General features: G+C 42.4%; 8 protein-coding genes and 2 long non-coding RNA genes across 28 annotated transcripts; 5 read left to right on the forward strand and 5 right to left on the reverse strand.

The window, feature by feature from the left end:
* Positions 1-16845: 16845 nt before the first annotated feature.
* LOC135456274 (uncharacterized) lies at positions 16846-25077 on the reverse strand. Of its 2 annotated transcripts, none has more exons than XR_010442491.1 (3): positions 25018-25077; positions 23363-23539; positions 16846-19007 (listed from the first exon to the last, which is right to left on the reverse strand). It is a non-coding gene; the product is annotated as an uncharacterized LOC135456274 (long non-coding RNA). The 2 variants fall into 2 exon arrangements; XR_010442492.1 differs by lacking the exon at positions 25018-25077 and adding an exon at positions 24289-24453.
* LOC135456280 (uncharacterized) lies at positions 20226-23564 on the forward strand. Its single transcript, XR_010442494.1, has 5 exons — positions 20226-20325; positions 22410-22472; positions 22713-22806; positions 23016-23100; positions 23297-23564. It is a non-coding gene; the product is annotated as an uncharacterized LOC135456280 (long non-coding RNA).
* Positions 25078-26350: 1273 nt separating the features above from the next.
* BCAT1 (branched chain amino acid transaminase 1) lies at positions 26351-80492 on the reverse strand. Of its 4 annotated transcripts, none has more exons than XM_064734521.1 (12): positions 80334-80492; positions 64986-65036; positions 50806-51006; positions 49640-49696; positions 47474-47584; positions 46086-46205; positions 44053-44216; positions 43087-43229; positions 38190-38275; positions 36412-36552; positions 35596-35670; positions 26351-31639 (listed from the first exon to the last, which is right to left on the reverse strand). In XM_064734521.1, the coding sequence occupies exons 1-12, from the start codon at positions 80340-80342 to the stop codon at positions 31598-31600; spliced, it is 1200 nt and encodes a 399-aa protein (XP_064590591.1). In that variant the 5' UTR covers positions 80343-80492; the 3' UTR covers positions 26351-31597. The 4 variants fall into 4 exon arrangements, with proteins under 4 accessions (XP_064590591.1, XP_064590598.1, XP_064590607.1 ...); XM_064734528.1 differs by lacking the exon at positions 80334-80492 and adding an exon at positions 70439-70601; XM_064734537.1 differs by lacking the exon at positions 64986-65036.
* Positions 80493-92635: 12143 nt separating this feature from the next.
* Positions 92636-105155, reverse strand: GOLT1B (golgi transport 1B). Of its 2 annotated transcripts, XM_064734568.1 has the most exons (6): positions 105028-105147; positions 99659-99750; positions 97832-98010; positions 95015-95096; positions 94047-94080; positions 92636-93685 (listed from the first exon to the last, which is right to left on the reverse strand). In XM_064734568.1, exons 1-5 carry the CDS (start codon positions 105050-105052, stop codon positions 94072-94074), a joined length of 387 nt encoding a protein of 128 aa, XP_064590638.1. In that variant the 5' UTR covers positions 105053-105147; the 3' UTR covers positions 92636-93685; positions 94047-94071. The 2 variants fall into 2 exon arrangements, with proteins under 2 accessions (XP_064590638.1, XP_064590629.1); XM_064734559.1 differs by lacking the exon at positions 94047-94080 and having other exon boundaries at positions 105028-105155.
* Positions 105156-123791: 18636 nt separating this feature from the next.
* On the reverse strand, positions 123792-165396 carry PYROXD1 (pyridine nucleotide-disulphide oxidoreductase domain 1). Of its 4 annotated transcripts, none has more exons than XM_064734583.1 (12): positions 165228-165396; positions 135309-135379; positions 133846-133965; positions 132615-132743; positions 131733-131806; positions 130967-131127; positions 130221-130321; positions 129209-129338; positions 128297-128409; positions 127098-127220; positions 126294-126431; positions 123792-125895 (listed from the first exon to the last, which is right to left on the reverse strand). In XM_064734583.1, the coding sequence occupies exons 1-12, from the start codon at positions 165379-165381 to the stop codon at positions 125647-125649; spliced, it is 1563 nt and encodes a 520-aa protein (XP_064590653.1). In that variant the 5' UTR covers positions 165382-165396; the 3' UTR covers positions 123792-125646. The 4 variants fall into 4 exon arrangements, with proteins under 4 accessions (XP_064590653.1, XP_064590663.1, XP_064590669.1 ...); XM_064734593.1 differs by lacking the exon at positions 165228-165396 and adding an exon at positions 138324-138449 and having other exon boundaries at positions 123794-125895; positions 135309-135389; XM_064734599.1 differs by lacking the exon at positions 165228-165396 and adding an exon at positions 136792-136889 and having other exon boundaries at positions 123794-125895; positions 135309-135389.
* Positions 144432-145364, forward strand: LOC135442881 (E3 ubiquitin-protein ligase RNF113A-like). The gene has a single exon (XM_064703171.1). It carries the CDS (start codon positions 144432-144434, stop codon positions 145362-145364), a length of 933 nt encoding a protein of 310 aa, XP_064559241.1.
* Positions 152206-153547, forward strand: LOC135459023 (peptidyl-prolyl cis-trans isomerase-like 4). Its single transcript, XM_064734618.1, is given in 2 exon segments — positions 152206-153510; positions 153512-153547. Coding segments are annotated over 2 exon segments (1341 nt in total).
* LOC135456285 (DNA/RNA-binding protein KIN17-like) lies at positions 159770-160930 on the forward strand. Its single transcript, XM_064730064.1, has one exon. The coding sequence runs from the start codon at positions 159770-159772 to the stop codon at positions 160928-160930; it is 1161 nt and encodes a 386-aa protein (XP_064586134.1).
* A 9472-nt stretch (positions 165397-174868) lies between the features above and the next one.
* Positions 174869-216370, forward strand: LOC135459031 (solute carrier organic anion transporter family member 1A2-like). Of its 10 annotated transcripts, XM_064734679.1 has the most exons (19): positions 174870-174932; positions 185644-185780; positions 187739-187800; positions 190460-190505; positions 197681-197759; positions 202158-202256; positions 203342-203483; positions 204826-204958; positions 205865-205971; positions 206649-206795; positions 207099-207197; positions 207649-207882; positions 209685-209849; positions 210772-210967; positions 211765-211930; positions 212587-212771; positions 213343-213407; positions 214498-214615; positions 215479-216367. In XM_064734679.1, the coding sequence occupies exons 6-19, from the start codon at positions 202197-202199 to the stop codon at positions 215636-215638; spliced, it is 1977 nt and encodes a 658-aa protein (XP_064590749.1). In that variant the 5' UTR covers positions 174870-174932; positions 185644-185780; positions 187739-187800; positions 190460-190505; positions 197681-197759; positions 202158-202196; the 3' UTR covers positions 215639-216367. The 10 variants fall into 10 exon arrangements, with proteins under 10 accessions (XP_064590726.1, XP_064590701.1, XP_064590749.1 ...); XM_064734656.1 differs by lacking the exon at positions 197681-197759 and having other exon boundaries at positions 174869-174932; positions 190460-190496; positions 215479-216370; XM_064734631.1 differs by lacking the exon at positions 197681-197759 and having other exon boundaries at positions 174869-174932; positions 215479-216369.
* On the reverse strand, positions 183716-189534 carry IAPP (islet amyloid polypeptide). Of its 2 annotated transcripts, XM_064734721.1 has the most exons (5): positions 188964-189324; positions 188788-188873; positions 188466-188562; positions 188193-188327; positions 183716-184204 (listed from the first exon to the last, which is right to left on the reverse strand). In XM_064734721.1, the coding sequence occupies exons 2-5, from the start codon at positions 188810-188812 to the stop codon at positions 184015-184017; spliced, it is 447 nt and encodes a 148-aa protein (XP_064590791.1). In that variant the 5' UTR covers positions 188813-188873; positions 188964-189324; the 3' UTR covers positions 183716-184014. The 2 variants fall into 2 exon arrangements, with proteins under 2 accessions (XP_064590791.1, XP_064590798.1); XM_064734728.1 differs by lacking the exon at positions 188788-188873 and having other exon boundaries at positions 188964-189534.
* Positions 216371-229342: the final 12972 nt, after the last annotated feature.

Here is a 229342-nt window from a genome sequence, read left to right on the forward strand (position 1 = left end):
GACCCTGGCTGGATCCAGGTGTCCACCAAAGCCACTACTCAGCAGGACAGGGGAGGAAAAATACAACAAAAGGTTCATGGCTTGAGATAAAGACAGAGCAAGATCTCTCACCAATTACTGTCGCTGGAAAAACAGACTTGACTCAGGGAAATCAGCTTAATCTATTGCAAATCAAACCAGAGTAGGGTAATGGGAAATAAAATGAAATTTTATAAACATTTCTGCCCATCTCCCTCTTTCTCTAGGGCTTAACTCCACTCCCCATTTCTCTGTCTCCTGACAGTGGTGCAGGATCCTGGGAATGAGCAGCTGTAGTTTATGGCACATTCTTCCTCAGGGGGGGATTTCTCACCCCTTCCCCTGCTCTGGTATGGGGTCCCTCAAACAGGAGACAGTCATCATGAACATGTCCAGCCTGAGTTCTTCCAATAATTATATTGCAAAATAATAATGCAGTTCTCCAGGACCTTTCCATGGTGAGGAAGCTCCTTCAGGAACACAAATCTGGGTCACAAATCCACCAGCAAATCTGCCCCAGCATGGGGGGCTCCTCTCTCCACAGGTCCTGCCAGGAGCTGCTCCAGTGCAACTTTCCACAGGGTCACAGCCTCCTTTGGGCATGCCCTGCTCCATCCCTGGGCTGCAGGTGGATCTCTGCTCCATTGTTGGGACATCCCTGGGCTGCAGGGGGATCTCTGCTCCATTGCTGGGACACCCCTGGGCTGCAGGGGGATCTCTGCTCCATTGCTGGGACACCCCTGGGCTGCAGGTGGATCTCTGCTCCATTGCTGGGACACCCCTGGGCTGCAGGGGGATCTCTGCTCCATTGCTGGGACACCCCTGGGCTGCAGGTGGATCTCTGCTCCATTGCTGGGACACCCCTGGGCTGCAGGTGGGTCCCAGCTCTGTTTCCTGGAGCATCTCCTGCCTGTCCCTGCTGCCAGCCCCCAGTGATGCAGAGCTGCTCTCTCGCTCTGTCCCTGCTCTGTGTGAGTGCTGCCATGCAGTTTTTTCCCCTCTTTCTCACACAGGTTATCCCAGAGGTGCCACCACCATTCCTGAGGACCTTGGCCTCCCCAGCCTGGCATTTTCTGCACCAGACAAGGGAGCTTCAGCAGCTTCCCACAGAAGCCACTTGTGGAGCCCCCTGCTACCTGAGCCTTGCCAGGCAAACCCAATGAGTGAAAGGCAATAGCTGTCTTCTTACCAAGAACACTTTGGATTCAGTGCTGCTAAAGACTTTATAGCTTCCTGAGGTGGAAAAGCATAAAAATCCCTCTGAATCTCACCTGAATTCGGCCCATGTGATGTGTGAGTCCCTCAGACCAGTAACTGTGAAGGTAGATATTTTCTGGCCTCTCTGAATCTCGTGTTGCACGTGTTGCATTGCTCTGGCTGTATCCACAGGAAAGAGGAAGGGACCCCACTTGTCTAGAAGGGAAAATCCCAAAGAAATGTGAGCAAAAACCCTGCAGTGGGTCAGATATCTGTGGCCCTGCCCTGTCTCAAACAAAAGGAATAAAAGAAATTGCATGAAGAGAAGGTGAAGGATGTTGCGGCTTCTGATTTCCCTCCCTGCTCAGGAATGATGTGGCAATCAGGTTGGCTTTGCCCAGAAATACCAAGAAGTTATTAATAATATTTATTATTCCTCAGTGTTTTTCCACTGGTTGCCAGCTGCTCTTGAAAGGTGCATAAACCACTTATCATCAAACTAGGAGAAAAATTCTTATATCTAATCTGGACATAGAAAGACACTATGCAATTTTAATCAAAATCTACTGCAAACACTTCATTTGTTTTGATGTTTGAACTGTGATGATCAAAGTTCAAGCCGCGCTTATTGGGCACTTGTTGAATGTAAAAAGAGAAAGGACATGTGACATTACTGCTGTCCCTGATTGTCTCTGATGAACGAGTCTCTGGTGCAAAAGTCCCAAAGAAGAAGAAATTAAAATTCACTTTGGTTAAAAATTGGAATGTCCAAGCCTAGAAGCCATTTCCTATGGATACTTATTAAAATTCAACTCCATGGATGTTCATGAAAAGCCTCCAGAGTGGACAAACTCTGGCAGTGGGGATTACAGTTTCAAATGAATATTAGCCGTCCTTTTAGAAGCATTCATTAAACCCAATTTTACAGTATTAATCATAAAGGACCCTGAGAGATGTCTTTAAGCTCATTAATTAAATTAATCCATTAATCGATGATGGATAATATTTACTTGTAGAAAAACCATAATATTCCAACTATTATTATTATTGTAATGGCCATTCTTATTTTCTTTTTAAAATCTGTTGCACCTTTTAGAGGCACTTCAGTAACCATGTTGTTCCAGGATACAAAGGGCTACAGAGCATTGCCCACTCTGAAGAGCCCTCTGAATGGGGCCTTTGTTTTGTGTGCTGTTTTGGTAGGAAATGGTTGCTATTTAGGTCTCCAAGAGGGAATATAAAACTATGCTCACCTAATCAAACAGACCAGTAAATACAGCAGTTAATCTGACAACTTCAAATTCCTGAATTGCGTTTGGAGAAACAATTTAACACAAACAATCATTTAAAGCCTGCATTAATCATCCACCTTGGGTTACTAAGATGCATAATTTGTTTTCATTATTGCAAACTCGTGGTTCTAAGTGACATTTCTTGCAGTTGGATGTTTTATTAAAGCCAAAAGAGGAAAAAAGTGCTGTTAATCTTTTCCATCAACAGAGCTGTAAAATAAAAGCAGGGTTATCATAAGTATCAGAAGATAGACCTGTCAGAGCTCCATGTCTGAAAAATGTAACTGTCTTAAGTATTTTACATAAGAAAAACACAATTGCTTGTGAACTAAACCAGCTATTGTTCTCCACGGTGGCAAAATGTTCCTTTCTGAGCAAGCCTGCCTGGTGAATGTGAATCAGGAAGTGTGGCTTGTTTGGACTGAATTATTAACATATCTACAATAGCTTCAGAGTTACCTTGAACAGGTTCAGTGGGCACGCTAGAAACAAAAGGGGAGAAATGGAAAAACATGTGCAACAAAAAATTCCACCTGGCACTTCAGTGCAACACAGAATGGCTCTTTAGAGCAGCAGCAGAAAAAGGCTTCTCCATGTGGGTATAGTCAAATATAAAGGTATAAATGCTGTGGTTATGCCTTGTGCCTCCCAGAACAATGGCAGCCTTTAGCAATCTTTGCTGTTCTGTCCTTGCAATGTTGCAAGGTAGCTCCGCCAAAGCTGGCTGTGTTTGTAAAACATGACACAAACTCTTTCTGTCCTCTCAGGAAAAAAAAAAAAAAGAAAAGAAAAAAGAAAAAAGAAAAAAGAAAAAAAAAAACCTGGCTTTTAAAAGAACCATTGTCACTTCTAGCTGAATGTTTATTTTACTGTCTCCTGCACAGCAGAGGACATTCCACCTATAAAGAGCAATTATATAGCACTGAGACAATTTGAATACTCTAATCAATGCTAGTTAAAGTGCAGATAAATAAATTTTTATAGTGCCAGGGCTCCTACCCTCCACGGAAATTATTGTTAATTTATTGAATCAATAATCTTGGAACAATAAATTATAATGCCTTTTGTTTTACTAAGCCCATCTCTCAGCATGTTTAAAAAGCACAGCTTTATAAATATTGTAACAGGCTAGGGGGAGATTTCCAACCAAGGCTTTGTGTTTGTCCCATTATGGAGAAGATTAAATTGTAAAAGCAAAAGAAAAAAACCCTTCAAAATAAACAACAAAAACTTGAAGTCACAGAGACACTGAAAAAATAAATCCTTAAATACAGAAACTGCCTGGGTTGTAGCTCAGCCCTTTTGGGACTGTACTTTTTAACTCCTTCATTACTAGCCATGCTTTTATCAATTTCTTTTCATAAAGTAAAACCCCTGGATTTACAAGAACACACGTGGTTTAAAATACAAGAGCAGAGCATCACTTTGCAATAACTATTAGCACAGTCCTGGGTCTACATCAACCTAACAGTGATCACAGACCCACCCAACAACTGCAAGTATATATATATTATTTTAGAAGTAATATCTCCCCAAAATATACTAGTGGAATTATTTTAATCCTCAGAAAACACCATTCAGGCCAGCAGGTATCCTGTAGATAGCACTGACTTTTTCATAAGCTTTCTTACTCCATATTTTGGAGTATATATCATATATTCCTTCTATAGGGAAACACATCCTTGGCTCTAAGGTGCTAGTGGAACACAGTTAACCTTATTATTCCCTGTGGAAATGTTCCATGCATGTGCAGCTCAGTGGTTGCAGTTTGTATCAGTTCAGCAAGGAGCTCAGACCTCTTCTTGTGAGGAGCTGGCGGTTTCTATTTACCTTTTCCAGATAAAATGGGCTGGAGCAGGAACTGCTGGCTGTTCTGGTGGGAACAGTTTCAGGACAGGAGCAAAGATACACAGCAGGGTCTGTCTTTTGCTTTGAATAGCTGGTTGTTCTGGGCGAAGGTGAGGGTTTATCTGGTGGTAATGAGAAAATTCCCCGTGAATTTAAGGTGTCAGAATTCCAGCCCTGTTCTTTTTGACTCGTTACTGTCAAGATCTCAACACTGGGACACTTATTGATGAGAACCAGGCCTTGAGCAAGGTGTAAATTAGCTTAGTTGGGCAGGAATTAATGATTCTGCCCAGCGTAGAAAGAGCTGAGCATTTAGTCCAGAGACGGTTGATTCTGTATCGGTGCTGAAGGAAAAAATGACACGAGTTGTTATTCTGCTTCCAAACTCCTATTTTTGATCAAGGTTTATGGAGCTGGAGCCACAGTCCTCAGCTTATGTAAGTTTCACTTATTACACAATGAGCTAAACATAAGTAAAAGTAGGCTGAATCATATGGGGATGCAAACCTGGCCAAAACCCCCAGAAATCTCCGAGGTGGGTGTGAGGAAAATCAGCTGCTGTAATTATGATGGTGGTTGTGGGGGATAAGGGAGCAGCCAGATTTGGCTGAGCTTGAAGCAGTACTTTTTGATTTACAGACAGGGAGTGTATTTTGACTTGTCCTCAGCTTGTTAATTTTTAACTCTTGCTGTTTGCACGAGTGCCAGCACGCAGACGGGAAGCATCCCTTCAAATGCTGCCCACAACTCCAGGCAGCTTCCATCCAGGGATAATTTTAAAAAGACTCTCTAAGTCATTGGCAGGCTGTAGCCATTTTGTCTGGTGTGTCTAACCCAGCTCACCACTGCTCTTTTCCTGCAGTCTGCCACCAGCCTCTGGCACGCCGGGGCTGGAGCTCCAGGGAATCCTGTCCTTTAGTCCCTGTGCTCCTTGTGCCTGTGTCTGACATCCCACCAACACAAAGGGCATCCACACGCATCCCACCCACAAAAATCTGCTGGGGGAGGTTTTTACTCACACACCCACACGTCTTTTCTACAAAGTTGTATGCTTGGTCTAAAAATCCCTCATTGTGGAAACCCAGAACACTGGGAATATTTCTGTGTCTGCTCTGGGGTGCCCTGAACCCAGGGCAGCACTGACTCTGACCCTCATCCATGGAGAAAGCTTCCTGGACTTCAAGATAGACTGGAATCCACAAAAGTGTGAAATAGATTATAGAGAGCATTGTAGGTGTGTCACTGGGTGAGAAATTGAGGTTTTGGGATTTTTAGTGTGCTGTGGATGGAAGCAAGATGGAGGGCATAGGGTGTTGTCCTGGGTTTCTTCTTCACACTGCTTCTTCTTCCTTCTCCATGGGTTTGGGTGGCATTTTGTAATTGGGCAGGAAAATCTGCATTGTGGGCTCTTTGGAATCAGTTATTGGATTAAAAGGGGAAATAATCCAGGTGTCAGTTCTTAATTGGTAGTTTAAAAGACCTTGTACCAAGAGATTGTTGGCCATTTTGTGCCTTCGAATGAAAAGCTGCTGAACTCAGCAGTGAGACTGTTTTACTGATAAGAAATAATAAACACCTGAGTGTGAACATGGAACTACTGTCTCAGGTGCCTTCAATCCAGACCCAGAAAAACCAATACCTGGTGGTGCTGAACTTGGGTTATGTAGTCTGGGGTGCTTTGGATGACAGATTAAATTACATAATTAAAGCCATTTTCAGCAAGAGCAGTGTCCATTATTTGGGTCTTGAGACCACACCACTAAAATCTATGGGAGTTCTGTCATTGATTTAATCGAGTAGAGGAAGCCCACAGTAGAAAAGCAACATCCAAAATATAAATATCTCTAATTTTCAAATAGAACATGTAGGATAATGCACACTTGCAGTAATTTCTGTGGATGAGAACTCACAAGATAAATGGAGGTCCAAAGCTACTATTCTAAACTTTCCCTCTATTTCAGATTAAACCCCTCTACTGCCTTTGCAGCAACTGTACAGGATTTTCTTCTCTCTAACAGCATCCCTCAAGCAGATGCAATTAGGGATCTTTGGAGCCAACATATGCATATCTTAATTACAGAACCAATATGGATACTGTTTGTTCCAACATTAACCATTAAAAAAAAATATCGTGGACATCTAGCTTAACAGATACTTCTTGTCATGCTAGCTTTGATGAAAATGTACTCAGCTAAACTGGTCACTCTAAACATGACACTGAATTATGACCAGTGCAGGGGAGCAGCATCCAGCACCTATCCTAGCTCAGAGAAGACAAGAAAACAGATTTTTCATCACATTGCACACCAAACAATCCCTTAGAACAAAGTAAGCATCTAAATATTACAGGATCAGAGCTGTTCACATACTCACAGCAGTTGTAAAATTATAAATTTACATTATAAGCAGGAAAGAAAGGGTTATAGGTTGAGAAAGTGTTCTGAAAGGTTTGTTTTAATTCCTATTACTTTTCCTTTTAGTTAGTGTTAATAACATTTTCTTTATACCCTTTTAAGGTTTTAAACCTACCTTACCTTTCTCCTAATCCTATCTCACAACAAGAAGTGAACACACCAGTGATTAACCAGCACCAAACCCACCACACTCTTTAATACATTAACCAGGAAATCTCAAAATTAGTCAAATCTCTAATTAGCAAACCAAAACCACTGGAGTTGCTCACTAAGATGCAAGGGCAGTAAGAAGATCCTTGGCTGCATAATTTAATTAACTGTTTGACTTGTTGAGTTGCAAAAGACTGTTCAACAATTTAGTAAGGCTTGATATACTACCTGAGAAAGAAAACAAAAACAAAAACAGACAAACAAGAATAACAAAAACACAAGGAAAACAAAACAAACAAAAGAAACAAACAAGGAGAACGAGTTCCTGGGTGGTCAAGTACCTGGGTTGTCAAGATCCCACAGTTTTGTGATGAATTAAGAAACCAAAGTCAACATGGTGTATTGAATAATTACATGAACTTAAGAGATTGGATTGATATAAATGAGCAAAGCCAAGCGTAGCAGACACTGGATGTGTCATTCCTGCAGCATCTGCAGGTCTTTTCTTTGGGCTGCCCTCAGTGCCTTCTCTGGGAGCCTTTTTGCACCCTGTATTTCCTGTGGAGGGAAGGACATCTCCATGCCATGGGCCAGTGCCTGCAGACAATGGCCCAGGAAGCAGAAACGCTGAGTTTTCACAATCCAGGGTGAGACTAATCTCCTCATTCTCCACTTCTCCCCGTGAAATTAGGAAATATTAACACTTACTTTCCCCAACAGGTGGTGTTTGTAAGCATCACAATTCCACAGTGATCATATGCTTCACAAATGCTTTGTACTTTAAACAAACCATTTTTACAAATCCAGCAGGCTTCTGCACAAGAGTTATTTTTGCTAGGAGTGAGTGAACAATTATAAAAGCCCCAGTTATTTATCTCTTAGAATAAATTAAGATTTTACAACTGGTACTCTCAATCTCCTTTGTTGTTTCCTGGTTCAAGCTCTTTATCCTGTACATTCAAATTTCCCATTTTCCTTAATCTAAATGTTTTTATAAAATTTTCTTTTCTCAGATTTTTTAATGCTACTTGCTACAGAGGACCCATGTATTCCTAGGGACACTGAATAACCTGTTTATCTTTAGTGCTGAATAAACTATGTTTATCTTTAGCAGTAAAAAGATCAATATTTTTGAATATTCAAGTGGGAAGACTAGAGAGTTGCGCTAGAATAACGTTCACTAGGTAATACGACACAGGTACTGGTGTATTTTTCTTCTTTTAAAAGAATTTCTGATTATTTCTATGAAGTTTATTTTTTTTGTGGTTTTTTTCCTGACTGGATTAAGCAAAGTTTTGTCTTATGGAAATTGCATGAGATCACTTGGGTTATTGCTATCCACATTCTACCAGGGCACTGACTGGGTAAGGGATCCAGATTTGGGACATATCACCTCAAGATCAGTGGCTGGGCAAAATAAATGCCTGTGACAACTACAAAACATGATAAACCTAGTGAATGGACAAGGAGGGTAAATTGATGTAGTAAGTTCCAAGATAAATATTTATTATTAATGGTATTACAGAACAAAACTAGAAGTTAAAGAATGTGTAGCAGTTTGTAAAATCTGTGAAGTTCTAGATAACGACCAATATTATTTTCCCCATCTACTTTCTGCCACCCATGCCAGTCAGTGCAAGCTCAGCATTTTGTCTCTCTAGAAAAATCAAAAATCAAATTTTGTATCTCCATACAAACCAAAAACCAGTCCTGTGGCTGATGGCTGAGAGGCAATGCACAAATATCCAGTTAGCAGAGGGTGAGCTGCCAACATGCCACATGCTGGCCAGGAAAAGCACAGGAGCCCTGCAGGAGAAGGATTTCTCAGGTAACAGGGTACCAGTGCAGTATCCTAAAGTAATAAATTAACCTTCTGAGAGCATGGAGTCAGAGCCATCATTCCTGCCTTGGCTGGGGCATTCCCTGCAAATACAGCACACCAGGAACAGCACTGAGCAAAACAAAACCAAACCTTACAGACTTGAGGCCTGCTGCATGGCCTGCCCTTCCTTGCACAGGAGACAAAAACATAAATCCCTGCCGGATGCAATTGTTTTCCTTTGGCTCCTACAGCTGCTGGCATGACAAACTTCCTCACCAGACAGACAGACAGACAGCAGTGACCTGTGCTGGTCAAACTGGAGATCAGGGGTTGCTCCATTCCTGCTGGACAAGAGGGCCCATTTTTATTGACTGATCCATTGACTCAGCTGCCCAGAAATGGACTTTGATATTCTCAGGCTGTTTTTGGAAGTGGCTGTCACAAAGTGCCAGTAAACCTGCTTGATCTGAGCTGCCCCTTGCCTCTCCAGGCAGGCAGGTGATGTGGAGCCAGGTCAGGGGAAGCAGCACCAGTGCAGGCAGCAGTGCAGGAAAGCTGGTTGCAATGTTTCATCCTGAACACTGTTCTTTTAACTTTTTTTTTCCTTTAAAAATCAGAGCATTTTCCAAATAACTGTTCACTCTTTAAAGAGTCTTCAGTTTAAAGCAATTTTTTAGCTGTTGGATTTCCTCTTATTCCTTTCTTTTATTGAAGAATGTGGTGAGAGGCTGAGGGACACTTATTTCTCAGCTAAAACTTTGTTTGTTTGTTTTAAAAAAGTGATAAAAAATAAAAATAAGTACATGTGGAGAAAACAACCAAATTCCAACCAGCTGCAGAGCCACCAGCTTAGTTACAGTGGCTGATGTGCAAACACATAGAGTGCACTAAATTAATTAGATTGCCAGACGTGTCAGATACATCATGATGCAATTTGAACACCAAAAATACTTAATAAAGAGAAGTCTCTTTTTGGTATGATTGCAGGGAGCAGCCATAACAGCTGCACTTCAGGTAAGATGGAAATGCCAAAAAACCAGGAAAACTGAGGAGTTGCAGCAGCATCACCCTCAGCATCCCTGCATCACTCACTGGTGGGCCCAGGGTGACCTGGTTGTACACCAAGGCTGAATTGAGGTTCAGGCTTTGATGGATGTGCACTGAAATCACAAACAGCTGAAAGTCCAACCCCACAGTAATGCTCAGGGCACTCATTATGTCCCTACAGAGAGCAATTAGTGGGGCCTAACAGGGAAAAATAAAAGTGATGTCCTCTGTCTCAAAAAACTCTAATTTTATGGCAAGACAATAGGAGGTCACTAAGAATAAACTAGAACAAAGCCCCATGGCTGGAAAAAGGGGAATTGGGAAATAATTTCTATTCCCATCCTTGCTATGAGTCTGTGATTCTTGGTCATCTCAGTTTCCCTGACATATCTCTGTGTTTTACAAAGGGAACAAAAATCTTGAATCTTGCCGTTATTTGCTAAGTATTGCAAAGCAGTTTTGACCAGAGGGGAAATCTCAGTTGTCACAAAAGGAGCACAATAAAGCCCAGCTGTTTGCTCAAGGCTACCCTGATGTGACAGGCTCTGCTGGGTGCAGGTGGCTCTCATTCACACCTTTGGCCCCTGGCTTTGGCAAAATGCCACCTGGAGGGTTTCTGGAGCATCTCTGGAATTCTGGAATGCCAATTGCATTTGAGCAGTTGGTGCAGAAGCCTCAGGAACACCTGAGACACAGAGCAAGGCACCAGCAGCTCCAGACACCTGGCAAGCACAGCCCTGGCACAGCCATGCCCCAGCATTTCATCTCTGGCTGGAGACACAATCACACAGGGCTGGAAAAGGGTTTTTAAATGCTCTGTTCACACAGATTCCGTATCATGGGGAGAGAAGACCGTCTTTAGTGGATCTGTGTAGAGATCCTTTGGTTTTTACATGGAAGTATCAAAAATATTTTACACACAAGACCTTTGAAGGTTGATGTGGCCACAGGAAATGGGGAATTTAAATGGAGGATAACAGGAAAAGCAAAATGTGACATGTTGTGTTGCTTATTCAAAGCCAGTGAAGAAGGGGCTCAACAGCTCCATACAAAGAACTGTTTATACCAACCAATACCTAGTTTTAAATTTCCTGTCTCAGTCACTTTTGGGTATCTTTTTGTCCTGTGTCTTTGTCTCTCCCCACCGAGCTGAAAAGCATGATCATGTTAAAAATACTCCTTTTCCTTTGTAAGGAAACCCAGTGACTGCAGATCTCTGTGCAGCACCACCAGGAGCTGGAGCTGAAAGGTCGTGCCAAGGCTCCCATGAGTTGTGTGGGGCTGTGAAAAACAAGGCACTGCTAACTCTGGGGAATAACCCAACTGCACACACTCGCCCCGAGCCGAGGGTGCTGCCTTTGGGAACGTTTCACAGCTTGACACACAAGTGCTGAGCATCCAGAGACACCAACCTGGCTCTCACAGCCACACAACAGGCCCTGCTTCTCCCCCAGCCAGGCTCTCACTGCATCACTCCCTGCACCCACGCACTCTTGGCTTCTCCCTGGGTGCTGAGAGCAAACAAAGCAGCACTCGCTCCATTCCTGTCATGCCTGGAGTCACTTCTGACAGACCAGCAGCACACGGTGCTCCAGGAAAACCCATCTCTCCCCTTCATCTCCCCTTCTCCCAGCTCTACACCAAGGTGCTACGCTCACCCCCAAGAACCCCACAGAGAATTCATGTGCTTAGGCTAATAGCTTTCAACAAAAAATAGCAATAAATTTAAAAATCAGGTTTCTTGCCACACGATACAATAAAAATGCATGTTTTTCTTCTTAAACACATTTTGGCCTTTGTGAGCTTGTGTGAAAAGACCCCATTATTAGGCCTGAGTTATTTAAGCAATATTGGAAGTGCCCCTGCCCTTTTGTTAATTTGCTTGGCTTGGTGCACACATGGCATTTGTTTTATATCATGTGTGGAACTTGCTTCTTTAAAAAGTCTGCAGGTTTCAAATTCCTCCCCTTTTGATAGATGTACTGTATGTACTGTTAGGTTTAAAAAAAGTTACAGGTGGCTGCTATTTTTCCCAATTCAGTCCACAAAAGCCCCTTTATTAAAAGAAGTCCTTAATGAAAAAGAAAAGTAGAGCTACTGTATGTGAGGTTGCAAAGAACTCTGGTGGAAATATTTGGTGTTTACATTTTGCTGAACTATTTATACTGTGGACACACACTACACTAAAGGCTCTCTTTTCCCTGCATAATAGAAATCCTTGTGACTGAATTCTATATACTCAGTATGGTTTACATTTTTTATCCAGCCTCACCACATTTTATTCCACCGTGTGTCTGCAGGGCTCTGTGGGTCTGCAGCAGAGCTGTAGAATAGCAACACCTTCTGGAAGAATTGGAGAATCCTTCCTGATCCTTGCAGCTTGTTGCACTCACAAGCCAGTGTACGTTACTAATAAGGCAGAAGCTCAGAATAATAATTAAAATACTTCACTGGCTGTATGTGCATTTATTGCTTCATTTAGCAGTAATTGAAAACTCTGTGTAGGTTTTTTTTAAAATATCTCTTTCAGAGACTTTTCATTCAGAGTACTTCTAACAATTAATATTCAGCATTTTAATTGCACCAGATTTATGGGTCTGAGTCTCTGCTCTGTCCACCTTTTGTCTGGTGAGGTGAAAAAGCAGAAAAAGCAGCAGCCACCTCCTCTCCCCTCAGAGCATCCCCAAACCCAGCCCAGCAAAGGATGTGCAGTGGCCTGCATTTAACATCTTACAACCTCAGATAAGCACCACAGCCCTCCTGGTGTCTTTACAAACAAAACTCTGCCCCTGCAGAGCCTTGAGCTGCCTTTGGCATTGGGGTTCTTCAGTTTTTGCCACAAAAGACAGGCAGCCCTTTGGGAGTGTTCCTAGAAGACAGCTTTGCAAGCACAAGGAGGAAACAGAGGGTGGCTGGCAGCAGGAGGACTCCTTTAACTGCCTTCAACTCCAATCTATGGCAATATTTTCTTTTGCAAAGTACTGCAGAGAGGTGCCATTAGAGCAGCAGCAGCAGTAGTAACAGCAGTAATAATAATAACCATACCGGCTCTAATTAGATCTTTGAACAGAGGTGCAATCATTTTCACACCACTGCTGTAAAGATGAGTTCTGCTGGAGAAACAGGGAGGGAGAACTGGATTCCTTGAAAGGCTCTATCAAAGGACAAGAGGCAAGGAGAGGGGCAAAAGAGTTTCCACATTTAAACTTGGACAACATTTCAGGCACAAAATTTGGTACCTAACTAGTGAACAGCCTGATTCCAGAACACTGGGCTTTATTCGTAATAAGGATTATCAACTCCTGATATATTCAGGTAGCTCAGAGGATGTAGAATGGAGAGTCCAGATGAGCCTCAAACCTGGATGTCTTTCCTCAGACAAGGCAAGGCACAGTCTGGTTCTGCTCTGGTCTGGTCCTGAGGAGCAGCCCAGGGTCAGATCTCACAAGTTTTGCTGATTTTGTAAAGTTAACACAAGATTTCCATTTTGCTTTTAATTTTCAAATGGTATGTCTGAGCAAAATTTGCTGGGTTCCTTGCTTTGACACTGAGTTATCTCCCATGCCTCATTCACACCCTTGGTCAGGATTTTCATGTTTTGGGCTATTCCTTTTCTTTCTGCACACCCTTCCTGCAGTGCCAGCTCCTGCCCAGCTAATAAAGAAGCCAGTGTACTGCAAAGCTTGCACAGTGCAGCCATCATCCACAATCCACTCTGACTTAGCTCACTCCATTTTGCAAAACAGCTCTGAGGAGAAGCCTGCTGGGAAATGAAGAAACAGATTTTTCCATGATGGAAAAAAAAAAAAAGACCCTGCAAGGTATGTTTAGGTGTGTCAGGGGAGGGAAACTGTTTAAGAAAAGTAGTTTATCAAAGGTTTTCACGATATATGTGAATTTTGCAAAGCATTTGAGGGCTAAAGATGGGGTACACCCCCAGCTAATCATGGCAAACACACTCCACACCTTTCTATAAGTAGCTCCATGCCCGTACTAAGGCTCAGGGATCCATGATTGTGCATGAGGGCAGAATGCAGAGCAGCAAGGAGCCCATGAGGGGCTGCAGGCAGCTGCTCAGAGTGGCCAGGTGAGAATAGCTATCAGAGCAGCAGAGGGAAGGCCATATGGCACCAGCTGCGCTCTGCCTCCCAGCAGGACAGCCTCTCCTCTCATGAATATCATTTCCACAGCCTGCACAAGAGAGATCTGCTACTGCAGTAAGCTGCTCCTCTCCTTTTCCTCACCTGTACCCATCACCTTGGGGCTGCTCAGCTATAACACAAAAGAAAAAGACAGGGCAAGGAAAACTGTGAGCCCTACTCTGTGATGGTGCTCCAAAATGAGCCACCAAAAAGGAATACAAAATTCTCTAGGGAAGCCTCTTCCCTGCCCCTTCTGCTTCACATGGAAATGGGCTGTGTGTGCCTGCCACACCTGTAAATGCCCAGAGCCAGGGGGTGATGGCCAGCAGGACTGTCACAAACCTGCTCATGGTGACAAAACCCTTTTGTCACAAACCCTTCTGTCTGGTTCTGCCAGCCCAGCCTTGCCCAGCTGACACAGCCCCAGCACATCCCCCAAGCTGGGAATGGGTTCATCCCAGAGGTGCCTTAAACAGCTGGAACAGAGGCTAGACAGAGCTAAGGGGAATAAAAGGATATTTACCGAAGAGCCTTCAAAGGCCACACCCTGGCAGTACCAGAGCCACACTTGTGACTCTGCCTGGATGGTTCCAAGATGGAAGGAAAGGAGGACTTGGTCACAAGATCTCACATTTTTATAAGTTTTGTCCATTTGTATATTGCAGTTAATTGTCTAATTACAGCTCCAGCCCATGGAGTCCCACCCTGCTTGTTTTTCTCTCTCCAGCCCACGGTGTTCGTGCTCCTGGGCTGAGATTTGGATCATTTGTCCTTGGTGCCCAGCTGGAGCAGGAATTGTTTTGTCTCCCTGCTCTGTGCACAGAGCTCACCATCTCCTAATATAAAACCCAGACCCACACACCAAAGCAGCACAGAATCAGAAAAGGAAAAATAAATTAAAATAAAACAAAAGCTAAAACCCCGAGGTATCACCAGGACAAGAGGAGTTTGTGACAAACCAAGAGCCAGCCTGAGAATCCCGAGCGGAATTTTAACGTGTCTGGCCTGGGATCCTCAATCGCTGATAATGACAGGCATTACCTGACCCAGCCAGCTCGGGGATCGCAGAGCTGTTCTCAAGAATTTGCAAATCCTTCTCCAGTTCCTGGCTCCTTCCCTCTGACTATCTTGGCAGCCTGTTCTGGCAGCCAGACTATCTCACCTAAGACTTCTCCAGCTGGTGAAGCATCTTGGCGCTCCTGCCTCTCCATGCCCACACACTTTCATCAACTTCAGCAGTAACCCTTTTAAGTGTTATCTCTTAGCAGCCCTAATTACTTCAAATACATTTTCTGCTGCCGTCGTGGGACAGGTGGAAACTGAGCGCCATCTATTGCTGACTGAGAGAGAAGAGGCTGCTCTGCTGGGGATGGAGAAGCAGCACGGAGCTCCTGCGATCCAGCAGCAGCATCCACAAACAATTACACTCTCAGTTGATGCTTAAAGCCTTGCTGTTTTACAGAAAATACACCCATACATTCGGGATGTGTCCCTAGCTAATTTTTTCAACTTGGAAATATTGTGAGAACCACCTTTCCCGTAATATTTGTAATTATGTAATTAATTTTGCCCGGAAATATTATGGCATGAATCTCTCTCTGGTGTTTATATCTGACACAGGCTGGTCTCTACACACTTTGCAGTCCCAGCACTGGCTGTACCCCCTTTGCAACTGTGAGCAGATGATGTGGAAGAAGGGAGTAATCCCCAAGGCAAGCATCTTCCCCTTCCATTTTCCTTGGCTCCTTCCAGCCCAGAAGCACTCCAAAAAGCTGAGGAACAGAGCAGTGGGCAGCACTGCCACTGCTGGGAGGAGGATTTGGTTTGTAACAGGGCATCAATGTGAAGCCAAAGGTCATTTTCTTGTCAAAGGTCTTGGGACTTCCCTGCACAATATAAAATAATTTACAAACCATCCCCAACAGCACAAAAACTCTGGAAATACTATCAAGAGCCTAGGGTAGGTAGAATCCCATGACAGCAGCAAAAGCTGTATCTTTTCTGAGTCTCACTCACAACTTTCGAATGTATCTGAAGGGATGCTAATTGTTAGCACTGAGGATGATGCTGTTAATTTCTGCTTCTCACTTTAAGCAGCTGTTGCAATCTTTTCACAAAAATGCAAAGGTTTGTAGTGGGGACAAAGTTAGGAGAACTGATGGGAGGAGATCTGAAAACACTAAACAAAGTGCTGCTGTACACAAGCTGCAAAGACCAGGACCATGTTGTCTAAATCTGTGATGTTTCCAATAGATCTGGCTGCAAAGATTCCTGAGAACAGGAGAGGGTAAAGATGACAAAAAAGATGAGCAACACTTCAAAATGTCTGCCGCCATAAACTTGGGATATCTTCAAACTCCTAGGAAAAAAAAAATATCCCTGATACAGTGTAAAGAGCTGTGTTTGTTGCAAGCTCCATAATACCTGCTACCTTTTTTTCTAAAGCTCTACATGCCCTAGAAGGGAACAAATTATTTTTAAACATAATTTTTTAGCACATATGATGGAGATGAAAGGTGAAATACTTGTATCAAGCAGTTTAAAAACAGTGAAGCCAAGGAAGACAGATGTTGGGTTTATTTAGCAAAATATCCTTAGGATTTTCAAGGTTGTTTTGAAGGGTTCTAAAACCTTGCTTATGATTTTGGGTTAGGCTTTATTAGTGATTCAAAAGTCAACTTAAACTGTATAATCAGCACATAATAAGGCAGGTATAGTAAGTCAGGTAATGACTCCTTGCTTTTTGCAAATGAATGAAACTGGTTTTCCTCATAAATAACAGAAAGGGGAGCAAGAAATTAAAAAAAAAAATAAATCATTCAAATTCAGGTGTGTTCTCCTTGAGTCTCTTGGATTCCCTCAGTTTTATATCCTGTAGCCCAGATAATGATTCACTGCTGCCTGGAAGGTAGGAGACCACTTTTATCTCCCAAAATGTGTTAGGACAACATGGCCTGGCTCACGTTTGCCTGAGGCTGAGCCTCTCCAAGCTCTGACCCTGCTCCATCCCCAGCTCCTTACCTGTTCCCTGCAGCAGTGCCAGGAGCAGGGCAGGTGTGAGCACAGCTGCATCAGGGGCAGATCCCACCCACCCACAGCTGGAACTGCAGCAATACAAGGGACAAGGCAGGTGTGAGCATTCACCTGCACTTGGTGCATTTCTATAAACACCAAAAGCAGCTTCACTGGGGATCTGCAGGGAAAATTTGTCCCAGTCTTTATCCCAGTCTCTAAGTGGCTGCTACTTCTAGCCAAGGCAAGAGTGGTGGTCTTTAGACAGGACCCCAGTGGGATGAGGAGACCCTGGAGGGCAGGGATGTGTTCAGGACACCACACATTGGCTCTGGCAGACAGCCAGTACATCCTCACAAAGGCGCTTGGCCAATCCTCCTCCCTGGCAGACAAGCACAGAGGGCTCAGGAGCAGCAGCCCCACCCCACGTCTTTCCACCAGGAAAACATCACTGAACACAGCATCAGAAAGGCTGGACTTAGCTGAAATCCAACCAGCAAAGAATTAAAAATTATTTTGTTATGACTCTGAATGCTGCTGGGGAATAACCTGGGGAGTAGTGATGAAAAAACAGAGAATGTGGTACAAGAAAATAAATTTACAAGGTAGCACTTCGGAGGTTAAGTGGATGGTGCTTGTGCTCCACTCTTAGGTAGACTGTCCCAAATGCTCCCCTTTGTACATTATTTCAGTATAAGAGGAATTTTATATTGGTTTTTATTTGGTTTGGAAGGAACATAGTACTAAAACTTTTAAATAAGTACAAAATTAATTAATACTGTTGTGTTTCTTGGCAGGACAAATATAGAAGTTTTAATGTTGAAATACACAACCTCTGTTCTCTGTATTTGGTTTTGCCTTTTTTTTTTTTTTTTTTTTAAGAGGACAGGGTACTGTATGGCCATGGAAGGATAATATTTTTTTGTTTGGAGGGTTGACCTGTTTTTTTTCCTACGCCACATTTAAAGCCTGGAAGGTTACCAGAACAAGATCCAATTTCCCAACCTATTCCAAATTCTGGTATCAGATAAATAATTGGTTATGGGTTAAAGCAAAAATGGTTACAAATGACCTTCTGGAGAAGTACTGCAGTCTGCTCCAGAAAGGAACATGGTAGGAGCACTTAGGGATGAAGGAAGGATATTCTGGTTTGAAACAAATCACAGAACATTAGAAAAGCTCTGCAAAGCCTGCTCTAGCTCACACAAGCTCCCAGGGCTGTCAGGAAAGCACCAAAGGCCCGAGCTGCCTGGGATCAGTGAGTTTAAAGGCAATCTGTTCTTCCTGAGCTGGGAGAGCCCTGTGAGACTGGGACTCTGTTCCAAACTTCTGCTAACAGCCATGCCAGCTAGGAGCATGGTGAATTGTGATTTTTGTGATTTCCCCAGCATAGCTGTGCCAGCCAAAGCCCCAAATGACTCCGTTGTTCTTGCAAGGAAAAAAAGAAGAAAAAAAGCCAAAAAAGTGCATTTCCTTGTACAACTTTTCCTGTGTGGGGCTGTGGCCAGGTATGGCTTTACTGTACAAACAGCAAATGCAGCTCCAGTGGCAGATCTGCAGCGCTCTGTGGGCACTGATGGAATGGCCCTAAGCACTTGCACAATGTCACACTTGGGTTGTAAGCAGGGCTGAAGGCTGATTATGTATAGCAGGTCTAAAAATCCTCACAGAGGCTTTGCTGTTCTCTTTGTGGCTGTTGTGTTGTGAGCTTAAAATGTGCAAGGTTATCCTGTTTTTCTTTTGTACACAGAAATTAACTTCTTTCATCCTTTCTTCTGCAATTTCTAGGGGAGGAGACAACAGCACACAGCCCTCCATGGATGTCTTTCTTCAGGTAGAAGAGCCAAGCAGGCATCTCAAGTGAAAGGAATAATTTGCTTAGAGAGTTAGAATTGTGATAAAGAACCTGGAGTCATCCTGCCTGTGGAGATCAGAGGGCTCACAACATGATTGCTGGAGACAAGGCAGGTTTTAGGTGCAAGCTGAAGGAAGAAAAGTTGGGAGTTCAGTGTTCCATCAGGGAACAAATGCTCCTGCAGTTCAGGCACTTTAAAATCGCATTAACCTGGAAAAGCAAAAGCAAGAACAAGACAGACACGGATGTAATAGACACTGACTGCAGGGGCTCCAGGGCAGATGCCAGCTCTTGCTTCCACAGTGGAGGTCACAGAAGAACCTTTCTGATCCTTTTTCTCGCCTTTTTCTTTCAAGCCATTGCGTTGTGTGTTTAAGCAACAAAAATAATTCACTGGTGAGCAGGAAAGAAGAGGCCAAGCACGGGTCTCGCTCTGTGTCACTGTCACATTTTCTGAAAAATCCCTTCACCAGGATTTCTTCCCCTGGGAAGCTGAGAAGCCTCAGAGAGAAATGAAAACAATAATTATCTGATTGCTTCTCCTGTGTTTTCTGCTTTGGAATGTGGTCTGGAGATTGTTTACCAACAGGTTATTGTTTGATTAATTTCTTGTGAATTTTTTTAAATTAATGACCAATAACTGTTAGGCTGTGTTGGGACTCCGGAAGCAGTCACAAGTTTTTAATTGGTATCTTGTTAAGCCTTCTGTAAGGATCCTTTCTCTGTTCCTTAGTATAGTTTTAGTATAGTATTCTTTAATATAATATAAGTATCTAAAATAATAAATTAGCCTTCTAAGAACATGGAGTGAGATCCTCCATTCTCCTTTGTCCTGGGGACCCTGAAAATACCCCAACTCTGTCTCAGCCACTTCCCCACATCTTGCACACCCAGAGATTAATTATCTGGTCAGTTGGACACGTGTGGTGACACATAAAGGAGCAAGAAGGCAGCCATGGAATAACCTCCTTGAGCAGGCACAGTGAGCAGAGCCAGGCAAGAGCCACAATCCCCAATTCTTTCTTCACCAACACACTCAGGCTCCTGTGGTGTTTTCAGGGTCCCCAGGATAAAGGAGGAATTGATGAATTTGACTCCGTGTTCTTAGAAGGCTAATTTATTATTTTCTTACATTATATTATGTTAAAGAATGCTATATTGAAACTATACTAAGGAATAGAGAAAGGATACAGACAGATGGTTTAACAAGATAATAATGAAAATTTGTGACTCCCCAGAGCCTTGACACAGCTGGACATGATTGGTCTTTAAGTTAAAACAATTCACATGAAACCAATCAATGACCAGTTGGTAAACAATCTCCAGACCACATTCCAAAGCAGCAAAACAGGGAGAAGCAATCAGATAATTATTGTTTTCATTCTTTTCTGAGGCTTCTCATCTTCCCAGGAGAAGAAATCCTGGCAAAGAGGATATTTCAGAGAATATGACAGTGACAGGCACCAAAGGGCTCCTGCAGCTCCAGCTGCACATGCAGGCAGGCAGTTCTGGAGCTGGAAGGTTTTGGGTAAGTCCCTGAACTGCAGCTCAGCCCATCCTTTCTCTCTGAAGCAATAACTAAAGTGGTTTTTCCACAGATGTCTGCAGGGCTTCCCCATTGTGTGGGCTTGGGTCAAGATCACAAAGCTGAACACAGTAAATGCCTCAAGTCTCACCTGTGTGGATTCTTTTGTGCTGGTCAGTGACATAAAAGATCTTTGCATTTGCAAAACAGCTGGTGCTCAACTAGGAAAAGTGCACATGGAAAAATTACGGGCACTAGAAACCTGAATTTCTGGAACAGACTCCAAAGCCTTCCTTGCAGCTTGCCTTCCTCCCCTGAGGTTCAAGCTGTGTTTGGTCCCCAGGCACAAAGGAGAAGGGATTAAAATGGACATTATTCTGCAATAAACCATAGCTCTGTGCCCAGATACCTGCTGCTGGCATCATTAATTTGCTTCTGAACGCTCAGAATCCCAGAAGGTGTCACCTGGGGCTGGGAGCAGAACGTTTAGGCAATGCAAACTCTCCCAAGGTTAGGTGAAAATGAGCTGGGTGTTTATTTGTTTAAGCCAGAATCCATACTGTAGGCTGACAAGGAATTCTAGAAGGCTTGGCCATGCATGAGCTTGATTTTTCTCGCATTTAAATGTCACTGTCAGCTGTAGGCAGTGCTCCAGCTTGTGAAGTTTTACTGAAACTGGAAGCAACACTGAACTTGGCAGAGATGTGATCACAAGGTTTAATTGAAAAATAAGCCTGCTATTACAAATTAATGTGGAGAAGGCATCCATGATGGAATCTGAATTCAGGTCCATCTGGCTCTGCTCATGGATCACCCAGCCTGCCATGCATCCACCTCTGTCTGCAGGGAGCTGTTACCCCCTTTTACAGCTGGAAACAGCAGCTAGGAGGGTCACTGTGGGAACCCAGGGCACAGGGAATATTCCTCTGTCTGCTCTGGGGCACCCTGACCCCCAGGGCAGCACTGACTCTGACCCTCATCCATGGAGAAAGTTTCCCAGACTTCAAGATAGACTGGAATCCACAAAAGTGTGAAATAGATTATAGAGAGCAGTGTAGGTGTGTCACTTGGTGAGAAATTTAGGTTTTTGGGATTTTTAGTATGCTGTGGATGGAAGCAAGATGGAGGGCACAGGATGTCATCCTGGGTTTCTTCTTCATGCTGCTTCTTCCTCCTTCTCCATGGGTTTGGGTGGCATTTTGTAATTGGGCAGAAAAATCTGCATTGCAGCTCTGTGGGGTCAGTTACTGGGTTAAAAGGGAAAATAATCCAGGTGTCAGTTCTTAACTGGACAGTTTAGTCTGAAAAGCCCTTGTAAAAGGAGATTGTTGGCCATTTTGTGCCTTCTAATGAAAAGCTGCTGAACTCACAGCAGTGAGACTGTTTGACTGATAAGAAATAAAAAACACCTGAGTGTGAACATGAACTACTGTCTCAGGTGCCTTCAATCCAGACTTAGAGAAACCCACAGCTGGTACCCCCACAGGTCACCTGTCCTGCTCCAAGGCACAGGAAGGTGCTGATCTTCCCTTCCTTTCCAGATTGCTTGTCATTTTTCCCTAAAGAAAATCACTTCTCTGATAAACTTACATTATGGGTTGCAGAGAAGTGTGTATTATGCACACCAAGAGAAGCAGTGTGTTTTAAAAATAAATCATTACAAGCCATCCTGGTTTTTGCAATTTACTGTAATTGCAGTTTGATTTTCAGTTTTGTTGTGAAAGATCTCAAACTTATCATTTGATGACTGAATGAAGTAGTAACTGTTACAATATTCTTGGTTGATTACTGATTATCTGGGGGTCATAATGTTATTTTTTCCCTGAATTACTTTTATTTTTTAAAATGAAAACCATAACACTTTCTGGCTACCAGCTCTACACAAACACAAAATTATTTTTCCTGATGATATCTGTTTTCTCAGAGAAAAAAACAGGTTAAACAACTCTACAGCAGATTAATTTTGCCCTGAACTTCAAATCTAATTTGATGAGAGTTTCATTGAGTCAAACATTGGCTCTCCTTCATGCTGCTTAAATTGCAGTAACAGATAATAAAGCCTTGTTCATGCTACTTTCTCTTTCCAGGAAAAAGTTGCCATAAAGAGGCTGTGAGGCTTGGCAGGGACATGCACGTGTTCAGAAAATAAGGTTGGAGTTTTAATATGATCTTATCCTTTAGAACTGGGGGAACTTTCCCTTTTTTCAGGCTGAAACTTTCGCTTATTGACGCCTCTCTTAAAAACACCTGGGTTGTGTTATCTTAGTACTAAAAAGCTTGTCAATATTACAGGCATGCAAAAATGGGTAAATAACACAGATTTTGATGTTTTGTTGCTGTTGAAATATGAAGGAAATGTGGAATAAGGAGTCTTCCTTTGTGCCACTCAGATATACCATAAGGGAATGTCCCAAGTGACCCTGAGAGCCAAAGGGGAACCATCCGGCTCTAAGATTCACCCCAGGAGATGTAAGAAATTGCAAGGTAGGAACTCAACAGCAATTACCTCTCCAAACCAGACAGCCACCTGACCTAAAACTGTGCTGATTGCTGATGGCCCATATGCACAATACCAGTCTCAGTTACAAGGCTTTCATGCACATATTGTTAAATAAGCCTCTGCCCAGGCTGGCAGATTGCAATCTGGATTCCCTGAAGTAAAAAAATTAAATATATAAGTTGTGCCTCTTTAGGAAGTCACACTGCAGAAGGGAAAAAATGCAGCACTTGGGGTCTCACTGGATTCCTTCCATGACATCAAAAATACAGGCAGCCAAGGTAGGTAATAGTGTCTTCAACTTCTTTTTTAAAAAGAAGCCTCATTTCAGCAATGTGATGGGACCAAAAGGTTCCTCAGACAGAATTCTTCCAGTGTGCAATACAAGGAAAGCCCACATCCCCAAAACTGTGTTTCTTTTGTCCTGAGGAAAACACACACAGCACAGCTCTCTTTGCTTCCCACCCCAACACACAGAGCCTACAAACGCAGCAGTCTGAGAGGCCCTTGAGAAATCAGAAGGGTTTTTGATTAGAGACTCACCTGAGAGCAGCCACCAGCGCCTCCCAGCCAGGACAGAGACACCAATGGATGATGGAGACACCAAAGAGAGCCCAAGGAAATGTCATTTCTCTCAGCAGGGCAGGGTGTCCCTCCAAGCACCTCTCCACCAGCCAAATAATGGCTTTGCAAGGGGAACTGTGAGGTGATTGCAGCCACCTGACAGCAAAGTAAACAAAGTAAAATTCTGATCACAACAAACCGAGCACAAGTGGGATCTGTCCCCATTGCTGAGTGATTTATCCACTCCTTCCCCTGCATGGAAAAGGGATTAGAGAGGATTTCTAACCTTAAAACCTTTCTAACCTTAACCTTAGCCATAAAAATATTCTACCTGCAAAAGGAGGGAGCAGCAAAGGGTACCTGTGCTATGGGTTATGCTTACAGGCTGGTATTTGTGGGAGTGCACTTCTAAGACAGGAATACGAACACCTGACAAACTTCCCAGATTTTCTGTCCTTTGTATGATACAAGGATAGATTCTGCAGTGGAGGGTGGGGATGGTATGAAGGTTTTAAGCATTTAAAGCAATGTGATTCTTAGGAGGATCCAGAACAACAGGATAGTCAGAACCCCATCCCAAGAGGTAACAAATCCTAGGACAGCAGGCTGATCTGTGACATTTTTCTGCAAATGTTAAAGCACTAAGGTTTCCTGAACAGATGGGCATATTTTTCACTGTCTGCTCTAGTCAGTTTTCAGACATGCCCTCATGACACAAAACCTTCAAAAGGTCCTTTCTTATCCAACCTGGGACTTCACAGTAAAGCAAATATTACAGACTTCACTCACAAGGTTTGTATGAGCTAAAGGAAGGTTAAAAAAAAAAATTAACCCAGAATTCAGCAATGACTTAAGCAAGGTCTGGTGCATTAAAGTTTAAGAGCCATAATAAAAGTGTCTGGCACCTGGGATATAAATCCTGATGTGTCATAGGGGCTGATTTCTGACTGGCTGCAGGTCCTTCACACAAATGCTGCTGTGGGGACGAGACCAGCCCTGCTCTCCCTGTGCTGGGCACCTGGGCATGTCCTTTCTCCTTCCCGTGGCCTCACAGCAGTGAGACTGTTTTACTGATAAGAAATCATAAACACCTGAGTGTGAACAGGAACTGCCTTCTCAGGTGCCTTCAATGCAGCCCCAGAGAAACCCACAGCTGGTACCCCCACAGGACTGGTGTGACACAGTAGATGAATTCCAGCCCTGTCACAAGGAGTGTCAGAGCTGGCATAGCTGTTTTACAGGGGATGGGGTTTCTGGCAGTGGCAGCCTCCCCACAGGTATTCAATTTGCACACCTATAAAGGGCAGATATAAAATCAACTCCCTCACACATAACAACCCTGCAGAGCACACAGCTCCAGACCCTGCCACAGCCTCAGCTGCACACCCAGATCAGGGCTTTGCCTACATCTGCCTGCGGGCAGATCCTGAATGAACATTTGCTGTGTTCTGAGGATGGCAGGTCTGTTCTGGGCATTCTCACAGTGCTACTTAACAGATCCCACACAGCCAATCAGTATTTAATCAGCTTTGTCTTTGAAAGGCTGTGTCTTCTATGCTGTGAATGTCTAAACATGCCTTATTCACACAAGTTAACTCAGACACTGTTGTCATCTTATTGCAAAGCTCCCATACCTTCTCAGTGATTTCTCATGTGCAGCTCCTCACAGCACAACCAACAAATTCCAACTCTCTCCTCACCCACCTAATCCACTCTTTTGTAGCACTCACCTTCTTACTGGACACAGCTGTGGCCTGTTCCTAATCTTTGCTGATTATGCAGCTGCAACTCCTCAGGTGTGAGACCACCTTCTGCACCATCTTTATTTTCTTACATTCTATCCCTGCGCAAGAGAACTTAAAATATTATATTACTTATGTAGTATTGTGCAGGTTATTTGCTTTCTGCTTTGCCCTCTCACTGTATGATTTTAAAACTATGGGTTTGGTTTTTTCTGGTCACATCAACTTTACAAGTTTGTATCCTGGATCAAAGCCCTCAGAATTGTTACTCTGCAGCCCCTGCAACCCAGTGCTGGTGGTGATGCTGCAAGTGCTTTACTGGACAGAGCTACTGCCAGCTGCTGAGATGTTTCAAATGGGAGGAAAAACAAAAAGGATTTTAAAAAAGGTCCCTGAAGCCCACTCAGCACCTTGTATGATCAGTCCTCAACTTATTACTACACAGGAAAAAAGTCAGATTCTATTCTGACATATTAGGCTCATTCTCCCAGCACTAATTAATAACTCTCAGTTATTAATCATACTTACCTATCTACAGCTTCCTTAAAGTGTCTTGTGTCAGCTTTCTCTGGAATCACTGAGAACCAATCCAGGTGGAAAATGTACCCTGATGCTTAATTTCCCAAAGCATGGATCAGCACTATCTTTAATCGCAGTATTCCCTTCCCTGGAAAGGGGGACTACATAAAGTTTTTTTGAAAATATAGCCACCACATATGGCAAATGTCAAGATTTTAATGAAACTCATTTTCAGTACTTTCCATCTTCAAAAGGCTCCCCACTGGTTAAAATATTTGGGAGTAATGACTGTTCAAAAATGTCCTGTGAAGTAAGTGCTCCAAGTATAAAGCTGTTTTCTGGCATTCTCTCCCTTGACTTCATCACCCCCAAACCCTGAGAATGGGAGCTGCATTCAATCACTGCTACACAGTCCTGGCATATTAAAAACTCCTTCATGGTTAGCAGGTAGGCACTTTTCTTGCTTAATTTGTCCAGCATTTTACTGTAAGTGAGAGAACTGGCTCAGCCTGCAGGCTTGGCAGGGTAGGTGCATGTCTGCCACTGCAGCCTTGCTTTGCTGTTCTTGCATGCCACACTTCATCCACATTTTATTTTTTCTTTTAGTCCAACCTTCAAGAATTTATTTCATAGCAGCTCCCATCTCTGGGATAATTACACTTAGTTAGCTGCACTCAACACCAATGATTTCGTAACATGCCACAAACAGGTGCCAATTAAATTCCTTTATTGGAGACAGAAACACTGAATTTGAATACAGAACATTTGAATACAGATCTGATGAAGGAAAACTGCAAATAGTATAGACTGTTTCTACTGCCAGCAAAATACAGTTCTTACAGGATGTACAGACACACAAATATAGTGCTTCTCTCACGCCAGATGGTCACTACGTAACAATGCCATTAGGAGCTCTTAATTGTGCTTCTAAAAACCTTTAGAGAAGAATGAGGTAGAGTTTCCTTTAGTTTATCCAGTACTTTTTCACACATCTGTCCTTTACTGCTTTTATATGCTTCAGATTCTTGTAAAATACCCAGTTAACTTTCAGCATTTGAGAAAACAGAGACCCTTCAGAGGTGTTTATTTCTCCCACCCTAGGCTGCTAACTTCCCACTACAATTTCAGTAACCACTTCTGCACCCTCCTAAATGCCTCAAAGCTCAAGTAGGTTGGGACTTCTGGCTTTCCTACAGAAATTGTCTGTAAACAGCTTCAGATGAAACGGTAACTTGTCCTCATTATGGCAAAGAACTTTCTGTATTTTGTCACCCAGTGGCCAAAGGAGTCCAGGAGACAAAGAGAACAGATCCACCCTTTGTGAACATTCTGGACTAGGAAATAGTGTTAATGTTGTGTTTATCTCCTGCTTGCAGCTCCAGTCCACCACTGGGCTTAATACAAAAAGAGAATCCACCAGTGACCTGTTAGATGGTTTGGAGCATCAGCTGTTTGACCAAATATTCCACTGTTTTACAAGATATGAAAGTGCTGCAGCTTTCAGTGAAGATACAGGGGCCCAAGCTGAAAATGTAGGCACAGATGGAGGTGTTTGAGCAGGTGAAGAGCATTAATACCAACTTAAATCCCAACATCAGTCTCTGATCCTGCTAGAGTTGTGGTGGTCCCTCAGTGGACTCACCAAGAGTGGATGTGATGTGCTGCTGCCCTCCTGCCTCACTGGCCTGAGGGGTATTTTCATTTTCACTCTTGCTCCTCTTCCTGACACAGCAGATTTTCCACTCACTGCTCTGGTCTTTGCTGCCAGCACTCAGCACTCAGTTTAGCACAAGCAGGGTGCAGTTATGTCACCCAAAATGATCACAATTCTAGTGGTGACCAAGTCACTGTGACCAGGGGGTTTGGCATACACAAAGAAGGTGATTACATAAAGAATAAGTATGTTTAAGCAACTGCAATGTGATAGTGTAAGACAACAGTTCAGCAACACTGCATCAGAACTCTAAAATGAAAAACAAAATTTTTATAAAAGGTGCAAAGTTTAAAAGACTCCATGTTCATACCTTGATCACTCTGATCGTAGAAGGACAGCAAATCTGTTTCTGCAAGACAGAACCACCTGAGAAAGCTTCTGAGCTCCTCTACCTCCCCCTGAATTCAAGAGGGCTCCTCCTCTAATTAAGCAGCTCTGAGATCAGTCCAAGCTGTTTTTATGTCTACCTCTTGGAAGACAGACATTTCAAATAACTTGCACTCCAAATGACTTTCAAATATCACATTTTTCCGAATTACCATTCCTCACGCCTGAGGATAAATAATAAAACTAATACACAGGAAAGGATCTGTGGTATCTCTGTGTTGAATTGGGCAAACCCAACAAGAGGTTATGTACAAAGAGGAGGAGTGGCTGATAACTGATTTTGGCTTGAGACAGTTGAACAGGTGTAAACAATGGCTGGGCAGAGATCTCACTACCTTGCTTTTGTCTTACCACTCTTCCCTTCTATAGCCCAGAAAAATCCTGTTTGCTTTGCCCTGCTCTGGCCTGACCAGGTCATCTACCCCAGGAACCCTTATCAGCATCCTCACCTGGCTCTGTCCCTGCCATTCTCAAGGAATTTGCCCTCACTGCAGTTAACAATTTGGTTAAATAATGCCAGTTGCTGGAACCGTAATTCTTGGCACCAGAACAACTTGCACGAAATGCCAGTTTCATGAAAATCCTGTTATTTGAAGGACTTTTTTCTTAGTCATGAATCATGCTAACCAAACTTAAGATTAAGGACATGCTCAATACTGAAAATAATAATCAAAAGAATGCAGAGAAGAAAGAACATATGAAAATTAGATTTCAGTATTATCATTTTAAAGTACAGTGTTTGTAAAACATAAGCATGTGAAAGGCTGAATCTCATTTGATCAACCCAATTAAACATTAAATAATCGCAGCCAATTATGCAAATATCACACAACAATATTAATTTGTTGATCTTTTTTGAACAGTTTCAAATTTTCCTAATGTTAGACTATCTTATGTCTTAAATGATCAATTACCAGAACCATAACTAAGTGATGAAGAATGGATAATTGCCTAGTTATGATGTACCATACTCTTTCTATGTAAATCTGTTGCAATTAAACAAATAGGGCACATGGAGAAAAGATGTGCAGATGTTCTTTTACAATCTGTTACTCGCTCAGGGAATACCACAGCTCCCTCCTAAATTTCACAAGTGAAAACAAGGAGAATGCAATACCAAATACTGACTGTTATTTACACATGTTATTTCTTTCCTTTGGTTAATGGGATAAAATGCACTGCCACAATTCAGAGTAGGACAGCAGGCAACATCAGAACAATTTCCTGTACTATACTGATCTGTCAGCTCTCTTAGTTAGGTTTCAAAGTTTAAAATCTAAAACCTATTCCCCTGGATTCCACTTGGAAACAAGCATGGCCTTGAGCTGACACAGACAGAGCAAGGCAAGTATCCAAGATGTTAAAGACAACAATTAACACACACCCAACTCCACGTTTTCATTCTTCCCTGGGAGAAAAGACCACTCATTTCTGTGGGTCATTCCACTACCAAATCTCCTCATTTTGAGTCTCCATAAGCAGAAAAAACAGAAGTGTCTGTCTGGTCAGTGCAGGAAACGGTGCAAAACACAACAAATGAAACCACCTGGTTCATGTTAAATAACTGGCAACCAATTTAACAACTTAACCAATTTAACAACTTCCAGGTTTACATTTCAGTAAAGTAATTTTTCTAACTGGTCCTTATTCATTCTGCCTAGTGAACAGATTGCTGCTGGTATACTGAGGCCTTCACGGGGATTTCTGATATGTGGTATCATTTATCAGCTCTGTCAAAGCTGAGATGTTCAGGTATTGCACAACCACTTTGCCATGTACCCGAACTTAGATATTTTCACTCTTCTGTTTGCTGATAAATCAAAGATGAACTTAAGGGAAGGAATAGATTGTTCAGTACCAGTAAGCCACAAATGGCTGCTCATTACAGAATCTTCGGAGAGCTCCACTCCACACTCCGGTTAAAGGCACACTTTGATTTCAATACTGGTCTCATTGGATAAAACTCTCTACCCCATGTTGCACCTTGACCTATTCCCCATGTTTATGTTCCAGCCATCTAATTGAATAAAAGCAAAGACTACCAGTTAAATAAAAGGAAAGACTACCAGCAGCTTATAACACATAGTAAGATACTGAACAAAGACCAGCACAGGATACAAATTCAAACGTCACAACACTATGGCTACTATGAGTGAAACAACATTTTTGCTTGCAGTTGTAGACTAAAGAAAAAATTATCCGTCAATTTTTAACAACAGTTACATTGTCAGAGAGAACCTTCAACTGTTCTTCATTAAAAGATCATATTGGGCTGCAGTCAAAGACAGGAAAAATCATCTGAGAGAGCAGAAGAAAGTGATGGCTAAGGAGTGGTCTTCAGAATGTGACCAAAAATGAACAGGAAACCATAAGGCTGCTCTTTAACAGCTGCATAAGGCATGGATGGTCCACTAGAAATTATATTTTACTTTTTAAACTATGTTAACAAATGCCAGTAACTACAAAAGAGAGAGATACTGTTGGTCTTAAAAAAATTAAAGTGCTAAATGTTTCCCTTAATACTGGTGCATCTCTACTGCAAACTAGAACAAGAAATGTTTCACTTCTACTTCTTATAGGACTCCAATAAAGTGTCAATAAAGTTCCGCCAGTTTTATACTGAAGTAGCACTTTGGAACATTGCTAGAGAATATGGTTATCCTTTTTGGCAAGAGGTATCTTAAAGCTGTTCAACAAAGCTGTGTGCAGGAGGAGAGAGCTAATAAATATTGCAGGATGGTCGTTGGTGAACATTTGCAGAAGTTACTTCCCCAACTGTGGCCTACATGCTCTGTATTGCTTCCAAAGAATCAAGGCTGCATGTGAGAAAGCAGCAGTCTATGAATTATGTGCTTACCCAGAATGAAATCAGGGTTTGAATGAAGCCTCTTTCCTTCCAGACACGTTCTGCTGACAACACTGCTTGCTCCTTAATGGGAAGGCCCTTCTGCAGTACATGTGGCAATGGAGGCTGAATACAGCAAGTATGTGAAAGGGACAAGGAAAACATTTTTGTGATCTAAATTATGTGAGTGGGTGATGGAAGAAACTCCTCAATCCAAACGTTTGGCTTCTTTGAAGAATGGTTCAATTTTCACAGCCAAAGTCGTCTAATCTCATTTTTCTAGACACTCACCTGTAAGGCAACACTGTGTCTGCAGAGCCCAGCTCTGCTAGGCCAAAGGGGAACTTTTATCTCATTTTTAAAAGCCTGACACAGCCTTTTAGATCATGCCTAGGAGGATGTACTCAACTCTCAGAGAGAAATGCACTGCCCTAGCAGGCACTGCAAATCCCCACAGAGGGAAGGGCAAGATGCCAACAGGAACCATCCTGCAGAATTTTGGGCTAAAGAACAGAGTTATTGGACAGAGTAGGAGGGCATCTAACAGGCTAGGCAAACTCAGGAATCTCCCATAGCAGCAGAGTAAGAAAGGATGGAGTGTATGGCTAAATTTGCTTCCCAAACACAGAGCAAAAGGCAGAATAATGTCAACAGAACCCTGTGGGCAGCTAACAGGCAACATCCTCTGTGGGTGGAGGCAGTAAACAAACCAGGCTGAAGAGCAGTTGAAGAGCATTTTACAAGTTTCCAGACTGTATATAAGGAGGCACTAAGAAAACCATTGGGAAAGTTCTATTGCTAACATTTAGCACCTCTACCAAGAAGACAGGCTTCTACCAAGAGGATTACAGCAGAAATCAAAACGATTGTGTTCACGTTTGCCAGATTGTGGAAACAATCATCCTAGGGAGCAAATTGATACTGGGACTATGCTACACACTGGCAGCTACAGAATTTGTCACTGTTCAGATGTCACGTGTGTCTGGAGGCTCTGGACTCTGCCACCTTCATGGTACCACCATTGCCCAGTCGCTCTCTTCTCTTCCATACTGAAACAAAGCAAAAAATGAAGTTTAAGAATAAAAGTTAAAAGAATCAGTGTATGTTTATGATAACTTTTTAGGTCTATCCATAGTAATGTTCATTTTCACTGCTCTAGTTTACATTATTTTTTATGCCTTTACCTGCCTCTGATTTGGGCATGGACTAGAGACAGCTTGCTTTGCCCAGAGCTGATACTCAGCACACATGATACAGAACAGCCCTGCTTCACTTCCACCACTTTAATGCAGTTACTCCCTGAGGCCTGCTCACTAATTCACTCAGAAGTATGCCTCTGCTCAAGCTCCAATAAACAAACACATTTCATTTTATTTCTTTTTATTGTCAAGGTGGCTTTTTATTACAGCATTCTGATTGAATGTAAAATAAAACCATCACAAATACCACAGAGTGCAATTAGGGGGAATTGTAATCCAAAATAAAACAAGTTGTCTTTCTGTACACAAACAAATGGGATCACCAGGCAGAAATGAAGGCAACCTATGGCATGCAGCCACATCCACTTCCAGGGGAGCACTCAGCCCCAAGGCAGCACTTCTGACAGCTAGACTGGTTCCATGTTCTAAAGCTCTGTCAGAAGTCCTGTAAACAATGCTCCAGAGAGACCCCAAAACACACACAGGGCTCAAGCAGGTAAATAATTCAGAGGTGGAGGGAAAGCAGCAGATGGGAGTCCCTTCCCTTAGAGTGTTATATTCAGGGAGCCTAAAAACACCTTCAACCAAGAAATGAAAACTGATTTTAGAGGCTTTATGTAGGCCAAAAAGATCACTTAATTTCTCCAGAGTGGAAAAAAATAAGTTCCTCTAATACAGGTTCTGCATCAGCAGGAAAAGTGATAACAGGTCACTAAAGCAGGGAAAAGACAAAAGCTCCAAGTCAGGATGAGCCAGAAGAAACACACTTCTAGATCCACAAAGGAAAGGTGTTCAGTGAGTTTGTGTTTTAGCCTTACTCCAGCAGGCAAGGCTCTAACTGACCTTCAAAATTATTACATCTACTTCTTTTCATTATTAATTCTGCTGCTCCTTTTCTGCAGCTGCAGTTATCTATAAATTTTGTTATCTTTAGGCAGCAGTATCATCCAATGCTCCAATACAGAAATTGTGGCAGGGACCAGTCTGAGTTGCCATTTGATAGAGTTTGCACCTGCTCCCAGAATTAAGAGGGGAATGAAGCTGCAATACCACAATGAAAATAATTTCTTACTGCAAATAAAATCAGATTTAGCTTCCATTTTTAATTCTGTCAAGGGCTTTGTGATCTCAGTCTAGTCAATCCAGTCCCTCTTCCAGTGTGCACCACTCCTTTTACAAATTTTAATTTGTAAAAGTTAACACGTACATGGTCCTTTCCTGGTTGTTTTCCACTGCCCAGAGAAAGAAAGGGGCTTTGATTAAATGTCTCTTCTCTGCTGTCTTGCCTGCAGTGTTTAAAAGTATTTAATATCATGTAGCACAAGCAATATATCATATTCTCTATCCATCCCTTCCAAGTTGCAGCTTAATCCCTGTCATAAAGGGCACAGCAAAACCTTGTTTATTCTCAAAGCATGGGTGCAAACCCACAGAAACATGAGTATTTCAGTGAGTGTATTCCCACAGAAAAAACCTCATCCCTGAATCTTCTAACTTAAGCAGGTATGGGAGAGTGTACTGTTACTAATTCATTCATAAGCACACCATTAATTTATATAATGTATGTTCTTCAATTTGAAGTCTTTATCAGCCTTTAGTAACCATGATATCCATTCAGTGACAGGAAGGGAAATGTGCATTGCAGTGCCACCACTGTCTCTCTCAAGTGGCATGAGAAATTGAATCAGTTCTGCCCATGAGGTTCTGATTTGTCACTCCAGCTCTGGTTCCACTGAGCAGCTGCTCCCATCTACAGACATCCCAATCAACGGGGCAGACTTGCAGGAGAGCAGCATGAAACCACACTTGGAAACACAGCAATGAAGAGAATATGGAAATAATAAAAGCAGCATGCAGTCTACCCAAGGGAACTGGTATGAAAACACTGGATATGGAGCCTGCACCTTTGGTCACAGGTTCACATGCAGAACGTGGTGGTGCTGAGAATTTTCACTTTTTTACAAATTCCCATGGTTCAACATGAAATGGATACACTGCCCCAGTTCAGGCCACAGAACAGCACATAGACCAAAGCTGTGTTTGACTGTGATTTCTATTGCACTTTATGCTTCAAAACTGGAAGATTCTTTGGAATAACAGCCTCAGGTTGTCCAAATGATTCGACAATAATCCAGTGATAATGCAAAGAGATCTGTTATCTTTTCCTTCTGGTGGAGAATATAGAAGATCTTGGTCGAAGATTCTCCTCTAACATTTTAAGGTTATTATGTAGTCCCTTTTTTGTCAAAGCATTGTTTTCTGTGCAACATCATGGGATCCTTCTGGATATGAGCCCAGCTCTCCACAGATAGAAAGGTGCAGAAACACAACCAGCAACCACTGATTGACTCTTAATGGGGAAGCAACATCCAACCTCTTTAAAATAAATGATTTTAAAAATGGTTTTCAATGATTATGTGTTCTAACTCTCCTCATTTTTTTAAAAAAGAGAACCCAGAATTAAGTATACACATCAGTCCAGCATTTTCCAGGAGTAACAAATTTACTCCTGTCATGTAACTTATGAACACACACTGGGTGCACAGCTAAAATGTGAAAAAGTCCATATCAACAGGCAAGTGAAGTGAAAAGGTCCCAGAAAGATAATGTTTAGCAACAATCCACACTTTTTCAGCTTCCTCCTGAGCCTTGGCTGGTGGTGGAACACCAGGGTGGTAAGGCAAGAGGCAATGGGCAGGAACTGATGGCCAGGAAGTTCCACCTGAACATGAGGAAGAATTTCTTTATTGAGCAGTGACCAAGAACTGGACAGATTGTCCAGAGAGAGTGTGGAGTCTCTCTCACTGGGGATATTCCAAAACTGGACACAATCCTGGGCCATGTGCTCTGGGATGACCCTGGTGGGCCCTTCCAGCCTGACCCCTTCTGACCCTCTGTGATCAGAGAGGGCACGGAAGGACCCCAGGGAAAAGGCTGGATACCTCTGTCTTCCACTGCTCACTGTCTCAAGGGAGAAAAACACAGATCACAGGATTACTGGCAGGAACATAAAAATTTTAGTGGCAAATCTAAGAACACTTGGAGCCAAAAATGTAGAACGGAAACCATCAGAGTCAATCGGAAGAAATACTGGCAATACTGCCAAGCAACTCCTATCAGATCTTAAATAAAGGGGCTTTGTAACTTGCCAAGCTCTTCTCCTATCCCCAAATCCCCCACACCATAAACTACACTAAATAAGGAAAAAAAAACCAGGAAACTTTAATAAGAAGGGCTATCACCTGCTGCTCACTGACTTCACCTGAAATGGTTTCTGAAATGCCCAGACATGGAGATACAGCACAGATTCCAAACAGACTTTGATATTTAGCACATGACAGAGAATGGAATTGCTTCAAGAATGAGAAGTGATCGTGTGATTGGAAAGATAATGAGAAATGGAAATGGTGATGAGCTGGCTGTGCCCAGTGAGTGTTTAACTGCCTCACTGATTAACCTGTACTCATTTGTGATTGTGGTTCAGATGCTTCATAATCCTGTCTTCTTCCCCTAAAAAGCAGCCTCTAACAACAGTATTTGATTTCACTGATAACAGTAATATCTTGCAACTCTTACCCACCTTCCAAGATGAGTAGGGGAAAATCACACTATGCTTCCTCTCTATACTTCATCTCTACCATACTTTCTCCAGGAAAGAAAATTGGCAGAATTATCACATTACACAAAGGATCTACACTATTATATAATGCCATCTGTAGCTGCACTACCAAAAATATTATTTTCTATTCCTTTCAAATGTTAACCTTTTATTATTTTACCTGGTTACAGAAGAGGAAACACCTTACCTGGATATCAGTTAGCTTATTCAGGAAACGGGTTGTGACCTCAGGCCCATTCTCCATGGTTGGGATGTTCAAGTGCTGGCATGGAACAAAGGAGAGGAAGAAGGGGAGAGAAAGAGAGTAACATGTTATTACACATTATTCTTTATAGCTTTACATGTATATGAATACCTTATGATTGCCAGAAGTTTTAATAAATATTTATCATGCTGGCCAGCCCTCCTTATGAGTACGAAAGGGTGGTTAGTTTGGGGGTTTGTGTTGGGTTTTGGTTGGTTTTTTTAAACAGGAGGGTGTTGCTAAGCCAGTGAAAAGTCAAAGAGTTAAACTGTTATGCTCTTGTTCAAGAAAGGCCAACCTAAGCCTTCCAAAAGATCTGTCCAAAATGGAGGGAATATTGTGCAGGCAGGAGAGGTAACATTATATACAGCATTTCATTTCAAAGTGTATTGTGTAGAAATACAACACTTATATTTACAGTTCTTCTCACTCAGCACCTCCATGTCTCATATTATGTTAGCACCAGGTAATGTCAATACATTTATTCTACTTTATTAATTCAGGAAGTATCACCTAACAGATATTTATTGTACTTATCATGTTTAGTGGACAAAGCACAACCTTTTATGCAGCTGCACTGCCCCATGTGCTCTGAACAAACTTTGTGCTGACTAAACAGCACCAAATCAGCTTTACAGTCTGAATTCCACCTGTGCAGGAGAAATCTCCCACAGTTGCAAATAACTCTGAGAAAATTCAGCAGAAAGAAGGAAAGGGGTTACAAAAAAAAAAAAAAAAAAAAAAGAGACATTTCCTTACCTTGCCCTTATATAAAATTTTGGAGATGGGACATACAATGCAGGCTGTTCCAGCACCAAACATCTCCTTCACTCTGTTCTTTTCCAAGGCTGCTGTCAGGTCACTCATGGTGATGTATCGCTCAGACACTTTGAATTCTCCCTGCACAAAAAGCAGCAGCCATCAAAATTGGAAAAACTTAAAAAAAAAACATTACTGTTTTTGTTTTCTGAAACATTTCCAATAGGACTTTAGCCTAGTGACAATAAGTGAAATTTTGACTCTGATCTTGTGATGATTTTCAATCATGCCAGTGTCACACAAGATAGATTTTCATCAAAAGAATGCCCTACAAAGATGCCAGTGGTTTGCCAGGTGCAATGCTGATGATTAAGTGGCACATCCCTCTGGTTTGGTGCAGAGTATCACATTAGGGAATAACAAAGAACAATTGTTATGGGACACTGGATCTCTCTCCTCATGGTCTCTAGCATGTTAGAGTTTGTCCAAGAATTACTCAATTATATCAATTTGCATCCCACTCTCAGACAATTCCTAAGCAAGATACATTCTGTTGATTAATTTCACCTGCCAGGCCAATTTGTGTGATCTATTTTTTTAATCCCTAGTGAAACATTCCACTGCAGCCTGCACACAGCTGTCACATACCAAAATTAACTGTACTACAGGTATGAGTAAAGCCATTTGACTGCAGTCTTAATACTGGGAGTGTTTTACCTTCTACAAGGGTTGAAGAATGCATAGGAATCAACTGAAGGGATGTGTTTCAAGAAAAAAAATCAATGTCGGACTTTGCAATTTTTATTTCATGTACACGGTACTCCTGTTATCCCGCTCTGAGCATAACCCCAGCCCAATCCAGGAGACAGCATCCTGGGCCTGATGAGCTTCTGGCTGTGCAGCATCCTTAGCCAGGCTGCAATAAAACCTCTGAACACAGCAAGGCAGAGTTTGCTGCATTTCAAGACATGACCCAGTCCAAGTAAGCTCGTGGATTGCTGCACTACAGAACAGGAACAGGAGGCAGACAGATGACTGCAAGACTGTGGCTGGGCAGGCTGCATGCTTGTTAGCAGAAACACGGTTGGAAGCATGAGAACTAAATGCAGAAATAATGAGCTGATGGCTGAAGTGCTGCTAAGGTCATGCACAGTAATTCTTTGTTTCCTTGCTCTAAGCGCTGGTACCAGTGGATTTAATGAGAATTTTCATGTTAAATACTGCATGGAGCTGCTTTAACAAGCTTGGTATTGTTCTGTGTGACAGGTGTGGGTGTTCTGGAGAGGCTCCTGAGAATCCCTGAATGAGCACACCCTGAGTTCCCTTAGGTTAATGGACTGAGTGCATGCTCAGCCAGTTCTGTCAGCAGCACCAAGCTGTGTGGTGGGGCTGACAGGCTGAAGGGAAGAGGGGACATCCAGGGGGATGAAACCCCTGAAAGCAGGGTTTCTGCCAGGCTGGACACAGCTCTGAGCACTCTGATCCAGTGGAAGATGCCCCTGCTCACTGCAGGGAGGCTGGAATAGATGGTCTTTAAGGTCCTTTCCAGGCTGGATGGGCTCTGGGCAGCCTGGGACAGTGCAAGGTGTCCCTGCCATGGCAGGGGCTGGAATGAGATGATCTTTAAGGTCCCCTCCAACCCAGGCCTTTGTACGATCCTAGGAAGCCAGACTGGTCTATGATTGATGATTCAACCAAATCAGCTGAACTTCAACCAGAAATGACTTCTGCTGAAGTTATAACCTGACAATTGAAACCACTGCTGCCAAAGCACTCACCCAGCTGCGTGCCAGTTCCAAAATGCTCTGCCTTGTCACTCCTGGAAGGATGATGCCATCTAAAGGTGGCGTGGCCAGCTCATTTTCTGCCAAATAAAAAAGCACTGGTTGAAAAACAATCAAAGAAACAAACACAAGTTTACTGATATTACACCAAACACGTGGGTCCCTTACAGCTCAGGATATTCCACGATTCTGTGCCACCAAAAACAATCCCTGCCCTGTAAGATGCAACATTTCTCAGAGTTCTCCAAGAACACAAACAGATACTTAGTTCAGTAAGTTGTTGCTGAGTGTTTGGAACCTTTTATATTCACCTTTTATTATAACCTTTAGATATTAATGTATTAAATATGTTTCTTCCTCACCTTTTGGGCAGGGAAGAAACATTTAATACATTAACATATACATGCCTAATGCCTTGGAGGTGGTTTTATTCCTCAGTGCATTGTATATATAACTGTGTGACTTTTTAATGCAGCCACCTCTGGATTTATTCATTTGGATTCTCCTACCAGTGCTTCCAAGTTCCTTTTATGAGGATCCATACACACACCAGTAATAGGTGTAACCTGCCATGCCAGAATGTACAGAAATGCTGCCCTAGAACAGGCTGTATGCTCTGCTCTGGTTTCACTAGCCCAGTGTCACTCTACAACCTATCCCAGACTTCCGTTTCCATCAGCCCTCTCTTCTTCCTCATACAGTCAGGAATGACAGCATTCCCTTTTTGGAGTCTGCCTATCGTCACTGCTCTTTGTGATGCGTATCTGGTCCTCATTCTGGCTCAACTATCACAAGGGAAAGACTTTAAAAACTTCCATGAGCCACAGGACTCACCTGACTCTAAACACCGCAAACCTAAAATTCTGCATTTGTGACCCAGTCACAATCTAATACGCACCTTTCTTTAGCAGAAAACTTCAGATACTGTGGACTTTGCCACTAAAGATTGGATTACACTTCCCTGCCTGGTGATGTTGCCACAGATCTTGCCCAGGACCTGTTTAAGCTCAATAATATGTATTAATTGATTTGAGCTACTTTGAAAATGTGCCAGGCCAAGCCAGCTGCCAAACAGCACTGAGCAGACAGGACATGAAAGTCTCAGAATGTTCCCAACAGGCTGCTCTGGAGAATTCTGTAAGTGCGCATGTGATGCCTCCCAGCCTGGGGCCAGCCAGGGAACATCTGCTCCCCTGGGATCTGGCACGGATGGTAACACCATCCAACAAGGCATGCCAAAGCTCATCCTCCCTGGGAACTGATGCCAAAGCAGGCTCCACATGACATCAGTGTGTCCATCTCCCAAAAAACAGACTGTGAGCTCACACACTCCACCTGCCTTCTGAGTTATTTTGATAGGCTTGAGATGTATAGCTGCAAAAAGCAGGAGGAAGGCATCTGAGGGGAAATGTCAGGGTTTCTCTTCAGCTGCCTCCTGTTATTGTTCTGCTAGCAGCACTGCCTGCCCAGTGCCCTGGTACACCTGCTACAGGCTTGCTCTAACAACAGAATTCCATTAGAGAGTTTAAAGGGGTGTTTAAAATGAGCTCTTCCATGTTACACAACTGCAGCTTTGTCTAGGAACACAGAGCTGGTAAGACTGCACTCCTGGGATGCCTTCAGGACTAGCCAGGCTGTAACAAAGCTAAGAAATTCATCCAAATATGTATTTTACCAAAGTGATACATTCCAAGTGAACTTCAGGATCCAGGAGAACCCAGAAAGCCCCGTTTTCACTGATATTAACAGCAAATTTCTTCTACCAGCTTGTCCTGGGTCTTTGTCCTTACTTTCCTCAGGCTTTTCTTCAACTCTTCCCTCATGCAGTCATCACTTTGCATCTGTCTGTTAATTTGCCTTCCACAAGTACTTTTTCATCCTTTGCTTCATCTGCCACCTCATGCATTTGCTGCTCTCCCCTCCACTCTGCTGCTGGGGCTCTCTACTAGAGCAGAAGCTGCAATCCTGATTTTGTTAGCACTGTAATTGTACAAGACAATCCTGTGGCACAACTAATGTTCAACTACAGAATACTTAGCAAACTTGCCTTAAATTTTACCTGATTGTTTCAGAGAATCTTTTAAAATATTTACTTTTTAATTTATGCAATTCTGAAGTGGGGACCTTTAATCACCATTTCAATTGCAGCACACAAACATTAAATAATGCCCAAATACTATTCCCAGTGCCTTAACATTAAAGATAGAAGCAGAGCCCAAATGTTTGCAAATCATTTTGAAGGCAGGGAATTTTTCAAAACTGCACACAGACTTCATAGCTAGCAATCTCCAGGTTGGACATATGTTTAAATTTTAAGGCTTTTTAAGGCTTTTTTAAAGCCAAGCCTATGTTCTAGGCAGAAGAACAGACACTGTGAGAGGAAGTGAGTTTCAATGTCAAGAGTCTGCTGGGACAGTTACATGCTCTGAAGAGGCATGTGGAAGGGGGTGACTACATTTTTCACTTAGTAAATATAAACCATAAATAGGATTTGATGGATGAGGTATTTCTGCAATAGCAGGGATGCAGTTTTGGCTGTATTATAATCCTCAGAGCAGCAGTAGGAATACAAGGACAGTATGGAGCAAGTCATGCTGTTTCACCAAAAACTGAGCAGTTTTTTTCCACTCCTCCCCCCTTTACGTTACAAACAAAGTATTTTTCCAGGCTCCTCCTGCCATACAGGACAAGATGTCACCTTTAGGCAGACAGGCTGCAGGAAAGCCTACTCCTCATGGCTGTCCTCTAGATCAGGCTTTACTGGGAAAAGCCTGTGCTTATAAACCAAGGAGAGCAGCTCAGCTCCCAGCAGCACCTCAGAGCACACAAGGATGGGCATTTTCTTTTGATGATGATCTGCAGCTTCTGCCTCACTTTTTTTGATCCCTCTCAGCTGCAGCATTTGCAGAACAAAACCAAAGCACAGCCTGAGTGAGTGTCCTTTGTGAAGTGACAGAACACAGCGACAAGCAGCTCCAAATCCCCGTGCCAAACCACAGGCAGGTATGTGACGGCACTGGGTGATGCCCAGCCAAAGATCCCACACAAGAAGAGTGACTCAGCACCCTGGGAGACAGCAAAGTGCTGCATGGGGACAAAGCCCATGCCCTGTGAAAGGACGGGTGTGCCACACTGAGCCCTCCTGGGTGGCAGGAATGCCAGGTTGTTTGCTACAGCCACCTGACAATGGCAGCATTGAGCCCTGCCCTGCTGGCAGCACAGTGAGTGAGTGGCAGCTCTGTGGAACAGCACGGGGCTGCAGCTGCACCATTCCAGCATATTCCTGCTTCAAGTACAATGAGAACATTGAATTCTAATTATGTCCTTGCTTCAGTGTCCTTCCCGGGGCACAACGAGCCAAAATCTACTCTCACGTTTTTCCAGCTAAGCTCCAATTTGGCCATCTATCTACACTGACAAATCAACTGCTGCTGCAACACAAGAAAATGTCTAATATTTATCACTTCATTCATAAAGCTTCACAGACTCACTCGGCACTGAGGGACTGTTATCCCCCTTCTTACAAATGTGGTAAAGGTTTTGCAGAAGAACAAGCAACAGAACTGGAGATAGGAATATGTTGCCTTGTTCTTCTAAGTTCTTCTAATCCTTCTGATGTTTTCATTCTTGTAAAGAAGTTTCTCACGCACTTTTATGTAAATAATTATTGTTTTTACATTCCTCTCTGGAGGAGGAGAAATTTGATGGACTGTTGGTTTGTCCAGTGTCATTGGAGAGGTGGCACTTTCATCCCAATCCACTGTCACTTTTGAAAGTCTAAAAATGTTGGAGTCGGATAGTAAACTTCCCTTCTTTTACCCTGGAAGTTCCAGTGTGCATGTCGGTTTATTTCATGTCCTATAGCAAGAGGAGTCAGGTAGCTGGATCCCAACCACACTGCATTATCCAAGGCACACTGCTTTCCCCACAAAATGCTGCCTGTTCTCTGCAGAAAGCTGACAGTTCACAAAGGTACCCATGGCACTACAATGAAATCTGTCTGACCCCTGCATCTGCTACCATGCAGAAATTCAGTAACACTCCATTCCCTTGGAGAGAAGAAAATTACTTTCATTTTAAAAAAAAGGTCTTCTTTCTTCCTGGGAAAAAAAAGGGAAGAAAACTCTTTTATTCTTGCCTGTAGTCTTCCAAACCAGTTATGAGGTGATGCTATCACAAGCACTGAATACTTGCATGCCCAATGGGTGCTTTTGAGATGCCCATATAGTTGGCTGGTTTTAATAGTTAGTTCTAATAGTTTTAATAGTTTTAATCAGCATGTACCTTGCTCAGAGATGACTGTGGGTAGAAAGAGGTAAAAATAGCTTAAAGAATTATGATCCATCTTGAAAGCACCTTTTGAGCATTATTGATACCTGACACCCACTGACATGCTTCTCTCACTGCCGCCACTGGACAGAACTTCAAATTCTTCCAAGAGTTTTGGATTGGATGCTGCAATACTTCTGGAGATGGTTCAGGAATATCTGACTGGCCAGCAAGTGATTATGGGAGCCACTCACACTCAAAGCTACAGAGCCTGAAGGGCTGTACAGCCCTGAGCTGCCTTTTAGCACGTCTGCACTGCTTCTGAAACAACAGCTCCTGGAGCCCTAACATGCTGCTGGCACCCAGGCTGATGGGTGACCTTGTGCAGGGCTGCATTCTGTCCTTCTGAGCATGGGGACAGCCCAGCAGGCAGCACTCACAGCTGCTCCAGGATCCCCTCTCTCACAAATAACAGCCACCCAGTAACTTTCAGAATGTGCATTCCCTCTAAGTTAAACAATCTTCATTAAAAAGATTATCATCTGCATTTTAACAATAATTTTGTGTATTACAGTCCCATTCATGTGCTCTGTTAAAGTTTTCACACTTGATGTTACCATACCTCCCTTTTCATTTATCCAGTAGAGAAACAGGTTCATTGTTCCAACTTCAGTTATTTGGTGATCTTCTCCATAGAGCCACAAAACCTGCTGGCAGCCAAACTCCACGGCTTCTTGCTGGGCATAAATAGAAGAACCATAATTCCTTCAGGGGAAAAAAGAACCCAAAGAGTTATGAGTACCTGGTTAGGCATCTTCTCAATTTAAACAAGATTTTGTGCACATGTACCTCATGAGCAAGTGCTCTGCAACAGTTACTGCTTGGCCATGGGATATTTTCACTAGAAATATTCCACCAGGATTTTATTAGATTGTTTGTACCTACAAACCAAAATCTTTGAAGGGCTGAACAGCACCAACAACTCAAACATATCCTTCCAAATTGGATTAACATACCTTTTGTTCCATGTTCTGGACATTGTAATTATTGCAACTGAAAACCCTCAGAAAGCATTTATCTTTATTTAGCAGTTGGCATCCTGGAGAGGGAGCAACAATTCCCCTCCAGGTTTTGCGGCTTTTTGGTGTTTTTCTTGGGCTTTTTGGTTGGTGTTTTTTTTTAATTCATCTACCTCATGTCAGGTGGGTGATATACATTAGATGAAACTCCTGGAGCACAAAAAACACCAGAGGTGAGGGGGCTTTTTTCTAATAAAAGATATTAAGAGAACTAGCATCGTCAGGAATTGCAAGGGCAAGAGCCAAAGTATTACATGGACACCTTCCAGGTGCACTTCTTCTGCTTGAGATGCTGCAAAAATATCAACTGGCTGTAATATTCAAACAAAAATATGCAAGTGAGTGGCAAAAATAATATTAGCAAAGTACAACTTTGAACTCTTCGTTGTAGTATGCTGTTTATTTAACAACTGAATTTAATGTCTGTGTTTCTGCAGGATTAGATACCTCACTAAAGACCAAATCTGCTTTGGGAGCTGTGTAGAAAAGGCAGGATGATGTTTTCTTACCCTCCCACCTTGCAGTCTCCTGTTCCCCCTTTCCACGCTCTCACATACTTTGGATCTGCCCACAAGGATATTGGATTAAAAGTTCCACTTGCAAAGTAAGGGCCCACAGGGCTCAGAATGACATACAGCAGGGCTTTAGTTGGCTTCTTCACTCCAAGGGAAGGCTGAAAATAAAGAAATGCAAACAAATCCAAAGTTACTGGTGTCCTTCAAACATCAGGGGCTGCACCATCAGTTTTGAAACACTGCTCTCAGTGGGACTGCAGCATGAGAGTGCTTTTACCAGGACACTGCAAAGTGCTGCAATGAATAAAAAATATTTCTATAACCTTCCCCTTATCCAAGCAGCACACCAACCCTAATTTTATATATACTGTCACCATTCACTTGCAGCCATTCAATTTATCTATATATTATTCTAGCACTCTCAAATAGTTTAACGTTTTTGAGAACTTAAAGATTAGCTTAACAAAGTGCTATACAATTATATGAATATAATACAATATGACACAAAATAATAGAATGGAATACAATAGAATATAACACTATATATGAATATAATATGAATTGATCATACCAGAAGCTCACAAAGCCTTCTGGGGGAAGGAGTGGCAACAACAGCAGTAACAGCAGTGGAGAAACCACTGTCAGCTGCATTACTGAGAGGAACTGCCCAGTGCCAGCTGGCATTGCCAGAGCTGAGTACTGGCTCTCTGAATGCCTGACTGACAGCTAAAATTATTTGCCCACTAAAAACAGCTCACACAACAGCCCAGGAAATAACCAAAAATGTCAGAGTTGTTTCTGCCCCTCCTCTCTGAGAGATTGGTTCTCACACTACAATTCATCATCATGATCAATAAAGGTGCAGGTAAGAAGTTCTGGTGCTGGCCAAAGTTCTCCAGGTGCTGAAAGGGCTCCTTTGGTTTCTGTCTGCCCTGCTGCTTCAGAAAGACTTCTCACAGGGTTAACTGAGATCTTGGTATTTTTGCTGATGTGATCACTCAAAAGATTGTGGTGCCTGGGTTTCTGATTGATTGATAAAAAGCCTAGCAGGACATGCAACCTGGGTTAATGGAAAGGCCCCAAGGGCTGGCTGTCCTGAAACAAAGCTCAGAGCAAAAGAATTTCCAAAAAGAAAACTGGGGTAAACACCCCAATTTTAATATCAGTCAGTACCTTATAGTCACTGAGTGGAGATTCCTTAATCAGAAAATCTGCAACTAGTTTAGAAGTATTAAATTAATGGAGTCCTAGAACCTGCGTGAAATGTAAAATGCTCACTTATGGAAACTACTTACAGATAGGGATATTGTAGTAGTTTAGTTTATATAGTTTGGAACCTACATTCTTTAGCTTCCTTGTCCTATACTCTACCATTGTATATTTCTCTCTTGCTACTGCTGAAAAAAAGAACCCTGAAGGATTTAATAAAATAAACTCTGTTTCTTTATCAATGCTACAGAACTGACTCACACATGAAACTCAGAGAGGACAGATGAACAGCTATTTGCTAAAGAGCCCCTTAGAAGGTAAGTTTTCAAGAATAATTGACAGAGGGACTAGTCCTTGGCTCTGTTGAAAGTGTTTCTTCTGAGACATCTTAATTTACAGGGTAAGATCTTCCAAAAACTTCTCTGTTCAGAAATTACTTGAAATTACAAAATGTACACAGCAAGCTGTGATCCATCATCTTCTCTCTGAATTATCAGGGTTTTAATATTACCATGTCAGGTACAACTATCCTTTCAGCACAACCCCAATTAACAAGCACTGCTCCATTCCCACCGTGAGTAGTGGGAGGAAACTCCGTTTATTTTCTGTGTTCTGAGCCAGTGTGCCCACTGAGTGGCACTGTGGTCAACCTTAAATTCGTGCTGGGGACTCCCAAATAAAACCACAAAACCAATCTGCCTTCAAACTTCATCCTGTCACCTACTGACTGCTGAGTATTCCCCTGTGTGGATGGAGGGCTTTGCCTTGTACCTAAATAAACAAAAAAGAAAAAAAAAGGGAAAGAAAACATTGCACACCTCAGTTCCAATGAGGGTAGGACGGATGTAGAGGCTGGCATCGGTTGAGTAGGGCACCCACTCCTGCTCCAGCTCCACAAGCTTACGGATGCACTCCAACAGCTCCTTCTGGTCAAAAGTCTGGCAAAGAACAGAAAGGGAAAAAACCACACGGAGGAATAAAGCTGGAACACTCTGTGGTCCTCACAGATCCACGTGCTCCAGGGAACACCTCCTCAGGATATGCAACACTGACACACTGCAGAGGTTCACATCTTCTTTGGGTTCATTCCTTACAGAATTTAATATCCCATGGTTTTAGCTACTGTGCCTTTTTGTGCAGTATCCTGAGCGACCTCTTCTGCTCCACAGTGTCCTCCTGAGATGGCAAAAAGGAGCCACTGACCCTTCTTGCCTCCAAAGCATGTGGAGAACTCCCTGTGCAGCCAGCTCAGCCAGGCAGGCATACAGCACCACCTCTTCTACAGGACAGTGCTCTGCTTTACAGCTCCAAGGGCCAGCAAGTCTCCCAAAGCTCCCGACTTCTTACAGCAATTAAGCTAACAAGGCTGGGAGGAAGTTCACTGGCCAAGATACAGTTGCTAAAAGCAGTGTTAAGTTACTGGCATGACCAAAACCAAAGGCACTCAAGAGGCTGAACAACTTAACTGAAGTGTAAAGAAGAAAAGGGAGAACATCAGCACCAGAGCAAATCAGACAGCTGCCTGCATGCAAATACCTGCAGAACAGCACCCATCCCTTGTCACTGTCTTATCTTCTGGAAAAATCCCTTTACCCAGGATTTCTCTCCTGGGAAGCTGAAAAGCCTCAGAGAAAAAGGAAAACAATAATTATCTGATTGCTTCTCCTGTGTTTTGCTGCTTTGGAATGTGTTTGGAGATTGTTTCATTGGTTTCTGCTGTCAATTATTTTGACTTATTGGCCAATCTGTGCCAAGCTGTGTTGAGGCTCTGGAAGGAGTCACAAGTTTTCATTATTCTCTTTTTAACCTTCTGTAAGTATCCTTTCTGTATTCTTTAGTATAGTATAGTATTCTTTAATATAATATAGTATCATAAAATAATAAATTAGCCTTCTGCGAACATGGAGTCAGAGCCATCATTCCTTCCTGCCACGGGGCACCCTGCAAATACAGTAATACCTCAGAAACACTCTGAGGCAGCAGGGAGGCGACAATGAAAGCAAAACACCCACTGTTCTGATTTTAAAACAATCACTTAAAGGGTTTCCTTCAATAAGTAAGATCTGTTAACAAAGTCTGACTGCGGTATCAGACTAACGAGTGTTTGATAAACGCTACTAGTGAAAAGCTGTGGAGATGTGCAGTGTGACAGTGAGAGCCTGCCCTGAGGAGGCTGTGAAGGAGCAGGAGCTGCCCTGGTACGTACTGGCAGGGTTGTCCTCAGTGCTGACCGTGCCATCCTGTCCATGTTGAGGGTGGGCCGGAACAGGCGGATTTTGCCATCCACTCCTCGGTACGCCTTCATCCCTTCGAACAGCTACGAGCCAGGGAGGGGAGAAAGCACACAGTGACTCACACAGCTCACCCCTGGGGATCCAGGCCAGCTGGGGAAAGAAAAGCTTCACCCTCCTGCTCACAGCACCCCAACACCAAAATGCTAACTAGTGAGTTCTGGCAATACAGTCCAGGGAGACAGATTTATCTGAAGTACAGGCAAGTCATCTTTGTAATATCAACTTCAATAATATTAATATTTAAAAACTGAAAATCAATAATTCCTCATGATAACCTTTTTTTTTTTTTCATAATTTGGTTACAGCAATTAAAATTTGTAGCATGTGTTTGACTTAACGATTCCCTCACATCCTGACCAATACCTGAGTCAAAGCAGCATTTTTGCTTACATAAGGCATCTATAGAATTTTGTTTTATATATATGTTAATTATTTTTAGAGCTGTGGCCAAAACACATCTTTGTTAGGAAGTATAGAATAAGGTAATGGAGAGAATTCTTTTAAAGTTCTTGCTGTAGTTGTAGCAGGAGCTGGTCACTTATTTCCCCCTTATGCCCCTATGGTGTGGAATGGGATTTAGCCTGCATGAGAGATGCAGCCTTACTCTAAAGATAAAATACATGGAAATATTTTCTCTATATACTTTACAGGAAATTTAAACATAGTTATCCCATGACACTGCAGGATCCAGACAACTGGTGTTGACAATCAGAAACCCTTATCCTATCAATGCTCTCCCAGCATCTCCTAACCACATCAAAAAACACACTCATCAAACATCCAGTTATTTTCAGCTACAGATTGGTAATTTCTGGTTATACTTATAGACAGAAAACACATGTACTATATAAGCTCAGATTAATATATATGTATACACAGCTCTCATTTGGATTAAGTATTAAAGGCTCACTTATGCTTACAGACAAGAGGTCACATTCTCAGAATTTTATCTTCCAAAGCATTTCTTTGTACATTAAATTTCAGTGTAATTTCTATGAATTTAAGTGCATCACTGCTGTCAGTCTCCTCAGGCTTCTCCTTCTCTGACTGTTCCACAAAAAGTGGCTGGAACTGCATCCCTTGTGGTTGGAAGTCTAGACAGACAGCTTTTTTATTTGGAAAAAATAATCCTGTATTTGTGACCAAGTAATTTTAAGAGAGTATTTCAGGTTTCACTGTTATCAAATTCTATGCTTTTCCATAAGGATCACTGAAATGCAATCTTTAGAAAACTTGTGTGCAGTTCCATGGCAGAGCTAGGTCCTTCCACATGACAAATTTTAATTGGGTTGGAACTGGGTTGCAGAATCCCAGCAATTTTCCTCAGGCTGTGTGCCAATTATGTAGCAGAACCAAAATTAGAACCCAGAACTTTTTGCCTTCCAAACCTGTCTTAGTCCTATGGCAATGCCAGCCTTATCAAAAGCTTGGCACAATTTTGAAAAATAAATTGTTCCTAGGGTAGACATTGTAGCCACCAAAAAAAAAAAATTTAATAAAGAACAGCATTACATATATCAGATATCATTACATATATTACAGATATCTAGCTGATATTTTGATATGGTTTTTACTGGGCCAGTCACAAACTGATAGCACATGGCTGGAATGCTACTTTCTTATCCCAGAACACATTTTTTATCCCCCCACCCTTCTCCCAAACACATTCACAGAACTTTTAATGAGAGGGAAAAGGGAGGAATGTCACTACTAAGAGTTGATCAATGGTTTGACAGAAGTAAGAATCACACCATTACTGAAACACAAAGCCTTCTCAAGATGTTAAATATTTTTCTCCAAAAAGAAATACTTTTCATCTTCCAGAGCTCAGTAAAACCTTCCACTCATTAAAAAAGGGAGACAGAGATGTGTTCCAGAAATGTTCAGCTTTAATGAAAGCAACTGCTGTGGTTGCTTGATGGTTGGTTGCTACAGTGGTGTGAGAACAGCACTATCTGACACCTGTACATCACAGGAGCTGGATCTGGAGTTCAGCAGATCCAGATTAGTACACTGCATCATGGAGGGCAAGGAGAAAGGGGAGGGAATGCCAAACTCATCACTTTCATTATACCCACTGTGTATTCATTGAGCCACAGCAATGACACCAGATTCTCCTCTCTCTGTCCTCTTGGCTAGAGGAAACGTGATGCAATAAGGGTGAAAGAATAAAAAAATGGAAAAAAAAAAAAAAAAGAGCATATTCATATTAGCAATGATTTCAGACCAGGCCAGAGGCCAAGCATTAAAGCAATGTGCTACTAAGAGTGAAATACAGATTTGGGACTCCAGCGTGGTTTCTGACTTCCTGGGCAGATCAAGAGCTGCAGCCTCAGGCCCAGGGCCTGCTGTAATTTACACAGGACCTCTGGAGGCTTGGTGACTAGATGAGGAAAAAAATCAGTCAAAATAAAAATGAAGGCAGGAACTCAGGGAAAACAAGCAGGGAAAGCCTCCCTTGTACCAGTGGTTAAAATACAAAAAAAAAAAAAAAATTAAAAGGAAAAAAGGGAAAATAATAATAAAAGCAGCACAAGCAACTCCACACACTGTGGTGGAGACACTCCCACCTACCCAGAGTTGGGAGAAGCGGGCTTCCATTTCAGGTTCTGTGCCCTGCTGGGGCTCCCATAGGTGTGAGCACAGCCCAAGCTGCTCTGCAGGCACCAAAGGCAGCTATGGGGAGCAGTCAGCCAAGCACAGAAACTTTAACCACGCTGGTTTCCAGCCTAACATCCCACTGCCCACAGTTCCCTGCTATCTGTTCTCCTCAAACACTTGTGAGTGCATCAGATCCAGCTCTGAGCTCCAGGGACTGGTTCAGAGTTTCAAACTGCCTAGCCTGTCCTGCAATCCAAGCTATCAACCTTTAAACCAGCTGCAAGTGACAGAGTGCATGTTCAGCCCCCAGATTAAAGCTACTCTGAGATGCCCTGACACACATCAGAGACAGTAACTGGACCAACCCACTGTCAGAATGGTTTTCCAAATTAATTTATCACCACTCACCTTCCCTAGGCTAGGACTTTAGGTGTGCTGGCATCCCCAGGCCAAGCTGCTTCTGTGTTTCACATAACCCTGCTGTAAATACTGCAATTACTCTGGAAGAACACCAGTTAACAGAACAAGCTGTAACTCAATACTAATGAAATAAAGGCACTAATACTCCTTGTATTACAAAGCTGTGGCTTCCAGAGCTAATAAAACAAAAACCATTTGGTTTCCAAATCAGTGTACTACTCACTTCTACAGCATAGTGCAGGGCTGAGGCAGCTGGATGTATGGAGAGGTTCTCCAGAGGCCTGATACAGGGTTTCTCCCATCCTGAAGCCAAGGACCATTCAATTGTCAGCATATTGTCAGTGAACACAGTTCCAAACACCAGACCAGTGGGGTCTGGCTTCTCCTTGAACGTCGTGGCTGGGGTGATAATCAAGTCGGAAGCCTGAAGGAACACAGAGACAAAAACGAAGTGCATCAAAATAATGAAGTCAGACTCATTTAAAATTATTCTGCATCAGTGAACAAGGACAAGCTTTAATATTTTCTCTGTAGGAAATTAATATTATCTCTGTAGGGATATTTAATGACGTGATGGTTAAAGGCAGCTAACCTCTAAGTAGCTGGCAAAATATTCATAAAGGGCACAGAAATATATACACAGTGCTGTTGTACAAGTAGCAGCATATTTTGAAATTCTGTTTAAGAATTAAGTTAAAGAAGTAGTACAAGGTACAAACCCAGAAAATGAGCACACAGAATTTCTTGGACACTTAGGTTAACACCCAATTGCTGTACCTCAGAACATAAACTGATCATCAGAAATTAATCACCGTCACAACTAAGCACATGTCACACTGATTTTCCTTTAATACATAAAACCAATGTGAGAGATCAGAGCCAGCAGTCAGAAAGTCACTTATGCCACAATAATTTGCTCATTCAAACACTTATGAGCCTAGAAAGGTCCCATTAGCAAAGGCTAAATCCTTCCCTGCACCAGGGAGTGCAGACTCTCTTATAAGCCACAACCAGCTGCAGACATGTGCCACAGGGTTTTGCACTGGCTCTACCTGGGATGGAGTTAATTTTCTCTGTGATAGCTCCTGTGGTGTGAATCATCCTGAAGAACAGCAGGGAAACTAGGAATGCAGATCTCTGGCATGTCACTCCCCTTTTATTCACAGGTAGGGGCTGAACATCCAGAGAGGGCTGCAAAGCAGGCAGAGCCTTGAGTCTCCCTCTCCTTTCCCTTCCTGTACTTCCTTCTGGGCATTTAAACTGCTGCTCAGAAGCCAGGGAGAGTTCAAAGAATCATATTCAAAGCTCCATTTTCCTTCCTAATATAACCCAGAAAGCACTGGCCTTTATTGCAGACTCCCAGGTGAAATCCTGCTCCTCTGTGCTGGTTGCATATGGAATAGACTGGAACAGAGGTAGTCCAGAATACTGATCAAGTGATTTGCACAATTATTATTTAATCTAAAAAGGTGCTTCTGAAAGAGATCTCAGTGTCTTGGACTTCTCACCCCTTCCATGCATTTTGAAAAAGTGACAAAATCAGTCCCAAGCTTTTGAAGAAGTGTACCCCCATCTCCATACATAACCTAATTTTCAAGATGTCTTTAATGAACAAAGACCTGTTTCTTATTGATTAGCTGTTTTGGTTGAGGCTTTTTTGCTTAATGGTTTAGATGTGAAATTAACTTAGAGCAGGAGCGCATGAATAGCTAAAAGCTTGTTTCAACTATCTCCAATTATAAGGCTTGTCTAGATATTACAGTGCATTTGTCTGGTTAAATTAATACATAATCTGATGAAACAACAATTACTCTCCTTAACTCTTCCCTTTATTCTTCTGACAGTGAATGCTCCAATGGGAGAAGCACCACCTAATGATGTCCTGAAACTAATTTTACCTGGCAACCTCTTAGCCCTCTTATCAAGCTTTAGGAATAAAAGGTATCACAGAAGATGTGGATCAGAATAAAAACCACGGAGGAGTGTTTGCAATTATCCACAGTGCAGGACTCAGCTCAAGAAAACAATTACAGGGGAGCAGGGATGTCAGTGGGGCTTAAGTGAGTGTGCAGAACACAGCTGTATCTCTGGGTTTATCTCTGCAAAGAATCACAGCTGCTAAAGAACTCCCTCTTCCCGTGTGGTATCAACTGCTTTCCCGGGACTCCAGGCTCCTCAGGTCACTTTCATTAGGGTAATTATGGTACAATAAACTGGCCTGGGGACCTTAATTATCATTTGAAGCCTCTTTTCCTAGAACTCCCATCAGTGTGCTGATTTCTGCTTTCATGACTCCCCCTTTGCGGCCTCCTCAGTGGTGGTAGCTCAACTACTTGAAAGGCATCACTTCAAAACAGTTTGTTAAATTTGCTAGGGTTAACAATAGCTTTTATTTAAGGATGGGAAAGGATTTTAAGCTGGCTCTTCTCATAAATCCACAAGAAGTGTAGAGGGAGCAGCAAGCTGAACAGGTGGAGAAACTCACTCACTGCATTTCAGCTTGAGTCCCTCGAAGGCAGAAAGCCCAGAGAGGCAGAACTCTGACCCTTATCCAGAAAATAAGCAGACAGCTCCCAGACCACAGAGCTTCCTGGAACTGCACAGTCTGACCAGGAATCCCATTTGCTCTTTCAGAATTTGGGCAAGCCAGCTTTCTTTCAGACACTGTGCCAACACCTGAGCCAACAGAGTCAGGTACAGCACCTGACCCGTAACAATTCCTTCAAACAACAGCAGGAACAGCCTGGCTGAGACCTTAGAGACAGGCTGAACTGCACTGACCAGCAGGGCAACAATCACTCAACAGGCAAAAAGGCAATTTTCTCATTCTTATAATCCTGTGAAGCTCTCTGGAGATCCACTTTTTTGGCCACTACTTTCTTAATATCCTCCCCAAGGACTCTATTCCTTCACCCATTATGTCCTTTTCTCTGTTTTTTTACCAAGCAGTGCAAATTAACAGTGTGCAACAATCTTTCAGAATCTAAATGCTTTTTCAGTCAAGACAGTATCAAGTGCTGCAATGCATTTGGCCTTCTTTTTCCATGGAGGAGAACACACTGGGAGGAGGTTTTGGGGATCATCCTTGGAAAGTCTCTCCCACAGCGTGGTCTGCATGAAGTATTAGCTCAGCCTCTTCTGGGTCACTGTGTAGGACACCCTACACCACACCTCACCTGGCTCACAAACCCTTTGTTCAGGCAGCACCAGGAGGGAAATCAAACACTCAGAATATCCCACAGAAGGGGAGCAGAGCAAGGCCAGGTGACAAATGCCACAGTATTATCAAGTATCAATGCCTATTCTGTTAACATCCCTCTTTAAATGATTATCACAGTGCTACCCTGCTATCACCTTATCACCTGTGACCTTTACAAACAGCAATTTCCTCTCTTCCTTTGCCAACGTTCCCCAAGCCCTAAAAGCAGCGTGTTAAGGGTGCATTAGGGATTGGCATAAGCACCCATCCAGATCTCCACTGTTTGCACTGCTAACAAAAAGAGGAATTTTCAGCCAGGCTTGTGTTGTGTTTGCTTTGTTTATCCAACATGCTCTCAAAGCACCTCCTGATGCTGTTGCCCAATAAAACCATTAACCTGGAAGGAAAACTGGTAAATGCCAAAAAAAAAGGATAAGGGAGAGTAAAAAAAGAAGATGATGTGGCACATGGTCTGAGTGCAGCTATTTGGCACCTGTTTTCTAAAGTAAAATGACACAGTTCCAAGCCTGCAAAATCTCAATGTCACAGCAGAAAGGGATGTAGAAGATGTCCCTTCAACATCCCAGCCCAGGACTCCCTGGTAAGGAATGGGAAATATCAGATTGCCCTGCCTATGGTAGGCACAAGGGAGTGGTAGGGAACCAGCTGCATACTGCTGATTTTCAGGGCTTTTATGGCAACACTAAACCTACACAGGGCTGCTGGCCCCAAGAGACACCTTCTGAGACCCCCTCAGCTGAGAAGTGCCTGTTCATTCCAGTGCAGCTTCTTCCAGGGCAAAGCTTTACCTGACCCAAGTAAAGAAGATATATTGTGATCTCTTGAAACTAAAATTCACCATTTGATCAAAACAGATCTTCTCAATTAGGAGCTGGGCCAATTAAAGGTGATGAGCTCGTCTATGTCAGTGACACCACATCCTGGTGCCTGGCTGAGCTGACACTTCAAGGCTTGTTCCACCCCACCTCTGCAATGGCTTTAAGTGGATTTGGAGCTGACAGCAGCCCCTGGCCAGAGCTGCCGCTCTCCTTGTTGCATTTCCCACCTGCAATCCTAGACAGCCATGGCAAGGGCATATTTTGTCCTACACTTTCTAGCAAGTCTTGGCAATGCCTTCCCAAATGTTCCTTGGCTGCAGTTATTTGCACTGCACTGCAAATCCCAGACCATAAGCCGTAACAGCTCTAACTCACTTGACACACCCAAACTTTTCCGAGCACTGGGCTAGGCCAGGCATTTCTATCACTTAATTGAGTAAAACCAGACCTGGCAGCCGCAGCTGTAAAATAACTCACAGGTCACCTAAAAACAGCAGCAAGTTTCAGCAGAGATCCCCAAAACATTAACATGCACCCAAGTGAGACTGACTGCAATCTCCTCTGATGAAAACAGTAACCTCCCTGACCTCCAGTCTAGGTGATTAATTCAAGATCACAAGCAACTGCAATAATTTTTTTATCTTATGCTGAATTTGTAAGCATATCCTAGGAAAGATCAGGGCCTTCTCACGCAACAACAAACACAGAAGCACAGGCAAAATCAAGGAACTTGTTCTGCCCTTGCGCTTGGGAACAGCAGTGGAACAAATCCTGAGGAGACAGATTACAAAAAGCACAAGGAATTATTGTGATGGGGAGAGGTAACAAAGCATAGTTGAGGAGAGTTGCAGAGAATGAATAAAGTAATATTTATATAAGCCATCCTATAACCCCTTTACCATCAATACTATTTTAAATTTACAACAGAGCCTGAGGCTTGAGAATGGAATGTGTGCCAAGATATTATAATAAGATTTGAGGAGGAAAAAAAGCCCTCTTTTTATTACTACTACTATCACCAAAGGAAAAACAAAACAGAACAAAAACCAGTCTTCTGCAATCCCAGGGTAAATATCAAAAATAACAGAAATCTTTCAACATAAAGCTTCCTTGAAACTTCATCTGAGATATGTCAGCACATGTAATTGGACTGAGTGCTGGAACCATTGCATCAGGTTGGCTGTACATTGGGTAATAAACCACAGAACAAATGACAAAGCAAAACAGAGTCAAGGCCCTGACTCAGCTGTGAGACAGACATGGAAACAGCAGGAAATATGGCTGGAAGGACCATGTCCAGTCCATCCTCTGCAAGGCATCTCCCCAAAACTATTCACAACAGATAATTCTCAGATATATCTGTCTCACCAAAGAATGAAATTCTGCTACACCCTGCAAGAAATGGAGGGCAGCATAACCCACTGCTGGCTCCTTTAACCTTTCCCCTGCTCTGACAGAGGCTCCAGCTCTGCTGCAGCAATGTTTGATCTGCAGCAGTAGGTAGGGAAGGAAACCTGTTCTGACAAGAAAACAGACAAGTGCATGGAATTGACAGAAACTTCTTGCCCAAAGGAATGAAAAAGGCACCCAGGGCAGCAGCACAGCTGAAAATATATTCTAAAGCCCTCAAAACACAACAGAAGGGAAATGAAGATGTTGGAAAGCTACAGTCAGGCTAGATGATAAAGCATAAAATAAATTTCTTTTGCCCTAAAAACATACCATTAATTTCAATGGCACTAGCTAAATTTTAAGAGTTTTTCCATGTTGCTGAAATGCTGCCTGCATAACTTCCCACTGATTTGATCCAGAGACAATTTAAGTTAATCAAGACCCTTTCTTCCAGCTTTGTAGGAATCTAGATTGTAAGGCAGGAAAAACAACCTGAATCTTTACGACCTCATCCCTTTCTTCTGCTTGAGGAAAAATAAATGGATTTACAATTACTAGGTTTGGGGTTTTTTTTCTCTCCATTACTGATTAGTTTCTTCTCCACTCCCATATTTCACAAGATGTATTTTTAAGGTTAAGAAAGATGCTGGGATGGGGTTCCTACAGATCCTAAGGAAACCTTCCACCCGATATTAAGCAAATCTTAAGAAACAAATCTACTTTATTTTAAGGGGTCAGCCTCCTCTACTCCAGCTACCTGTATTTTCAGATCTACAAAAAACAGTCACTTTGTATCTCTCCTATCAAAAAATTCTCTAAAATATTTCAAATATGGTTCTCTCTAAGTAATTCAGACAACAAAGACGCTGATGAGTGTATTAAACATTGGAATAAAACCAGACCCACTGGCTGTATTTTGGTGCCATGAATCATTTTTTTGGTAACAGCTGCTCCCATCAGCTGAGTGGGGTGAGAAGGGAGTGTGAGCAGGCTTACATGCAGCCATTGCACTGGTGTGAAAAACATACTTGGGTGACAAACACACTGCTATAAGCTCTCTGCTGCCTTTGGGCAAGTCAGCTAAAAACTCTATTTGGCCACACAACTGCACTTCACATCTGCAGTGCAGACACACCTGGGATTCAGATTAGAAAGCAGCAATTCCATTTAGGGAAACACAGACTGCAATTCTGTAACAGCAGAAAGTCCTCTCATATGTTTGCACACAAATATCTCCATAAAAACAGAACTAGGACCATTCTTCACTAATGGCAGTCATCGCTAGTTACCTAATTCGTGTGGTTCAGCATTAACACAAACTGCTTTTCTCAAAAGTCTGACAGCTTGGTTAATGCAATTGCTGATGCTGTGCTGCTCCTTGCCTCACAACCACTGCATTTCTGCACAGCAGCATAAACGCAGTGCTCCATTTTTAGAAAGAGTTTGCCTGGGAGAAGGTTTGAGTCTAACACAAGCTGAGGGCTCACACTGGCCTGTGACACAAGACTGGAATAGAGAGGTCTGACATTTCACCAATAACACATCTTTGCACCAAGATTCAAGACACTTCTGTCTCCTGGTTTGGGAAATATCATTTGTACTTCACATGAAGCAATTGGAACAAAAAATGAGATTTTTTTGCATCTAACCTTCTCTGAAAGAAGTAGCCATGCCGAAGGAAGAAATGAACTGCAAACCTAAATTTCAGACAGACAAGTTGGAAGTGTTTTGCCTAAGTAGCCTGGCCAGTCACAAACATGTTGTGTGGAGCAGCCAAGAATAGAACCATAATCTCGTATGACCAAGTCCTGAGCAGCTGCAATTAAATCTTCTTACCCTGATTTTAATAAGCTTGCAGACATGCAGGGAAGTGGATTCATGGAATGCAGGCATCCAAAAGCTTTTGGAAATATAAAATGCTTTCATGGTACAGTCTCTATATAATACAGAGGTTATGGGAACCATTTCAAACATTCAGTTAACCACACCAGACTCTTGCTCAGATTCCATCTCCCTTTCACAGGGGCAGACAGAAGGTAAATTAAATATTGCCATGAAATTCGGTGTCACATTTGCCAATGAAAATGCCACAGTTTGCCATTTCATTTCACTCAGTATTTTCTTAGAAATAGGGACTAAACACAGGATTAACATAAACCTCTTCCAACTCTTTAAGCTGTTAATTCATGGAAAGTCAGGATATCCTTCCAAAAAGCAAGTAGGAAGGCAAAGAGAATCCTATGGAAAAAAACAACCAACTTAATTCTCTTCCTAAATTGCAGCTTTTACTCAAATGGCTCAGCAAAGAAAACATCTACTATTAAAACTGGGGACAAGAAATCACAATTACATGAAAACCTAAGAAATCCTGGAAACAGGTATGGGCACTATGGATTTTTTAAGTTTTGGAGTCAGTTTATAAATTTTCTTTGATCACTGACTGGTGCTAAGCCTTGCATTTTAAAACCAACTCTTTACCTTGGGAAAAACAAATCAAGAAGATGATACAAGCTAAATACAATCTCCAAAATTCCAGTGCAATTTCAGTGATTTTACACACACATCTTAAGCTCCTAGTGAAAAAAATGATAAAGCATCGCTTTCTTGTGCTATAAATCAACTCAGCCAAACTGCCCTTGGCTGGTTTTTTAGCAGTTTCCTTTTATCTTGGCTAAAAGCTCCTGTTACTCACCCGAAGACAATTAGCTTTATTTGCAAATCCTCCAGCTTCAGATAACCCATCAATTCCTCTCTTACAGCTCAGAAAATCTATCTGCTAAAAGCCTGCAACTGTTTGAAGAACATTACCCACTTGAAGAGAGACACAGAACCACTTGCCATGGAGCTGAAAGTGAAAAGAGCTGCCAGGGATCCCAAATTCTTTCCTAATAACTGGAATGAGAGCAGCAGATATGTGTCAGCCTGGTGCACCTATTAATAGTAATACTCAAGAGTTTGTGCCATGCCGACGTGGATGTAGAGTATCACAGAAACCATTCAGCACACTTTATTCTGGAACTGGATAAAGTTTTCCTATTGGTAGGTAAAGATGAGGGAATGGATTTGATTGTAAATCACCTGAAATAATTCTGCAGCATACACATGCCTGCTAGGATGCATAACCTGGTGGTATGAAAGTACAGTAATTTACCAGCATTATTACTCACCAATCTTTTTTTAATGCAACGCATCACAAAAAACAAATACTTTTGTTACCGCTGACAATAACCCAAAGCAAACAGATTCAGCTGAAACCAAAATAAAATCAGAATGACCTTTTCTAAGGCAGTGCCCAGCCCACACAAGCTAAATATTTTATGACAATAACAGAGCTGGTCTCTAGCTGGGCATCCCTGATCTAACAGTGGCTACAGCTCTGTACTTCCACAGAGGTGATGCAGAGATGAGCTACCAAATGGTATCTGAGGGGCTTCAGCTGCAGGGGATCAGACACAGGAGAACAGGAATTCTTTAGCAGAGCAGCCCAGCTCTGCATTCAGCAAAGCACAGAGGCCTCTCCAGGGCTGATGAGAGCCCCACCTCCAAAGCATTTGGATATCCTTACTGCATCCTGTTACACACACACATCTACTGGGCTGTCTCTCTTTTACTGCTTCAAGACAGTTTATGTAACACCAGATTTTCTAGACACACATTCCAAGGAGCTGCTGTTCCTCACAGCATCAGGATGTCACTACTATAACAAATCTTTCCCCATACAATTTAATATATAGCAAATGCTCTATCCCATCAAATAAAATTTAAAATAGAGTCTAATAGAGAATTTTAAATGGCAATGCAGGGCATTCTTCTAATACCCCCCTAACACTCACAACTCCTGAAGAATCAACAGCTGCAATGTGACAAAAAGCCTCACTGAGTTCACATGTGCTTTGGCAGGTAAATAATTTACTGATGTCAGTAGAAAATGACAAATTGAGGACAAGCTGTGGAGGAAATAATATATATTTGAAAATATATAAATCATGTAAATTGCTTTATATTTATTAGCCTTGTGGGTAATATGGTAACTATGCCTGTGTATTTCCTCATTCCAAAAATCCTTGAGTGGTCCTTGATCCATATGCTCTGAGCACGTCAGTAACTTTACCTACTGCTCCTATGAAGTGAAAATAGAGGAAAACTGCTCAGTACTTCCTAAACTCTTCCAGAAGTGGAAATTTAACCCTGTCACACTCCTGTGCAAATGTGATAAAGTCATTTAGTTTAGACTTTAAGATGATGTTTCAAAAATTGGACTACTCAGTATTTTATACACTTGGATCTTTGCATTTGATGGGAAACAAGAACGTTAGAGAAAAAAATAATTTTCATCATTCATTTAAAAAACCCCTAGGATCAGAGAACTGTTTGTTGTTTATCACTGCCAGCAAACTTTTACATACCATGTAGTTTCCTAAATTAAAGCTTAAAACCATATATTTTCTCAAAATGGATGGTTCTCTCTCCCAATTCCCAGAATGAGGAATCCTATGTCCCACTGTATTTACCACAAATCACAGGCTCACTTAGTATAAAAATGATTATGGCTCACAGTAATGTAAAACTGTCACTGGCAGTCTCTCAATTTGAACCACAAATGGAAATTTGAACCTGCACTGGAAAAAGAATTTCAGTTTCTTCTCGTGTAACATACACTGGAGCTTTAGATTCTGTGGGAAAATTGTCAGAGATTTTTTGGTTGGAGTTTCTGGGGGGGCTTTATATATGTAGAATAGAAATAATCTTTATGTTCAGATTTGTACAATACTTAGCACAGCACCACCTAATTCACAGCTTAAAAATGTTAGAGCAATGCAAGAAACAAATAAGGCATACATCCCTATGGAAAACTCAGCATATCCAGCACCTCACCTGGCTGGAGGTGAGACAGCCTGGGCTGGAAGCTGTACAGGTGTATCTGCACTGTGGCCACATTTCTCTTCACAGACAAAAGCAAGGCACAACTTCCCAAGGATATTCTGGGATTCACATTCTCTGCACCTCAGAGAAAGGAAAAACAATTCTTGTCTCATTTGTTGTGCCTGTGTTTGCTCACAAGTGGAATGCATTGAGGAAGATTGTTTACCTGAAGGGAATTGGTAACTGGATTCTGGTGTGTTTTGATTCACTGACCAATTGGATCCAGATGTGTGCATCAAGACTATCAGAACAGTCACAAGATGAGTGCAGTGGAGTGCTTGGCAGATTCAGTTTACATGTAATGTAATACAGTACAGAATAATACAGTATAAAAAAGTAATTAATTAGCCTTCTGATAAGATGGAATCCTCATCATCATTCCTCCTGGACATACCACTGATATAGCACAGGAGTTAAAGAGTTAAACATTTCTCCTTCTGCCACCACAAGCCTTGACATGAGCAACTCAATCCAGGCCCACTTGTAGGCTACAGCCACTCCATTCTGCTCCAATGTGGCAAACCAGCCAGTATTCCCTAGAAATTCCCTAGAAAGTCTGCACCACTTTGGCTCACTAAACAGGCTGTTAAAAAGTAAAACAGAAGTACTGAACTTTGCACCATTACAAATTTTTCCAGAGCTTCAGATCACTGAAAGTCAGAGAAGCATTACAGGAGTAGGTAAAACCTTTTTGAAGTGCTCCATGTATCAGTCTCAAAGGGAAAACAAAGACAAATTCCCAGACAAAAGGCTACGTTAAGTCATCTTTCAGGATATGAAAGAAATAAAAGGCATCACAGATGCCTTTAGTTTCTTAACATCAAGTGCTAGGAATTCCAAGTCAGAATTCACACATTAAAAGAAACCAAATCAGAGTTACATATGGAAACAGACTGCTACGTTCTCCAAACAACATTCATTCTGTCTTGTGACAGCACAATGAGCAGAATGAATGCATTAAAGGAACTACCAGATTTTTAGTCATAAAAATTAAGTGCCTTAGACATAATTGTGTGCTGTTTTGTGGTATTACTGGATGCAAGTATAAGAACAAAACCAGATATGTGCATTTCTTGACCCAGCTTCCCACAAAACCACTCAGTGGCACAAAGGATGACTGTACTCTGCATTATGAGTGTGATATCCCCTCACAGAGATCCAGTGCTGGCTAGAGACAAAAACTACAACTTAGGTGTGGCCACAAATCACCATCTGCTATTAAATGAACAAAATTAATAAATTTATATATTTATAAGTGCATACTACAGTCAAGGCTGTTGTATGCACTTATATAAATATTTATAAGTGCATACAACAGGGAGGGAAGAAAATTTCAGTCACATGGAAGGAGCTTGGTAGATAAATTCTGGAGATCTGACACTCTCAGCATAATCACTGTTTCCTTCAATTTTTCTTAGCTGTTCCACAATCACTGCTCCGAAGGCAACCCTAAATGCCATACATTAAATGTAACTACAGACCTGCCAGGATGAGACTTTTAACTGCAGAACTGAGTCAAATTAAGGCAGCTCAGGGGCAGTCAGGATGGAGGAAACGCCAATTCTGACCTGCTGCTTTTAAAGAAGCACGAGAACAGAGAAAAAGCAGCAGTTAGAGGGGCTCAGTGCCTGCCAGAAATTGTGGTAACATTCCCCACAGTGTACAGGGACTTTCTAACTCCACCTTTCAAAGCCAGGCAGAAACCGCAGCAAAAGTCGAAGCAGCTCACCCCACCTAAAAAGCTCAGCACAGCATTCTGAACAGAAATGTCTTCAGAGGGCTGATCTGGCATTCAAATGCTGGAAACAATATGTTTTATGTAAGCTTTAACCAAAACCATACCCTGCTTTCTGCACTCCCACAATCTTGGATTGCTTAGGTCACTGGCACAGAACTGCAGCTTTGCTCAGCCCCATGGGTCAGCTTGATGCCTTTGAAATATTATTAGCTATAGTTTCTGAAATTGTAACCCCATAACTGTCTGCCACAAAAATGTTTGAGAAGATCCCTAGAATGAATCCAGGCTATTTTATTTTCATTTTGTGTTGCTGGTTTTTTTTCTTAATTTATGAAGTTTTTCCTTCTTAATTTTACCAAGAAGTTTAAGAGGCTGAAAAATAATTATTGTAATGCATGATACTACAACCAGGACCTATCTTCTCACCTTAACTTTCATACCCACGCTTCCCACAGTACAGTATTTTCTAGAAACCTCCAGATTTCTAGAAAGTCTCAGCTCACCTTCAGAAACAGAGCCATAAGGCAGGAAACAAGTCCCACAAATTAGACTTCAGCCTGAGCCAGCTGCTTGCTCCTAGCATCACTCCCTTTATAACCATCTGTCCCACCTGTTAATGTGTTTTTCCCCTCACCCACCATCTCCACTACCATTTGCCATTCACACAAGAATCAGTGCAAAGGAAGCTGGACTAAATCCAGCTTTGTGCCACTTGGTATTTGGAGCTTTGGTAAGGCACCTGCTTGACTGCTGGTATAATTCAATCTGCCTTAAGCCTGCTTTAGTTCATGCCAAGTTCACCTGTGAACCAAACACAAGAGATTGTCCTTCCTCACACTGCCTCAATGAGTGAAAGTTTGGGTCAGTTTGGCTACACAAGGGTCTCCTCCTGTACAGCAATTCTTGTTTGCAAATAGCCCAGCACACTCTGCTGAATGAATCTACTGAGATCTATCTGTTTGTTGAAGGTGAATGCACAAAACAGCCCCAGCACTCCAGACTTGGGAATTCTTGTGGTTTCAAAACTGGCTGCATGCCTGACTTTGTCAGCATTTTTTAAAGCAGACCTTCAAGCTGAAAAGTCATTCTGAATTTTCCTTCCTTGGGCAGAAGTGCCAGAGAGACACAACACGAAGAAATGAGGAAGAGAACTGGGAAGGGCTGAGAATGAGGAAATACAAATTAAATGGCATGCTGCTACACAGTGAAATTCTGCAGTCATGGACTATCAAGAATTCCTTGCTGTTTTCAATGAGATTAACATCAGAATAAACCTTACCAAAGCTATTTTTAATAAATAAATAAATAAATTAAATTGTCTTATTATATCATATATATTTTATATTTTTATTTTATAATATAGTTTTATTTTAGACTATTCTACTCTATTAATATATAATATAAATGCTATCAAATTATATATAATATATATAATTATATATAATACATATAAAATTATATATTACATAATGCATAATAATATATACTTATATATAATATATAATATAAATATTATAACAACAAATAATACAGAAATATTATATTTGATAATATAAATATTATCAAATATTTATTGCAGCATTAATTTTGCATATCTGTTTAGAGCCTGACAACTGAAGGGGAAATAATTACTTAAGCATAGCTCTGAAGACTGCACAGCTGTGGCAGTGCCCAAAAAAGTCAGGAAGAACACAACACTTACAAAGCACATCATCAAAATTTCATCTCATGTACTGCTGACAATAGTCAGAAATAACAGGAACGGAACTGCTGAAAAATCATGAGTTTTTCTGAGTACTGCTTTTGCATTTCTGCAAAACATAGATAAGGCTTTTTCGAAGACTGTAAATCAGGGAATAAGAGAAAAGGAATTACAGATGCGTAACATAAAGAATAAAGGCAAACATAGAAAAGGCAGGAAAAAGGAAATTAGGACAGATGCAGAATTCAAAGGAGCACATGCTGACAGGCTCTGCACTTCCAACAGAAAACTGGAAGCTGACATCTGTACCCATACAGTTTTAAAATGAGCTCTTAGTTACTAGCATTGCATCCAGGAAGGAGGCAGAGGCAAAGAATGGCATCTTCACTGCGCTCATTCTAGGCATAAGACTAAAATAAAAAGAGAGGGATGCAATTTCACATCAGCTCCTGGCAGCTGCTCAGCATTCCTGACTGTCCCAGCCCTGTCTGTTATGGAGTGCTGATAATGTTCCCAAGCTGCAGAGCTTTGGAGCCCTTCTGTGATCCTCAGCTCTGCAGCTTTGGGATCCACAGCAAAACCCCTTTTTCTGAAGGCCATTGACACATACCTTGAAAGATTCAGTCATCTGCTTTCCTGCTTCTCCTGAGAGTCCTCCGCCCTAGGAAAAACAAACCCAGAGCAAATCAAATCCAGTGCACAGTGCAGGAAAGGTGATACACATTCACTTCATTCATTTCCGACTGTACTGAATCAGCAGGCTTTGCATCAGTAAATGTATTGGCAAGAACTCTGTGGTGAGTTCTTAGCACAACTTTCCATCTTCTGGGCTCACAGTTTTACTTCAGTGCCTTTATTTTGTGCAACTGCACTTCAAGGCTTCACATATGTAACGTATATATACACACATAATACCCTAGATTAGATCATTACTCTGCAGTGTAGAAGGTTATGGACAACATCATGAGTTTTTCATTCAGAGCTGAATAAATAAACTGGGTTTTTACTCAGGTTTCTCTACTAAAGTATCCAACTAACAAGTTTGCTTTTGCCTTTTATAAGAGAAGGTTGAGCAGGCAGAATGTAAGAGAAAAGAAAGAACTGGTTTTGTTAAATCCTTCATTAACCAAAGAGAGTAATAAGGAGAGTAATAATTTTGCATGATCTGCACTGTTGAACTTCAGGTTTCTGCAAAGGAACTGGGAGGGGACAGAAGACCAAAAAAAAGAAAAAAAGAGTGCTAGTTCCAGACATCCTTCTGTTCAACAGACAGGGGGAAGCCATCTACCTAAAAATAAGATTCCCTGTAAATCCCAGAGCATCATCTCTGTGGGCCCTCCTGCAGTACCTGCACCTTCCCTGCAGTTACAGACAAAGCCCCACCAGGGTTCCCTGTTACCCAGCAGCCTTCAAGAAGGAGCTGAAAAGGTGAAGTGGGTGCAGAGGCCTGGGAGGGGGAAGGAGGACCAGGAGCAAGAGGCTGGGGTGATGGGCCATGAAGGAGGATGGCTTTAGGGAGCACAGCTGGAAGGATGGAGAGGACTTGGTTGCTGCACCTCAGGTGGGAGCTCCCAGTCCAGATGGGAAGCCCCAGATCAAAGGTACAATCCCCTGCTGGAAAGAAGATGAAAAGAAAACCTTTCATGGTCAGCCTGTGAGATCCCAGCCCTCAGTCCCAGGGAGGGCTGGGGCAGGTGGATGGCAGTGTCAGCAGCACAGCAGCCACCAAAATGTGGGGCCAGGGCTGGCACCACATGGATCACAGGCTTACACAGAAGGCAAATAACATGATTCTTTTCCCTTTTTACAGATCTTGGGAATATGGTAAACAGACAAAAAATGAAAAGAAAACAGAAGCAGTATTTTCAGTGGACCTTCCACAGATCACAGCCTTGCTACCAGCAAAACATAAAAGGCAAAGTCCCAGCCACAGCAGATCTCACTTCCTCTCCCCTTCCCCCCAGGGAGCCCCCACATCCCTCCTGCTGCCTCTTCTCAGCTTTAACCCTTCTGTTCCTCTTTTTCTGTAACTCTCTACAGCAAGGCAGGCAATTGTGGCTACAGGACCCTCGCTATGCACTAAAAGACAATGTGCCAAGAGAGATCATAAATCTCTTTACAATATCCCAGAATGCTTTATCCTTCATTAAAAATATGTTTTATTTGCCTTAAAGCTGAGGGTTTTCTACTCCAGAAAGACAAGACTTTGGCAGAGTGGTACACCCGAGCAGGACTAAAGTGTCACCCAAAGCCAAGGACACTGTACAATAACAACTCCTTGCTTTACCTGGAATTTTTCAAACACTTCCAAACCCACTGGTAAAATCCTAGAAATCCTTTCTGACACCATCAGCAGACAGCACTGAAGCATTCCACAGATGAATGGAGGCAGCTGATTTTTCTCTGCACTGCAATGAATGAGGATGGAGAACCTGCTGGTTCCCAGCTAACAGGACAGGAATTGCCAGCTCTGGAAGAAAAATACCCTAATGCCATCATCCCAGCTCTGGAAGAAAAATATCTCAGAGAGCTCCAGCTCCACTGCTGGCTCTTGTTTAACATCCAGCGTGCCAAGCTGGATTTGCTAATAATAATTACTGGTGACAGCAAATACTGACAAGTACTCAACCACTATGCTTCAGTTTCTTCCTGTTGCTGCTCCATGGAGTTGCCCTAAAGCAAGAGCTGGCATCAGCACAGAGAGCTGGATACAGCTTAATATTCTGTTTCATGATCTTTCTTAAAGATACCAAGGCTGCATGTGAATTTGGGGTGCAGACCACCTACAGAACAGCCCCTGGGGCTTCATCACGTGTCTCTTCAGTTCAACATTACCACTGAACCCAGTGAAGTCACCAGCCCCATCTTGGGCACATGCCATGGGGCCAATCCTGCTCTCCATGAAGTCATTATTAATTTTTACAGATTGAACTCATATTTAAAGCAAGTAGCTAACTGCCTTTGTTAACCACACTGAAATTAAACTGAGTTAATCCCTCAGCACTAGAAAGAAATACCACAATTACTTTCTAATTAACAGAGTCATATTTAAATGGCTCCGTGGCCTACAAATCTGAAACATGTTGCTAAGTGCAACATGGAAAATTGCTCCCTGGTTTAGTGCTAATGTTGCCAAGAGAGATATTCCAAACACAAATGTGCCCTTTATGTTTAATAGCATGGTAGATTTAAACCTGCCCCCATTAAAACACTGATGTTATCCTAAAGACACACTTGAGCCACTGGGTCAACAACTTCTCAAAAGTCACGCAAAAGTGTCTCAAGTAGCTGTACAATCACACAAGCATGACATTATTTCCTAGTTGTGCTGTAGAGATATCAGTGTTTTCTCTGTGGTGTATGCAATAGGAAATAAAAGAGTATTTCAAAGGTTTACTTTGAAAATACTGAAAACACACATTGATTTTAACATTACTGAGGTGTAAAAATCTTACAATAGATTAAACTTGGTTAGAAAATGGGGTTTATATGTCATTTCATCACTGTGAAACACCACTGAAATAAAGACCTGCTGAGCAATAATTCTGTTATTACTTTAACTGAGGATCTCAGTGCTCTAATGACCATTACAAATCCTTTAGCACTGACAGAGTAATCCCAATGCACTCAGCTGGATAACAGTGCTCTTCACATCAGCACTTAGCTGCAGCCCAACTCTTCCACAAGGCACAGGAAAAGCCTCAGTGGCTATTTGTGCATGGAACACTGCACTTGTGGCACATCTTGGGCTAAACAGCTGTCACCTGCCCTTCTGCTAGAGCTGTCCCAAACCTGGACATGCAGCTCCTGCACTTGGCGCTCAGGCTGCCTTAGACATTCACATCTCCATCTCCTGGCACCATGGCGCTGCAGTCCCTGCTCTCCCTGATGCCTTTAGCACACCTCCTCTACTTTTGTGCAGTCAGATCACTCAGCCTGCTGCTACAACACCAGGCTCATCTCCTCCCTGCACTGCCCGAGTGTGCCCCAGCTGCTCCTGTGCCTTCACTGTGGTATTTTCAGGGTCCCCCATCGTAGGGAGCAAAGAGTCTGACTCCACGTTCTTAGAAGGCTAATTGAGTATCTTATGTTCCTATATTATATTAAAGAATACTATAGTAGAACTACACTAAGTTTTACTTCAGGCTACTAAGTGTCTAAGAAATATTTCATGCTCTAATTTGCACTGGAAGGATGATGCAATGAGAGCCCTTGCCAGGCTGCAGGAACACCGCAGATCAATAAATCCAATCCAGGACTCACACTGGCACAGGAAAGCCACATGAGGTGTGTGGTGACAGGAACCCTGCCACTCACAGCCACACAAAGCAGAGCTGCCCCCCTGCTCCAGGGTAAAACACAATCCAGTGTGCACAAATACCAAATATTCTGTATTGCCACAGCCAGGCAAGAACACTGCCATGACTTCAAAACACCTTTGATCTGTCCCTAGGAAACAGTAATACAATTTGGCAGCCACGTCATATAAAAAATGAATTTGCAGGAAAAAACCCACTAACAATGTTCACAGCTAAACAAAAAAAACAAACAAACAAACAAACAAAACCACACAAAGTCAGAGAAAATTTCCTAATTTTGTGATATCATATTAAAAAGTGATAGCATATTTTTACTATCAACTAGAGTTTATTTTATTTATTATTTTAGTTAGTTATTACTTTATTTTAATTTTTTATTTTTAATTTCCTTTTCTTTTTTATTTTATTTATTTATTAAATCTTGTGAAAGATTCCCACAGTTTAAGAAACTCATTTATGGAAGCCAAGAGCCATAAAAGCACTTCAATCCTGTCCCTATACTGCAGGTATGTGAACACGAACATATCCAACACGTCTGTACCACAGTGCTAATTGTGGCACACAATTTACAGTGCTAATTTCTGCATTTCCGATAGATTTTTCAGACTGTTCCTCCTCACACAGATCCTCCCTGATGCCTGGCATTGTCACCTCTCTGTGGCTGCCTGTCCAACCTTGGGCTGCCACTAATGTTAGTTAAACAGAGGCTGTGCAATGACAGCACACAACAAAGAAAAACACAAGGCAACTAGTGTAGCAGAAAACCAGGGCTTCCACACTATTTAATCATCATTTTGCCTCACAGTGAGGGCACTGGGGCTTAGAAAATACAAGAGGTTTTATGTACAAGAAAGCTGCATTGTATAAAATAAGGTTGAATTGAAATAGATTGTAATTAAATTAGTCTGAAAAACTGTGCAGGCACTTATCCCTGACTTGAACAGTTCATTGGCTTTAATTTAAACCAGTTTAATTGGTTTGAATAAAACTTAAATATGCTCCTCTTAAAACAAGCATCACTGTTTTTACTAGGCTTAAATAAAAGACAATTCAGATTACATGAGCACAACTTGCTGGTTAGAAAAGCCTTGGAACAGAGATCATCAAGAAGCAGAAATACTCAGCTAGTCCACCCCAGACTCATGTTTAATAACATTTACAGCTGAATCACATCTGTAAAAGCAGACGAACTTGGTTCCAGAAGAACAAATAAACGCAGAACAATGTTTGCGAAGTAAGGCCATTACAAGCAGCACCGGTTAAAAACCTCCTCTGGAACTAATGTCAATTTTTTGACTCAGTGCTTAAATGAGTACTTGAGTAAGCTCAGTAATGTCTGAACTGATGCAGAAGAAAGCTTGTCTCAGTTCACTTGAAATACAGCAAGGCTAGGGAAAGTGAAGGATATCCACTCCTGAAGTCCAAAAACAACATGGGCTTGACAAACTGAATTATCAAGAACTCTAAAGGAAAAAAGAGACCAGCAGAAGCAGAAAACAAATTAATTTGCTGAAAGTAACCCTAAGGAGAACCTGACCTGGGATCCATTCAGCTTCAGGCTGAATTTATTTTGTCACATTTCAGAAAAATTTACAGTTTGAGCTGTCAATTACAACCACACCCCATGGAGTCTGAAGTGTGATCCCTCCCAGGTGCAAAGCCCTGACAGCCTCCCAGCAGTCCCATCCACCACAGGACATAAAGCAGCTGTGATCTGTGTGCTGCCCCTTTATTCAATACTCACTCTGCTCTAATGCATTTCCTGCACATCCAGACAATTCTCTTTCCTATTTTCTTAGCAGAAGCAGGCAGGGACTCTAAAGCAACCCTCTTCACCAATGACCCCCAGGAGCTGTGTGCTTTAACTTTGATTTTAAAGGCACTGCTCACACTGCTCCTGATTGTTTTCCTCCCTGTGACCCTTCTGCTGCTCTGTCACTCCCCAGTGCCATTTCCTCTGTCTCCACAGTTTACTGCCCTCCTGATTTGGGAAAACAGCCTGGTACAATGAGGGGAAGAGGCAGATGACCTCATGGAGCTCTTCCATCTCCAACTCCTGTGAGCAGTGCTCTAAGTGACTCTTTTGTTGGTTTGTTTGTCCCGTCCAGCATTAATTAGGTTTTTAACAAATGCATTGTTTGCTAGAATGGCATGAAGAAAAACATGTTAAAGCAACCAGCTGGATCTAGCTGACCTAAAAATTCACCTGCCTGTTTTCTAAATAGACAGTGTCTCATGGCTGTATGATACACTGGTTGCTCAAACAAAATGAATTAAATTCTGAAAGACACCACAGTTTTCTTGTGTTTAGGCCCAATTCTTTGATATGAGATCTTTTGCATCAAAGTGACAACATGAAAGGCCAAAAATGCTACTGCATGCCTTCCCCTAACACTGTAGCAGGGCTTTGCTCTTTACCACAAGCTTGTGCTCATTATGTTTTCTCTAACATTTCCCTTTCCTCATGTATTCTAAAAGCCAGGTACTAAATCAGCATTTTAAGAATTTATAGTAAAATTAGGCAGGATGCATTTTTAACTGCACCGTTATTCCAGAAAAGATGAGCCTATGCACAATAAACACTAATTTGTTTATTTTCCTTGAAGATTCAGTGACACTGGCTACATTTTTTATTCTGAGACAGCTGCACAGAAAAGTGACAGATCTGATTTAAAGATGCATAAAACGTAGCTTGCAATTTATTTGTGAAATATTGCCTGAAACTCCACACAGATTCTGCAGCTGATGACCAAGGCAATTGGCTTTATGCAATTACCAAATGAAAATATAAATAACATGAAGACATAGAGAGCAAAAACAAATCAAATCATTGTCTGAGGAGTTACTGAGGGCTTAGAACTGGAAGCAAACAATTTAGTGTGGGAGACCAAAGCTTCTTCAGTGATTATTCTTGCAAATAAATCACTAGAAACTCCTGGGAGGGGGGAAAAACCCAACCAAACCACAGCAGAGACAGTGATGGATTCCCAAATAAGAACTGACATGGCCAAAGAAAAAAGCTAGCAGACAAAAAGCTGTTTCTAAGGACACAGCCCACAAGTGCAGCAGCAGCAGGAGGAGCACGAGGCCAGCCCTGAAGCACTGGCCTGTGTCAGGGGTCACTTGGAGCTATTCTCAGAGTGCTCAGACCGTGTCCCATTTAAGCCCATTCTGCACTGGAATAAAGGTTTACATAAGACACTGAGGAAAGATGAATGGCACACTGAACACAAAGGCTCTGTGGAGGAAGAGAACAGAAGAGCTTTTGGAGGAAGGAGCAGTTACGTTTCCACCATAAGTGCTGTGTAAGTGCCACTAGAGATGACAGAACTGTGACTGACACAGCTGGCTCAATGCAGTGCACATGTGTGGCTGCTGGTGTGCACAGGGCTGACAGCACATCCAGCCCTGGTGACTCTGCATGGCCTATTTAATCACAGCCCATCACCAAACGCCACTGCTGAAAAGCACAAGGAGCACGACTGTGCAGTGTGCTGGCTGTGGCTCCTTCCCTGCTTCCCAAGAGGCTGCTGTGCCCCTGCAGTGCCCAACAGATGAGGCTGATAAGGCATGGCAGCAGCTATCTAAGCTATGTGAATGGGCTCAGACCTGCAGGACACTGCCCCACTGCTCAGAGTGCTCCTATAAAGGGGTTTCTCTGCTGCTGTTTCTCTCCAACGTCTGAGCACAGCCCATTTCCCTGCTTGCAGGCACAACCATGCACACCCAGATGTGGGCTCTGCCTGGCCCGTGCTGCAGCAGGACCCCAACTCCAGTTTCAGGGCTCACACAGATTCTCTTGTTCAGAGATGCAGTGAAGTTATCCTGTATCTCTTTAATCAGGTCATTGCCCCAGTCTAGACCAATTTTGGGAGAAATCAGGCTTTTAACAAACACATTGTTTGCTAGAATGGCACGAAGGAAAACATGTAAAAGCAATCAGCTGACCTAAAGATTCATCTGCCTGCTTTCTAAATAGACAGCATCTCACGGCTATATGATACAGTGATTGCTCAAACAAAATAAATTAAATTCTGAAAGACACCACAGTTTTCTTGTGTTTAGGCCCAATTCTTTGATATGAGATCTTTTGCATCAAACAGGCAACAAGAAAGGCAATAGATGCTATTGCAGGCTTTCCCCTAACACTGTAGCAGGGCTTTGCTCTTTACCACAAGCTTGTGCTCATTATGTTCTCTCTAACATTTCCCCTTCCCTCATGTATTCTAAAAGTCAGGTTGTAAATCAGCATTTTAAGAATTTATAGTAAAATTAAGCAGGATGGATGTATTTTTAACTGCACTGTTAGGCCAGAAGGACAGCAAGAAATATTGCAAAGATTTCTTTCCAGAAATACTGCAAATACTGTGTTCTCCTGGATTCTGATGGTGGGCTTGGAACTGCTTGTTCCAGATAAAGAATGAAGACCTTCATTATTTATAAGCTTCAAAGGAATCTTCTCACTGTAAGCCTGGCTCTACAGTCCCAACAGCCAGGTGAAAGAAGGCAGAAATATTTATTTCTTCTACAAACTGGAAACTGAGGCACAGATGGTCCCACTGGCACACTTCACCCTGCTCAGCAGCTGCTTCAGGGAATCTACTGGGGTGCCAGAACAGGGTCTGCACAGCCCCCCAGGAACTGAAACAACAAATCTGTCACTGTCATATTTTCTGGAAAAATCTTTTTGCCCAGGATTCTTCTCCTGGGAAGCTGAGAAGCCTCAGAGAAGAAAGAAAACAATAATTATCTGATTTGCTTCTCCTGTCTTTTGCTCCTTTGGAATGTGGTTGGAGATTGTTTATCCAACAGGTGGTTGTTTCATTGGTTTCAGTGAATTGTTTTAACTTCATGGTCAAACAGGGTCAAGCTGTGTAAGGGATCTGGAAGGAGTCACAAGTTTTCATTATTATCTTTTTAACCTTGTGTCTGTATCCTTTCTGTACTCTTTAGTGTAGTTTAGTATAGCATTCTTTAATATAATATAGTATAATAAAATAATAAAGTAGCCTTCTGAGAACATGGAGTCAGATTGATCATTCCTCCCTTCTCTGGTGGTCCCAGAAAATACAAGATCTAATCCATCCCAGCTCTTCTCAAGAAAGACCAGGTGCAAATGACAGATTTACAACAGGTGTGGCTGTCCCCTGCTCACAGCTGTAACCTATTCCAGTTCTTGCAGAACAGCACACAGGTGGTGGCTGCAGAGCACCTGCCCACACCAGCCCCAGTGGGGTTCAGGCCTGCCATAAGTGGTTTGAAGCAATGGGAGAGCTCTCCAAAGCCTGCCTTGCACCCCTGTGATGTGTTTTGCTCTGTACTCAAACACTGCCCTGGTCTGTTTCAAGTGGACACAGTTCAACACAGCAGAAAGGAAACTGCAGCTTTCCTCTTGATGTAAAGGGCACTAGGAGCAGAGCTAAGCCAAAGGGAAGATCCTGGGGATCTGTCTGAGGACAGCACCTACAATAATGTTCTTGTTCCAATAACAGAGAGGGAGCATAACTGCATGATAGATGTTCAGCTCAGAATATTCTAAGAACTTAATTGTTTTACACTCTTTATGAGTTGCAGAGGCTGTCACAGAAGGTAAAAAGCATTATCCACCACACCAAGCAAGTGCAAATAATCCCATGGAAGCTTACTAACAAGCCAGGAAAAGCTGGGCACAACTATAGCATCACTGCAGTATCACACCCTGCTCTCTTCAATGTGGTACAACAACAAGATAACACCGAGAAACTGTTTTTCTTCAGATCATCTGCTAAAAGAAGTAAACATTCCGAGCTGGTGACAGAACCAGATATCCCACCCATTGAATACGTATTCAACTGCGAAACAACTCTATGACAGAGAAAAAGAACGGATTATAAAGCTCCAAAATTCTGGAGCTGTATTAACCTTATCCTGTGTGTCCTTTCTAAACAACATGAGCAAGTCCTTCATCTGAAATCCCCTATCATTTGCTGACAGTGCCCAGAGCAAACTGGAGCCTGCCCAGGGAATTTGAGAGCAAAATATCTCTCAGCACATGAAAAGTGGCCTTGGAAGAAAAGGGCGAGCACACATGAGGTATTTGTAGAGGTGTCAGCACTAAGCACACACAGAGCACACAAAATGCAGAGAGGAGCTTTGCCCAAACCATAGCATGGTTAAAGCTATAACAAACATAAACCAGGAGTGATGCAGTCTCTGTTAGAAAAATGACAGCTCTGAAATGGTAAGAAATGAAGATAATAAACTGGCCTATGACAAGTACTGTAGGCTTGTCCTCCTACAATTCCACACCTGTATCAATGATCAAATAGCCCTGCTCAGCTCCACAAATCTAAACTGACAAATGACTCACTTATAACATGAGCAAAGGGTCTGGGAGGCTTCAGTGCACGTGAACAATGTTTTTCACATTTCAGAAGGTATGAAGCTAATCTTGAGCCCCTTAAAAGCTTAGAATTGCATCTGAAAAAAATATTCATTTCATATGTATGCTCTAAGAAATATTTTGCCCAAATTAACATGATGAAAACATTGCTGGCTACAGCACACCACCTTAATAGAAAATTCAAAAGAAAACAATTGTAAATGCCAATTTTCAGCTTAGTGAACAATCAGAAAGGAATGCTGTTACTGAACTTCTATCTTCAGGTGTCAAGAAGAGAATCAAACTGTAAATGTCAAAAATGGTCTTTCAAAAACTGTCAAAAGATAAAGGATAATATTAAAAACACCAATGACATACTCAAGATGTATAAATGCCTCAAATACATGAGCATGTGAATAGAATTATGTTTTTTTTCTGCATGCATGTACACATACATCTGTGGCAAAACTGTGCCTGTGTAGCCATTACATGTAGTAACATCTTGTGCTAAGGCTATTTCTTCATTTTTTCTATATTTACCCTCTATTTTTCAGGCAATACTTTCCAGCAATTAGGAAGAGGTTTGTCAAATTTTAAGCAGGCATTGCCACAGGGCAGAATTCAGGACTGTGATATTGATAATTCAATAATAAATCTTCATGTTCTGTTCTCAAAAAAATAATTATGTTACTCTGAACTATAATTGTATAAAGACAGTTTATAACAAACAAACTATAAACTATGAAGCCTATTAAAAAAAATACTTAAACTTCTCTTCATCCAGGATCAAAAACTTAGCCTCTCCACCAGTTTCTTCAAACTTTAAAATCAGGGAAGTAAAACCTGTATCGTGCATCTGGTAAGAAATTTATGTAGCAATTGACCTGGCAGCTATGTTGGCAATAACTTCATAGTAAATGCTAACACTTGAAATTTCTTTTCCATACTTGTTTGATTAAGAATTTCCTTTATTTTAATGGAGGTTGAGAAACTCTACATCAAAAAAAAACTGTATTGTTACTGCTGATTTTAGGTGGACTACCTATAATTTTAAATTAATTGCATGATGATAAGCAATTGTATCACTTTGTAAGAGTAGAATACACAATTTCGTGTGGTAACCTTATAGATTGTATTTCAGATGCAGCAATTTCAAGTTCACATCCCTGAAAATCAAAAATATCTCCTTTTATTCAGTGCTTTATAGTTTTCCAGCTTACACTCTTCTGTTAAGCACATGGATTTCCTCAAAATAAAGAAAATAATACTGCTATACTGATGTGTTAAGAATATACCTTCTGCAAAGCAATCTGCCTACATGGTGCCTTTTAACACCACCTTTACACAGATTTCTCTGTGCTGTTAAAAGCCAAGCATTCAGGGCTCTGGGCAAATATCTGCAGGTCCACACCACTGGGTGTGTCAAAAAAACTACGACTGAATTTTAAAAAAAATTGGTTTTAAGCTTTTTTTCAGGACCACAGGAAAACCCAGGCTGGAAGGAACCTGGGGATGTCTTTAATTCAACCTCCTGCTCAAAGAAGGGCAGGCTCTGGGCTCAGAGCAGGTTCTTAAGCTCGACCCAGCTGGGTCTTGAGAGCTGCCAAGGCTGCAAACTGCAGATTGTCCCTCGGTAACTCACTTCCCAACTGTGCTTGTGGAGACAGCTTTTTCCTCATACCCATGTGAACTTTTCCTGTTTCAGCTAATGCCATCATCTCTTGCCCTCCTGCCACACAGCCCTGCTGAGCCTGGCCCCATCTCCATCATCTTCCTCTAGATTGTGGAAGGCTGCTTCAGCACCCCAGAGCCTGCTCCACACTGAACACACTCTGTTCTTTCAAACTGAGTGCTAAAGGTTTAAAAACCTACATTCTTAGTAAGAGTAATGCATATTCTAACATTTATACCAGAGGTGATGACTCTTAACACAACAGTCTAAATGAAATTCAACAGTGGACATGATGCCTCTGAATCCTAGTGGGAATTATTCCAATCAGAACCTCGTGGAATTAAACCCTGTTTGTATACCAAGAAAACACTTCTCTATGCTTGCTAGAAATGTTTTCATTAATGTGGTGTGTGATATGCTCTAACAGGCACACTGAATTAGCAGGAGCTGTATACCTGCTGAGAAGTTACATGCTGCCCTTCGTTAATTCTTCAGGTTTATTCTAAAATAGAACCCAAAACACTGCAGACCTCAAGGGAAGAAGTAAATGAGCAACTCTGTTGGACTGGTATTATGACATTAGTTTGCAAAAGATGCACAAAAAGCCCCAGATGGACCAAGATGCACAAAATACCCCAGATGGATAAAACTTATTGATAATTTTTAAAGACAGTTCCAACTATTCTCATGTTAAGTTTTGGGTCCTGTGATGTACACACCATAAGTGCAACACCGGATTTTGCTCTGCAACAGCATATGGCAATACTTCCTAAATTGCCCTTCTGCAACAGGTGCTCTGTTTTATGATGTAATTTTACCTGGACTTTTAATGTGTAAAGCCATAAAATACTGAGGTTGTTTCCAAGGTAAATGGGGCCACCCATTGACTTCATCCTGTTTTAGATTGGGAGGCATCAAGGTGCAAACATGGAAATGACCACAAAGATGGCATATTGGGGTCACATACTATTGGATTTATGCTCAACCACCACGTACAGCCAGGCTTTTAAGATGCAGTTTGGGCTCCACTGCAGCCATGGTTGCATGTGGGCAGCCACAATTGATTATCAAAAGCCACAATCAGTGCTGAGTGGCTGCAGCTCCCAGAGCTGCCTCTGTGAGACCAGCCTGCCCAGCAGCACAGGGACCGTGGTGTGTCACTGTGGGGATGTGAACGTGCCGGTCCCCACATCTGTGACCTGAGAAGGCTGATTGTGCAAATTGCACTGGGAGAATTTACAGCCTGGCTCCTTCATTCTGACACTGAAGGTCCTGCCCTCAAACCCACTGGTAATTTTCAGCATTATACATTCAGCTGTGATTATTCATTTAAGAAAATGGCATAACACAGGGAAGCAATGAAAATGTCTGTTTCAATACTTTACCATGTCTCCTAATTTGTTCTAAAATGCCTGAATAAATGCAGAGCACCTAAATGTTTACACAGTTAATTAACTGATTGACCTGCCCTCCTAACACTATCCGCCCAGGGACAAATTAATGACTAATGAAATCCACCTGAATTATTTTCATCTGTCTAATTAAACAAAGGCTACAGCCTGTGGACTATTTTAACAAGATATCAGTTGTGTTAAAGCTATCTCCTGACTCTGCAATCTTGTCTTTTACCTATGGCTTTGCAGCATACTTCAGTGCTCCATTTCCATGGGGAAAAACCAGCATATCCACTGGATCACAGACAAGCGCTAGGCCTGTCAGTAACAATCAGTGCATGAGGTGGACAAGGCAGAGACTGCAGAAACTGGAGGCACAATTCATTTCTTATACATCACTTTAAACAGCACAGAAAGGGAGGGCTGTGGTTGAGCTGGAAATAGTTCAAGAAAAAATGGATGCTTGTGACTAAACACAGGAGAGAAGGGAGAGATGAAGGGACAAGGAGGTGGAACGATGCTGTTGATGGCGTTATTTATTAATGCATCAGGTTTTATGTAAGTATGATGATAATCAAATCGTAACTTTCTGTTCCTTTGACACATGCTCCACAAACACACAGTGACAGCCAGAACCCTGGAGAGCTGACAGTCTGAGCAGATGAGGCAAGGAAAGGGTAAAGGGCTCAGACAGCCCTAACGTGCCCAAGGCTACATCACTTCCAAGTGGCAAGAGGGTCCTTTCACTGCTGTAGCTACTGCTACAGCAAAGGCAAGAAAAAGACAAGAAAAATACAAAGGAAGGTTGGGTTTGTGCAGGTGAGAACCCAATGAGATGTCAGTGCAGCAACTGAGGTTGATAGGTCCATGGTTTCCCTGTTACTTGTTCTTTATGTAAGGCCAGAGCATTCCTAGCAGATACTGGATATTATAAATATATAAAGGTAGAATATATTAATATTATAGGTAGTATATATTAATATTCTACCTTTATATATTTCACAGTATCACAATTTTGAATTCTGACACCCTGGAAAGCAGTGCCCTGCCCTCTTTCCTTGACACACAAGAAGTACATCAGAAGTGATATAAAACACGAGTCTGCCCCTTCCTTGAGACGCTCTGTTCTGTCTGAGCACTGTGGCTGGGGGAGCTCCTGGGCATTTTCTCTGAGTAGTTTCAGACCAGTTTCCTGCCATGGCTGGTGTGCCCCTCTCGGGGCTGGGACAGCATCCCAAGGCTGCCCCATGCCAGCCCTGCCGCCAGGAGTAGCAACTGCAGCGCTGCTGGTGCGAGGAACACTCGCCACCAGCAGCACAGAGGAGCTGGGGAGGGAGACACCTACCAGTCACCTGCTGTGCCCGCACCGCATCTGCTAACGTGGCCCAGGAAAGCAAACACCTCAGCCGTGGTTTCCTCAGCTGTTAGCTCCGGCACAGACTGCAGCTGTGCAGCTCCCAGCTCCAAACCCGAGCATTACTGGAGCTGCTGCACAGGGTGCAACGCGGCTGGGATGCTCCCTTGGTACTCCCAGCTGAAAGGCGCCGCGCTAACTCCGTGCCCTTTGCCTTGACCGGCAAGACTTGGTTTTAATCCCCAGATCAGGTCACTAAGCCCAGGAACATAAACATGGCATTTATAAAAGGACAGTGCCCACAGATGCTCATCGGCCACGTTAGTGTTTGCTACCGAAAAATCCTCTTCCATGATTCAAAGTTTTCTCTGAAATTACTCAGCACATGTTACCGGATTTTACCCACAGTCTATTTTAGTACGAGGGCAGACATAAGAGCTTTAACAAACTCACAGGCAAAAAAAAGCCTTGATGTCTGCCAGGACACCGTAACCTTCGCGGGCTTTTGGTTTGATGGTTTTTTGTCAGTTTTGCTTGGGTTTTTTTAAATCATTGCGAGTCCCACAAACACGAAATTCACCCCAGAGGAAATCGTACACCTTCCCTTCCCCATCCTCCCTCATTATTTCTCTTCCACACGTGGTGTCTGCAATGAAAGAGGTAAAACCACACACAATCTCCCTCTGAATCTCAAACAACAAACCCGCCAGGGACAGAAATCCCCTTCGCAAAGCACAAACAAATCGTGGCACTAAAATCTGCCAGCACAAACCGGCGAGCTGCCGAGGAGCAGCCCCGGAGCCGCTCCGCGCCGCCGGAAGGACAGACGGACGGATCTGGGCAAAAAACTCCGCTTACCTTGCTCATGCTGGCAGGAGGGGGAGATGGTCCTGCCGGGCTCCGGCCGGGATGGAGCGGGATCGCCGAGCCCCGGGGGCGGAGAGAGCGGCGCGAAGCGGGACCGGGACCGGCTGGGGCTGCTCCTACTGCCGAGGCTGCTGCTCGGATGGCTGAGGCGGCTCCCATGTGGCGCCGATGCTGCTGATGCTCGGGGCGACGCGCGCTGGGCGCGCCGGGTCGATGCTCAGCGAGCAGCGGGCGCCCGCCGGCGCGCTCTGGCACCGCGACACCGGCCCCCGCCCCGCCGCTCCCTCAGGCACCCACACCGCCCCTCGCACCCACACTGCTCCCCCCGGCACCCACACCGCCCCTCGCACCCACAGTGCTCCCCCCGGCACCCACACCGCCCCTCGGCATCCACACTGCTCCCCCGGCACCACACGCTCCCCGGCACCCACACCGCCTTTCGCATCCACACTGCCCCCGGCATCCCAGGCCCCCCTGGCACCCACGCCGAGCCCCCGCTGCAGCCGGGGCACCCCCGCCCTAAAATGGCCCCGCATGGTGCGCGACGGAGACATTCAGGGCTTGTGCTGTAATTCACACTGAGACACATTCTCCTCAGCCCGCACTAAGCAATTCATCGTGCTCTGAGTCATTTCCTCTGTCTCGCTGTGTCCGACTCGGCTGACACACCAACACCTGGCAGTCATCATCCCTCCCTGGTGCTGAGTGTCCCAGCACTGCCACCCAGCACAGGGGCACAGCGCCCATTGTACCTGGGATTTCTGGGGCCCACAGAGGTGTTTCCCTGCCCACCGTGCCCCAGGCCATGCTCAAGATCTGGGATGTACCTGCAGAGCTCTGAGCCACCTCGGAGTCCTGGTCCCTGGCAGGCAGCTGGCCAGCACCCGAACACAATAAATACAGCAGCCTGTCCACTGTGTTGCTTCTACCCGTTCCTGGGAAACTAATACAAAAAAAAAAGGAAAAAAAAAACCACGAATTTTTCAGAGAAAATGCTGCTGTAATGTTCACAAAGTGCTTACTTTCATCATAACTGATTTTACATTTTCTTCCTCTACTAATATTTTTTGTAAAGGTTTTCCCCCTCTGATCTCCTTCAGAGTTGCTGTAGGAAGCTGTTTCATCTCAGTGTGACTGTCACAAGTGCCAGGTTCTGCTTTGCACGATGTACATGAATTATTCTCTGTTGTACAGTGCCAGAGATTGGTTACATAAGCAGGTTTTTGTTCCTGCTGCTCTTCAGCCAGGTAAAAATGCTGTTTAGTGGATTTACAAGCATTTTCGATTCCAAAAGAACACAGCTGAGCAGCACTATCCAAAACAGAACTTCACATGAAGAGTGATATTTCAGCAGCTATTTAGGAGAGGAGAAAGATGGAGCAAAAAACCAGGAGGCAGAAAAAGCGGCAAAGAAGCTTTAGATAGGTTCAACTCATCATCAGTGCGACCCAGTGCTGATAAAAACAATTCAACACATTCACAAGGAGTTATCTTCAGGTTACAAGCACGCGTAGGAACAGCCAGGGTCAGGCCATTTAACTCAATGTCCTGGCACTGTAATAATGCCTGCAGAACAGTTTCAAGAAGAAAATAAGCACACAGAGGCACTTTGCTTCATAAACTCTTTCCACTCTACACTCTTATCCTCAAATGATTTGTGCCATATCAACTTCTTGAAAGATGAATTCTCTAGGCTTAACAGCTCCTCATGGCTTTTTGTTCTATTAATTTGTTCCTACATAAAATTTGATGGCTTTCAGATCTTGTGCTCCATCAGTTCTACAGTTTAGCTCTGTCCTGTGGGAAACCTCATAATTTTGCTTTATTGTGAATTTGCCACTTGAAAACTTCACATCATTCTCAATTTTTCTGATACTGAGAAACTGCAAACACAAATGAAGAGCACTTTACCCCCTGCATATAATTTGTGGTTTTACAGGCAATTGTCAAATCCTCTGTCAGCCATCTCCTTCCTCCAGCTGAGGAGTTCTAATCTTTTTTGTTTACTATAAAACAGTTCAATAATCTTGATCATCCTTGATTTGGGATGGAGACATGAGCTACACAACACTTGCAAAAAGTAGATCATCATATTTAATTTTAATTTGCCTTTTTCCCCTTCTTTATTTCTTTTCATTATAGTTCTGTTTCATGTTTGGGATGTTCATGAGCACTAAAGTGAACCAATCTATTTCTGAACTACCTAATTCTAAGACTTCTCTGCTGAAAGGCAACACTTCATTCACAACCCCCCATTTATATAAATTTAGCTTTTTTTTCTTTTTTGTTATGTGCATAACTTTATACTCACAGACATTATTACATGTTATTTTTACAACCGTATATTCAGTTTCATAAGGTCCTGCTGCAGACAGCCCTAGTTTGGCTGAATTGTTTTAACACCCTTACCCTGAAGGCTTTAATTCTTATCAGCAAGCTTTGTCTTTTCTGTTTGCCTTAATTTCCCCTTCTCTCAATTACAGCCTCTCTTCTGCTTATCTTTTACCCAATTAAAGACAATAACCATAAAAGCACCTTTCTTTTCTACGAGCCTTTGCTAAGGCACTTTGTCAAATGCTTTGGAGACCCAATTTGATTTTATCCCTTGGAGCTTTCCTTCTTCTGAAGCTCAGGATATCCTTTCAGAAAAGCCATGCTGAGACTGCCTCTCAATGGTGTATTTATCCATATATCTTTGTGCATTTCTTGTTACAGGTTGTGCATTTTCTCCCTTCAGTAGCCTGCATCCCTTCACAAAAAAAAAAAAAAAAAACACAACAAAAAAAAACAACCTCCACCCCCCCCCAAAAAAAAAACCACAAAAACCAACCAAAACAACAAAACCAAAAATAGAAGCTGTTTGAGTGCAATTTGACTGTTTCCAGAGCTCAGTTTACCAGTCTGAACAATCAGCCTTTTACCAAAGTTCTGTGCAACATGCTCACCATAGAGATGCATTTCAAATTATCCTTAAACTGCTGCCAACTACTGAGGTACAGAGCAGAATCCATGGCCTGGGCAAAACTGAGAAATAGGAGGAGAAAATGGGAAGGAAGAAATATTATCTGGACTACAGAGGATTCATGCAAAGCAAAACCACCACTTACTACATATCTAGGATATGTTAAAAAAAATTCTTTGTATTGATTTTTTGCTTTTATTCAGGGCCAAGCTGGCCCTGAGGTTGCAAGTAAAAGTCAGGAAAAGAAGACCAAAACTCAGAGAAACTGCAGAACTTACTTGAAAAGCTGCATCTTGCTGCAATATCCCCAAACCTGAAGTTGACACTGGTAAATGGGCCAAAAAGATGTATTTTTGAAGGAATAGTTTGCATTGCCTCAGTCTAGTTACAGTCCTTTATGTAACACTCCACAAGTTACAAGGCAAAGGACATAAGGACATTTACCTCTGGTGATTCACTCTGTTGTGTTGCTCCATCAGTAAGAAATTACATTTTCTACACTCTGAGTATTTAATTTTGATAAAACATTATTCATTTCAACACTAGTTTTTCCATTAACACCAAGAATTCCGTGAACGCCTGACAGCACTGTTAAACTTTAGAAGTTTTAATGAGTAATTTCTTCATACATATGAGAGAATAAGGTAATTTATATGCTCCAAGTCCAAAGTGTTTGCACAAGTTGTAGGGATCCACGAGGGGAAGAATCTAAGCCACACACATTTTCCAAACCAGACCTGAATAAATTCACTTTTAAGCCACTGAAATATAAGGAACCTCTGTTGAGGAAATGAAAAGGCAGTATGATATAAAGCCACATGGGAAGTGTTGAAAGAGGAAGCTTGTAGATCTATAATTCTGTAAGAATAAAGAGCACAAACCCTTCTTGATAGGCTGCAAAGTTTCCTCTGCAGCCCTGGTGACATCCTCTGAAGAGGATAGGGAGAAGGTGGGTAGAAACCTGGTTTTCCTTGTAAAAGAAGTCTAGGATTCTGTGGATTTCTTTTTTCTTCTGAAATGGCATAAAATGTTCCTGTAGAAGAACGTGGAGATACCAAATTTGATCTAATCAAATGGTATAATTTAGACAAAGTCTGTGCTTCAGTTTGATCCTGATCTTTTAAAACTTTCAAAGCTCTTGGTAATATAAGCCCTTTTGAAATGTGTTCCAAAGCTTATTAAAAAAGATATAGCTCTTCCAGAAATACCAGAATGCCATGTTTCCATCTTTGTGAAACACTTCACTTCTACATTGGCTTTTGTACTAAAACTCTAACTTGCATAATTTCTATGACTGCAAGTACATGCATTAGCACAAATATTTAAAATAAGGAAACATCAGCTTTCATCTACAATATTCCCCAGGGAAAACCTGTGACTGATTTCAGCCACAAAGCTAAAACTCCTAAGAATTATTAGGAAGGTAACTGGAGTACAAGACTCCCAAATGGCTGCCCTGCAGATGTGGAAACACAGTTGTGGAAAGCTTTAAAAGTGAGGGTAAAAACAAACCTTTGGTTAAGGATCAGGTTGGTGCTGTAGAAATTTCCTAACAGAGAAATTATTATATGTATATATAATATTTTTGTTATTATATTTATTATTATTATATGTATATATAAATTATTATGTAATTATACACACAAACGTGTTCAGATATGTACAAAATGTTAGGGTGGGATGATTTTTTAAACTGTTTTTATTTTGGGGAAGGAGAGGTCCTTCAAAGACTGGTCAGGACTACCACAATAATAGGAGAAGCTGATGGTTGCAATTACTGCTCTTCTATCAGTTTCTCTGGGTCTGGATTGAAGGCACCTGAGACAGTAGTTCATGTTCACACTCAGGTGTTTATTATTTCTTATCAGTAAAACAGTCTCACTGCTGTGAGTTCAGCAGCTTTTCATTAGAAGGCACAAAATGCCCAACAATCTCTTGGTGCAAGGTCTTTTAAACTAAACCATCCAGTTAAGAACTGACGCTTATTTTCCCTTTTAACCCAATAACTGATCCCAAAGAGCTGCAATGGGGACATTTCTGCCCAATTACAAAATGCCACCCAAACCCATGGAGAAGGAGGAAGAAGAAGCTGAAGAAGAAACCCAGGATGACACCCTGTGCCCTCCATCTTGCTTCCATCCACAACACACTAAAAATCCCAAAACCTCAATTTCTCACCCAGTGACACACCTACACTGCTCTGTATAATCACACTTTTGTGGGTTCCAGTCTATCTTGAAGAAGTGTAGGAAACTTTCTCCATGGATGAGGGTCAGAGTCAGTGCTGCCCTTGGGATCAGGGCACCCCAGAGCAGACAGAGAAATATTCGCTGTGGTGCCCAAGGTTTCCAGTCTTCCTTTGGAAAAGGAGGAGGGAGGATCGTTTGCAGAAACAAAAATATTAAAGCAGCATGGTCTGACTCCTCATGAAGAGCTGGAGTGGGATGCAGGGTCTCAAGTGTGAAAAACACCAATCACTTGTTTTCAACGTTTTAGAGTTTACTAGTAATAAAAGTGTTGTAAAAATAGCAATATAATTAGAGTAATTGTAATTTGGACAATTTGGATTAGACAATAAGAGAGACAATAGAAACAAAGAGTTATGGACAGTCTGGGTACCTCTTTCTGGGCAAAATAAGCCCAAAAAAGGACCCATGTTACCAGAGGATTAACCCTTCAAAGCAATAACCTCTTGCATATTCATACACCTCATACATGATGCATAAATTCCATTCAAACACAGGATTCTCCCTGGGCAGTGTCAGCTTCTTCCTCCGAATCCTGATAGCGTCTCCAGGGCTGAGTGAGGTGAGAAGTTTGTTTCTCCTGATAAAAGAGCAATAAATTCTCTTTCTCTGAAAGATTTAGGTGTCCTGTGGCTGCTATCCCGCTGCGAGTCTTTTTTTTTTTAAAAAAGTATCCTCCATAGCACAGTTTCTATTTGAACAGTTTGTTTAACCTAAAGCTATATTCACCACACTACTTAAGAAAATACAGCATATCTAACACAACGCATACACTATTTATTTTAATATTTACGAAAAGCCAATCATAAAACACGCATTTTTCACACAGGGGATGTGCTTTTCAGAGCAGCAGGATCTTTTTGCGGCAGCACCTTTGCCCGGTGCTCCTTTCCTCGCTTCTGCTTTCCACCTCCCCGGCCGTGCCAGCCCCGCTGTGTGCGGCCTCTGCTGTAAAACCCATGGGTAGAATCTGGGTGTAAAATAAACCCATGAGCAGAATCGGGGTGTAAAATCCCAACTAAAAAGGCCGGGAGGAGGTAGGAAGAGTTTGTCGGGAATGCTGAAGGGCTGAAAGCCTCAGCACAAAGAGCACGGGCTGTACAATCAAACCTCGCAAAAAGAAACATCACAAACCAGGAGATAAAAGGGAAAGCGGCCACACAGCATCTGACAAGCGGGGAAATGCTGGGAAAAAGGCTGAAAGGGAAAGGTCTGCATGCATGAGAGTAATTGGAACCAAACAAACACATCTCCCCCCGTTTCGTTCCCACCCCCTAAAACCAGCATTTTACGCATTCCTCCTAAACAAGCGCTTTGTGAATGTGTCACTTATTTCTGCCCGGAGAGGCAAGAAAAACATCGGGCTCCGGGAATTAACCAAGAACAGAGTTGGTTTCCAACATTTCTTGCAGCCTTTTGTTTTCCAGCCACTCACCTCACCCCTGCCTGCCCCGGGCCGCTTCCAGAAGGTTCTGGGCGGTTGCACCTCCTCAGGGCTGTCGGCCCGGCCCGGCCCAGCCCTAGTAGAACAGGACAGACTTCCCTCAAGAGACATCTCCATCAGAGCACAGCCTTCCAAAGGCTTTTAAAGGGGTCCAGGTGCTCCAGAGCGTGGAGGAGGCACAGGGCGGACAGCAGCACCTAACCCACCCCAGCTGGCTGTGAGCCTTTAGCACCTCATGTGAATCCCCACCTCTCACCAAAATCAACACCATCATTCCCCTTTTAAAGGGAGCACCACGAGTCCTAGCTGGCCCATTTTTCCCATGTAGTGTGGCTCCTAAAGTTACTTCTTTATCCCCCACTCAGCCCTCCTTAAAAACTGGTGGGAAAGTGAGGAAACAGTATTTTGTGCAATTGAGGGGGGAAGAAGAGAGTGGAGCATAAATCTCCACTCAGGTTCATAGAATGACAGAACAATTTAGGTAGGAAAAGACCTTTAAAATCATTGAGTCCAACCATTACCTAGCACTTCCAAGCCCACCACTAAACCATGCCCTTGAGTGCCACTTCCACGCTTGTTTTAAATAGCTCCAGGGATGGTGCCTCCACCACCTTCCTTGGCAGCCCATTCCAATGTTTAATCAGTCTTTCTGTGGAGAAATTGTGCCTAGTGTTGAACCTAACCCTGCTGTGGTGTGGCTTGAGGCCTTCTCCTCTTGTCCTGTTGCTGGTTGCCTGGGAGCAGAGCCTGATCCCCTGCTGGGGACTTGTAGAGAGTGATAAGGTCTCCCCAAGCCTCCTTTCCTCCAGGCTTAACATCCCTCAGCTGCTCCTCGCAGGACTTGTGCTCCAGACCCTTCCCCAGCTCTATCACCCTTTTTTGGATCACAGAGTTTGACATGTAATGAATGATAAAAGCCACTCAGCTGGAGCATCTGGAAGATTCAATGCAGAACTGCTTGGTTTCATTATAAATAGAAAATCAGTATTTAAAGACTGACCTAATGGGTGTGTGTGGGTTTGGTGGTGTAAAACATTTGGGTGCAAAAAAGCCTTTTATTTCCAAGTAGTAGAATTAAATGGTAAGAATTGATGTGAAATCTTGGATTTCACTGATGTTCCTGGAATAGCTTTGGGGTGCCTGGAGGAAAGGAGGCAGTGAGGCAGCTGGGCTGTGCCCAGGTGGAAATCCTGCTTTCCCAACTTCCCAAGTGCAGCCTGGCTGCCTCAAACCCTGCCAGCCCAGAGAGGGGCAGAGAAAAGCTGCTCAGCTTTTTGGCTCCAACAGCGCTCCATAAAAAGCTCAACATCCTCTTTGTGCTCTAAAACTGCACTGTGGTTCCCCAGTCTAAATTAAACTGAGCCTAAAAAGGCTTCAGAAATAAGTGCATAAAAAAAAAAAAAAAAACAACCAAAAAAAAAAAAAAAAAACACCCATAAACCAAAAAAAAAAAAAACCACCCCAAAAAATACTAATAAAAAAACCACAAAACAACAAAACAAAACAAAAAAAACAAAATAACAAAACAAAACAAAACAAAACAAAAAAAACAGGCAGGAAATTTCAAGCTGTTTTCCAGGTCCCACTCACCAGGAATAGGACTCGGGGCAAATAGCGTGTGCCAAAAAGAACACAATAAAAGGTGTGTTTGTGCTTGAGCATGAGACATCCCCCCACCTGCCCTCCTGGACTCCTGGATTTGCAGGGACATGGGCTCCATGCTGGTGCTCCCAAGGAGCTGGTGACCCCCCTGCTGCCATCCCTGACCTGAGGAATTGCACTTCTTCCTGTGAGGAACCCAGGGCACTGGGAATATTCCTCTGTCTGCTCTGGGGCACCCTGACCCCCAGGGCAGCACTGACTCTGACCCTCATTCATGGAGAAAGCTTCCCAGACTTCAAGATAGACTGGAATCCACAAAAGTGTGAAATAGATTATAGAGAGTAGTGTAGGTGCATCACTTGGTGAGAAATTGAGGTTTTGGGATTTTTAGTGTGTTGTGGATGGAAGCAAGATGGAGGGCACAGGGTGTCATCCTGGGTTTCTTCTTCACACTGCTTCTTCCTCCTTCTCCATGGGTTCGGGTGGCATTTTGTGATTGGGCAGAAAAGTCCCCATTGCAGCTCTTTGGGATCAGTTATTGGGTTAAAAGGGAAAATAATCCAGGTGTCAGCTCTTAACTGGACAGTTTAGTCTGAAAAGACCTTGTACCAAGAGATTGTTGGCCATTTTGTGCCTTCTAATGAAAAGCTGCTGAACTCACAGCAGTGAGACTGTTTTACTGATAAGAAATAATAAACACCTGAGTGTGAACATGAACCACTGTCTCAAGTGCCTTCAATCCAGACCCAGAAAAGCCAACAACTGGTACCCCAGCAACTGGGACCCCCACATTCCTGGTTCCTTTGGTGGCCACAGGGGGACCCTGAAAGCATGGCCTGTGGTGCTCAGCTATGAATCCAGAGCTTCTGTGAGCAGTAAGAGACCCAAACTTATATTTTTCTGTAGGAGATCCACCACATTCCCCAGAAAAGCAGTACTCAGTGGGAAGTGGTGCCTGCTAGAAAGCATGCAGCAGCACAGATGCTTTTTGGCAAGCACATTTCTGGGCATGCACTTCCTCAGCAGGGGAACTGTAAATTACACTACCCTTAATGACTGGTAACCAACACATAAATGCATTCCCATACATAGATATTGCTCCAAATCCCAGTCATAATGCTTAGTCTGAGATAATGAATTCCACACTAAATTACCCCACAGTAGCCATGTGATTTTTCTGTAAATTATTCTGTGTTTGAGGAGGCAGCTTTAGCATATAATTGTGGTGAATTAGGCTTGGTGAGGGATTACAGCAGCTGCAGAATCTCTTTGTTGGGCTGAGCATGAGATCCAGCTCCTCTAAGAGATGCTTCAATGTGCCAAGATCAATACCAGAGGGGCAGAACTTAGAACAGATGGGCCATGAGGGCCAGGTTCTGCTGGTAAATCAGTCTGGTAATGACATGCCACTGATGTCACGGCTGGCACTGGCCCTCCGAAGGGTAGAGCAGCCAGAGGCGTGGCAGCCAGAGCAGCAGAGATGGAGTCCAAGGGATAGCAGTGACCTCTGAAGAGCCAGCAGGGAGACAGACATTTGGTTTAGGGATATGGACTCTACTCTCCAGCCTGACTGACAATCAGTCATCCAGAAAGGCAGCAAGTGGATGAGTCTGTGCCTTGAAATCTTTACACAATTCAAAGTCATCCCATAAAACCTTCATTTTGACATCTGCTACAGGGCCAAGATTCCTTTATTTGCACTGCTTTTGACAGTCTCTAAACTGTGTATGGTACCACATTGTGAGCAGTAACAAAGCCAAAGTATTCCTGGTTAATGAATGGCAACTAGTCACTGAAACTAACTGGCCATGAGCCACATACAGATTAAAATTATACCTCTCCTAGTTTAACAGATGTAACCAGACATTGCTGTGGGGTTTTTCCTTTCAAATTAGGAAGTGCCAGTTCTTTCTAGACAAGCAACTTTGGTCAAATTAAGTTTTTAGGGTACTAACTGGTGCACAGCACCAACACAACACCTCAACAACAAGTTAAAAGCTTTCCTTTGCTCCTCTCCTGTGAAAATCCTCAACAATGAGCCACAAGCTTGCAAAGCAACACAGAATGGTAAACTTGCTTATCAGGCCACTTTCTAGGATACACAGAACTCATGGTCACATCCTTGAGCTAGACTAAAACCCTGCTCCAGGATCTAGACACATGCTCTTTTTCTCCTGAAGTTTCACAGTTATTTCATCATGGGAGGTAGTTTCCCATGTAACTGAAATTTTGTATTTTGTTGTTCTGTATCCGAAACTGGAACTTGAAAAATTAGGAGGATGCTTATGAAAAAGGTTTGTTGTAAAAAAGGGAGGAAACCTCTCAATTTAAGATTAATCCAAGCCCCTATTTACTGTAAAAGTCACAACAGTGTAAGATAGCCAGGCAGTAACAGCCTGTACTCCTGACTCTGGAAAGGAAAACTTGTCCAACACTTGTCAACAGACTTTCTTAAAATGTGCACACGAAGACACAAAGACAAATTATAGAAAAAGGTTCCCATTTATTCAAGGTATGACAAGGATATTTACAGTATTCATTTGCTCAGAATAAGATCCATCCTTATGAGTTTTAAAGCAGCAATTATAAATTACATTTAAAAGGGGAAACATTCCAAGCATGTTTCTGTTATAGAGATATTTTTACAAGGACAGAAACACTTTAAGGCTAAGTTGTTTTGACCTTTGCTGCCACCCACATTTATCTTGGCAAAACCATCTCAAAAACAACGTTACCTTGAGGGATAGACTATGCTAAATTCAACACACAATTCTGTTCCCTCAGATGCTTTCCACAACAGTTCACATGTGACAAAAAATTGACTTGATTTAAAACAATGAATTAAATATAACTGAGATGACCTGCCTACACCCCGGCTTCTCAGAGGCAAAAGATCATCCACAGCCACACATGAACCACCTCTAAAAGACATCATCATCATCATTTCTTGTTGATGAAGGTACTTCAGCTTACCAAGCAAGTTGCTGCAGCCAGAGATCCACAGTCCTGTGGTGCAATCCACCTTTTCCATCACAGTATTTTTCAAGACAGAAGCACAAAAAACCTTCAGGTAGCTGATTTCTAAGGTGAGCACTGTCTGCTTGAGACAGCACTTGGTTGCCACAGCACAGCCTAGTGCCCTACCACAGCAAACAGGAGCTGGCTAAGCTGCTGGAGTGTTATTCTCTAGTCACGGGAACACACCACAGAGCTATAGAAGCAGTTAAAATTGGGTTATCTAAAATGGTTTATCTCTTGAGGTAGAGCCAACAATTGTATTCACTCCTGTTTCTAAACTGTAATGCACATGCCATCAAGAAAATATAGCAATTTATAAAATAAGCCCACTGATTTTTCAGATGTCATTAATTGCAAAATAACAGGTTGGATTTTCTTTCTGAATAATTTTGTGCCTGTTTTAGAAGGAAACAAATTAAATATTGATAATAGCAGATTGTGGCTATTTATACAGTTGTAGTGAAAAAAACCCCTTATTTTATACAAATAAACTTCACAGAAACTTTCAAAAGGGTTGGTATACCAGGATTTTTTAAAGTTAAAATCAACATTAGAAAACTCCAATTTTAACTGCATAATAATAAAAAAAAAACAAAACAAAAAAACACACCCCCAGTCATTAGACCTTTAGGCTACATAGCTACCTTTTATACTACATTGGGTAATTGTTTCAGGAGTACATGAAAGGGAAATGAAAATGAAACAGAACAGAACCCCCTGCCTGCACAAACACAATTCACTGAACAAGGATTGGTAGGTGAGGACACTGTGACTGAGACTATTGCAAGTGCACAAACACCCCAACAGGAGCAGAAATGGGACCTGGGCATTAGGAGGGGACATTTATTCCAGGTTAGCCAAGAATCCTCAGTAACAGCAAAGCTGCTGCTGTAACCAGGAGCTGTCTGAAGATAACCAGCTAACCAGTAACACGTTACAAACACAGGGAGATTGGCACTTGATCTGTAGTCAGCCCCAGCCTCTCAGCAGTTTTCTCCCCACAGACTCACATACACAGAGCTTTAAGTTTCCATTTTATTACCGTAAAAAATAAAAGTCAATTCGTAGTTCCAGAGTAAACAAAGAAAGCTTAGTTTCAAACTGGTTAAAAACAAAGCTCCAAGTTCTGGTAAGTTACATGTCACAGGGTTCACATCAGCACCTCAGCCTAATGCAGTTTTTTGTGAACTAAGCGTATTTCACAGAGTTTGCACGTTAGTGACAAGGGGCTACATTCTCATCAGGATGCACATGGAACACGGCTCAAGGAGAACAACCTGGAAGGCCTGCAGGTCAGCTTCCAGAGTTCCCCACTGAGCTCTGCATGTTCAGAACCAACATTTAAGACCAAAGTTATTAAAGATTGACCTTTTTCATATTCCGAAATGGAAGGCAAATACAATCAACTAACATTTGGCTTTGAAACATTAAGATAACAATGCTGTATTTCAGCCACATATTTACAAAAATGTTTACAACAGAACTGTGTAGGGTTTCCTTTTTATTGTCATAATACACTTATAGATGAATAGTCATCTTAACCTTCATGCAAAGATGCATCTCTTGTTACACAAGAAGTTTCCTGTTTGATTTTTTTGCACTCTGAGGATAGCAAGCAGAGGGTTGGGTAAGTTTGGGTCACCCTTAAAAATGTAGGCCTGTTTGCTCTACTGCACCTTCAAAATAAGGAGGTAAAGAACAGGCACCGTTAATTCCACAAGGGTTCATTGCCTCTAGCATGTTTTCCAAAACCAACAAAAATAGTCTTGAACAGTTGTAACAGGGGTTATTCCATGACTTTCCCCTCTTCAGTTTACTTCTCGAACTCTGGAGTTACTTTTCTAGAAGCACACTTGCTGAGCTTCTTTTCTAATGTATACTGTTGACTATACATTTTAAATTAAACTGTTATGTAAAGAATGTAACAAGCTTTTTCCTTTGTACACAACTTAATCCTTGTGCTGAGTATTCTTCAAAGGGATTTTATAAATAATACAGTAAAAGTTTAGATCAGTCTTCCACCCTCTCGTCATTATACCATGTTGTTGCTTTCTCCAACTTTATCTACAAGCTGTGAAAAAGGAGACAAAAAGGTTTTAGGTTGATGACATTTATGTAGAGTGAAGCTGCTCTCAAATACTGCTTGCTACTTGCACAGTTAGTATGTGACTGGGAATGAGAGTCAAGTAGTACTCACCGAGCTCTCATGGTTTACGTTTGTGAAAACCAAAATTCTTACAATTGCAATTGTGTTTCTGCATAACATGTTTTTCTCATATAGAATAGACATTAACAGTGCAGCATGAAGATGCAACAGAATGAGAAAGGAAATAGAAGAATGCAGATAACACTGCCAGCTTAATGGTTAAAACAAAACAATACAGTCTCAGCCACACATGCATTAGTAGACCAAGGAAGATATTTCAACTGACCATTACTGTGGATTCTCTTCTGAGCCTACGTAGGCTTTGAATAAAACATTAACAATTATCTTTTAAAAACAAGATTTAACCCCGTTATGATCAAATTAAATATGATTAGGATCAATTGACAGATGAAACATTCAATTGATCATGAATTATGAGCCACAACTGGGCCTAACTGTGAGACTGGAACAGATGATCTGGAACCTCATTTTTAAAATACAGCCTGTATGCATCTAAGTTATTCCCACTATTAAGTTTCAGCACTAGCTATTAAAACTGTTGCTTTCAAAACTAGTATTACAAATGCTTGTGTTAAAATACATAAATAAATTAGCACAGTAAAAGCAGTTGACTGAAACACCCTAGTTTAGCATCTTTCTGTTGTTTTCAAATCCTCAGCCATTTGGTTTAAAAATGGAAAACTCAATTTGAAAAAAACACAAATCTATTGTAATAAACAGATGTGGCCTGGTGCAGTGGACCTCAATAAATATATCTGATGAATGACTTTGCAAGCTGAGAGTTTCTGGGTTCACCATACGAGCTGCACCATAACATTGAACTCCACTCTGTGCTTTTAGAGGCCACTTTTCCTAAGTTCCGCCAAATACTGCACCAAGTACGGTGCCCTCCTCACTGTACAACAGGAGAGGAGGAGGGTGCACCTGTGTGCTCAGCCAGGGCCAAGAAGGAAGCAGAACCCCAGCATTCCCTCACAACGCAGGACTCTTCCCTCTCCACTGCCCACGAGCAGGGGCAGCTCCTGCCAACGCCTCCTTTTGTCCTTTTAGCCCTAGGAGTGTCTCCCTGGGAATGAGTGGGATGTGCATGGTGCAGGAACAGTGCAGGAATGCATTTGAAGTCATTGCTCCAAAGTTCTATTGGCTTTATTTTTGATGCATTTCTACAGGTGCTACATCAGTGGAATGAAAACCAGAACATGCTGCAGTTGTTGCATGAAGTACCAAACTTACCGAGCTTATACCAGGTAAATTCAAGAGATACCCAAGAACTGGAACTCTTCTAATAAAGCCAACCACCACAGGAAAGAACCCCCTTTAGGTAAAACATCAGAAGATTGTATTAGTTTTGTAATTAAGCTTTCCTCATATTGCTGTAACATGAAAAAAAAATTAATTTTAAAAATTTTTAAACCAAGATTACATAAAACCTTGCAGCTTGTTAGCAGCACACTCATTTACCAAATATATCAGTACACATTCATCAGAGTAAAGAGAAAACCAGGAATGAAATGGTGTATTTTTAAATGGATTTAATTTTCTTCATAGCTGGAAACTCTCAGTCAACTCATCAAAAAATAACTCAAGTGAGAATACCTAATTTAGACAGCAAAAAGGATTTCTCAAAATTAGCATACATATTTTGAGATAATTCCTCTTTATGTTATAGAAAATACATTCAAGACCCACTGTAGAAACAAGTGAAGTTAGTTCTGAGTAATTAAAGCCATGGATGATACTCTTACATTAACTAAAGAAAATGAAGCATGACAGAGTTGTGCATTCATTTATTTCCCAAACTGAAGTCAGTGGTTTGAACGGTGGCCCTGGGGATCTTCCCTGGCAGATGCTCTGGTGCAGCCCCTGCACTCTCCACCTAACCTCTGCAGCAGAAAACCAAATTTTCTGTGGCAGCATCTCAGCTGTCTGCAGGCAGCTGCTGGCATTCCCAGCAATCCTGTGCTGATCATTCCCTGCATGGAATAAGGATTAATATGCAATGAGGCCTCAGCCACAGTGAAACTGGGAAATTTCACAAGTCATCATCCTCTTCACCACCCTGCTAAGAACTATTTGCTGGGTATATCCACACTAACAAGGGGGATTTTTTGTTTGTTTGTTTTGGTTTTTCGTGGGTTTTTTTTGGGGGTGGGGGGGTCGTTTGTTTTTTTTTAGACCAGATAATTTCATTTCAGCAGCCCAGTAAATTGCGAGGCAGGGCACACAAATCGCTTGTAACAGATTAAAACAACTGCTGTGTCCAAGAATAAGGAACAGTCAGTACAGCAGGGATAATATTGTCAGCCATAACTCTGCAGGGCTGTCATCTGAACTAGGCTCCAAAAGCACCTTAGATTACAACAGCTGTCCCATAATAGCAGGGCAGTTTTCTGCTATGCAACCAAGCAGCAGGACCCTGAGGAACGGCAGAAAACGGTGCTTGAGGAAAGACTCATTTGTAACTTCTTCAGAAGGGAGACAGTTGCTGACAAGAGGAGGATGGTTGAACCGAACAAGGCTGGGGCAAAACAAAAAGCTTTGCTTGAAGCAGTCACTAGTCAGCCTTGTAGCAAGGGATTTAGATTCTATCAGCTAATGAGTCCTGGAAAAGATGGTCACAGAATCATGGAATCAAGGTTGGAAAAGACATTTAAGATCATTCAGGCCAAACCAGTGCTTTAAATTAAAACAGATCAGCTAAACATTAATATCTGGAATTATCCATCCCTTGTTATTCCCTTCAGGCTAAGGGACAGCCCTGGGGATAATTATTGATCTTTTATAAACCTCTCAACAGTGTTTTACCTTGCAACACCACTAGGTAATCCATACCTGCCTAGACAGACTAACTTAAAATTCTTTTGAAATCTTTTAAAGGAGGGTGTTCTGTTGGAAACACCTTCTACTTGCTTTGTGCTAGCTGAATGAACCAAGCAGTACACGCAAGAAGTGACAGCGTATTCAGTGAAATACTGATATTATCACAGCACTTACAGTGACAGGATTCAGAGTAACACAGAGCAGAACAATAAGAAATACATTAACCCCAAAAAATTAATTTTCTGAAATTTCACTGTCTCCAGTAAGAGCCAAGTTCAGATTGACTTTTAAAATAAACATTTTATCTGAACTAAATATCAGATTAACATACAATTTTACTGGGTACAAAAAGAATTTCATGAGAACAATGGTTTCACTTTGATTAACAGGAACAGCGTTATTCACCCATTCACAGAACACTTCAGGGTCTGAAACTTGATCAGTAACCATTAGTGAAACAATCTGCATCTGGAGAGAGGTCCAAGAACAACCAGAAGCCTCCCTTTCTACTTTTTTGCTTTTTTTTTTGCTTTGTTCTGTAGGGAAGCATAGAACTTCAACCATGGAAATAAAGATAAAAATATAGATATCTATGCAGGTTGTAACAAGTCAAATTCTTTCACTATTACAGTTGCATTTATGAAGAACTTAAATGACACATTGTGAAAGTTATAACATGTTCCAAGATTGCTGTTAAAAAAAATAGAATTTCCATTTTTCTTTAACTCAGTTGAGATACTGCTAACCCAAACACGCAGTTCTGACTCCAAGGCACAATTGTAATGAAACATGACAGAAAACAGCTTTTCCCTGGGCTGCCAGAGTGATGAAATGGTAAGGTTACAAACCTAGGATGGTTGTATCTAAATATTTTGCCCCATTTTTTAAAGAACAAACTCCCTACTGAAAAAAGGACCAAGAATCCCTTTTCCATGAGGAGATATTGAAACTTCATACTGCTAACAATTTGGGCTCCCACACATTTTGAAGCTTTACAATTCTTTGGTTAGACATCAGCATTATGAAAGTCACTTTGGAAAATGCCTCACCAACATTAACAGCTTTGAGTCTTGGAAAAATACTTACCAACTTGTAAATAAACAATTTCATATAAAATCTGTCCAAAAGGAACATTTAAAGGATGCTGCTTTGTCAACTGTAATACAAACACTACACAATACATTTATTCCTAGATAAACTAACCCAAAGTTGTTTTCAAACAAGACTTACCTGAACAATAGGAAGAACCCATAAATTTCCAGTATCATTCCTACTAAAGGCCAGCCAATGAGAACTATGAGCACACCACCCAGGAAGAAGCCCGTTGCTTTCATTTTGTGTTTTTGAAAGAAGAATCTGAATGTTCTTTCTAAACCGATAACAAAAGACAAGCCAGCCACAAATAAAACCTAGAAAAGACAAAACCAAACCAAAGAAAGAAAACAACTAATTATGTTTCCAAATACAGGATGTAAACACACACTAAATATTTTATAAAATTACACTGCCTTTCTTGCACAACTTCTGATGATACCACGAGACAGTTGGTGAGAATGAATTTATTACTGATTTTCTTTTGTAAGGTCCATCTTAAAGCACTTGCAGCTCTCAGCTGCTTCAAAGTAAAGGGTCTGTCCTTTTAACATACCCAGACAGAGGATCTGCCCTGTCACAGCTTTACCCACAGGTGGTGCTGAAGCTCAGTCCGACTGACAGCAAAGGCTCCTAAAAACTGCCAGCACACACGGCAGCCCCTCTGCTCTGTGCCACTGACACCTTCAACTGCTTCTGCTGATCTCCTCACAGCGCCAAGCCAGAGAAGGAAAAAGCTGAACAGTTGTTTTTTACTGTGCAGAGTCTTTTTATTGTTTATTTATTTGTTCCACTATAGACTGAACACCATCACACCAGTCTCAAGTAGTTAGAACTACTTCTGGTGTCCTGAAGCAAAAGGGCTTGGAATTATTATAACAACATTTTTGCTCAGAAAGCAATAGTATCTCAGGTTTTACTCAAGATTGTTTTACTCAGGTTTAAGTTTTGGATGCCATTTAACAAATAAATTTCTTACAACTTCCTGCCCTTTCTGATATAACTTTTTTTTTTTTATTAAAACAATTCTCTGCAAGGACACAGTACCTTTTCTAGCATTATCTTTGGTTACCACATAGCCTGTCACTGTCTCTTCCTACCTACATTTTCATTTTCCCTAAGCAGGATCTCGTATTTCCACCTTACATTAGAAAAAACAAATAAGCATTATTTCATTTTTCACTCTCCCACTGCACACTTGATCTGATGGTTCATAACAATGCTTCAACAAATTCAGATACACAATTTTATATTTCCATGGGAAATCTCAGTGTTTGAGAAGGAAACTGATCTGTTTGGTTGCAGACTTTTAGGCATCAGCAAAAGAGGGGCTGAACCCCTCCCAGCCAGGCTGTGCTTTGGCTGGCACAGCTGAGACCAGCAGAGGCAGAGACTGGCACATGCAGGAAACACCCTGGCATTTGATATTTGGATTGGAAATTTCCTGTACCAGATCTAGGACTTATTTTCTGTGCTGCTTTGAGTGACAACTTTGATTTGGTAAAAGCTGCAGATACTGAATCTCTCTTTTATGAAGGAGGTCTGGCTCTTCTAATGCCAGAAGTGCCAGCAATTTATATTTCTTTCTTTCCTCCTACAGCACAGCAAAACTACATTTGCTAGCATGTACTTAAAGATTTTAATCCAGATAGATAGTAAAATTGACAGTGATCTCAGAGGACCACAAAAAATCACATTTGCAGCAGCATAACTGTGGAACAAGCTGCTTCTTGTCTACCAACATCCCACAGGCCTGACCCACGGTGATATTCACATCAGAGTGAGCTGTTCTAACCTCAGGCAGCAAAAATGATTCACTCCTATCACTGAGCACTCCTCTTTTATACCAGATCACCACAGTGATCTTTGTCATTCAGCTTCAAACTGATAACATGCTGTTCTATTTTGAGGTTATCTTTAATAGATCACATACTTGATTCTAAGCACTGCAGAAAAGTCACTTACATTTCCAATAGCCAAAAGAGCTTTGTCAAAGAAGAGTATCATTCCAAAGAAGAGGAAAAACACTCCAAAGCCTGTTAGTCCCATTCCAATCTCTGAAAAAGAAAGAAATTTAGGCATGTAACAAAACATGGTACCAAGACAAGGTCAGGGATAAAAGCTGGGGAAAAAATGAGAACATCCACTCTAAAGACATTTTAAATTTAGAAACTTCCTTGAGTGTACAAATATTATAAATCTTGTAAACCCCAGTTACTTCAACAGACAGATCTTTGGAAGCTGTTTATCAACAAAGGCCATGTCTGGAACTGGAATTGAATGCAACCATATACATACATACATATAGGAAAGACATATATCCCTTTTGATTAATTGCTATCTTGGAGAACAGGATTGTTTGTAAATTAAAGGATTGTTTGAGAATGAAACCTTGTTTTCCAGATTAGATCAGTTGGTCAGAACATGGTACAAATAACTCCAGGGTCGGGGTTTGATTCCCATATGGGTCATTCACTGAAGGGGTGGATCCTTGTGATTCTTCTCTTTTAATTCAGAATACTCTGGGATCTGCAGATCTTATCCCATTATCTTTCCCATAGTAATGTAAGTACCCTGGTGCTCTCCATGCTCCTGAAACCTCATGTTCCATCTCCCATGACTTGCACAATATTTTCTAGATGGAACAGAACTTGGATGAATCCTGCAGGATTTTTCCGAGTTGCACGTGTGCTGACAGCGATCAAACACCAGCCTGGGGCTCCAGACAATTGCCAGTTTTCACAAAACTGGCAGATACTAAATATTGAGGGATTAATGTTCAATTATAATTTTCATGCTTCATATTTAATTTTTAGTAATTAAATGGTAGATTTACATTACACATAGGTACAATATCTCTAGACTGCTAGTGCTGTATAGCAGTTTCATTTTATGAAATTTTTCATTTCATTATCTTAACTTGCAGATTTTTCTAAAAATACCTTTTGTACTTATTTTTTTTTGCTTAAATTATGGACTGGCCAGTGCTGAGTTAACAGCTGGACTCAATGCTCTTAAAGGTTTTTTCCAGTCTAAACAGTTCTATAAACTTTGAGTTCTGCAAAGGATGCTCAAGGAAAACTGGGAAGCCAAGAGTAGGATGGAAGGTTTGTAGGAGAAACAAATGTCAAGCCAGGATTAAAACTACCATTTCACAATAGTATCTTGAAGACTGCTATTAGAAATACATCGTGCTTTTAATGTTAAATCTCTAAAGCCTTCCCTTGACTCTTGCACAGATGAATGGGAGAGAAAAACCAGGAGCAGCAGCAACAGGGCTGCAAACACATGCATTTATTATTGTTTTCACTGTGACCAGACACAGTAACTGACAGGTTTGTAAATTGCAAAACAAAAACAGCTCAGCAAAAGCCACCCTAATACTATGCCTGTGTATATGCCCGTGTATTCTGAAGTTCCAAGTAGCTTTGCATAGCCTGTCCTGAAACAAACAAAAACCACAAAATCAACAATCACATCCCTCACCGCTGCTGTGGGCCAGATCTGCCTCCATGGATTTTAACTGCACTCTGTTGATGCAGTTGGTCATTTGCTGTTGCTTGATGAGCTTGGGAGTAAAGGAGGATAATTATGCCTGTTTTAGGACTTGTAAGTAGTTATTGGAAACAAATTTCAACACAGCTCAGATTGGTTACAGCAACATTCCACTCCCCAGACTTCTCTGAGGACTTGGCTTTCAGCAAGGCTGTTAGAGCTGTAGTTGTGTGGCATAGCCTGCCACTTTAAACTTTCACTGTGAGCATTTTAACACCCCACAATTAAAAGCACTAAGGAACTCGATCCACTCAACTTATTACAGGCACTCTCCGTACTGGTTTACAATGAAAAACAGAATTGCAAATTGTATTTTCAATGGATCTGCTGACTGAAGGCAGTGTAACAATTGCAAGTGCCCTTTTCTCCAGTACTCTTTAGTTCAGAAGAGCAGAAAGAATCTGCACTCTGGAAGGCAAACACTTGGAGGCAGGACTCCAGAGGAACTACCAGCTGCCAGCAAGATAAATAAGCAGTCCTGGAAGTGAGGATTTGCTCCTCCCCAGGCGCAGCTCAAGGTGTGGATGTGGGCAGGAGGCAGAGCCACCTCCCAGCAGCTGCAGCAATTCCCTCTCTGACACCTCTGCAGCCACCCCAAACCGGTTTGGAAGCACTCCTGCCACCACGGGCTCTGATTCACTGCACAAGTCACCCGTGTGCTCTGGTTAGTGGAGGAAAAGGGAAAAAGAGAAAGGAACATTATTCTCATTATCCCAAAATAACTGCTGGAAGAAGATGAATGGTCCAGGACTATTATCCTCCAGTGCTGACATCTCAGTTACTGCCTTGGTTTGGATCAGAATTTGTAAATATATTTAATTACACTTCTCAGAGGAAGGAAAAGAAAAAGTGCTGGCATTTTGTAGAAAATCCTTTCAACAACTAACGATGAATATTTATAGAGGGAGCAAACTATTTTAAAATGGTTTCTCCTGTGCCAGAAGAGCTTTCCCACGTTAGTCAAATACAACATATCAATGCCTAGAAATGCAGCAACACACGCTGGTCAGGTTGTATTTATCCTGGATAATTATGATTTCCTGAGACAAGGGAGCAAATCATCATCAGTTTCTCCAGAAATTCCATAAGCTGTGCAAGACTACTGCAGCACGGCGTAAAAACAGCTCAGCAGATTTTAAGAGTCAAACTTAAGATACATTGCTTGTGAAAGATTAGAGCAGACAATACACATCTCAAGTCTTTTATAGAGCATAATATAGTGCAAAATAAAATGTAATTGTGTGCTATAGGCTTTTAGAAGACAAAACCTAATACAGCTTATATTCAATGCATAACTATTATTTTGCTAGCAGTATTTTTTAGTATTGAAAAATAAATTTGGGAAAACCTAAGTGAATTCTCTTGCAATTACTGGTGGTTTATAACACCATTCAATGCACCACTTAAAATTACCTTCTAGACTGCAGATGCAGAATTAACTTTCCAAACATCAGCAGTGGTTCTCTCCAGGTATTTTTCACACTATTCCACCAGTGACTCTATGGCTAACTCTATATTTTTCCAGATAGCAGTGAATTTTAAAATATCCAATGAACTATCTTCAGAATTTCAGAAAAACTGAAAAAAACCCACCCTGAAAACCACTAAATGTCAGAGTGTTTTATTTAGTCCTCCTGTCTCTGACAGTTACAACCAACAGTCTTAGCACTGGAAATAGCTGAAGGTCCCACATGAGGAACCAAGCAAAATAAAAACAGTGAGTCTCCTTCTGAAGAGATTTTTATCTTTTTGCCCAATGAATACTCCAGACTGGAAGTTAAGAGCAAAAGCAAAGCCACAAGGGTTTAATCAATCAGAAAGCTAAAAATTAACCCCAAGGCTTGGTACTCATCCCAGTAACAGCACAGTATCTGAGCATCTCAGATATTGAGATACTTAGCACCTGAATGCTGCTAAACTCTGCTCCCTGTCTTCATCCTTGGCCTTAACTGGCTCTCCAGTACCTCCATTTCCCATATCCTGCTATAAAGTTATTTTAACTTCTTTTTTCTAGATTTTTCACACCCTCTTTCATAGCTGATGCTGTGATGCTTATCAGGCAGACTCATTTCCTTCCAGAAATGCACCATACATGAGATGGTCATTGAAATCACAGGCCTGTCATTGTCCTTTACCCTGCAGCTTAAGCTGTTATCAGGGAATCACAATGGTTAGGGTGGAAGGATCCTCTGGAGATCGCCCAGCCCAACCCCTCTGCCAAGGCAGGGCCACCTGCAACAGGTGACAAAGGAATGTGTCCAAGTGGCTGCAGAGAGGGAGATCCAGCCCCTCCCTGGGCAGCTGTCCCAGGGCTCTGCCACCTTCAGTGCAAAGAAGCGATGGCTCACATAGAGATTAAACTCCTTGTGCTTCACTTCATGGCCTCTGCTAAACTCCTTGTGCTTCACTCACTTCATGGCCATTACTCCTTGTTCTGCCACTGGCACCACTGAAAAGCCTGGCCCCGCTCTCTTGTCACCCATCTGGGATATGTACATGCATTGATGGGATCCCCTCTCAGCCTTTTCCAAAATAAACAGGCCCAGCCCCCAGTCCTTTCTCTTTAGGGATGCTCCAGAGCCCTCATCATTCCCGTGACCCCTTCCAGCAGCTCCCTATCCCTGCTGTACCGGGAGCCCAGCAGTGCACCCAGCCCTGGGTGTGCCCTGGGGCAGAGCAGGGGGCAGGATGGCCCCTGAGCTGCCAGCCCTGCAGTGTGCCCTGGCTGGGGTAGTTCAGAGGGGCAGGATGGCCCCTGAGCTGCCAGCCCTGCAGTGTGCCCTGGCTGGGGTAGTTCAGAGGAGCAGGATGCCTTGAGCTCACTTGGCTCTATTTCAGAGCAACTCCTGGAAACAACCAACATGTGCTCCTGATACGGAACACACTTAGGAACTGCTTTACTTTCATTTCTTTGGTCTCTATTTCCAAGCACTTTGGTAGAAACAAAACTATGGCACATACAAATATTTTTGCTTTTTTCCACTTCAATGTCTCGGCCTCACTTTGAAGCCCTCTCAGCATCACCTGCAGACGTTTGAGTGGTACCAGCAAGAGCAGCACAGCAAAGCTCTTTACTCTTTAGGTAATTAAGTGGTTCCAGACCACTGACGTGCAGAGGGAGGCACACGAGAAGAGCGTAGCTGAGTGTTACTTTGTTTATCGTTCAGCTTTCATTCATTCTCTCACAGTGCTCAGCCGAAGTGCCACGGGTACAAACCCACAAACCCAAACAAACCCAGGCTAGGTAACAGGAAGAAATGTTCTCCTGTAACGCTCGCCCGGCACTGGCACAGGGTGCCCAGAGCAGCTGTGGCTGCCCCTGGATCCTTGGGAGCGCTCCCGGCCAGGCTGGACGGGCCCTGAGTAGTGCAAGGTGTCCCTGCCATGGCTGAGATGATCTTTAGGGTCCCTTCCAGCCCCTCCGTACGGCAGCACGGCACACCGAGCACTCGCAGCCCCGGACACGTCCGGCCGTGCTGGCAGAGCTCTCCCAAGGCCGGGGTCCCGCCGAGCGCTGCCCCGCCGCTCTCCACCCCCTTCCCACCCGTGCTCCCCGCCAGCCGCCGCTCCCGCCGCACCGGGGCCGCCGCCGCGCCTCCCACTGCGGGGATGCGGCTGTGAGAGCTCCCCGGCCGGTGTCCAGCAGTCCGGCCGCTCCCGGGAGGCCCCGCCGCGGACAATGGCTGCGGGCCCGGCCGCCCTGGGAACCCCCGGCGCCCCTAGCCCCGCAGCGGGCGGCCCCTCCGCGCTCCCCCAGCGGGAGCGGCGGCAGCGCTTACTCTGCGTGTCGGACAGGGAGATCATGGTGACGGCGGCACCGGGAGCGGCTCCGGGAGCGGCACGGGCGGGAGCGGCACCGGCGGCGGCGGCCACGTCTTCCGGAAACACGCACCCCGCCGCATGAGAGCCACCCGCCCATTGGTCGCACCGGCCGCCAATCAGTAGCCGCCTTGTACGGCCGCGCGGGGGTTCCGCCCCGCCCACAGCCCGCGATCGGCGCTGATTGGCGGAGAGGCGGAGCTCGCGCTGGGCACCGTGCGCCAGTGGCTGAGGGCGCGCGGCGGAAGGGGCGGGGCCGGCGCGCGGCGCAGGTGGGAGCGGGGCCGCGGGGCGCGAGCCGCGAGGGATCAGGGCTGAGGGATAACAGATAAGGGAAAAGGGATAAAGGATAAGGGACGAAAGCTAAAGGATGCGGCACCAGCCCGCGGGGCAGCTGTGCGAGCTGTCGGCCCGAGCCACGGCTGAGCCCAACGCACGGGAGGACACGGCTGCGAGGCGCTGCTCCTGCTCGCCCTGGCGGCCTCGGTCCCTTCCTCCGTCCGTCCGTCCATCCATCCATGGATCCATCCAGCCCCATGCGCAGCCCCACCGAGCAGGGGCTTCCAGCCCGGCAAGCGCCGTGCCTGCGGCTGGCGTGAGGGTGCGGGATGCAGGGAATGCCGCACTGTGCACGCTCACTGTGGATATTTGGATGCCATTCACGCTGTCATAGCCCCACGCTGGAGCAGCGTGCCCAGGAGGTGGGGGAGTCGCCGCCCCTGGAGGTGGTTAAGAGGCGTCTGGATCTGGCCCCGGGTGATGCGGAAGTGTTTTATTCACACATCATTTTTATTATGTATTTCCTTCTCTATTTATAGGAGCGGGGAAGATGCTTGTTATGGTGGAATCAGCTGGTAGTGAGGAATTTTTCCCCCAGTATTTATTGTAATGCTGAATTTAATCCCTTTCACCTTCCATTAGACTTTGTTTCCATCTATGTAATAAATAGTTCATGATGCAGTAACAGAAAATATCAATCTCTTTATTTGGTGTTACTAAGGTACAATGTGACAAAAACTGTTGTTCAAATAATGACCCAATGAATTCAATTCCACGTTAATTTCACTGATGATTATTCAAAGTTGAACCCCTCCTCTAAACCAAACAGCATTTTCACTACCTCCTAACAGATCCTCTGGGTGTTATGGTGGCTGCCTTTCTAAGGGGCACAAAATACTGTGTCCAGGCTTTTCTGTAAAATAAGCTTTGAAGAAATCAAAATTGGCAATGGGCACCTGGTGAGTGACTGGTCTACCTTAGAGCATTCCTCTTGCAGGAAATGTATGACTTGGTTACACTTCACTTGGGTTCATTTAGAGGCCTGGTGAGCTGTGGCCGTGGGAATTGGTTGGGAGTTTGTGTTTATCCATTTTGCAGTAGGGAAAAAGCAGTTGTCACCTAGTGGAGCTTCTTTATGTGAGCAAATTAACCAGTGCTTAAACTGTTACACCCGCAGCTCTGGTAATGAAGAATCTCCTGCAGTAAATTTGTTCTAAAGTTGAGAAGGTTTACTTATAAAATAAATACATGTTAAAATATATTTCATTTTCTTTTTAGCGACAGCTGTTTGGCTAAATAAGATCTCCTAAAGATAACATTCTTCAATCTCTAAAGATGAGAGCTGTTGTAGGTGATCCATAATTTATATTCCATATGTTCATTTAGCTAACATGACACAAACACATCATGTTACTGATTGTTATTTACAATAATTTAATGTATACATAAAAGATTTTGTGGGATCTCTGCTATTATACTTAAGATTTGAAGAAAAAAATTCTTTTACTGGATAGCTTTTTATTTCTTAGGTGAAACTAAACCAAACTGCCCAGTCCCTGGAAGTGTTAAAGGCATGGTTGGATGGGGCTCTGAGCAACCTGCTCCAGTGGCAGGGGAGTTGGAATGAGATGAGCTTTAAGGTCCCTTCCAACCCAAGCTATTGTAGGATGAAAATCAACATTGTCAAGGAAATTACTTGGTTTTCAATATTTTTAAAATGTGCTTCAAATTTTAAGATACTCTTTACTGTTTTCTGCTGAGTAGCAGTGGGCCTTTAGGAAGACACTTATCACCATTTTGTGCTATTTGAAATGAAGATATTTTTCCCTGTCACACATTTTCATTTCCATAACCATATTACCATATCTGCTCTGGATGGGCCAAAATCTCTTGGGTTTTGTGGGTGTGGGGGAGGAAGTAATTGCTTCTGATGCTTTTCTGACCTGGCTCTGGAGTACATGCTTGGCATGCAGGTGTATGTGTTAATTATTGTTTTAGACTCCAGGGACTGGATTCTAGAACACAATCTGCAATTCCCACACATCATATTGGGATGGAAAGAGGCAATTCCTGCCAAAGAGTCACTTGTGTGACCCAATCTTTTGGGGAGCATTTGCTTCACTTCTTTCACATGTGAAGGACAGATAAAGCATTTTCCCTCTACATCCAAACCCTGTTGCTCAGCACATCCTTTTCTTCTGTGGAGGAGGGAGATCTTGGTACATCAACACAGCTTGTTGCTAATGGCCCTGTTTACAACTCCAAAGGAGTTAAACTTACTGGGGTTAATGTTGCTTCTCACATGTAAATAAAGGCTTTCTGTTAACAGCTTGATCCTTGGCTTGAGTACAATTACCACAATTAGAAGTGGCATCAGCTCATGGCTGTGGTCTCTACTGTGCCTGCTCCTTGCCTCTCGCTGCAGTGCTGGAGGAGGTGTGGTGTCCATTGAGAATGAGCTGCAAGCAGTGCAGATGCAGATCCAGGAGCTTGTGGATAAGCAGCAGGGGCTCCTTTGAAAGAAGATGGGAGTAAAGAATCTGATAAAACATTCCTCAGGAAGTAAAGACACTGACACCTCAGCTGAGGAATGAAACAAAAAGGGTTTGCAGAATCAAAGTCTAACCTTTTAACAGAAAGGTGAACTAATCCAGTAGGGGAAAATGCACTTATACAGAGTTTTGTTTGGATAATGATATTGTCCCATTTAATTTTAATCAGCTGACTGACATGCCAGAGTAATGGGGTAATGTTTGTACTTGTCTCACTGGACATTCCTAAACATTAATCTTGAGTTGTTCTGGGCAGAATTATCTGTTCTGTCACAATATCCTATTATAAATGCTTAAATCCTTTGCTTTCTGCAAAGTCACAATTTGATCTGTTTTGCTCATAGAACCCCAGAATAAATTTTTATTGCATTATACACAAATTTTTATAGTATACTAAATGCTTACATAGCAATACTAATCCTTGTTTGTGTTATAAAACAAATTACTTTGGAATTTCTCAGCATTTGATAATGACAATTTTGGACTTAGGGTTGGTTGTTGCTGGCTTGGTGTTTCCTCTTGCTTGAGTGGATTGGACATTGGTAGTGTTTGTGATGAGTTATGCAGACTCAGTTTTACCAAATTAATGCAGATTAGATAGGTGCGAACTGCCAAAAATAACCTAGAGAGCATTTTTATTTTAGAATTAGTGCAAGTGGCAAATGCCTCATGTGGTGGGAGGGCTGCTGTGTTTCACATTAGATATTACCTGAAGTCCTGAATGGCTATTGCTTCTTGGCCATGTTATACCTTCCCACATTTGATTCAGATTTTTTTTTCTCCTTTTTAATTTATTTTCAATTTGTAAATGCCTATACCTATCATTATATATAAAGTTTCTTGTGGTTTTTTTTCAAATGAAATTAATGTTGCAGTTGAATCCATATTTATCTGTATTTGAGGAGGATTACGCATATGTAAGAATGCTGTTACTTTATCATTGCAAATAATGCTATTGAACAAATAATTTGCTTTGTGTAGTTCCATGCCTGATTCCAACCTCCTGTGCTTTGAAAGTGAATGTCTTTGCAAGCAGATGCTGTGCATGTATTAAACAAGAGCACCAGCTAAATTTCTTCCCAGTTTAAAGCTCATGGAGGCCAGTGAGAGACTTCTCTTGGCTTCACAGAGCCTTGGATTTTAACTGTGCTCTTTCTACATTTCTCAGCAATTACACCTCAAGTCCCAGAATTAATTCTTGCCTTGCACATGGTGTAACCTGGACCTCCCAGAGTTTCCCTGCATTTTAATTTTTATGGTACCAAACCAGATGCATCAGGAAGCATAATTTAAGTTTTTACAGAGTTAGATCTTTTGAAAATGCAGTATTTAGGTCCTTCTTGAAGAAAAGAAAAACCTATTATAAGCATGTTGGGGTGGTGACTTTCAGGAAGATAAAACAATTTTCCCTAACTTTAATTATTTAATACATTTAATTGTTGATGGAATACATGAAAACCCTGTATCCCACCTTTATACAATTTGTAATCGCTGCATTTCTATGAATAAAGCATTTGAGTAACTACTGTAGGGCTCAGTGTCTGGTTTTATTTCTTTTCATTATGGGATTCTCATTCCAACTCATTTTAGACTAATGAGTTAACACGCTCATTAGCAATCTCAAATTCACCTGTTTTATATTTTTCAAATGCCTTCACATCCATTTGCAATGAGAGGTTTGGCCTGGAGGTGAATTATGTGTATAATTTGAGTTTTCAAACGTCCACACCAGAATATGGAATATCTGGACTCAGCTTGACAGGAGCTTTTTCTGTGCCGTTATGAATACTTGACTTTTACAAGATCTAAAATCATATGTCACTACGAGACTCAGTTATTCAATATGTAAATTAATCCTTCTTCTTGTATTCTAAATTGCTTATGAAATGTGTTAAATTGTTTTTTTTTCGATTAAGAACCAATGCCGAAGGCTGGCTCTTGCCTCGCCGATCCACTCTTGAGCTCGAAGAGGCCGCTCCTGCGGCTCGCTCTTTCCTCGCTGTCCCGCGGCTTCTGCTGCAAACGTCGACGAGGACACGGTCAGGCCCGAGGAGCTCCAGCTGCCATGGGGAAGCGCCACCCAACAGCCCCACTGCCGGATCCTCGTGCCCGCGGCCCCCCAGCTGCCCAAAAGCCTCACGCTTCAGCTTGACTCACCGTCGCGACGTCCGGCGCAGTCCCACGCCGTGCTGGGAGCCGGGCCCTCTGGGCAAAGGAAGCTGGGCACGCAAGGCAGCGGCCAAGAGGCTGCACCCCCGCTTACAGGGGGCTCAGGCCGCTGCCTGGACTAAAAAGTGCCCGGGACCCCAGAGCACTTACAGGCCCCCACTTACAGGGCGGCTCTGGTCCCCAAGGCCTACGGAGGCTCCTTCTCTCCACCAGTTGCGGGGCGCTCCCCACAGGCTGCCAGCTGAAGGGAGCACACAGGCTCCCAGACCCGCAGCCCGCTTACAGGCCGGTCCACACCCGGGGAGCCACAGAGCTCGGCCTTCCCCCAAGGCAACAGGAACCTGACTCTACCGTCAGGCAGTCCAGCTCACGGCCTAAAGCCGAGGGGCCGCCAGCCCAGCCCCGAGGACAGGGAGGGCACACGCCCGGCCCCATGACTCCTGGCCCCACGCCTCTGAAAGACCGGGGCCAGGGACACCCGCCTGATTACAGGGGGTCCCTCCAACCGCCCGCCGAGGCCAGGGGACGCACAGAACCCCACTTACGGGGCCGCCCCCTGCTGCCCGGCACTGCCCAACAAGCACTGCGGAGCACACAGGCTCCAGTCCCACTTAGGGACAGGCCGGAGCCCGGCCGCAGCGCAGCGCAGCGCGGCAACACGGCCGGCTGCAGAGCCCCGGGAGCCTCCTGTACGAGGCCGCCAGCCACGTGGCGCCAGCCCGAAGCACTGCCAAAGGCAGGAGCGTGCCCTGCGGCACAGCACTTCTGCAAGCCGCCCCCTGGCAAGGGCCCGGGAGCGCTCGTTCCTGTCGCCTGGCTAAAGGAGCCTCCCCAGCCCTGCTTACAGGGACCCGGGTGGGGCTGCTCCTGGGGACAAAGGGTGCCGCCAAGGTCCTGACACGGGCCCCGAGTACAGGGCCCGCACGCTGGCAGCTCACCAGCACCACCGGCAGCGTGGGCGCACGCCCTGGCCCTGGCTACAGGCGGGTCACGCTGCCCACGCTGCCGCTAAGCGCCTTCGCGCCGCCCTCAGAAAGCGGGGGCAAGGCCGGAGGCTTTCTCCACCCGTGCAATTTGGGCACCCGCCTGTGGCTGCACAGAGCTCCTCTTTCCCTCCTGGGAAGTCTAAGCTACGCTGGCTCTGTTGCTAAAGCACAACCACACTTCCTCACTCACACCAACTAAGGGGAAGACAGGGGAGGGGGAGGCAGTCCCAGAAGAGGGAGCAAGCTCTGTGCAGCCAACCTACTCCAGGGAGCCATTGCCAATTTGCTGAGCGGGAGAGGAAAGCGTCAGACCTGCCCCTGCGCTGAGAGGAGGCCACAGGGGCCTCGACGCGCTGAAGCGCCTCAGGACCGGCACCAGGGACACGGGCTGTGACACGCCCCGAGTACAGGGGGGCACGCTGGCCAGGGGCCAGCAGCAGGCAGCAAGCTGCCGGGGTTGGGGAAAAGCCCTGCCCTGCTTACAGGGTAGCTGGGCTGGGGGCCGGGAGAGCTCCGTTTCCCCCCTGCGGTGCGGAGACAGGGGCTCTCACACCCTCCTTTACAGGGTCGCCCCTCTCTCCGGGCAGCCAAAGGAGCACGAGGCAAAAGGCCAAGCACAGCAAGGACCAGCCCTGCACGCAGGGAGGTCGCCCAGCGCAAAGCCGGCCGCCGCACCCTGAAGGTGCCCTGGCCTGGAAAAAGCCCTTTGCCCAGAGGGCCCCTCGTGTCCCTCTTCGGCTCCTGTGCCTCGCTCTTGCCTCGCCGTTCCGCTCTTGGTCTCCAAGACGCCGCCGCCGCTCTCGCCTCGTCGTCCCACGGCTTCTGCCAATGGACGACGACACGCTCAGGCCTGAGAAACTCCAGACCCCGTGCCTGCAGGGAACCGCCACCCAACACCCACCACGCCACTTCAAACATGGCAGCCAGAATTACAAACAGTTGGTTTTTTACTTTTATTTTCGGAATGGTGTGTTTAATGATCCTTTCTTGATTGTTAGACACCCATCAGTTCCCTCTCATATATTAGTACATGAGGTTTTCCTCCCTTTTTGGCATGGCTCTGTTAAATTAGGTTTCATTGATAAGGGTTTTTTTGTAGCTTTAATATAATAAGTGTTCCTGGCAGATTGGTTATTACATTAGACTGCTTTTTTTGTGTATTTATAGTGTTGTAAATATTTCTGCTTAGGATACTTTTGAGTAGTTTTTTTGTTAATAACTAATATAAGTTTACACATATAAATGCGAATGGGAACACCTGTTGTTTGTAATTCTGTATTTTGAGGAAGAATATTTGAAAAGCTTCACTTACATCTATAAAATCTTTAACGCATAATCCTGTGATAGTATGAGATGGGAGGATTTTATTACCCTCACTCAGGTACCTCTCTGAGGAGTTTAGAATGCAATGGGGCCGTATTTTGCACCTCAGGACTCATTAGGAATTCTTTTCTAAGAGATTTTGTCTGCAGCTCCCACTATGGCCAGAAGAATGCCCTTCTAAAGACTCCGGGGCTTTCAGCTGAAAATGTCACCTCTTGCCCTTTTAAAATATTCCAGATTGTCTATGAGAGATGCTGCCTCCCAATGGTCTGTTACAATAGAGTCTCCCTCCAATATGCTCATGTTTCCTCTCTAAATTACCCCAAATTCACTTATCTGGAAGGCACTAATTTTTTAGCTAGCTGTTTTAGCTAGGTTTCCTCAGGTTTCCTGACAAGAAAGTCACTTTCACACCCCTAAAAGAGGGTCTCTGATTTTCCCTCCAGATCATCCCCTAGCCATATCCTACACGTCACCTAAGATTTTATCTCAAAAATGTTTGTTCTCTGCCCCATACACTTCTCCAGATTTTCCCTCCAAAATATTGTCTACAGATTAACACAGATTTTGCTCCTCAAAAGTTCTATACCATAGAAATTCCTTTTTTACTTTGATTCATTCCATTGCAGATTAACTGAGATTTCATTGCAAAAATGTTCCTTCTAGCCCCTTAAATTACCCTAGGTTCTATCATAAAATTTTCTCTGCCCCACCTCCCCAAAGTATTTTAGACTTTTCCTCAAAAAACATTCGCTTCTCTGGAGAGCCCCTGTAATTTTCTTACAAAAAAAATGCCTGCTCTATGACCGCCATAGATTACCGCAGCTTTTGTTCCCACACGACTCAATATTACCCAAAATATTCCCTCCTTCCCCCACACTCAGGTGAAGCCAGGAAATTCCAGCATAGGTCCCCTCTGCAGTTCTTCCTGCCCCTATGAGTTACCTCATCTCTACCCCCGAAAAACTGCAACACAGTGGACGCCGGCCCTCCATTCCTCCTCCACCCCACCCGAGGGCGGGTGGAGGCCGCCACTCGGGCCGTGCCTCCCCGCCCGGCCAGCCGCCGAGAGCGGCGGACCCAGCGGCTTCGAGTTCCCGCCCTCGGGGCTGAGGGGCCCGGGCTGCGAGGCACCGCTGCTGCGGGCGGACACACCGCGTTTGACTTCCCGCCTCTGCGACTGCCGGAAACGGCGGGGCAGGGCCACTGCGCATGCGCAGGACCCGCGCCTCGCGGTGCCGTTCGGGAGGCGGCGGGCGCACGACGAGAACACGGCCACCCCCCGACCCTCCGGGAGGGACGCTCCTTACGGCGCGACCGCTTGCCCATCAGGGACTGTCCCGGGCCCGCAGCAACACCCGACAAACACGCATCCCCCTGCCCTCAGAGACCTTCACAGCTCCTCAGGGGCGCGCTCGGCATCTGCCGCCACCTCAGTTACATGCAGGCTACACCGCATGCCACCCTCATGGTGCTCAGCCACACCCGAGGCACCTGCCTCCCCCTCAAATCACCTTTGTGTCCCCTCAGCAACATGCAGGGCACACACCGCTCCTTCAGTAACCCCCACGCCCTCTCAGCAACACGCAGGGCATTTACCATCCTTCAGTGGCCCTCAGGTCCCCTCAGAGAAACACGGGGCACCCGCCTCCCCTCAAAGGACTCTCATATTCCCCCTCAGAGGAACACAAGCAACGTCAGAATCCTAAAGCGTAGCTAACAAAAGGCTACACATTATATTGAACCAAGTAATGGTAACAAGTAACATTGGACCAAGATGTGTAGGTGAAACAAGCCAGACAGCAAAGCCAGTGGCATAGCAAGCACCATCCTCACCAAACCAGCAAACTGTAATAAATCCTGCAAACCCAAATTTCAGCTAAAAACATAACAGACTAAAAAAACCCAAGATACACTAGAAGTGTCCTGAAGACAGAGGTAAAAACTTTAAAGGGAAGGAACACTACAAAAATCTTCATCAATGACCACCAGTAGACTGAGGATTACACGGAAGAAACTGCCGTAGGGGTGAAATCAACAAACACTCACAGAAATATGACACAGCTTCCGACAAATATGAATATGCTATTGATACCTTGTAATTCGGAATTTACAAATTAGAATGAAATTAAAGGCAAAACAACATGGAGTGAGGTTTGTCAGAGAGGTCCGCCTCACTCCCAGCTCTGAATACACAAACACCTGCTCTGCAGCCCGCTGAATATAGAGCTTTGTTTCCTTACCCAGCTTTGGACTTTACATCTACCCACCCCCCTCAGGAACACTCATATTCCCTCAGTGACCCTCAGCATCACCTGGAGAGCCACCTCTCCATCATTGCTCACTGTGGTCCTCACAGTTTACCTCAGGATTTCTTTCCAAATTATTCCTTCAGTTCCTAGCATATTAAATTACATTTTACCCGCCAAAAAGGTCTTTTTGGGCATTAAAAATGACCTCAGATGCTATCACAGAATTTTCTCTGCCCAACCTCCCCAAATTACCTCAGACTTCTCCCCAAAACCAATTTTCTCCCTTTGAGAAGGGCTTTTCTTCCAAAAGATGCCCGGTATGGTATCGCCACAGAATACTGCGGCTTTTGTTCCCACACTCTTCAATTTAACACCAAAATATTTCACTCAATGCTCTCCAGGCGATGCCAGGGAATTCCAGCATTCCCACCCCTGAAGTTATTTTTCTCCCCTCTGACTTACCTCATGGCTTCCTCCCGCAAACCGAAACAACGTGCAGACGTGCGAGGGACCTCCATTCCTCCTCAGCCTCACGCCAGGGGCTGCCCGAGGGCGCCACCAACGCGACGCCGCGCCCGAAGTGGCAGCCACAGGGGCTCCAAATAACCGCGCTCAGCGTGAGGGGAGCTGAGGGCGAGGCACCGCTGGCGGCTACAGTAGTTTCAAGTTTCCCGCCCACCCTGAGCGTGAGGGCAGCTGAGGGCGCCCCATGTCGGTTTCGAGGTCGCGCCCTCAGCGTGAGGGGAGCTGAGGGGAGCTGAGCGCGCCCCCGGCGGCGTCGAGTAACCGCCCTCAGCTCTGAGGGGAGCCGAGGGGCGCGCGCACCCCTCTGGGCGGGAACCGCGCCCTGCGGTGCCCCTCAGCAACACAGCCCTCATCCCCCTGCCCCCAGGGACCCTCATAGCCCCTCAGGGGCACGCTCGGCATCTGCCGCCACCTCAGTTACATGCAGGCTACACCGCATGCCACCCTCATGGTGCTCAGCCACACCCGAGGCACCTGCCTCCCCCTCAAATCACCTTTGTGTCCCCTCAGCAACATGCAGGGCACACACCGCTCCTTCAGTAACCCCCACGCCCTCTCAGCAACACGCAGGGCATTTACCATCCTTCAGTGGCCCTCAGGTCCCCTCAGAGAAACACGGGGCACCCGCCTCCCCTCAACACAAGCAACGTCAGAATCCTAAAGCGTAGCTAACAAAAGGCTACACATTATATTGAACCAAGTAATGGTAACAAGTAACATTGGACCAAGATGTGTAGGTGAAACAAGCAAGACAGCAAAGCCAGTGGCATAGCAAGCACCATCCTCACCAAACCAGCAAACTGTAATAAATCCTGCAAACCCAAATTTCAGCTAAAAACATAACAGACTAAAAAAACCCAAGATACACTAGAAACGTCCTGAAGACAGAGGTAAAAACTTTAAAGGGAAGGAACACTACAAAAATCATCATCAATGACCACCAGTAGACTGAGGATTACACAGAAGAAACTGCCGTAGGGGTGAAATCAACAAACACTCACAGAAATATGACACAGCTTCCGACAAATATGAATATGCTATTGATACCTTGTAATTCGGAATTTACAAATTAGAATGAAATTAAAGGCAAAACAACATGGAGTGAGGTTTGTCAGAGAGATCCGCCTCACTCCCAGCTCTGAATACACAAACACCTGCTCTGCAGCCCGCTGAATATAGAGCTTTGTTTCCTTACCCAGCTTTGGACTTTACATCTACCCACCCCCCTCAGGAACACTCATATTCCCTCAGTGACCCTCAGCATCACCTGGAGAGCCACCTCTCCGTCATTGCTCACTGTGGTCCTCACAGTTTACCTCAGGATTTCTTTCCAAATTATTCCTTCAGTTCCTAGCATATTAAATTACATTTTACCCGCCAAAAAGATCTTTTTGGGCATTAAAAATGACCTCAGATGCTATCACAGAATTTTCTCTGCCCAACCTCCCCAAATTACCTCAGACTTCTCCCCAAAACCAATTTTCTCCCTTTGAGAAGGGCTTTTCTTCCAAACGATGCCCGGTATGGTATCGCCACAGAATACTGTGGCTTTTGTTCCCACACTCTTCAATTTAACACCAAAATATTTCACTCAATGCTCTCCAGGCGATGCCAGGGAATTCCAGCATTCCCACCCCTGAAGTTTTTTTTTCTCCCCTCTGACTTACCTCATGGCTTCCTCCCGCAAACCGAAACAACTTGCAGACGTGCGAGGGACCTCCATTCCCCCTCAGCCTCACGCCAGGGGCTGCCCGAGGGCGCCACCAACGCGACGCCGCGCCCGAAGTGGCAGCCACAGGGGCTCCAAATAACCGCGCTCAGCGTGAGGGGAGCTGAGGGCGAGGCACCGCTGGCGGCTACAGTAGTTTCAAGTTTCCCGCCCACCCCGAGCGTGAGGGGAGCTGAGGCGCCCCATGTCGGTTTCGAGGTCGCGCCCTCAGCGTGAGGGAGCTGAGGGGAGCTGAGCGCGCCCCGGCGGCGTCGAGTAACCGCCCTCAGCTCTGAGGGGAGCCGAGGGGCGCGCGCACCCCTCTGGGCGGGAACCGCGCCCTGCGGTGCCCCTCAGCAACACAGCCCTCATCCCCCTGCCCCCAGGGACCCTCATAGCCCCTCAGGGGCACGCTCGGCATCTGCCGCCACCTCAGTTACATGCAGGCTACACCGCATGCCACCCTCATGGTGCTCAGCCACACCCGAGGCACCTGCCTCCCCCTCAAATCACCTTTGTGTCCCCTCAGCAACATGCAGGGCACACACCGCTCCTTCAGTAACCCCCACGCCCTCTCAGCAACACGCAGGGCATTTACCATCCTTCAGTGACCCTCAGGTCCCCTCAGAGAAACACGGGGCACCCGCCTCCCCTCAAAGGACTCTCATATTCCCCCTCAGAGGAACACAAGCACCGTCTGAATCCTAAAGCGTAGCTAACAAAAGGCTACACATTATATTGAACCAAGTAATGGTAACAAGAATATTGGACCAAGATGTGTAGGTGAAACAAGCAAGACAGCAAAGCCAGTGACATAGCAAGCACCATCCACACCAAACCAGCAAACTGTAATAAATCTTGCGAACTGCAAAATTAGCTAAAAGCATTCGAAACTGAAAAAACCCAAAATGCACTAGAAATGCCCTGAAGACAGAGGTAAAAACTTTAAAGGGAAGGAACACTACAAAAATCTTCATCAATGACCACCAGTAGGCTGAGGATTACACAGAAGAAACTGCCGTAGGGGTGAAAACAACAAACACAGAAATATGACACACCTTTAGACAAATATGAATATGCTATTGATACCTTGTAATTCGGAATTGACAAATTAGAATGAAATGAAAGGCAAAACAATATTGAGTGAAGTTTGTCAGAGAGATTCGCCTCACTCCCAGCTCTGAATAAACAAACATCTGCTTTTTAGCCCTCTGAATATAGAGCATTGTTTCTTTACCCAGCTTTGGGCTTTACATCTTCCTCCTTTCAGTAACACTCATGGCCCCTCAGCTGATAAAGATGTTTCTGCAAACACTGAACTCTTTGCCAATCCTTTCATCCAATAAAATCCAGTAGTAGATTGTTACCTTGTTGTTGTGTATGCACATCAACTACTATAAATTATAATAAATACTCAATGCTGTCCTTTACTCTCTCAAATATGAGTGACGAAAACCAATGATCACTGCACGCACAAGGAGATCAGCTGTCTAATAAGTCTGGAAATTGCAGGAAATTTATGACTTCAGTTTCTCCTGTGTTTTAGTGTTTTTATTACCATTAACAAACTTTCTATTTTCAATAGTTGCCACTCACCTCATATTTGCAGTTGAAACTACAATGCCATCATAATCCATTAACCTAACTGCCTTTCTCCCTTGCAATGATTCTTAAGATATTGTTCTAAAAGAAATTTTTACCAAATATCTTCTCTAAAGCACACTTCAATGTTGAAAAAATACCACTTGAAAAAATATTAACATTATTAAATCATGGCTGAGCGAGGTCTGGTTTCCCAGGCAAGCTCCAATTTTTCACCACCTCATTTAAATCCACACAGGCCAAGAGACACCAGTAGGAAAGAGACCAAACACAAGACTGTGACTTCATGAATTCTGATCTGTGACTGAAACTCTTATTGCACTTTAGTTTTCAAAATACTTGGTTACAGTGCATAAAACACATCTGGCTTCTAAAGTGCAGGGCCTTCCATGTTGGGCAGATCTCCTGAGGCTGATATAAGAATACATTATTTCAAACCCAGCCTCTTTTCCTTTCTTATTTCAATTCATTATTTATATTTATTGTAATGCAGCATTTAATTTTTAATTGTGTAGACTCTACTGGTTACTGCAATATGATTTTCATTGTCAATACTGAGTTAATTTTATAAAATGTGAGGAAAAAAATACTGGAAAAAATAAAAACTGCTGGTAAAATGCATAAGGCAATATAAATATCCATAGATAGAAGACAGATTTCACTTTTATCTCCATGGCTGTGATAGCAATGCTGGCCATAAATCTCACTTATGAAATTATTAATAAGGGACGTAATTTGTTGATGGCTTGACCAAATTAATTAGGAGCAAGTGAACTGATGAGGTGAATGAGGCACCTCTGAAACTAAGTTACAGATCAGTGATAGAATAACCATTTGAATTGCTACTCCTCTCTGTGTGATAAAGAACAGCTGGCCCTGCCAAAGATCACAAAAACAGACTGGTATCATTTTAAATAATGCCAAATGCTGCAACTCAGAGCAAGATGGATGGAAGGTGCTCCAATTGTAAAGAAGGAAGTCGTTGTCTTATATATCCAGGATTCTCTTATCATTATGGAGCAAGGATTCCATATTGCCAGGGCCTTGTACCTCCTCAATGTCTCCCACAGGCAACTCCTCTAAGCTCTGACTCTTCTTGGTCCTCGCAGCAACCATCTGACTCCAGAGCCCACCAACCCACTCTTTTATAACACTGTTCTTACTGGCTACAGCTGTGGCCTGTTAACATCAGGCCTGCTCCTAATCTTCAGTAATTGGTTCAGCTGCAACGCTTTAGGGGTTAAGATTACATTCTATACCACCTTCATTTACCCACACGGTATCCCCCTACAGGAAGTTACAGAGCATTCTCTGCCCAAGGATATAACACAGAATTCTATGAAAAGATTTCCCATAAAGAATTACAGGAGAATTATATGGGGAAGAAGAACAGAGCAATTCTGGGCCTCTCTACCAGGAGGATCTGGGTCTGTCACTCAGGCACTGCTTCAGGCTCTCCAGAGGTTCTGAGTTATGGAATCACAGGTGGCAATGCTCAGTGTCCTCTATCCTCCCATCAACATGCATCATTTGTACACTTTGTATTTTCACCTGCACAGGTCAGTGGTTTCAGGAAACAAGTAATAGTCAGTAGGAACCTGTCTATAAAAACATCACTATTACTCCTTTAGATCAATCTAATATATGATTTCTTTGCTCAGGAGAAAATGAAAAAAAAATGTAAGACACTGCTCTAGATAAAGGGGAGATAATTAAAAGTACATGGGCATGGCGCCGATCTCCTCAGATTTGATGTCTGAACTGAAATATTCTTATATACATTGACACCTTTATGATCCTGGGATATGTAAGCCTTAAGGGTGACACTTCCTGAGATAGGAAATCATGTGTCTATTGTATCTTCCAGGCTAAACATTTTTCAAAACTACTGGAGGCAAATGATATAAAAATGTTAGACTTAACATTAACAGCCATTGAAATTAAGAAGGACATTCGTAAATAGATGTTAGAATAAGTAAATAAGTATTTTTGGGGGTATGGGCCTCTGCTGTACCAGGGAGGGTGAAAAATGTCCCCCTATGGTAATCAAGCTTAAGAAACGAACACAACCAGTGAGAATTAAGCAGTACCCCCTCAAAAGAAGATAGGAAAGAAATCAGCCCAATAATTGATAGTACTGGATTGAGGGCTGTCAATAAGATAACAAAGAATTTATACCCTGTGGTAGCAAATCCATATACTTTACTAACTTGTTTAACAGCTGAGCTAACCTAGTTAGATGTTTTAAACCTGAAAGATGCCTTCTTCTGCCTCCCTATCCACCAAGCCAGCCAGAAAATGTTTGCATTAAATGAGCTGACGGATGGAGAGGCAAAGAAAGCAGCAAAAGGTGAGGTAATTATGGACAGATTTCCCTCGAAAGTGAGCCAGAATATAATAATACTAATCAAAAGAGACATGCTACCACAAGGGGTGGGCTACCATTGAGAGGGAGCTGGTAATCCCTTCCCATTTTTGGTCACTAATGGTCACTAGTGAAGGAAGAGCACTAGAAAACACACTGGAGTCTAACTGCTTAAAAGCTTTTATAAAGTGTGGCTCCTTTGCCAGAATGACCAAGGCTGCCAGTGTTACAGAGTGCATCAAAATGAAGTGTTGACTTTTAAGTAGAAGTTTCCAGAGGCTTTCTAGAACACATATCTAATTGAAAGAATCGTTGCCAGGAATTTATATGCCACTATTACTCAGGTAAACCAACAGTGTGATCCTTGCCTCCAGACTAACCCCAAAAACACCCCCAAGGCTGAAACTTGGTCAGACTGGGAGAGACCATGGGCCTGGACAGCAGTGGCAAATTGACTTTTCAGAGCTCCCAAGGAAAGGGGGGTATGTGTACTTATTGGTATTGACAAATACATTTTCAAGCTGGCCAAAAGCATTCCCCACCAGAACTGGCAAAGCTCGAGAAGTGACCAGAGTATTATTACAAGAAATAATGACACAATTCTGAGTTCCAGCCACAATATCCTCAGATAGAGGATCACATTTCATTTCCAAAATAGTACAACAGATTAGTAGCCACCTGGGCATTCATGACCAGGCCTCTACTGCATGTAACAAAGAATAAGTGCCTATCTAGACCTCCACTGGTGCATTTTTTTAAATACTTGATTTTTTATCAAATCTGTGGCTTACCAGAATAACATGATACAGATTTGATATACAATTTTATTTTTTTTATTTTATACAGCACCTGGGATGTGTGATTTGCTCAGATTGTCTCTAGATGATGTTTAATCACTGTATGAATTTCAGAAATACAAGTAGGATGGGGAGTCTGGAGCAGGGAATTTTAAGGATTGATCAATGTTTACCAGCATTAAATACCTGTCATGGCCAAACTCCACCCCCAAAAACATTTTGCAGTGTTTTGGGTTTTTTTGGTCTTGTTAATCTCATTTACTGCTGCAGCAGTATCTGAAGTATGTAAGATAACTATTTTGTTTTCTTTGTTTTGGTTTTTTAATATTTAGTAGTCATTTTACCTTGCTCTCTTGTTACTTTGGTATAAAATTAATGGTTACATTCTGTAGTCTTCTTTTCATTTCAGATACATTTAATGTATTCCTAAAAACCCTTCAAGTATTGCTATATTTCCTTTTCAAAAGTTGGAGGAATAGTTGAAATGCTGCATCATTTCAACAATTTAAAAAACCTGGGGTCTTCTGTATTCAGGTAGAATGTTTAAATCTGCAGCAGGATTCATTTTGGAGAAGTCTGAAGTTCATACAGCTCTCATTCACATTCCATGGATAAGGAAAGCAAATGAGGTTGTGCACACGATGTCTAAGTCAGGAAACACTGGCTAATGTGGAAGGTGGGACTCAGAAATTTTAAGAAAGCATAGTGGAACTAACACCAGTGCTGCCTCTGTAAGCTGTCCATGTGCTATGTGTTTTGTCTTCTCCTATAATTGTCAAGTTCAAGAATACCTACAAATATCCAGTCCCTTTATTTTGACTTCATTTTTCTTTGTATCGCTCCATACAGCTTTTTTAATATTACTAAGAGGTTTAGCAGATGACTTATTACATCTTTTTTTCCTCATTTCCCCCCATGTGTTTCAAGTGACAAGTGTGCATCTGTTTTTGTGTATGTCAAGGTCCATGAACTGAATTATGTTAAGTGTTGATCAGAGCAGCTCTAAGTCACCTGTCCACTTGAATAGATGAAGCAGAATGAAGCTGCTCTCTGCAACACCTATCAGAAGGGTTAATGCGTCCCTGTCCTTAGGGAAAGAGTTGTTGAGAAGGGAAGTGGTGGAGTCACCATTCCAGGGTCTGTTTGTACAACATGCAGATGTGGCACCTGAGGACATGGTTTAGTGGCAGTGCTGGGTTGATGGTTGGACTTGATGTCTTGGACGTCTTTTCTAACCTTAATGATTCTATGATTTTTTTTCCCCTGCATATTCTGGCCTTTCCCTGTAACAGTGATTTCATTGATGCAGGGACGATTTCAGCTTCACAGCCTTTGCTACAATATCCTACCTGAGAGTGGGACCCAAAGCCTGGCTGCTGAAAAACGAGGGACATGTCATCACCATAGAGGGGATAACCAGCAGCAAAAGTGTTTCCAAGGTATTTACATCTGTTCTGATTTGCCATATAGGTATCTTCTCCATTAAAGCTTAATTTAATCATTTGGTATCTGCTCAAAACATGTTTTGTAGTAATTCTATCCTCCTCAAATTGCGTTTCAGTTACTAGTGCAAACAACACACTTTCCAAACAATGTCAAAAGCAAAAATGCAGAAAAAACCCAGTCTAGTCTCTATGCTTAACCTAACACACCCTTTTCATTTTGATAAGTTTCTGGCAATATTTTGACACTATTATTTCATTTTTAAAGGCGTTAAAAATATTGATATTAGCTTTTATGGTCAGTGAAATGTGAGAATATCAATAATATTCTAATTGTAGGCATTTGCCAGTCTCCTACCACAGAATCTCAAGATTCAACATCCATAAGTGTTTAGAATGTGATGGAGCACATGTATATATGCATATATATGTGTGTGTATGTGTACGCATGTACATCATAAATATCATAACCTCATAAATATCTTCTCTCTTGCATGGGAACATGGAAAAGGAAAGCAATGTTAGAATTTTCACTGAACTCTTTCATCTTACAGGCCAAACCATCTCAGTCTTCAAAAGGAAGCAGAGAAAATGCCCAGGCTGGATGAAAGACTGTCCAAGATTCAGGGGTGAATCAATCACAGGAACATAAAGGGCCCAGCTGTGGTCCTAACTTAAAAGCAAAGAAGCTTCAGCTTCAGGCAGGTGCACATGACCAACCAGTAGTTATTGACTGAGTGTCACAGAGTGCATTTAGGATCTAATCATGGTTGCTGCTCCATGGACAGTGCAGTGTGTAAGTTCAGTTTGTACTTTAGTATTGGTGTTTTTATTTTTATTTAATAAACACTGAACAGGGAACAAATATCTTTTAAAAGTGTCAAATCTAGAAGGCTAATAGAAGAGGAAAGCATGTTTCTTGTCAAAATAATTGGCGCATATCTTAGGATACAGCAACGATTACAAAATCTCTATAATGACCATGTGGCCTTTTGAACTCTTTTGCAAGTGTAGTATATAGTAACACTGTGGCAGGTTCATGCAGTCTGGAAAGGACTGATAGAGGTGCAGAGATTTCCAGGCTTCCTTCCTGTGGGAGACTCCACCCACTGCTCCCCTGAGAGTCCTCTTGAGGTTTCTCTCCTTTGCAGCACAGGACTTGGTGGTCTTAGCTCAGCATGAAGACCCTGTCCCCTCCTGTTCTTCTGCCTGCTGTGCAGGTGACTCTCCTCTTCACCACTGACCCCACTGCAGCCAGGGCACTGCTGTCACCAGCCCCAGGGAGTGACATCAGACAGCTGGAGACAGGGATGCTCCAGCATCCTTCCTCTGGAGCCCTGGCTGGCTCAGAGCTGCTGCTGTGCCAGGGCAGGCTGCTCCAGCCCACGTGGGCACTGCCACCTCCGCAGTTCTGAGTAGGGATATGTGTCCCTACACCCACTGTGGCACGTGGCAGTGAAATACTGTATGTATTTATGAGTGATTATGTGTATTTATTCTTTTGAAATATGGCTGTTGCTCTTCAAATTGGACTTCTCTGGGTTGTTATTCAAATAGGAATTTATGACTTCTGTGCTTGGCAGAAGTACCTCAATTCAAGTTTACAAACAAGCCAGCCTAGGAAACACTCAACAGCTACTGCAAGCATTCTCAGGCACAGATCCTGACTGCTAGATTCAATTTTGTTTTCTTACTTTTAACATCTTAGCAGTCAAAGATCAGAAAGGCATGTTCAGTTTCATTAATAAATGCAAGTTCTGGGTGGTTGCACTTTAGTTCTTCTCCCTTACATTTATAACAAATATAAAAATAGTATCATTAACAACATGCTCTTCATCTTTATTTTTCTGGTAAAATTGTGACAGAGAAAAAAACCTATAGTCCTTCACCCATCCTTTAGCTGAGACCTTCACCAAAAATTGAAAATTTAGTTAAAAACAGTCATTCTCCTAAAAAAAATTAAGTGATTTGTCCGGGACAAGTCTCAGTATGTACTGCCAGCTTTGTATTGAGTACAATAAATTGTCCCAAATTTGATCCAAAATAAATAGGAACTCTCAGGCAGCAACTGCAGAACAAAATCAAAAGCCAGGATGAAACAACTGCTGTCCAGGGCTGGCACTATCCAGTACAGTGCAGCTCCACCCCAACACCTGGACAGCTGAAGGGACAAACGGCTCAAAGGCTGCTCTCAACTGACATACCATCCTGGCTTTCATTGTGCAAAGCCTGTGTTCTGTACTTAACTGAGTAGAAAATACATTTATTTCAGAAGTAAACTTATGGGGGAAAAGAAAAAGGAAAAAAAATGGAGTAAGGCCATGTATTTGCAACCTGCATTCCAGGTAGCAAGAGCTCTGAGCAGCCTGTGCCCTGAAACTGTTCTCTGTTCATATGAGCCAGCACAACAGAGATTGCACCATTAGCTGGTACCTGTGGCAGTAACCAGTCAGTATTTTAGCAAGATCAACCCAAAATCTTAATTGAGGATTGCATTTATCCCCAGTCCTGAGAAAACAGTTTTCTAAGATGTATGACTTGCTCTCAAAGCTTCATACAAAATGGGAATGGGGTATTGTTCAATCAAAATAATCTTCTATGTCAATATCTGGATTTAGGAGATCTTCACCATAGGCTGAAAGATCCATTTGATTTAAAATTAAGTTTTCAAAGGTTTCTTCCAAGTCCGTTTCACCGATGAGCACAGCTCCCATCATTCGGCCGTTCTGCATCACCACTTTGACGTACTCGTGGCCCTTGGTACACCTCAGCATCAGCTCGTGCTCTGAGCCCAGGCCCTGAGCGTTGTACTTCCCCAAAACCACCACCTAGGAGAAGGAGAAGGGAAAAGCTCTCATAACAACACTGCAGTGGCTTTTAGCATTTCTGCTGCTAACAGTTCTCGGCCTCAAAAGTGATGCAAACAGGGAAATATTCATCCCTAGGGTCCCTCCCCCATCACTGGCTCGCAAACACACAATGGACTCAAAAATCTTCCCCTTGAAATATCACACACATTAGCACAAATACACACAATGGACTGAAAAATCTTCCCCATGAAATACCATATACATTAGCACAAAATGAGAAAATCTAAGCTAGGATTAATTACTATAGAAAGAAACCTGCTTCCTCAATATTAATGCACCTGCTCACTGTCAGCAAGTGAATATAAGCAAGCAGTATGTGTTACTCAGTGGTTTACCAACTATCAGACTGTACTGACCTTGTAATTGAAAAATTTTGTAATGTGAGCAAATAGTTCAAAGCTGAAATCCATATCAATAGACTCCCCTAAAGCTTCTGCTGCCATGCACTTTGCTGCATACCATCCCATCTGCCGAGCCTGGGTCCACAGCCTCATCTGCAAGAGACAGTCGGGAAGATAGAAGTGACGAGGCCATCCCTGTGCCACGGGCACACTCTCTGCAGTGAGTACTCAGAGCACACTCACTGCTCTTCATACTCAGAGGGGCTGGCCAGCTCATTGCCAGCCACCTCCACAGAACTCAGCCACCAAACCCCCAGGATTATCCACTGTGGGGTGTCACTCACTCAGGGTCAGCAAATGTGGTGGTGTTTGAGGGTCCCCAGGATGAGGGAAGACATGAGAATCTTGACTCCATGTTTCAGAAGGCTGATTTACTATTTTATGATATATATTGTATTAAAAGAAAATGATATACTGAAACTATACTACAGAATAGAAGAAAGGAGACATCAGAAAGCTAGAAAGGAATGAATAATAAAATCTCGTGACAGACTTGGTGTCTGACACAGATGGCTGCCATTGGCCGTTAATTAAAAACAATTCACATGCAACCAATCAAAGATGCACCTGTTGGTAAAGCACCTCCAGACCACATTCCACAGCCCTCAGATAGTTATTGTTTATATTTTTTTTCTGAGGCTTCTTAGGAGAAAAATCCTAGCGAAGGAGTTTTTCTGAAAATCTGTCAGAGGCAATCCACTGTTAACCTGTCCCTCCTTGGTGTGAGCACTGGTGTGTAACTCCTGTGCCAGGACATACCTGGTGCCACACAGGGCTGGGCTCCCAGGCTGCTGTGCAGATATCTCCAGCTGCAAACACATCTGGCAGAGACGTGTGCATGTGCTTGTCCACCTTCAGTCCTCCATCCTCTCCCACAGCAAACTGAAGGGGTTCACACATCAGCAATGGAACCAGGCACCCAACTCCCTCCCCCTTAACAATCAGCTGCTCCTTTATTATTTACCATGAGACTGTGCTGAGTGGCAAGAGCTCCATGGAAAGTACAAAGCATTACTGTTATTACTATTTCTAGAGCACAGCACAGGTTTTAAAGGACTATTAGTGATACCTAGGCAGGGAAGTCACAGAGCTTGCCAAATTCCAAATCACACTGTGTGTTTGTTACAGGAATAGCCAGTCTTAAGAGATCACTTTGTATTTTTGCCAAGGCAAGAAAATACCATTGCAAAAACTTAATTCCTGATCTAAGCTTATAGCATAGGCATGGAAATACATCATGGCTCAACATCAGATCTATGTTTTCAGCACTTCCTTCTTTAACCAGAGCACAGCCTTTTACCTCATAATCAGATGGCACCACTTAACCCAAATACCACAACATCCTGGTTTTGTTTGGGATCATTTTTTAGTAGTAGCTTGTATGGGGCTATTTGTAGGATTTGTGATCAGTGTTAATAACCCAGGGATGTTTTAGTTGTTGCTGAGCAGGCACTGAACACAGAAACAAAATGATCCTGAGGTATGGAAATGCATATGGCAGTTATGAACTCCAGAATCACCACCCACATTTGGGTGCTGACTTCCCTCAATGAACATGAGCACTGTGACAGCTCAGTGTCCCAGATGGAAAGTACTGGAAATAGTTGCTTCCTTTCCAGGAGCAAATGTCAAGATTAATAAGGTAAGACTATGGTACAGAACCAACATGGAAATTATTCTAAATTTCTGCCACATTAGCCAATTATACAGATGATTTTCACTCTTTGGTTAGGCTTAACACTGCATATGTACTATATATAAACACCTGAGGAGCAACATAATAAACCAAGTCCACAAATCAAATACACTTGTATCATGTTGGATATCTCAGTATCAACATACCCTGCCTTATTTTGAGATGGTGCACAGTATTTAAATCTTTAGCAATCCATGTCAGAACAGAAGTATAAACCGGCTGAAAAGGTTTCTTTAACCTTACTTGAAATCAGTATACTTACATTATTGCCATCAAGAAATGGTTCAACATTTGGCACAACTCCAGTTGCACTGACAATGAAATTGCATCCATAAATTTTTCCATTAGTTAATTCCACATATACAGGCCACAGCACTGAAAAAGGAGAAAATTCTGCCCTGAGAATGTAACCAACAGAAGTTATTTTATTAATTATGTCTTATGATAAGATATGAATGAAAATAAAACCATAAAACCTTTGAAGTAACTGAATAGGTAAAGAAAGGTTAAAATTGAAAATAAAAAGGAAAAAACTATCAGCGATTACCTGTTACTTTTCTTACCATTGCTCAGAACTAGAGAAAAAAACTATTTTGGAGCTCAGCTCCAACTCCTGCCAATAACTTCCTTCAGAATTTTCCTAAATTAAAGCCCTCCGTGTCCTGTGGGATGTTCTCTCAAGTATGCAATTGCCAAATATTCTTTTATGTAGAAATTTACAGATGCACAGAAGTGCCTCAAAAGCAAAAAGAACAGCACAGACTTGACTTGTGCTGAAAGTAACTGATTACTAAAATAGTATTAAAAATATTCATTTTAATTAGGTGGAAATTATAGGCATAATTATTCATTTTTTAAAAAGGGATATTTTCCTCTACTTGGAAGGTTTACTTCAGTTTGATACAAAATGTTCATGGGTTTCTTCCTCATGTTTTAACTATTAAAATATTTAATGGATTGTGTTAGGATGGAATATTCTGCACACATGATTTTGGTTACTTTGTGGAAAAAAGTGTCTGACCCACAAGACTTGATAATTTAATTGCAGCCCATAAATTTGATTACTGTAAACTGCTAGACCTCAAATTATGGAGAAAAAAAGATTTATTTTTCAAACGGCAAACATGCTCCAGCACAGATTTACCTTCAAGGTCTCACCAGCACTGGCACTCACCCTCATCTGCTTCTACATTTTTCTCTCCTTTAGGAAAAGTCAAGGAAGTCTGCTGCAGTTGGACAAATTCTTGCTGTAAGAGTATTTTCTTTACTTCACACAGTATTTCAATATGTACTTTGTGAGAAAACTAAAACAAAGAGACAGAATTATAAACATAATGATTAGTGATCACAAGATTGATAACAGCAAGGACATCTTCACCTAAATTGATATTACTGAAGTGGGAAACCACCCACCATATATCCCAGCCCACTACCTGGATTCCCACACTTTCCTCCTTTTGGCACAGCTCTAACCATAGCCAGTGGCAATTTAGCTGCTTTTTCAGCAGGTAGCTCATGTTCCTTTAAAGTTCACCACAATTAGATTTTTCTAGCATGCCAGAAAACATATTCAGGTTCCCCTAAGCTTGCAGGAAGGGAGTTCAAACCTTATCAGAACAGAATAAAGTAAACTCATTTTTCTGTCTTTCAGGATTGCAAATCCTTTATTTTTCTATCGTTCATTAAATTTTGGTAACAATAATAAGTTTAAATTCTAAACACAGTAAAAAGAAAAAATACTCTGTACCATCAACCAACATTTGAACCATATTCTGAGCTCAAGCCAGAAGTTGGGAAGTTACCTCTTTCTCTAGATTGTTTGGTGAATTTGGGCCTTTTTTTATTCTCCACTACACAAATACAGTTCCACAGCCTTCAACAGCCAAACCACCACTGATTAAGCTGCTAAATATCCTAAACATCCTTTAGCTGCTCTTTGACTAATCACTCTTGACAGGTCATTTTATAAATGCAAAACAGATGCAAACACCTAACAGCTCAGGAATTCATAAATGAAAAAAAAAAAAGTGAGGATTTTTGCTTTATTGCAAACATGGAACTCAGGAATTCATAAATGAAAAAAAAAATAAATGTGAGGATTTTTGCTTTATTGCAAACATGGAACTCTTCCCTGTGCTCAAGCCCACAACACCCAAATAAATTTGGCAGCAAGGTTATGCCCATACCTCCTTAGTGCCTTTAAGGTGTAAGCCCTCGTGCCAGTCAGGGCCCAAGGCACTGCCCAGCTTGTCAGATGCTCCTGGAGGTCCTCCTTTCTCCTCACTTCCTGAAGCAAAGACATGGAATATATCAGATTTAGTGTGCTTCCTTCCTTGTCCTCAGAATTCAGAACAAGGATTCTCAACAGAAAATACCAGAAATACCAACAGAAAATAACAGAAAAATACCACCTGGGGTAATATCCTTATTCTTCCTGCCTGATGTCTAGAACCATGCTCTTCTTTTTGTCCTGACTTTGGCCCTACATATGTTTGTGTGATGTTTGTTCATGCAGTGCTAATTGTTGTTTCTGAGACTGCACTTTATCTCCACCTGTAATAATGTTCTGTGTGGTTTCACCTGCCCCTCCAATATCTCATTATGTGACAGTTCCTCCCTATAGAATGGTGAGTTCACATCAAAACATTACAAAAAATAGAACAAGTTCTTCAGCAGAAGGAATACAGGGAATTAATGTAAATTTGGCACAAAGGTAAGCACTTTTTAACAGCTCACAAGAAGCTGTATTACATTCTGTCTACATAAATGTGGGATGGGTTTTTATGTTGCATTTTTACTCTCAGTTTTTGAAGAAGGAAATGTCATGAATGATAACAGTAAGCCTTACTCCAAGCTGTTACACTGACTGATTTTAAGACTACCTTTAATATGAAATGCTGCTGCTGCAGTGTCAGGAAGCTGAACCCCATACCTTCCACTGTGTACTTGGTTCTTTTACACTCGATGGGACTCTCTTGGCTTTCAGCAGTGAGCTTGGGAAGGAGGAATTCAGCTGCTCCTGCATCAAAGAAAGTGTTCCCAATGGCTTTGTCTTTGATAGCCCAGATTACTTCACAGCCTTGAACTTCATACCTGTGGGCATTTCAGCAAGGGATAAAGTGACAGACTGCCTGAAAAGGATCTTTTAGCAACACAAGCAGAAGTGTGTCAAGTTTCCTTCCAGAAGCCAGAACCAGGGGATCCAAGATTTTCCAACCTATCAAATCAACTTCTAAATACTTACATAAGGAACCCATTAAAAATATCTCCTCAAGTTGACAAGTCATACTTCCTCACCAACACAACCCTGACTGAACTGGGGTAGGGGGCAGATCCAATTTATAATACTAATAATTAGTATTTCCTGCTTCCCGTAATGAAAAACAAGTGCATTTCTGCCAGACTGCCACTGTTAAAAACAAGCATTTGGATCTTACTTGCAGTATGTGGAACATGAACTGAATATTCCTGATATCTATGTGTCAATAAAGCTTCTTCTGGAGCTTTTCTGATTTTGTGTGTCAGTAAAAACCACTATGTCGCAAAAAAAAAAAAAAAACCCAACCCTGTAATCAGTTTTGCTACTAAATGCTCTAAGAGAAAATTTTATAAGTCAACCTTCTCCCAAACTCATGTACACTGATTTAGCATTGCATTGTTAAAGATTTTCTTTGATTATGTATGTTTTGTTCACTTACACTAATTCAAGTGCAATCCCACCGTTTCCTACCACCACTATTCTCTCAGCTTGAGCCAAATTCTTCTGAAAAGCCTGCATTAAGAAAGGAAAAATGTCAGTTAGAGCATGTTCCCTCCCACTGATCGACTATATCCTTCTCAGTATTTTCTTGCTCTTAGTCTGGATTTTCTCAGATTATTGATACACATCCAGCTAGGCTGAGACCTCTGAGAGAAGCTGTTGTAACAAACTATAATTTCAGTTTCACTTCTGATTCTTTGAAAATGTAACTCCTTTTTTTATCCTCAAGGTCCAGCTTCATTTGATGAATGGCAGCTCCATGTTAGCAGTGCTCACCCTGCCTCTTCTAATTCTGAAGACCTGTAGCAGGGAAACTTCATCTTTGCCTTCCAAGCTTAATTTTTAGTCTATTAAGTCATTTCTCAGGTGAAAACTTTTCCACATCTTTGACTATTTCTAACTCTTTTCTGTACAAAGAGGAGAAGCTACAGTAGAACTGCAAGAGAATAAAAAGTCATTCCTTCAATAGCTTTCCACTGCATGAAGCAGCCCTTTGTACCAGGAACCACACACACCTTCCCAAGGAAATTTCTTTATATTTTCCAATTGGATTCTGCCTGAAGGGTGAAAAAATATTGTTTATTCCATATTATCATGTTAGAAATAATGTGTATGAGCTATCTATAAACTTAACAGATCGGTGGCTAATTAATTCAGGGGCATTATAAGGCTGTTTTCCTGCTAGTGAAAACGTTCCTAATTAAGAATATATAATAGCAGACATTATTTTGTGTTTCTCCATTTCACTCCACAAGAATTATGGTATTTTGCACCAGATGCAGGAATACATTGCACATTTTGAAGTCCCAAACACATTCACCTGTGCACTGTCAGTGTCCCGGATTCCTAACACATATGGGTTCCCTTCGACAATTAATTTTGGTTTGGCTCCAGCACACAGACAAAGCTTTTCATAGATGTATTCTTTCCCATCTTCAGTGTAAATTTTCTGTTAACAATGAAGAGAAAAGAAAAATCAAAAATGAAGACATCTAAGAGACATCTTTCCTTAATGTCACAGCAATTTGCAGATATGAAAAGCTGTAAGGGGCTTCTGAAGGAACAAGGCTTCATACTCTTCCTCACTGTGTGTCATTTACTGCCATCACACTCACCACAAATAAGTGAGCAATGAAGTGGGAAGTGCACCAGTGCACTCGAAGCAAGATCAACCACTTGGTGGCACTTGGTACTCACTGGCTGTGCCAAAAGAGTTCTGTGTTTTCCACGTGACAAATGTCCCTCAGGCCCCAGGAACAGAACCATGCACTGCTGGACATCAGCAATCGAGAATCTCATTCAAACATTTCAACAGCAGTAGCTCTGAGTTAACCAGGCACAGGATAGGACACAGTTCAGAAATACTGCAAATCTGTTCTTTGCTGGAGAAAAAGTGGAGGCACTCCACAAGCTATGTCATTCTGAGAAAGAAGACCTTAAATTTTAACATTTTATGACATTATTTGTTGTTCTACAAACTAGAAGCTGCATAGCTTAAAGTGATTTTGGGCAAAAGAACCTCCAAATCCACATAGATTAATTATTTATGTCCACCAAGACCAATATTAAAACACCATCCTAGTAATGATATAAGAAAGCCACTGTATTCAGAATGTTAACAGAATCCACCTGAAATTACACCTCCAAACTTTAGAAGTGAGCAAAACGAGTTTCGGATGTGAATGTGAGTTTCTCATACTTGCTGGAGTGAAAATAACATCTTGGCACAGAGCTAACAAGGCTGTGTACATGCTGCCCATTGCTCATATTTGCAATGTATTTCCTGCTAAACAGAAGGAAGAAAAGGTGGAATTGTTGGCTCTTTCAAGATTTATTTTGTCCTCTGTATCTACTTCTACTAGAAAAACAGTTTAAGCAGTAAGTGAAATTAGAATTAGGAAATATTTTCTTGTAATTTTGGTAACTTATCAATTCAGTAACCAAAATGTTCTTGAACAAAATTTCTCACCCAAAACATTCAGCTACTTCTTAAATTATTTTTAATATACATAATTTGAAAAAAACAAATAAAAAAGAAAACCTTAGCTTACATGTTCATCACTTTTCAACTGTTTCACTCCAGACTGTATAACTCTAATATTGGGATATCGTTTTTCTAATAGGGAACTTGGCTGCTCTTCAACATCAAATTCCTCAAGTGCTTTGGAGACCTGTAGGAGAAAGAGAAGTATTTAAAAATATGGATCATTTACCCATCTCTTCTTTTAAAGTTTTTGACAGAAGGTGCTGTGTCCATTTATGGTAAAAAAGTGACAACATAAAGCCCATATTGTCTGAAAATGGGTTACCATGTAACTCTTAAAGGTTTCTTTTTCCATACAGAATCTTTTCATGCCTGCTCCTGGTTGAAGAGTCCAAGTACTACATGTTAATCCTAAAGACAGAGATTAAGCAAAAATGGAAAAGAAAACCCTGGCAGTTGCTCTAACTGGTACAATATTTTATTCCATAAAGAAGTTGTTAACACTGCTTTTTCATTTATGTGATGTAGTGTTAAAACCCTGGTTTTTCTCTAACTTTGATAAAATAACTCATCCAGAACCACTACCTGATATTTCAGAGACCTCAGGGGAAATGAACAACATCAAATAGAAAACAAACACAAACAAAATAAAAACCCCAAAGAGGCCAGACAAAGCTTGAAAAACATTCAAATAAGTGATGACAATTTTGTGGCTTTTTCCAAAAGAGTGGCTGCATGGAAACATCCAGGCCTGCTACTTTATTGAGTATTTGAGTTTGGAACACAGCTAGGAACCAGAAGTCACACCATGCTGGCAATTCAGAGAGAAATTAAGATGCTCATATCCAAATCTCAGATTCTGCTGCCTTCCAATAGTGCTCAGCTCTTCCCTTATTCTTCAGCTATGTAAATTTCCAGTGATGTGAATTACAGACTTTACATCTCTGCACTGTGCAGATGTCTTTGCTGGACACTCAGCACTTTCAGAAAGCATTCTGTACTTGGGTATTAGTTTCAGAGAGAGCTCTCAGACTCAGCTTCATCTCCTACTAGCCATAAATCTGAATTCATGCATACATTTGATTTTCTTTTTCAAACCAGCAGGAAAGATGTCACTGAATAAGCAGCTGCTGGAGTAGACAAAGCCCAAAGCAATTCCCCAGAAGGTTATCCCTTTTTTTGCTGTTTCTGCCCCATATTCAAACATGAGCAAGACTATGATACCATTCTAGTGCTTCTAAGAGGTCACTCACTAAAAAAACAAATTAATTAAATAAAATAAAGTTTCAGTAACTCTGAACACACTTCAGTCATGTAAGTACCTGGTTTAACCTTTGCCTGAATGGTGTGAATATATTCACAATTACTGATCATTGTAAAATAGGCTGTCAGTCTTACTGACACCACTGCTATCACACAAATATGAAAACAGGCTCTAAGTCATGAGCTTCTTCACCACTGGGTTCTAAATTACCTGCACAAATGAACTTTGAACATGTCTCACTATAAGAAAAATGAAGTCTCTCTTACCTGCTTGAAATTAGTTACAGCTTTGATAACTGGGGAGGCTGTCACTAAAAAAATGTCTTCTGATGGGAATTCTGCAGCCAGCTTGTAAAGAAACAGAAACCACAATAAGAGTCATCATCAGACTTAAACACAATAAAACTACTGGTGAAAAAAATCATACGTTAATATATTACTTTGGTTTTGTAGAATCATTGAAAAAACACTACTTGAGGATAACAGAAGGATAAGGGCTGAAGAGGATTTGGAGACAACATTTATTTCAATCACACATAAATATACCTTCAAGAACTGCAGCCACAGTGTATGGGACTATTGTCACAATATTCCAAAGGCCATCTGATGCTCACACTGTGATCATGGGATCTCTGGACACACCCACTTGGTGGACACACTTTTTTTACTGCTCAGCAATGACTAATTGCTTATAGGTTTCATTTGCACAGAGGAAATGCTGATTTCTCCTGGATAGTTTATACCCTATTTATAAACGGATCATTTTCAGGGTGCTACTAAGCAATGCAAGACTTAAAAAGCCCCAAGCCAAAGGGAAGAACTCCTATTTTAAATGTGCCTTGCTCAGCAAGGTGACACAGACCAAGACAAGTGGTGCTGTGGGGGGAAGATGCCAAGCAGAGGGACCTTGAGAACACTGCCTCCAAAACATGTGTGCTGCTCTGCAGCCCTAAGAGATAAAATATTCCTCATCCATCTAATACCCACATAATTTCATTCTACAGGTGCAAAATTACCTCCAGTTACTATTACTTTAAAACCATCAAAATCCTTGGGACCAAGTGACAGATTAATTTATTTTTAGAGCTCGGGCTCACAGAGAGGTGGAAGAGGTATACACAGTTCTGAAACATGGAGCCTATAAAAACTGAGCAGTGTTAATTAAAAGGAGCACATCCCAGCAGCCTCCAGCTGGGCTGCAGCACAGCCCCTTAGAGTAATTCCTGCAGGGATCCCGAATCCCTGAGCTCTGGGCCAGGGCACAGAGAGCCAGCTCTCTGCAGTTAGGAATAACTCACTCTCTTTACAAAGCGTTTCATAAACTGCTTCAAAACAACCTTATCAGCTCTGAACCTCTGGAGAGGTAGCTGTACACAGATAAACATCCTTTTATTACAGCACTGCTGCCCTGGGGCTGCGCTTGGCTGGTGTTTTCTCCAGGGACACACAAAAAATTATTCAAATTATTTTTAGATACGAGGATTAGGGGTGTGTAGGACAGAGTACGGAACTACTGAAACACACGCGAACATTTGTGCAATGACAGCGCAGATGTTTCGGTGGCCGTGCCCTGCCGTGGGTTCATCTCTCTAAGCCAGCGCCAGCCGCTCTCACCGGGCAGGCGGCAGCACCGGGCCGCCGAGGGCCGGGCACACCGGGGCTCCCCGGGCTGAGGCAGCTTTCCGCACCCCTGCGGACAATTCCCGGCTGCCGGGGAGCGCCAAGGGGAGGGAGAGCCCGGCCCCGTTACCTTCTCGGCGCAGGTGACCCCCGCGATGCCGCCGCCCACCACGGCGAAGCGGCCCCGCACCGCGCCGCCCGGCCCCGCCATCGCCCCGCCCGGCATGGCCCGGCCCGGCTGCACCGCCCCCGGCCTACGGAGCGCGGGAGCGCCACACCTTCCTCTGCTCCGCGGGCACGGGCGGTCCCGTGTGCAGCCGCCCCGCAGCGGCTTTTCCCCGCCCGTTCGGTACCTCTGTGCCTTGTGGGTGCTGTCTGTGTACGGGGATCAGGCCCCGTCTTGCGCACCCACTCCGGGATCGAGCCGTAATCCTGTCCAGGTTTCCCCCCCACCACCCATTCCGTGTTCCGGTGAAGTCCGGTCCGGGTTTTTATTCCCGTTCCATATTCTGGCGAAATCCAGCCCAGGTTTTTCCCCATTCCCTACTCCAGGCAATCCAGTCCGGGTTTTCCCTCACACCATACTCCAGGTCTGATCCCAGCGCTCTCTGTACCAGCAAGCCCTACAGATTCCATGGAAACCCGCATCAATTCCACATAAACCTCTATATCAATTCCGTATCAAGGCCTTTCAACTCCATATCAATCCCTATCGATTCCGCTTTTCCTCATCCCCACATTTTTTCATATCAGCCAGTTTCACATGTAATATGAACAGCAGCAAGGTGTGCTCAGTTTATTAAGAATTAGAGTGGGATTGAGTGAAATTCCTGCAAAAGTCAGTGTCCAGGGCAGCCCCAGGTGTGGTCAGTGAGGATGAGGAGGGTCAGGGGAAGGAAAATCTGTTTTTTTTTTTTCTGATTTAGGGGTATCAGCTGATGGGGGATTGTTACTTTCTAATTTAAAGGGAAGGGGAAAACCTTTATGATGCCATTTTATGGGCTTGAATTGAGGGCAAACTCCCCATTTTCATGACCAGAACCCAGGACATTGCTCTGGCTGCCCTGGAGGGCTCCAGACCCTGGCAGGGGGCTCAGAGACCTTGGCACGGAGTAAAAAACACCTGTGCCTTTGATTTTAGCCCATGGAAACAATTACCAACTTTGTGTGAAGAGTTACAAGCCACAAGGGTTTGAATAGAATGATAGTGAATTTATCCCAGGGTGAAAAAGTAGAATTTTGGGGATTTAGAATGGGGGATCAGGAGGCAAGATGGAGAAATCTGGGCATGTCCAGTCTCTCTCCTTCTTCTTCTTGTCCTCCATCTTCTGCTGTGATGGAGGCAATTTTGGATTGGTTCAGAGCAGAGACAGACTGTCTAACATAGGTGATAGGTATTAGAAATTATTGTAAATAAAGTACACGCAGATTTTAGTATAAAAAGCCAACACCACCCCAAGGGCAGGGACTGTGCCACAACCCAACCTACTGGACAGAGAAAGAATGGAATAGATAAGAGAAAATAAACAATCCTGAAAAGCAGAACCAAGGAATCTCTACTTCTTCTTCTTCTGTCACCAGGCTGGGAGAAAAAAAAGACTTTTAATACCTCAGGAGCTATTTCAACCCCAGAAACCAGAGAGGCAAGAAAAGGTGTGGTACCAGAGACACAGCAGGAGCAGAGGAGTCAAGAGGAAGACTTGCATGGTGCTTGTGAGAGCATAAAAGCCCACAAACCTTTGGTTGGGGTCCCTCCTCACAGGCAGGCATGATCCCCCCTAATCCAAACACCCTCCTATCTCCCTGAGAGCTCCTTTGTCCTTTAACAGCTCTGGCCAGGTGTGAGGATTGCTTCAGAGAGCTTCAGCTGTTTCTGCATTACTGTGCTGTGAAAAATGGCCTAATGAATGACAGGCAGCTGAGACTCTGCTGAGGGGAACCTCAGCTTGAGCTGTCACCAGATCCACTGCAAACTAGTTGAGTAAGACTCCTTAAGACCAGTTTAGAGCTAAGAAGGACATCATTTATTCGGGTTACAGGGGTGCTAACTGCTAACTTTGTGTGCACACACGATTTTACAGCTGTGTTGCTTGCACATTACAATTTGGATGTGTTACATGCATGTTACCATTTGGTCATTACCATAAAACCTCCCCAGGTTCCCAAACTCAGTCCTTGCTTTGGCTATTGCTGCATTCCTGAGCCAGATGTCTTCTCCTCTTCCAGTTGTCCTTGCTGGCAGAGCAGATTTTGCATGCTTTATTTCTCAGCTGAATGTTCACAGGCACAGGAGAAATTGAGTGAAGCCTCACAGCACCAACTCCCCCCTTTGAACCTTCTCTACTTCGGCAAGATGATTTGTTAAGTTTCAATTCAATTTCTATCTAGAATCGTACATATTCTTGCAAGACCACAAATGAGTATTTTGTAAACATGATCAATAACAAGCCCAACAATTACTACAATGACAACTAGAATTACAAGGGTTTCCAGTATTTGCAGTAAAGTATATTGTAGTACACAGAACCAGGTAAGGTCCTTTCCATGCTCCTGAAGTGGCTCCAATTTCCAGGTCCTGATGTGTATGTGATCCCCAGGCTGGAATGAATGAACTGGGGATCCAGGGCAACAGGTTCTGAGGGAATGATAAACTTTTTTAGCCCGTTCAAGGATTTCCCTAATGAAATTAATTACTGTTCCATTTCCTGATTGTCAGTCTGTTTCTTGGACCAAGGGAAGGTTGCAATAGAATACAGACCCCCAAATATCAACTCATATGGGCTCACCTTCAGGTTAGTTTGGGGCTGTACTCTAACTTGTTACAAGGCTAGTGATAACATCCGTGGCCATTTCAAGAAAGTTTCCTGACATATTTTGCTAATTTGTCTTTTTTAGGGTTTGATTCATGTGCTCAGCCCTTCCACTGGACTGCAGTCTCCATGGAGTGTGTACATCCCAGTTTATACCCAACTCCTACTAAGCTGCTGAAGCACTTCAGATACAAAGTGGGGTTCCCCATCAGGTGACATCCCTGTAGGCACTCCAAACTGGGTATGACCTCTTTGTGGAGCACCTTGGTGACTTCCCTGGCCTTGTTGGTGCAGCAGGAGAAACTTTTATTGGGTGGCCAGAAGCTATCTGCCAACACTAGGAGATACCTGTCTCCTTGTTGGTGTGGCAGCTCAGAAAAATCAATTTGCCAATAATCCTCTGGATTGTTTCCTCTTTTAGTGATCCCTGGAGGAGGTCCTTTGGAATTCAAACAATTATTTTTAAGACATAGTGGGCATTTTTCTGTAATAGATCTGACAATTTTTGTCATATGAGCACTCAGTATCTGAGTCTGCAGACTGATCACCACAGCATGGATTCCTTTGTGGGTCTGCTGGTGTTCATCCTTTACAATTTGTAACATAAGTTGTGATGGAACTGTGACCTGGTTATTGGGCGTAACCAGTCACACATCCTCTTTATTCTGGGCTTTTAGGTAAGCAGCTAATTTTAAATCTGCCTGACTATACCCAGGGCTACCTTCTGGAAGCGAAATGGCTTTCTCAGGTCTAAATGGCTTTCTCAGGTATTTAATGCTAGGATGCCTCGTTGTGCAACCTCTCAAGCAGCTTTACCTGCAAGTCTATTTATTTCCCACACAAATTTGGGAATCCCCACACTGGTGTGCCCTGCAGTGTAGCATGGCCACTTTGGGCAGTTGGATAGCATCGAGAAGGAACAGTATTTCTTGTTTTTATTTAATGGGAGGGCCTTGTGCTGTTAATAGGCCTCTTTCCCTCCATATACCCCACAGGCATGGCATATAAAATTGCAATAAAAGCATATTTCAAATTGGTCCATATGTTTGCTCTTTTTCCTGCTGCCACTCCCAAGGCTCTCTGCAGTGCTGTGGGTTCTGCCCTTTGTGCTGAGCTGTCCATGGGCAGCAGTGCAGCTTCTATTATTTTGGTTGATGAATTTTCTGCATAGCTGGCTTTTCACCCTCTTGCACAAGGCTACTTCTGTCCGTGAAGAACTCTGCTGGATCTCCATTTTGTACATTTTGTAGGTCTGGCCAACCAGCACAAACCTTCTCAATTTTCTGTAAGCAGTCATGGGTCAGTGGCTCTTCTCCTTGCATTGGGGTGTCCAGGAATTGGACTGGGTTTACTGCTGTGGTTCCTTTAATTTCCACATCCTCTTGCTCCAGCAGAACAGTCTGATGCTTCAGCATTTGACTCAGGGAAAGCCAATGCTCCCCTTTTGTCCTGATACAGCATTCAAACTGTGCACTAAAGTCTTCTGTCCCAAATTCCTGGCCTCTTGGACGAGAATAGTCTCAGCTATGGCTAACAGGCACCAGGGCCACCCATGGCTGACTATTTTTAGTTGTTTCCAAAAGTGCCCCACGGGCCTCTTGAAGTCTCCTACCTTCTGAGCCAGAGCTCCAAGGGTGAGGGCTGCTCTTCATGCACAAAAAGTTCACAGGGTTTGTTAAGTCTGGAAGTCCTAAGGCAGGTGCAGATATCAGGGCCAGCTTTAGGTTACAGAATGCAAGTTCACCATCAGGAGTTCTAATCAAAGGTCCTTCCAAGGCCTCCTTTAAAAGCTCATATGATGGTTTGACCAAAATTCTGCAATTTGAGACCCACAATCTGCATCATGCAGCCACACCTGAGGATGCTGATAAATCTTGGGCAGTCCCAGGTTGGAGTACGTGGCACAGGGCTTCTTCTCTGTCCATTCCCAACCTCCACTGTTCTGGTACTGATTCAAATCCTAGGCAGGTACCTTGCTGCCTCATGATTTAAGTTTTTTCCTGAGACACTTGGTAACCTCCTTGGCCTAGGAAATTTAGAGCACTCACAGTCAATTCCATATATGTTTCATTAAGTTCAGTTGCTAGTAAGAGATCACCAGCATACTGCAGGACCAACCCTTCTGGGTTCTCTTTTTTCCAGACCTGCAATTCTTTTGCCAGCTGGTTCGCAAAAATCATTGCACTGTTTTATATCCTTGCAGTAACACAGTCCAGGTAAACTGAGTCTTCTGACCAGTTTGGGGGTTTTCCCATTCAAAGGCAAAAATGCCCTGACTTTGCTTATCAAGAGGTATGCAAAAGAAGGCATCCTTCAAACCTATCACTTTAAACCACCAGTGATTTTCCCTGATATTTTCTTTAAGGCTCTTGATTTCCCTGATTTTAAAGGATGCAATTTCTGCCTAACCAGTCTTGATCCATTTTTTAGGGAAACACTTACAGGCTGAGCTTGTTGGGAATAGCCTGGAGCTCCACTGGCTCAAACCAGCAATGTTACTGCATTTTCTCCTGCTTCTGGGTATTCCTCCAGAACTGTGTGGTTCTGGTGTTCCCTGCAACATAAAAGTCCTTCCTTTGATGGCTTTAGTCTCAGGTACCCATAATTGATTTTTCCATCTTTACATACAATCTGAGCCTCCAATTTGCTTAACAGGTCTCTTCCTAAAAGAGGAACCAGACACTCAAGCATATATAGAAATCAGTGTATTATCCACTGTTTTCTGAATTTAATGGGGTTAAAGAATGTTCATTCTTCCACTTCTCCTGTTGCACCAACAACATTTGCAGTTTCTTGGCTATTTTTCCCTGGTTCGTATTTAATACCAAGTAAGTGGGCAGTGTCTATTAAAAAGTCAATTTTCCACTTCGTCAGCTTTGTGGTAACCAGGGATTCAGCTGTGGATTCTGTCCCTGGTTCCCTTCATCCCTGGAGGAGGGGTAGGTCTGTTCCCTCTGTTCCCATCTGCCTGTGGGGACATTCCTGTTACCAAAGCCCAAACCATCTACAATCTGCACATTGATTCACTCCTGGGGACTCAAACCCCTCTATTGACAAATGGAGGGAGTGCCCACATGGAACAGAAAAAGGGGTGAATAAATGCTAGATATTTAACTGTCCTCCCCCCCCAACAGAACAAAACACCCAAAATTCTATAGAAAGAAAAAAACCCAAAACAGCTGGCAACATGGTAGGAAAAGGTTTTTAGGGGTTTTTTCCTGTCTCAAGGAAAAAAACCCTAAAAAACAAGGGGTTCATGCAGAAGCTTGACCAAAATCAGATGGGAACCTGGTGAGTCCCTGGTGTTGGTCTCCTCTTCACAGCAGCTGAAGCAGGTGGATTTGGTGTCCTTTCTGCTGCTGGCTCAGATGATCTGAGGTCAGGGGCTGAGATGGAGCAGCCTTCTCTGGCCGGTTCTTCTCCCACTGGTCATTCTCTCTGATCTCAGACCAAAACCAAACTGTGCAGTTCACTTTGAGGAAAGCTACCAAGTGATCACAGCCTCTCCAAGGACAGGGAAAGGGAAAAAACTTCTTGCCTGAGCTAACAGAAACCAAGCAAAAAAGAAAAAAAGAATGCAGTCTGCACAGCACCACAGATGCCTGGGGAGTGATGCTTTGAAAAAACCCAAGGAAGAGGGGCTCACCCTCCCACCCCCCACCAGAGCCTTAAAGGTACAGCAACCATTTTGGGCATAAAACAGATGATCAGGGAATAAATTATAATCATTAAATCACCCAAGATGCTGGTTACTTTCAAACCAGCACAAGCATCAAAAAATGAAGTTACTTGAGTAGGAATAACAATATGGGATTTTTACAAGTGTTGCTCATATTTGGATGTAAGAGGAATAGGCATTTTAAACATGCATTGGTTGCCAGATCCAGACAATATGGCATACCACTGCCTTAGCAGAAATCAAGCTAGAAAAGCTTAACCCTGTAAATAGAAAGAAATACACACCTGTATTTGGGGAATATTTGGACTGCAGTTCCAGAAAAGTTCTCAAAAGGATAGCTGGCTACTCCAGCTTGCTGCCTACATGGTGCTGATAACCATTGTTAGTAGTAGTTGGGTACTAGGTAACTTCAGTTTCATTAGTGATTGCTGTTTTTGATGTCTCATAAGTTTCTTTTTATAGACTGCTATAAGTTTGTTGCTGGCAAATTTTACTGAAAGTTGTTCCCCACTGACCTTTTCCTCTTTCCTTGGGTGTAGTTCCTTGGGATCTCCCTGAAACCTGGTTGGTGGGAGGGATAAGGGTGAAAATCTGGGATATGTAAATTTAGTTGGGTTGTGGGGGTACCTGGACCTGTAAGGGTATGCTCTGAAAAGCAAGGCAGCCTTAGTTGAACTCACAAACCTTATGAGTCCAACAAGTAGGAAAAAATAGTTTTGTAAAATTGTCTAACATTCAAGAATGCTGAACCTCACCAAAGAAGACTGTTATACTGTCTCAGGTTACAATGTAAGATGTAATCAAAAGTATGTATTATATCACCTTCTTTATTAGCTGTTAAAAGCAGGTGGGGCAGTGTTCTTTATCTCTTCCAGGACTCATCCCTGATAACTCCCTCTGGGGAGTTATCTTCTGCTAATGGGCTATTAAGTGTCCCTGCATGGCTGATAAAATTCCATCATCCCATTGTGAGATGCTCCGTCCAGGGGGAGGAGCCCAGCATTCTAAACTGGATATAATGTGAGCTGTGGAACACCACAGGCAGCTTTACCTACTGGACTCCCAGAGGACAAGAACCACAAAGCCACCCCTGGATCTTCAGAGGAAGACCAGACCCTTCTCCAGGATCCCTGCTCCACCAGAACCACACCTGTCACTGCAGGAGGACTGCAGCCACCATTTAATTGGATTGCTGCCACCACTCTGACCCACAGGGTGCCAGGTTATACCCTGACTCAGTCCAAGCCTTTTCTGCCTTTATTTTCTAACCAGCATCAGCTGATGGCAGAGGAGAGCAGTGTGTGCAGCTTTGTGTTCAAGAAGCGGGTCCGAGCCGTGGGCGGCGGCTGGCGAAAACGTCCCAGCAGTGAGCAGGACAGCAGTGGGGAGGAGGGCAGCACCGTGGTGAGGAAGAAGCTGCCCAGGGACACCCCCAACCCCATGATCCAGAGGACCAGGCGCTGCATGAAGGAGAGGCCGGAGTATGCACAGAGCAGCAGCGAGGATGAGGATCCTGCCAAGGAGATCGGGGTCACCTACAAATCGACCAGGTCAGCAAAACCTGCTGGCCCAGAAGACATGGGGGCCACAGCAGGGTATGAACTGGACACGGAGAAGGACAAGGATGCCCAGGCCATCTTTGAGCGCAGCCAAAGAATCCAGGAGGAGCTGAGAGGAAAGGAAGACGATAAAATTTACCGTGGTATTAACAATTACCAGAAGTACCTGAAGCCCAAGGACACAGCGATGGGAAATGCCTCCTCAGGGATGGTCAGGAAAGGCCCCATCCGTGCTCCGGAGCACCTGCGGGCCACGGTGCGCTGGGACTACCAGCCTGACATCTGCAAGGACTACAAAGAGACCGGCTTCTGTGGCTTTGGGGACAGCTGCAAGTTCCTGCACGACCGCTCGGACTACAAGCATGGCTGGCAGCTGGAACGGGAGCTGAACGAGCGCCGCTACGGCACCAGCGACGATGAGAACTATGAGGTGAGCAGTGGTGAGGAGGAGGTGCCCTTCAAGTGCTTCATCTGCAGAGGTTCCTTCAAGAACCCCGTGGTCACCAGATGTGGGCACTACTTCTGTGAGAGCTGTGCCCTGCAGCACTACCGCAAATCCCAGCGCTGCTACGTCTGCGGGAAGCAAACCAGCGGCGTCTTCAACCCTGCAAGAAAGCTCATGGCAAAATTGGAACCCCAAGACTCAAACATTTGAGAAACACCAATAGGAGAATGATGTTTTTTTTTTTTAAATTGAGATGGTTTTGAGTTGAATAGTTTCTTGTTTGTAGTGTTGAGTTGTAATTTGTAGATATATTTGGGATATGAGGGACTTAAGGATTTTATCTATTTAAGGACATGGGTCACAAACCCCAAACTAAGACAAGCTGTTTATTATGTTGTTTTTTCTGACAGTTCTAAAGTTGAATTTTTTCTTGTTTGTAGTGTTAAGTTTCAATTTGTAATTCCTGCAGCATGCTATCCTGAAAGATTGTATTGCTGGATGTTTGACAGCTCCTGGATGATACATGAGATGCATCCCTGCCTAGGGGGGCTGGGCTTGTCCACTTGGGTGGAAAGCCTTATTTGACCTGGGCTTATCATCAGTGACATCATGCTGGCCTTGTCATCCTGTTTGTCACATTGCAGCTGATCTGAAACCCAACCATCCTAAAAGGAAACAACTCCCTGGGTGAACAAGGATAAGGCTGGATTCAAATCTACACAGGGACCCTCAGCCAATGTCATTCAGCCCTAAATGCAGATGTGTCATTAGCCAGAGAGCTGGATAGTGCTCAATGAATCACATGTGTAAGCTTGGGAAGTTTGCAGCTCCTGTAAAAGGAGCTGTGAGAATAAACTTGAGGTTGTTTTTCACAAGAACCTTCGAGAGTTGTGTTGTTTGTATGTCTCTGATGAATGACCCACCATAACACTGTCTGCAAAGGGCCCCGCAGAGGATGGCAAAGAACACTTTGCCCTTTTTAAACAGAGGAAGGGGGAACTGTCCCAGCCACAGCTGGCCTGTGGGCTGTACAGATAAATTGGCCATAACAGACCCTAACTTGACCAGTCTAGCTGTTACAGAGTAGAAGTAAATGAGTCTCCAGGATAAGACAATCATAGGCTGGATTTGAACTCAAACAGGGACCCCAACCAATCTCATTCAAGCCTCAATACAGACTGCTAAGTCTGCAGTGAGCTGGGTGGTGTTAAGACCTTGGCCAATCAGATGTGTAAGCACAGGAATTTTGAAACCTCTATAAAAGAATTATTGAGAATTTATTGATATTATTTGTAAGTTTCGCAAATTGGCATAATTGACAAGAATCCCCTGTTAGAAGTACAGTTACTGCAGTAATTCCCCCTCTTGGTTTGGCCCCCTACTGAAGCCTCCCATTTCCTTCTAGCTCCACATTGTTTATATCTAAATACATGGGAAAGTAAAATGGCTTTTGTTCACTGAAGAAGCAAGATTAGCATAGGACTCCAGGAATGTGTTTATCTAACAAAATACTGCAATTAGCTGAAGAAACTATATAACTATACAGTAATAGTCTACAGAGCTACAAATATATGAAAAACATATAAAAAGCAAAAATCTTTCGGCATCAATGACAAAATTGTATAATGAAAAAAATTTCAAGTGATGGTTAATTTGCTACCGTCTATTAAATATATGTCTGAAGTTATATAAGTGAATATAAAAAGTGGGTTTGAGTCTTGGTGCCAGGTTGAAAGTATAAAATTGTCATCATTGAGTAAGAAATGACACAGACTCACCAGAGGGTTGGTTTGCATGAAGGATGTGTCTTTACTTCAGATCCTGTTTTATACATTGCTCCAATACAGATAGACCTGGCTGGTCAATTAATCAGTACATTCCACCTGACTGGATAATTTATAAGACACTTTTCTAATAAACAATCTTTGAAAAAAACAAGAAAACAGAGAGTCAGAAAACACCACCTGCAGGTTATGATAAGCTATCATTATTTATCTTCTACACCCCAAAGTCTCACAAGCCAATTCTGGGAAAACTTATCATCTAGTTTTCTCGCTCTCTGACCAGCCTGTGACATCCACAGGTCCCCCTTTTTGTTTAAATCCTCTGCAGGGTCCTTTGCAGAAAGGAGAACAAACAGAGCTGCAAAGGTTCCTGTAGCAGTTGCTAGTTATCAATCAGAACCTCAATTGGATGCTGATTTAAAATGGTCAGAGAGATTGGATCTTGTGATTCCCTCCTACTAGAAATAAACTATTAATCCTAAAATCAGTTACTTATTCTAATACAATATCAATACTAAGTCTAATAATATAGTAACAACTTATCATTAATTTGTTGAAAGAACTGCCAGTCTTAGCCTGTCAACAGTCCTTTTCAGAAACAAAGAAAGGATGGAATGTTCACTCCCCACTCGTGGAGGGGCCATCTGATTGATGGTTGACATCTTGATCATCACTCTGAGGTTGCCTGTTGGCCACATTCTGTCTTTGGTGTCACAATCAGGGCAGACATGCCTCACAGGTACCCATCAAACTCCAGTATCTTTGGAAACACTTGCATACCCATAGCCCCAGGTGTCATACAACGGGGACAGTTCTTTCTCAGTTAGTCCCAAGTAAGGACACAACCAGCTGATGACACCTGTCAATTTCTGGGCATCATTCAAGATCTTAACAGAATCCGAGAATTGCACCTCCTGGTGCTGAATAGTTCTGTCAAGAATTTTGACTCCCAGATATTTCAAAGGAGGGTGCTGCTGAACCTTCTCCGGGGCCACCTGCAGCCCACAAGAACGCAGAGCAGTGAACAGCTGAGGCTGTACCCTCAGCAACTCATCCTGGGGGATGCTGCCACCAGGATGCTGTCCATGGAATGATAACAAATGCGTGAGGAAACTGCTTGTGGACTCCAGACAAGGCCTGAGCCACATACCGCTGACAGATAGTCAGGCTATTGTGACAGCAAAACCTGTGACAAAACCTTCCATTTGACACAGAGTGGAAATTCTCTAGAGTAGAAATCCATTTTGATTTAGGTGAAATGTACATCTTTGAGTTCAGTCTGTAGTTTGAAGCCTGTTGTCTGTAGCCTGCCTGCAAGGCCTAGGCTCAGGGATTCAGTGAAGGACAGAGATAAGTGGGGGGAGACAGAGAATGATAAAGAGAGACAGAGACTGCTGTGAAAGCAGGTCAGCCTGACCTAGGAATCCTTTCTGATATAGAAGAACTGGTGGCAAATATCATGGGAAATTCATAAAAATGAATATGTATGAACCTATTGTGAAACTGTATGCATATGTATTTGAGAGGGGGATAAAAAGAGACCTGAAGTTCCCAGAGGTACGCATGCCTTTTAAGGAGAGCAATCTCCACATGCGTCCGGCACTGTAATAATAAACATACTGGCTTTACAACTTTCACAGAGTTGTGGAGTTTTTGGCTGTCTCCGCAAAACACATTGATATCTCTGCACAGGTACAGCATTGCTGACTGAAGGCACTGTGAAGGCAAACTTTGGTTTGTCATCAGGATGCAAAGGAATTGTGAAAAAAATTTTCTTCAAATCAATGATCAAGATGTCCCATCCAGCAGGGAGCATGGTGGGTGTGGGCATACCAGGATGCAGTGCCCCCATACTTTCTGTCACTGCATTAATTTTTCAGAGGTCCTGTTCCAGCCTCCATTTCCCAGATTTTTTCTTTATCACAAAGACAGGAGTATTCCAGTGACTAGTAGAAGGCTCAATGTGTCCTCGTTGCAGTTGCTCCTGAACCAGTTCACAAAGGGCAGCCATTTTTCTTTTGTCTGGTGCCACTGATGAACCCAAATGGGTTTGTCCACCAGCCACTGTAAAGGCAGTGTAGGATATCTTCTGCCCTTCAATGCAGTGTCCCCAGTTAAAAATCCATCCCACTTCTGGCTGCTCCCAAAGACTGACTGGAGCTGCAGTGACACAGGGCTGAACTGTGGCTGTCTGCCCATTCACATTACTGATCAGCACAGAGTGTTGGCTCACCAGGGCACGTGCCACATCCCCCAGCCCTTCAGTGGCCAAACCTATGGGAGCCAAAGGCCACATAAGAGGCCATACAAAGAGGGAGACGACTGTCACATCCACCCCGGTGTTGAGAAAACCTTGGAGATGGATCTGAGGCGGCCAGGCACCCAGCAGAATCAGGGTACATGTCATCTGTGGCGGCTGAGCAGAAACTTATGCAGAGCAGAAGACTTGTGGCAGTCCCGTGGATTCGAAGCCACCATTCCCATGAGTCTGCTGGCCAGTCCTGGGGACACATGACTGAAAAGGCACAAGTTGAGCAATCTGAGTCCCTGATGGAATAGTGACGGGGGGTGTGCATGAAAACCGTAGCACAAATTTGGCCTAGAAAGTCAGAGTCAATGACTCCTGGGTGCACAAAGATTCCTTAGTGGGTGACACTAGATCTTCTCACAAGCAGTGCACCCAGTCCTCGTCAAAAAAGGTCTGAACACATCCAAAGAAAAATTATATTTACTACAGGATTCTAAGAAAACTGTGTTGGTGGTATGTACATCCACACTGGTGGAGCCCTGGGTGATCCCTCCAAGCTGGCTGGGCAGGTCTGAGCCAGCACCATGCCCTGAGGAATCACCTGTGTCAGGGCACAATTCCCTTGTGCTCATTGTCCCGTTCTTGGGTCCGCCAAAGGCTGGCCATTGGCATGAAATTTAGCCTTGCATTGCTCAGCAAAATGACCTGGCCTTAGGCATCTAGCGCACAAGAAGGAGGCACCCGGCCATGATGGATTGCATGTTCCTTGTCCTCCCTTGCCCTTATTTTTGCTCTTCTGTTGTCCACCCGCTAAGGGTATGTGGCCTGGCTGTAAGGGAGCCATCGGAGCAGGCACTGTGCGGCCTACAGACCCTACCCAGGCACATGCATTGACCATGTCTACTAGTGATGGGATGCCTGGAAGAGTAGCTATGATCCTCTTGCACTGACTGTTTGCATTGCACTGGGCTAACTGCTTGCATAATGTCTCCCTTAGGGCATCATCCTCAATCTGCTTCTCAAGGGCGTCAGCAAGCTTCTGGACAAATGGCAGAAAACGTTCATCTTCTCCCTGAGTTATTGCTGCAAATGCTGGCCCGGGGGCGGCCAATTCAATAGTTCTTAACAATGCACGAAATCCTGCCCTTTGACTCTGCTCAAGAACAGCAGAGTCCCAGGTAGCCTCAAAATTAGGACTGGAAGAGACCTGTTCTCCGAGGAGAACGTCCACCCCCACCTGAAACCTAGGATCTTGCTGAGGCAAATACCTGTTGCCTGCTGCAGCCTTTTCAGCAGCCTCCCTCCAGTACTTCAAAAAAATACCAAATAGCACAGGCTCGAACAGTACCTGAGCTATTTTTCTAATATCAGATGGAAAAAGCAGGCCTGATTTTAGCACTCTGAGAGTCTGCAAAACTTGTGCAGAGCCAAGGCCATATTCTTCAACATCACGTAGCAAATCTCGGGCCACCTCCCAGTCAATCACATTATGCCTGGCAGCGCGTACTGAATTTGAGACAGCTTTAGAGGAACAGGAGGGGGAAGCTGGCAGGGGGTGTGACGTTGGCTGGACCAAACACCTGCGGGCAGGGGCTGATGATGGGCATGGCTGGGACATCTCTGCAGGCTCCCTGGCTCTCGATACAGGAGCTGATGGAGTGACCAGTGGGGTTGTGACAACCGCTGATGGTGGGGATGGCTCCGTCCTCACCCGCGATGGTGGTGGTGGATCTTGAGTCAGGAACTGCAGCTCCTGCTGGCCGTGAGAGAGTCGGACCCTGGCGTGCAGGGCAGGTGAAGGTGAGGCCTGGCAGGACCAAGTGGCTTTTGGGGTGGTGCTACGCTGTCCCCCTGCTCCCTGACAAAAAAACACGGGCATCACCAGCAGGAAAACTTATGTAGTTTTCTCGCTCTCTGACCAGGCTGCCACACCACATAAAATGCAATTGTACGGTGAATTCTAAAGTATGTGGTGCACAAAACAGTTTGGTTTTAGTTGCAAAAGCTAAAACAAGGGTTTTGGTGTGGGGATTAGGGTTCCTTCTAAATTTAATTTGTTATAAGGGCTGAACCAAATCTTATAATTGCCTGGGTGAATTGTGAATTTTGCAGCTGTGTGGTTTTGTGGGGTTGAAGTCCCCCCTTGTGCCTTTTTGCGTGGTTTGTATGGACCTGCCAGAATTGGCAGGTCTGAGTCCTGAAGCCAATTCTGCAGCTCTTGCCTCGTGGGATTCAGTCCCCTCTGTGCTGTTTAAGTCTCAACTGTGGGTATAAGAGAAAAAAAAATGAATTGCATGATTGAGTTCTGCAGGTTATACTGTCAGTTTGTTTCTTAGGAGCATATATGTCTGCATGTGAATAGGAATAGGTTGTGTGTGTTTGGTCTCACCAGTATACAAAAATTGGAAGAGGAACGCCTGTTACATAAAAGAACTTTTGTTGAAAAATTGTTAGTCTCAGGTTGCAATGCAAGATGTAACCAAATGCATGTATGCTGTTACCATCTGTTAAAACCAGGTGGGGCAGGGTTCTTTATCTCTTCCAGGACCCATCCTCCCTCTGGGCATTATCTTCTGCTAATGGCCCATTAAGTGTCCCTGCATGGCTGATAAAATTTCATCATCCCATTGTGAGATGCTCCGCCCAGTGGGAGGAACCAAGCATTCCAAACTGGATATAATGCGAGCTGTGGAACACCGCAGGCAGCTTTTCCACTGGATTCCCAGAGGAGCAGCTTTTTTCTCCACTGCATTCCCAGAGGAAGGCCCATCTACAGCACCACTGGACCTCCAGAGTAAAACTTCATCCTTCTCCAGGATCCCTGCTCCTCCAGAACCACAGCTGGCCTAGTGGGATTCAGAGGGCTGAGCCACCATTCAATGGGACTGCTGCCACCACCCTGACCCACAGGGTACCAGGCTGTATTCTGACTCTGTCAGTGCTTTTTGTACTGCTGCATTTTATTTTATTTTCCTAGTAAAGACCTGTTATTCCTATTCTCAAATCTCTTCCTGAGAGCATGGCAGTGCTGCTGGAGACCACGGTGGGCGACCTGGTCATCGACCTGTACACGGAGGAGCGGCCCCGAGCATGTCTGAATTTCCTGAAGCTCTGCAAGGTCAAGTACTACAACTACTGTCTTATTTATAATGTCCAGCGGGATTTTATTATACAAACTGGTGACCCCACAGGAACCAGCCGTGGAGGGGAATCCATATTTTGTCAACTCTATGGTGATCAAGCCAGATTTTTTGAGGCAGAAAAGGTGCCCAGAATCAGGCACAAGAAGAAGGGAACAGTGTCAATGGTGAACAATGGAAGTGATCAGCATGGATCACAGTTCCTCATTACCACAGGGGAAAACCTGGATTACCTTGATGGTGTACATACAGTGTTTGGAGAAGTGACAGAAGGCATGGATGTATTGAAGACAATTAATGAAACCTTTGTAGATAAGGATTTTATCCCATATCAAGATATCAGGATAAATCATACAGTAATTTTACATGATCCCTTTGATGATCCACATGCCTTGTGTGTTCCTGATTGCTCACCAGATCCTACAAAGGAGCAGCTCGACAGTGGCAGAATAGGAGCAGATGAAGAAATTGATGACATGAAAGGACGGCCTGCAGATGAAATAGAAGAAGTTCAGGCTGAAAAAGAAGCAAAAAGTCGTGCTATTCTTCTGGAAATGGTGGGAGACTTACCAGATGCAGACATCAAGCCACCAGAAAATGTGCTGTTTGTTTGTAAACTGAATCCTGTGACCAAAGGTGAAGACCTGGAGATAATATTTTCACGATTTGGTCCCATTAAAAGTTGTGAAGTGATCCGAGACTGCAAGACTGGTGAATCTCTTTGTTACGCTTTCATTGAGTTTGAAAAGGAGGAAGACTGTGAGAAAGCCTACTTCAAAATGGACAATGTGCTGATTGATGACAGACGGATACATGTGGATTTTAGCCAGTCTGTTGCCAAGGTTAAATGGAAGGGAAAAGCTGGGCAGTATACCAAGGAAGATTTCAAGGACTATGAGAAGGAATGTGACAAACCTTCTAAATTTGCTCTGAAAGAAAAAGTAAAACCAAAGCGAGATGCCAAGTATGACCTCGTGTTGGATGAGGATATAGAGGAGTCTCACACAAGTCAGTCACACCTGGCTAAAAAACAGAAGAAGAAGAAGCACCATCTCCGTGAAGAAGATAACAAGAGGACCAAAAAATCTAAGGAGTCTGACAAAAAGCATGAAGAACACTGCAGGGAGAGGAGCAAAGGTGAGAAGAGACACAGGCATTCGAGCAGCAGCCATTATAAGGAGAGATTACACTTACAGTAGACAAAAAGACAAGTACAGATGAAGGGAAAAGCAGAGGGGAACTAAAATAATAAATTTGACTTTTTTACAAAAAAAAACCCAAGCAAACAAAAAAAAACAAAAAAAAACCACAAAAAAACCAAAAAAAAAACCACCAAAAAAAAAAAAAAAAAAAAAAGGAGCAGAGCTGCAGCAGTGCAGTGACCAGTCTCAGTCTGTAGGCAGAAACTTTCTCTTGTAATTTTGTTTCCTAAGGTTGTCTGTTAAATCAGTGTCTCCATTCATAGGAAGATGTGTGTTGTTACCAGTTACTGTGTGTTTTAATCTGCCCCCTGTTCATGGGGAAGATAAGCTCTTGTGAAATCATGTTCCTCACTGATATTAATAAAGGTTTGCTAGTAGATATTTAGGAAAAGCCTCCCAGTCAAGGTCCTGGCACTGGCCTGTTGGGAATTATGCCATCAGACCCAGGGGATTGTACTAAAAATGTAATCAAGTCACTTTGACTTGCTTATTTTGTCTTTTAAAAGCTGGACCCCCTTTTGAGGTAAAACTGGAAACTTTTCCTGGGAAAGGTTCTCCAGGTCCTCACTGTGAAATGAGGAGGATCCTCTCCCTTGATGGAGAGGGTCCTGCTGGAAGCTGCCAGACACCTGAACAATGTGTGATCACCCCATATAGGGGCATTAAGAAAGGATGCTGCTGATGTGGCAATCTGTGATAGGCCCCTTAGAGTAAAACACCATATAAGGAAATACTATGTCTTGAAGAAGTGTATAAAAATGTCTTGTTTCTCTCAATAAATGTCTGATTATCACTATGGGTCTGAGTCCATTCCTTGGTCATTACATACATGCACACACTAGTAAAGATGTGTTATTCCTTTTCTCATATCTTTGCCTGAAAGCCCCTTAATGTCAAAATTATGACAATTCAGAGGGAAGGGGGTGTAGTGGTTTTGGTTTGCCAATTGGATTTGACAGCCCCTGGGCAAGATGACTGAGCACCTTGTGGCAGGAGCTGCTCTCAGGGGCTGGAGGTTGAGCAAGGCCCTGCCCTGGCAGCCTGTGCAGCTGAGCCTTCATGGTCAGAGCCAGAACAAAAGCTCCCAAAAAACATTCAGTGGTGTCAAGGTCAACAATTCCAGCGAATTAACTTGATCCTACCTAAGCAACATGATTCCTGAGTCTCAGCTATTTGGCCTTTAGAACAATGGTCAATTATTTCTATTTCTCTAAGAGACATTGGACATTATCTTTTGTCTTCCCATGCCGCGAGACCCTGTATCAGTGACATGACTGGATTAAATAAATTTTGTGGATTGTCACTGGTCTTTTTTGTGTCTTATCCCATATCTAACAGATAGCCAGTAACAGCCTTAATAAGATGCAAGCTGTTTGAACACCAGAACAAAAGAGAGATAGAGCAATTATAATTATTATATTATTATTATAATTAGAAATTACAATTTCTCTATCTCTCTGTGACAGAGCGATAGAGAAATTATAAAAGAAAGGCCTCATAAAATCAAGCCTTGCTTTGCTAAATTAGATGGCCTGTCACTTCTCAGTGGAGCTAAGTAGTTTGCAAGCTCCCATGTTAAAACATGCTGAGAATGAGCGTTTGTTAACACAACAATCTATTCCTAGGGTGAAAAACAAGTGGTTGTCAGAGGCTGGAAAGATTGATGTCCAGGCTGATGGCCTTATGAGAATTGAAATGTTGTATCTGAGTCTCAATATATATACAATTGAGTTTGTAGTTTAGATTGTGCTGTTCTGAAAGACGTAAATAAAAAGGAATAGTTTCATTTGCTGAGAACATTATGGCATACTTTATGCCAACAAACTGCACCATTCTATATTCTTCATGTTTATAGTCACACCAACTTGCCTGGGTTCATTGTAGAAGGAAATGACTGTGCAGATAAGATAACAGCCCTGGTGTGGGCTGCCCTGGTACCAGACACATTACACCAGGCAATTCAGTCACATCAGTTTTTCCATCAAGGGGCTCATGCCCTACAACATCAATTCCATCTTACATCTGCACCAGCACGTGATGTCATTGCCTCGTGCTCATGTCAGCAGCATGTCACCATGACCCAGGATGGAACAAACCCCAGAGGGCTACAAGCTCTTCAGCTATGGCAATCTGACATTACTCATGTGTCAAAATTTGGTCCCCTTAAATATGTTCCTGTTTCTGTGGACGCCTACTCTAAGGCCTGTTGGGCCTCTGTGGTGTGGACACACAGATACGAGGAAGAAATTTTTTTTTAGATTAAGGGCGGTGAAACCCTAGAACAGGTTACCCAGAGAGGCTGTACATGGTCAATCTGTCCTGCCTCCAGCCAGGACAGGTGATTTTTGCAGTAGCATGATTGCCATGGTGCCAGGACCCAGAGGTTATTCTCTCCCACCTTACATCATGGGCAGGGGAAGGAGCACAAGGGGTCATTTCTGCTCAAATAAGCATACCAGAGAGGTGGCTTGGTTCCAAGCCAAGGGGAGCAGGTTCAATGTGAATAATTTCCCCCCCCAAAGGCCGGAATGAACAGGGGATGGGCAAGAGGTTGGTAGGAAACACATCCAGGACAGCTGACCCTAACTGACCAAAGGGATATTCCCAGAGTCACAGAATGGCTGAGGTTGGAAGGGACCTCCAGAGATCTGTGAGGCCTTAAAGGGCACAGTTGCCTGTCCCAAACACTGTCAAGATCACAGTGGAAGGAACTTGCCATAAGATGAACAACAGTTCATCAGATAAGCTCAGAAGAGAGCAATTTGTGACAGAAAGGTGCTCATTCCAGGCCTGGCAGAGGTGAGATCTGGTCATCACAGGCAAACAACACCGAATATATAATCCAAATGTAATTCATTGCCTCTGATGTTACCATGCAATAAACACAGCATATTAACAAAGCAATTCTGATTCCTCTCTGTGGCCTTAAAAAGGCCATAATGATGAAAAAATAGTTCCCCATGTGTGGAAATAGATACAGGGCAAAGTGCAACATCCATGTGAATACATCAGGCATCATGATGATCAGGGACTTTATTTACCCAATACACAAATGCTTTAGAAAAAAATTCTAATTCCAACTTCTCTCTTTTGCCCCACACTGGGTGCCAAAAGACATGCTGGTTTCTAAGTAAACTGGTGGGAGAATAAGCCCCACTCAATCACATTGAGAGAGATTTCAGGCTGGAGTTACCTGTGTCAGACTGGGGAAGATCTCTTGAGAGACATCTTGGGAGCTTGGAATGTGTGTAGGGGATGGGTCAGACCTTGCATTGCTGAGGTTGTGCCCTGTCCCCATATACAGCAGCTCCACAGACAGGCTGAGAGAGTTGGGGTACTCTGGAGAGACCTTGCAGAAGCCTTCCAGTGCTTCAAGAGAACCAACAAGAAGCCTGGAGAGGGATTTTTTGTCAGGGCATGTACTGACAGGACTAGGGTAAATGACCTTAAGCAGAAGTTTTACAACAGCAGGCTGGAACTAGATGACCTTTAAAGTCCCTTCCAACCCTAATCATTCCATGATTCTATTAGAAAAAAAAAATACAAAGTGCATCTGGGCGTAAATAAAATACAAGTACAATATAAAGTTGTGCCCAGGTGCACTGACCAACTACAGAAGGGAACAGAGAACACACAGGTGCATTGCACAAACATGAGGGGTATAAAGGGTTGGGCTAAAGAACAAGAAGGGCAGATGCTTGAAGCCTTCTGAAGTGGGATGATGTTACTGTGTGTGGGTTGAAGCTTTCTGATGGTGACACTCCGTGTGTCGTGGCTGTCTCAACTGTGACATATACACACATATATGCCCACTGTCTTGTTGCCCTGTAAACTGAAATAAACATGGCCAGGAGACTTCCTCTCCTTTATAATGCCTTTATTAAAAGTGATCAGCTCAGGATTGGGCGGCTCGGCAGGGCTGCAGTCCCCGTCGCGTCTCCCAGGGCGACTCAGAGGAGGAGGATATGTGCAGCTCCGTCCACTAGGGGCAGAGCCGGGGGATCCAGTCCTTGTGGGAGCTTTAGGGCGTGAGGTCCCCGTCAGATGTTGCTCCTGTGACCTTCCCAGGTGGCTAGTCCCGGCGTTGGAACCATTCCCTGCTCAGGGCGAGAGGGGCTCCGCATCTCTGCAGGCTCAGCCATCGGCTCCTCATGTCCAGACATCATTTTAGTCTCTCAATTCTTATTTGGCTCGTTGTTTTTGGGGTTTTCTCGTTGCATTTCGAGTCGGGGTCCCACAAAGCATTCTGGACTTTGGAGTCACTTTGCATAACCCCCCCCACCCTCTCAGGTGTCTTCCCTATGTTGTAAGAGAGCACAGCCTCGGGGGAAGGGTCCACCTCACCCAGCCAGGCTTTTTACTAATACAAAAGAAGAGATAAGCCTTAACGACCCGGTATTACAATAACAAAGCACTAAGAATCCTGGCAGCGCCTGAGACCTGGCTGCCCCCCTGCAACTCTTTCTCACAAAAAAAATATTAACTGAATTTTTGTTCATAACATAAACAGTGGTACAAAATGGGACCTTCTGAGCCCTTCTGGACTGCAGAGGCTGTGACCAGCAACCTCCCTCTGAGTGGGGCCTCTCAGTGAGTGAACTCTCAAGTTTACTGCTCTCAGAGAATCCCTGATGAATCCTTGGCTGAGACCCTCACTCCTCAAGGCTCGACCCTTGGCTTGTGGAGAAGATGCAAAGGCATCTGAAGTGAATATTTCACTGCCTTTGAGGGGAGTTTTTAGCAGGTACCTTGTACAGACTCTTTATGTCTGTGTGCATGCAAGTGTGCCTATGCTATAGTAAATGTGGGAGAAATGCTTGGCACAGCTACAGCTGCTCTGAAGCTGCACAGGTAAATTTGGCCATAACAGAATCCCAATTTGGCTAGCCTGGTTTGTAAACCAGTCCCCAGGTGAGGCAATGATAGGTTCTCCTGCTGGAAAATATATCCATTTCAAATTGGTTTATGTAACTTAAGCCAGGGTTGTTCACCTTTGTCCTGGGGGAAGAGAACAGAAGCTTCTTTCCAGGGCACTGGTTATCTGTGTGAGGCCTGATGTACTCAGCATATCAACAGACTGGGAATAGCACCAAAGAGATAAAGGCCATCAACAGAACATCAGCACCCATTTAGGAACATCTATCCCAGACTCTGCCTCTGGAACAGCTGGAGAAACCTCCTGAAAAGCCTGATAAGAAAATCAAGGAATGAAAATCTAATTAACATCAGAAGCAAAGAAATCCAGATCCAATAGGGCACCAAATACAAGAACTTTGCAACCTGGGACCCAAGAATGCTGACTGAATTAATTTCTATGAGTTTTGACTGTATAAAACATCTGAAAAATCTTGTAAAAGTGGTGTGTGATGGATTGAGTCTCTCTGCATACCTGGGCTATGTGTGTGGATGAGATGCTTTCTATGGTACATCCTGGCCAGAACAACATCCTGGCCAGATAATAAAATAATGCCTTGACTTTCTAACTTAAAAAATGTTGGGAGGGTGCCCTAGGTTGCAATGCAAGATGTAACCAAAAGCACGTATGCTTTATCTGTTAAAACCAGGTGGGGCAGGGTTCTTTATCTCTTCCAGGACCCATTCTCCCTCTGGGGGGTTATCTTCTGCTAATGGGCCACTAAGTGTCCCTGCATGGCTGATAAAATTCCATCATCCCATTGTGAGATGCTCCGCCCAGGGGGAGGAGCCAGGCATTCCAAACTGGATATCATGTGAAGTTTGGGACAACACAGGCAGCCTTTTCCACTGGGTTCCCAGAGGAGCAGCTTTCTTCTCCACTGCATTCCCAGAGGGAGACCAGGCCCATCTACAGCAGCAGGACCTCCAGAGTAAAACTCCACCTTTCTACAGGATCCTTGCTCCAACAGAACAACATCTGTCACTGCAGGAGGGCTGAGCTACCATTGAATGGCACTGTGCCACCACCCTGACCCACAGGTGGTCAGGTCTATTCTGACTCTGGTAGAGTTTTTGTACTGCTTCATTTTATTTTAAATTGTAGTTGTGACTTGGGATCTCCCACTGGTTTGCTTTCAAACCAGCGCAGAGGGTTTTTGTTTTTCCCATAGTTGTGGTTCCAAAATTCTTAAGCACTCTTAATTTTTTAAAGTAAGACAGGGGTGTAAGTAAATCACTACTTAGTACTTGGCCGCTGCCATTTCCAGAGGGGGCGGGAACTGCACAGGCACGGGGTTGGGAGCAGGATTGGAACAGGGTTGGTGTCATGGGGAAATCAGATTTCCTCAGCCCCAAGGCCATCTCCACCCGTATCAAGAGCAAGGGGCTGCAGAAGCTGCGCTGGTACTGCCAGATGTGCCAGAAGCAGTGCCGCGACGAGAACGGCTTCAAGTGTCACTGCATGTCCCAGTCCCACCAGAGGCAGCTGCTGCTGGCTGCTGAGAACCCCCAGCAGTTCATGGACTACTTCTCCGAGGAATTCCGAAGGAATTTCCTGGAGTTGCTCAGGAGGCGGTTTGGAACAAGGAGAGTGCACAACAACGCTGTGTACAACGAGTACATCAGCCATCGGGAGCACATCCACATGAATGCCACCCAGTGGGAGACCCTGACCGACTTCACCAAGTGGCTGGGGAGAGAAGGGCTCTGCAGGGTTGATGAGACCCCTAAGGGCTGGTACATCCAGTACATCGACAGGGACCCAGAGACCATTCGCAGGCAGCAGGAACAAAAGAGGAAGAAGAAGCAGGACCTCGATGATGAAGAAAAAACTGCTCAATTAGTTGAACAGCAAGTTAGAAGAGGTTTGGAGGGGAAAGAACTTGAAATGCCAGTCTATACTGAATTGAGCAGAGAAAACAAAGATGGAAAAGTTACATTTAAATTACAGAAAGGAGCAAGTACTTCAGTGTCAGCATCTTCTCAAACAAGTGTCCTTGCACTGAAGATGGTGGAGGGTGCAGTTAAAAGAACAGGAGCAGCTCAATGCTCTGGTCAGCCCAAGAAGAAAATGAAGAAATCTGCACTTGATGAGATCATGGAGCTTGAAGAGGAGAAGAAAAGAACATCTCGAACAGACTACTGGTTACAGCGTGACATCATTGTAAAAATTGTCACAAAAAAGCTGGAAGGGAAGTACCACAAGAAGAAAGCAGTTGTCAAGGAAGTGATTGATAAATATGCAGCAATTGTGAAGGTGATTGACTCTGGGGACAAACTGAAACTTGATCAGACACATCTAGAAACTGTAATACCAGCACCAGGCAAGAAAGTGTTGGTGTTAAATGGTGGGTACAGGGGAAATGAAGGCATTTTGGAGTCCATCAATGAGAAGAGGTCTTCAGTGACAATAACCATCAACTCAGGACCTTTAAAAGGGCGCAGAGTTGAAGATATCCAGTATGAAGATGTTTCCAAACTTGCCTGAGATGCTAAATCATATATCAGAGAAGATTTGAGTTCTCAAAACCTTCTTCCTGACATCTTTCAGGCAGACACAATGCTCTGTAGTACAGTAAATCCTAAATTAGTCCTTTGCTAAATTGTTACATTTAAGTTATAAGTTAAGCTAAATGCTGTTAAGTTTAATGTGCTGTTAAGTTTAAATGTTGTAAAGTGCTATTGAACCTTTAGTTCATATTCCTTTTTATCCTTACCCCTTTATCCTTTGTCACCCCCCTCCTACACCCCATCTCCATGTAAATAGTTTTCAGTTTATTTTGGTTTGGATTGATTGACTGTGGGTTTTTGTTTCTTGCTTTTCCTAGGTGTGCCTTCACCGTCTAATAAATAGTGTGAACTCTGCAAGTGATTGTTGTTATAAATGGCAATTTAAGTATTGAATTTCACATTTATGTATTTGCTTTTGCAAGTTATTATTGATCAAAACTATTTTAATATAGTACTATTTGTAACCCATTTTAACTGCTTTAACATAGTATAAAAAGCAGTTTTTGACAGTTTTTTTCTGTCAGCTTTTGCAGCCAATGCTCTGGCCGTGTGTAGTTTATAAATAGTACTGTAATAAATATATTATAGCTTAGACCTTTGCATAATATTAAAATAGAAACTGTGTACTGTTAAATACTTTAAACTAACTCAAAGTTGTGAAATAGCTATGTTGATTCAATGTATTTGTGGACTATCTTATCTGAATGATGAGATAACAGTGCCAAGAATCAGGACGCCAAGACAAAGATCTACTACTGACTCTCCAGTTTTCAGGAACTGTCAGAACAACAGAATGGAACCTCAAGAAGAAATAAAATACATCTATTTAATCCGCAGGATGGCCTGCAGACAAGTCAAAGTTAAAACCAAGCAACAGAATTCCCAGAATATGTAAAACCGCAGGAATGTCTGAATACCTATAACCTCATTCATATGCATTTAACCAATGTAATTAAAAGTATATAAGAAAATTGTTTTAGGTTAACAGTGTGCTTTTGGCAGCACCCAAGCACCCCAGCACTGGATATTGTCCTTTTAATCCATTATTAAACTTCTACAAATTTGAAAGAGTGAGTGTTATTTCTCACAATTAATTAGGAGTTAGTTGCACATGATAAAATGTGCACTGACGAAACATACATGAAAAAGGACACCTGTTAGAAGGAAGCAGCAGTCACACAGCTCAGGACACATGTACATTCCTGCATTAGCCATCACATGGAGGGCTGTACATCCCCAACACCAGATGCTGCTCATCTCATCTGCAGCCTGGGCATGGCCTGGCAGGGTGCCTGATTTTTTAAAATTTTTTTTTTTTTAACTTTTTAAAAGTTTTACTTCATCTGCCAGCCCCTGTCCTGCTGCAGGTTCACTCCCAAATTTTCCTCTCTTGCATGCCACAGCTCACCCCGTTTCTCACAGGGCTGTGTGTGTCCTAGCAGGGCTGTGCCATGGAATAGAGATGACACTGTTGAGAGAGATATCGAGCTAGAAACAAGTTTCAGAAGACGGCCTTGCAAAAGGACAGATATTTTGGAGAATTAGAACTGTGAAGGATGCATTGCAGCAGGATCACGTGGGGGGGAAAAAACAGATTATTTGGGTCAGAAGTGATAGCAAAAGCTAATAGGCTGAAAAACATTTATAAAGGTATTGTACCCAGGAAATAGGGTGGCTTCTGATAGAATGGTGTTGACTTTTATGTCTCACCCTTCTATGAGACTGATAATGGAATAAAGTCTTTTAAAATGCCTCTCAGTCTCTGTAGAGCTGGGATTTTCCAACACAGCACCCTCATGTCTCCCACAGCCAGCACCCGGGTTTGAGAGGGTGATGCCCTTGAGAGGAAAGCTAATATCTTTACAAACAATTCCATGGATGAAGCAATGGGTGGGTGTTAATGGCTTTGAAATGGGTCTGAATGTCTCTACTGCAGCAGGTTTGTGGCAGAGCTTGGCTCCTGATTCAGATAGGGGTGTGCGAAAGCCTGCATTTCCAAACTTTGGGGTAAAATGACAGGTTCAAGGGGGGATATGTGGTAGGTGGTTCGGGTAGGCTGTACCTTCCTTATACCTCAGCAGTGGGGAAAGAAAGAGGGCAAAATGCGGCCGGGACTTTAGGAATAAAGGAGGCTGTGTCCTCCAAAGGGCTTGCCCCAGTGGCCTCTCTCCTTTTATTCAAATAAAGTTGCAGGACTCCTCTGCCTCCTTTTTGGACATAAATATCTGGATTTTGTGGATTTTCCTGATTTTTTCCTGACACCCTGAAGGACTATTTTCCCTAGACATAGTTAAATATTATTAAGCACTAAATCTGGCATTTCTCACCAGGGCCGATAATCACCCACAATAAATTGGGCAGCCTTTAGGCTGCGAGAAACTTCTTAACTCAATTTTTCTGCTTTCCCCACGCCGCCACCCGCAGGTTAATATTCATCCCTTCATTCTTGGCGCAATGCCCACGTATTTCCACCCCTCAGGGTCTGGATACTGTGATGAACAAAAATTCTGCCACTTTTTTCTGTGAGAAAAAGGTTACCACTGTTGCTGCTGGGCTGCTGTCTGTGCTATGGCAATTACGGGTCGCTGTTGTTAATAGTTGTTTCTGTATCAGTGAAAGTCCTGGCTGAGGCGAGTTAATGGCCTTTCTCTGAGACAGTCAAGGGTGGGGTACCTCCCGAACAGTGAGGAGAAGAGACTTTGGAGGAGAGGAATATGCAAAATCTCTCCAAGGACCAGCATGCTGTGCGGGACCCCTGCTCCAAACGCACTGAGAAAACCCCAAAAACAACGAGCCACCTAAGAGCTGAGAGACGACGGGAAGCTGCAGACCCCTCCAGCTACTCAATCCTGAGCTCATCACTTATAATAAAGACATTAAAAAGGAGAAGAAGTCTCCTGCCTCTGTTTATACCCTCGAGGGATGAGCTGCAGGGGAGGCACAGCCCACTGCCGATATTCCAGCACCGGCCATGCCGGGACGGGACCGCTCATCCCTTCCCACTGCGGCGCGGCCGGGAGAGGCTGGGCGGCTAAAGAGGCACCTCCCCACACCCAAACCCACCCCCTTTCCCCATCCCTTTCCCGAAGCACCGCCGTGTCCTTCCCGCTGGCGCATCCCCCCGTCCCCGCAGCAGCGCCTCCGAGAGCGGCCCGGGGCGATGGGCGCGTCCCGCACCGCTCCCTCCTGGCAGCCCCATGGAGGGGGCACCGCCGGGCCGGAGCTTCCCAAGCCAGGGGAGCGGGGGATGAAACCGGGACGAGCTCGGGTCAGCGCCGCTCGGCCCCGGCCACCAGGGCTGCCCTGAGCCGGGGCTGCAGTGTCACTGTCCCCAGCCACGGGGACAGCCAGGGACAGCCGGGGACAGCCCCCGCACCAAAGTCCCGGCCCGGGGGCCCCCTGCCCTCTCCCGAGCGGCGATTCCAGGGGATCCCTCCCTGTGCCCACTCCTGAGCTGTTTCCAGGCAATCCCTCCTGTGCCCTGTCCCGCTTCGGAGCGCTGTTCCCAGGGGGATCCCTGTACCCACTCCGTATCGCTGTTTCCAGGGGATCCCTCCCCGTCCCGCTCCGGAGCGGTGATTACAGAGGATCCCTGTGCCCTGTCTCGCTCCGGAGCGCAGTTTTCAGGTGATCCTCCCCGTACCCACTATGGAACGCTCTTTCCAGAGGGATCCTTCCCTGTGCCCGCCCCGGGCGCTGTTCCCAGGTGATCCCACCCTGTCCCGCTCCGGAGCGGCGATTGCAGGGGGATCCCTGTACCCTGTGCCCGCTCCGGAGCGCTTTTTCCAGGGGGATCCCTCCCTGTCCCACTCCAGAGCTCTCTTTCCAGGGGATCCCTGTGCCCTATCCCACTCCGGAGCGCTGTTTCCACGGGATCTCTCCCTGTCCCCTCTCCGGAGCGCTTTTTCCATGGGCATCCCTGTACCCTGTCCCCTCTCCGGAGCGCTTTTTTCCAGGGGGATCCCTCCCTGTCCCGCGCCGGAGCGCTGTTTCCAGGAGATCCCTGTGCCCATTCCGGAGCGCTCTTTCCAGGGGGATCCCTCCTTGAGTCCGCTCCGGAGCGGCGATTCCGGGGGATCCCTCCCTGTGCCCGCCCCGAGCGCTGTTCCCAGGGGGATCCGTGTGCCCTATCCCGCTCCGGAGCGCTGTTCCCAGGGAACCCAGCCTGCAGCGAGCCGGGAGGGCTGCCTGGAGCTATGCCCCCCGCAGGAGCTGCAGTGTCGAGCAAACCCCCATGGGCAGAGCTAGGAAGGGAGAAGCGGGGATGATCTTACGGCTCTGCGGGAGCTGGGATGCCGGGCGGTGCGGGGTCCGGTGCCGTGGAGCCGGGGCGCAGCGTGCTGTGCTGCTCTGCTCGGTGGAAGGGGTACCCGGCGCCGCGGTCTTCGGGGCTCTTATAGGGTTCTCCTGGCTGAAAAACATCTCCATTAATCACTTCTACTGTCAAACAAAAAGATGTTCTCATGAGAACTCACTGCAGTGTTAGATAAAGGCAAGGCCGTGCAGGTGGTGTAATCTTTTGTGCTGAGTGGGAGCTGACCACAGACTCCTCACCACATCTTCTGCATTTTCGAGCTACAATTCATCCCGAGGCCGAGGGATGTGTGCAGGATGGAGAAGACCAGGCTGTACCCACGCTGCAGCACATACCTGAACCTGCCGAGCCAGGACAGCTGCACTGTGCAATGCTGACTCCTAAATGTTCACCAGGCTGCTTGGAAATGCCCCTACAACATGCTCATGCATTCTATTGTCATTTCAGTGCGTTCAAAAGCAGAGTTTAGCTGCTTTTGGTGTATTCTTCAACCAGATATCCAGAAATTAGTATGTTTCCTTTATTTCTGCAATGATCACTGCAGCGGTCAGCGGCCTTAGAATAATGTCCGCCCGGCTAGCAGGGCGGCCAGCTGGGGAGCCAATCCCGGTGGAAGGGCCCCAGGATCGCTCCTACGGACGCCCCTCACCGGCAGAAGGCTTCGGGCTGCGTCCGTGTGGACGAGATCACGCTGAGTTGGTTGGCAGGCTGCGAGAAATGACGGGACCAAGAGCTGGACACTCGCTGGGGACAGTCAGGTCTATTGCCCAACAGAAGTCAACCAGGGCGCGACCCGGATGCACACGTGTCAGGCAGGGGGAGGAATCCAGAGGAGGGGTTTCCAACAGAACCAATCCAGGAGGGCGTGGGAGTGAATTTAGGATAGCAGACATTATGAGAAAGCCAATGGATACATAGTTAGGGAGGGGCCCTGGTCCCACAGCCAATCCTAGCTCCCAAAGTGAAGAACATTCTGGAAAGAAAGGAGGAGCAGGGAGTGACTGACTGGGCTTAGGGAGGGAGGAGTATGCTCCCATATAGGGAAACAAGGGGAGCAGAACTGAGAGTTACCTCATATAACAAGGAGATTGACAGAACTTAAGGCGGGAGTAACCATAGCAACTGAATGACAGACATTACTTAGGCGATTACAATAATGGAGGGCAGAACCACAATACAGAATGGGGGAGCAACTAGACAAACTAACATAACCCACTACAACAGATCACCACTAGGATTTTCCCTCTAGAAACATTTGTGTGCCAAGCATTGTAATTTTGACACATTGGACTTAATGCCTAATGAAATACCAGCTAAATGAATGTTTTGTGCTGTCATAATATTTTTGTTAGTTGAAACTACAGCAGTTAGCAAAAACATTCAGGAGTTTGCCAGTGAAAATATGTTGACTGGGTTCTGCTTTTCATTTCTGTGCGTGCGAGTAAACATTATTACCATGGATCTGTGAGAAGTTTATTTTGCTTTGGCTCTTAGTGGAACATTAATCTTTAAGCTTGCCTTTGTTAGGGGAAAGCAGAAAAGATGTGAGCCTCTAAAGGGCACCTCATTCATGAACACTTTTCATGAGATTTCACGTGTCTGAGATGGCCTGTGATTCTGATGGTCTCTTTAGTTAATTCACAGTCAGAAAGTGCTTCACTTAAAATGGGAGAAATCAGTTATTGTCCTGTATACACCTAAGCATGCCATACAAAGCCCTTCTGATTGTTTTTTGTAAGGCACCTGTTTGTGAGTAAAATGCAAATTCTGGGAGAAAATGCAAATTCTGCATTTTTCAATTCTCATACCATTTTGCAGGCCTTTTTTCTTGGAAGCAGACACTGTGCTTATTTTTTAACCTCCTGGTGTGAAGGGACTGCTAATCTATGTGGAGAATATTTTACTTTATGAATAGTATGATTTGTTCTGGGATTGGTGGATTTGCCAAATAAAATATTAATGCAACACCCTTTGTGTGGCTTGTGTAAGTGCTAGCTTTTGAAAATGAAATCTGGAACGCTCCCCATTTCTTTAAGATTGTCTGGACAAAAAAAAAAAAAACCTAAACAAGCTCAGAATTTAGAAAGAGGATAAAAGATATATGAAAAGTATAATTGGGCCAACTGACTGCTGAGAGAAGCCAGTACAGTTTCCCCAGAAATGGGGAATCCTGTGAATAACATTTAAGGATTACCTGAGCCTTGGAGCCACTCTGTAGCCCACCCATTGTTAGTCAACCATGTGGAGAACAAAATAATGGAGTGGATGGAGGAAGGTCTCTTTGCTCAGGGAGAAGAGCACAGAGATTCTCAGTGTGCACAGCAAGGTGGTGCATAGCAAGAATGCAAGCAATATAACAGTAACCTAATTTTTTTATTCTTGAGTGTAATGCCTTTTCATTGTCCTTCTCTAATTTGTGTGGTTAAAGCTTGCTTCTCCCCTGGAACATCCTGAAACAGAGGTGACATCATTTATCACTGCCCTGGGAAGCACAGTGACACTTCTATTCTGTTACCTCATTTTCAGACCACACAGTTGTGTCACTTCCCATTAATTGTCACTGCCTGTGGTAGCCTGGATTAGTTCTGCCAGGGAAATTTACAGTATTGGGGGTCATAGCACTGCTCCCTTTGCAGGCACCCTCTTCCCTTGTCACCTGCACTGCCTCTGGACAGATGGGCACAGTGAAGAGAAGCCTGGATCCAGCTAGGTCAAGCACAGAACCACCTCAGCATCTGGCTGGTAACTCAGCTTTGGGAAGTGATTAGCTTTCTGGATAGGATAGAAAATTTGTTTTTCCCCATATAGCTTTACATTTGTGTGTTTCCCCTCCCCTCCTTTCCCCTCTAGCATCCTGCAGTGTCACTGTTCCCAGATGCTGTTCCCAGAACAATGGCTCCTCAGCACTATTAGTAAAAGGGTCTAGATTTTCTAAGAGGATGGCAGCGCTTGTTTGGCAGAGCAGGAGCATGTGAGTAGAGCAGTCTTGCTTGAGAGGGCCGTGGAAGCAGAGCTGCTCAGGGGGGAACAAGCCTGGAGCTGGGGTGACACCCCTGCGATTTGTGCCTGTCCTGCGGGTCCTGGCTAAGGGGCTGGGGAGCAGCCCCAGGTTTTGCATGTGGTGAGCCAGGTGCATCCAGGGAATCTCGCCAGGAGGCTCCAGGGAAGGGCACAGACCCACCAGGGACAGGGACAGGCACAGCCAGAGCTTCCAGGGCTCCCAGGCTCCCAGCACTGGAGCTCCCAGGTGAGGGAGGGACCACCAGGGAATTCCACCCAGTTAGTGCCTGCCAGAAATGTCTTTATCTGCAGGTTTTGTACATCTCCAGTTCTTTGCACCTCTCATCCATCTTCTGGTGCTCTGCTCATGCTCATTGTCTGGAAGATTGCACCCGGATTTGGGCAAAAAATTCCTGTGCAATGCTGGGTGTATTTTGATTCAGGGGCTGCTGCCAAAAGTTGTTAGGAGCCACCCTTCAAATGGTTTGTTTCAACACACCATCAGTGCAGGATGGAGCTGGTACTTTAGATGTGGTCAGAGATGACCCTTGTTCCTCTGCTTGTGGGCCAAGGTTTGAATCATCTACCTCTGGGAGAAAGAGCATGTAAGTTAATATTGTGGATAATTCTAGAGCAGGTGCTTCAAACACTTTGTGACTGCAGAACATTTTTGGGTATCCATTCTGGCCAGCTGGGTCCAGCAATGTCCCTGGGTTGATGTGGCCAGGCAGCCCAGGGTATCCACATATTACATATACATATACATATACATATACATATACATATACATATAAATATACATATACATATACATATATATATACACATATATACATATGTATGTATATGTAATGTTCACTGGTTATTTAGTTATAAACATGCAATTCTCCCCAGGATGACTTTCACCTAAGATAAAGATTTAATCTTTCATTTTTTGAGGTTTTATGCTCTCTCCTGGCTTGCTGTGTTAGCTTTTAGGGAAAAATCTTGTATCCATGCAGAATCTTAACTGTGATTTAAAAGAACAGCCTAAAACAACCAGCTTTTGTGTCTCTCTTTCCAAGCCTGTATGCTGGCAGTGGTTCTGACACTAATAACTTTTGATAGGTAAAACAAACAACATTTGGGCACATTTAGCTTAATGGTTCCCTTAATGTAGTCTTGTCACAGAGCAAAACGTGTTTGTTGATAAATAAAACTCTCAGAACTGAGACAGAGACTTCTTCTGTCAACTAACTTATTTTTCTGTCATTTCTTCAGGGGCTTATGATGAACAACTGTAGTGCTTATTATAGATTAAGTTATTTCTTGCTTTTCTGCCACAGGTGCCTTGCCATTGAGAATTTCATTCAGTACATGATTTCTATGTAGTGTTTTAAAACTCTAAAATGTTGTTTTTCCATAAGCAGGAAGTTGCATTCTAAACTAGGGGATTTAGTAGCATTGTGACTGTAAACTAGATTTACTTTACACATACTTGCTTAAACACTTTATTTTTCTGTGGGTTGTTTGTTTGTTTGTTTTGGTTTGGTTTTTTTTCTTGGTGTTTTTTTTTGCGTTTGGTTTTTTTTTTTTTTTTTTTTTTTTTTTTTTTTTTTTTTTTTGTTCTGTGTCATTAATTTTTCTGGTGTGCTAAGACTCCTTTCATCTCAGGATCTCCAAATGCTTTCCATGTTTCACAGATAAGCAAATGATAGCAAAAAGTCATGCTGTGATTTGTCGTTCTGGAAATGAAGCTTGATCATTCTGAGTAAGAAATGGAACCAAGATAATCTTCTATTTTTCTGTGTGACTTTATTTTGACTGTATAGAAGTGGTACGCCTATCTCAGGTTACTCCAACTAAGGAATTACTGAAATGATTAAAAATTCTACTATTTGCAGAGATCATGAGGATATTCTGTAGTCACTGTAATTTTCCTGCAGAATCTTTGTAGGCCACATTCTTATTTCTTCTTGACAACCTCATTTTTGACAACTTTATTCTTTCCTTTGTGGGGTCACCTCTTGCACTCCACAAAAGAAAATTTTTCCTGGAATGTTACCAAGTTTTGCATGGTTTGATGGCTCTGCATGTTTTCCCACCAAACATCTCTGTTTGCCAACGTGTGTCTCTGGATAAATACAATGCTTGCACCTGAAAAAGCAGCACTGGCTGATGTGGAATTCGGACCAAACTCAACAAAGGTTCTTAGCAAGGGGAAAGTGCTGCTCCACTGCTAAGGAGATACATAGAAGTATATTTTAAAATCCAAAACTTCAATTATTTGTTCTTCCTACCTGGGAGTTGATCCTTCTCCCCTGACCTTGATTTCTTAAAGCAATGACAGTTTAAATACTGCATAATGAAGAAATATGGATATGAGACTTCTGCAAGTGTCATGTGCAACTCAGATCTCATTCTTGCAGGATAGAATACCCCCAGAAGGAATCCCTTGTGGAAAAAAATTGAGTAAAAAGTATAATTATTGATGTTTTTAACACATGCAGACCCAGAGTTTGCTCAGGAGGCATACTGGTCAAGAGAGCTTTGCAGTCGGAGATAAATTCAGGTATCACCATGACTTGTCAGAGCAATGGGCTTAGAAAATCTAGTGGTTTAACTATCAGTTCTTGGAAGCACCTGGTGACTTATTTACATGGATGGGCTGCAAATCACTTGTGGTATCTTTGTCTTTAGCATAGACATCCCATTAGAAAAATTGTGTACTCCCACACACAGAATGAAACAGACCAGAAAACCCTACAACATTTTAAGGCTCTTTTAAAAAAAGTTGAATATCTGACAAATCATAATTCCAACAGCACAGGACAGGCTGGAAGGAAAATTGCATTTAGCAACTTCATAAAAATATTTAGAATTATAGAATAACTTGGGTTAGGAGGGACCTTAAAATTAATCTTGTTCCAACCCCCTGCCATGGTCAGGGTCACCTTTTTGCTAGACCACATCTCAGAGCCCCATCCCACCTGGCCTTGGGCCTGGCAGGGATGCAGGGGCAGCCCCAGCTTCTCTGGGCACCCTGTGCCAGGGCATCACCCCCTCACAGAGAAGAATTTCCTCCTTTTATCTAATCTAAACCTACTCCTGCAGGAGTGCCTTACCAATTCCCACGGGAATAACAGCAGAGGGACAGCAATTGTAATTCTGACACAGTGAGGGCTGAGTATTGCCTGCCTTGAGCCTCTGGCCAGTCTGATGTACCGGAAAATGTCAAATGTTTCTCTGGTGTTTGTAGGAAATTAATTTGCAGAGTGTTTGTAGGAAACACATTTTGAGGTGCGGCATTTTAAGATGAGTTCTGCTTAGGCTAATCTGCAAATAGTATTGAAGTGGAAGAAAGAATGTTGCAAATTAAATGTATTTACCATAAAGCTTTGCAGTAACCAACAAAATAAACAAATTTTCCTTTTCTGAGCAAGTGTGGCCAGTATACACCTACCCATCAAAATGCTGCACATAAGGAAAAGCACATTTCTTGTCTTCTGGCCTCTGGCTTTCTGACTGCATAACTTCTCTTTCTCTCTCTCTCTCTTTTTCTCTCTCTCTCTTTTTTTTTTTTTTTTCTCTCTCTCTCTGTCATTTGCAGAAGGAGAAACTCTTCTGCAATATTTTTTCCATCAGTCCCTTTTGGTGATTCATTTTCCTATCATTTAACTCTCTGCTGGTGCATCAGATGTTGAACTTGATGAAGTTTTTGGAACATGTTTTTTTTTCCTAGTAGCACGATGCTTTCAGAATCACTTTCTCCTTTGTCATATGATTTCTCTGAAAAGGTCAGCATGACCCTATCTTCTGGGCAGATTTCATGAAATTATAAATACGTTCATCTAGTTTTAAAATCAAAATCTTGTTTGACAGAAAAAGCCTGACCTTAACAATCACCTTGTTGGGATCTGAACATGGGGACTTATGTAAGTATGAATAATATGGGCATTAACTTTGCAAAATCCACATTTAGAAAGCCTCTTTCAAGTTACAGACAACTTTTGCATTTGTTTTTTATCATTTTTGGAAAAGATTCTCCAGTAAACACAGAATGCCTGTGGATTTACTGGTGGCAAAATGAAGGAGTGAGTCAGGAATGTAAGCATCACAGTTCTTCTGGCTGCAAGCCACCTTCGTTTACACAGTCAAGGAACAGATTTCTGCTTTTAAATGTTCTGTAATTTTCCTTTTTTTTCAATATATTATTAAAAAAAAATACAAGGGTGTTAAGTAGCACAACTTTTCCAACCTGATTCTGAGAGTGCTTACCTTATTTAGGTATTACTCTTTAGAATTACCACCAAAAGTGAGAAACTGGAAAGTGTCCCTTGGTCTTTTCACATCCACAAATAAGCCTTTCTCCTCAAAAGTGTTTTGACAAATAAATCTGCTATTTCATATGCTCCAGTATTTACTGTTGGACATTTGCTATGTTGACACAGCAAACAGTGTTCTTTTCAGTGCAAAGAATAATAAGAGAATTGTGTGGCTTAAAGCAAAAGCAAAACACTTGTTGACTTTGTTGGGCACCCTAAGGCCCTTGCTTAATAATCACATTTTTCAGAGGAAGAAGTATTCACATTTTATAAAAGTTTCATCACATTTTAAGTACATGTCAATTTAGAAATGTGATTTACCATAGCATATATTCATGGGAGTATTTTTGAAATAGTTTGTGTTAGAAAATAAGTATATAGCACATTGTATATTAATAAGGTGTAAAGCCAGAGAGTACTGCTGAAAAATAAAATATGCTGAGACTATTTCTGAACATTTGAAAAGTATTAACAAAACTATATAAACCAAATAATTGCTTATTGTTGACTGTTTGGATTGGAGGCTTACAATTCCAGGTGTATTTTTGGTGAAAAAAGGTTACTCAAAGGTAACTGATGATCAAAAATCATAATAAATAATAAGTGATATTATCATTATAATAATACATTTTGTGATGGATATTTCCTTACCATCCTGCATCTCATTTGGTGCCTAAATCCTGCTCCAAATCTCAGGCAGGAAAGAGTTTATTTATTTATTATTTGCAGCAAGTGACTGCAGACTGTCAGAGTGATAGGATGCAGGAGTGCTGATGCACCATGTAGATTTTTCATGGGTTTTGGGGTAGAAAGAGGAAGCAGCACCTGCTAAAGCAGGAACAAGTCCAGAGAAGGCACCAAGGGAGTCAGAGGATGGACACTGCTCCTGTGAGGAAAGGCTGAGAAATGTGTATGCTGGGCTATGGCAGAAATATTTCTATTTATTTCCAAACCCTGACTCACTGCAGTGCTACTTACACCATTTGTTTTGTTTGTTTCCAGAGCTCAGTGTGAATAGTTTTTTTTTTTTTTTTTTTTTTGCTTTAGTTAATTGCTCATGAGTTTTCTGATTAGCACTTTCTTTATCCATTGATTGTCTTGACCAGTATAAATTTCTTGCCCTTACTGTGGGTATTCAGGGTACAAAAACAGCCTCTGGGGTATCTTTTTGTTCTCCAGATCATGTGCTGAAGAATTAGATTACTGTTCTCAATTTCAGCTTGTTTTCCTTTTTCTTTTTTCTCCTCTATATTGATTTCTCCTTTCTCTGGTAATACCTTGCTGGTATTTCATTCAGGGAATCAGTCCCTTAACCTGTAGCAAATCTTTTATTAGTGGACTCTTAGTTCAGTAAGGAAACTTTCTGATTCAATTTGCTTACACAAAAATGGAAGAGTATCTCAGAGCCCTGCTGGATGAAGCACAGGCGAGCTGAGAATTAGACTGTGCTTCCCTCTCTGCTTTGTCCTGCTCCTGGAGGTTTTCCCCTCAGCCAGAGGGTTCACATTGTGGAGGTGTCCCTGCCTTTCACTTCACAGCCTCCAGCTGCCAGCATCTGAGATTTTCAAGGGAAAGTGCTGGGTAACCAGGCTTCTCTGGCTCTGTTTTTCACACTTTAGGGGTGACCTCAGGGAAAAAAAAAAAAACAACCACATTTTTCCTGCCAGCAAGTATTCAGCCCTTGTCTTCTCTGTTTCCCAAAAGTTTCATTCTGTAGAAATACACTCCTGCTGGTTTGCAGGAGTCGCCTGTGGGTGTTATTGCAAATGTGCACATATATGTATGGTCACATTTTGTCTCTGAAACTTATTTTAAGCCTTCGCTGCTGACCCTGTTGCTTATAGAAGTTGCCGTTATAATCTGAGGAAGTTTCTGGCACTAAGTGAAACTCTCAGTGTTACTTTTACACACAGTGAGAGGGAACCCTGGGCCATGGTTGAGGTGTTTTCTCCTGGCAATATGTGTGCCCTTAGGCTGGGGCTTCCTTTGCACGTGTTGAGAAAGCACTAAAGAAATGTACCTGAGGATTGTCACCATGGTCTCTTGCTGCCCAGTGTGTGGGGTTTTGACTAATGCAGAGGGGATAGCAGGGTGGATTTATTTCCTCAGGAGTTCTCTGTGCATTTTGCCTTTCTCTCTGTGTGTGACCACCTCCTTTCAAGGGCAAACAAACTTGGCTGTCTTCCTGCCTCCCAGCTGCTTTTATTCCTAAGTTTTCTTTGAAAGAGAGATGAGCAGCTGGAGCACCGAGCTGCTCTGCTGGAGAGAGGGGACCTGGGTGTGAGGGAGGGAGGGAGGAACTCGGGGCAGTGAGGGGCTGCAGCTCTTCCTCAGCCAGTTCTGAGCCAGCTGGAGCAGGGGTGAGTGTGGGTGACCATGGCTTGCACTGAGGAGCTGCTGCTGTGGAGGTAGAAAGGGGGAAGGGGTCAGTTTTAGTTGTGGGGAGGTGAGCAGGGCACTGGGTTCCCACCACAAGTGACTTTTTGTGTTCCTGTCACAGCACAGCTCAGGGCAATCATTCCCTGGGTAGCTCAGGCTGAGCCTCATTTGTGGGAATCGATGCTGCTCTGGGCTCCACTAGAAAAATGCTGTTTCCCTTTCCTTTGGGTTGTATTTCAGTTGCGTGTGAATCCAGCTGTGTGTTTGTATTCAGGTGTGCAGCCAGTCTGGCCAGCTCTGTTTTCTGTGATTCCCTGGGCAGCAGCAGCTGCAGGATGCTGTTCCAGGAGGTCCTGATTTATGGATTTCAGGTGATTTATGGATTTCAGGTGACAGGGTTGTGCTGAGATGCAGCAGAGCAGGACAGTGGCCATGGCTCTTTAGAAGAGGCTGCAGGGCCAGTGTAGGAATGTGCTCTCTGTTAATAGAGTAGCTAAATTATTGTTTGTCTGCTTAAAAAGGCCAAAAGCCCCAAAATTTCTCTCCCAATTTAGTAAAACTATGTCATAAAGGTACAAAAGTACAAAAAGTTCACAGGACCTTTTAGACTTCAGCTCAGACCTGAGGCTGTCCAATTAGACAGAGGCCAAGAAGTCCCATCTTGGTAATCTCACTAGAGAAAGAAAAGAACAACAACAAAAATTAATTTGGTGTGGTTTGTTTTAGCAGGAGAAAAAACCTCTTGCCCCAAACTCAGTTTTTATCTATAAGAAGTTTATTATTTCATCTTTTATTAAATATTTTTCTGTTTCCAACACTACCTCAAAAGCCACCCTATTGATTTTATGCCATTCAGAGTATCTGGGCTATCTGGGGTGTGAGAAGTTCTCAGAGCTCATAAGACCTAGCTCAAGTAGAAACCCATCAGGCCAGGACAGCGGGGAAAATTCCAGCAGGAAAAGCTCTCTTACATCTATTTATTGCATATTTGGCATAGCTTAGGTAAGTGCAATGGGAGTGTTCTGTGGCTGCAGCAATAGCATTGAAAATTGAAAAGTGCATAATAATTATAATGCAAAACTAATGCATTGAAAAGTAAAAGTGTTATATTTTATATATATATGTATTATAAAAGAAAGTGGGGGGAGAAACAGAGGTTTAAAGAGCATCTAAGTGACTGACACAAGGAGATGCAATAAAGGGTTAAACAGAATGATAATGGGTGATACTGAGTGATATATCCTTAGAGAAAACATTCCTGCTTTATCTTTTGCTTGTGCACTCAGGCTTTGTTGGGGCTGGCTTTGTTTTCAAACATTGCCTGATATGTGGTGTGTGTGACTTTGGTACTCAGCTTTGCTTTGAGAAGTCTGGAGACTTATGCAGATTTCACTATCAAAGTTGCTGTTTTGCAGAGAAGAATTCCACAGTACTCTAAAATCCAAGCTGCAGCAAAACATGTTACCCAAAGAAAATGGCTTTATAAGCATATTCCCACCACCATTGTAACTTTTATGTCCTTATTCTTGCCTGCTTATAGCCACAGTGTTTATTTATTAACAGTGTTCCTTTATTAACAGTATTTATTAAGCAGCGTTTATTAGGTTTGAGAGTGAAACACCGTGGAAAACAATGGGGCAGGTTCACAGTTTCTTTAGGCCTTTTCTCCAGCTTATCTTTTCCAGTTTGAAACAACAGGCAATTTTCAAACAGGTATTTCAGAGAGAGATTGTGAGGCACACAGTGGCACCCAGCATATAAGTTCGCAGTCTGTGGCAACTCATTTGATAGATAATTTGATTTCCAGTGATATTATGTAAACTTTGAGGGGGAAAAAAGAGATTTTATGGGATATGGCAGGCACAAGAAAAGCTGATGCCACAGAGATTAATGTCAGTTCTGTAATTCTTTAGTTCTGTGGAAGTACAAGCCAACAAACTCAGGAGTCTTCCTTGGTGAGTGAACATGCACTGGATGCAGATATCTGGATTAAAAACCATTGTTCAGCTCAGTTTTGATTAGAACTGCAGGTTCGTATTATCAGAATGTGACAGATGTGTTTGTGTGAGGAGGAAGTTCACAGATATGTTCAGTTTTCTCCTCTCAGCAATTTATACCCTAAGCATTAGTCACCCACCCAATCTCCAGTCCCTTCCAGGATATATCAATAAATATGGTCTAATATACAAGCAGTGACATTTATGGCCATTGGCTGATGCCTTTCTTGCCATGCTGAATTGAGGGTAAAGAAAACAATTTCTTAAACCATGCACAGTCTTGATTCTTTCTGTAAATGTTTAGCAGCAGCAAGCTAAATCCTGCAGCCTTTACTCTAACCTGTTACCTAATATGATGGTTAAATGAAGAAAATGAGATTTTTTCCCGATGAATGAAGCTAGTTCCTGTGTAGAAATCCTGTTCAAAGCTTATGCTCTTCTTTGAGTCCTGAGAGTGAGCCCCAAGTGTTATTGCTTGGCCTGGTGAGTCCCTGAGATGCATTTTGGTCTCAAAAATGCCAAAGTTAGCTCTAGACATCCCTTTACCTTAGGTGTTCTCTGTTTTCACTTACATCTCTGGCATATTTTCCAGGCCGCTGATTAGGTGCCTCCTGAGTTGAATCATGTTTTCCTCCATTTTTTCCTACTTTACCTTCAAGGGCAGTGATCACAATAAATTAATAAATTATTCTTATCTCACTCTTCCTCACCTCCCAAAGCAGGCAATAATGTGTCCTGATTTAAAACTCTTGATATTCTTATTTTTTTTGGCATTCATCATAGAGAATTTTGACAAAAAGAATTTGTCAAAAAGATAAAAAGAAAACAAATAAAAATAAAATAAAATAATAAAAAATAATATTAGTTCTGGCAGGACTTCTATAAATAATAAAATGTTGGGTTAGTCAGCTGAGGCCCAGCAGAACCTGGGAACTTCAGTGTGTTTTCCCACAAATGAAATGCAAAGAGAGAATTCCTATTTACCTGAGGCTGCAGGATTTTGTGCTGTGCTGTGTTTAACCCTGTGCGTGCACAGAGATGTACACAGGGTGTGCTGAAATGTCCTGAGTGCCAAGGCCCTTTTGCTGCAGAACTCCCACAAATGGCAGGTTTGCTTTTATTAGTGATGCAGATGATCTGAAATAACTCTGCTTCAGGGTTTTAAATTGACCCAAGTTCTTTCCTGGTTTACAAATGTTTTATTCTAGCCAGGTTTTGTAGAAAGAAGCATTTGCAAAATGCTCTGGGATCCTTGGAGCTGCCCTGTGCAGGTCCAGCAGTTGGACTCAAGTGATCCTTGTGGGTCCCTTCCAGCTCAGGATAACCCATGATTCTGATTTGCACTGCATGGCTTGATAGTGATCTTAACAAAATTATTATTTTCTGAGAAATCACACCAGAAATATGTGCTCTCCAGTTTGTTAAAGGAGTTATGAAATACCTGCCTGAACCTGTGGTGGAATGCTTTTGAAGGAGAGTAAAGATTCATTAAGGCTGAAAACTCTGATACGAGCCTGAAAGTCTCTGTGACTTTTGGCCACAAATTTTTTTTTAACCGACAAAATAGTGTCCATCCTCTTCTTCAAAATTTTGGTTTTGGCCTCAGTGTTGGAAAAAAAAAAAATTGTGCCATTTTGCCTTATGTGCTCAATAGATGGATCCATGCTGTTTGTGCATGTTGTTTGAGTTGTACATTCAGGTCAGGCTGTTTTTGTGACTGAGTCTCTGTGTGCAGGTTTGGAAAACATTCTGTTATCTCTTCCTGTCTGTGCTCTGCTCTTTTCACAGCAATGTTTAGTTCACTGATTCTCTCCTCCCTTCAAACTTTCCCAAAACAAGAAGGGAGAGGAAAAAAGAAAAAAATCTTTCCTCTGAAGGTCCTCTTGACCATCTCCTCCTGTATGAGGCTGCTTCAGATTTGTATTTTCACTGAGGCAAAGAATACTCTGCCCCACAATCTTGGTTTTACCTCTCTCCTTCCTGTACCATAGCACAGCAGGCAATTTGGAAATAAAAAAATGAGTGCCAGTAGCTTGCTGATCATGGACAAAGAATTTATGTATTTTGCAACCTTAACATTATTTATCCCCTCCTCCTTTTTATGACCCCTTTCTTTCTTCCATCTGCAAAACAAGCCAATAGACAAATGACAAGAAATCCTTTTCTCTGTTATATGGCTCGTTTGACATGCAACACAGAATGATATTGAAAATGAATGATATTTAAAAATGCCCCATATTCTGAGAGCAGTCCAGCTCCTCAGTGCTGGACTGATAATCATCCACAGGCTGCTGAAATTTTAGCACAATTTCCCCAGTGGAAGCAAGTCCCACTTTGGCTCCTTCCAAAGGGGCTGCTCAATGAATAAGGACTGATTCTGTTTGAAAAAACCTGATCTGCCTCTGTTGGGAGTGTAAATAATAATAAGCACGTTCTGGGTTTAATGCTATCGTAATCCTATTGAGGAGCACTTCATTTAAAATTAATTCCAGCTATTTAAATTCACTTGGGTAATGACTTATTTATTACAACTCCAATTATTTTGATGCATTCCAGTATATTAATCCCTTTTGAAAAGCAAAATAATAAATGTCACTAGCTGTTCTGCAGCAGATCTCAGGTTACCTGTGCTATAATTATTTACAATAAGGATATTGTAAAAGAGTCCTATAAGAAACAGTTTAATTGTCTCCAATGCAGGATCAAAAAGAGTCTTTTAAGGTGGAGAGGAAAAATGTTATTATAGGAGGGGCAGATCTAAGACTCTTAATTTGAGTAATTAAACCTATTTTGTATTTTTAAAAGCATTTCTAGGAAATAGTGACTTTATGGCATGACTGTTACTCAAGTCAGTCCTATTGTTAGGATTAAAATGCATTTGAGTTTTTTCTTTTTATTCAGATGTTTTAGCATTCAAGGAGATAATTTTTTGCACAATGAACAGCAATTTTAACTATTGTTTTATCATCACTGTCTTGTTCTTTAGTGAGCTCTTGATGACATGACTTTTAACATTCATGGCATGTATAATTCCTAGTTTGAGACTTTTTTTGTTAACATTTTGATTTTAAGGTAGTTTTTTTAGTTAGAGAAAGAATTCTTAACTGAATCTACTAAAGGATAAATAGTTTTCATCACAATTGCAGCAGGAAATCAATTTGTCTAAAGTTTTCAGGAAAACTAGAGCATCCAGATTTGTGTTCCTAAACTGAAGCTGAGTTTAAATGGTGAATTCAGCTCTGAGTTTTAGTCTGGCTCTGGAGCCTTACACAGCTCCGCGAAAATATTTTGGTTTTCAGTGTGGGATTTTTTCTGAGTGTGGAAAAACAGAGATAACAGAACAACAGAGCAAGATGACTGGGACAGAAGTTGTCACATCCCATGGAGAGATTCAGTTTTGTGTGACTTCAGCCATTATTCTGTGTAGGGCAGGGAGATGTGGCATTCCTAAACCCAGCTTTTTGCTCTTTGCACTGCAGGAGGGTGCAGAGCTGTCCCTGTTCTGTGGGATAACCAGCTCAGGCTACAAAACTGTAAAATTTTAAAATTGTAAAATTGTAAAAATTGCAAATGTAAAATTGTAAAAATTGTAAAAAACCTTATAACTGGGAGCAAGGAGTCCATCACACCTTCCAAACTTTATTTGTTAAGGAGCTTTGAGCTCCTTGGCTCAAAGCCAGCATAAATCTGGAGGCTGAAGATGGCAGCTGCTGAAGATAGTACAGGAAAAGCATTTTATTCAGGCTATCAATATATTACCTTTCAAATAGTGAAAGCCATTCAGTAAATTCCAGACTAATTCCATTAAATTAAAGCTTCCCAGTAAAAGGAAGCTTTGTCAGCCTGGTGTTTAAAACTCTCATCAAGAGACTTATTTACTTGAAAAATAGCCAATTTCTTTAATAGTAATTGAAACTATTGATTCCAAATTTGCTGTTCAGGAAAATACATTTTATATTTCATGAATATTGTGTGCTTTCTTAGTTTTAGCCTAAGCTTTTGCAAGTGAAATCAATTTCTTTCCTCAACTCTATTCATCATGAGAAAATATAAATCCTGTCTTTTATGAAGCTGTCATAGTTCCTAAGAAATATTAGACCCTAGGGCCCACTACTGCATTTAAAACATTCTTCATGTTCCTACAATCTTTTTTTTTTTAACAATCCTTTTGCTTGTTTGATGACTTTTGCTCTTCCCCTTCTCATTTAATGAAATTCAATGTTATGTCCTTGTTCTGTTTTTTTTAAAACACAACTTCATAGAACATACTAAAAAGCAGAGGTTTAGTATTTTTAGTTTTTTAAAGGGAATATAGCCACGTTTATCTCATTGTCTGTATTCTTAATTTTCCTCTTTTTGTATTTTTTTGTTTGATTGCATGTTCTCTGGAAGATATAGGGAATCCAGATGAATTGAAAAAGAACCCAAACTATGTAAAGCTGGATTCTCAAGTAATATTTACATCCCTGAGGAAGCTGAGAAATACATACTGGGATTTAAAAAAATGCATAGAGACACTTTTTTTTTTCTTAAATATTCTGAAAATTCTGGTTATGCTGTTTGCAGAGCTGATGAAGCAATGCTTAAATGCTTACTATTGACTAATTATTAATTTATTTATTTATAATTTATTTTTTATTATTTAATAAATTACTATTAACATGATTTTTATTTTATTAATTAATTAATTTCTAGTTTTTAAATCCCTTCTTTTCCTGGCTCATTTGCTCAGGATTGTGCTTGCATCCAGGCTTGTTATGGCTAGATCCTTCTTCTCTGAGGAAGGCGAGCAGAGCTGTGTTCTCCAGAGAATCTGGGGGAGTTTCTCAAGCTGCTCTGACTGATGAATTAGCTAACATAGCTCAGAGTAAAAGGTGGTTTGGAGTCTGAGGTGTTGGTGGTGTGGGGTTTTTTTTACCAAATTTTTTCCCTTTGATTTGAGTTTGAGCAGTTGATACCAAATGCAGATGAGATTCCTGTCACTAACTCCAGCTATCTGAAAGTTAAGTGCTCGTTTTCAGCTAATTGTCTAGACACTCTTTATCACCAAGAAAGAAATAGAGGCACTTCAGGAGTGATTAATCCCATCCTAAAATAGATGTCTAAGCTGGGATGAATTGGAAGAAGCTTCTTCCTCCACCGAATAGCAGGAGAGCACTGACAGCTGGTTAGACACAGGAGCTGGGGACAGGTGAGATGGTCCCCTCTTCTCTCTCTCAGTGCTTTCACTGAATTTGGGATAGAGTTCCATCTTTCTGTGTTTCTGGAAGAGTTTGGCCATGTGAAACAGATGCTGGTATCAAACCCAGCAGATTCAGGAGTGCAGAAGGCAGAAATGGATGTCCCCAGCTGCACTGGCCCTGTGCATGGGCAGCCTGAGCTTTGCTGGGTTTGTCAAATGGTGGCTGAAAATACAAAAGCTCTGCCCAAATTCCAGGCTGGGATCAGCACCCACCCCCAGGGAAGGCTCCACTTGGTGGCTCCTCTGCACAAACTGTGTCACAGTGACACTTCAGAGCCCTCCTCTCACCTTGTTTCTGTTCTGAAACATGAATATTCTAACTGAAACACAAATTAAGCACACAGTGTGTGTGCAACATAACTCAAAAGTAACTGGGATGGAAAGCATTTCAAGCTGGCAGGAACATTAGACAACTTTAATACCATATAAATAGTTTTCTCAGTAAAGTTCAGAATTGATATCACTAATTAGAACATTAATGAAGGTTGAAACTTTCCTCCATAAAGAGAGTAATTAGTAACAGTTTTAGAGTAGGAATCCTGTGCAGTAATTTTTATTTCCATTTTTTTTTTTTGTGAAATGAAGTGAATATGCCATTTATCATTAAATTCAGCAAAAATGTTTCTATTTGGAGGTATACTTTAAAACAGAAACAAGCCAGCTGAAGGCAATAAGTAGACTTTCATTTGCCTCTCCAGAACTAAGGTTCTGCTGAATGTTTTTCATAATTGGACAAAAATGTTTCTTCAGATGACAGTGAGCCCTTCCTTAAGAAAGTGTGGACAAACCAGGCATTTCTATGATATAGGATGTCACCTCTATCAAAATTTGCTTAACAATAAAGAATTTTAAAGGCTTTTAGCCTGCGCTGATCCTGGGCTGAGATAGGAGAAATTAACACTGTCAGATTCTGATTAAGGTCTGCCCATCTGTGAAATACTTTCCCTGGATTTTGGTAGCAACGTAAGTATGCCATTGGAAAAAATTACTGAGTTTCTATGAAGCATTTTAGTTCTATACATTGCTTTTTTCTCTTCCCTTTGTAACTCTGGTTCAAGGAAACTCCAGGGACTGGAGTTTCTGCTAGATTGTTATCAGAGCTTTATCTTAGCCATATTAAAAAGCACTCATGCTCATCATGCTTACATTTTACTGATACCATCTTTACATAAGAACTGCAAATCCTTAAACCAGGCACAGAAGTCTATGCTGCAAGACCAGTTTCTTTGCTTATGGCATGTCATAGTGAATACAGAACAGTCAGGAAACTGCATAATTGCATGACCATGGTGCACAATGCAGCGTCTTTTCTCATCTGGCTGTTCCTGCAGCTGTACAAAACAAGGTGCTGTAGATGGTTCAGAACCAGAAGGTTCCTCTGGTTTACTTTCATTAGGACATCACTTTTGCCAGCATTCTGATACTCCTTGTTCTTTATTAAGAACATATTTGTTCTTGTTGATTATTTTGTTCTTGTTTAATTAAGAGCATTTGTTGTTCTTTAATTAGGAACTTTACAAAGACATACACATCATGGTTTATTTTTTCATCCTTTTAATAATAATAATAATGATTAAAAAAACCTCATTGCAATTACTTTTCCATTTATTATCATGGTGAATTTTTACAAAGGGATTTCCCAAGCAGATTTCTGGAGCTCTAATGGAGTTGAAGGAGCAGCCTATACATGTCATGGCACCTGCACAGCAGAATGGTGAACATAAACCACACACACACAGAGAAAACAAGGCACTGCTAAGACTGTACAAGTAACAAACCACCAAGAGGTTGCCGACACATTAGAAATGAGCATTCCAGCAGCCCCTAGAGCAGTGCGTGGCTGTGGGGCTGTGTGCCCGGCAGCCCTGGCGCGTCCCTCTTGCCGTAGGTGTTGGAGCCCACGTTGGTGGGGGGGTACAGGGCACCCGCGCTGCCGCTGGAGCGCACCAGGAAATCGGCCAGGCGCTGGGTCACACACGTGGCCGTGTTGCACCTCCTCTTCTCCAGATGGTGGCTGCCAGGTGGGCACAGAGAGCCAGGGTTAGCCAAGGGAAGAGCAATGGCGTGGTGGATTTGTGTTCCCCCCAGACAAAGGGAGGAATGATGAATCTGACTCTATCGCCGGCCGGTGGTATATGTGCAAATCACCAATGGGATGGGACTGCTACTGCTAGGAACGTGCCTTGAGCTGTTTATTTTCCAGCATCAGTCTCATTCCAAGGTTATGACAATGGGAAGGTGCCAGCAGCTCACACCCCAAGCAGCAGACCAAGAACTTAATGTTACAACTTACTTTAAAAGTTTTTTGACCAATCACACAAAGCAAAAGCACACTGACAGTAGTTCCATCCAACCACTATAAGCACACATCCCTTTAGTTAAAACAAAGCTTGCTTATTTCAAATATAATACCTGCTTGTAATCCTTAAGATGCAATGCACAGAGCTCCATTGAGCTTCAAACTTACTAATATCTCACTAGATAAACTTTTCTGTAGCTTAGGGAGTTATTCTAGACAAGCGCTAATACACAGACCATTGTTCTATTTGTCCATTTCTACTTCTTACATAGTTTTTCTGCTGACAAATCTCATGGCTACTGCTTAGCTCTAATCACAGTTCTGCTGTCTCTGAGGCCTGCTTTTTGCAGCTTTCCCAAAACCCTCTGATTTTACGTATTCCCACATGACTCCATGTTCTCAGAAGGCTAATTTATTATTTTAAGACACTATATTAAGAATACTAAACTAAACTATATTAAAGAATACAGAAAGGATACTTACTGAAGGCTAAAAAGATAATAATGAGAACTCATGATTCTTTTCAGAACCCTGACACAGCTTGGCCCTGATTGACCATTGAGTCAAAACAATTCACATGAAACCAATGAAACAATGACCAGTTGGATAAACAATCTCCAAATGCATTCCAAAGCAGAAAAACACAGGAGAAGCAAATCAGATAATTATTGTTTTCTTTTTTCTCTGAGGCTTCTCAGCTTCCCAGGAGGAAAATCCTGGGTAAAGGGTTTTTTTTACGAAGATATGAATGTGATAATCAAGTGTGCTGCTTCTCACAGCCACTTCAGCTCTGCTAATGTGGGAGTTCTTTTAATGTGTGCACAAATACAGGAACATTAGAATCTTCCCACCACCTACTTTGTGCCTGAAAAAAATCCTTGTGCTGGGTGCTATTATCAGTGTTAATGATGGGGGTTATTCAAATGCAGAGACCTGAACAGTCATATGTCGTTTTTATTGATATCCTGCACAGCAGTTTATGACAGCCAGAAAACCTGTAATGATAGTATAGGTAAGACACTAAGTGAAAGCAATGACTAAATGTTTAACTTGCAGCTGAACTTCTAAATCTATTTAGAGCTCTTGCTGATATCATGAGGATTACTAACATAATGATGATCACTAACATTCATTTAGTTCTCGTGTTTCCACAGAATCATATCCTGCTCTCCCTGAAGGGACTGGTAATATTCCAGTCCACACCAAGTGGGCTAAACCCCAAGGCTTTCTCCCATCTGCCCCACATCTGATCAGAGGTAGCTGTGGTGCTTGTGAGGGTCCCCAGGACAAGGTGAGAGATGAGAATCTGGCTCCAAGTTCTCAGAAGGCTGATTTATTATTTTATTATATAATATCATATTAAAGAATGCTATACTAAAACTATACTAAAGAAAGAGAAAGGATACATCAGAAGGCTTCACAAGAATGAATAATAAGAACCCGTGACTCCTCAGAGCCTCAATGCAGCTGGACTAATTGGTCATTAAAACAATTCACATGCTGGATAAACAATTCTCCAAAGCAGCAAAACAGGGAGAAGCTGGAGCTTCCCAGAAAAAAAAATCCTAGTGAAGGGATTTTTCAGAAAATATCATGGTGACAGGCAGCAGTGCCACTTAGGATGGTTTTCAGCTCTGTCTCTAGCACTTAGCTCTGACTAAACTGTCTCACATCTTTTTTGGAATAAAAAAGCAACTTGGAAGTTCTTTTGTGGTGAGAGAGAATATTTTGCTGAATGATACTTTAAAAGAGTGTCCAAGGAGGAATCTGTATCTAAAAATAACATTCTATGATCTGAACCAACAGACCATTTACAGAACTCCATGTGAAATTTATGTAGCATGAGGGTTTTTCTTTAAATTGTGATGAAAGTGTTAGCTTGAGGGAGCTTGGGTTTTCAGATTTGTTCCTTGGACTGCTGTGTTGTTCCTTCAGACAGATACACTGGTTTGCTGAGATTGCTTACTGAGTTATTGCTTATTTTCTTGGGCTTCTTCATGCTGCTATGGCATGAGTTAAACACCAGTTTGTGGCTCAAATTTACTGTGAAGAGCAACAATATCCCAGTTTCAAGCTCTGAGCAGTTACCAATATATTTCTTTGCTTACCGATTTTTAAATCTATAATCTAAAGTATCATATAACCTTTGAAGTTATTTGTGTTGATCTGAGAATCCAAGTGGAATAGCAGCTGTGAAAGGAACATCTGTATTATACTGGTTCTTCATTAGTAGATTTGCAGCAATTTTTAAGCAATTAATATTTTAAATGTGTAATTACATTAAAAGAAAATTGTTGGACAGGGTTTTATATAACCTCTCATTGACTTTCATGGGTATTTCTACTGGTTTTATCAAGCCTTTAACATACAAGATTCAAACAGCAGCTGGTTCTCCCAGAGATCCTGCTTTGTTTGTGGAGCCAGAATTCTCTTTTCCACTAAAGCTACAAAATCAAGTTGAGAACTCCGGCCCTTCCTGGAGCTGCTGGGTTTCTATCTCAGGTCCAGCCTGGCTGAACCCACCACCCCTTTAGCTTTAAATGAATATTTGCTGCCAGGAGACAATTCACCCAGTGAGAGATGGTTCCAGGCCCCAGAAAAGCAGATAAGGCACACCACACTCCTCAGGGTGATGCCTTGTGTTTGAATATTACAGTTATTTTGGGGGGTTTGCATTTATTTTTAAAGTGATAGCTGTAAAAATGTGACAACTTCATCTCTGTTATAAAAATACTTTTGAAGATATAAAATTTTTCATATGATAGTATTTTTAAAATATATATTCAAAGAGAGAAGAACAGGTAACATATATATATGTATTTACTGAATTCATCTATAACAGAATTGTCATTGAAAGAAATTCACTCAAAAGCCTGACAAAACTATATGAACTTGAAACTCCCTTCCCACCTTGATGATTCTGTGAAAAGTAGAATAGTTCAGTGCTGCTTATGTTTTAGTAAAAATTGCAAATAAATCTTGAAATGGTTTTCATTCATTAAAAAGTTGCCTGAAATTGAATTTATTAATTTATAAATGAGAATGTGTTTCAGACAAGTAAAATTATATCAGAACCAATTTCTTCTTTTCCTTCTTCCCATGATTAAATTAATGTTTAATTCTGTGATTTAAAAAATTGCTTAATTACTGAAAGCATTTATCCTGTAAAATAATTCCATTCTAGCAGAGCAGTAATATTATTAAGAAGAGTATGTTTTTGTTGTTTGTTTTTTTTTTTTTCCTCTTCAGGCTTGGAAATCTGACATTTTTTAAAAAGGAAGGCACTTACAAAATACACCTTTCCTCTCAAGGTATTGTACTATTTGCAGCCTTTGTAATTTATGAAAGTGTTATAATTGCAAAGTTAATAAATGATTTGTAACTTTGTCCCTGGATTTCGCATTCTACCCTGAATGCTTTGATCTTTATGTTACAGGAAAGCTGATCTTTATGCTTACAGGCAAACTCTATTTAGCAGAAGTATTTTAGTATTAGTAAACTCTATCTAGTGTGAAATATTTAGTATTTTAATAAAAAATAATAATAAAAATAATTAAATTATATAATAATAATATAATTCATAATAAAAATTTTTTTTTTGAGAAAAACAGCTGAAGTCTCTCAAGTAGCAGGATATCACTGGGACAAAGTTTGCTCCGTGGTTCAATCTGATATGGCTGGAAGAACAAGGGAAAATCAATACCTTTTTGTCTTTGCTGCTGGTTGTTCTGGCATCTCCTCACTAAGTCCTGGGAGTGTATTCTGTGACATTACAGGCAACATCCATCCTTGTCTCTTGGAAGTACCATCAGATAGATCATCAGCCACAGACAGCAATCTTTGAGCAACAATAAAACAGTGAGCTTGAATAACTCTATTTTTATAATATTTGAGACATGAAAGCAAAAGCAACTCATGCAATACTGTGAACCCCCTTTTCCCTAAAGGGAAATAAACATGATTATTTGTTACTCACCTCTCAATAGGTGTAGCTTCCAAACAGCTCAGAGTGACAGAAAGTGCAATGAAGAAAACTGACAGCTTTAGGTTGCACATCTTTCCTGCCAAACTTTCTGCAAAGAACAATGATTCAAAACTGAAAGCTGACCCAAATACCCCTCAGCATGTCCTGTTATTGATGCCCATTCTGTCCTAAACCAAGAGCAGCTAGTCTTTTTCACAGGCTGGAGTGAGAAAAATGATCCCCTCAAGTTTAGTGACACAACTCAGTCTCAGAAATAGAGCTCTCAGGAATAAATGCTCATTTTCCATCCCGCAGTTTCAATCCTATCCCTTACCTCTGGTTTGCATTTCCTGACACATCCCAGTCTCAAATCCTGGTCCCCAGTGCTGTTTACTTTAAAGTTGTCTTAGTTGCCTTTTCCTGAAAAACGCTCTTGATTAATAATATTGTGCTTTTTAAAGCACATCTGTTGCACTGCAGGTAAAGCAAGAGAAAATGGAAATTATTTACCTTTTTGTGGCCACAGATCTAACTGGAGAAGCCAGCGAGCCCTCTGGCTTAGCAAGAAGTGTGCATGCAACAATTCCACGCTTGCACCTAGCTCTGGAGAATCCTTTTCCCTCTTCCTTTCTGCCTCTTATATATCCTTGACACCTTTCTCAGCTCTGACATCAGGCAGCACAGAGAGACTGTCGTTAGTCCCAGTGCCTGCAGACAGAGAGGAGCAGAGGCAGGTGGGTCATTATTGCACTAGGGCATCAGGAAATATTCACCTGGGCTGTGCAGGGTGCCCTGCTGAAGGTGCTGCAGTGGCATCCTGCACATCACAAACGTAGCCTCACTTTTACAGCTCGGATGAGCTGCTGAGCTAATATTCCCTGTGGGTGTTTGTCGAGGGCTAAATAAGGTAACAAAAGTTACAGAGCAAATCGAACTCCAGGCCACTGGTAATTGAAATGCAGGAAAACATATCTCGGGAAAAGATGGAAGAGTTAAAATTGTGGAGGTTTGCTGCAGAATATAGATCAGGAGGAAAAGGTGTCTGAAGGGAGAGAAGCTGTATGACGAATAAGGAAAGAGTGAAAGTTGTTTAAATTGACAGCTAGAGTTCTCATTCAGGGTAACATGGTAGAAATCATGTACATTTTACAGTCAGGTCTAAATGTGAATGAAAATTCTGTCACTATGAAAGTAAAATCTCATGTTTTACTAACACAGGTGGGTTCTTCGTCGTGAGTGAAAATTGAGTCAATTAATACTTTTCAGGAGGCAAAGACTAGGATTGAAAAGTGAGGAAATGTCAGAATAAAACTACCTGTGGAAATTTATTTCTCCAGTATGCATTGAGTATGGTTCAGGGAAAAATGAACAGCTTTTAATAGACTAAATCCAGTGTCAATGCATTATCTAATTGCAGATTTCTAAGGATACAGATTAGAACCATTTATCTCAGATTTCAGTGGAAATTAGGCAAATCAATTTTTTCTCCCTCTGTTTCCTAAGCTTTTTCTAGGTACCCCAACGCCTTTGGAAATCAGTCTTTTAATTATTTATAAAGGACAAGGTTCTGGCACAATAGCTGAGCAAAAGTTCTGTGTGATGAGAAGTTACCATGTGCATCTTTTCTATCCCCAAGAACACAAATTCAGAGTTCAGAAGTGCTTCAGTGCCAAGAGCACTGCCTGAGCTGCAAACCCCCTTTTTTGTTGGTTTAGTCTGTAGTAGCAGCTTTTCCTTGCAATGGCTCAAGTTCCAGTGCTGGCTCACTTCAGGCTACTCGAGGTGAATACAGAAGAAATATTTAACTGGGATAGTAACTTCTCAACTTGATTACAACAGCCTGCAAATGAGGCTCTAGAAAGTGACAAAATATTTTGTTGATTGTGGTAGATGTTGTTTTGGGGTAGGTTTTTTTGTGTGTTGTGTTTATTTATTTTTTTTTTAAGAGTGCCACTGCTGGATATTTTTTCTCTGTTTTTATATGATCATTTACTTCTTTTCACCAGGTTCCTGATATTCCCTCTCTGGATGGACAGTCCCAGGGTAAGAGAAGTAAGTGCAGTATTTTATCTTCACCAAGACAGTAAGTTCTGTGCCACATCTGAAACAAGTTTATCTCTCCAAAGACTCACTGTAGAATTTGACTATGATGAAATAACATTCTGGTGTTAATTTCACTCTGGCAATTTTGCTCCTCTGAAATGAAGGCATGATTAAACCCCTTTTACAGAGAGTGTATTGTGCTGGAAAACAATTATACAGGTACTCTGCCTGGGGATTGACATCAGCCAATCTTCCCTGCTTGGATGTTGAACTTGACAATGCCTTATTGTGCTTTTTCCTGGGTGGAAAGAGATCTGTGTGCCACTGACACTCAGCAGAGGTCTTTATGCTCAGCCTGTGTGAGAGATGCTGTTTCAAATCCTGAAAAACAATAGATAGATAAGTTTGTGTTTAAGATTTTAAAAAACTTCACTCAGTCCTCAGAATCTCTTCTGTTTAAGGCATTTAAGTGAATGGTTTCTGTATCAAACTTGAATCAAGCTATGGCTCGAAAGAAATAAAATGAAATACCAATTTTCAAATAAATATTGATCCCAAATTCCATTTGCACTGTCCTGCAAAGCAGACTTGGGGGGGAGGCACTAATGCTTTGAGAGAAGAACAGAAAGGCTGCTTCTTGAGTGCATTGTGGAAATGAAAGTGGGCTCATGATGTCCCAGGAGCTTTGCCAGCCTCCTGGGCTGCACAGCATCTTGGCAGGGTCAGCAAGAAGTCTCTCCAGCAATTAGTCACATGTGAAGTTAACAAAAGTAAAGTTTTGCAGCTCCTGCTGCAAGTTCTCTTAAGCAGCAGAAGTGTTTTCCTGCACAAACAGGAATGGAATATTGAATTGTGGAATCTCTTTGGCAGCAGAACAGTTCATAACTCAAATTTCAAGATGCTGGCATGAAATACTTTACTGTTAGTACCATTCAATGAGTAGCTGGAAAGCTATTTTTACCACTGACAAAGTTCCTTTACCTTGATCTTAGAAAAAGCCCTTTATTCCTCTGCATGACAACATTTAGCTGTTGAAGACATAGAGTTCTCTGACATGTCTTGTATCAGCCGGAGGAAAAAGAAAATCAAAGAAAATCAAGTGTTCTTATTAAAGAAATCTGTGATCAATTCTATTCTGAGTAGTAATGGTAATTTTAGATATTTATACTAAAATGTTTAAGTGTTTATGCAGAGACTTGTCTGAAGAATTGTGCCTATAAGAAGGTTAGGTGACGCCAGAACTGAGGTTCAGAAACAACCCAGCAGACTTGCTTTTCCAGTTCCCTGATTCCTTCTGGGAGCTGCCCACACAGTGTCTGGAGCTGCAAAATGCTGTCCATGCTGTGCACTGGCAGCAGAGGAACAGGGAGCGGCCTTGTCCCAAGGGTCTGCTGCTCTCCTGTCCCCCCAGGACCGGTGGGACCTGTGTCCCTCAATGCCAGGTGAGCAGAGACCATCCCAGTGCCATTTCCATGCAGGAGTCTAAGCCAGCCTAGATGTCTGTGCCTGTTTCTCCTTCCTGCCTGTAAAAGCAGCCTTGGATGGCTCATTCAGGTGCAGATGTTTACACTGTGGGTGCTGAAATGCAAATTAAATTAATTCCACCAGAAGTGCTTCAACTCTCATATTGAGAGAGATTGAAGGCTGTCTCCTTCTTTCTCCCATTTATCTTTTTCTTAGGCTGCTCTGGGCACCTGCTGGGCAGCTGGTTCCCACTTTTAATGGCTGATTTCTACATTTGCTTAATAACATTAATAAGACACACTAAGACTCTTGCTAATGGATGTATCCCCCCCATTTGGGAGTGTCAGAGCCACATTCCCTGGTGCAGGCACTTCCCCAGCTGCTGCACAGATGTGTGAGGCAGAGGTCTCCAGTAAATTACCCTGTTGCTCAGTTACCAGGAGCTGGAAGTGTGGGAATAACTGCTGGATTAGTTGCCCTGTTGTACCAAAAGGGAGAACGGAAAGGTTTAGTCATTAACTTACAATCTAAATTTCAACTATTTCAATACTTATTTCAGTTTTTGGAATAAACCAGCAATCAGAGCAGCAGCAGCATTACCATCCATCAGTGTAAACATTCCCAGTAATGACACAGAGCTGTGCCTGTGTCACAGCTTTTAGCTGCTACGTAAGCTGAGCACAATGGCAAATGCAATTGTTTCTAGCAATTTTAGGAGCCTTTCAATCTTTTTTAATTAAGCTGCAAAAGTAAAGCAAAAAATTTTCCGAAAGTAAAGCATAAAAAGGAGGTTTCATTGATAGTGTCAGCGCCTCTGAAAAAGTCAAAATATGCCAAATATTTAAATAGAAGAGTAAATCAGGTTTTCTGCTGTCATTTTTTATGTCCTAAAATTTCCAGGACTGCCCTGGTTATCAGGACATTATTCAGCACTATTGGAACTAGTTGGACTCCTTCAACCTCGTCATTATGTGAATTCTGTGAACTAAAACCTATGTGGAACATCAGAGGGAGTGTAAAAATCACTCTAGACTAGTGATAATGATAGGAACCTTGGTTGCTCCCTAAATTTTTACATTTGGATGGCAAAGTCTGAAAATTTTGGCCATAATGCTCTCTTCCCAGTATTTCTCGTTTGCAAACCACAATGTTTGCACTTTCTGGTGTGTGTGAAGTTGCGATTTTTCTACTGTTAGCACTTAAGCTGTGTGTAACTGCTTTGTTCAAATAGTGTTTTATTAAATATGCTTTTGCTAGCACAACTTTCTTTGTTACCCCTGCTGCATGTGGGCCATTCCAGTGCTGATAAAAATACAAAGAGCTGTTCCTGTTGATCCCAAAAGTGATGTTAAACCTGAGGAAGAAATATGTAAGATTCAGCTGAGAGGTAAGAGGTGGAAAGTTACTCATTTCTCCCCCAGAGGAAAAAAAGATGATTCAAGAAATAAACAGTGTCCATCCATGGGATTGATGAGCAAATGAAAAGGAGTAATTTGGGTAGTCAGGAGTATTTTAAACCAACTTTTATGATGTATTTTGTTACTCAGCTCACGCCATTGACAGGGCAGTGACGTAGCCTGCAAGGACTCTTGCAGTGAGAATGAGTGAGAATGAGCTCAGCAGCCTGGGCTGAATCAGTGCCTGTAGCTGGGAACCCCTCAAACAGGAGAAATAAACTCCATGTTTAGATCAGAAAAGGCAGAACTGACAGCCCAGTGGTTGGGGAGTTTTAGTTCCTAGTGCCATTCTTACTCACAGTTTATAGAGTTTTAATTGCATCCAAAAATTTACCTTTGAATACAACAGAAGGTTAAACTTTTTGACTTTCATTTCCCCTGTCTCTCCTTCAACCTGTTTCCAGGAATTAAAAACAAAGGCAGGACTCCCTTTTGGTTATCAATGCCACTCTCAAGAGCTGTAAACCGTGCTGATGGTAAATGTGAATATGGAATAGAATTACTGTTCTTCCTTTCTGGTAAACCAAGTCATCCATTGCTTCCTGCTGTGCTAATTATCCTCAGTCTCTTTCTATAGCAATTAATGTAGAAAAAGTAGTTCAGGTTTCCAAGATCTTGCTGGAATGTACACCTGCCTCTTCTGTCATAGTGCAGGGAATTCTCTAACGTGTTGGATTCATGTGTATTTCAAAGCAAAACAAAAAGCCTTGCTGAAAGGAATGGCAGGGTGAATATATTGAATTATAGAACCATAGAATGGCCTGGGTTGGAAGAGACATTAAAATTCATCCAATTCCAACCCCCTGCCATGGGCAGGAACGCCTTCCACTATCTCAGGGTGCTCAGAGCCCTATCCAACCTGGCCTTGGACACTTCCAGGGATGGAGCATCCATAACTTCTCTGGGCATCCTGTACCAGGGCATCACCACCCTCACAGGGAAGAATTTCCCCCCAGTACCCCACCTAAACCCACTCTCTGTCAGTGTGACGCCATTCCCCCATGTCCTGTCATTCCATACTTTTGTCAATAGTCTCTCTCCATCTTTCTTGTGGGCTCCGTCCAGGTCCTGGAAGGCCTCAATTTGGCCACCCCATACCTATTAAATGACAATGAAGTCTCCCTAAATGCTCCTGTTAGGGGAAAAAAGAGAGGAATTAGGCATGTGTGGAAGTGCTGCTTCTGATTTAGTAACTGTGAGAACTCTCCACCCCTTCCTCCCCAGCCCAGCATCTGTGATAGAGAGCACAGACATCTGCAGAAGGTGCAGTGAGACCAGGAGCCACCCTCTGTGCTCCCCAGACTTGTTCCACTGCAGGTGAATCGCTGGGAAATGCAAAGCAAAGGAAATCACTCACCTCTTAGAGAAACTGCTGGTTTCCAAAAGAATTCCACACAGGTTCTTGCCAGCCTGCCACACCTGAGGCAGTGCCTAACTTTTAACTAAGTTTTCTTTTGAACTATCCCACTTTTAAAAAAACAGATTTTTTTTTCTTCTCTGCAAACTGCTGCAAGAGAATGACAATCTGGCTTTGTCTTGAAACATTCTGAGTCTTTCAGATGATGCTGTCTTGACAGCTCTGCTATTAATAGTGGCATTTTCCCTGCTGTTTAAAAAGGAGGCTTGTGCTGAACTGAGGATCAGTCATGTTCATAATAATTTTTCACCAAGGGTAGATGCAGTCTGTGAGCTGACGTAGGAGAATTTACGTTGCCAATACCATGAAACATTAATTAATTTATTTATGGCACATCAGCACACGTAGCTGAAAAATAACATAGCCCTTCTTCAAGAGGAAGTGCAGTAGGGCTGGATTTACAGCATGCCTGAATCATTGTGACCTGACCTTTTCTTTCTGCTTGGAGATGAGAAAAGCCTTTGATAAGCACAAGGAACATGAAGACGTACCTGGAAATGTCTTTCTACTGTAAGAAGTCACTAAAAATTCATTAGAAGTTTAGCATATACATCTGAAAACATGTAGTGGGTTTTTGGTCTGTTTTTGGGAATTTCTTTTACTCCAAATATTGCTGTTTCCTTCCATTTAGGAGCAAATCCACTTTTGGCGGAGCTCATCCTTGATAACAGAATTCAGGAATGGTGTGAAAAAGTCAGTACTTAAATGTGAGCTCTCACAAATTATTTAGGAGCTTCAAGTGACATGGCTAGGCCAAAAGGTGGTGTTTTTTTGCAATAAATGGTTATTGAGCCAAACACTCAGTGGAAAATTGAAAACATGGCATTGTTGTGAAGGGGGAAAAAATGAGGCTCTGGGGCCTTTCAGTCATTAACATCCTGAAATAATTTCATATTGACACATACTGTGCCTATGAATGATAATATTTTAATAGGAAAAGTCACCTTAGAAAAGCATTTAATTGAGAAAAGAACCTTGTGCACAGCAGCAGAGAGGCACAGACCTCAGGAGAAATGTCTTTAAAATCCACAGCTGTTGGATACCTACTGTACATTTAGAGTGGGTATCTTGAATTCTGCTTTTGATTTCAGAGTATTTTCTTTTACATAAATTACTGTCTGCACAGGTAGCCTTTATTAGTAGTATTACTATTAGTATTAGTATTAGTATTAGTATTAGTATTAGTATTAGTATTAGTATTAGTATTAGTCTTGATCTGCAGGATTCCTACACATTTCCACTCTGGCTAGTGACCATGATTCTAGTGACTGTAGGCTTGATTTTGTTAGTTTTCACTAACAAAAGTGAAAGTTTTTGGGAGTTTTTCTAACTAGATTTTGTTAGTTTTAACTAACTAACTTTAATTTTGTTAGAGTTCCCATGGGCTGCAAATGGCTCTTTTCATTTTAGGGAGCTCTCACATCCCCACATGCTTGTTGAATTGTATTCATGTTTAGGATATTGTGTTTAAAAATGAGCAATGTTGACAATGTCATGTATAATTTCATGTCGACAGAACATTTCATACTTCACGTAAATGAGGGGTTAACACATTCTTAAACTATTTTTTAGGATGTTGTCATAAGCAGGCATAATCTTCATGGAGCTGTGGATCACTACAGCCCACTGCTTTAAGTCATACATCATCCTGCTGCCTTTTATCATACTCATAACAATTTGTAGAAGTTAAAAAAGCCACTGTTGAAAGAGCTGTAGAGATTATCACCATAGAGGTGAGGTAATTTTTATCAGAGACTCTTAAAGCTAAACTGTTATTTGAAACCAGCACTTTAATTTTTGTTGCCAAAAGAGGATGTATATTTCATGCAACTTTAACCTTTCTGAGAAAGAGTATTTGTTTCAGGAGATCCTAGGAAAATTCCCCATGTTTAAAAATGAAATGTCTGTAGAAAAGCCATGCTCACAGGTGCCTGATTCCCAAAAGATCCTGGATCTTCCCCTCGGGTGTTTCACACCCTTTAGGACTGAGCTGAGTCCAGAGTGCCCAGAAAGGCCAGCAGTGTCACCTTTAACCATCTCTGCGCACAGAGCACATTGGCACACCCCAAATCCTCCTGGAGTGATGGATACTGAAGTGAAATGCTATCAGGTTACATAAACCACTGATGGATGAATCACAGGTAATGTCATTTTTTCCAGAGGAAAAGGCTCCAGGGAGACTTTGAAGCTTTGAGCTGCCAGTCAACCTGCAGTTTGTTCCTTCAGCTTTTCTCAGAGTATGTTCCTGAGACAATTTGCCTCTAAGCTGATCACACAACAAATCCCTTTGTACTTCAACTAGGAAGCACTGCCCAAAAGTATATAATTAGGTTTTCAACGTTCTGAAAAGCTGTTTTGACAATTAAAGCATTTATGTTTCCTAACATTTAAAACCAGAGGTTTGTACAACAGAACATCTTCCAGACTTGCAGCAAACTTTATGAAGAATAAGGAATTTTATGTCCTCATAAATTTTGCTGCAAGTCTAGAGGACATGAATATGCTTTGCCAAAACAAAAGCAAATCCAAACAAGTGCAAATCAATGAGCTAAACTACTTTCTTAAGGCAGAAATTGTTATGGCAGTATCACTGGTTTAAATAAATAACTAGTTATGAAATCAGACAGCATTAATGGAGAATCAGTTAAATTATTATATCTTTCCTTATTTTGCCCTCTTCTTCTATTTCTTTTGAGAGAGCAGGCCCCCAAAATATCTTGAGCGGGTTTTTTTTTTTCGTTTATGCAGATGCTGGGACCCCTATGAGTGGGTGAAAGGAGTGAAAATGCTGTAGCAGGGTCTTTGTTTTGAGGTTCCTATGCTCAGTTCTGCTTGTCTGTTCAAAGGCTGAAGTTTGCAGTGAAGTTTTGGAGCGTGGACCCAGATCAGGACCCAGCCCTGAGAAGCAAATCGTGTGTTGTCCTTGTAAGAAACTCTCCCTGTTACCCTCTGTTTGACTGGGAGGTGCATGGACTGCCAGAGAAGCAGCTCCCAGCAGACACTTCTGAGAAATAAAATGGTTTTAAACATTGCCCTGGATCTGAGCTGATGGGGGAAATGATGGTGAACCTGCTCTGTGTCATGACATCCTCTCCTGGTTTGCCATGCCACATCCTGTGGGATGCAGCCCCTGGTGCTGTGGCTCTGTGCAGATGCTGCTCACATTCCCAGCTTTTCATGGATTAGAAGTGGCTGCTTACAGCTGCAGTGATGGCAAAGGGCTATTGGACCTTAGTGATTTCAAAATAAGCTGTTGTGTTTACAGTGAGAGCAGAAATGTCCTTTTTTGGTAGGTAAATCATCATGACATATAACATTGAGACTAGGACCAATAATGGATTGTAATCTGCTTTTTTCACTTAGGACTTGAAGGTGTATCCACTGATTGCTAGATGAGATGTCTGATGGACTTAATTGAAGTCAAATGATCTCTTCTTGTTGTGTTAGCCAGAACTATTTGTGCTTGGTCAAATTATTCTCTGATTTTGCAATGTAAATCAGTAATGAGTAATCTCATTCCCCTCTTCCCTTCTGACCCTGTGCCACCCTTTCCTAAAGTCCACCCAACCTGTAAATTTACACACTTAGGTGCACTCCCAAAGTTCCTCTCTGGCTTGTGGCTGCTCTCTGGATGTCTTCAGTGCACAGGAGTGTCAGCACTTCATGCTCAGAGATCTCTCACAGATGTAGCCCTTGGCCTTTATTTTTGCAGGGAAAAGAAACAGATGGGCTTAATTTTCCTTCTGAGAACTCAGTGCGTGTCTGTCACATCTGAGCACTCCAAAATGCACAACTGAAATTTGGCAAAAACACAAGTTGCCCCATACTTGGTTAATTTTCAACAATGTAGATTTAAAGTCAAAGTTCAAGTGTGCCATATCAGTGATTTCTTGCAGAAACCTTTTCAGACTGTAAGTACCTCATTGTTTTGCCATGAGGATATTTTCCGTTGTCTCAGTCTAACATTAGTGTAATTGCTTTTGAGTAACAGTTTGAACTGTACCTGGTAAAACAAGATTTCAAAAAGCTTTTTGCAACCAGAAAAATAAATTAGTTAAAAATCCTGCCACCATAATTGCTTTCTGAATCATTATGTTCTGTGATTTTTAACCCGGTAAACAAAATTAAGATGTGGCAGTTTATCTATCTGTATGACTAAGCTGAGCTAAATGGAAGATGAATTGTACTTTGAAAGTAGCAAATCCTCTTGGGACTTAGGCAAGGCAACTTGCAAAACATTGCATCATCAACTTTAAATTCAGATATTTGGGTGCTTTTTTCCTTTTTATTTGTTAGGTAGAGTGATGATGCCTTGTGAAGGCTGCCCTAGAACAGAGGCTGGGCAGAGTCACAGAATAAAGCAGGGATTTATTCACAGGATCTCCTCCATGGATGCACCTTGGGCAGCACCAGAGCCCAGCCAGGGCTGCACCCAAGATGAACCAAAATGGCCCCAAAATGCACGGCCGGGCACGGGCTCTGTCCCTGGGATCAGTTCTGCTCCATTTGCACCTTGCAGTTCATTGTCCCATTCCAGCTTTAGCCCAGGCAGTCCCACCCTGCTTGTTTTTCTCTCTCCAGCCCACGGGGTTTGTGCTCCTGGGCTGAGATTTGGGTCATTTGTCCTTGGTGCCCAGCTGGAGCAGGAATTGTTTTGTCTCCCTGCTCTGTGCACACAGCTCACCATCCCCTCATGTGAAGCTCAGAACTGCACACTAAAGCAGCACAAATTCTGAAAAAATAAAAGCTAAAACGTGAGGCATCGGTGAAATGTGATTTAATGTGATGGTTTGTGTGGGACAAGTGGCTCCAAAGTCATGTCTCAGTGCTTGCCTGCCTGCTGCTGGCAGCTGCACCAAACCAGCCTCTTTTGGTGCTCACTGGAAGGCTCAGCTTTGGTTTTAGGCCAGCCTTGTTCAGCCCAGGTCACCCTGGGTGCTCTGTGCCCTGCAGCTGCTCTGAGCTGCTCCCACAGTGAGAAATCTCTGTGCATGTGCAGGGTGGGTGTTTTCTGATCACCTGCATGTCCTTCTGGCTGCCCCTGCGGGTTCACTGAGACAGTGGAGAGGATGGAAGAGGCAGTTCTGGGCATTGCCATCTTCCTAGCCTGCCATAAATGTGTCACCAGCTCAGTGCAGAGGTGGAGGGAGGAATTTTCCTGCCCTGTCCCCTGAAATTTCAGTGAGCATTGCAGGCTTATGAGTGGGATTCAGGTGCAGGTGCTCACATGAATGGACTCAGGTGCTCGTAGGTCACTAAGAACCCAAGGGCAAACTTTTGCATACCCATTTTAAAATAAATGTATTTTAATAGAGCTATATTTTGGCTTGTTCAATGAGATAAAGAGGTTTTTAGGTGAGTCTGAAGAGCCCAAGAGTGTAACCAATGTACCCAAGAGGAATGTACAATGGAGAGCAGGTAGATGGAGAAGGGAGTGGGAGCACACTTGTTTCATGGGACCAAGAAATGTGTGTTTATAGACACAGAAACGGTAATTTAAATTCTATCCTGGACTTAAAGTGTGGTATGAGTGCACCTGAGCTGAATGAGTTATGCACCTGTGTCTTTCTGATAATTCAGGCTGTTAGTCTGTGTTGGCATCAGTAACATTTGATGAAGTGTGACCACAAAATATTATGGAGCTGGGGAAAGCAATTTCAGAATCAGAGCCGGAAATAATGATTCTGTCTACTTGGTTATTCAATTAATAATCTTAATAATCTTCCCAGTAAAAAATTGGTTGAAATGCTTTTTTTTTCCTGGATCCTAATTTCTGCTGTGAGGGAAGGTATGAATAATTAAAGGCAAACAATGCTGTTTTGACTGCTGTAATTGCATGAGGAGCTGTGTGACGTGTCTGATCCCCCAAGTCAGGTAACAGGGTGCTGTCTGGTGTCTTGTAGCACCGGGAAGGAAAATCTGCAGTAAGCCAGATGATGTTCCCTGGTGTGACAGTGAAATGCAGGGAAATACAGTGAAACTGGTGCAGAAAGGGAAAGAATCCCTTTGCCAGCTCCTAGAAGAGGACAAATATAGGGTATTGCTGTCATGTTTTGGTATTGCTGGTGGGCTTCAGAGAAAAGCAGTATTTAGATAAAGCATTAATGAGTCCCTGGGATATAAATTTTGTTTCAAATTGAAAAAAAAAAAGAAAAAAAAAGAAGAAGAAGAAGAAGAAAAAAAAAAAGAAGCTGTGTGAGTACAGTTTAGTCCTGTGATTGAACACAATTTGTAGAAGTATCTGTGAGCAAAGCAGAGATAAAATCTCTGTATCTATCGAAGATAATTGTCTGAGTGCTGAGCACCTGTTAATTGTAAGGTATTTCCAGGAATGCTGTAATAACGCATTGTGCTTTTCACAGCTGCAAGTGAGAAAGCAGCTACAGAAGGAGTTAATGCCTGTGGACTTGCTAGGAATCAAGTTAGTTAGGAAACACATTTGAGAGGATTAACATTGTTGTAGAAATGAATGTTTGGAGAGATTGGCCAGGAGGGTGCTGAGGTGAAGAATTTGGAAGGCAGCTGAGTCCTGTTGGTGGGCTGGTCAAGCTGCTCCCCATCCCTGGAGCCATGAGGGGGAGAGCCCAGAGCAGAGCAGGTGCTGCAGGATCCCTTGGGAAGTGTTCCCCAGACCAAAAAGAGGAAATTCACCTGTATCCATCCTGCCTATCAGGTAGGGCTCTGCCTTGCCCTGGTTTTTCACCTTGCTCCATCAGGCCCCAGGGAACTGTATTGCATAACTTTATTTAATGGAGTCTCTGCAGGAGCCCTTGGAATGAATAGAATAAAATTTTGATTCATTGTGCAAACTCTCAGATGTGTTGGGGCTTTTGCAGGTCAGTATATCCATTCCCTGGAATATATTGCTCCTTCTTTGAACACACTTTTGGAATATATGTAAAATTTCAACAGAGCAGGCAGCTTAGCATTGTGAGACACTCTGATCATCAAGTTGAAATGGAGATAAGCAAAAGTAGGCAGATGAATAAAGAGGAATATTTTTGACAATCTTGGGAGGGGAAGGAGAATGGAGTCTGTTTTGTGTCCATTTAGAGCTCAAGTTGGTCTGGTGGTTTTGGTTTGATTTTGTTTTCCTCTAATTTTAATGCCAAGAGATAATATCTCTACTCTAACCAAGTTATTTAATTTAGAATAAAATCCATAATCTGGCAGGCTTTGTTGCAATCCAGTTTGCAATTAGTGAAGGAAAATGCTAAAATGTCAAATCTCTTAAAAGGAATATCATATTTTTGTAAACATGGGACAAAATCTTCTGTTCTTTTCTCTCATCTTTTTCCAACACTGTAACGGGATGGCCGGCAGACTCAGAAACAGACACCAGTGTCCATTAAAAAAGGCAACATGAAGGAGCCTGAGAAGCCACGTGCAGAGGACAAATTCTGCTGCATTTCCAAGCTGAAGGTACAGCCATATTTTAGTGATTTTGCAAAACCACACAACTGTAATTACTGCATTTACAGAATTTTGGTAGAAGTTACGGCCTGGATTAAATGAATGTATTAGGTGTTGTCTTTTACCCTTAATGCCCTTACAAAAGTCTGTAAACAGCTGTGCTGGTTTTTTCTCTCCCTGAAGTTTCCACTCTGTGAGATGTTGGAGATATTGATTGATTGCTGCTTTGAAACTTCACCACTGACTTTGTGTAAACCCCCAGCCTAACACATTTACCCTTCCTTCTTAAAGCTGTGAAATGAGCTTTACTGACTGGGATGTGGCAGTAAAAACTGCCTGTTGATCTCGAATGGTAATTCAAGTTGTCAAAAAATGCTAGAAAATCTTATAAAATAACTTTTTAAAAATAGTAATTAAAAATCCAAATGCGTTTCTTTTGCTTTTTAGCTTTTGCAGCAGATTTATTTAAAAATAATATTGATTTCATTTAATAAATGCTGCTTATAAAGAAGCCTGAAGTTAAAAGGGTTTGAATACTGCTGCTCTCATTTTAACTTTTTAGCTGTCAGTTGCTGCGAATTGTCTTGTAAAAATGTCATTGACTCCTTTTGGTTGAAATTACTTGTTGTGGCCTCGTGACCTCTGCTGAGATGGGAGAGCAGATCCTGGACGGAGTAATTCCTCCAAAGGAAAGGATCTCAGCTCTGCAAGCAATTTGTCATTTGGGTGAGCAGGGGGCGGGAAGGTCCTGCAGGTGGCGACCTTGCAGCAGGCACTGCTGGCTAAACGGGACCTGGGGTGCTGAGGGCAGTCTTGGTCAATTAGAGAAGAAGAACAAAGTTTGTTTGGGTTTTTTTGGTAGGTTTTTTTTGGTGTGGTTTTTTTCTTTTTTTGTGTTTTGGTTTGGGTTTTTTGTTGTTTGTTTTTTTGGCAAAGCCATAACTCTAGAAAGGAATAGGTGATGGGATTTACATGCACATCAGCGGAAGAGAACTGCTCACTTTTTTAACTGGAAGCGCACCTTTACTGGGGGAAATAACCAAGGAATATTCATAAATGTATAATTTTTATGCATTCTTCCCTTCCCTTCCTAGGTATTTCTGCTGGCACTGTCACTTGCCTTCCTTGGGAAAACCATGTCTGGTGCTTACATGAACAGCATGTACACACAGATAGAGAAACAATTTAATATCCCAGCTTCTTTAGTGGGCATCATTAATGGAAGCTTTGAAATTGGTAATCTCTCATTTTGATATTTCTGATCCTCTGAAAATGTAATCTGTGGTCTGAGCATGTCTTAGTGACTCTCATCTGCTCTCAATTACTATGTGTGCAAACTCTGTCATTCTTTTGAGCTGATTTGTAACCATTTCATGTCTTGGAAATTAATAGGACCTCTTGAATGGGCAAATTTAGGTTTAAAAACTGGTCCAGCTAATTTCTGCACTATCGTAAGATATGACAGAGCAACTAACAAAACAGAACTAGTTTATGAGATGTTTTCTTTAGAAATATTCAATACACAAAAAAACCAACTATGTAAACTTTGTTTGAATTTAAGCTCATATTTAGAATTTTGTAGTTCCTTTAATTAAACTTGGTTGGAGTGGACTGTGAATCCTTATCTAAACTCAATAATATTTTAAGTTTTTGTACCTGTACAACTGTCCTTGCAAAGAAAATTTCCAGTTCTACTTTTAGTGCTCCTTACCTTGCCTGTCAGTAAATGTTGTTGTCCAGTGATAAACTTAAATGTTTAAGTGTCATTCGAGCCACTGATTCAGCACAGCCTGTTTAGAAATTATACATAAAAAAGGCATTATTTTCTTTCAGAGCATGACGCTCATCACTCAGAGACATGGTTTTGTTCTTCTGACAAAAAGATCATAAAATTAGTAGGTGTAAAATTATTAAATTGCTATTTTTATAGGGCCTGATTCATAATATGAAGCTTGATTCTTTTCTTAGTTGCATAGCAATAAGTGGAGAAAATCAACTGCTTCTAAGAGAAAGTGGAGGTGAGGAAAATGAAGATTTTTAGTACATTTTTGTTTTTAAATGGTACTAGGTATAAAAACCTGTGACTTTTTATTATTAAGCTATTAATAAAATTAATATTTAATTATTATTCCCTTTTTTGTATTATGGTTATCTTGTGTTTATTATTTTCAGTACAAAAACACTATGATGTACACTTCTGTATTTTCCTACACATTACCAAATAAAGTATCCGTGGGGAATATTCCTAATAATATTCCTATATTATTCTGCAGTCCTGGGCCTGTTCTCTATGCCAAGTAGTGGGAAATTTCTCCTCTATAAAGGTGCACTTAAAAGTCTCTCTCACAGTGATCTCTTTTCCACCCTGCCTTTTATTCTCGTGTTCTTTTCATGTGATGTAACTTTTCCAAAAAAAGATCATGTATACCAGGGAATTACTGCACCATGTAGGCAGTTCCCTGTCTAGTGACACTTTTTAAAGCCAAAAAAAGAAACAGGAGCTCACAAGACATGCTCAGGTTTGTAACTATTATGGGGTGCCTTGGTTTGCAGATGGTGACCCAGGTTCTCTTTGCAGGTAACTTGCTGCTGATAGCATTTGTGAGTTACTTTGGAGCAAAGCTTCACAGACCCAGAATAATTGCTTTGGGCTGCACAGTTCTGTCCTTTGGATGTCTTTTGATATCACTTCCTCATTTTCTGTTTGGGAGGTGAGTGTTGTGCTTAGCTCACAGCAGCTTCTGTGACCCTTGCTGGCATTAACCCTTTCATCCTCCCACTGAGGGTGCTGCTTATGGGGACAGACATTGCTGAGCATGGATTCAGTCTGATCACTGCAGATTCTTTGGGTTTGCTCCTGAGATGGCTCCAAAAGTCAGCCACCACCTCCTGAGGAGAGTCACCCCTCTGCTGGGCACCTGCCTTTGCCTTCATCCTTTTGCTCACCCTTGCATGGGCTCTTCCAACTAACAGCTGTGAATCTGCCACTTTTAGCTCTTATCTGCTTGGATGGACAATAGAAATTGTGATTTTTGAAGATCTCTTGATCTGGAACCTGGATGAGAGATCATCCCTAGTCACTGTGTTGGCAGGAATGAAATTGGGTATTATCAATCATCACAAACTGGCACAACAAAATGACCCTGTTATGTAAATCTTTTTTAACCTGAACAATGCAGAGTGAAAATTTGGACTCTGTCTTCTTCACACTTCTAGGAATTTATTCAGAGAAAGAGACCTCCCAGAGGATAAGAAATAGGTGTTTCTCAAGCTATTTTCACTGCCAAATTAATTTCTTATAGCCACAGTGCAGAGATGCCATCTACCTGTTCTGACTAAAAGAATAGCTAGAAGCAAATTTAGTACTGACCATAATGATCCTTCAACTCCTTTGAAATGATTTTTTGCTTGACTTAAAAGAAATAATAATGTAAGCTTGTGTAGGCTTTAATCAGCAAGGTGTTTTTTGATCCTTCAATCTTGTTGTGTCCAGTGTGGAATGGCTCTGGCTGCCTACTCTTATAGGTAGCTCCATGACTCCAGCACAGACAAATGAAAATGGTTCTCATGAATGTCTTCTTGACCTGTACATGCTTTCTTTCCTTTGTTTCCAACAGGTATCACATTGAAAGCAGCATTTCACAAAGGGAAAATGTCTCAGTGATGCCTCTGTGCCTTGTTAATCACAACTTGTCCTCTTTGCCTACAGAGGAACCATCAACAGGTAGGACTTTTCCTATGTCTGTTGATGTTTTTTTTCTATGTCTATAGTGTCTAAATAAATGGATTTTTGTTTTTATTAGCAATCACTTGTTTATTAAATAATGATGATTGTTGATTAAATTATTTTCATCTAAATGACGTACAGGCACACAGATCCCATAGACCCTCATGCCTGTGAATATACTTGGCTAAGGTGATTGTTGATTGGTTTATGGACAAGCAAGGCTGTGATATTCATATATCTGAGTCCATTTCCTGTGTGAAGTGAAAACTGGACTGAATGTGAACCCATCTGCACGTGGATTGCTTTACCTGTGTTTGGTGACCGCAATTTAACATAAAAACAGGAGATCTGGATTTTATCTTTGGCCAGACACCCAGAAAGGCAGCAGCTGCTGCTAACAAAGTTGGTTTTTATTGGTTAATGAATATGAAAGAGAAATCTCAGCATGACAAAGGGGGAGAGAGCAGTGGAGTCTGAAGCAGATTATGGGATGAAGAAATCCCAGTTCAAGGAGAGAAAGGAAGTAAAAAAGTATTGTGACTAGTTATTTATATTTTCTTTTATAAGACAAGCTTACCCACCAAAGCTTAAGTTGTTGGTCAATTCTTTGTCTCCAGATTTTCATTAATAGTTGGGAATAAAACATTAATTTTTTTTTTTTGGTTTACCCACAGAATGTGAACAAGAGCCTGGGTCCCTGCTGTGGATTTTTGTGATGGTTGGAAACATCGTGAGAGGGATGGGGGAAACTCCCATCATGCCTTTGGGAATTTCCTATTTGGAGGACTTTGCCAAAGCAGAGAATTCACCTTTCTACCTGGGTAAATCCACCCTGTTGTGGTAATTCCCCTCCTCCGAACACACAGACAAACAAAAGCAAAAGAAAGGATTATTGTGATGCCCTTCGGCCCAATAAAGAAATGGAGAAAACATTAATTATTGCCTTATCAAAACAACAATATTTTAGGACTTGTAATTTAACCAGAGAGAAACTTGTTGGAATGAGGCCATTTTTAGGTGCAAATGCTTTTCCAGTAGAGCTGTCCTAACCATATGGAGCAATTCCAAGAAGATAATTGTGACTGGGTTCTAATTTAGAATGTTTTCTCTTTTTCCCACTCTAGCATGTCTACATACAGCAACTGTAATTGGTCCCTTCCTTGGTTTGTTGTTGGCTTCATTCTGTGCAGAGCTCTTTGTTGACATTGGATCAGTAGGTGCAGGTAATGGGTGAACATATAAAACCTTATTTTTAAGTCTGTAGTTGGTGTATTTTTCAGAGCTAAAGGATATTTCCTTGCTAATGTGAGTTAATCCCACCATGAGTTTGTTGGTGTTTTTTTTTGAACAGAAGATTTGTTTATAATATTCAGTTCATAGATAAACAAATAATCTTCTTGTAAATTATCTGTTGAAAACTTGTGTCATCTGGCTTAACAGAGGAAAGGACTAGAATTAACTTAATACAAGCCACTGAAATTTGCCAGAAAATTAGCAACATTAGAAAAGAGAACTGGAGAATATGCTCCCTCATTTTAAGAATCATTATTTTATGAGCCTCATTTCAAGAATCATTAAAATGCTTTTATGTCAGAGGTGACTGGGAAAGCCCAAAATGACAGCAAAGAATGTTTCTGAAGTGATCAAGATGTCTGTTTTTGTGTTTTATTCCAGATGAGATAACTATAGCAGCCACAGATGCCCGCTGGGTTGGGGCCTGGTGGCTGGGCATTTTGATCTGTGCACTGCTCAATCTGCTGGTGGCAATTCCATTCTGGTTCTTGCCCAAGTCCCTGGTGAAGGAAGGTGAAACCAATGAACCTGAGGAGACAAGTGAAAAAACTGCAACACCATTGCAAGAAAATGATAAGAATGAAGCCAAGCAGACCATGTATGAAATTGCTAAAGGCAAGTTGTGTTGCATTTTATTCCTTTCTAGCTTTAGTCCTAAGGTGTGAACTCTGTGTACTTTGTAATTAAAGGTGGGTCCAAGATGTGCAGTGCCTGCTCTGTTTTGATGTCTCTGCAGTTCAAGGGATTTGTACAGGGATTTAGAATGGCTCCTTGCAGAGGAAAAAAGCTGATTTCATAGATATGGGATCTGGATTCTTCCTTTTCCCCTCCTGCAATTCAGGTGTATCTCCCAAGGGAGGGCTGAAGCTCTGAAATCTGATTAGAAATATTACAGCTCAGTGAGCTGAGCGTGAGGTGCAGATATTGATTGCTTGTACCCCACATTCACTAGGCAGAAAAGCAGAAACCCAACATAAACCTTGTGCATTTCTTGAGTCCAGCTGGGAGCCCTAAAAGGGAATTGACAGAAAATTAACCCTCATAAACATTTAATTATTGCTGAACAAAGATGTATTCCACTCACATTTATTCACCTGGCAGCTTTCACATTTGGGATCTTTCAAATCTATGGTCTTGTAGGAGCATATTTTTTCCTTCCTTATTTGAAGGAAACAGCCTTCCAACATTTCCTGGTTGGAAATGTAAGTGAATAAACCATGTCAAAGGGTATGATCTTCAGAGCAGCCTGTCCTGCTGAATCTGACAGGACCTCAGAAATGTTCACCAAGTAAATTCCAAGTGGCAGCTCCCTCTCTGTGCTTTTCTAGCTGGGTCCTGCAGATTCACCACACCCAGAGTGAGTCCTTAGGTCCTGGCTGATAGTGCAGCTTCATCTTGTTAACCAGAGCATCTCTTTCTGCTGTCACCTAGCCTAAAATGAATCCATGAATAAAATACTGTTCTCCCAGCTCAGATGTGGCTCCTTAGTGCTCCAGGGTTATAGGAATGTTTTTATAGTAAAAAATAACCTAAAATAAAACTAATTTAATAACAATAAAATTTCCTTAAGAAGCTATGATTAAAAATGTCACTGCATCTGGAAATAATGCAGCTTATTTATAGTGTTTCTAAGATTTGACTAATTGTTGAAAGTATCTGCATACAGATCTACTTCTAATACGGTCCTTGCTCTGGAAGATATACACCCATCCTAAGTGGTGCCCACTTTCAGTCAGGCCCAGTCATTGTTTTTGTAGATGCCTAAATTTATCTGCATAGTTTCTTGTCAACAGCTCAGCACATTGATTAAGAGAGAACATTAGACAAAGGGGAATTGTGGGGCTTTTTTTATGGTTCAAATCCTGACTTAATGGGCATTACTCAGAGGAAAGACCTGTGTGAATCAGTTTCTCAGATGCTTACTTGGCTGAAAACTGGCTGATGCAGGGTTTGAGAGGATGGTGGGAATAACTGTGCTCACAGCTCTCTTCAGGCCTCTTCTGCCCCAGCAGCAAACCCCAAAATCAGAGTTCTGCTCTCTGGGGCAACTTCTCACAGCTCTGGAGTGCATTTTCACCCCTGTGGATGCCAGCTGCAGGACAAGGCTTTTGCTGAGTGCTCTGGGGCATGAGATGAGAGAAAAGGGAGGGAAGATGGGGCAGAAGCTGCTGCTGCTGTGATTTATTTATTATTTTTTGATAAGGAAGAGCTGCACTGGTATGCATGCATGTGTGTGTGAGGGTATCTCTGGGTAGAGGAGACCCAGGGCTAAGCAAGGAATCTTTGGCCTGTGGTGGCTGGCAAAGCACAAGGTTTATCCTGGTCCAGCTCAGGACCATTTCTGTTCCCCCCTTTCCCTCACAGCCACATTGTTTTCATAAAGCATCACACTAACTCAAGGCATTATTTCCTTGCAGATTTCATCCCCTTCCTCAAGGCTCTGTTCCACAACCCTGTGTATATGTTATTTATATGCATAACTGTGCTACAGTTCAGTGCCTTTGATGGCATGATATCCTTCATGCCCAAGTATCTGGAACAGCAGTTTGGGAAATCTGCATCAGATGCCATCTTTTTGATTGGTATGTTTGCATTTTGTTTTGTTCTATCAATTAGTGATGTCTCTATTCAAATTATCTATATTTTCACATATATACATATGTTCATGTGTATTTATATATACATACTAAGGTTAAATGCTTCTACAGATGAGGGATATCACATTACAAAACATTTCTAAATGCCAATGCATTTTCTGCTAAACATCTAATTTTTTGTGCAAAATTTTATAATCTAATTCATATCTTTTGAATTGGCTCCAAAAATTCAGCTGATATGAAACTAAGCCATGTGATGCTTGTGTAAAACCATTTCCAATGTGTCTTTCAGTCAGAATTTGCTTCTTTTAAGCATCAATCATCAAAGAATGATGTGAGAGCACATTCAGTAATCTCATCTCAAAACTGAAAGCCTGTTCCTCCTTTCTGTCATGCTTAGAGTGCATTAAGATATGCACTTAATTAAGATGTGCACAGACCTTTCTGTTGAGTTTCACAGCTGGAGAGGTTGGATTGAAGCCATATAATTTTTTTCTTCCATTTTTTGGGGGTTGTTTTTTGTTTTCTTTTTATTTTGTTTTCTGGGGTGGGTTTTTTTGTTTGTTTTGTTTTGTTTTTGTTGTTGTTTTTGTTTTTGAGTTGGATCTAGAGTGCAACTCTAGATTGCCATTTTCCAATTGGTAATTTTAGCCCTACCCTGTAGCTCCCTCCCCAAGCAGTTCTCACCTGCTGTTGACTTTGGCAGAGGGTTTGGCTGTGAAGAGAAATTAGCAGAGACCCATTTCTGATTGTAGTTAAATTATTCAGCCCCAGGCACACTTTGAGTCTTTGCCAAACACAACCTTCCCTCACAGCAGCTATATAGCTCCCTCTCTAGCTGCCCTGTAGTAGAGTAGCATTGATGGTCTCCTTTATTTTAACATGGAAGTTTCACTTGTTTAACTAGGTGTTTACAACTTGCCAGTTCTATGCGTTGGGTATTTTTCTGGAGGCTTGTTCATGAAGAAATTCAAGATAAATATCTATCAGGCTGCGAGCATAGCATTTTGGGTATCTTTACTGGAATACCTTCTCTACTTTGCTGCCTATTGGACTGTCTGTGATACCTCACCAGTTGCTGGTCTAACAGTTTCCTATCAAGGGTATGTTTATGGGGACTCAGGAGGACTTCAGTCTTAAAACATCAGGATGATTTTTCTTGTCAAGAATCAGCCAGGAGCTCCATTGCAGTTCCCTGTTCTAAATTCTCAAGGCTTTCTGCTTGCATTAGATATTAGGTCTGTTATCCCTGTTTCAAACAACAAAAGTGTGTTAAAAAAGATATCCATGCAGTTGCATGACCATATGAATTCTTTTACTAATACAATTAGTAAAGTCATGTAACTACAGCTGAAAATAAAAATTGTTGGTGAAATCAGGCATACATGAATGCAATTTCAGAAAAAGAGGGGAACAAATCCCCTTCTTGATCTTACACTGGTTTACTCAAATTTGATTACTGTCAAGTTTTCAGAGGGTGTTTTATCTGCAGTTTCTTGATTTGAAATCCGCCATTAATCATTGGGAATCTTAGAATGGTTTGGGGGAAGGGATCTTAAAGAGCCTCTATCTCCAACCTCCTTGCCCCATGGCAGGTTGTGCTTTGTGTCTGTAAAATGGACATGGAGGTGTAGATACAACCCTTATGGATGATCAAGAGCATACAGGCCATAGATGAGAAAAAAGCTCTGGGGTATTCATACCTAATTTACAATATTAATATAAAACAATACAATTTAGTGTCCTATAGAGAGATAAAAAGGCATGATTTCAGGGCAGGAGCATGTAGGGTTGGGTCCTGATTCTACACTTGAGCTAGAATAGAGTCTTAAGCATTGCACAGGGTTACTGTGGGTATCTCATTACTGAAATATTTATTCACCTTCTGAATGTGTTTCAGAATAGAACAAGTTTCATATGCAGAAAATACTCTCCTGGCTGGCTGCAACATGGATTGTGATTGCCCACTTAAAATCTGGGACCCAGTTTGTGGGAGCAATGGGATCACTTATGTGTCACCTTGTCTTGCTGGGTGTAAATCCTCAAGAGGAACTGGAAGGAGTTTGGTAAGGCATACATTTTATTGTACTGTAACTGTGAAATCAAGTAGGTGGCAAATATTTATACCAATATAGGAAGGGGAATCATATACATAATTAATGTACATCTAATATATATTAATATATTTTTACCTTATACCTTATATATTCATGTACATTGAATATATAAGGTAAAAGATTTGAACAAATTCATTGAGTAGCACCAGAAATTTCAAACTGCATAGGAAAATCGGTTTAAGTTTAAATTAAAAAACATCACGAAGGACAATTCTTCTCTCTTAAGAACTAAAGGAATATTAAATGCTTAACAAGGAGTGAGAAAATATTCTGAAGGTGCTGCCAAGTGGAGACCTGAGTGCCCAAGAACATTTTAACCAAAATGAAATTCTATAGCATGAACTATTAAAGAGATTATTATAATCTCTTTTACCCTGTAGATTTAAAGGTAAAATGCCAGGTAACCAGGCATTATAGAACTTTTATCCCCAAATACAGGGATGGCTGGACCTGTGCCTGGCAGCCTGGGAGGGAGGCTCAGTGCAATGCTGCTCATGAGTAACAGGTTTGAGAGCAGGAGACAGTGAGATGGGTGCCAACAGTGTGGCTTTGCCATCAGAGTGTGAGTTTGGACAATCTGTGTGATTTAAATATTCTTTTGATAGGTATTTGAAAACTGCACCTGTGTTGCAGCCTCAGGGTTTTCATCTCAAAACATCTCTGCAACTCTGGGCCACTGTGATGGACATGAAAGCTGTGACAAGATGCTTCATTATTTTTTAATCCTGACATTAGTCTGCAGCTTCATTTTTTCCTTAGCAGCCATGCCTGGATACATGGTCTTAATGAGGTACAGTAAAATTTCTTTGTCTTATGAAATCTACCAGACTTTTTATTCTGAGGTTTTAATTCTCCAGGGAATTAAAAGGTGTTTAGTTTGCATATGGAAGGAGGAAGAGCAGAAAAATCTGATGTAATTTCTGTGCTGTTATGGTTCAGTGTCATATCACCTTTGTAATCTGATGCAGCTTCTGGCTGTCAGCTTTATCCTGAATGAATGCAGGAGCCCTGAGTCAGGGCAGTGGGATTTTGAGTGGTGTGTGATACCTGGGATTTTATCAATCATTTTAATCAAATCATAATTTATGATGTTGATTCAGGCACAACTGCCCTGCACTTTGTGTTGGCCCTGATACCATACCCTGATAGAAGCTTTTCCTTCTGTGATTTGGCAGTCCTAGATAAGGAACTTTTCAGCAAACATCACCTAATGAGCATAATGAGATCATTATTAGAATGGTTTGGACCTAATGTGATGAAGAATTTGATTAAAAAAAAAGGTTAAATATCTCTTATTAATGTCACCTCTATGAATAATTGTACAATGCAATTATCATCACAGTTATTACATTATCATACAGGTCTCTAAAGCCTGAAGAGAAGTCATTTGGAGTGGGTATCCATGGGCTGGCTTCAAGAGTGTTTGGTAAGAAAATATCTCACGCACTTCAGAAGAACAGTTAGGGCTGACCTAGAGCTAGAGAAGGATCCCATCAGGACTGTGGGCATGGCACAGGAGTCATTCTCTTTGTGGAGTGCCTTTGATCAGGAACCATTTAGGAATTATTTTTCACAGCTCTCAGAGCATGGCAAAGTAGAACTGCTTGCAATTTGCAATTTTTTTAATGGATAATAGGCTGGTATCTTAGTTTAACCCCAGTCAGGATCTAAGTACCATGCATCCACTTATTCTCCTCCCACATGGAATAGGGAGAAGAGCTGGAAAAAAAGGTGGAGCATGCAGGTTAAATAAAGAATAGTTTAGCATGGAAAGAAAGTAAAATTTAATAATAATAATAGGAAAAATAGAGAGAGGAATAAAACAAAAGAACAAAAAGTGATACAGAATAAAATAGTTTGTGAGCTGTTGACCAATACCCATCCCACTCCCAAACAGTCCTCAGTCAGTCCCTCCCTGCCACTTCTCTCCACTCTGTGTACTCAACATGACAATGCAAGTTGTGGAATTTCCCTTTGGCCAGTTTGGGCCATGCTCCCCCCTGGTTTCCCTTGCAGCTCCTCACAAACAGAGCATGAGACACACAGAACTCCTGATGTCAGCCCTCCTTAGCAGCAGCTAAAACATTACTGTGTTATCAGCATTATTCTGATATTAAATCCAAAACACAGCACTGTACCAGCTGCAAAGAAGAAAATCAACTGTATTAACTGTATATTGCAGAAAGCAATGGTCACTGGAAAGTCATTTGGCATTCCTTCACTCTTATTGTTTATGTTTATTGAAGGCAGCATTGCCTCTCACTGATGAGAGAGAACCTTGAGTTCTGAATAGGAAACACTGTCCATGCTGCTGCATGTGGATGTTGTTTAAAGGGCAGCAGGGAAGGAAATCTTTGGCTGAGGGTAGGAAAAAGAGGGAGCACAAGATAAATAGAGAATGAGGCTCATGCTGCAAGAGGACAGGACAGATGGAGTGGGTGACAAACAGCATAGGCTCTGTGGTGCATCTGATAACCAGGAGGAAATCACAGAAATTTTGCTCATGTTCTTTTCAGCTGGAATTCCATCTCCCATTTATTTTGGAGCATTGATAGACACCACTTGCTTGAAGTGGGGTACCATGACTTGTGGTGGAGAAGGAGCGTGTAGGATGTATGATGTTGTCACATACAGGTATGTTTTCTGCTTCATTTAAATTTCTCCTTCTTACTCTATTATTGCGTGAGTAGAGATGTAATTTTATGCACTTTTTCTCCCTAGCAGACAAACTGCTCCTGTGTTAGACATACAATACAACTTTACTTGACATTGGTTTTATTTGCAAAGTGCAACCTTTGACACAGACATTGGAAAAACCTTTGAACAGAAATGTTCTGGTGCCATAATATTCACTAATAACCTCTCATGAGAACAAGCTTGGAAAACTCTGAATTATGATAAAAATACTGAAAAGCAGTTAGCACATGTGGGAAAAAGGTTCAGTGGGTGACTGCAATATCTTTGAACAGGAAATGGTTGAAACAGTACTTGGATTTAAAAAAGAAGAATTTTATGGAGAAGATACAGCTACTTAAGTTGGAATTGGCGCAGAATACTGCACTTCATATTTTTGCAGTCCTTCAAGGACTGATGTGTGATTTTAAAAGAAAAATCTTGTTGAACTTGTGCCCTCATACTAATTCCTTGTAATATGTGTTGAGGTTGGTTTGGAAGAATATTCTTATGAATACTTAGAAACTTTAACGAGGCAGTCTAAGCCCTTTCAGGACTCTCTCTTTTCCCTATGGATAAAGCCATAGGAGTACCAGGTGCCTGACTTCACTGGCTAAATCATTTGCCTGAAACTGGGAGAGGTAAAAGGCCATTTTACCTTTTCATATTCTCTATTCTCACATTTTCACCTTCTGTGAGGCCCAAAAGCATCAGGGCACAAGCTTTAGAGTGGCTGTGGAACCTTCACAAAGCAATGGTTGCTGGATAGTTTTGCCCTTTTTTTACAAATGCATGTCTTTAATGACATTCATTATTTATTTCAGGTGGCTCTATCTTGGCCTGCCAGCAGTGTTACGTGGAGTGTCCTACATCCCAAGCACACTTGTTCTCCTCATTTTAAAGAAGCAACTGAAATCTGAAAAGCCAGTCTTATTAAATGAACCAATAGAAATGCAGGATAAAGGACAAGAAGCAGTGAAATAGCATTTCACAGAAGGACATGTTGGGAAAAAAACATTGCAGTGTAAATATTGGATATATCCTTGTGAAAAATTTTTTACTTTAAGTAAGGAACAGTTGGACAGAGATGAATAGAATTACACATAGTTGTATCCTACTTATATTATAAAAGTATCAATTTATAAAGACAAGGCATGGGAAAAATATGTTTGGTGCAAAAGAACAAGGGCTAGAAATAAGAAAACTTATGCCAGGTTTGAGTTGTCTGAACAAAGGGCTCTGAAGCAGGAACATATGTGCTCAGTCCCGTTTCACTGAAAATAGAGAGAATTTTACATTTGACTCCAATCTGATGCCAGATTTCATCTAGGAATTCTCACGTGGTTTCTGTCAGAGTGTCACTGACTGTAGACAGCATTTGTGGCTTCTTTGGGCCCCAGTTTTCCATAAACTTATTGAATGATATTATTAGTCCTTTCAGGCAGGGATTATTTGTTATTCTGCATACTATAAGTCGTCAATATATTGGTTTATGATATGGTCTGGGGTGTTGTGGTAACAACAATAAATTTTAAAAATTACATTTTTAAAAAATCCTGTGTTGTGGTGATGTTTTAAGATTTGAATTGAGCATTGACAACTAAAGGTCATCAGGAATCATTACTTCAGTTACCTGCTGCCCTGGGATGTCTGAAATATCTAGAGAAATAAAACATTAAATGTCTAAGGTAACAAAAATGAAAGAAAACCCTGCTGATCTGAGTTATACAAGGTGTCTCTGTGTTTGATGCATCCATGTTTAGCATCTAATTTGGCACTGCCTCATGTTTGGCCCCAGTGCAGAGCACCCTTGGGTCTGTCTGCCAGTGCTCATGCAATAACTTCTTGAGGCGTTTTGTTGCAGGTCCTGGTTATTTTGTTTTATTTATTTTATTACAGGTCCTGGTTATCCTACTGCATATGGCATGCAGGGAGTTTGTGGAACTACCACAGATCTACAAATATTTCCTACAAATTTCCTACAGGTGCTCCAGTACCTGCAAGTATTTCCTACTAGTTTATTCTATATGGCACAGACCTGCTCCCATTTAAACCACCTGGGACCTTCTGCAGCCACCAAGAAGTGGGAAGGATATTTTGCCAAAAGAGTTTATTAATTCAGTCACATTCTGATTACTTTAAGGTGTCTTATTGACATCTATATGTGTGTGCTTGGAATTGCTTCCTGTCCTTGCGGGGTCAGTGAGAAAAGATCCATTTCCTCTCCCAGAGCAGGAAATCAGCTCAGAAATTTAAAATTTCTTCAAATACAAGTGATCCTTAAAGTTGATTCTTTTGAAAATATCTGTCCTTTCCCCTGTCTCTGTTTGTACTGGATGATGGAGCTGAACAGGAGGAAGGGGAATGGAATAAATACAAACATGATGCAGCCAGGAACGGAGCAGAACAGAGAATTCAGCTCCCAGATTGTCACTCTAGGACATGAAACAGAAAGATGTGGACATTGGATTTTTTAAGGTAAAAAAGAGGGAAGTTTAATTCTGACTCTAACATTTACAGATTTCCAAAACTGACAGTGGGTTGGAGGGTGACAGGGCCACCTCTCCAATGACACTGGACAATCTAACAGTCTATTACATTTCTCTTCTTCCATAAAAAATGCAAAACCATAAGTTATTTGCATAAAGTAGGTGAGAAAGTTTGTTACAAAAATGTAAACATCAAAAAACTTTAAAAAATTTAAAAAAAAAATCAAAGCAACACAGAGATATCCCAGAGGCTTTGTGGACATTTGAAGCTGATTTTGAGCATTGTTCTTGCTAGTGAGGGACACTCATTGGGAGCCATCGTTCTTCCCTGTGGTCATATTCCTCCAAAGCTGGAGTTAAAAACCCTTTGCAGACATTTAGTCACAGCTTGGTGCCAGGGTAACCTGGGAAACAGGAAAAGTTACAGAGCAGCAGAATTTCACAGCTGTGAGAAACAAAAGGGCTTTGTCAAGTAGGCAAATCTGTGCCACTTATGTGGAGCACTGCCAAAGGGTCAGACTTGGAGAACTCCCTGTGTGTTGAAGTGAGAGGAAGCAGATAGGAGTGTTTCCAAGTTCTAAAATTAGAATTTCTGCAGGAAAGTCTTAAATTTAGCATTTCAGTGGATATATTAACGCTGTGTTTAATTGCTCTGCTTCACCTGCCTGAGAATGTAGCAGGGAAAAAGCCCCAGGCTGTGTGTCCAGGCAGGCAGTGCAGGGTGGTGGTGCCTGGGTATGGGAGATATCGAACACTGAGAAATAAACACTTGAAGCTTTTCAGGCAATGTGATGAACTTGGAGGTATTTTAAAGGCAATGGTACACAAACTGTGCGCACAAGTGTTTATCTACAATTTCTAACATGTATTTATCTAGCATTTTGTACTCAAGATTTTTTGTAATGATCTTTGATGTTCCATTGGGGTTTTTTTGACTGGGACCGGCTGTTGAGCCATCATTTTCAAAGAAATAACAAATCCTCAGTCCCACTGAAAAATTTCACTGCTTTGTAAAATGCACATCTCTGTGCATGAGAAGGCTATGTGGTTTTTTTGTTTGTTTTCACTATTTTATCTGTATTTTAATTTCATCAGCTACTTAATTGCCAAGTCTCTCATTATTTTACAGTCTTATCTGTATCCTAAAAAAATCTTGTGTCTGGTTTAAACTTCATTGCTGCTCTGCTGCTTCCAGCTTTAAAGAATTGCAGCCTATTCTTGATGCACATGATAAACACTTCTGATTATGCATATTGCCCAAGATATGATCATAGTTTTTTTGGGTTTTTTGTGGTTTTTTTCTTGAGAGAAAATTACTCATTTGAGAGGAAAATATGTTGCCTGACAAGCTGATTTTATTTGGTGGACAGAAGGGAGGTGTGATGACCAAAGCTGCATCCTTACACAGTAATTTGGTAGAGGTCATGTCTGATTGTGATATGACGCTGGCTTTGTGTTTGTTATACAAACCTATTAAATTAACATTAACAATTTTGGGTAACTATTACTGGTAGCTTAAGTTTACTTCCTTTTTCTGTAATTTCATCAGTGGTGAGCAGTGTTTTACAGGTTTTGTAACCTTTCTGTCTCAAGTGGAGTTTTAGCAGCTGACTCTTCCCTGCAGGGTTTTCTCATCCCAGCAAACCATGGTACCAGAAGTTAATTCAACCTGTGGCTGTGGGAGGAACACCCTGGGAATACCTGGGGTGGGATCTGGCATGCAAAGAAGCCAAATCACTTTTTAGTTTATGTAAGTCTGGCCATGTGACACAAACTGGATATATCCAGCAATCACTTCTTGGCTGGATACTGCTGCTTTTTCTTTTTTTTTTTTTCCACACAGAATTGTTGTTAGTCTTTTCCTTTCTTAACAAGGCATGAAGTGTTCCCAGTTATGATGCTTGGGATTTTGAACTTTCTTTGTTTAGGACTTTCTCTGAGAATGTAGAAAACTACCTGGTAATTGCCCCTCTCTTGCTTTGTCCAGGGAATCAAGGGCATACATTTCTTAAATCACAGCAGGCTAAAATCACAGGATAAAACACACAGGATCCCTTTGGGAGGTGAAATTTAAGGTATTGCAATGCTTGACTTCACTTCTGTAGGAGACCATGCTGTAACTCCAGGCCAGAAGTGTGACTATTCTAAAAGTAGTAAATGAATTAAAATTTCAAGTTTTGTTTCTTTACGTTATCATTAGGAAAGAAAAAAAAAATTGTAATAAAAAGATAAGTATCCTAAAAGTTTTATTCTGATTCTTATTGCTTTCTCTTTTAGTTACTGTTAATACATTTTTCTTTATTCCCTTTTAGAGTTTTAAACCTTTCTCCTAATCCTATATCACAACAAAAATAAGTAAATACATTCCAATAAGTGAACTGGTAATTAGCGAACACTTACCTCAATACACTCATTGTATATTAACCAAAAAAATCTCAAAATAGCAAACCAAAACCACAACATTTGTGCCTATTAATTTCGAGGAGAGGTGCTCAGGGCTTTTGCCCAGGGTTGTGACCTTGGGTGGCAGATCCTTGCTGGATCCTTACATGGCAGAGCAAGAGGGAGGGGCAGAAAACACCATTAGAAATGGGGGTTTAAAAGAAGGAGTTCATTCCAGAGGTTTTGATTTTTAAAAGGCCTTGCCCCCCTGTGTTGGAGGAAAGGCTGCCTGGCTTTGTGAGGCTGAATGGCTCCAAAAGCAGCTTTGAGAGCACAAATTCCTCAGGTGAGGTTAATGAGACACAGAGGGGGCAGTGCATGCTGTACCTGTGCTGTTCCATTGTTCCGGGGCAGCTCTCTGCATGGCACAGCTGCAGCCTGCTGGCACGCCACGGCTGCTCCTTCTGCTCCAGGAAACCTCCTGCTATCAACACACAGTCATGGCGAAAGCCAGCTTCAGGAGCTGCAGAAATGTTCAGTTTAAAAAAAAATCCCTAAAGAGCACAAGATTTGTGGGTTTTTTTTTTGTTATTCTTTTTGTTTTGATTGATTTTTCGTTTGTTTTACTTTACTTTTGGTGGTGGTGGTGATGTAGTTTTTTACCTCCTGTGGTAACTCTGAATGTTCTTCCTGGTGAGTCTGTGTAATAGGACAGCAACATTTGCAATGTTGCTGCTGCTGCTTTGTGAGTTCTACTTTCATGACCAGAATCTTTCCGGAAAATTCCTTTCAGATATGTATATGTGTATAAATATATATATATATATTTATATATATATATAGTTATAGGTATATATATATATAATATATATTTTTATATACATGTATTACTTAAAATTATATATTTGTATAGTTTACATAAATTTATATATCTATATATTATATAAACATATATTTTATATGTATATATACCTGTAACTATTTTTGTATATAAATATATATATTTATACACACATACATATCTGAAAGGAATATTCCTGCAAGATATTTTATATATTATCTATATATATAATGTATATATCATATATATTTCTATATAAATATATATTTATATATTTATATTTGTATATGTATGTGCACACAGACAACTTGTTTCAGACACAGACAACTTTTTTATGCTCTCTGTTAATTTTCCAGCATTTCAATTTAACAGATGGACTAAAGGATTTAAGGACTTCCCTTTTCACTTGGATTCCTTTTCTGAAGGAATCAGAAGCTTTTTTAGAAGATGGTGTCTGAAATCCCATACTGGGTGCTGGAGAAGTTATTTCTAAGTTCAAATATAGGAAAGAAAAAGCTGTTCATTGTTTCCAAGTTCCTCTGTTAATTTATCCCGTTATGTTTTCATGTGAGGAAGGCCTGAGCAGCAGGGGCTGGATTCACTTATTCACTGTTCTCAGAGACCGTAAGAGCCACTATTGGATTTTCTTGTATTAATTAGACAAGTCTATGTAGAGAAGAGAAGAGCTGGTATTTCTCCAAATCTTATTTCTGTATGAACACCATGAACTTGGTATTATACACACACAGAGTCAGCCAGTGGTATTGTTAAAAAAAAGAATTATGACTTCAGTAAACACCTGGAGACATAAAGAGTGGTGGGTGAGGGAAAGCTGCCTTCCTTCAGTACTGCAGGCTGATAAATCCCAAAGAAATCCATTCCACACAGAAACCTTTCTGGTTCTGGGGTGAGCCATTGCAATCATTCAGTGTGGGTGGTGAAATTGGTACCTTCCCCCCTCCTCCCCTTTTCTGATATGTGAATTTTTCACAGGAACCAAGACAGGGCTGCAGTTCAGTCTTCCAGGGAATCTCTCTGTGAAATTCAAAGGGCTAAATGCCCTAAATGACAGCTGAGCTGAGCTCTCAGTGCTCATTTGCATGATTTTATTACAAAATCACAATAACAGATTTAAATAAAGAGACAGGAAGGGAGAGTACCAAGATTGAGGTTAGTCTGAATATGCCTTTAGTCCAAAAAAAAAGTAATCAGGTAGGAGAAGAGGTACCAAGAGGATCCATTGGGTTGTGTTTGCATGGAAAGGGATCTAGACAAGTCCCCGATGCACAGGGAGGAAAAACTGTTCCCCCAGAGTTTTGGGCTGGTCACTGTAATATTTTATGACAAATCCCTTCACCAGGATTTCTTCTCTTGAGAAGCTGAGAAGCTTTAGCTTCTCCCTGTTTTGCTGCTTTGGAATGTGATTTGGAGAATTGTTTACCCAGCATGTGAATTGTTTTAATTTAATGTCCAATCACAGCCAGCTGTGTCGGGCTCTCTGAGTCTGTCACAGGTTTTTATTATCATTCTTGTAAAGCCTTCTGATGTCTCCCTTCTCTATAGTTTCTTAAAGTTTTAGTATATAATTTTCTTTTAATATAGTATCATAAAATAATAAATCCTCCTTCTAAGAATATGGAGTCAAATTCTCATCTCTCACCTCGTCCTGGGGACCCAACACCACAAGAGGCTGGCAGGTAATGTTCTGGGATAAAAGATGGTGCCTGTGGTCACTGGGAAAGGAGCACAGTTAGCAGAGGGTGCTGTGGCTGACACCCCTGGCACTGACTCCACAACAGCAGAAAAACATCAGGTGCATCTGCCTTGGTATAGCAATTGCACTGAGAGCTGCAAATGGAGCTCAGGGACTGCCAAAAGGGATTAAAAATCCCTTTATAAAGTTCCTTTATATAGTGCTCCTGCTGGAGAATGCAGGCAGGGATGGTAATGAGCAGATGGGAACAATTCAATGTCCCAGGCCTCTTATTCTAGTCCTGACTGAGTTTGTTTAACACTTTTGACTTTATAAATTGAGTACAGTAAATAAATTCCATTCCTTACAATCAGTAAAAGAGTATTTATTGGCACATATTTATTGATGTTTGCCAAGTCAAATTTAAAAATATAGGTGGCATGACTTCTATTGCTTCTCTGGAGATTGTTTCATACCCTGTTAATTTTGCTCCTTTGGAACCTTTCCCAGTGTGTCACAGGCACCCTGTTGTGTTCAGTTTTTTAATTTTAATACAAAGTTTCTCATCCAATTTTACATTATTTTTTTCTCTTTGATATTTTTACATTCTTCAGGCATTTGCTAGTGTCAGTCTCCCTAAAGTAAGGCTGTACCTTCCCTATGTGAACTAGGTGCATTGTGATTTGTCTCAAGAATGCATGAAATTTGTGTCATGCTCAGCATCCTTTTGCCCTGAAAACTGCTGCTTGGTGGCATTTTATTTTGCTTCCTTGAAAGATGTCTGTATATACTTTATATTTCTTTAACATGTTGATACTGTGTGAATTTTTTTACCTTTGAGATTATTTTCATTGATTATTTTGATTATTTTTCAAGAATTTGGGACATTAACACAACAAAAAGGAAAGAAGTATTTTAGTAAATTGGGTTGTCACTGCTCCTGTGTAGCTGAGTGTCAGAAACTTGTCTCAGGAGCTTTTTTTGCTTTACAGAATTTCTGTAACAAACATGAGTGAAAAAGAGCCATGCTGCTTCCTGGAGTGGAACAGCTCCAGCTGTATCAGTGATACCTCTGACTTTTCTTCCAGATCATAGAGGGTGATCTGTTTGCATTCCTCAGAAAGAAATTCTCATGGGATGTTTGCCTAAGTTTGTGCTGCTCAACAATGTTAATGATAGCTCCCAATATGTTTGTTTCAGATTTTTCTCATGTAAAAACCCAGCTTGCTCAAAACCAATTACTGAAACTAATGCTTAAAAAATTCCTAATGCATAGTTTTATTGAAAAACAAAACTCTAAGTAAATTTTTTTTTCCAAAAGTGACTGTAAGAAAAGCAGTCTTCTTTGGAATGGCAAAGGGAAGTACTGATGTGAGAATAATTTAGGAAATGTTTTCCTTGAAGCTTCCCACATCCATCTCTTCTTAAGTGAAAGCACAAAGTTTTAAGTTTTCTTTAATGACTTTTGAAACACCATTTAGTAGAAAAACAGCTCTAGGTTGCATAAGTAATAATAGTCCTGCATGTAAAAGTACTTTTGGATTTCTTCATATTTTAAAAAAAAGCAAAGATAAGTCTATAATACCCAAATATACAAACAAATTGGTATTGAGATGTTCCTTCTGTGTTTCCCACCAAGGACATGATGAAAACTTTTGCGGAATTGATGATTTCCTTTGGGTTGCACTCCACTAAAGACTTGCTTGTTTATTTTCTTTTGATACAAACTTTCTGTGGCAAAAAAAGAGCTGCAATTTTTGGAAGCTAAATTTCTCCAGAGCTAATTGGGTTCATTTTTAATTCAGCTTGCACATAAGACACTTGTAAAAAAAGGTGATTTCCAATGGCATGCATTGAAGTGGGCATCCCTTTTCCAAAGGTTGTCAGTGGCAGTTTAATTTCTTCTTTTCAGCTTTGAAAGCATCCCCTCTTTGGGCTGCTTTCTATTTGTAAGACTAAGGTGCATCTAAACAATAATTCCTTTATTCAGGTTAAGGCATTGTTCCAGCACGTGCTGGAGATTCAGACTGGAACTCTTACATCAATTCTGACAAAAACTTAAATTTTTTCAGATATCCTTTTCTTTTTCAGAAGCCTAATTAATTCAAGCACAAATTACATCTAAATGCAAAGCACAACTTGCTAAGAAATGGTATGGGTTGGAATAATTTTTAATGTCTATTTCTCCAAGGTTAATAGTACTGTTTCCCATATAAGCATGCATGTAATACCTGTCTTACAGTTTGAAGAGATCATAACACTTCTCATTTACTACTATTATTGTTGGAGGTTTTTACACAAGAGTACTCAGTAGGGTACTCAGTCTTTGGAGAGAAAATTCCCTTATTGCGGAGTTAGATGACATCAATTTTTCAGAATGCTTGTGAAGAGTTGCCAAATTACATTTTACAAGAGAAACTTCTCATAGAAAAGCACTTTGAAATTATTTTTGCCACTTGTATCTTTATCTTTTGTGAGTTTTCTCTGACACCTAAAGAGGCTGGAATTAATAAAATAAGGTCAAATGATTGCTTGGCTTAGCAACCCCAAATCCTCTGTGCACTTTTCCAGAGGTGAAAAATTGCTGTAAAGAAAAAGACAGAACAACTCATGTTCAAATCATACCTCTAAGAACTCTTTTTGTATTGAAGCAGAGGATTCACTGTTTTCATCCCCTCCTTTTGCACGGGTTGTCCTTCAGTGTTTCAGCAGGAGTAGGGCACAGTCTGTCACAATTCACGTTCCCCCTCCCTGCGTGACTGAGAGCTCACGGTGTGCCTTGCAGACCGAGCTCCCTGAGCCTTGCCCTTGCAGCCCCCCAGCACACGGGGTGTTCTGGCTGCCAGCCTGGCACTTGGGCTGTGCTGCTGCAGGCTGGGGCTGTGCTTGGCAGGAAAGCTCCGTCAGTGCAGCCAAGCACAGCTAAAGCAGTGACAAGCGGGTCCCCTCGTGCAGAGCTTCCTCCGCCGATGAACAAGAGTGGAATCTGCCATCTGCTTCACTTCAGCATGGCAGGAGGCCAGGACTGAAAATTCTGCAGTTTCTGAGGTGTCTGCCCCACAAAATAACCTCCTGGAGGAAGGAGATGGCTGAGCACTGTCTCCCTGGGTGTCCCCACGTGTCCCTGGCTGCAGAGCATCCTGCGCCCTTTAGATGCGGTTCAGCACACACGGGTGCTGCCTGCAGCCAGCCAGGCACATCCCAGCAGGGACAGCCCCTCCTGCTTTGGGAAGGTGGACGGTGGTGCTGCACGGCCTGGGTGGCAGGGGCAGCTCCTGGGGCTGTTTGCAGGGGGCTTTGCAGCCCCCCTGGGCGCACAGCCTGTCACAGCCAGCCCTGGGGATGCTGGAAGCAGCAGCAGCAGCAGCAAACACTTCCTCATTGCTGAGCTGCTCTCCTGATTTTGAGTTTCTGGGCTGCCATGGGCCTTGCAGAACAGGTTCCCAGTACAGCCACTTGTCAGGCTGGTGGCTGACACAACAGACCACGGCGTGGCATGTTCAGATATCCTTTTGTTTATCCCATTTTTTTTTTTTTTTTTAATTTAATTGCTGGCTCTGGTGTGTGCTGCTGGTGCTGTGCTCCTCCTGGGCTGGCCAGCACCTGCAGATGTGCCTTGCCCCTCCAGGACTGCCCTTCCATAGCAAGGAAGGAAGTTCCTCACCTGCCAGCAGCTGATTCATCACAACTGATCTGGATAAGGCATGATGGCAAACGCTGCCACAGGCACTGCAGCTCAGCTTGGAAAGGCTGCAGAAGACTGTTTCTATGAAGTCTGTTACAGTGGGATTCATCTCTCCTGACTTTCTGTTTCCAAAAGCTGATCTTAGCCTTTCCCAGCCATATCTGGAGCTCATCCCATCTCCTACCTAAAGTAAGTATCTAGAATAGATCAAAGGACCCATGCCTTTGGAAATGCTTCTTTTCCCTCTGACTGTAAGGTGAGCCTGGCTGAGTGGCTCATCTGGATGTGTCTGCACTGAATCCATGTGGGGCTGCCTTGGGAGTGGATGTTGCCATCTGTGTGCCAGGATCACAGGAATCACATCCCCTAGAGACAAACTTCTTTGTATTCAGCTTTAAAACATATTTCTTGTGGGTATCTCATCTTGAGAGCTGTGTTTCAGAGCCTGCTCTCCTGACAGACAATGGCCTTGCAGGCGCCTTTCCAACAGACTCCACTTTTTCCACCTGGTTGCAGACTGACAAGAATAAATAGGGAACCCATTGCTAATGTTCATACATTTTTTTTCCTGCTAGCTTTGCAATACTGTAATAGTTAAAAGCAGTTCAAATACATGTTGCAGTATGTATAAATTTGACATTGTCAGATGATGCAAAATCTGCTTCATTCTAATGGTATTCTGGTAAATGAATCTAAGCTTTTTAAAGATTAAAAAAATTAAAATAATTAAGGCATTAAGAAGTAGGCAAAGATAAATGTTCTTCACCTGAGTAAAAGTATGCAAATGAGAATCAATTTATCTGAAGAATGAGTTTGATGGATTTCCCATATTCTGAAGTCTTTTAAGAGAAAGTGAGTTTCAACATGGACATTGTTCTCTTGTATTAAAGCTAAATTAATTAAACAAGAAATCAGCATTAAACAGTAATGCAGGAACACTACATTAAAATGATCATAGAAAATAACACTTTGTCCTCTTGCAAATATTCTTATGAAATGTTAGAAATAAGTTGTGTTTTCATTTGCTCATTGAGAGAAAATATAGAGAGCATATAGTTGCACTGGTAAAACAGAGAAATTGAAACTTTAAATTAAGACCCATATATATATTTATATAAATATATAATGATCACAAAATGTGTAAAATGCTATCAAGCCAAATCCATTAACAAGTGCAAACATGGCAGATAATATGATAGTCTGCAGTTAACCTGCAAGCTTCAGGGGGCAATGAGAGGGAGCTTGCATATTTATGTACTTAGCAAGTATATAACTTCTTTTAGCTTTAATAATGTTTTTTTTTTTAGTTCTGACTAAAGGTTATGATTCCATAACTCATAAATAATTGAGTTCATTAAATCTTTAGCAAATCCCTTAGTGTATTTTTGTACAGAAGACGATAATCAAGGCTCTGCGTGCAAACCACTGGATTGGGGTGAACTGCATGTCCCTGTGTTGGAGTTGTGGCACAGAGGGCTCATCCCCAAAACTGGCAGATGTCCATGAGCTGTTCATGCCGTCCCAGGAGCTCAGCCACCCCTTGGTGTCTCTGTGACCCTCCTCCAAGGCACCAAGGAGTGAGAGCTGGGAGGCTCCAGGTGCTTGGGGAAGCTGAGCCTGCGCTCCCAGGGCTCTCGTGCCTGAGCTCAACCACTCCATGCTCGTTGGGTGGATGGCAGGGAGCTCCCTTTGAGACGTGGTTGATGCAGCTCCAATGTTTAGAGATCAGAAAAAAAAAAAAAAGAAAGGAAGAGTGAAGAAAACAAGTTGTTCCAGCAGCCGGGAGAGGCTGGCACTGGTGCAGGTAGGCTGCCAGAGCACCAGACCTGCCTCCTGCACAGCTCCCGCACCGCTGACGGGGGGCAAGTTTTGCAATCACCATAAGAAGGAAATCCAAGGTTTAAGCCATGTCGTGAGGTGTTTCACTTGTGGGAGCAGGCTGTGTCACAGCTTTGGCTGTGACGCTGCGCTGGCTCCGAGCCTGGAGCCCGGGGCACGGGAGAGAACCAGCCTGACACCGCTCTGACACACAGTAAGTGACTGCTCTGTCCCTCCTCCCTGCTCCCTTCCATTTGCTGGTTACCCTGGTTGTTTGTTCAGTTGTGAGCTCCCAGTGCAGCCTTTCTGCACATCTCGTTGTCACTAAACTTGAAAGGCTTTAAGGTACAATTATGAAAATTCAATTTTTTTTTTTTAAAGGATAAGTGCTGTCGCTCCCATTGGGAGCAGCGTATTTTATCCCTCTGTAGAAAAACTATTCATTACCCTTAATTCATTAATTAAATCTTTTATCATTTTTCTTGCTTAATTTTAAATACCACTGGTGTCAATGATTCACTGGTTTGCCAAAGTTCAGATTCTCGTAGAGTGGTTATGGAAAATGTGATTGCTCCATTAGGCATAAGAGAAGTGTTTCTACCATTTAACATTTTCTATGAGTTTCAGGTAGATTGTTAGTCTGGAACCATAAATAAATTTTTTTTAAAAAAATTGATATATTGAAAAGAAGACCACGTCACTGATTGAGATCCTGTAGATCCTTTACCAGAGTCAGATGTTTCACAAAGTTAATCATCAGCAAAATACAAATCAATATAGAATGTATTTGCTTTAGAGAACTCTGTCTTTCAGTTGCTATCCTTAAAGACTGGGGTAAGTCTGGCTTCACTATACTTGAATTATCTATAGCTTACTTTTGAAACTTTTTTTTTTTTTTAATTTAGAAGCTGCTGAAGGTGGTCTAAGGAAGGTTAGGTCCCTTTAGAAATTTCATATAGGGCTTAGTCTGAAATGTGCTTGCTTTTCACAGTCCCCTCCTACTGGAGTAGGATTTGGAACTAGAATTTACAAAAATCAAGTTAGAGTCCTTACGAAGCTTTATATCTTTTTATGAGACATTAGTGCCTATTTTCAGTGGTTAGAGGAACTTCTAGGGGATTGTTGGGTTTCTAAGCTTGTTGTCCTTTCTGGCATAGGTGGGCATTTCCAAGGGAACCCAGGTAGCCCTAGGCATCTTGCTGGGGAGAGAGGAACTCCTCAGAGGAACCTGGTGATGTTTTTGGGGTGTCCTGGGACCCTGCCACATCCCCACAACCCCGGTGCCAAAAATCCCCCACAGCACCTGAGTGGGCTCCACTCAGGGGTCAGTTGGCCTCAGGGCCCTGCAGGAGGGAAACCTGGAAAGTTCCCATGTGGCTAAAACAGCGTGGCATGTTTGAGATTCCAGTGTCTTGTGGGGAAAATGTTACATGCCAATTTCTTGATATACTCTATACTCCTTTAATATATATGCATATGTGTATATAGGAGCTAACTGGTTGATTTTTGGTACTGTTGCACCAGTTTTCCAACAGACAAGCTTGGAAGATTTTTAAAAACTTATTATCATTCCAGATGTCTCAGTATTAGCTGCTTTCCCCTGATCAGCTTAATGTACACCAGCTAACATAGCTGACTCCTTGAATCAGAGCCAGCTTTTAAACTTAAAACTTTATCAGTCCTATTAAAATGTCTACATTTATTGTCTGTCTTGCAGAAACTTCTGAAGCCTTATGAGCTTGCAGATAGTCATTATTTGTTTCTTTTAATCAGTGCTTTC

Source organism: Zonotrichia leucophrys, chromosome 1A, assembly GCF_028769735.1.
Source record: "Zonotrichia leucophrys gambelii isolate GWCS_2022_RI chromosome 1A, RI_Zleu_2.0, whole genome shotgun sequence".
In the NCBI taxonomy this organism is placed as follows: Eukaryota; Metazoa; Chordata; class Aves; order Passeriformes; family Passerellidae; genus Zonotrichia; species Zonotrichia leucophrys.

Bases quoted from the DNA above. Each gene is read 5' to 3' on its own strand.
- LOC135459031 (XM_064734631.1), top strand. From the start codon at position 190,482: ATGGACAGTCCCAGGGTAAGAGAA. The intron at 202,257-203,341 runs GTACAGCCATAT...TTCCCTTCCTAG, and splicing joins GCTGCATTTCCAAGCTGAAG to GTATTTCTGCTGGCACTGTC. The intron at 214,616-215,478 runs GTATGTTTTCTG...TATTTATTTCAG, and splicing joins TATGATGTTGTCACATACAG to GTGGCTCTATCTTGGCCTGC.
- BCAT1 (XM_064734521.1), bottom strand. The intron at 49,697-50,805 runs GTGAGTAGTACA...CGTTTCCTCTAG, and splicing joins CCCTGCACTATGCTGTAGAA to CCAAGAGGACAGAGAGAGGA. The intron at 44,217-46,085 runs GTGTGCAATGTT...CTTTATTTTCAG, and splicing joins CTACCCTCATTGGAACTGAG to CCTTCCCTTGGAGTGAAGAA.
- GOLT1B (XM_064734559.1), bottom strand. From the start codon at position 105,052: ATGATCTCCCTGTCCGACACGCAGA. The intron at 98,011-99,658 runs GTAAGTGACTTT...TGTCTTTTCTAG, and splicing joins CTCTTTTGGCTATTGGAAAT to GTTTTATTTGTGGCTGGCTT. The intron at 95,097-97,831 runs GTAAGTCTTGTT...TTTTACCTAAAG, and splicing joins GGGTTCTTCCTATTGTTCAG to GGGGTTCTTTCCTGTGGTGG.
- PYROXD1 (XM_064734583.1), bottom strand. From the start codon at position 165,381: ATGGAGATGTTTTTCAGCCAGGAGAACCCTATAAGAGCCCCGAAGACC. The intron at 132,744-133,845 runs GTAAGCTAAGGT...CATTGTTAACAG, and splicing joins AGTTGAAAAGTGATGAACAT to AAAATTTACACTGAAGATGG. The intron at 131,128-131,732 runs GTAAGTGAACAA...AAATGCCCACAG, and splicing joins GGGATTGCACTTGAATTAGT to GTATGAAGTTCAAGGCTGTG.
- LOC135456285 (XM_064730064.1), top strand. From the start codon at position 159,770: ATGGGGAAATCAGATTTCCTCAGCCCCAAGGCCATCTCCACCCGTATC.
- LOC135442881 (XM_064703171.1), top strand. From the start codon at position 144,432: ATGGCAGAGGAGAGCAGTGTGTGCAGCTTTGTGTTCAAGAAGCGGGTC.
- IAPP (XM_064734721.1), bottom strand. From the start codon at position 188,812: ATGTGTCAGGAAATGCAAACCAGAG. The intron at 188,563-188,787 runs GTAAGGGATAGG...TGTTCTTTGCAG, and splicing joins TCAGGAAATGCAAACCAGAG to AAAGTTTGGCAGGAAAGATG. The intron at 184,205-188,192 runs GTATTGATTTTC...CCCACCTGGCAG, and splicing joins CCAGCAGCAAAGACAAAAAG to CCACCATCTGGAGAAGAGGA.